At 29.5% G+C, this 288,358-nt stretch overlaps 4 protein-coding genes and 1 long non-coding RNA gene across 15 annotated transcripts in view; 2 read left to right on the forward strand and 3 right to left on the reverse strand.

Annotated features, from left to right (window-relative positions):
- Nucleotides 1–4,165: 4,165 nt before the first annotated feature.
- On the reverse strand, nt 4,166–6,431 carry LOC122270559 (uncharacterized). Its single transcript, XR_006225879.3, has 2 exons — nt 5,902–6,431; nt 4,166–4,332 (listed from the first exon to the last, which is right to left on the reverse strand). It is a non-coding gene; the product is annotated as an uncharacterized LOC122270559 (long non-coding RNA).
- A 75,519-nt stretch (nt 6,432–81,950) lies between these two features.
- LOC107446343 (uncharacterized) lies at nt 81,951–118,960 on the forward strand. 2 transcript variants are annotated; one of them, XM_043048345.3, is made up of 3 exons: nt 81,951–82,299; nt 96,736–96,979; nt 117,405–118,960. In XM_043048345.3, exons 2-3 carry the CDS (start codon nt 96,785–96,787, stop codon nt 118,827–118,829), a joined length of 1,620 nt encoding a protein of 539 aa, XP_042904279.1. In that variant the 5' UTR covers nt 81,951–82,299; nt 96,736–96,784; the 3' UTR covers nt 118,830–118,960. The 2 variants fall into 2 exon arrangements, with proteins under 2 accessions (XP_042904279.1, XP_042904278.1); XM_043048344.3 differs by lacking the exon at nt 81,951–82,299 and adding an exon at nt 93,783–94,112.
- On the reverse strand, nt 114,548–205,098 carry LOC107443779 (uncharacterized). 10 transcript variants are annotated; one of them, XM_087164336.1, is made up of 6 exons: nt 204,815–205,098; nt 199,284–199,903; nt 197,116–197,287; nt 125,100–125,207; nt 122,998–123,133; nt 114,548–116,318 (listed from the first exon to the last, which is right to left on the reverse strand). In XM_087164336.1, the coding sequence occupies exons 2-6, from the start codon at nt 199,434–199,436 to the stop codon at nt 115,811–115,813; spliced, it is 1,077 nt and encodes a 358-aa protein (XP_087020462.1). In that variant the 5' UTR covers nt 199,437–199,903; nt 204,815–205,098; the 3' UTR covers nt 114,548–115,810. The 10 variants fall into 10 exon arrangements, with proteins under 10 accessions (XP_087020462.1, XP_071041589.2, XP_087020461.1 ...); XM_071185488.2 differs by lacking the exon at nt 199,284–199,903 and adding an exon at nt 182,868–183,018 and having other exon boundaries at nt 204,815–205,061; XM_087164335.1 differs by lacking the exons at nt 197,116–197,287; nt 199,284–199,903; nt 204,815–205,098 and adding exons at nt 145,739–145,910; nt 147,933–148,200; nt 150,880–151,309.
- Nucleotides 205,099–241,754: 36,656 nt separating this feature from the next.
- On the forward strand, nt 241,755–245,077 carry LOC107443778 (protein BTG2). The gene has a single exon (XM_016057748.4). The coding sequence runs from the start codon at nt 242,325–242,327 to the stop codon at nt 242,868–242,870; it is 546 nt and encodes a 181-aa protein (XP_015913234.2). The 5' UTR covers nt 241,755–242,324; the 3' UTR covers nt 242,871–245,077.
- Nucleotides 245,078–286,879: 41,802 nt separating this feature from the next.
- LOC107450566 (uncharacterized) overlaps nt 286,880–288,358 on the reverse strand; it is a 15,777-nt gene continuing 14,298 nt past the window's right edge. Inside the window, exon 6 of the mRNA XM_087164338.1 lies at nt 286,880–288,358. This exon is cut by the window's right edge and continues 240 nt beyond it. Within this exon, the coding sequence (XP_087020464.1) occupies nt 287,213–288,358 (1,146 nt within the window). The 3' untranslated portion in view covers nt 286,880–287,212.

Below are 288,358 nucleotides of genomic sequence, written 5' to 3' on the forward strand. Positions count from 1 at the left end.
TTTTATTCCTGTAAATTAAGAAAATCATTGGAAAAGAAAAAATAGAGAACTCTATAAGCATCACTAGGCATGATATCAAAATTTACCAGTAACTTGGCATTTTAGTAAATAGGCTGTTTCTTTAATTCATTAATTGCTATTGCCCCTATTAAGCATCATTGCCGACAATAATAGCATGTCACTTGTTTATGATTAATCTAAACGAACAAGTACCTGAACTCCATGAATGTTGTTTTTTATTATGTAACTTATTTTGTACTACACTCTACAACAAAAAAATTGACGCACCAAGAAGCAATAATCTGATTGCTTTGAAATTTCGTATGCATGAATGATGCCAACTGGGGACATATAGTCTTCAGTGACGAATCCCGCTTCCAAGTGTGTCCTGACAATCATCGGAGGCGCACAGGGCAGAGGGGGGATCCTGCCTTCACTATTGCACGCTACACCGGCCCTCAACAAGGCATTATGGTCTGGGATGCCATTTCCTTTGACAGCCGGACCCCTTTGGGTCGTCATTAGAGGTACACTTACTGCATAGCGGTACCTCGACGACATCCTAAGACCTGTTTTGCTACCGTTCCTTTTGAAGCGCCTTGGGCTGGTTTTTCAGCATGACAATGCCAGACCACATACGGCGCGTGTTGCTGTGAACTGTCTGCAAGCTTGTCACACTCTTCCTTGGCCTGCCAGATCACCAGATCTCTCTCCCATCGAGCATGTCTGGGATATGATGGGAAGGCAATTGCACCTGGCACGGAATGTTGATGACCTCGTTCGACGATTGGATTGAATTTGTCAGGAAATACCGCGAGAGACCACCCGAGAGCTTTATCGGTCTATGCCAAGCCGTCTGGTAGCGGGTCAACACCTTATTGAACTTGTTACTGTAACTCTGCAATAAATTATTCAATTGTTCTTACATTTTAATCATTTACTATTCTGTACATTGTCTTCCTATCCACCAATTTTCGTTTCAATCGGACAACTCCTTCTTGGTGCATCGATTTTTTTTTAGTTATAGAGTGTATTTCAATATACATCTTAACTTAAATGAATTGGGCAATGGCGTTAATAATTTGACGCAGAATTTATATTACGCATATTTTTCATGTTTTTTTTTTTTTTTTTTTAAATTTCTTTGTATTCATTTAGGTCAGATTGAGTGAAAAATATTATATTTAGCATTTTAATAATATATGGTAACCAAATACAACCTGAAACACCGTGTCTTTTTCTGTGTAAAAGGCAAAGTCTTTCAAACGTGGCTCACTTCCAAAAAATAATTTTACGGATAGGCAGTTATTTAGATCTTTGCGAAACAGTTATTCATCATTGAAGCATTTTGAATTTGCAAAATCAATTATTAAGAAATTTTTAAATATAAATCAAAAATTTTTTTTTTTTTTTTTTTTTCAGACTATTTTGGATTTCATATTTTAGTAAAAAAAAATTCCGTAATCTAACAGATTTCTGTTTATATGAAATACGTAACACTCTGTTTACATATTTCGTGTGATTTGTAATGTTATGTCATAATTAATTAAAAACTTGTATGGAATACCTGCATTAAAATGATTAATATTATAAAAGATTTAGTGTTTTATTTATTTATTTTAAAGCCGATATGTATATTAAATACAGTTTAGAGCAGAGGTTCCCAAACTTTTTTTCTAGTGGACCACTTTCAAAGTTTTATTATTTTCGGTAGACCACCTGCTGCTATATTTCTACTGTATTCACAAAACTCCTAAAAAATATCATAAATTGGGGATGTTAAGAAGAAGAAAAAAGTAACACATTTTCTTGTGTCCTATTTATTAAAATAATACTTACGGTTATACAAAATTATAAGCATTTATTATTACAAACAATGAACTCTGAAATGTAAATCAACAATAAAAAATAGTCATACTTTTAATGAGACAGATGTACTTGATGAATTGACAGCAAATTATCAATATTTGGCTTCTGTTTTGTAAGAAGTTATCTCAAATCTCCCCATTCTGTGATGTTCAATCTGCTCCCTTTTTTTTGTTAACACGTTGGTAACAGCACTAAAACTTCTTTCGACAAGATATGATGAGGAAAACGCTATCCAAATTTTTCTCGCAATTTCCCACAGCCCAGGATATTTTTCGGGGATTTCTGCCTGCAGCCAAAATGTTTGATAGCCTTTTATAAATTACACCTTCAGTTCCTCGTTAGTGCTGAGCTCAAGTAAAACCACATTCGCCTCTTCATCAAATTGGGTTATGATCCATGGTGGTATTTCCATCGACAGAATATCTTCAAATCTATTTTTTAAATCATCATGCAGGGTATTTAAATGCGAGCGGGCAAACGGGCGGCACTTTGCAAGTCTCGACATGTGGTGTACACTTGTACTATTATCTATTGCTCTATTCAATTCTGTGTTTGAACTGAGTCTCGAATATTTTTGAGTTCCTACCTAGCGAATGAGTGATTGAGTTCCTACCTACCTACTTTGATAGGTAAATCCAAGGCAAAATTTTTGTTCTTTATTATGAAAACCAGAAAATTTTTCGTGGACCCCCACTTACAACTTGTGAACCCCTGTTTTCCTTTCAAGTCTAAGTGGACCCCTGGGGGTCCACCTGGACCACTTTGGGAACCTATGGTTTAGAGCAGTGATTCTCAACCACTGTGCCGCGGCACTTTTGTGTGCCGCCAAATTCTTAAAATGTGCCGCCAAATATTAGAAATGATACAGTAAAAATTATAATGCTTTTTTAATTACGAGTAAAGTTTAAATTAAAGAAAAGTGTATATTATAATTTTTCCACTCTTTAACCGCGGGGACATCTTTGTCAGCGATTGTCTTGTCTCTGACAATCTTAAAATAAGAAGGAAGTGTTTAAATTGTCGTTGACAATTTTAAAAAATGTTGAAATAAGTAGGAAATTTAATGATCATTAAAATTATTAATTATCAAAGGAAAGCAAAGCTAAATATTAAATTTCAAACTTAAATAAAGGCTAATCATTAAAGTAAGCTATGCAATTAAAAGTTATAAAAAAAAACTAACAAAAAATAAGCTAACAATTAATAATCAGCAAAAACACTAGTTGACAAGAATTAATAATCAGCAAAAAAACTAGCTATAGAAAACAAGCGAACAATTAATAACTAGCAAAAAACATAAATAACTGTTATTAACTAATAAAAAATTAGTCGAAAGAAATAATTAATCCCTTAATAAATGTGCTTTTGTAGTACTTTATTTCACATTCAAAATTATTATCACAAACTATTTAACACAGTGTATTATAGTTAAGTAAATAACTTTTAAACTAATTTTTTTCATTGTGTGCCGTCAAATTTCGAAATCGTTAAAAGTGTGCCGTCACAAAAAAAAAGGTTGAGAATCACTGGTTTAGAGTATATCAAAGTCGGTCAATCTTTTTTAATTCATGTTGCATTTTTTAATGGTACTTTTATTTTCGTAAAAAACTTGTCTTCTAAAGTTTAAATCGGGATAGATTTATGCCACATTAATTTTATTTTTATTCAGTAAATAGTGGAGGATCACTATGTTGTTGCATGTTGTGCTCGTACATGTTATTTATGTCGTTTTTTCTGCTCTAATATGCATTTTATAAATATATAAAAATACTGTACTTTATCAAAATTAACATTATTGCTGAAAATTGTGTATCTTTTTTGTATTTTCTAAGTCATTAATGCAGAAAATATTTTTTTTCGTACATGAGTATCTCACAAATAACATTTAACAAGAAAAAAAATCATGTTCTGATTCTATTTAAGGGTATTTACATTGGTGTTTAAAGCTTTTTGAATTGATTAATGGCCAATTGTATGAGAATAAGTCTTAATTTGCATTCAAATATAATCAACATAAAGTATTGAAAGTATATCTATTGTTCTGTCACACATTTAATACTAAAAGTAATTAGATCACATACATTTATTTAGCTATTTTTATCTCAATAATACCAGAGATGCGAACTGCTTCGGAAAAGCCAAAATAATTTAAAAAGCGGTAAATAACTACAAACTAAATTTTGCAAATATTTGACTAATTTTGGTAACTTTTTAAAAGGTATAGCATGACAAAAGTATTATAAAGTGGTGAATTATATAAGCCTACGAATTATTTAGAAATAGTGATGGACAAATATCTATTAAATTGAATTTATTAGACCAAGAATCACATATGGTAACATATTTCTTTGGCTAAAACTATTACTTCTGGCATGTGTTATAACTCCATGATCAGTTTGACATGGCTGATCATCAAATATCCATTGTAATACTCTTTTGTGAGATGACTGTTTCTAAGTGATGCTAGAAAGAAAGAGGACAAATGGTTTTTTTCGTGATGTTATATATGGTCAATTATTTGCATTATAAATAATTTGAAATTGTTATTCTTTTCCCCTCTTGTTAAGCAAAAAGAAAAATTTTAATTAACTGGCCACTTGAACAACTACTTTCTAAATACTTAATTTTAAAGCATGATGTAATTGTAATTTATATTAATTTTAGTCATACTAAATATTTTCTAAAACTATTTGTTTAACTCTTGAATGAAAATTGTCTTGGGTCTATCATTTCTTTAATCGAAAAATTTTATCTAATTTTTAAAAGAAGATTATCTTTTAATAGCTCCAACTTATACCAGAACAGAGATGTTTTCAAAATTTGATGAAATTCACTCAAAGAATAAAAGAAATTGAATAACAATGTCAAACTAAATAAAAAGAGTTGAAAATAACAAAAGTTTAAGAAATCCATTGTAGAGTTTGGGGGAAAAATAAAGAAGGGTTGAGGAAAGAAAGGGTATGGAGTCTATTAGATCAGGGCACTAATTTACTTCAGGGGCAACAGGGTGGATTCTTTTGACTAAAAGGGCAGCAGGGTGCTGCGCCCTGTTTACCCTGCCTAGAATGAGCTCTGATTCAAGGATATAATTGCCCTCTTGTTCAGGATGTCCATACATAGTGTACAACATAGAATTATTTACTTTCAAAGTCTTCAATCTAAGCTACTGTTGTTTTTTTAAACAAAATTTTTAAAATTAAAAAGTATTGCATTTAACTGTATTTAGAATATTTAAATTGAAATTAATATACAATATATATTGCAATTCAACATTAGAAAATTTTCATAATTCTGAACACTCATTTGTAAATTATTTCAATGCCTATTTAGTGGCTAATTATCAATGCTAAAAAAAGTTATACTCGTTCAATAACATTAAAACACTAAATAATCAAAATTCTAAATCTTTAAAAAAATTCTAAAATTATATTTTAAAAAAAATTTGCACAACAATAGAAAGTTTTGCAGCTTTAACTTTGTCTATCATTTTATAAATTCATATCATGATTCATAAAAAAATTATATGAATCTTAAACTAGATAATTTTAAATTTAGAACATTGCAATTTCAAGAAAAGATTAGACATTTAGTAAATAAACGTAAATCAATAAATAAAATAATCAAATTAATAAATAACATTCAATAAAATTATCATAAAATAAATATTAAATTCAATAATATTTGGAAAAAAAAACGATTCTGTAATTTTTGAAAAGAGGAATGAGCTAGCATAAAAAGTCTAGTACCCTCCTACCTAAAATACAAAGCTGTTCTTAAAAAATTTGAAAAAAGCGCCAAGAGAACAAAAAAATAAATCTGAGCAACTTCGTAGGTACAAAATCACTGGCAACATTATATCACTTAATTTATTTAATTTAGAAAATTGCCAAACATTTAATTTAGAAAATTTCTAAACATTAAATTTAGAAAATTGCCAAACGCGAAAGGCATTTGCTACACCATTTTAAATGATCAAAGGCAATTATAATTAAAAAAATTAATAAATAGTCTTTAAAAAAAAACTGCAATTACCAGTGCAACCAAAATTATAGGCGATATCCTGCAAAATTCCGCCTGTCATATCTTTCCTTGAATATTCTGGAAGAATATTATAAAGGCATGTTTTTTAACTTCTTGAACTAGAGCAAGATTTGAATATTCAGTAACACTCCAAGCTTGAATTTCTAAAGACATAAATAAATTTAATAAATCATAAGTTTTCCTACGTTAATAAAAGCTGCGCGAATATTACTTAATTTGAATTATAATCCATTTTCTATTTACTATGCTCGATTCTGTTTGATTGTTTTTGTGTCTACTTGCATTTAAATTAAAAAGAAAATATTGTTAAGATTATTTGTCTCTCGGCTCGGAACTCAAAACGCAAAATTTGCCATTGCGATTTGGCAATCACATTTATTAGATAATAGCTACTATTTTTGCTAGTAGAGGGCGCTAACTGTCCATTAGAAATCTAAATTGCTCCTTCTATTTAAAATTTAAAAAAATAACTTCAAGTAGATGGCGCTAAATGTCAACCATTCAGAGCAATGAGTAATATTTATTTCTGTTATCGTTCGAGACGAGAAAACTTTTATTTGTCTAAAAATATTGAGGAAGAGAGAACGACACACATGCTTCTATGGGGACGATCCAAGCTGTTCAGCGAGCTCTAAATTTGTTCGTCCTAAAATTGTGTGTTTTTCTTTTCACATTTAACCAATATTTTAAATAAAATTTTAATTTTTTCCAAACGTAGTATGATAAAAATTGACTTGGTATGTATGCAAAACAGAAATTTAATAAAATCGAAAGCATTTTGTTATATATATATATATATATATATATATATATATATATAATGTATTTATAAATCATTTAACTTCTATCAAAAAAGTCCATTGTACAGTATTAAATTAATTGAAGTTCTGAGAAGAAAAATAATGGATTTGAATTAACAATAAATAAAAAAAAAAGCATTTTTAACTAAGTTAATTTACAAGCAGTTGAAAGAGAAATACTAGCTCAATATAAAGACCAATCTGAGATTATATTTTGAAATAAATAAAATTAGCGTACTACCTCATGTATTTTATGCATTTTCTTGCTTATTGTTCCCTAAATTTCTGCATATATTTTAATTTAAAAATAAATTTAATTTAATTTAAATACGTTTGATGTAGATGTGTTGATAGATTAGATAATCGTTAACATTATTTTTGCAATTTACAAAAAAATACGTTTGATGTTGATGTGTTCATAGATTAGATAATCGTTAACATTATTGTTGCAATTTACAAAAATATAATATAAAAAAATTGTTTCTAACAGAAATTATGTTTTGTTATATTCTTTTGAGTGGAATAGCTTAATAGTTATTTATGAATTTAGAATGTAATTTAGTAAATGAATTATTACATTCTCAAATGTTTTGTTACAAATTTTTAATGGTAATCTCAAATTATACTCCATTTTGACGGTAATTTTTTTATCAAATAATTTAACACTAGATTGCCCAAGGAAGTCATTTTGACTACTTTTTAATTTCAATTAGAAAAGCAATGATGTATATAATGACACAATTTCTTAGAATTTTGTGACTTCTATAATTATTTTTATTGTTGATATTTACTAATAACTTATTATATAACTGAAAATAATATCAAAAATATTAAAAATTAATTTTAAACAAATTTCTTTATACATTAGTTGTTATTTCACAATGCAGTTATTATTATTTGACTGCTTTTGAACAATATAGGTATTTCCGTCTTTCTAGTGTTAACTTTCTGAAAAAGAATGAATTATTGATATCTATAATTTTGTTTGTTACATATTTTTGACAGTAGTTTATTTATTAAACACTTTTTTTTTGTTTTACATTAAAGAATGTTGTAAGAAATTTAAGAAGTTTCGTTCTACTGTTAATAAAAATTAACATTAGAATGAAAATAATCAAACCAAATCAATCTATATTAGTTTTAAAAAGAAACTTGTAAAGTCTTAGAAATGCCATTTAAAATTTAACGAATGAAATACGTGAATTTGTTTACATCAAAAGCGAAACCCAAACAAAAACTCAGAATCCAGAGCTTAGCAACAGAGATTTTTTAGTCTATCTCTTCTCTGATTGGTTCACAACTAAGTAGCAGAACAACCAGCTGATTTCTTTCCACTCTAGCTACTTCAATGTTTTTGTTTTGGTTCTTCTTTCTTTTTTTCTTTTTTCTATGCATTTCTCGTCTGCCCTCTCAGCTGACTGCGGGTAGCCAGATGTTTTAACGTGGCGTGGGAAACGGGGCTCTAAACATCACGTGACCCTCCGGAAAAGGGAAGGGGGATTATTTTTATGGGGAGAGGGGAGTTATGGCAGGTGACTGGGGAGCGTCATGCCATAAAATCGAAAACCACTGCTAGTCTGTTTCCCGCTGTGTACTGATCTATTTCTACGTTAATTTGTGATAATAAATATAGAATTCAAACAAAAAAATTTGTTCCAAATGTTCAATATATTTTGGGGAATAATCTCCTTCTTTTCAGTAGTAATCTAAACGCCGGGATATTACACATTATATATATATATATATATACAGATGAAGATACAAAGAGAATACAGTTACAGATGAAGATAAAACAAAGAAAAATTATAGACATATGAAAAAAAAAGGGGGGGGGGAATAATAAGTAAAAAAATAACAAACAACAGTTTAAAAAAAACGAAAAAAAAGGATGAAATTTTACTTTTAAAAAAAACCGGGGAAAAAAAGATATAATCTTTTCATCAGCTCACACGATTATATCCGCAAAAAAGAGTGCTTTCTGATACTGTATTAATATAGCCAAAGTAAAATATATTAATACAATAGTGTGAGGAGCACTCAAAAAAATTTTTTTACAAAAATTACAACAAATAAAATAGAACACAATAAGTAAAAATAACATGTAAAAACAGAAAATGAAATAAAATAGAGAGAAAAAACAGTATAAAACATAGACTATAAAGAAGTAGCGAAATCAGATGATGTACTTACATGGACGGAAAATTTTTTAAGAATGATTTAAAAATTTTTTCACAACAAGATTGCCAGACATGTATAGAGGGTGAATATATGTGTAGTAACCGCGTGAAGTATATAGTTTTTAGAATCATTTAATGAAAGAAGACAAAAAGTATTGACATTTCTGGTCACAAATAAGTATATAATAGAGGAAAAATCACTGTTGTGGAAGGCGGAGTATTTTCTTTTGAAATTTGAAAGTGTTTCTAAGAACCATCTTTCACTCTCTCATCCGGCAATCAAGTAGGTTTTGATGCTTTCTACAGCCCCCCCCCCCTCAATAGTGATTTCTGAGATTTTGAAATCGGTTCATCCTCGCTTAAATATAATTTGCGAGACCACTACTGTGCATACTTTTTTTTTATCTTTACTTTTTGCAAAATGTTTTGAAAGATCGTTACTTTTTTGTTTTATTAGGCTGATACTTGTCAATGAGGTAGAAAGTTTGATTCAAAATTATCATAAAACTTATTTAGATTTCTAACTCTCTTATGCAGAAAATCGCATATGATGCATATATTTTCTGCATATAGATATAATGCAGAAAATCGCTCAGTTTCTTCAGTTTTTTTCTTGTTCAAATTATGCCACAATTTTAACATCTGTAGATAATTAAAAAGCGAGAATAGTAGCAAATCGTTTAAATTAAATTTTCATTAAATAGGTTAAGTATTAGAAATTTCCAGGTACTGAAATATATATTCAACAAATACAAGCTTTTTGACGTTTGGAAAAAAGTAAGACATTCTTAGTATTGTTAGTCAGAAGTTGCAGGCGACACAACTGTGGAAGGATTTTGTACTTTTCATAACTAAATGGATTAATTTCTCACAAAAAGATCTCATAGAAAATTAATTTTAGATATTTTACATAGCTCCCTTGGTTTTTGAATCGGGACACAGGTAGAAAGGACAAGGATATCGAAGTATCCGTTTATTTTGTTAAATCCAATACGTGTATAGACTGTTCATCGAAAGTTTTTAAAATAGTATCAATGATAAACTCCGATCATATTTTATTAAGGGTTCATTTTCCACAGCAAAACAATATGATCGTAAAAGGGCGCTATACTGTTTCACCTCCATTGGTTTATATGTGTATAGGTATAAGTTAGGTATAGTATAGCATAGATTTATATAAGTATAGGTATAAATTAGGTATAGTATAGCATAGGTTTATATAAGTATAGGTATAAGTTAGGTATAGTATAGCATAGGTTTATATGTGTATAGGTATAAGTTAGGTATAGTATAGCATAGGTTTATATAAGTATAGGTATAAGTTAGATATATGTATAGCATAGGTTTATATAAGTATAGGTATAAGTTAGGTATATGTATAATATAGGGGTGTAAGTTAGGTATTTGTAATATAGTATAGGTTTATATAGGCATAAGTTATATATATTTACAGTATAGATTTATAATATAGGTATAAGTTGAGTATAGGTATATTGTTTATATAAGTATAGGTATAGGGAGTTCAGGTAAACCTAGAGTCAACTATGAAATTTCTAATTCCGAAAAAGTGATTTCAAAATATCAAACGAAAAAACAAATCATGGCAGGATTAGGTATAGTTAAGAAATAATCCTACCATGGTTTGCTTGCAATAAAACAATATTATATATCAATATTTTGAACGGTTTCTTAACATTTGGAACTTCATGGTTTATTCTAGGCAGTGGCGTATTTTTAATGTATGTTTTGGGGAAGGGGTTTATTTTCGTCTAACATATAATGTAAGAATGAATGATTTTGATCTTACTATAATTAATCTTTATTTATTTTGAAATGTCTCTTTCATTATATATATATATATGTATATTAATAATGGAGGCTTTTTTATATCTACATCCTACTTACCATACAATAGCACATTAAACGATTAATATGCAATTTAGGAGGGAGTTTAGCCCCTTCCCCCGAAAAAAAACCTCTTTAAAACCATGCCACTGACTCTAGCCTTTACCTGATCTCCATTTTTCCCAAAACTTTAAATTTTAAAATACAAATTGAAGAGAAGCAGAATTTGCAATGAAATTTTTTTCCGGTATATAGCGTTCTTTTTAGTAAACATCTAAAAAATGAAAATAAAGTAATTTATTGTCTCATTAAGAAAAATAATAAGAAGCAAAAAACGTATCTGTAAAAATAAAAAGCATTTTAAAACGATATGTTCTTGAACACAATTACAAATCAGTTAACCTTTAACTGTGTTTGAATGCTTATAAGTATGTTAAGCTGTGTTTGAATGCAAAAACTGAAAAAACGCTTATAAATTGTTTCATCAATCGCACATTGACTAACTATCCTTTTAATACAGCCGGCAAGCGAAGGACAAGTAATTTCCTCAAACTTTTACATTTCTCAGCAGGCAAATCATTGAAAAATGTCCTCCGTTTAAAGGTTAAAATTTTCATCCGCTTCTTTTGGCAAGAAGGACGCGACTAACTTAAAGTACAAAGGACATATATAAATCCTCGCCTCTCTTCTAGTAATAAAAGAATAAAATCTCTCGTCATTCTACAAGGGAAAAAGAACTCTTTTAACATCCGCTGTTCTGGTTTCTCAATTATGGGCGTTTAAAGTAGGAAACGCCCGTGCTTTCATAAAGGATGATTCGAAATATGGAATGGAAAGATAAGAGATTAGCTAAATACTTTTTCTTTTCTGAATTATTGCATAAAGTTACAGTCTAAAACTTCTTGTAAAAAGTTCTTTGAACTCTTTAAGTCTTGTTATTAACTTGGGTTTTAGTTTTGAAAAAAAATATGGCAACGAAGGAAACTTTTTGAGTTGTAAAAAAAAATCGTCTGATTGGAACTTTTTCGATTGTATTGTTGATATGGTATAAAAGAAGAAAGTTGTAGTTAATGTAACATTAAATAGAAGACATTAAATAATAAATCTAATACTAAGTTATTACTGTCTACCGTTTCATCTTACGTTATAGCAAGTTTGATAGCAACGTTATAGTAAGCTGAGTTGGGCAAAAGAAATCATCGAAGTGATTTGAATCAATGGAATTAGATTATTTAAATCAATGGAATGAGGTGGTTCGTATCATTGAATCAAGACAGTAATTCGAATCACTGACTCGGAAAATTCGCCATTGATTGATTCCCCACTGTTTCAGTGATGATTCGAACTATCGAATCATTGCCCACACGAATTATTTTGCTGGACAGAAATAATTCTTGAGTATTCCATTTTTTTTTTTTTTTTTTAATTTTTCAAAGCTCTTGCACCAAAGAAGATTGAAGAAAAGACCATAGTTTCAATGATTTGAACTCAAAAAAATTAAATTTCAAACTATGTGTGCTAAGTATGTGTACATATGTTTGACAATAATTTTCTGGACTTTAAAACGGATAAAAACATAACCTTTTTCAGAAAAATATAATAATAATAATCAATAATTTGGCAATATTTTTTTTTCACTTAGAAGAAAATATTTTACTAAATACAATTGTAAAATTACTTTTTTTTTCTAGTAACACTTATAATTTAAATTTTTATAGTATTTTGAGTATTTTATATCGCTTCGATAAATTTTGCACATTTTCAACTTTCAAAACTGATGTTAAAAGAGGAAAAAAATCCAAGTAAGATTTTTAAAGTGGTTTTTAAGTTAATTTCACGGCATGGAATGTCAATATAAGAAATATTATTATTCAAGAGGGGCATCGCTAGCGTCCAATGTTTGTGGCGAACAAAATTAAAATATACAATTCAAATACTTTTAAAACTTCACTTTTGAAAAAAAAATTAAACAAAATTTCTTCCATCCGCTAATTATCTATAAAATGATGGTTATTATTATTATTTAAAAAATTCCCAGCTTACTTATAACTTAGCTGAATTTAAATCGTTATTGATTCATGATTTTTTTCTTCATTTGTCTGAAAAATTGAGGGGGACTTTTGTAAATTGAGGAGGACATTAGCCTACTGTCTTCGGTGACAACAAGCGCTCTATATAGCATTAATATTCAGTTGTGCCAAAACATTATTAAAGTGGGAATATATATATTATTATTATATTGCAAAACATTATTTTACTTTATTTCATAACCGTCGTTGAGCAGTAGACCTAATTTTTAGGTTTACGACTGTTAATTTTCAACTCCGTAGCCTCGTAATTTTGAGCCCAATGCAAAAAGACAGGGGAACTCCTGGATCAAGTATTGGGAGAAATTTGACTTCGTGGTGAACTTTTAAATGGAACTAATCCTCATTTGCGTTACATGGAGAGGAAAACTTCGAAATTCTACCACGGTTGGTCTGACGGCAAGGGGACTCTAACCTCACGAGAATATATTTTAAAAATTATACAGAGTTGTTTATTCTTAGTTTTTTTTAAATGCAATTTATAAAAAGATTCTCAAGGGCCCGGGTGTGCCCATGCGTACTACCTAGCGTTTTATTAAATACGGTACTGCTGATAACTACATGTTCACGCGCTCATAGAACTTGTGATTATCATCAGCAAAAATCTCAACCAAATGTGATTCGAGGTCACAGTTTTTAGTGGAAATTTTACCATTTAAACAGTTTTGTAAATTTGGAAATGAATAATAACCTGACGGTGGACTATATAGGGGTTACGGCATCACTTCCCAACCAAGCTCCAATAATTTCGCACCAATAGTTAAGATTAGAGTTGGATACAAATTCAATGATTTGATTCGGTGATTCGAATCGCCAACATGCATCTGATTCAAATCAGTTGATCCGAATCAAATCAGTGATTCTAATCATCAAAAATCTCAACCAAATGTGATTCGAGGTCATAGTTTTTAGTGGAATTTTTACCATTTAAACAATTTTGTAAATTTGGAAATGAATAATAACCTGACGGTGCAAGGTCTGGGCTATATAGGGGTTACGGCATCACTTCCCAACCAAGCTCCAATAGTTTCGCACTAATAGTTAAGATTAGAGTTGAATACTGATTTGATGATTTGATTCAGAGATTCAAATCACTGAATTGATTCGGTTATTCTAATCACCAACTTGCATCTGATTCAAATCAGTTGATCCGAATCAAATCAGTGATTCTAATCAGCCGTCCAGACATATACCCGACCCTGATCTATCAGATTATCATTCATTTCGAAGTTTATAAAACTTTTTAAATGGTAAACATTTCAATAATAACCTCAAATCACATTTGGTTGAGATTTTTGATTATCACGACCAGAAGTTCTAGGAGTGCGGAATCACGAATTTACCAGAAAAATGACATAAGCTCATGGAACAGAATGGGAGATGACTGATTAAAAATCACTGATTGACTGATTAAAAAATCAGTTTTTGTGTAGAAGTGTTTTATTTCACACTAAAGAACCTTAATTACTTTCTTGCAAAAAACACTATATATAGTGCTTTTTTTCTTTCCTTGTTTCTATTCTTAAGGAATCAACGCTGAATAGCAAATACTTAAATGTATATACGATCCCCTATTGCTTTTAGTTGACCCCTATCTTCAGATCAGAGAAGAGCTGCAAATAAAAACCGCAGTTCACTTTCGAAATTTTTTGCATAGTAAAAGTGGATGTTTGTCAAATAAGAGGTGAAAGAAAAAAGCAAAAAAAAAAAAAAAAGAAGAAGGAACGAGATGAAAAAAATAGTATGAAACATAATAATCACACATATACACAAAAAAAAAGAAAAAAAAGTTCAGTCACCAGATCTATCATAGGGGGTTTCTTTCTTATCTACTTTTAGTGTAACTGGATGGGGGGTCATTTTCAATGGGTCAGCAGCCCCTCTACTTCAGTCAGGGGCATAGAACAGATAGGGGATAAAGTAGTGAGCAAACGAAATGAAAATAAAAAAAATCATGGGGAGACTATTTTTTGTGTAGATTTTTTTTTCTCATTTATTTCGCAGAAATGAGGTTAAAAAAGAAAACCAAAACTAGCAGGGCTCTTTTTCCTTTTTTTTTTATTACGATCGTCGCTTCAGGACGTAAAGTAGAAAAAAGCAGCCCTCCCAATTTTAGATCCTATTTTACAGGGAGGAGTGCCTTATTCAGCACGCGATATCCTTGACTGATCCTCTTCTGAATGATGGACATTCGAATATTCGAACACACCTTTGTATGCTCGGATGAACTTTGGGGCAAGGAATAATTTTTGAGCAACTCCGATTTTTTTTAATTTTTTTTAAGCTATTTATTTTCTAATGTTCATGGACAAACTCGGTATAAAATGAATTTGCTTCGATAAAAATCGATATACTTTCGATAAACATTTTTAAACTGTTTTAGCTCAACTTAAAAACTATTGCTTCAGAAAAGATTTTTATGCATAAAACTGAGACGCGAGTAGAAAAATATTAAAAAGACTTGTTTTTAATAATAATTTTCTTGGGTTCGAGTCCCTGTTCGGGCGGAATTTTTGAGCCGCGATGGCTCAGGGGATAGAGCGTTCGCCTTTCAATGAGGCGACCCGGGTTCGAATCCCAGTCGATGCGAATTCCGCATCCGGCTTGCACCGACCACAGTGCTGACGTGAAATATCCTCAGTGGTAGATGGATCATAGGTTAGAGTCCCCTTGCCGTCAGGCTAACCATGGGAGGTTCTCGTGGCCTTCCTCTCCATGTAACGCAAATGCGGGTTAGCTCCATCAAAAAGTCCTCCATGAAGGCAAATTTCTCCGAATACTCGATTCAGGAGTTTCCTTGTCTTCTGGATTGGGTTCAAAATTAAAAGGCCACGGAGATGAATATAAGTAGTCGTAAACCCATAAAATTGGGTCGGCTGTTCAACGACGGTTATAAAATCATTTTCTCGAAGAAATTAAGTACTTTGCTGTTCTGAGGCATGTTATGGACATATTTTCAGAAAAAATTAGTAAACTTTTGAACTGTGAAAAATTAAGAAGTATAGTTTTAAATTTTCTTAAAAGAAATTCTAAATTTTCTTAAAATAATTTTCTTTTTCAGCTATAACTCCTAGTCAGCAAACAAAAATACAAATAGCAAACCATGGTTAAGAAGAAGAAAAAAAAAATTCTTACTCCACTTTTTTTACCCAAAATGTAATTACTTTTTCAATTTGCGATTCGATTTTTTTAATGATAAATCAAATGTAATGTTTTACATAAGAGTTACAATTTCCTCTCATCAAATATTAGCAAATCAGTAAATACATAATGTATAGGTAATTACATAATGTATTTAAGCTGTACCTTGGTAGTCAGTAACACAAAAGACGGATGTGGTTATACTGCGCCAAATACAAACGTAGAAACAAAAGCAGAAAATCGAAGAAAGAAAGAAATATAGAAAATGACATTAAGTAGCTCACGATCATGTATCCGATATTTATCTGAGGATATTCACCCCTATGAGTTAGTTTAACATTAGGTAAAAAATAATAAGAAGAATTTAAAAAAAAAAAAGAAAAAACGAAAAATATTTCCAATAAGTTTGGTGAGTTTCCTAAGCAGATCATCTGTGACTAACCGTTAGACTAACACAGAAGAAAAGTATCTTTTTTTCAAAAAAAAAAAAAAAATTATGATATATCATATTTTCAATCTTCTTTAAATTATTTCTTTTTTTTAACTCAAAAATTGTAAATATTTTCACTTGAGAAATAAATTCATTACATTGTTGTGTTTAAAGTTTAAATTAAAAAATAAGAACGCATTAAAATTAATCTTTATTCTAATATATATATATAACATTGGGAAAATTTTCTGTTACATAACCCAGTTTCAGAAAGATCAATAACATTTAAAAGAGAAAAATTAACAATGAAAAAAAAATATTGAACTCGTAGAGCATTTTGGCGACAATTCTACGGTTCATAAAGTCCGATTCGGCTTTATTTTCAAACATATTTGCATAGAACAAAAAAACATTTACTCACATTACGAACTCAAAGAGAAAATAAAGAAAATTAGAATATATTTTTACAACCAGCAGCTCACAAAGGACGAAAACAATGGAACGAAATTATTCCATTGCACTCGCCAGAAACGAATTTTTAGACCTGTTTTCATTTGTAAGCATTGGAAACAATAAGCCTACTAGATCCGTCACAATCCAAAAGTCCAAATTTAACTCTTTTATAGCTTATAAAGACGTATTGTCTGGCCTTATTTTTGGGATCACAAAATCATGCTTTCCTTCTTTACAATATAAAGGAAAAGAAATAACCTCTGCGGAGGTTTGAATGTGTCAGCTCGTTTTGATGCCAATGTTTCATTGAAAAAACTTCCCAAAACAAGTCGCATAGAATTATTATATTTTTGTCCCTGGCAACGCCTTGACGCCCCAGTAAGAGGTCGTAATTATGTTCTTAAAATTGCCAACGACAAAGAAGATTTCAGCTTGTTTTTCCTATGGACAGCGGGGCACATCTATTGAAGAAGATTAAAGTTGAACATAATTGTTGTTTTTTAGTCTTCTGAATTCATAATTGCGCTTATTTATGCTATTAAAAGTGTTTTTCATCTTTTAAACAAAATAATGAAATGAAATTCAACAAATCGCGGTCGTTGTCTGCAATTTCAGCCAAATTATAGTTTTACGATTTCTTTTTATTTGTTTATGTAATGATTAGTTCCTGCAACGATTTGCCGATTCACTGATTCGCCCATTGAATTATTGGTTTATTCTACGATTCAGTGATGCATTGTTTCTGCTTCTTTCTTGCCTCGTTAAAGGCATTTCATTATAAATTAATTTGCTAACTCACTTTTTTCCCTTGCTTATCAAGAATATTATATGGTAAAATAATTGAAAACTTATTAGTCATCATCATTATGGAAAGCTAAAATAACAGTAATAAATGAATAAATAATGATGTTTAGAACCTAAACATATTTTTTCAAAGCAAATGCACATAAAAACAGCTACACATTCTACCAAGCAATTAAAAGAATGACGTACGTGATGGATGTTAGGAAAGAACGACTTGACAACTGTTTTCTTTTCCTCGCTAATACTATCAATACTGAAATAAAATTTCGGAAAACTGATAAAAGAAGAAAAAAAAAATAGTGCGTGGAGTCCCTCCGCGGGGAAGAAGTTAAACTTCGCAATCGCGACGTTAATTGTAGAAGAATCAGCAGTCGTAGAAGGATCACTAGTTCTATTCAACGACTCTTTTTCCTGCTCCGCTAACTTCCGTGCTCTGTAATAACGGTAATATTGTGCATTTTTCCCTCGTGGACCTCTTGAACCAGTGGAAGTGCTTGTGGTTGCCTCATCGTCTCGCCCAGGAAAATGTATTTGTATTAATAATGTATGTGAATGCGTCATAATGTAATTTCAGAAGAGAAGCAAACAATAGATATTCACAAGAGACGTACCTTGACATAACCTTAAATCCGTCGCATTGTCCGTGGGATTGTTTTCACTCATTTTTTACAATTGTTATCCACTAAATTTGAAAATAAAAAATACTATCCTATTAAATTATATGTGCATCAAATCAAACTAAAAAAAATATTTATAGAAAAACAATACTTTTATTATTTTTATGCTAGTGAGAACCAAAACAATATGGAAATGAGGGAAAACTGGATCCTACCGCGTGATTTCCCAGCCAATAAAAACCTTAGTTATAATTGCGTTAAACGTTTAACGCAACCTTGTTGGAAGTCGCATAAGAAGTATAACTTCAAAAATCAACTATTGAAAACAAAAATTACAATTTGTAGCTTAATATGTATTTCAAAAATTCCATAGATATGAAAATCGCACTTTTGAATTTTTTGCAGCCTACTTTAATTTTTCTATTTGCACGGCAGTATTAATAACGATAACAAATGATACTGAAAAAATGAAACAAAACTTGGGATGAACTTTCATCTTGATAAATTGCACTTATAGGATATCTTATTTGTACTTTTAAATGGGTAATTTAATGTCCACGTGCAAATTTTTATTTAAAATCTACTTTTACTTTTGTTTGAAGCGTCAAAAATCAAATATGAAACAATAAAGCCGACTTGAAATATCAACTATCTTACTGAAAATGCTGATCTTTAATATACTATTGTTACAATTTTGTTAAAATAGAAATTTTATTTTATTTTATAAAAATCGTTGAACAGCCGACCCAGTTTTTGGGTTTACGACCACTAATATTCAAGTCCGTAGCCTTGTAATTCTGAACCTAATCCAGAAGACAAGGAAACTCCTGGATCAAGTACTGAAAGAAATTTGCCTTCGTGGAGGACTTTTTTGATGGAACTAACCACCATTTGCGTTACATGGAGAGAAAGACCACGAGAACCTCCCTCGGTTAGCCTGACAGCAATGGGACTCTAACCCATGATCCGTCTACCACTAAGGATATTTCTCGTCAGCACTGTGATTGGTGCAAAACCGGATGCGGAATTCGTATCGACCGGATGGGGATCGAACCCCAGTTCACCTCATTGGAAGTCTAACGCTCTATCCCCTGAGCTATCGCGGTTCTTAGAACAGAAATTAAAAAAAGTTTTTAAACAGCCTTAATCATTTCCTACTGTAAAACCTTTATCCTACACACAGCTATACCAAGGGAGTAATATCCTTCACATAGCTATACAGATTGAGTAATCTTTCTTATCATTAAAAATGTTTCTTATCATTATATTTCACTACATTCATATTTCCTTTGAAAATATTTTTTATCATTATATTTTTCCAAGCATTCCCAGGAGGCAATGCTTAAGAATAAAGATTAACTTAAATTCTTCATAAGTATAGTCTCCATATAGGTGCTTCAAAAGTGACCGGAATTTCCACTAAGTAATAGCTATTACTTAGCTAGCATTAAACAACTTATTGCTTACATAGAAAGCGCGGTGTTTTTCACCGAATAAAAGCTCCCTTGAACAAATTAAAAATGTGGCTTATCATTATCTTGCTGTAAGCCCATCCATTAGACACATTAATGCTTTCTTAGTTAGTTTAATAAGGAAATGTAAAGCAGCAGGTAGCCATCTGTTGTTATGCACGCCTTTGTATAAATCAACAGCAGCATGATCCGAAGCTATTACATTGAATAACTCAAAACCAAATTAATTATACACACAATACTTTTCATTAACAGAAATACATTTAAAATTAATTAATCCCTCATCAGACGAAAATCGTAAATCTCACCATCTCACAACAAAGGGCATGCCGGTCACAGTTCAAAGAGAACAAACCCATCTAGTTCCCCTATATAATAATATTCCATGATTTTGCAAGGAACAATAGACAGAGAAGGAAGCGAGGAGGGAGCACGCAAACTGAGAACTGGGGCTTTTCCTGTTAGAAGGGTGCTTTCATTGATTCTCGATCCGGCCGAATAGGTGCCATTCTTTATGACGAGAGAATGGATTAAAGCCAGAGCTCTGCAGATCAGATTGATTTGTATAGTGTTTTGTCCATAGACCGATATGGATTAGGTAGATTTGTGATCAGCTTTACTATCCCCATAGAAATGGTTGAGATGAAGTTCCGGAATTAGAATAATCGTGCGAAGATATTTTTTTAATTGTTTGCTTGCATGCTTTAGTGAAGCTGGTTTGAATGTAGTTAGTTGATTGATAATTAAAAAAATAAAATAGAAAAATAATTTTAAAAAAATCGTCTGAGCTAGTTAGGAAAAAAAACGTCGTTAAATTATTAGAAAAAATTATTGAAAAATGAAAGAATTGTATGATTGAGAAAACGTTATTTTGTTAAAAGAAACAAGTTACTGTTAATTAGATAGGGAAAACTCACGCTAAGCAAAAATGAAGAAGTGTAGTTCATACATTTTTGTCTCGCAGTGGACTGATCGTTAAGACACGGTTCCCAGCAGATCACCGAACTCAAGAATCACTGACTGCGGTCAGTGTGCGGGTGGGTGACCGTTGGATTAGTCTGCGTAGGGACCGAGGGTGTGCGGTATGGGTCCTCGTTAAGCTGTTCTACCGTAAAGTTCTCGACTTCGCGTGCAGGTCGTCGGGCTACCGAAGCGGCGGTGCCATCCCCTCTGCAGAGGATCAAAATTGCGATGGCATGTCTTCGGATCATCCTCAGGGATGTTTCCCAGACCTTCGTGACTAGCCTATTGTGCAGCTCTAGTGCGACGTAAATGAACTACAATAACAACATCATAAATTTTTGACATGTGAGCTATTCTGCGAAGTGACGACAACAGAAGGGAGGAAGAAATCACAATGTAGACTGTACACTCTTCATTTCTGCCTAGCGGCGCTTTTACACGCTGTAAAATATCGTTCCTCTTCTATTTTGATTTTTTTTTTCTCGTGAAGATCTCGTTTTGATGAAAAAAATTAGGTATTGTTATTTAAAAGCTTCGAACAACTGTCTCTCCATGCGTAAATGTGAGAGCTGGATTGTTTTAATACTATTGTAAAGCCCAGATCCCATAATAACTTCTTATAGAATTGTATGTTAACTAAGTTATTCGCAGTTATCACACAGTTTGCTTCTGTTAAGAACCAAGAAATAACATCGACAGAATAAAACTCGAAATTTGTTCTAAAATTCAAGAAGGCTTGTCTCTTCAATTCTTCATGATTTTTCTCAAAATGAAAATCATTCAGATAGAATATAAGTCGAATAAATTTGATTTTTAGAAACAAAATATCTAAGTTTTTTAGAAATTGATGCTAATAAATTTTTAAAAAAAATTGCTTAGAATGTTACTGATATTATCACTGATAAATAAACATTAATCCAGATATAAAAAAGGATTAAAATACTTTACATTTCAACTTGATATAATATTTTATTTGATTAACAAGAAAAAAATATATTATTTTCAGCATATCAAATCAATTTATTGGACAGAATGTTTATGGTTTAATCATTTCTACCAATAATTATTCAATCAATGTCCAGTAACCATTCCGAAAAAATTTCCGGCCTCGTCAAAATAACTTAATCAATAACTCGTTGTTCAGCGTTAGATGTGAAAATCAGTCTTTTTAGTTGATTCAGTTTTATTTAGGGCAAGCACGTGTCTTCACTTCGATTTTTTTTTTTAGTTCGTTCATGATCGTCCTGCTTTATAATTGAAATAGGCTTCATCTGCCTTACCCTTTTTTAGCTGCATTACATTCGATAGAACTAGTTCCTCTAATTTGTGCATTGGTTTTAGAATGTCAATTGTCTAAAAACTATGTCAAACGATTTTATAATATTGTTTGAGGTGTTAAGCTTTAAAACCGGCTCGATACGTTTTTAGAAATTTTAAATGTGACTATCTTTTGATGTATTTAAGTTTGCGGAAAATTTTTCAGTATTTGAAACAATGGTTATGCTTGTTTTTAGAATAGTTATAATTTTTCGCCGTCATTCTTTAAATGTATATCGGCTACACCAAATTACACCAAATCAAATTTTCCTTTACTAATCGTTGTTATAATAAAGTTATTCTAGAAAAACAAATGTTTAATTTATTTTATAATCTGAAATTATGTTACTATTACTGAAAAAAAAAATTCATGAAATAACTTAAAACATTTTTTGTAGAACTTTTTTTAACTACAACTTTTTGTTATTTTCTCGCTTATTATTTATATTTATTTAAATTCTTTGAGAAAACATAGAATATTGACTTTAAAATAAAATATCGAAACTAAAGAATCAAATTAGCTTAGAAGGACTCTGTAAGGCATATGTCAATAATGATAAAAGGTATCCTTTTCGTTGTACTTTTTCTAAGAAACTACTTATGATATCGCTTACAAATTTCTTGGGGATATTTGGCATTATATTAGATGTATGCTGTGATAATGTTTAAGTGTTAACAGGAATACTTTTTGAGTTATGAAAGAATTTTGCTCGAAAATTATGAAACTTTTTAAAAAATTAAACGTTTTTAGTTCTTTTTTGTTTGTTTTTGTTTTTAAATACTTTCAAAGATATGCATTAAAATTTATCACAGTATATGTAAATATTCTGTGGAAAAAAACTGAAGCAATATTTGGTTTAGAAGAAGAAAAAAGGTAGGTAAACCTACATCGTAAAAGACCAGGTTTAGCATTTTTGGTATATGCTCTACCGACCCAATTTAAACGAAAAATAAATTTTTCAAAAGAATTAAATATTTAAGTTTAAACATCATAAATTTCCATATTCTTGTCAACTATACAACAGATTACATTCAAAGCAGTTAGATTTAGTGTTAATGGTGCCCAAAAGTTAAAATTGCAAGATTGTTTAAATATCTATTAAATAAATTTAATAAAATAGATGAAAATTTAACGTAAAAGCAAATTTTCTATACTAATTTAATTTCCGATTTTGAATCTTCTTTAGAACAAATTATCGGGATTTCCATCGCAATTCGCCCTTTGGAAAATTTTTGTTTATTCCAGTTTAGTGCCAGAATTGGCACCACCAAAGAAAGTTATCAAGATACATGATAATGAAATAAAAATTTAAAAATAATGTTACTCAATTTGACTATGATGAAGAAAATAATTCTATTTTTGTCTCCCCTAAAACAAAAAATGAAAAGAAAAAAAACTCCTGTAAAAACAGGACAAGAAATTAATTTTCGGTGGTGATAGTTTGTTTATAACGAAGATCTGCGTATTTGTAGGACAAAAGTAGCATAGTTATCACCATTATAATTCACTTTTAAAAAAATCGATTTTCAAAATTTTATTTTAGTTTATTTAATTTTCGGTGGTGATGGTTTATTACAAAGATCTGCGTATTCACAGACAAAAATAGAATAATTATCTCTTTTATAATTCACTTTAAAAAATAATCAATTTTCAAAATTTTCTTTTAGTTTATTATTTTCTTCTGTTTAGTTTCGAGTCTAATACTTTTTAATGTCTAAAAATGGCGAATGAGGAAAGCAACATTTAGAAGTCAATTATAACTTGCATTGCCAAACAGCACGGAGCTCCATTAGAAATTTCAGCACTCTAGCTAGTCCAAATTTCGTGGCGTAGGGACGCTTTCGGAGATGCATTCTGCTTGTAGCGGGTCAAAAAACAATTGCTATTTAAACTAAAATATCAGAGCTCTAATTAAAATTTGAGTGCTCTGGCTAATCGTAAAGTTTTTGGAACTTACCATTGTCGATGGTGATAATATCGCTATAAATTCTGCTTTAGACGGCTCTCTCAGAGACGGCTTCCGCTCAGAGCTCTATTTGAAATTTGAGGGCTCTAGCTATGCAGAAAAAGGAGGCATTTTAATCGACGATATTGAAATTAATTAACCTTTGGCGATAATATCACTATAAATTCTGCTTCTAGCGATGTCAGAAATGATTTAAATTTACAATTTCGCTGGAAAAAGAGCTCCCATGGATATTTGAGCCCTTTTTCAAATTGGAAATCACAAAATTAGTTATTAAAAACATAGTGAAATTTGACACAAAAATAAAAGTAAGGAATAAAAAGTAATAAAATTCATTTTAAATAATATTGTAAAACTGAAAAACAACATCTGTTATAAAATATATTATTTAATTCTTCATTTTCTTACGATAAATTAAAAAAAATAATAACCTTTGGGATTAAAAAGAGGCTCGTTAATTGCAATAAAACATGTTTTTCTGGAAAAATCATTTCAGTTTAATGTGACTTTTCCTTTTTTTTTTTTTCATTCACTCATTCAGAAATCCAGTCTTAAAACTAATCGTTCCGACTAAATTAGATTTAAATAATTTCCATTACGCAAATCGGCTCAAACAGGATTTCTCAACAAGTTTTCAATATTGATTTCATGAATACGTTTAAATGTCATTTTACTTTGAGAATTAAACCAGTTAGAACTGGTTAGAGATTAGACAGGATAGAAAAATAAAAAAAGATACCATACGAGCATCTGTTTCTTTATAAAACTATCAGTTATTCACCTTTTCTTTGCATTTTCATATTGAAAATGATAAAATATGAGATAAAGAGATTTATATTCTTATTGTAAAGTAAGAATTTATTATTCATACATAAATTTTTTGTTTGGCGTAATATTTATGTGCAAAAGAATACTACACGAATACTTCACTGCTATAAGAACGGAAAATTGGGTAACGCATTGTATATAAATTCGAGTTTTTTTTTTTTTTTTATACTTCTGTAGCTTGAGAACAAGTTAAAAAAAATCTATTCTAAAACCAATTAATTTTTAGGGGTTTCCTTGTTAAATTATCACAAATGTGAAAGCAAATGGCCTCCTGAATTCTCCTCATATCAGTTGAAAAATACATTTTTTAAAAAACTGAGGATTCTGGTTGCTAAAACTTGACGTAAAACTTATAAGTTCGACTTTATCGCCAAATTATATTGTATAAAATATCTCTTTTAAATATCACTCTCTACGCTTCCTTGATTACCATATTTCTTACTTTTCAGACAATAAACCAAAAAAATGAATTTTAGTAAATCTTTCTTCGGGTATCAAATTAAAAAAGCAAAAAATGGAAATCTGTTCCTTAATTTTGATGAATTAAGATAGAAACTCTACTTTTTCGTTTTATTTATTACTTTTACGCGTTTTTTATGCGAAATATTCTTCCACGTAATTTTTTTTTTTTTTTTTTTTTTTTTTTTAAATCTGGGGTGAAAAATAATGAGCAAATGCTGTGATATTCTGCAGCGCTAGATGTCATGCCGAAGGGTTTCTGCTATCGAACCTACCCCCTACTCCGTGGTACTCTTGCTAAACATTATAATCATTCCATGAGCTAATCTCCAGTTAAATAATGCTCCAAAAAATTCTAACCTACTTCTACACATTTTTAGGTAAACCACTTAAACTAAATAAATCAATTAATTATTGTACGTATAAAACACAGATGATTTTTCCTGTACTAAATACTTATTTAAATTTTTATATTTATATTCGAATTTTATAAAATTCGAATTATTATTAAAATTTTATAAAATTCGAATTATTATTCAAACTTTAATAAATTCGAATTTATTGAACTCGAATTTTATTAAATTCGATAAAATTTATATTAAATTCGAATTTTATATTTATATTTAAATTGAATTTTATATTTATATTTAAATTGAATTTTATATTTAAATCAATAATTCTTCAAGAAATAATTGAAACGCCAAAGGCATCACTTAGATTAACAGACCCTTTTTCAAAAAAAATTACTAAGTGTAGCACTTAACACTGCCATTACATTTTCACACAGCTTAATTACGATTTGTAGCGCTTAAAATTAGTTATTATCGGAGAGCAATGGATATAGTAATTATTAATGAATAATTTTGTTTCTTACTTACAATTACAAACAAAAAGCATTTCTGGAATTCTCTAACGGAAAATTATTCACCCAAAATGGCTTCCAGTTGCTGCGAAATCATCAATTTTAAAATAAATTTCATAATGTTATGCTGTGTCACAGCCATAATGATCAAATTAGATAATAACCTCACCTCGTAGAAGAGCGAAAAGAAGTTCAATTAATCAAGTCTCACAAATTGAGGGAAATGATCAGGCTGTATGATTCTGGACGCCATCCATCAAAATGTTTCGGTTTTAAGAGTTCGAACTGGCATTTAAATTGCTTTCATATAACATAAATGTTATTTTATCTCAAGCGATAAAATCCGGAAGAACTTATTTCTAATAAGCATTGTTTTTCTTTTTATTTCTCGTCCGCAAAGTAATTTAGATAATCGTCTGCATAGCAAAATGAAGAATGTAGCCATCAAATTCTATCGTTTGCATTTGAAATAAACTACTATGTTCAGATCAGGGGATGATTTATTTTTCCAAGTTCTTTGAATAAATGATGTAATCATTTATAAGTTTTAAAAACTCAGTTTAATATTTTAAGACAGAATCCAGAGGATAAATTGATAAGAACTTTACATTTAAAATCGTTTGTATTTTCAGCCTTTCTATCGATTTACTAAAAATCGGTAAACTGAATTCATCTAGAACAGGAGCCAATTTTTCATATTTTAGAGTCATTTCTAATAGAAGTAATCAATTTAATTTTAAAAAAAAGATATAAATGCAGTTCTCTCTAATTTTTGGAAGTCATTAAGTAAAAAAAGTTTTTTCATGTTTGTTATCTATTTTTTTTTTAAGCAACTGATTATCTCTCCCATAATTGATCTTTCTTAGTTTGAAAACTGATTATTATCCTGTTATTGTCTATCTATCCCCTTAACTTTTCAAAATTTTTCTGTAAAGGACTTGAAGGGGAATTTATACTGTTCTTAAGGAAACTAATAAATTGATTTCAATTTTTTTTTCTCTTTAATTCCCTATTCTTTTGAAATAGAATCACTTCGTCACTTTTTTTCTCCAGATTTTGAAAATCAGAAAGTTTGACTTTAAACGTAAAACTAGAAGAAGAAAAAAAACACTTTTAATGGGTTGCTATAACAAAAGAAACAAAACAAAAGAGTGTTCTTAGAAATCCTAGCAACAGTCTTGGTAATTGTACTAATAAATGAATTTCGTAATGCTTTCTCATAACAATTATAAGTAACTGTTTACTTTACAGTCATTAGTTTACAGTTATTGCAGTTAATAATACTTTAAAATTAGCTTAGAAATTAATAGAAAAATGACTGAAACGATTAAAAATATTTTTTTAAATGTTAAAATTTTATGTTCTAATAACATTTACATATTATAATAACATTATACATTTTGTGTTCTAATAACATTATGTTCTAATAAAATTATAACATTTTCTCGAACAATTGAGTTTAGAGGAAAAGGAAGTTATATAACTCTCAGCAAATAATGACAACACATATCACTGTTATATATTACAACGACAGAGCTCTTTAATGTCAAGTTAGAAGAAAAGTTACTTCCATATGTAAATAAATAAGGATTAGCAAAATAATTCCCCTGAGAAACGCTAACCCCGTGTAGGCGGAAAGAATGATGATCAAGGATGACGTCATATATAGTCATAGTTACTATAGTAACTGACCCACGAATATCGTTGTCAGACAGTTTAAACTAATAGTAAAAGCTTTTACGTACATTGTTGAAGGTCTTAAATATAAAAGTAAATAATTTTAGGAGATTTGTTTTTAACTGAAATGCACTTATGTTTACTAACAAATACTGTCTTAGTGATATTTTCTACTATACACTCAATATTTGTTTCAGAATATTTTCAATTTAAATGTAAATTAGTATTCGGAAGTTTTTTTTTAAAGGTGAGGAATATCAATTAGTTTTTTTTCCTCTTTTATTATTTTTTCTGTTAATAAAGATTTATATGCACTATATTGCTAATAAAATTATTTTCTACAATCATTTACTTAAGCATTCGTTACTAAAAAATCACGCCTTTTTTCTGACAAAAAAGGTTTAAAAGTGGCATGGCACACTATTATTCGAACGGATTTTGCGAATGCTATTTGATTGCTTTATTTTAAGTTTAATCAGTTTCTCATAAATACAGATTTTACGAACAACATCGTATATAAAATATGATTTGATTAAAACCAAATGAATGACTAATTTGATCACTGCCAATGTATTCAATAGTAATTAATCCCATTTTGAAAATAGAGAAAAGATTATTTTTTAGTGTAAATACAGCACTACAAATGACAACATAACATTTATAAATTAGATAATAGAAAAATCAACTAGTTTTTTTCTTCTTTTGAATAATTGCTAATAATTATGCAGACGATTTTTTTAGAGATGAATTCTTACTTTCATTTAAGTTCTTCATTGTTCAATCTTTTTTTACGAGTTTTTTTCAATTCAGTTCAAAACAGCACGTAGTTCCAGTTTCTTTCTTTTGTTCTATTCACAATTCATCGTTAAACTGTTCCAAATGTGATGTAGCTCGTGAAATAGCCCGATTTTCCGTATTATGAAGGTAATTTTTTTCTTTCAAAAAAAGACCCAGCTTTATAAGGATAGTACGAATATATATGTCATTAAATGTTATTTTCTGGTTTTGAAACTAAAAGTGTATAATGTATTTTGGCGTTCTATTTCAAGCATATATATCTTTTTGTGTTGAGATCATTTTTATACGCATCCTGGGCAAAAAAAAATGCTTCTAAAATCTCGAATTATTCGAATGTACAAGCATAAGGTTTTCATAATTTCAATATGCTCAATGTATCATCTCGATATCTGTTATAGCTCATTTATGCTTATGTGTCGCTTAACTTTTCGATGTAACATCGATATGCATAAATTTTCCGATGTCTTTTTGATTTGCGACTAATTTTTTCGATGTATCATCAATATGCATTGCATTCACTAAATTTCCAAAATGCATTATCAATATGTATCATAATTAATTAATTTATCGGTATTTGACTAAACTTTTTAATAATATATTACATTAATGAAAATAAAACGGAGGTGCTAATTTTCTAAAAAGACAAAATACTGGTAGTAAGAACATTTCCGTTTTTCTATTTTTTGAAAGGAATTAACCATTTGTTACTGCCTCTATTTTCTCGTTACATAATAATAGTTATGTTTACTTATTTATTTATTTTCTGTGAATTTTCTCTGGCCGTTTTAACTGCTAATAATAAGTATTCTACGAATATACTTTACTTCTTTAACAAATTAAACATGGAAATAAAATATTTTATTACCAATATTTTAAAGTTTCCGAAAATGTCAGTTTTGAAGTAAGCACTAGGGTAAAAGCCATCTTCACGGCAACTGGAAGGCAATTTTATTTATTTATTTTAAGTTAAGCGATTAGAATACTCAAGTATTTTGGAAAAAATTGCTTTCTTTTGTTTATTTTTGTTTTTCGCATTTTGTTTGAAGTATGCCTTTTTAATTAATACTTTAAAATGGCCTACCCAAACGAAAAAGAGTGGAAAAAATATTTACTTCACATTTAAAAACATAATTCGAAGCTACACTTTTCAAACATAGATAAATCTTCACCGAATTCAAATTTTTGAATTCAGCAAGTTTTTTCAAACGTACATAAAAAATTTAAAAAAAAAACAGTGCAAAACTACCTTTTTGACGTGTATTGTTAAGAAATAACTATTTTTGTAATGTTTATTAGTTGTATAATGAACAACCTTTTCAGAATTTTTATTTATTCGCAGTTACGATGTAAAAAAAATTCAAAAATATGTATTATTTCACAGCGAAGTTGGCTTCGAGTGCAGATCATAACGTAAGAAAAAATAACCAAAACATCAATGTTTAACAACAATAATGTATTAATGAGTGGAAATTCTTTTGAAACACTGTGAATTTCCTAATTTCCGAAGCTTTTAGTAATTTCATCTGAAATGTTATTTTCTAAGTAATATGCTGGCGGTTGTCATAGCAACAAACCACCTTAGACTTTAACTATATTTGGAGTGTCTGGAAATTCTTTTTAAGTGTCTGCCATTCTAGTATGTAATATTAGTTTCATTATAGGAATAATAAGTATTTTGTATAAAAACATAAAATAAAAGGTACATTAATGTCACTTTGTTTTCAGAAAAAAGTTTATTCAGGCTACAATATTTGCCTTTTTCGCCATAGTTTTATCTTAACGAGTTTATTATATTATTGAATAGATAAAATTTGCAAAACTAATAAATGTTATTTCGTCTGTCTGTAATTTGCATACTTACCCAAATATGTTGACATTTCGAAAAATACAGATATTTCTACGTTGATAAATTGTATCTCCGTATGCTCTTCGATTACTTAATAACATTAGAAAAATAATTTATTAGTTTTGATGATCTTTTTTAATTAATATGACACTTATTTTTTTAAAAAATATAATTGTTGATGTGCATAATTGAAGTACATAATAGTGGAAGAAAGTGCTATGTTTTAGTGAATTTAGCTTATGTTTCTAAATTTTATGTTCTTACATATTATATTAAATTCTTATTACATTAAATTATTATATTATATTATTTTCATTATATTTTTATTACATTAAATTATTATATTATATTATTTTCATTATATTCTTATTATATTATATTAATTCTTATTGATTTTATATCAAATTCTTATGTTTATAATTAGTTTGTTTATAAATTTTAATGACTATAACAGGATTTTTTTTTTTTTTTTTACCTCAAACCCAGTATTTTCAAAATATTACTCAGATTCTCTCACTATTGTTAATTTTATACATAATTTCAAGAGTGAAATAAAGAAAAAAAATTCGTAAATAATCATTTTCGTCAAACTTGATCAATGTTGAAATTTGCCAGAAGAACTATATTTCGAGTATTTAAGAAAATTTCATAGCGTAAAGAGTAAAAACACATTTTTTTTAATAGGAGACTGCAAAAGTATTACCGCACGTCCTTCTTTTCATCTTTTTCTTTCATTTCCAAAAATTAAATAAATAAATAAAATAAAATTAAAATAACTTTTAAAATTTTACCCATGCAAAGTTTTAGTTGCTTACAAATAATTGTGTTTGTGATTATCTTATGTTTTAAAATAGATTAAATCTTTGTTACATATTTATAGTTATTACCAGTTCAAATGTATTATGATCCATAAAAAATTTAATTAAATTTTTATTTCTTTACTTTATATGATTAAAAATTTTCAAAAATAACAATTCCATAAAACAATTTAATTCGTGAAACGCAATAAATTGCACAATCCAAAGCTCATTCCAAATGACTGATCTCATTTTATTTAAATGCAAAATACATTCATCATGAAGATTTTAATTCAAAATGAAAATGAACAATGATTATTCGCAGAGACATTGTGCTTTAATTTTGTGTTTAGAAAATTCACAATATTAAAAGAAACGTTATAGAGTATAATTTATTCGTTTATTTTCGGGTACGCCTTTTAAATAAACACAAACAATAGCAGGCGTTTGCTTTTATTAAATCTTTTAATTTCCCACGAAAATGATATATAATACTTGCCTACTCCTTTTTTTTAACTCTCATGAAATGCATTTCAATGAAGAGCGGGTTGCATAATATAAAGCATTTATATTATGCGACCATTATTTAAATTCGTGCACCCTAACTACAACTGTAACTATTCTGAAAATTATTGTGTTTAAACTTCAACCTCTTTTCCCACTTCTTGCTTATAGCTCTCTCAACTCTTACAGCATAATTTTTTGTAACTTAATGACTTAATCTATGAACCACGATTTATTTTATTTTATTTTATTTTATTTTATTTTATTTTATTTTATTTTATTTTATTTTATTTTATTTTATTTTATTTTATTTTATTTTATTTTATTTTATAACCGGTGTTGAACAGCCGACCCAATTCTGAGTCTACTGCTAACAATGTTCAACTCCGTAGCTTTTGTAATTTTGAATCCAACCCAGAAGACAGGGGAACTAACTCTTAGATCAAAAACACTTATTTTCGATACCCCAATTGAAAATAAAATTCCAATCATTTGGTAATTTAGTAGTTTAATAATGAAATTGAGTCTGTTTGAATGCTTGCATGGCAGAGTCACTAATTTAACACTTTTTAAGCAATTCATTTCTAAGAAAGATAAGGTAACCATGGCATAAAATACAAATATATTTATTTTGGTACTTGATTATTTCGTCGGCTCAAGTAAATTCAGTTATTTTATTATGTTTTTTATTTAAATAAAAAAAAAAGTTGAATTTATTGCTTTTTCAGTGTTTAATTCCGTATCCTTGTAATTTGAATACAACCCAGAAGACAATGAAACAAATCCTAGATCAAAAACACTTATTTTCGATACCCCAATACAATTCCAATCATTCAGTAATCTGGTAGTTTAATAATGAAATTGAGTCTGTATGAATGCTTGCATGGCAGAATCACTAATTTAACACTTCTTAAACAATTCATTTCTGAGAAAGATAAGGCATCCATGGCATAAAATACAAATACGGTCAAACCTCGATATCTCGAACTTGAAGGGAGAGGAGAAAAAATTCGAGATACCGAAAATTCGAATTATCAAAAATCGCTGTAATCGATGGTAGAATAAAGAAAAGTGCTCTTTACATACCTGATTTACTGTTCCATATTTATTCTAAAAACAATTTTTACACTTGAAAAGATTCAATTATTGTTTGCTTTAGAGATGTGTAAGAAAGTTTATCTATAACACTTTCTAAGTGGACTATAGCTTTAAATGTCTCCTCTGACATATTCGGCTGCCTCTCAGTAAATCTCCTTACAGTGTCCACTGCAGAAAGTGCTTGTTTGAGAATTGGTTATGATTATGAGAATTGATTTTCTAATCTCAAAATTTTTTTCGAAATATTTTTTTATTTTCAGAAAAAAAAATCTACACTATTTATGGGAAAAAATTCAAGTTATCGAGGGATTTGAAAAAAAAATTCGAGAAATCAAGTTTCTTTTAACATTGAGTGTATAGGAAATTTGAAGGGAATTTTTTTTTCCTTCGAGATATCGAAAAATTCGTGAAATCGAGGTTCGAGTTAGCGAGGTTCGACTGCATATTTATTTTCGTACTTGATTATTTCGCCGGCTCAAGTAAATTCTGTTATTTTATTATGTTTTTTATTTAAATATAAAAAAAAAAAAATCGTTGAATTTACTGCTTTTTCATTGGCAACTTCCATTCGCCGGTGAAATGTTCTTTTTTTTTTGACCAACTTTTTATCATAATAGGTGATTTTTAATTAGAGTTCGTGCTCAGCAGGGTAAAGACCCACCACACAGTTTCCGACTTTATTCACTTCGAGAAAAAATAAAAATGCTTTTGAGTAGGATCTCCTCCAGATTTTATGATCCTTTAAAATAAAGACCACTTGTTGGAATCGGAAGTAAATAGCACACAGTAAATAGCAGTTGCAGTTACAATGAAACGCTTAACGATAACGCTTCATTTGCAGAAAAAAAAATCGTTAGTTTATAGAATCTCGCAACAAACAGCTGCAATTTTCTTAAGCATGCTGGCAACACAATACGAGTTTCGTTACCATCGTGGGTAGAATTTATATCTGTCTTAAAATAATTATATGGAAGAACAAAAAACACAATAGTAAAGAAGTAAGAATGGTTTGGAAAAAAGTTAACATCTATGAAAAATACGGTGGTCATGAATGAGTAGGTGTACAGTTTTTAGCCATTTTAAAATATCACGAGGAAAAGTTTAAAACGTTTGCATGGATTAAACAATACAAAGGGTTGAAAGAATTCATTCGTCATTTTTTTTTTTTTTTTTTTTTTTTTTTTTTAAAGAAGAATAGATTTTTATCAAAAGGTTTCAGTAAATGGTGAGAATGTGTTTTATTTTGACATAAATTGTAAATACGAATTTAATTACAGTTTAAAAAAATAAGCCACAAAATGTTTTTACAAACCATTTTTTTTTCTTAGTTTCTGAGGTAAACATAGTCACTGGTGAACATAAATTTAATTTTATTATTAGGTCTAAAGAGAGCTATATTATAATTAAGAAAAGAAATTTTTAGATAAACTTAATAAAAAACATTATATTATTAAATTAAATTTTGCAAATTTCTACGGTAAGGGCAGAGAGGCCCGGGTCTCAAATTTCTAAGGATTTTTACAAAGAATTTTTTCCTCCCTTATGAAATCTCTTACCTTTTCATTTCTGATTTTAGATTAACTTTTAGTATTCTAATTTTCTCGATGTTTTTTTATAGCATTTTATTTAAAATAACATTCTACAATACAATATCTTTAACAATAGGTTAAATATAAATGCTGCGCTGTCATATTCAACGAATCAGATATTTCAGATTTTTCTGAAAAAATGCAAATCTGTAAAATTGTATGGTTTGGTTTATGATTTTGAATAGCTAGTTTGACACCGTACAATTGTCTGTTTTTGTTATATCCTTGTTTATATTTTTTCAGAATGCACTATCTTGTTTGGAAACAAAATATAAAAATCTATTTGGAAGATACTGAATCCGTACACTGTAAAAAAATTCCGGATCAAATTACAGTAAAATGTACTGGCACCTTGAATGCAACGTCCGCAAAATCCATTGTTACCGTGAAATTTTATAGCGTAATTTTTACAGTAATTTTTATTTAATTACAATTATTCAGTGATTTCACTGTAAATATCACGGTCTATCAGAGTTTTGATCAGTAAAGCTTTGCGGTAAAATGCATACTGCCAACCTCAGTGTCTGTACATTTTATCGCAATTTGATTCGCAATTTCTTACTATGTGGAAATTCTAGAATAACAGACGCTTTATGTCTGTTATTCTAGTTGTGCTAAGACCTTGTTTCGAAAGATACTGTCGAGTTCAGCGAATAATATCCATCAGTTTATTTATGAAAATTAAATTGATTGAAAGCATATTTAAAGCATGATTGAAAGCATATTTAATGTTATACCCCTCACACAGTTGATATGGGTCATGAAAGAAGAGGTATAAAGGAGTCTTTTTTTTTTAAAATATTTTTTACAGTTTTTCCGATAAAGGAAAATTAGGAAGACATAGTTTAAGTGCCTTAAAGTCAAAGCATAGCTGTAATTTTAAACTATGGCTAGCCACAGCAGTGGGGGCTCAGGTGATAGAGCACTCGCCTCCCAATGAGGTGACCCATGTTCGAATCTTAACGTCGGCTGGTCGATATGACATCTGCACCCGGCTCGCACCAATCACAGTGCTGACGTAAAATATACCCAGGGGTAGGCGGATCATGAGTAAGAGTGCCCTTGGTGTCTAGCTCACCATGGGAGAGGGATTTCTAGGTGTTCTTCTCCATATGTAAATCAAATGCGGGTTTGTTCCATTAAAAAGTCCTCCACAAAGGCTTGCTACTCCCAATGTTTAATACGAGAGTTCCATTGTCTTCTGGGCTGGGATCAAAATTGCAAGGTTACGGCGTTGAACACTGATAGTCGTAAACTCAGAGTTGGGTCGACTTTTCAACGCCGGTTACAAAAACTAGGTATACCATCTCACCGAAAAGAATTTGCGTTATAAACGGCCGGACAATAGTTTAATATTTAATACATTAAAAAATTATTAACTTCTTTAAAAATTACCAATTTCGCAAAAGGTTTTCTACCCAGAAGAGCATAATTAATGTCTCAATTTCTGCATATTTTTATGAGCCTAGGTAATGCAGAGGTGGAACAACTTTGCAAAGATTAAAAACGTAATTTTCAAACGCTTTTCATTTAGACAAAATGGGTTTTTTTTTTCTTCATATTAACATTTTGTTCTAATAGCTTCTACGAATCCACAATGGTTATAAAAGTAGGGAATCAATCTCTAAGAAGGGTTATGGTCATGCGACGAAAAGAATAAAAATAAACAGCATAAAGAGAATTTTGAGTTAACGAAAAGATAAGTTAAAATTCTCTTAATATACCATAACTCTTTAACCCTTTGAGGCAGATGGGACACCTGTGTCTCTTTCATATATTTTTTTCTGACTCTCTAATAACCAGAAAAATATATTTCGCCATTTTTTAATTCTAAAAACTGTTTAATAGTTACTGAAAGAAATCTGTTGGATTATAACATTAGTACTAAAATATAGGAACAAAAAAGTAGTTAAAAGAAGAAAAAAATTTTTTTCATTCTTATTCAAAGATGTATCAGTTATTGATTTTGTAAAATTAAAGAAATTTAAATGATGAATAACTGTTTCTCTAAGATCTAAATAACTTAAAACAAGTTCAAATTTGAAAAATCAATGTTCCGTTTTTGGAGGATCTAACCTTCGCAGAAAAAGATAACGGTGTTTCATGCTGCATTTCATAACCAAAAATTATTAAAATCCTAAATACAATATTTCTAAAGTATGACGTGTAGAAAGTATGAAAAATGAGCTTAATAAAAATTCTGCGTCATATGGTTAGGGCAATGAATCCATCAAAAGGAATTTGTGCTCAAACAAGATTAACATTCAATTACAAATTACGCGCCAGCATGTGTGACGTTTTCATGTAAGCTATCTTGTATTATATTCTAATGTTATTATTCTAATTAAAGACTCAACATTAACCTTACAAAACAAGTTATACTTAATCCCTCTACAGTTTTAGGGTTTATAACATTTTTCCTCAAACATATTTCGGAAAATTCACAGAAATTTGTGAACAAATTTTAAATTTCGTAACATACATCAACGAGGCATTATTAAACAAGAATAAACAGACACATACACAAGATATACACCGAAGAGCCATTACATTATGACCACCCTCCATCTATAACAATGGGCTCACCCAGATTTTCATGGTTTCTCACCCAGGAGCAATGTTTTCATGGGGCATATTAGGACCCATAATCCTCATAGAACAATCCCTCACGTCTGTAATCTACTTGAATATAGTTTACCCATTCATGGCAGCAGTTTTTCCTGCGGGGGATGGTGTTTACCAACAGGAAAAAGCACCATGTCAAAAGGGTCGAATAGTCATGGATTGGTTCGAGGAACATTCCAGTGACTTTCAAGTCATGTCTTGGCCCCCAAATTCACCTGACCTTAATCCAATAGAGCATTTGTGGTCCTACTTGGAAAACCAAATTCGTGCTGCCACGCTACCCCCTCGCAATGTGAGGGAATTGCAGGACCAGTTGGTGAGCGCTTGGTACCAGATACCTCAGACTACCTATCAGCACCTTGTGGAATCAATGCCACTGAGGGTGCTAACAGTTTTGAGGGCTAAAGGTGGTCCTACATGTTATTAGCAGAGTAGTCATAGTGTAATGGCTCTTCGGTGTATATACACTGCTTAAAAAGCAAGAGACTTACACAATCCCTTTATATTATTAGGTTCTCTAATATTTTTCGCCTTAAATATTTCTGAAGTAATTTGTAAATAAACTTACAATTTTATAGCCTTCACTATCGAGCTACCATTAAACAAAAGCTTAAAAAACACTAAGCTTAAAATACAAGATAAATACACTATCCCTATTTAGTGATAAGTTTTCTAATATTTTTCTCGCAAAGATATTTCCGAGAAATCACAGACATTTAGGAATAAACTTCAAATTTCATATCATTTGCCAACGAGCTACTAATAAACAAAATAAATTGCTATACTTCTCAAAACAGAACAGTCATAACATCAAAAAATAAATCACTTTATATATTCTTTGATAATAAGTACACGTCGTAATACTTTAATACAATAAACGACCAGTCTTCATCGGAAATGCAAATCAAAATAAAGGCTTTAGAAAAAGGAAGCACTTTCTCAACGAGAATGATTCGCCTAATCGGATTTCGCTGTTGAAATTTAATTTCAAACAGAATACGTAACAAGGATTTAGATTAGCAACATCTTACAGCGAAACAGAAAAAATTCTATCTCAGCGTTCAGAAAATTCAGTTAATTTCGAATTAATGTCTTCATTATTTTTCGAGATTAAATCCAGAACGAGGCTTTATCTATTTAATGAATAGAAAATCGAAGACTCATTGACGTCATTTTTATTAATTTATGCTCAGAACACAATAGAGAATTTCGTTAGAATAATTGTGCAAAAGAAATAACAGTCGGCTTCTTTTTAAAATTTAACGTGTTCCCGTCGCTAATTCCATTCGAATGAAACATTCTGTTTGATAATATGTGGAATATTACCTTCATTAAAATATTCTATTTCTCATGAGGGATCAAGAAAAAGGAAACAGAAAGTATTGTAGTTTGCAGGGTGACGTAAATCGTCCTTATCAGACAATGGAATTAATTTATTCGAAATTTGTTATCGTTTGCGTAAAAATAATTATGTTTCTTAATTTCTTTCGAAATCGTTTAATTAAATGCTCATTTAAAGTTTTAATCTCGTTCGACGTTATGAGATGAAAAAAAATTTTTTTGAAAGATTTAGGCTGTGCATTAATTATTATTTGTACCTATATCTTGATATTAATATAGGTACAAAGCATTACTGAGAAAAACTAAGCTGAAAACGACCAGATGTGTTTAATTGCTGGAGGAAAGAAAGAGAAATTGAAAGGTGATTCTCAAAAAAAGTTTAAAGTTTTTTTAGACAATTAAACTGGCTTTTGTGTTCTTCATTTTGGTTTCGATCTCTAGTGATATTTTTCTTCTGGGATTCCATACCCAGTTAGCTGAGTCTTGAATCCTACCCAGGTGCAAATCAAAGGTTACCAGTATGTCTGACAAGTAAAGGCTGTCGGTGCGCGATAGTGACTGTTGCGTTGCCGTTGTTCATATCATTGTGGAGCCTTTACTTTCATGTCCTGCTTGGTGTTTAAAGGATTACGTAAATGTTTTTATTTCTCATAATTAAATTAAGCAACGCCTTTGTTTTCCATCGTTCTTATAGATTTAAGATATCAAGATATTTTTAAAGATCCAAACACTGACCAGGTGCACTGTAAAAAAGATTTTTCTGAAAATTTACCAAAAATGCTCAGAAACAAATTATAGTCGAATTTGAAACCCCTATTTGCTCGAAATTGAACCTATTTGTTCTAAATTGAAACAGCATATACTCAAATTTGAGCAAAACGCATTGTCTCCAAAGTAATGGAGAGCGATGCTCCTTTGCTGCTGGCAGGATTCGAACCAAGGACCTCCGGGATCGCAGTAGGAGGACCATAGCTGTATACCCCAATTCAGATAAGCTTTATATAGTGACCACGGCAATGACACATCATGAAATATTAATTTCCAAATTCTATGGTGCAAAGGTTGCAATTTGGCAAAATATGGTGGTCCCAATGACTCAGTCAGGAGATGAATAATTTTAATTTCACTTAGTGCTTATTTCGCTATGTCTTAAAAACTGTTGACATGGTTTTTCGAAGATATGTCGCAAAGGAAAAAAAACCACAATTTAAATACCTTACACTAGAAGCAAAGATCTGTTAATATTGGTGGCAACGAGATAGCAGATAGATTGGCCAAAGAGGCAGTGAGGAAGATATGTTCACCGGGTCATCACTTACTTATCAGGAACTTTACTCCAATGAAATATATAGAAAAAAATCAATCTGGCAAACTCCACCTACGCACCAATGGTACGCCGCAACATCTCCTGGCACCCATCTGGGAATCAATTGCGATCGAAGCTCCCAGACTGCCTTGGCCAGATTCTCAACTGGTCACCTGAAATGTCGAACGTGGCACAAAAATTTACCCGACTTGTAAAAAATGCTGTGCCCATCCAAACTAACCGAAACATATACTTGATTGTGTCGAACTGTCCAGGGCGGACTTAATTTCCGATCCCCTTCTTGTCATCGACTTTCTGACTGTCAACACATTTTTGGAGTTGATCTGACTAATGTCAGATCTATGAGGATAAGCAACAACAACAGAAGCAAAGGGATTCTTTTAAACTATATATATATCATCTTTGCCGAGAAGAACTTTAAAACGGACAAATAATTAAAATATTTTAAAGGTTATTAACCTTTTTTAAAAATCGCCAATTTTTCGATATTTTTCCACCTAGATGAAAATTTATCAAAATTACTGCTTTGTTCTCGGTTTCTACAAATTTTTATAAGCCCAGATAATGCAACATTGAAGCATGTTTTTAAACATCAAGAAATTAGACCACAAACGCTTTTCGTTTTCATAAAACTGTGGCTTTTCTCAATGTTGAAACTCTGCGCCATTTTCAGTATAAGCATAGAGGACGCTGACTTTAGGAAGGCTAAACTTTACCTAACAATCATGAGTAACTGTTGCAAATTCACAGCAGTTATGAAAACAGCGTATTATTTACGAAAAAGCATTATTTCATGTGACAACATAGCTTTCGAAAAACATCCTCAAGGTAATGGAATGAACTGGAGTGTACAACTATGGTGGTTAGAGCATCCTACTACTATCCCGGAGATGGTCCTTGGTTCGAATTCTCCTTCCTCATCACTTTCGAGACTATGCATTTTGCTTGTAAATGAGTAAATGCTGTTTCACCAATGAATACACGGGATTTTCAAATTCGACTATAATTTGTTTCTGAGCTATTTTGACATATTTTTGTTCAATTTTGAGAAACCTGAACTTTTCGAAAATGCTGAATGCTGATTTGTTTGTGATGGTATATTTTTCAGAAAAACTCCCAAAATCTACAATAATATCCCGACATAATCATGCTAATTTGGTGATGACTTCGCATTTATATATTTCGAAAAATACTGATAAGTTAAATATCAATCATCTGTTTAATTGTGAAAATTAAATAAATAGGGTTGAGAACATAACACCCTAGTCTTTATTACTATGAGTGCCTAGTTAAACCGCGAACAAAGAAGCCAATTTTTTATTTTTATAAGTCATATGTTAAATTTAATTTTAATTCTGCGGAACATTTAAACATTAATTTTGCTGTTGAGTTTTCCTTTACTTTAGTAATTTTTTGTTTTCCTTCCAGCCAACAAATTTATAAATGGAGCAAGTTTGGAATGTTTTCCAATGTGTCACTTTAAACCTTTAGTTTCTGTTAAAAAAATGTTTTCTCGAGCAGAGTTTCGCTGCTAAAAGTAATTGTTCACTTTTGGAAATAGTTGCAGTGAAAGTAGTGGTTCATTTTCATTTTCTAATGCATCACTTTAATTAAGACTTTTGTTTTTAGTAAAAATATTTTTCCAAGAGAGTTTTTACCGTAATGACTTTTTTAATTTCAAATATCCCATCGCCCAATATGTTGGATAGCATTTTTTACAATTCTATAACTTAAAAAATTTTTATATTTTTCTGTTTGCAGGATTTATCAAAACGATTGTCTACGTAAAATTGTCATTGGATTAACAATTTTCGTCTTCGATTGGATTAACAATTAACGTCAGTCAGAATGTTTTATTTTAATGAAAAATCACAAGAAAGGTAAGCAATTCGATGAAAATAATAATTTAAAAATTTTCATGGTATATATGAGTATCATATATGAGATCATAAGGGAACATATATGAGATCATAAGGGAACATATTTAGCATATATGAGTACCAGATTATATGAGATCATATATGAGTTTAGTGAAATTTGTTTCCTGGTCAAAATGTGAAGAAAACACTATAAAAATATCTTACAATAAGCAAAAAATGCGAAAGAGAACAATTTATCATCAATTTATGTAAAATTAAAAATAACAAGAAAGTTAAATAAATGTAATTGATTTTTTTTTCATTTATATTTGTATACTTTCTTCAAAGCTTCATATTTATAAGCAATAATAGCTTTTTCTACCGTTATTTTAAGCACGGATCTATTTTGCATTAATCACTTTTTAAACCTTTCCTGTTTAAAAATATTTACCCCCAAAAGCGTTTTAAGGTTAAAAACAGATGTTTAACAATATTTTCTAAAATTCGGAATAACATTTTTTTGTGTTATTCTTGCAGAATACGACGAAAAACAAAAAGCTAAATGGAAGACTTTTATTTTTAATATATTTCAATCATAAAATAAAGGTAATAAAGCTTTGTAAAGTCGACAGAAAATTCAATTTGGGAAACTGTACAGTCCATGACTCGGGAGGACAATAAACTTATTCGTCTGCTTTTTTTACTAAGACCGACCTCGGCCCGATAAACTGCAGACCCGTGGATGTAGGATAGAAATAAATACAGCGGTTTCCTCACTTTTTCAACAAGGCATGACTGAGGACAATTTCGGTCAGCGCACTTATCTTTCGCAAGCCCCCACCACCTGACATTTTAATTCGTCAGCAGGTTTTAACCGTCATCAGAGGGAAAAAAATGAATTAGTTAATCTAATTGCTCTCATTTAAATTAAAGCTCGGTCAATGCCGTTAACCAATCATTTTTGTTACATTTCGATGGAAAAAAACTATTGTGTTCCAAAACTTTTTTGATCGAAGTCATGTCTGCGTTTTTAAAAAGTCTTCTTTTAATTAATTAATTAGAAGAATTAATTTATTGGAGGAATTAATTAATTAGAAGAAATAATTAATTAATTCTTCTTTTACCTGTCCAGTACTGTTTTTATACATTATTTTGTGTTGAACAGGCAATCCGATTCTGAGTTTACGACCATCTATGTTCAACTCCGCAGCCTTGCAATTTTGAACTCAACCCAGAAGACAGAGATCTTTTGGGTCACGCATTCTGACAAAATACCCTTCACGGAGAACTTTTCAATGGGACTAACGCCCGCATTTGAGTTACATAGAGAGTAAAACCTCCTACGGGTAGCCTGACTGCGAGAAGATTCTAACCCATGATCCGTCTACCACAGAGGATATTTTAAGCAGCATTTTGATCGGTGCGAGCTGGGATCAGAATTCGTATCAATTTTCACCGCTGGGATTCAAACTTGGATCATCTTACAGGAGGTTATTCCCCGTGTCACTGTATCTGTATGATCCACGTTTCCAAACATTGCTTTGCATTTTTTTAAAAACTTTTAATGGACTTATTAATAGAACTAACCCGCATATGTGTTACATGGAGAGGAAAACCACGAAAATATCCCATGATTTGCCCGCTGGGAAAGGGGATTCTAACTCATGATCCGTCTACCACTGAGGATATTTTACGTCAGTACTGTGCAAAGAATATATAGGGATATATATTCTATCTCCCCTATATTTTCGTTGGTACTGTGGCTGGTACTAGCCGGATGCAGAATAACCAGCCACAGCTGGAATTCAAACTGGGTAGTGGGCAGCCTTATTGGGAGGTGAACTTTCTATCTCGCTATCGCAGCTCGCCCTGTTAATAAAAATGGTCATAATGAAAAAAAATAAATAAATAAATAAAACTTTTTTTCAAAAAAAAGTAGCTTTTCAGGCAGACCAAAATAATCATAATACTTTTATATTTGATCGAATTCGGATCAATTTCGAAATATTCGGTGGTGATGGAAATTTCAAGAAAGAAAGTCGACTTGATTAAATTTAAAACTCGAAAAAAAGTTATTTCAATTTAGCACTAAAAAAAATTTATGCAAATTCTTATTCATTCGATATGGGACGGCATATAAATTTGTAAAATTTCGCCCACTTAAGAAGAAAAATAAAATAAATAAATAAATTAAAACTAAACACTATAAGCGTGCATATTTTTTATAATTTTATTTTTCCGTAAAACGAATAATAAGGCTAGAGACAGATTAATCTCTAACACTTGGTAGCAAAGTACGGATGGTGTCAAAATACTTATACGCAATGAACATTAATATTCAAAACTGCTCCAATTATTATATTTGATTTATTTTATAATTTTTTTAAATATAAGTTCAATAAATAGTTATTGCTATTAAGTTTACTCAAACTAATGAAGCGGTTAAAAAAAATTGTTTTGTCTTACTTAGAATTAGTGATTAGATCTGGAATGGGATCGATGTTTATCGGATTTCCGTATCAATATTGGAAATTACTAAGGCGAATCTATTTCTTCTAATTTATATCTAACCACGAAAAATTTTTAAAAAATAACTGACTATTTTATACTTTTTAATAAATGGTTGATGAGAGAATTAGTGAGTGGCCCATGGAAAAGTTACGAATCCATTGTTTCATGGAATTGATGTATGGATATTTGCCACTATGGATTTGAGAATTATGAGACCATGGTATCATGGATATGAAGAATCGTTGTCAGTGGCGTGTGTAGATGCTCGTGGGAGTTATAAGAAGACGGAGAGAAAAATAATTTAATTAAAAAAAAATAAAAATAAAAAAACATTGGAAAGATATTTATTTATAATAATCGTAGTCAATTTTATAATTTCATTTTTTTGTAAATAATAATTTATTATTTCCAACAAAACATTCATAGGATTTTCATAAGTGTTAAGACTATTTAAATATTTATAGCCAAAAATGTCATTTTTATATTTTGTTTAGAAGTCATAGTTTATGCTTCGTAAAATACTTATCTTAAATATTTTGCTTAATTAAAGTAATATTACACGGACTTTGTGACCTTTGATTAAATGGATGCCCCTTTTGGCTGGATGCCTGGGACGGTTGCCCCCTACGTCCTCCTCTCCCCCCATTAATAGTCACTAAACCTAATGCGAAGCAGTATATGGAGCTTATGTGAGACATTGTTTGAGGAAATATATCGGGCTTATGTGAGCTAGTGTTAAAGTTATTGTGATACAGTGTTTGGAGCTTATGTGAGACAGTGCTTGAGGAAATATATCGGGCTTATGTGAGCTAGTGTTAGAGTTATTGTGATACAGTGTTTGGAGTTTATGTGAGACAGTGCTTGAGGAAATATGAAAAAGTGTATCAGGCTTATGTGAGCTAGTGTTAGAGTTATTGTGATACAGTGTTTGGAGCTTATGTGAGACGGTGCTTGAGTCAATATGAAAAAGTGTATCAGGCTTACGTGAGACAGTGCTTGAGCTAATGTGCAGCAGTACATGGGGCTTATGTGTGCTAGTGTTAGAGTTAATTTGAAGCAGTGTTTGGAGCTTATGCGAGAGAGTCTTTGAGTTAATGTGAAACAGTGCCTGAATCAATGTGCAACAATGAATGAAGAATACTTTAATTAGTGTTTGAGTTAATGTAAAACAGTGTTTTAAGTTTATGTGAGATACTGCTTAAGAGTTAATGTGATACAGAGTGTATGGGGCTTATATGAGACAGGGCTTAAGTTAATCTGCGATAATGTATGAAGCTTACGTGAGTTAGTGTTTGCGTCCATGATAAACAGTATTTGGAGTTTATGTAAGATGCTATTTGAGTTAATGTGAAACAATGTATGGCACTTATGTGAGATAGTGTTTGAGTTAAAGTGAAACAATTTTTTTACATTGTATTTTTGCAGCAAATAATATTTTTTTTTTCATCGTCTAATAGATCAAAATTAGAACTACATTTATTAAATTTTATTATTATCTAGATCAAACAAACAAAAAAATTAACAGCGAAAGTTTATATTTTCGTTTCATATTAACCTCAATTGACTCTATCTATAAATTTACGAACGAAATTTGTAACTTAATTACAATGAAGTTACTATTTTCTTGATCTAGAATTTCTCATAACAGATAAATAAAAAAATATCCGCGTCTGCTTAACTTCACATATTCTTTAAACAAAGCATACCTTGTTCTACCACGAACTCTTAAGATGTCTAAAAATAAAACTACAAAAACAGTGATCACATGTCCACACTGAAAAAACTCAAAATGAACTAGTGCCCATTGTAAATCACGAATAAACCTTAGTTTAAGAACCCGATATGCCTCCGATAATAAGGTTTCATCGTCGTAAATAACGGGAATTTGACATTTTATTGTAGGACAGATAGTAATAAATAATTTGTTTCGCAATATTTAATTGGTTACGCTATAAGCTCAAGTGGTTGAGAATAGTTATTCTTTTTAGTCGTAAACATTCATAATTTTTCTATCCAAGAAGTATAAATTTCCATTTTTTCTTTTTTTTCAGGTTCGGTTGATTGCTTTGCATGTTTAATGAAAATCGATATGTTTCGAATGACTTGTGAAGGCAATGAACCATTGAAGGGATTAAAAATGTGTAGTTGAGTTTTTTTTAGAGGTTTTATTCTAAGTTAGTTTTGAGTTTCGAACTGTTTTTTTCTGAGTTATTAAATTTTAAAAAGTCGTAAGTTCAAAATTTGATTTTACAAGAACTACACTGCCGAGTTCTTTTACATTTTGTATTTTGCAATATAAAATTAAATTTTTTAGAATGATGTAAAAATGTGTATACCTTGCAATTCAAAAAATTTTTGATTATTATAGAATAAAGTAATAAAAGACAATAATTAATTTCAAAAATTTTTTTTTCATTAAATTATTGTTAAAAAAAGCAAATTTTATAATTCGCTTAAAGTTTTATTATTAGTTAAAAAGTTTTTAATTCGCTTAAAGTTTTATTATTAGTTAAAAAGTTTTTAATTCGCTTAGAAAGTTCTCAAAATGGGCGAATGGCACAGAAAGTAAAATTAAAAAATTTGCACCAAATTTTAGACCGCTCTCTTGCGCAAACTATTGGGGTCATATTTCCCAGCTTGCGCCTACCTCCCATATTTTGAGGGTCAGAAATCCAAATCGGTCTAAAAAAGATTTGTTTTTATTCATTGAAAGTATGTTTTTGTGCCTTATTTTGTAACTTAAAATATCGTCTGCTCTAATTAAGTAGCAAATTTAAGGAAAGATTAGTATCATTATGGTTAAGACCTAGTACGTGAAAATTCGATAATTATCTCAAAAATTATTCAGGATGTTCCTTTTTTTTGTTGCTCTCTGTACATACGTTAAGGTAAGACTCTTCTCTGCATTCAAATAAATTCAAAGACTGCCTGAATTCTATTTCTCTGCATGCTACTTAAGTGAATAAATAAATTATTACTATAATAATCGCATAAAATTCAATATTCAGATAGAATTCTGCATTTTACATCCAATTTTTTTATAAAACTCTGCATAAGATGTAAATCAATGCACATAAAACTCTGAATTTTATAAAAGTCATCTCTACTTCTACCAGGGCTTGAAAATATTAAAATTTTTACGTTCTTGTCGGGCGTGTTAGTCTTAAGAATATATGCCCGAATAAAAAGTTTGCATTTGCCGTAGTATCTTTTTCCAAAATGCATATTATAGAAAATAAAAAAAAACATGACTGTACTTAAAATAATACGTTACGATACATTTGAAAAAAAAATTACTACTTCGCTTTCGTAAGAAAAACTATAAAAAAGAATAAGAAATAAATAAAGGTATAAAACACTTATTAGTAATAAAAAATTACAAGCAATAATGAATAATAAGAGATATAAGTATCGTTTTTTTTTTCAAATTTAATTTAAACTTTTAACTATTTTTTTTTATACACAGCGATGGTTGTATATATTTCTTAACGAAAATGTATGACTACAGGGGAAATAAGTATGAGTAGTATGCGAGATAAGTATAACTACGCGAAGTATACGAAGTAGCTATAAACTACGTTACTCTTCCCTTCTTGTAGTTATACGAAATAAGTATAACTACTAAGTAGACGAAAATAAGTATGACTACAAAATGAAATCAACTTTAACTTATAAATTCTTATTCATAGGAGCTTTTTAATTGGTATCATTATTACATTTCTGACTGTAATGATAAATATTGCCATTGGAATTTTTACATGCGGCCAATATTTTTCGAATATTGCGTTATACTTGGATAAACTCGTCATTCTATATTAGTAAATTCTACATTCACATTTTTTATTATTTATTTTCATAATTTACACAACCTATTCCCATAGTTATTATAGTATTTATATAGTATATCGTTCGTACTTCTGTTCATTGTTTCTTTTTTCCTTTTGCTATTATATTTATTACTATGAAACTATTTATAACTTTGACTTTATCTGTAATAATCTAATTTTAGAATTAAAATCAAATTAAAGACACAACTTTGCATAAAACAAAATTTACATTTTAATTCATTTTATAATATGAGTAGACTATTCTTCAAAAATGTTTTATGTTTTCCTTTCAAAATGAGTTCAAAGAGACGGTCAAACTGAGTTCAAACAGAGTTCAAAACTCTTGAACTCTGAAAATTTTCATTATTTTCTCCCGAATTCAATTTTTATTTCAAATTCAACATGATCAACATGTAATTTTTGGTTAAATTTTTTATTTTGCTTTTTAAGAAAGTGCAATATTGTCTTACGTAAATACCCATATTCCCTTCTTAGGCAGCAAAACTTAGCAAATCAAAAAGCTCCTCTCCTCCGTTAGACGTTTACGTAATATTTGAATGGCCCCGAAAAGTTAGGAAACGTTTCTGAAAATTTACAATTTATTAATCGTTTGCTTTTGGTAAAACAGCAGAAGGTAACAACAACAAAAGAAAAACTTTCATAATGTAATTAATAAAGCAATTGGTTAGTTCCCGACACTGAAATATAATGTCCATCGCGCACAGAAACAATTCCCGACTGCTAACAACCTAATTATGTACTTATATCATGGTCATTTTATGAGAAAGACCTTACATTTCTATTAAAACATGCAAACCTGTTCCGCTCCACCTAATTATACTATGAGTCAGACGATAATAATGATTCAACCGAAAATCGTTTGGCTGTGCAATTTGCTTTGAAAAAGATAGAACGTGTCAAAGAATTGACAAATTTAAACGTATTATTTCTTTCAAGTGCAACAGTTAATTTTTCTTATGTTACGTTCCGGTGATAGCGATTATTTACAAAGCAGCAAGAAACGTTTTTAAACGTTTTTTTAAAAAAAAGTGTAAAGCTTCTTTGATAATACAAACTTTTTGTTTCGAATTTTCTACTTTTGACTGAAAAGAAATTTCTAACTAAAGTATTGTGTTTCCAGTAAAAAGATTGGTTTACATCTGAATAAGATAATATTGAAATCATAATCTCAGATTTATTTATATGAAAAATCTTAAACATAATCTAATCTTTAGCTTTATTATTAAGTTCTTAAAGTTTAACGTTGACTAAAACAATTTCCACTAATACGATTTCCTATCTAACCATTTTTTTTCAAGTTTTCGAGGAAAATAAAGTAGAGAAACTTGGAGCAAGTATTGTTTAAAAAGGATTTTAGATTTAATTCTAGTAATTTTTCCCATTTTTAAAAACAAGTTTTGGAAAATATAATTTCTAATTATAATTACAAATTATTTTGTGATTAAGTCTTAATAGTGTCACAAATTATGTACTATAGCTCCTTCACCAGGAGTTGGCGCTCTTGTCTCCGCCTTCATCACTTGATTTGCGACGATACTATTTCGCTATTTTTGGGCGAAGGTTGTGAGTAATCCTGGACAAGGCTACTATGTGACGATCCTATGGCAAAAATATTTATTTCGCAAACTTTATCTGCATTTTTTAAACATTAAATATTTCATAAATTTGATGATATTTTGCTGCATTTCTTATGATATTTCTCTCTTTTGAGTGAATAGTTTGTCCTTTTTGAGAGATTTTGTTGAGAAAACAGCTGTTTTTAAATTTGAAATATATTTAATTAACTAAAGAAACTAAAGGTATAATAGCAGATGATAAAGAGAAATAAGTGACTAAAAAAGAAGTCACTGTTTGTGTTTGGCGCTCATTAAGGGTTGTCTCAATTTCAAGCGCGGAGATGTTTCTCTTCTATCTCCCGAGCTGAAATGAACTCTGCGTCCGAGGAGGTGGAGCCAAGTGCCAATCCCTGGGGAACGAACTATATTGCATATGATCTTGATAAATTAAATACCCTACTAATCAACATCACTAATTCGTTATTAATTTAGGGACTGGGGTAGTTGATACAATACGATATTCATCACTTCTAAAGTTTGTTACCTAAAAAATTTATTTGCTAAAAATAACTTTACGTTATCTTCCCACTTTCATTTTTCACATTTTTTAAAAGTTTTTCTTTCGTTTTCAACTATTTTTTTTAAACCTATTTTTGTGTTTTTCCAAACAATAACTTGAAAATTAATTAAAAATTAATAAAAATTGAACTGAAGTTAATATTAAAAATTAATAAAAATTGAACTGAAGTTAATATTAAAAGTTAATAAAAATACTTTTTAATAATTTTGTTGTATTTTGATTTTTTAATGAAGTTTAGAAAATGAAGTTTACACTGAGAAAAAAATTAAGGTCAAAATTACCAGAATATGGTAAAATTTACCATGTTTCTGACTCTATATGAGCATTAAAAAAAATCGGTAATTTTTACCCAAGCGCTTTGGTAATGATTTTGTTAAAATTTACAATAAAATATGGTTTTATAATATCTGATAACATTTAGTAAATGTGGAAAAATTTGATAATTTTATTGTATTATGACATTTGTTTTAACCAATCACACTTGAAACCTTTGATTATTTTTAGACCCAATAAAATAAATACTCTTTTTTAATAAATATAATTTTTCTAATAACAATATATTTAATAAATTTTGAAAATATCATGCGTTTATAAAACTTTCATTATTATTTCCCATTGTGCTTTTCAAATGAAAATAAAATTACCAAATATGTTATCAAAGTAATATTCTTCTCTTATAGAAATTTTAAACGTTTACAGCAATTTATTTTAGTTTTTATTTCAAAGAATATTAATTTCTGCTTGTTTCATTCATTTTCAGCTACAAACATACATTACAAAAAGAAAAAAAATTATAACTAGACTAGATGCAGTTGCTCCGTGACTTCGCAATTAATAGTAGGACAAAAAAAAAAACTGCCTTTAAATTATTCCTCTTATTAAGTGTTTTGAAAATAAGTCTTTTGCTTGTAAATGCGTTCGCAGTTGTCTTTATTTACTTTATCCGTAATTGGAGTTTCGCTGAAAAAAGTTTTATCATTTAGGGTGCCATTGCCGAAAAAAATTGGGAACCGCTGTTTTAGAGCATGGCATAAAAACCATTTGTCGGTTAAATTTACTTTTCAGTTATGTATCTTTCATTAAATGTTTGGTAATATTAATACTTTTGGCAACAGCTGGTAGCCTCTGTTGCATACGCTTTTTCTCGCTCCTTGAATATTTTGATTTTACCCATTGTTTTAAGTCTAATTTCACTTATAATTATAAAAATTTGAAAATATCAATTTAATGTTTTAGTAAGCAAGCTTTCTATACATAAATATTGCTTCAAACAATGTCTTCGTCAAAAATTTTGTGTAAAGCATGTGCCGAACCAATTCTGGAAGACTCAGATGGATTAACATGCAAAGGTGAATGCAGTTCTGTTTTTCATTTTCAATGTGGTGGTTTCGCTGAAAGAGCTTTTAGAAGACTTACTGTTGATAAAAAACAAAAGTGGACCTGCGCACAATGTTCAAAATCACAGGAAAATCCAACGAAAATAAAAAGTGCAACTAGCCCAGACATTCTCGAGGATATCTTACAGCAAAATAAAGACCTAAAAGAGTTAATAACTAACAAATTCAATGACTTAACCCGTTCAATTGAATTCAACAGTGAAGTAATTCAAGAGTTGAAAAATTCTATCACAGAGCTACAGAACGTAAACAAAACTTTACAAGCAAAAAATGATCAGCTAACTAGAGAAAGCGCAGAAATAAAGAAGGAACTGAATGAACTAAAAGAAGCAGTTATTGAACTCAAGCAATATTCCCGAAGATCCAACTTTGAAATAAGTAACTTACCCGAATGTGAAAATGAAGACATACAACAAGTAATATCCCAGATTGATAATGTTGCGAATACTAATATATCCGAAAATCTGATCACCGCTCACAGAGTCCCCAGCTTTAATAAAGATAAACCTAAACCCATCATCGTTCAAGTTAAATCCAAATCTGTACGTGATGAGCTCTTAAAGAAACTGAGAAATCGTCAACTTTCAACCTGCGAAGTCAACTCCAGATTCACTGAAATGCCTGTTTACTTCAATGAACATTTGACTCCCGAACTGAAGCATCTATTTTATCTTTCACGTAAGGCTAAATCTGAAAAGGGATTCAAGTTTTGTTGGGTTCGTGATGGTAAAATATTCCTGAGAAAAGATGAATCGTCCAAAATAATACGTGTGAAATCATCTCAAGACCTTAATACTCCATCCAACTGAAGAAACATTTTTATCTGTGCCGGACTGCCTAAAAATTGAAAATTTGGACGATTTAAAGTTTTTTATTACCTCAACCTGTAAGTTAAACATTAATATTTTACATATAAATATTAGAAGTTTAAGAGCCAACTTTGATAATTTTATTTCACATATTTCTAGCATGATTGAAAATATAAGTGTCATAATTATGTCGGAAATTTGGATTTACCAAAATGAAACTAATTTTTACTCAATAGATGGTTATAATTCATTCTTTAATTGCAGAAATAATAATCGCTCTGGAGGTGTTTGTGTTTTTATTAAAAAATGTCTTGATATTTCAGAGTTAGCTATACATTTTGTTTCCGCAGAATCTATATTACTTTATTGCAAATCTTTAGATTTATTATTTCTATCTTTATATAGATCTCATGATTTTACTGTTGATTTTTTTAATACTGAACTTAAAGTAATAATCTCTAAGCTTAAATATCCTAATATAATACTGATGGGTGATATAAATATTGATATTCTAAGTGATGATTTTATTACTCATGAATATATTAATTTATTATGCCAATTTGGATTTCAAAATTACATAGACAAACCAACTAGAGTAAATTCCTCATCAACTTGCATTGATCATGTCTTCGTAAAAACAAATAAATTTTCAATCAAATCCGGAATATTCATAAATGACATAAGCGATCACTATCCAACCTTTTGCAGTGTTCATTACGATGAGGTAAATAAAATTAAGGAAGCTGAAAATAAAATTTCAATCAACTATAATAAGCTCAATAATTATCTGTCAAATTACAAATTTAATTACAATCCTCAAGATTCTCTTGATCAACAATATCGAAGTTTTGTTTTCAAACTCAATAATTTAAAAAATAATTTTAAATATAAGCATAAATCAAACAAAAAAGCCAAAAATAACTGGATGACTAATAATATCTTGATTTTAATTCGAAGAAAGGAAAAACTATTCAAAAAAACTAGAAAATATCCATGGGATATTATTTACAAAACAGCATATAACACTATAGTTTCTGAGCTTAAGAACTTAATTAAAACAGCAAAATCAGAATATTTCAAATTCAAATTTTTAAATTGTGATTCAAATAAACAAAAATGGGATCTTGTAAATGGTATTATTGGTAATCAGAGCAAATCACTTACTTTACCTGATATTTTAAACGACTATGAATCTTCTGATCAATTCAATAAATCATTTGCAAATGCCTACAATACCTCAAACCCAAATTTAAACAGTTTGCAAATATATATTTCACCAAGTTTAACCTCGTTTGTTTTTCTAGAATTGAATGATTGTGAAGTACTTCACTTAATAAATTCTCTTTCTAATAAAAACTCCTTTGACTATGACGGTATTAATGTAAAATTAATTAAACTATTTGCTCTCAATAATATAAATTTTATAACTAATTTCATCAATACCTCAATCAAGTCATCCATATTTCCAACTTCTTTAAAAAGAGCAACCATAACTCCTATTTTTAAAACCGGCGATAAAAACTGCCTATCAAACTATAGACCAATTTCAATATTACCTGTTTTTTCCAAAATCATTGAAAAAGCTCTAGCTGATAAAATGTACAATTATTTAAAACATACAAATTTTTTCTCTGTTAATCAACATGGATTTATTAAAGGCAAAAGTACAGAAAAAGCTCTTTTGGAATTTTCAAAATTTATTCATAATAGTATTGCCGAAAATAAGACAACAGTAGCTATATTTCTTGATATATCAAAAGCTTTCGATAATGTCAATCACAATCTTTTAATTAAAAAATTAGAATTTGCTGGTTTCAGAGGAATTATGTTAAATTGGTTTGTTTCATATCTTTCAAACAGAGAACATAGAGTTAAAATCCGAAGTAATTTTAGTAATTATATTTTTTCAAACCGTGGTGTTCCTCAAGGATCTATTCTAGGACCCTTATTGTTTATTATATTCATCAATGACTTTTGTCAACTCAAACTTTTTGGTAAGATAATAACGTATGCTGATGATTCCGTAATTTTGTATTCTTGCACTGATTTAAATCAACTAATTTTTCAAATTCAATCTGATTTACGCATAATTTCAAAATGGTTTACAATAAATGACTTAAATTTAAATCTAAATAAAACTAAATATATTTATTTCAGTTTAAGAAAATCAGAATTTAACTTAAATTTAAAATTTCACTCTCTCTCCTGCAAAAGTACTAATGAAAATTGTCAATGCTATATTCTACAATCTGTAAACAATATCAAATATTTAGGACTATATATCGATTCTAATTTAAAATGGAAAACACATATTAACAATTTAGTTAAAAAATTGCGTTTCGTTTTAGTTAAATTTTATCACCTTAAGAATAAAATTCATTTTAATTTTGTGAAAGCACTCTATTACTCCTGGTTTTATTCTTTAATTAATTATGGTGCGATAATATATGGCGGTGAATATAAAACTAATTTACTTCCCTTAATCTCAGTTCAGAATAAATGCTTCAAGATTATTAATTCTCTAAATATAAATAATTCAAGTGTAACTACTACCAATATATATACAAGAATTAACCTATTACCATTTCGCCATAATGTATTTTTTCGTATTTTACTCTATTTACACAACAATAAATTAATATGCAAATTAAAAACTAATGTGTCTGAAAGGAGACCAACTGAAATGTATGAGATTCCCTTCTTTACAAAAGAAATTTCACGAAAACAGTTTTTTTACTTAGCACCTAAATTATATAATAAATTACCATTTCAGTTGCAAAACATCAAAATATATTCTTCTTTTAAGCGTGCTTTATTTCAATTTGTGATGAACATTGACGATTTAGATCTCTATTTTTCACTTTAAAGGAAGCATTTGATTTTTTATACCAGTCTTGTGCCAATCCAAACGAATTTCTTATGTTACCTTTGTTATTTTTTTTATTTATTTATTTATTTTTTTATATATATAGTTTCATGCATTTTTTTTTTGTTTTCTATTATTACAGTGTTCAACAATATATGACGTCTTATGATGTGCAAAATAATTTATGATTGTATTTTTTTTTTTTTTTTTTTTAAATTTCTATTTTAAATTTATTGTATTACTTTTCTTTGTCGCCTGGACAGGATTTTCCTCTTGACGACGAATATATATTCTTTGTATTTATGTGTTTTTGTTCTCAATAAAGTTATATTTGTTTGTTAAAAAAAAAAAAAAAAAAATAAGAACTTAAATTTTCGAAAACCAGAATTTTCGAAAACCCGCTACCATGTGAACTAAAAAATTACCCAAACCATTGGTTTAAACTTCATTTATTTTGGTTTTCAATTCTAGAAATGCGCTTTTTTTTTCGTTACAAGAAATGTCATTACCATACAGTACGTTAATTTTACCAGAATATTTTTCTCCGTGTGGTTGCTTCCCGTTCATTTGGGTAGGAGGCATTATCTATAACCCTAATAAATAAGGAACTGGTAAAATAAAAAACATATGCAAAGAAAATAAAACAAAAATATTTAAATAAAAAGTAAAACAAATAAACAATTTTCCTAGAACTTCCTAAATATGCAGATCTAATTTTTAACGCTTGCATTATACTATTTCATTTTAGCTTGTTTTTCATACTTAGCAGTTTGTTGAAAATCGGATCAATTTTTACTTTAGTTTTCTGAATATAAACCTTAATGTTTTTTTTAAATTTAATAGTTTAAACTACAGTCACGATTATATCAAATACACCTCACCAATAGAAAAGAAAGAAAGAAAAGCAAAATAAACTCATTAAATTAATGGCTCTTATAAGATGATCCTATGGAAAAAGGTGAAATTACGAAAAACAAGTTTTAAAAAAAACGCTATAAGCCAGGCTTTGACCTTCAAGTAAATACAATAAAATCATCAAACTTGGAAACAATTAAAATTAAGTTCCTAATTAGTGGAAGAAATAACAATAAAAAAGCGATTAAAATAGATGTCATCGTAAGATCTTGAGACAGGGACAACAATCGCCTGCAGGTAAGTTTTCTCAAAACACTGTTACACTTGGGTAATAGAGTTGATCGTGTAATTTTTTTTTTTTTTTTTTTTTTTTTTTTACGAATTACCAATCTCGTTTTTAAGAAAAAAAGTGGAAAAAAGGACATCGCGTTTTAGATTTTACCACTTGACGAAACGTTATGAGTTGACGCTTTTGAAACACATAGAGTTAACGCTTTCAGGTGAAGGATGTGACTGGTCCTCGAAAATGAAGGAGAAAAATTCGAGATAAATCGTTTTCTGTGAAAGAAATTTTTATAGTTTATTTCGAAATTAGAGTCATCGTTTTTTTATCTTCTTTAATACGAAAAGCATATTCTGTCATAAAAGCAGACGATACGAGATTGACTTCAATAGTTATTAGAAACTCATGCTTGACAATGCTTACATGCTTAGTAAGAATTTTTATTATCGCTTTTTCTAATAATCACTTTTCGCTCTTTCTAATGAAAATATCTTTTTTAATTTTTTTATGAATTAAAATATGTGTATTTTTTTGTCAGACAAATGAGACTTAACTAGTCGAAAAAATTAACTTCAATATGTATTTAAAAAAAAAAGACTCTCATTTTAAGACTCTGAACGTATGCTTACACGTATCTTTGCTAAAAATGATAATTTTTTTGTTTTTTTTTTTGTTTTTGTTTTTGCAAGCGATCAAGGGAAAAAAATGCCAATTATACACATTAGGATATAATTCTACTGATTTAAGAGGAGAGCGTGATGCTGCTAATTAAAAATATTTTTATGCAAATGATGCTAGGCTAATTTAAATTAATAAAGATTAAGATTAAAGATAATATTAACGATATTTTTATACTAAATGATACAGGGCTGCGTGCTTTATTATTTTTTTTTCCTTTCTCTCAAAAAAAAATTTCTATACGTTTTATTAATTTTATTTTTCGCTTATATAGTTAGTTTCTATTACTATTTTCTATTTTAAAGTTTTCAGTAAATGCTATTATTTTTTTTTAATATTATTTTATATCCGTCGTTGAACAGCCGACCCAATTTTTGGGTTTACGACTACTAATGGTCAACTCCGTAGCCTTGTAATTTTGAACCAATCCAGAAGACAAGGAAACTCCTGGATCAGTACCCTCAGAGGTATTGATTTATTATGGGAACATGGAGGACTTTGCGACTCGACAGATTTAACGTGAGTCCGTCCCTATCTACTAAACGGGGAGTTTTCCGCCGGCGGGAATCGAACCCACGAACTCTTGGACATGGGCCCAGCGTCCTACTGACCAGGCCATCCCGGGCTTGAATAAATGCTATTACAGGAAAAAAAATGAAAATGAAGTAAATGTTGACGAATATACTCATTCAAAATTGTCTTTCGCCTTTATATTATGAAGTAGGTTCCGTATTTTCTTTAATGAATAATTAGAAAATGGCCACTTTTAGAAATATAATAGGTAGAGCCCGGATTTTGATGCAAAAAATATCAACTAATGCCCTTAAAAAGTGCAGAAAATGCCCTTATAAAGTGCAAAAAATGCCCTTAATGCTCTAAAAATGCGAAAATTGCTTTAAAAATTGGAAAAAATTAACAAAAAACTTAAAAAATGCTATAAAGTGCAAAATACGCTCCAAAATTTAAAGAAATGCCCTATAAATCTAAGAAAATACCCTAAAGAACAAAAAATGTCCAAAAATGCAACAACAAAAAATGCAAATGTCATCAAAATCTGGGCCTTAATAATAAGTAATAGTAATAGTAATATTTTAGTAATAACTGTTGCAAAGTGACAGCAGTTGTGAAAATAGCATATGTTTCCTAAAAAAGTATCCTTTCATAACGAAGCCTTCGAAAAGTAAACTTAACCCTTTGAAGCACAGTGGTACGACAGCGAAACCGCACTTTTTAAAAAATTATTCCTAGCGGCACAAAGGTCAATCTCCGAAACCAATAATATTAAAGTATTATTTTAACTTTACTAAACATCACCAGATAGCAGCACTACACTTAGATTATATCTTCCTTTGAAAAAAATAAAAAGTTTTCAAGGCCCTTTTTCATTACTACAAGTTTTTTTTTTTTTACTCAATAAAATACAAAAAAAGTTTGAAGTATATCACTCAGATTTGTTGTTTATGAGCTTCTTTTGACACACAAATTTTTCCCAATAAAGATTCCTCAGAAAAGTATTTAATTTTTACCTTTATATTTTTTGGTTTCAGAGTGAAGCCACTGTGCCCCTAGAACATTATATCCACCAACACGAGTCTTTATCCTTTTCCCCCCTTCCTTTACTCAGATAGTGAAGTGGGTAAAAATTTATTAGGGTTTTTTCTTCATGGGGCTTATAAATGGGGAGCAATGTGTCTCTTATCTATTTCTATTGAAAATAAAATCTATTACTTCTATTACTGAATTAAATACACAAGATAATACAGAAGAATAAGATTACATTATTACATATCACAGTAATGCTGAGTAACATATTTACTTTTTATTACATTTTATTAAACATTTTATTTTATATTTTATTTTTATTATTATACATTTTATTTTTATTATTATATATTTCTGTACTATTTATTTTATCCTGATATTGTATAATATATATTATATTTTACTTAGAATATTTTTTGTGTTTGAAATTCATGCGTTTTATTTTTCACTAATATATATTTTATTATATACTATTTTTGTATTATATTATATTTGTTAAAGCCTTTTTTGGTCTTTAAAATTATATAAATAGTTTTAGTACTTTAAGTTTATTGTTTGATTTCTGAAAAGTGAAAATTTATTGTAAAAAAAGTTAAAAAAGATAATATTTTTTTTTCACATAAAAATGTTCTATGTGGACACTGGTTAACCACCGAAACCACCACCCCCTGTGTGGTGCAATGAATCAGAATTTTTTTAAATGTCATTTTCCCATTCTTAGATCCTTAGCATCATAATTAGTTTCTCAATTTTAAAAAAATATGAAAATTTATATTCGTGTGCCTAGCCAAAATTGTATTCATTCATAAGTTCAAAGACACGCAAGGGTTTGTTCAACGGTTCGACAAAAGGGTTTATTATTCAACAGTTTGAATAAACCCTTGCCTCGTGGCATTGAAAATTCTCAATTGCGCGAAAGTATATCGATATTTCTAGCATTAGTAGAAATGGATTACTTTCTGCACATAATTAAAACCAAATCAATTATTTTCAAATTCAAAAAATAAGAACTAAAAGAATAGATACGTATTTTAAAACATATTAGAGAGACCAAACACCATCATGAAGCACGTACGTATGTTTTACGCGAGCTCGACAGAAAACTGAGATTGGCCTGTATTTAGGTCACTCTTATTTCTCAATATTTTCTTTCTTCTTCAAAATAGCTCCCTAGTCCCCTTTGTCACAAAGTGTCACCTTGTCACATATATGCCACACTATATTCCACAATCCTTGCAGTTCAGAAACGAAGCGCAATATGTTATAGATCATGTTTCAAATTTTATTTTTAAATTATAGCAGTTTACTTTATTGGCATTTATAAGAGTAACAATGATTATTGATTATATACATTCAATAATTAACAATAATTATTGATCATATACATTCAATAATTATTGATTACATACATTCAATAATTGACAGTAATTATCAATTATATGCATTCAATAATTAACAATAATTATTGATTATCTACATTCAATAATTAACAATAATTATTGATTAGATACATCAATAATAAACAGTAATTATTGATTATATATACATTCAATAATTAACAATAATTATTGATTATATACATTCAATAATTGACAATAATTATCGATTATATACATTCAATGATTAACAGTAATTATTGATTATAAACATTCAATAATTAACAAAAATTGTTGATTAATATACATTTAATAATTAACAATAATTATTGATCATATGTGACCTTTCTTGATTAAAGAAAAACAAATTTTACAAAAGTATTCAATCTGCTGATTTTAAATGTTTTTGTGTGATGTCATGCTTCTAGTTACATCATAATTTCCGAACCACTCCCTGTCCTCGAAACGTGATATCATTTGTGCACATCCCCTGAAATCGCAGCGCAAAAACATGCGTACGTGACCGTGCTGAATGCTACATAAAAGTTCTAAATCTCTCTGTAAATGATCATAATTCTAGTAGTGAAACGACAAAATAAAAAAATTAATCTAACTCAATAAATTATACCAATAGGCGTAGTAGCTGAGCTTCAGAGTTTTGGGAGGAAGTTTTCTCGCCCCCATGGCAATATTGGGTAGGACTTAAAAGGGAGCTTTTCCGGGATTATTTTATGTTTCAGATCATGTCAAAATTTATATACACCACGCTTAGTATCGATTTTTGCCCCTAGATTATCGATTTCGATTTTTTTATTGAGATTTTACAACTTTACATGATATTTTTTAAATAAATTTTTCTTGTTGCATTCATTAAGTTTTTTTTATCTTTCTATGTTGTTTTTTAAGACAATAGTGTTTTATTATGATTTTTTTTTTTTTTTTTTTTTTTTCTTTTGCATAAAATAAGATTTGGCAACTTCGCGCATTACTTTTTTAAACTACGTGCCTCGATAACTTCAAATATATATTTTTTTTCAATTCGGCTTAAAATTTATTAGCGTATGTTACTAATGTAGCTACTATTACAGTTAAATGCTTTTGATTGTAGTTATTCTTTTTGATGGAATGATATGTTTCATAAATACATTTTTCCTTCAATATGTCGGCAATTCGGGAAAACTAATTTTAAAAAAAATTTAAAAAACTACAACAAAACAAACTACGATATTAAGAATCATAGGTAAATTGCGTAAATATTTAAAGTTATGGAACCCTCAATTAGGAAATGGAAAAAAGGTTTATAAGAGAAAATCATTTTACTCTGGAATTCATATTTAATTCATTTTTCATGAATTTTACCCCGCTCTAAAGTTGTGCCCGGAAACAGATGTCCCCTCTTGCTCATCCCCCTCTTTTTTTCTTTTTTTTTTTTTGCCTACGTCTTTTTTACGTATTCAAAATTTAGAAATTTGTAAAATATACAAATAAAAATAAGAAAAAAATTATATTTTGATAAAAACAAAGAATAACTTTATTTTCCTTTTTCTAAAAATACTTCAAAATGTTTCCCTTCTGAATAATTGTCATCTATTTATTTATAAATAGGAATAAAAATGAAGTGTTTGATTTATAAACTGCAAAAGAGCTTACTTATCACTCCAGGAATATTCCATATTATTTAACGCTTCACACAATGAGAAATTCCGTCATTAGAATTCTTAGAAGGAAGAATTATTTATCATTTAAGTTTAGTCTGTCGTCGACGTAAATACAGATAGGTCTAATCTCTTTCCGCATTTTATGAATCAAGAACATGTAATTTTGCACGTAGTTCCTTCGTGTTGTTTACAGATTTCTGGTATTATTCCGAATTCTTCGTGTTGTTGAACAATATTTCCTCAACTTATTAGCATAATGTTAATTGCGTTAATTTGATAATTTAGAAAATTTGTTTACGAATAAAAAATTTAAGAATCCGTATTTTGCTAATGTATATGTACTATAATAAACTGAAAACAGATCTTATGGTTAAATATGACTGTTAAAAGAGGCAAAAAGAAAAAAAAAGAAAAAGAAAAAAGATTAAGAACTGCCACTTAACCTCCATTGATCTAATTTGTAATGGAAGTTTATATTTTTTAACTTAAAAACATCGGTATTTTATTAGCAAGCCATGTGAAGAACATTCATTGGTTTGAAACTTATTTAGCACATACTATAAACTTATTGCACATACTATATTAGCACATACGAGAGAAGAAAAAAAAAAGATTATTTGAAACACAGGTTAAAAAGAAATGGAAAAAGACAGAAATGTAGGGTTCCCAAAAAGTGTTGCCTTCCGTGAAGCGGTCACAGGGTTTTCAAGAGTTAAGAATTTTTTTTTTCTTTTTTTTTTAATCCAATAATGTTTCTTGAAATCAGTTATTATATTTACATTCAATCTATAATTCATTATTTACTTAATATATATCGGTTACTTTGCTGAAATAATGTAAGTAAATTGCCTGTAAAAAAAAAAATAAATAAATAAATAAATAAAAAATAGTAAGAATTTTTTTTAAAAATATAGCTATTTTCAAATACGAATTGATTGGTTTAACTATGTAAAGGATATGCATTTATAAACTCATGAGAATACATGATAAATACATAAATAAACACTTTTTCAATTTATTTATAACGAAATGCACAAACTTAAAACTATATATTTGGAGAAATCAGAAAAAAACATAATATTATTTAAGGAAAACTCTTCATAATTGACAACTGGCATTTCGGATCTTTTCCCTGTGCTAAATTGATAAAAATGCTTTTTTAATACTTGTCCATAACAGTTTATAATATCATTATCAAACTGATGATTGGCAATTTTATATTTGCAATTAAGATAAAAGCAAAGTTAGCGGAATTTCCACAAAAGCTATGTTTTTATAGGAAATCGATTGTTTTTCTAGTCATGAAAGCTTTAATTTATAGGGCTTCACAGGTCAGGGTCTAACGCAAACTTAAATCAGCCCCATTAAGAATTGTGAAGAGTGCTTTCGAACAATAGTGCCGCACGTGCAAATGTTGGATAAATCGAGCTGTAAGCACGAATGGGAAATATTGTCACGTGAGTAATTGCTCTCAATACAGATGTCGCTTGAAAGACATAACGCTTGAATGATAATTGCGATCACGATCGGCACACCCGTGAGTGATTGGTTATTATTATTATTATTTTTTTTGTTTTGTTTTATTCCGCTCGTAATTGTAATAGCTATTATATTCTAGAATATATATGTTTTTGCTTAGTAATTTACGCTTTTTTTTTTTTTTTTTTTTTTGACGAACATTTAACGAGTATTTATTATTAACGTCTAAACAAAAGAGCACATTATTAGAAAAATTTCTATAGAAATTGCGCTAGAGTACATTTGCGTCATCTTATACACTAGTTCAGATTTTTGAATTGGGAGTCACAAAATGTTTTGGAATGGGTCAAATAGAACTCAGTAGTTTTATATATATTTTTTGATGATTATTTCAAAACTTCTTAACACAAATATTGCGAACTTAGTATCTATACATAGGTAAATGGTCAGTTTTACCCATGAGTCTTTTTGTATAGAGATTTTAAAAAAGTACTCTTAATTTAATATGAAAGAAGACGAAATTTTAGTTTTTCTAAAGCAAATTAATAAATTTTTATTTTAATAAAAAATGAGTTTTTTTCAAATTTTTTTATATATTCTTAAACGTGAACGCTTACGGAAAGAAAAATTCAAAGTTTTAATAGATAAAATAATTTAAATTTGAATTAATAATAGAAAATGCTGATTGCATAACTTTTTTTGTTATAATTTTGCAAGTAAAATCTATACAAACTTTATAATACTGTTCTGTAACTCCCACAGCTGTGATTGGCTGTGCATTTTACATGTTTTCAAAAATATTGTGGATTAGAAAAATGGAGGCATTCAAATATTTCGTGTCCCCTCCGTCATTATTTGCAAAAATAAGCAAATCACAAACCCCCTTTTCATACTTAGGTAAGGCAATTGCAAGACCTTGTTTTTTATTAACTTTAACTGTAGTAATCGAATTTTTGAATTAAATTCAAATACAACCAGTAATTTTGATTGAAACAAAATTACCGTTTTAATTCATTATTTAAAATTGTTAGTTGACAAAAATCAAATTACACCCCTGTCCCTTAGGAGCTAATGTAGCATTTAGACAACCACAAGAGTAGCAACCATTAATTTGTTAATAAACAAATCATGCTGAATAACATTACTATACACTATAATACGGGTTCTATTTTTCCGGGGGAGGGATACTAAGAAAACGGACTTATAAAACCAAAAGCTTAGCTAATTAATAAACTTTAAAAAAAAAATGAGTTTCGAATTTTTGCAATTTTTTCAAGTTTATTCGGTAAAGTGAGTTAATATGATTTTCCAAAATTTAAACCTTTTCGGAGTTGTATTATATTCTATACGCAAGATTCTACATGTAGTATTCTCGAACTTCAACCACATTCTCCATTAAATCATATTTTTCATTTTTGAAACTAGTCCTATTGTAACCTTGGAAACTATTCGTCCAATTTCTATTTTATTTTTGTGAGATTTCATAAATTCGCTACAACGTAGCACAAGGGTTTTTCATATCTATCTTTCAATTTTTTTAAAAAAACACTTCAGAGGATAACTCATTTCATTTTTGGGTAAAGAATGACCTCTAGAAGCTACATAGGCGAACGTCCCAAAAACTTTTCGGTTTAAATCTTTGGATAAAAACACTATATTCAGACGAGGAAGATAAAAGCGATGGTTCTTGATTCGTCTCAATTACCTTCTAGAGTTATTGAGTACGCCAGATATCTGCTTTAAAAAAGAAAAAAAAAACGAACATCCAATCAGAGATTTGAAAAAGAAGAGTAGAAAGACAATGGTTACCACTGTTCTTCACTTCGTTTCAAATTACAATCAGTGCATGCCATTTGCCATTGTATTTTCACGCTCATCGTCTGTTCGAACAGGAAGACGCTAATCCCAACCAAACGATCAGTTTAAATTAAATGCAGAGTAACACACAGAAAAAAAGCACTAATGAAGAAAAAAAAAGGTTAATTTTCTTTTTTAGCGCAATGAATGCTGGGTCAAAAACCGGCAACATATGGCAACGACGCAAGAAGATATCATTAGAATTGCTGGCGTGATATTCTTTACTTTATTTGTTTTTTTATTTTATTCAACTCAACTCCACTCTTCATTGCGCAGAAAACACAAATGAAGCATTGATGAAACTTAATCATCTCGCCAACGCGTTGACAGTGATGAGCTTTGATGCAGATAAAACATCTGGTAATAAAGACACTTGAGGAAAATGTAATAGATTGCATCTTAATTGCAAAGAGCATTTTGGATGATGTCATTCGCTTTTCAGGCATTTTTCTTTCTGCATTAGGTTTATTCAGGCTTTTTCTTGTATGGGACTATCATCTCATTTTAGAAAAAATTTCATTTGATTGCGAAAGTTGAATTCCAACTCAAAGTTAATGCTTACAAATAAGGAAAAAAACTAAACTATACATTTTTTTATTTCCGAATGTTTTGTCTCATGAAAAGAATAAGCTTCAGAAATGAAAATGTACATATATATCGAAACTAATGAAGTATTAAATAACTCAAAAATAATCATAATAATAATAAATAGCTACTCCGTAGTGCCCCAAAATTAATAAAAATTATGATTGCGTTACAAGAATATTTCTTAACACAAAATATCTATTTACATTACCGCAATCAATACAAAGCAATAGGTGTAAAAATTATTTTCAAACATTTTGTACGATAAAAAAAGTAAGCGTTTTATTACTAATCGAAATAATAGGTTTGATAAAAACAGTAGGTTTGATGAAATGAGATTTGTACTAATAAGCTATTCGTTTAGGAGAAGCGTGAAAAATCACAGTACAGTAGGGAGCCGATTATCCGGAACGGTCGGGACCATCGCTATTCCGGATAACTGATCTTTCCGGTTTTCTGAATCGCTACAAAAAGCCGTTTTTTTTATTGTTAAACCCAACAAAAAAAAAATTCGGAAATAATCTTAAAAATAAGAAAAAACGATGAAGTAATACACTAATGGTTATTTCCAAAATGATGGTAAGGTAAACATCTTTAAAAAAAAAGAAAGGAAAATCGTAAAATCTTATGAGTAAAAAAAAATTTTTTTTAAATGGCGAGAAAATTTATCGAATTTCGTTCCTGTTTTTTGGTTTTCCGGTTTTCTGATTTCCGGATAACGGATTTCCGGACAATTTGGTATTGCTGTAATTGGTGCAGTTTTAATATAGATACTGTGAAAAGATCTTTACAGACCCTCGAACGGAATAAGTACCAGAGAAAATGATTGTGGTAAATACTATCATATGACTGTCATGAGTTGTCCTCAAGATACTGCAAATGATACTGATTATCATTAATCTTTATTTTGGTGGGCTGAACAACCAAAAACTTATTTTGCTAAATCTAATAATGTAAAGCTACCTGCAAGGACCAAAAATAGTAATAAATAAATTAGAATTATTTTAGATTTATTAATTGTATAAGGTAGGTGTTTTATCTTGTAGTGTTGATCAGTACTGATTTATTGATTTTTTACTTTTTTTCACCCTGCACGGAGAAAGGGTATTCAACTAGTAACGAATACCGTATATATCGGTGAGAAGTCGATTTTTCTAACCCAAAAATTTTAAGAAAATCAAGGGATCGACCAATACACCCGTAATTAAGTCGGACACTCGTTTATCGTGGAATATCAATGCATTATAATTCAATGAAATAGATATGAATAATTCTGTATCAATTTACCCGTTTCAAAAACTATTTTAATGTGCTATATGCAATTAATTTTGCATTATTTTGCATTATATTTTCTCTCCATAGAAAGGTTTTTTTTTTCAAGAAACATTTTAAATTATAATTAAAATAAAATAATTTATGCAGGAGTATTTTAAAATATATATCTCAACGAAAACTTTTAAAACATACTACACTGTTGTAAGAAATTAAGATAATTTGCAGACTTGGTCGATTATCTCTAGAACTAGAGGACTGATTTTAATGAAATTTGATGTGTACCCACATTGATACTATACAAAACAAATAACTATTCAAGAATTGTAATACACACGCATGATCATACGCAACACTCGTTGGAGTCGGAAGGTATGAAACTGCAACAGGACTATTCAGGCCAATTGCCAGAGGTAATGATAAGCTGTCTTATTTCAAGTATGAAATCACGCGGCAAGGCCTGTATATCTGTAAGAGGGGACCCCCATAAACCCTTTTTTTTTCCTGCAACCGCTGTTTCATACTTTCCGATTCAAACAAGTTTTACGCATGATCATGCGTGTGTATTACAATTGTTGAATAGTTATTTGTTTTGTATAGTATCAATGTGCGTACATATGACATTTCATTAAAATCGGTCCGACAGTTCTAGAGATAATCGACCAAGTCTGCAAATTACCTTAATTTCTTACAACAGTGTATAAAGCTACAAATTTAACGATTCCAGAACGTCATGTATGCCAGATTCAAAAACGGTATGAATCTTCATCTGAACGCAAAAACGTCGCAAACTTAATAATTTTTTTAAAATTTTTATACATATATTTTTTTTCCTTCAAGTTGTGGACTTATCCACCCGACATACCAGAAATTTGCTATTTCGTTGCCCGAAATAGTAGGTTGACTTATAAAAGGGTCGGCCGAATTATACACCCAGATATACTGTAAATCACTAACCAACAAAACAATTTCTCTTCCTGACCAGGGTTAGTAAAATGGTTCTAGGAAAAAAAGGTCCCGGAAAAAAAGGTACCTGGAAAAAAAGGTCCCGGAAAAAAAGGTCCCCGGAAAAAAAGGTCCCGGTAAAAAGGTACCTGTGCAGGGAAAATTCTGTAGGGGAAAATATTTGAAATGGGAAGATTAGATTGAAGCGCATTTTGCTGTTCCGTGCATGTTTTTTTTTTCGTGTCGCGCGTTTTTAACTAATTAAAAAGGACCAATACTTTCACCTCCAATCACGAATAAACATCCAACACATAAATTCTCCCAACTTCCCCGATTGGCTACTTTAAGCCTCACATTAACAACTTCTTCACAAAATATAATTTAAAATAGAAAATAACACATTTTTCACTTAAAAAAATTAACAAAAAAAAAAAGTAAAACATTATTGAAAAATTTAAATAGTATCTTCCCGTTTTAAAAAATAATCAAAGAAGAATAAATAAATGAAATAAATTTTAAAAAAAAGCGTAATACAACCAACACATAAGTCCCCCCCCCCCTTACCCTTCTCCTTACCTCAATGATCTAATCTGAATTATTACAGATAAAAAGAATATTCATTGAAACAGCGAGAATCATTCATGCTGCCCAGAAAGCGAGAGGGGAAATATCCCTACAGATTTTCCCTGTGAATGTACCTTTTTTACCGGGACCTTTTTTTCCAGGGACCCTTTTTTCCGTACCTTTTTTTCCGGGGACCTTTTTTTCCGTCTACCAGTAAAATAACACAAATAAACATTCATCATGATACTGTTTTAACTAACATAAGCCAACCAAGGCTTCGCTTTTATTCAAATGCATTTACCAAAATAAATATTCCAGAACATCATAAAAGCCATTCATCTGCGCTATCTATAACGCCTTCTTTCAATTTGGCCATGTTTATCAACAATGGCGCTCTTTCATAAATCCATCGCCAACTACGCCTTTTGTGTATAGAATGCCTAACAAACAAAGGACCATTCAAATTAATGGCAATAGCTGTTCCAGGAAGTGTATCTGCAAATGAAGCTCATTCATTGATTATTATTATTCGCATCTATGAAAGATCATCAATAAAACAGTTTTGCACTTTATAAATGAAACAAATGAAAAACACCATCCACGTTAAAAAGCAATAAAAATTATTTTTAGAGACAATGGGCAATGCACCCTAGCTATAAAAGAATAAATCATTCTTTAAAACTATGGTAGGGTAATTGCGTTGAAAGAAAATAACCGAATTTAACTATCAAATAAATGTTCATGCATTATTATTATTTTTTTTTTTTTTTTGCTCGAGCATTTTCCTCAAAGGGAAATAGAATATTTTTAGTTATTGACTATTGTTTTCTAACAGTAAGTAAGCATGAATTTAACCCCGCACTACGGCACTCAGTTTGCTATTGCAAGCAAAGACATAAATAATAAAAATTTTGTTAAAAGACATTTTCTTCGATTTGTCTACGGATTTGAAGTTCGAGGCGCAGCTTAACATGGCATTTAGTACAAAAGAGCAGGCGGGAAAAAATATCAGTAAATAAATAAATTATAGGTATGGAATTTTGCCAGAAATTCAATGCCTGAATATTAGCAACTTCAAAATAAATGTTTTTTTTTTTTTTTAAAGGAAGTTGCATGATTCATAACATAAAACCACTAATTTCGACAAAAATCTGTTAATTTTCGTTCAGAACACATTCTTAGCGCATTCCTTCATGTAATTTAATTATTCGTCTTTCTTTTTTTTTAAAAAAAGCTTAAGTATTTTTTTGTGAATACTGACTCTTTAAAACAAGGTTTCGGTTTCTAATTTCTTTTTCTTTTATGTAAAAATAAATAAGGTATATACCTAAAAGGGCCTATAATTAATATTTTTATAGGCTATTTACATTTAGTATGAAATCCAAAATATTTTTCACTGAACGTTAAAGGATTTAACACTAGATTGCCTAAGGAAGTCCTTTTGACTGCTTTTAATTTCAATTAGAAAAACAATGAGGTATACAATGACATGATTTCTTAGAACTTTGTAACTTTTTGAACAACATATAATTTTTTTTATTGTTAATATTTACTAATAACTTGTTACATAACTCTAAATAATATTAAAAATCTTAAAAATTAATTTTAAACAAATTTATTGACACATTCACAATCTAGTCATTTTGACTGCTTTTCGGCAATATAGGTATATACAAATTTTCCGTCTTTCTAGTGTTAAACGAGGTTCCGGAATTTTTTACAGTTTCTCTAAACATGCTATTACAAAAAATAAATAAAGAAAGAAATAAAAATTAAAAAAAATTAAAAATCAGTTTAATTGATGTAGTTTTTAATTAACCAAAACTGTGTAGGGGCTTTTAATGACATATAAATGAAATTAATGCTAATGTCCCATTTACAATAAAATCCCAAATACATCTTTCGTAAAACACTAACTGGTTGAAACGTGCTTTCGGAACTTTTTTTAGTGTCGGCAAACATACCATAAGATAAAATATTTATTAACTTAATCTTTAATTAACGCAAAATGTAAATACTTACAATGACATGTAATAAAAACTAATATTTTCCTTATATTTTTTTGGTCATAAATAAAAACGCTATTTCAGAAACTAAAATATTACAATCCCCTTGAAAACAGAAGTAAGAAATAGAAACGTGGAACGGCTATTAAAAGAAAAACAACTATAAAGTTATAAATATATTTCATATCAACCTCTATTTAAATCGATTTTCGAAAATTTATTCCATTAGCTGGAAAATATGTCGAAATGAATCTGTGTATCCTCAACCCTTTGACATGTCAGTGACCTGGTACAGATATCATCTGTGTTTTTCATACTTCCGCATTATGGCCAATTGAGTTCTAAAATACGTGTGATTTGAATTGGCTATAAAACGAATTTTTTCTCTCCAATTTTTCCTCCCTATAATAGAGATTACGTAAGTTCAAATAAGAGAAAAACGAATCCGGTTGTGACTTGACCGGTTCAAAAGTCAAAGACATTAAAATTTTATTTTTTATGCCTAACTTCGTTGTTAAATAACGGCTTTTATCTTCTGATTTCAATTTTAATTGGAATCTCAAATTGAAAACGATATTCATGAAATAAAATTTTGGTGTAATATCGTATGAGTTTTTAATTAATATAATATTTAAATTTTTATCGTCTGCCTTGGGGTCATAAATAATAGCTAAGTCAAAGGGTATAAATGAATATACAACATTAAAAAGAACTTGAAATAAATGTTCTGCATTAATTATGAAATGACTTCAATTTCTTCAGGTTCGTTACGTCCTGATTGAAAGTAAAAGGTGATGGTTAAGTTATTTATACGTTCAATATGTAATATTTCTTTAAAAAAAATATTATGTACAGACTTTTTTATTATAGATAACTATTTTTTTTCCATCTTAAATCAAACATTCAAATCTTAATTTGAAAATGGTGTAAATGAAATTGACTTCCTAAAAAATCGTTCTCCTTTAAAGCGAACTCTTAGTTAACAAAAAAACAATTTTAATATTAAAATCTCGAAATCGTCTATATTGTACAGACTTTATTTATTATAGATAAATATTTTTTTCATCAAAAATCAAACATTCGAATCTAAAATTGAAAATGGTGTAAATTGACTGATAAAGCAAAATCGTTCTACTTTAATGCGTACTCTTAGTTAACTAAAAAACAATTTTAATATTAAAAACTCAAAATCGTCTGCTCAACTTATAAAATCGTTTTCTATAAGTAAATAAATAAAATAAAAAATAAAAATGCCTTCTGTCTGAAATAGTTACAACAAGACCGAATTAAGCTAGTAGATTAATATATAGATTCGCTTGGCACACTCAATATTTTAATTTAGAATTGATCTTTTCTAGAGAAGATTTCTTGGGAGAGAGGGAATAAAATCTTACTAATACCGTTTATCAGAATACTAACTATATGACATCTGAATTATTCTTTGAAAGATCTAATTTCATAACATCGAATTCTTTTTAGATCTAGATAAGAGATGCTTTTAAGTAAAGAGAATTTAGAGTAAGATTTTGTGAAGGAAATCCGAGCAAGATTTTGAGTTTTATTCCTGGAGGAAAAAAAAAGTACAGGTTTAGAAATTATGTACGTAAATAGGAAAAGAAAGAATATAAAATTTACATATCTGTTACATTACTGTATTTCAAGCGATCTTAAGGACTACGCTTAGAGTTTTTCTCTAAGGAAATGTAATTTATTTAAAAATTTTAAGGAATTATTGGATAAAACCGTTTTCGTGTTTAAAAAATTGGTATTTGGCTTTTTTGGTGATATTACACATCTATCAGAAATCATATGAAACTAAAATGAAGAACAGCGTAGGATATTTGCTTGTTGACGCCAGTGCATTGAAAAAATTTGATTCAAGAAGTTTTGATGAATTGATTTTGCTCAGTAGTTTTCGTGCTCCAAGGTAAATTCTAGTTAGATTCAGCATTTAATAACACATCTCGTAATAATTACTTCAAATTATTAAAATACATTTTGCATGAGATTTAAAATATGCAAAGCTTTCTCTTCCGTTTAACGGCTTAGTTGATTGATACCGGGACGCTGTCAATTAAACATAATTGAATATACACATTTCACATTGCTTCTAACCGAAATCCCTGGAAGATTTGATGCATTTTCTATCGCAGTGGATCACAATTTCTTCGGAAATTGAACCCTAAATGATCGAGCTGCTTTTTTCGACGGAGCCTCGATTTTATATATATGTTACCGTTAAAGTATATAATGCAGTTATTTCATACAATACCTAGTTATTCCATGAAATAACTGATCGTGTCCGTTAAAGTGTGTAATATGTTATTAATTTGACACTGTTATTATTATGTTTGGTATGTTATTAATTTTTTGCTTTTCACTGTTTTGTTATTTCACTGTTTTGATATGTTATTAATTTTTAAAAAAAAAAACTTTCCCTAACATTTTTGCTGACTAGTCAGCATGATTCAAATGGGATCGTTTGCAGAAAGAAGTTATAGCTGATGTCTTCTATTAACTGATTCTGTCAGAACAGATGTTGCTTTCGGCTTCCTTATTTTTGTGTTTTATTATGCTCCCTCCCCCCTCATCAACTCTTTATTTAGAAAGTCGAAGCCACATCTGGTCGACAATTACTACCGTTACTAAAAAGTATCCAAAAATGCTTTTAATTCCTAAAATTCAAAAGATCAAAGGAAAACGTGTGTGGGGGGGTAAGCTTAAGAAAACAGTTGGGGGGGGGACTCGACAGCCAACAGAGAGAATTTGTGGAAAGGAAAGAGAATACTAATAAAATAAAAAATAAAAAATTTATTTTTTTATTTTTCCGACAAGATACATAACTTAAAATGTTGCAGTCTCCCCCCCCCCCAAAAAAAAAACGCATCTGCTCACTTCATTCTCTTTAGCGTTCATGCGCAAAATGCAAGCCAATCCCCCAGAAAAAAAAAATATGAGTCAGAAAAATTTGGAGCAGGGGCGAATGTTTCCCAGGGACCCTCATAGCAGGCAGCTGCCCACCCCCCCTCTCCATTTTTAGAGGTTATCTTTCCTCATCCCACTTTTCCACTGTCATCGGACCCAGAATGGCAAAATCCGATTCAACGTGCTCCCCTCCCACAAATCGTCTGACGTAAAACGCAGCACGTGCAATGAAAGGGGGTTGCTAGGGCTTTCTATACACCACTTGATAGGGCACGTAGGACTTAATAGGAAAGGGGAGAGATGCCTTTTATTAATAAGGAAGCTTCCATGATGAAAACAGCCGCGGTGGGACACATTCGAGGGGGCGCGTGCCCTTCTCAGATTGAATGGGGGGTAATAATGGTTCCAGGGTGATTGAGGTGGAAATTAGGTGTTTCGAATTCTATAGGGGTGGGATAGCCTCTGTTTCACTTAGAATATTTATTTTCATGGACTGGTACTCACTAATCCATTAATATTTGAAAGGAAATCATAAAATCAAATTGTTAAATAATCGTTTTCAGAGATTTATTTTTTTAAAGGGAAAGACTGTATACTATTTGTTTCCTCTTTTCATCGCATAGTTTTATAAAAGACGCTTTAATTTTTTTTTCTACATAAAAATGGAGAATAAATAAGATTTTTGCTTCTATTTTGGGTTCTTTTTATTACTTATTCATAGAATTTACCTCTTTACTGTAGGACGCTGTCTTTGAAAATTAATGTCCCATTTCGGATTAGCATGTTTTTGTCATTGTGTGTTCATATAGTGCATTAAAAAACTAATCAGTAGACAAAACTTAAATTCATTTTTCTGTTATTCGTTTTCCCAAAATTTAAAAAGGAATTCATATGAATTAAGAATGCTGAAAAATTTCTTAGTTTTTAACTGAAAACTGTTTCAGTCCTTTAAAATTCATATATCAACATTTTACTAAAACAATTTTTTTCCCCAGTAACATTAATTTTTCTTTAGTTGTTTTTCATGGCACAAACCTTCCTCCCACTAATTTACCGACGAGCGAAATACTATCTCATTATCCAATATTCAACAATTTTCAATTTATTGGCGTTCGATTAACTATCGATATTCTAAATCATGTTTCTCAACCTGATTTACTTAATTGACCGGTAAAATATTTCAGCGTATTATCGCGAAGTGATAAGATTCCGTGTCCAAGAGTTCGTGGGTTCGATCCCCGCCGGCCGAAGACTCCCCCTGTAGTAAATGGTGACTGATGCACGTTAAATCTGTCGAGTCTCAACGTCCTCTATGCTCCCATAACAAATCAAACCTCTGGGGGGGTACTGCCCCAGGAGTTTCCTTGTCTTCTGGATTGGGTTCAAAATTACAAGGCTACGGAGTTGAACATTAGTAGTCGTAAACCCAAAATTGGGTCGGGTGTTTAACGACGGTTATAAAATTATAAAAAGTGATAAGGTTAGTATATTCGGAGTAATGGCATAATTTTTCTATATACAAAATTTTGGCGCTTAAACAATTTTTGACCAATTTGTTTCTCATCACTTGCACACTCTCTACAATGAAAAATATTTTGAGCTGAAACCTACTTAAATATAAATAAAACTTATATATTGACAAATATTAATCAGATATTAATTATATATGACAAATATTAATCAGATATTAATTATATATGACAAATTTTAATCAGATATTAATTATATATGACAAATATTAATCAGATATTAATTATATATGACAAATATTAATCAGATATTAATTATCTATGACAATGACAGAGAGCCGACGTTTGAGAAACAATGTTATTTAGGTATGATTAGATATTTAGATTATAGATTTGAAGTTTAATTTTTTTTCTCCAATTAACCGACCTACATATGACTGCCATCGTTCTATATTCCAAGATTCGGTCGCTGTGACTCAGGGGATAGAGCTCTCTCCAACCAATAAAGCGGCCCGGGTTCGAATCCGAGAGATAGCTGGTCGATACGATTTCTGCACCTGCTTTGCACCGACTACAATGCTGGCGTAAAAATTTCTCAGTTGTAGACGGATCATGGGTATGTGCTTGCCATCAGGTCCGTCAAAGTCCCTTGCCGTCAGAGTTTTTCGTGGTTTTCACCTCCTTGCAACGCAAATGCGAGTTAGTTCCATCAAAAAAGTCCTCCAAGAAGATAAATTTTTCCTAATACTTGATCCAGGAGTCCCCTTGTCTTCTGGATTGGGTTCAAACTTACAAGGTTACGAAGTTGAACATTGGTAGTTGTAAACTCAAAATTGGGTCAGCTGTTAAACGACGGTCATAAAATATAAAATAAAAATAAATTCTAAGTTTCTATTTCGATTCCTTTAATTTACCAACTTTGGTAAAACAAATATTATTCTAAATCATAAATTTTCAATTCAATTTACCGACGTTCGTAAAACTACCATCTTTCTATATTCTAGATTTTAACTTGAATTCAATCTATTTGTAAAACTACTATCGTATAACTACTATCTAGATATTAATGCATAAAATTAAAATTTAGAGCCCAAACTAAATCGACCATGTCGACTTTTTAATTTAATTCGATTCATTTAATTTACCAACCTTCGTAAAACAAATATTATTCTAAATCATAGATTTTCAATTCAATTTACCGACGTTCGTAAAACTACCATCTTTCTATATTCTAGATTTTAACTTGAATTCAATCTATTTGTGAAACTACTATCGTATAACTACTATCTAGATTTTAATGCATAAAATTAAAATTTAGACCCCAAACTAAAGCGACCATGTCGACTTTTTAATTTAATTCGATTCATTTAATTTACCAACCTTCGTAAAACAAATATTATTCTAAATCATAGATTTTCAATTCAATTTACCGACGTTCGTAAAACTACCATCTTTCTATATTCTAGATTTTAACTTGAATTCAATCTATTTGTGAAACTACTATCGTATAACTACTATCTAGATTTTAATGCATAAAATTAAAATTTAGACCCCAAACTAAAGCGACCATGTCGACTTTTTAATTTAATTCGATTCATTTAATTTACCAACCTTCGTAAAACAAATATTATTCTAAATCATAGATTTTCAATTCAATTTACCGACGTTCGTAAAACTACCATCTTTCTATATTCTAGATTTTAACTTGAATTCAATCTATTTGTGAAACTACTATCGTATAACTACTATCTAGATTTTAATGCATAAAATTAAAATTTAGAGCCCAAACTAAAGCGACCATGTCGACTTTTTAATTTAATTCGATTCATTTAATTTACCAACCTTCGTAAAACAAATATTATTCTAAATCATAGATTTTCAATTCAATTTACCGACGTTCGTAAAACTACCATCTTTCTATATTCTAGATTTTAACTTGAATTCAATCTATTTGTGAAACTACTATCTAGATTTTAATGCATAATAATTCAATTTACCGACGTTCGTAAAACTACCATCTTTCTATATTCTAGATTTTAACTTGAATTCAATCTATTTGTGAAACTACTATCGTATAACTACTATCTAGATTTTAATGCATAAAATTAAAATTTAGAGCCCAAACTAAAGCGACCATGTCGACTTTTTAATTTAATTCGATTCATTTAATTTACCAACCTTCGTAAAACAAATATTATTCTAAATCATAGATTTTCAATTCAATTTACCGACGTTCGTAAAACTACCATCTTTCTATATTCTAGATTTTAACTTGAATTCAATCTATTTGTGAAACTACTATCTAGATTTTAATGCATAAAATTAAAATTTAGAGCCCAAACTAAATCGACCATGTCGACTTTTTAATTTAATTCGATTCATTTAATTTACCAACCTTCGTGAAACAAATACTATTCTAAATCATAGATTTTCAATTCAATTTACCGACGTTCGTAAAACTACCATCTTTCTATATTCTAGATTTTAACTTGAATTCAATCTATTTGTGAAACTACTATCGTATAACTACTATCTAGATTTTAATGCATAAAATTAAAATTTAGACCCCAAACTAAAGCGACCATGTCGACTTTTTAATTTAATTCGATTCATTTAATTTACCAACCTTCGTAAAACAAATATTATTCTAAATCATAGATTTTCAATTCAATTTACCGACGTTCGTAAAACTACCATCTTTCTATATTCTAGATTTTAACTTGAATTCAATCTATTTGTGAAACTACTATCGTATAACTACTATCTAGATTTTAATGCATAAAATTAAAATTTAGAGCCTAAACTAAAGCGACCATGTCGACTTTTTAATTTAATTCGATTCATTTAATTTACCAACCTTCGTAAAACAAATATTATTCTAAATCATAGATTTTCAATTCAATTTACCGACGTTCGTAAAACTACCATCTTTCTATATTCTAGATTTTAACTTGAATTCAATCTATTTGTGAAACTACTATCGTATAACTACTATCTAGATTTTAATGCATAAAATTAAAATTTAGACCCCAAACTAAAGCGACCATGTCGACTTTTTAATTTAATTCGATTCATTTAATTTACCAACCTTCGTAAAACAAATATTATTCTAAATCATAGATTTTCAATTCAATTTACCGACGTTCGTAAAACTACCATCTTTCTATATTCTAGATTTTAACTTGAATTCAATCTATTTGTGAAACTACTATCGTATAACTACTATCTAGATTTTAATGCATAAAATTAAAATTTAGAGCCCAAACTAAAGCGACCATGTCGACTTTTTAATTTAATTCGATTCATTTAATTTACCAACCTTCGTAAAACAAATATTATTCTAAATCATAGATTTTCAATTCAATTTACCGACGTTCGTAAAACTACCATCTTTCTATATTCTAGATTTTAACTTGAATTCAATCTATTTGTGAAACTACTATCTAGATTTTAATGCATAAAATTAAAATTTAGAGCCCAAACTAAATCGACCATGTCGACTTTTTAATTTAATTCGATTCATTTAATTTACCAACCTTCGTGAAACAAATACTATTCTAAATCATAGATTTTCAATTCAATTTACCGACGTTCGTAAAACTACCATCTTTCTATATTCTAGATTTTAACTTGAATTCAATCTATTTGTGAAACTACTATCTAGATTTTAATGCATAAAATTAAAATTTAGAGCCCAAACTAAATCGACCATGTCGACTTTTTAATTTAATTCGATTCATTTAATTTACCAACCTTCGTGAAACAAATACTATTCTAAATCATAGATTTTCAATTCAATTTACCGACGTTCGTAAAACTACCATCTTTCTATATTCTAGATTTTAACTTGAATTCAATCTATTTGTGAAACTACTATCTAGATTTTAATGCATAAAATTAAAATTTAGAGCCCAAACTAAATCGACCATGTCGACTTTTTAATTTAATTCGATTCATTTAATTTACCAACCTTCGTGAAACAAATACTATTCTAAATCATAGATTTTCAATTCAATTTACCGACGTTCGTAAAACTACCATCTTTCTATATTCTAGATTTTAACTTGAATTCAATCTATTTGTGAAACTACTATCTAGATTTTAATGCATAAAATTAAAATTTAGAGCCCAAACTAAATCGACCATGTCGACTTTTTAATTTAATTCGATTCATTTAATTTACCAACCTTCGTGAAACAAATACTATTCTAAATCATAGATTTTCAATTCAATTTACCGACGTTCGTAAAACTACCATCTTTCTATATTCTAGATTTTAACTTGAATTCAATCTATTTGTGAAACTACTATCTAGATTTTAATGCATAAAATTAAAATTTAGAGCCCAAACTAAATCGACTTTTTAAATTTGAATAATGAATTCAACCCACATAATAGAATAAAATGGGATGACAAGCAATACATGAACTCTGATCATTCATTAAATGTGAAGAATGGTGTGAACTGATTCAGATGTAAACAAAATTTGTTTTTAATCCACGTACAACCCTCTTTTTCGAACTTGTTTAAGGGCGTTGTGCATGTTTGTTTAATGTTCCTCTTTTAATTTAATCCTACTTCCTCGAGTGGATGGTTGGCATGGCGTTTAAACTAAATAAACTAAAATAAAGATCGCCAACGATGTTTTGAAAATGGCTATAATATGCCTCATTTGAATTGCTATCGCGTACATTGATTGGCTTAGCTATGTTAGAAATAATTATTTTCTTTGAAATTTTTGCTGAGTAATTTAGATTAAAAAATCAACTAGGATTGAAGTAATAATATGACGACAAATAAGTTAAACTAAAACTCTACTGAAATTGACCGAGCGATGATAATATTTTGGCTTAAATAATTATTATCTTTGTTATGAGAAAATAATCGATTTTGAAATTAGCTGAGTTAACGATTGTAAGCTGTAATGATAGCTGTAATGATTTCAGCTGTAATGATAAAATTACGAAAATTATTTAAAGAAAAACTTAAGTTGCTATTAAAGTTTCTTCCATATTGTGAGGAAAGTCACTGAGCACAAATTAAGTAAAAAATAAATTAAACAAAAATGATTGGAACAATAATAATTTTCTTTGCTGCAATTCGCAAAAAATGTTGTTAATTTTTTTTAAAAGCTTGCAAAAACTTTTCTTTCAAGCAAAAAAGACTATAAAGCTGTAACTGACTAAAAATTGTGGATGCATTTCTTGGAAATGTAAAAAATAAAGAAATGTAATTTTTTTTTAAAAATACAATATCAATTTTATTTTGTAGAGATATAATATGCTAATTAAATAGTCCGACGCTATTCAAACAGTTGTAGTTGTTTTGCAGTGAGCCAGGTTTATCGATAAAGTATATCAGTATTTTCTGACTATATTCTGTCTGTATTCTGAGTATATTATCTAGCATTGAAGCCGATTTAGTTTCAGAATGCAGCGTAGCTACCACTACCACTATTAAATTCTAATTAACTAGTATATAAAATATGTTAACTTGATTCATATCGAAGTACCCTTTGATAGATAATATTTAACATTGTTGGTAGATAAGCCTCACAAGAGGCATCTAAATTATTCAAAAGCATTTCAAATTTACGTTCTACATCATAGCTGTGGTATGTTCAGACACGTTTCAGGATTTTTATTTTATTTTTTTGCAGTGTACGTAACGTTTTGTGTTCAGTTTAACCAACTGCGTGATGCATGCACCAGAGCTGGGCAGAAATGGAATCGATTACATTTTTCGATTACAGTAATCAATTACTCTAAATCATGATTACAAGTAATCAAAATATATGATTACATGAATCAAAATATGCGATTACAAGTGCAGACGATTGTATATTGTATGTATGGTTAGATTATATAATATAATTTCAATAATTCTAAAGTGATACATTTCGTACGCATTTACGTGCAACGTATGTACGTCTGAATGTAACTAAAGAGTACGTACATTGCAGGAAAAAAAAAGGATCGGATCTGCACTTTCTAGGGCTCAGTCTTAATAATTCGAGAGGGTGACTTCAAATATGCTAATTAATAAGTGCTTGGAACCGTGGTGGCTCAGAGGATGGAGCTCTCGCCTTCCAATTGGGTGAACCAGGTTCGAATCCCAACGATGGCTGGTCGATGCGAAGTCGCACCCCGCTAGCACTGGTCTCAGTCCGACGTAAAATATCCTCAGTGGTAGACGGATCATAGGTTAAAGTCCCCTTGCCATCAGGCTAACTGTGGGAGGTTTTCGTGATTTTCCTTTCCATGTAACGCAAATGAAGGTTGGTTCCATCGAAAAGTCCTCCACGAAGGCAAATGTTTCCCAATACTTGATCCAGGAGTTTCCTTGTCTTCTGGATTGGGTTCAAAACTACAAGGTTACTGAGTTGAACAATAGTACCGTCGCAAACCCAAAAAATTGGGTTGGCTGTTCAACGACGGTTACAACAGATATAATAATTAATAAGTGCAAACGTTATTTTAAGTTTCGAAATCAGATATAAAAACGTGCTTTCTCTGAATAAATATACCTTTTCCTTTCGACGGATTCGAATTTTTGACACCCAGAATCGTGAGGGATAGCCGCAATTTTGGAAATATGGTCCAAATAGTTTGGTCAGAAAAACAGTAAAAACTTTAAACCCTTAAATTTAGTTTTATTTCAACCGTATTTCGCCATATTTCGGGAACTTTTTAAGCGAAATGAAAAAATTTTGAACACAATTATAAAATTCGTCTGTCCAAAGATAATTTAATAATAAATTTAAAAAGTATTTATTATTATAATATTTTTTATTCTTTTATTTAATAATAGCCGAAAAAATTTAGAATTTTAAGGCATGCAATTTTAACATAATTTTTTTTTTTTTTAAATTTGTCCGCAATCTGTAATCAATTACAGTTGTAACCGATTTCAGTAATCGATACCCAACTCTGGCGTGTACCTTTGTTGAATACATAGTAGCTCTATGTACAATGTACTCAAAAAATTTAAAAATAGATTATTCTTTTAAATTTTCCAACAAAAAAAAATTCCAATATCCCAGTCCATAACGAATTTGAAAATGTGTAGGGTAAATGGAGTTGAGTGTTTTATAAATTTTAAATTTATGCACTTTTTTATTTAACGTTTAATAGCATCAAATACACCTCTTGGCACTGTGTTCTCCTCAAGCACCACTTTCCTAGGCTCACTCACAGTCTTTTAAGTATATCAAAACATTCGCCATTTTCTTTTTTTTTTTTTTAAATTCTACGCATTAAACTTTTATTCCATGACTCAAACGATTTTCTTTTTTAGCGGCGGTACAACAACAAAGGTCAAAAAGCTTTTTCATTATCGTTACCTAGCAAAGATCGTCTTCAAGAAGAACAGGAGAGTGTGTCTAAAAGAAGATTTGACTCTTTCTTTAATGTTATATCTACTTCTCAGATTTCTGAGAATGAGCCAGGGCAAGATTGCGCATCTTAGAAGACTGCAATCCTGTAAGTGCTTTATAGGAAAGGATTACTGATCGTGCCAAAGGTTCCCCCAGCAAAAAGCCTTCCTGAGAGGTAATAATAGTTCTCTCTTGGTCGGTACACCTGTGTGTATAAGAAAGCAGGAAGAAGAAATCGTTTTCGTTTCCTTGCAGAAGACATTAGTTTAGGTAAATGATTTTAAGAGTTTTCAGCTAAGCTTCAGTGCAAACGATTTTAAAAGTGAAGTTTGAAAATAAATAATAAACTTCATATGGCAGCGTGTGAGGCATAAGGAAAATTATACTTTTATTTATTTAATGGAGGTTTGAGTTTCAGTGCTTCGTTGTCGTTTGAAAATCCATAAGATGATTTATGTTAGTTTGAACGATTTCGTGGAGGAAATAAATATTTTTAAAGAATTTCTTTCTGATATACAAGTATAGTTTTATAGGTTCGGCTTCTTTTTCTAGAACTTGCAGGGTGCCTGAGAAATAACCCCGCAGATACCATTTTCTTTTATTTCAGTTTCCCAATCGCATTATTAAAAAAAAATCTACCAAAACAGATCGTCTGCGGGGAAGAAAACATAAATCGTATTTACGTGCAATTACAAGTTAAATTTACGTTTGAATTTAATGAAGCTTAAATTTCAAACATTGTTTGCTCCAAGGTTTTAAAATCGATACTCTATAGTAATTGCAAAAGATGAACGGATTATTACTTAATATACAAATATAATTTTATAGATATCGATAAAAAATAAACTAAAATTTGTGCCTTTTATTTTATTAAGAAACAACAATATGTCTGGTTTGATTTTTTTAAAATCTATATTTCAAATGTGACGATGAAAACTAAGCTTAAAAATATTTTTTATACCTACATTTTTTTTAACATACCAGTGTATTGAATTAAATTAAAATCTCTGCCCTGAGGTACAACAGAGTTGGTTAATAATAAACCAGCTGTACATAATTTACCTACTATCTGTAGCGCAATCTAGCAATCGAAATACATCAAATTCGGTAAAGGAACATATGGGAAAGAAAATTTCATGACAAAAGTTTAATTTCAAAACTCGACAAGGGGGGGGGGATGCGTGGCGCTGGTATCTGAATTACGTATGCGGGTGTTACTCTAACCTTTTGTTATCTAACTAATAATTAACAACAATTTTTTAGATTACAAATAATTTTAGAATAAATATATTTTTAATGAAACAGGGTCTCTACCGTTGCCAAAAAATCTAAAGAACAAATCTCTCTTAGTGCTCCTGTTAATTACCATTTCTTTTTTAAAAAGCTGTCTTCTATTTCTCAATTTCAGTTTCATTTAAGTAATTGCATGTATGAATTAGTTAGATGAAAAATATTCGAAAATCGTCGACTTTGGAATAAGTCTCACTAAAATTTTCATGACCGATAGACATATACCCAGGCAAAACAACCTAAACTGGAAACAGCTTCAGCTAAGTTTTCTAAAATATTCAATTGGTCCACATTTGAAAACATTTACTTGAAAATATAAACTGAAACATACAGAAATGGTAAGGTTGAAGCACATATTTTTCATGGGTATGCATATGGATTGAATATGCATAGATAGTTTGAAGTATTGAAATGACGAGGAATGGAGAATAAGGCCAATAAAATTATTTGAACTATATTGCATGTGTGTAAATTAGCGCACTGAACCCCTGTCCGAGAGTTCGTGGGTTCGATCCCAGCCGGCCGAAGACTCCTCGTGTAGTAAACTGTGACTGATGCACGTTAACTCTGTCGAGTCGCAAAGTCCTCCATGTTCCCGTAACAAATTAAGACCTATGGAGGTACTGATCCAGGAGTTTCCTTGTCTACTGGATTGGTTCAAAATTACAAGACTACGGAGTTGAACATTAGTAGTCGTAAACCCAAAAATTGGGTCAGCTGTTCTACGACGGATATATATTAAAAAAAGAAGTAAAAAAGATAACAACTAGAGCAGCGGTGCCCCAGGTGATAAAGCATTAGCTTTCCAATGAGGTGACTCAGGTTCGAATCCCAGCGTTGACTGGTTGATATGGAATCTGCTCCCGCCTCTCACCGATCACAGTCCTGGTGTAAAATATCCTCAGTGGTAGACGGATTATGGGTTAAAATCACCTTGCCGTCAAACTAACAGTGGGAGGTTTTCCATGGTTTCCTCCTCTTCTGGGTTGGGTTCAAAAGTACAAGGTTCTCAAAATTGAACATTAAAAGTCGTAAATTCTGGATTGGGTCGGCAGTTTTTAAAATTAAATAATATAACAGCTAACACGATAGTAAGTTCCAATTAACGAAAGTCCAGCTACGACAGGCCAGGAGGAGAGTTTCTGATCAACAAACCAATTTAAAAGTTCATTGACTTGGGACCGTGAAGTAATTAAAGAACACAATTTCAAGAATACGAGTCTTTTTCTAACTACTTTATAACTCTTTCAATTTTCGAGGAATTTTTTTTCATCGAGATGTAATTTTGAAAAAAAAAAATTTACAAATTCTTGGTATATAAGTTGAGATGCATTCAGTCAAAAAAAAATTTCTTTTTTCAAAATTTAATTTCAGTTTTTTCTAGACTAAGAATTAAGTAGTATATTTAATTTTGCCAAGTTAAACATAATCTTTATTTTCCTTTTTACTTGTTTTTTCAACATTTATTTGTTTAATCATTAAAGAGTGTAAAAAGAGTTTTTAACTTTTAAAATTTGTTTAAAAAAAATAAAAACTCTGAACCTCAAATCGTAATTTTAAAATTTTAAACGTGAAACTAGTATATCGTTTAAATTAAAAATCTGTAGTTTTATAGAGTATAGTGATTACGCCAAATATAACTTACGTTTCAAAGTACCTCTCTCTGCTGTTTTAAAAACGATTTACTTCTTTATTTACTGTTTTAAATTTACGAATAAATAAAAAAATAACAATAAAAGCTCTTAATTTTACCAATTAATATCCAAAACTTAAAATATGTGGGATAAATGAAATTTAACTTTTTGCAAAATTAAAATTGATTTAATTTTGAATTTAATTGTTGTTGGTGTGAAAAAATTTTGAAAATCTACGTACAAAAATTAATTTTCTTTTCTTTTGAAATGTATTTCAAAACATGTACAAATAATGGGAAATTGTAAAATAATATAGAAAGAAATATGCATAATTTTAAGGAATAAAATAAAAGACAATGAATGAAAATGGTAAATAATGCCCACAAAATTTATATGCATGTCTGTTTTTTCCTTTCAAAATGTATCCTTGAGCAGATGTCGATGTTACAAATATGAGGAAGTAATATTTCCTTCCAGCAGAAGGCCTCTGACGCTTTAATTCTCAAAATCCTTCCACATCAGCCCTCTTCCGCAGCAGTGGTTACAGTTATTACTCTACAGCCACCCTCTATTTTTGTCAGGGTTCAGGGCGAACTTCACCCTTTTTCCTAAAAACTTCTGCAGCAAATATTCTATGGAGCAACCATCTGCTTTCAAAGAGGAAGGGCGCCTTGTTTTGTACCAACATCTGCTTGCCGTTTACTTGAAGGAAATGCGAACTTTCTTTTCATTATAATTTTTTTAGATAAAAATAGAGCGTGAATCTGTTTATAAACAAAAACGCATCTGGAATAACGGAATATAAGTACAAGTGACTAAGTCATATCAAAGTTAGAGAGAGTATCTTTATCTCTCCCTGAAAGAATGTCAGTAATGGAGAAATTTTGTCAAATACCATCATTAAAGCCACAATGATTGCAAGATTCGGTTCTCAGTACTCTATGGTTGACCACCGAAGTCAAGCAACACTGGCAGCGGTTATATTTTTTAATTTTTATTTCTAATATTTTTTGGTGCAGATATGTTAATTACTTTTGTTTTATATCGTATTTACCTTTCTTTACATTATCACCATCACCCAATGATTGTCAAGCAACTAACCTTATTTTCAGAACTCTCTCTTTTTTCCGGCCATAGTAGGAATACCACGTAATTTTGATCCTGGTCACATGACATGGACAGTATCTGCAGTTGTTACCCCACTAACTTTCACTGCACCACAAACAAGCACACGCACATGATTTAGCATGCACTTTTCTGCGTATTCACGCTCGTTATTTTATCAGCAACCAGGATTACAGTTTGCCAAGAAAGAAAAAAAAAAAACCGTAGTTGAAGTGCCTTACACTTAAAGCGAAGTCATACTTTTAAACTGTCTATACCATCTTGCTGTTAAGAATTATATCTGGGCTTTAGAACGATTAAATAACTAAAATATTTTAAAAGTTATTAAACTTTTTAAAAGAGCGCCAATTTGGGCCAATTCAATTACAGCTTCTAAATATTACAAAATTAGACCACAAACGTTTTAATTTTCTCTAAACTGTGGCTTTTCGCCATTATTAGAATAAACACAGAAGGAGCTGGCTAAAGATAGGCTTAACTTAATCTAACAGTCATGAGTAACTGTTGAAAATTCACAGCAGTTATGAAAATGGCATAGATTCGCAAAGAGTCTTCGAAAAACAGTCTTAATCGTCTGTGCCGCCGGATCGTACCTTTCTTTACAAGAACAATGCAATTTTATAGCAATGCAATTTTATAGCCTATATCATTATCTCCTCCATCATAGCTGCAGCTTCTTAGAGGGGTGGGGGCTGAAATCCAGGTGCATCTAAAAGTGGATTAATACCCCAAGACACCAAGAAGAATAATTAAACTTTAAAAAACAGAAATTTAAAAAAACATGTTTTTCAGCTCTTTTCAAAATGTGTCGGATAACCCTGCTCAGTTACAAAAATTATGTTTTTTGACTGTTTTTTCAGGTGTAAATGAAAATGACCAATGTATTGACAATAGATAAACCTCATTTATCATTTTTATCACAAATACTTGAGTATTACTTGAGTATATCAAATACTTGAGTATATCACAAATATTTTATCATATATACTTGAAACTTTGAAAATAATCTTTTTTTAATATAACAATTAATGTCCGATTGCCCATTGACTTGAAAAAATATTCTATACATATGAAATTGACAGTGGGCGGGGGTACCCGACACTCCCCTAAAGGCACAAATTGGGTAACAAGGAGTTGTAGGATGGCAAATGTGAAAACTAACTTGAACTCAATTCTTATAAAATAATGTAGTTTCCCTATTCATTAAAGGTACAAAATAATAGCCTTTTTTTTTATATAGTGATATATAATGTAGTAAAAAAAAAATTCTAGTTAATGTAAACATTTCTAAAATTATGTTTCCCACATATTTCCGAACCTAAGAACCGTGCCTTTTGATTCAACAGAGATTCACTTAGGTGACAATGTATGTATATATATAATAATGTGTTGAATGGCGTTAAAATGAGGAAATTCGAAGTCAATATTCTGCATATAATAACCAGTATCATACAGCGAAATTGCAGTATGTGTTCAGCTTCAACTTTCAAAAGCTCTGCTGTGGAATAAATAATCTTAAGTTTGCCTGACGAATGAATAAAAAAACAAAGATAAATGGGGTAGAAAAAGGGTCAATTATCTATTTGAACGAAAGAGAACGTTACAGAAGAGACAATAAATAACGAATTTCAAATCTACTAATGTAAGATTTCATTCAGAAATCGATAGCACTTTTCGCCGATAAAGTAATTTTCAATCAATAGAATACTTTCAGAAACTGATCAAAGTTTACTTTGATTTAAGTTTCAAAGTTAAAAGATCATACCAGGTGATTCGATACGTCATTAGAAAAAATTTTGCAGTTTTCTTTTTAATAAAAAATGACCTGTTTACTGGAAGACAACTCAACTCAGTACCTTCCATAACAGAGCGTGTTTATTTATTTAAATAAAATAAATGAAGTATTACAAAAATCATGTCTTCGTACATTAAGGCCGTTACTAATTTCACTTATTGATTAAACATTTTTAAATTTCTTAAGCCTATTTAATTGCTCATATTTTCACCTAACGACTTTTTTTGTAAAAACAATGGGTTAATTAGCACCTATACCTTATTATCGTCTGAAGTTCTATCTCTGCTACCTAAAGCATCCGGAAATTCCTCAAGAAAACTTGGCAATGTCTTTCTCATTCTTCCTTGCAATCAGTTCCCGAAACGTAATCTGGCAACAGAAAATAAATTGTCTGATTTTTTCCCCTTTTTCTAAATGAATAGCAACAACTAAAGATTTTTTTCTTTTTAAAAATAATCGTTTGACACTGTCCTGTGATGAAAACAATTGCTACTAAGTATTCTTTTTGATGAACTGACATTATCTTAAAATTGAAGTTTAGAACAAAAGGATTAAAAATCTCTTTCCTTCTTGAAGTGAAGGGTTTTCCTTTAACCGGTCTCAGATAGCATAGAAACCGGTCCTAAATCCATCACAATCATCACGGAACAGCTGCTCGATGTCACCTTTTACAAACATTATTACTTTTTATTCCTTTTAAATTGAAAATTATTTATATACTTTAGTTGAGAATTTGTTCTTCGAAAATACATATTAAAAATAAATAAATAAATAAAAACTATTTTAAAATTATTTTTTAAATACAGGCAATGACTTATATGATTAGGATTATATTTCGTTTTTAGAATACAATATTTGTTAATTATAGAATCAAGAGTACAAAATTGCTTCAATATTTTGTTCCATAAAATAGAATTATAAAAATTAATCTTTTTCTTTCTTTTTCTTTCTCTTAAAAATTGTGTTACAACGATATTTAATTATTATATAGTATGTTGTGCAGCCGAATATACTTAAAAAAATTTTTTTTTAATCTATACAACACCTACCATTTCATGATTTTAGAGTTAACAAATCAATTCTCCACTATAAAACTCACTAACTTTCAATCATAGAATTTCAATCTTAAACATTCTAACTCTCAGTGAGATCTTGCTGACAGTGAAATTTTAAATAAGTGCGACATATCGTAAGGTGAAAACGTAATTTGACGATATTTCGATATATTTTCTAACTGAACTATTTGTCACCCAAATGAAATTTGTTAATCAACATACGCGATAATATCGTTCTCAATAATTATCTTTATAGATAATGTTTTCAATAACAGCATATTCAAAGTTTATTGCCGTCGGTAATGATCATGAAATTATCGAATCCATAATTATAATTATTAACAATACTTATGATAATTCCATGTTCAATGTTGATATTGACCGCGATGGCTATGGCATTTTATACATTGAAAGTAAAATTATATTCACTAAAATGTATTTTGGACTTTAAAAATTTAAGGCTAAATCAAAATATAATCTCTGAGTTACAAAATAGAAGTTCTTGATTGAAAAAATAATTAGTTATATTTTATAAAGAAGATTCTAAAACTGTATCATTCGTCATTTTATTGTTCAAGAAAGAAATGCGTACTTAATATTATTTGCACTTACCAACTCGAATTTAAATGTCATAAGTTCAAATCCAAAAATTTAACTGGCTTTGTTTAGCAGTAATAAGCTTAATAAAAAATGATCGAATCGTTATTAAAAATCACGACAGTCATTATATAATGATATTTTATCTATATCTTAATATTACATTTACAATATTTACATGCATTTTAATAACGAATATAAAATTTATTCTAACATTGAAATGATGCTAATTTAAAGATATCGAAACAGAAAAAATATAACCTTCTTCCCAAGAAAAATGAATAAAGTCTTTTTTCCATATATTTTTTATTACATTTCTTTTTTTTTTTTGGTTACTAAAAGTATATTATACTCTTTAATGATGAAATTTGAAGGTCTTAATAGAATCAATTTAAGCAGATATGTTAGAAAGAATATCTACAGATTAACTTCTTTATTTCTATTTTATTCAAGCGTTGAAAAATAGTACGAAATGGAGCTTTTTTTGTTCTTTTTCTAGAACTTGCAGGGTTTCTGAGAAATAACCCCGCAGATACTATTTCATTTCAGTTTCCCAATCGCCTCATTAAAAAAAAAAAAAAAAAAAAAATCTACCAAAACAGATCGTTTGCAGGGAAGAAAAATAAATCGTATTACATGCAATTAGAAGTTGAATTTACGTTTGAATTTAATGAAGCTTAAATTTCAAACATCGTTTGCTCCAAGGTTTTTAAAATCGATACTCTACAGTAATTGCAAAAGATGTATGGATTACTACTCAATTAAGCAAACGATGCTCTCAAATAAATTTAATGTTTTATTTTTGAAACTTCATTCGAAGTATTCAGTTCTGAGTGGTGTCACAAATTAAGCTTATTGAGTTTCGTCACATTTTCTGCAACGTTCTAAAAACGTGAAAAGACAACAATTCTTTCTAAAATGTCATAAAAATTGAGGCAATTAAAATAATAACGTCTGTGATTTTTTTTAATGTTTTAAAAACACTTCCGGAATATAAAGTTCTCTTGCACTCTAAAAGGCGATTAAATTTATTAAAACTATCGAATTTGGGAAACATATTTTTTCAACATAGAGATATATTTTTAAGCAAGCTCAGCATATTTTAAAAATATATTAATAATGAGTTTAACCTTATGAAGGTAGAGATTTAACACCAGAACTATTTTACCATCCGGTGAAACCGTAAACTAGCAGCACGTTAAAAATCCATTGACTTAAAAGATTGGTCAGGCACAGGTAAACTAAGTATGAATCAAGCAGTTAATTTGTATATTTGGCTGATGCAAATGAAGGAATTATGTATCATGGCTGATGCAAAATTCTTTAATGGTAGATTAATTACAAATCGGGCAAAGTCCAGATTCACGCATTTTTGGAGATAGTCAAATAAAATTAAATAGGCAATAAGTTTTTGGATAAATTATTTATAACCACACCACGAGGTCATTCTGCTGATTTATCATACTGAGAGGTCGTTCAAGAACTACGTAAGCATGTTTTTGGCTATTTTGGCTTCAAAATCCATTGTTAGCAAAAACTAGAAAATCATAAAAATCCTCCCAAAAGTCATAACAATTATTTTGCTATGACTTTTAACATAATTTCAAAGAATTTTTTCCAACTTTTATTTTCCTGCAATTAAACTTTTATTACAAATTTAACAATTTTTCAAGTGCAATTGTTTTCCAATTACTTTTGCTCTGAAATTTTAAAAAAAATTAATAATGGGATTTGTGTGTTTGGGGTGCTTTGAAATATGGTAGAAGTAATGCCCTGTTTGTGCAGTAAATTAAACAGCTGTATCTTCCATATTCAATTCAAATGAATAGTAAAAATCTTTGAGATCTGTTTTTTTTTTTTTTTTTTTTTTTTTTTTTTTACTATAGTTTTTTCCTTAAATCTCACAGGTTAGAGTATTTTTGATCGAACTGAGCGTGTAATATTTTTGCACTTTTGTGGTTGATTCTAGCACAGAAAACTTAACTAATTAAAAAAGTTATTTCCAAATGCGAATTTGTTTACGATATGCTTTAAAAATTAACCGACTTTTAAGTAATAAAAAAGTTCCTGAGTTTAATATGAGAAATCGTACTTTTCGCCTGAATTAGCGACTCCATATTTCACTACCAACGATTTTTAAAAAAAATGTTTAGAAAAAATTTAAATATTACTCATTTTGACCGGAATGTTTTCCTCTCCAATAACAGCAATAACTAAAAATCGGAGAAATCCCCCCCCCCCACCATCGTAAATTTTAGGTTAAATTTTCGATTTTCCGTCTTCTTTTTTTCATTAATATTCTAATTATTAATTTGGTATACGAATGTTTTATCAAAAATTTAAAGAAATAAAGTATTATAGATTGTAGGTAGTCTGAAACTGTACATTTGTCTATTATTGGAAAATGATGAAAACCGACTTAGATGGAGCTGAAATATTCTCTTATCAGAAGCAAAAATCTTTTGAAAAAAATTAAAAAGTGTATTATTAAATTACCCTTCTGAAAACAACCATTCCAGACTTGCATAAATAAAACATTGTCGGAAAAAATCCATAGAAATTCGCTATATTTCCCCCATTGCGCTGTTATGAACATGCATTTTAAATGTTTCGAGAGATACTACCGAATAAAATAAGCATCCAAAATGTTTTTATTTGTGCAAATTAATAAATAGGATTAATTCCTGCCCATAGATGGCGCTACTGGAAAACAAGAATATCTAACATTATCTATATAGAATATCTTAAAATCATATTTAACATTTCCTCTCTTCGTCCACACTTTTCTACAGGATGAGTTCATTTGAATGGGGAAGATGGCACCTAAGAGACGCTATGCACTGTGCGCAAGATAATAAACGGACCACCCTGCATAACTTTTGATCTAATGATCGGACCTTCACGTTTTTTCACGTTCATGGTTCGAAGGGGTAATTTAATTAATTAGTGGGGCCGATGTTTTAAGGTAAGAAAGCAGACACAAAAACGCACTTTCTCTGAATAAACATATCTTTTCAACGACCAATTCGGATTTCTGTCTCTCAAAATATAGCAGGTAGCCGCAATCTGGAAAATATGGTCCCCATAGTTTGGGCAAGAGGGCTATCCAAAGTTTAAACCTCTTTATATTAATTTTATTTTTTTGCGAATGTTCCCATATCTCGAGAACTTTTTAACACAATAATAAAATTCGCTTGTGTAAATTAATTTCATGCAAAAAATAAATTTTAGTAAATGTTTGTTATATTATTTAGTCGAATGGATTGCGACCATATTGGGAATCAAAAATCCGAATCCGTCGAGGAATAGGTATGTTTATTCAGAGAGATTACGTTTTATTGTGTCTGATTCCATAAATCAAAATATTGTCCGCACCAATTAGTTAGTATATTTGAGTTCATCCCCTCAAACCATTAAGATTCAGTCTAAGAACGTGAAGATCAGATCATTAGAACAAAAGTTATTCAGGGTGGTCCGTTTTTCATATTGCGCACTGAACATAGGTTGTTTATCGCGTGAGAGAAAATAAACTAGGTATAATTAAAGAGTCATAGAAGTCATTGACTTATTTTTTGTCGTTATATAGGTCCGTCTCAAGGCTCAATAAATCATGAATGACTAAAGAACTAATTTACAACTATGTAACTGACATTTTATCAGCAAAAATTTTTCTCTGTTTTAATTAAAATAATTAAAGAAATAGGAAGAAATAATTATTAAGAGAAAAATGAAGGGGAAAAAATACAAAATTCTGAGCAAACGATTCCACAAATTGCGAAATCGTTTTCAAAATTTTAAATTAAAACTTCTTTTATTCCATTTTCTATTACAATGAGACTTTTAGAGACACTTCACAATGACTTTCTATTCCCCAAAAATATTTATATGCTGTTAATTACGAAATTTATTATTATTGATGATAATAATAATAATAAAATATAACATTGAAATTTTACATACTCAACAAAAAAATAAAACATCAAAATTAAGAAGCATCCGACTTACAAACGATATTAAAACTGCCATTTAATTCGATCGATTTTTTGTCTGCGAGTCATATCACCCTCGCTTACTTTCCCTGCAGCCTTCATATTGATTTAGGTTTGCAACTGTTGTTTACATCTGAATCTATTCAATATTACAGATTTCGCTCTAGGACCTATATTTTTAAATAAATATATAAGAAATTATCTACAAATATACTTTAATGATGTCCAATTATTGAAAAAAAGCTCAGAAAACGACTAATTTCATTTCCCTGAAAATATAAGCTTTAATAAGATAAGCGACATAGCGGCAACATTCGTCGATAGATGGCGGGCTTGTAATGCAGTATTCTTATGTTTTCTGTTTGTGTTCTAAAACGAGAACCAAAACAAAAACACTGAAAATGAAACACGAAATTAAAATACCGAAATTTATATTAGAAGACTTTGCGATTGATTATTGTTCGTCGAACGATGATGTTCTAGTACTTAGAACAAATACTATAAATACAGATCAGGAGGCATATGATTTCGTGAAGATGTTTGGAAATATGACTGGGAGTCAATATATTCTTAATTTTACTAACCCTAACCCAACTCGGTAAGCTCATATAATGCAGAGAATTTCTTTATGTTGTGTTTTATAGCCTGTGATAATTAATGCAATATAGTTCAAGTTCGCATTGCAGGATTAACATTGTTATTTCGTGGGAATAAAGTTTGTTTATATTTAAAAAAAAATGAGATTACTTGTTAGTAAATAAAAAATAAATAAATAAAATAAGAATAAACTTTTTTAACTTTTTGACAAAAATAGTGTGCTATACTATGCTATTTTACAGACCGTAATTTTGATACAGAAAACTATTGTTTAATTTTGAGAAGCTATTCTCAACAAAGTGGGATTTGGACCGAATTTCAAGTTTCCCAATAAAAATTATCTTCAAAAATATTTAAAGATTAAAAAAAATATCAAATTTAGGTCTCGCTATTCAGAACAACCTAAAAATGCACAAGTATTTCGAAAAACATGAAAAAAATAGTACATAAAATTCATGTTCTTATCATTGTGTCAATAATAAGAACCACAAATTAACCACGATTATATTTTCAACTACATTTATTTTTATTAACTATTAAATGAAAAAGAATATTCATTTTTTTAATGGATATTTTCAAAAAATAAGCACATAGATACATATTTAAACTTTAGGCCCTGGAATATGTAACTAATTTTTGTATTAAATTGAAATTGCGTATACTTTTTTTTTATTTGCCATTTTTGAAACGCTAGCTTTTAATAACATTCACTTGAATCATAAAAAAAATGTGAAATTTATTCGCAAAAAAAAAAAAGAAAAAATAAAGAAACTTGAGGATTAGAGACTTATAATTTTACCCCCTACGAAATGAAATTCTGGCTACGATTCCGAACAACTGTATTAATATATGAATACGATTCTGAACCATAATATTAATATATGAATACAACTTTGAACTATGGTGTTAATATATGAATATGACTCTGAACCATAGAATTATTATATGAATATGACTCTATAACGTAGAATTAATATAGAAGTATGATTATATGAAATTCCAAGAAAATGAGTTCTGTCAATTGCAGGTCTCGAGGCAGTGCAGTAAAAGCGACATGTTTTTCCATTGTGGCATTTTTGCAACCAATTGTTCTTTAGTATTGTTCCCATATAGGTACTTTATAAATTACAGAGGGTCTCCCAAGTTAAGACCCCTGTTAGGAAATATTAAAATCGACTTGTTTTTGTCCAAAAACGCTCTTTAGAACAATTTGAGAACGTAGCTTGCCTTAAAATTGGAGAATTGTAATAATAGGAATATCAATGGTGGGTGAACCATTGGATTTTTGTTTATAGCACGTAGGTGTTATTAAGAACAATTTTTTGACACAATGAGTTAATCAACATATTATTGAATCGGTGATTGAACGAGAATCGTCGAATTAGTTTGTAAATAAAGCATAGAAATAGTTAATTTTCGTACGACATTCAAAGCTTACAATTTTATTTATGCCTCTTGTATATTCTCAGAAATATTGGTTCGACGTTGAACTAAAATATAGGTATCTTAAACCGCAACGTCGATATTGTTCAAATTTGTCGCAAATTTGATAAGGTTGCAACAATTTCAGCCGTTTTTAAGTCTATGTTAAACCATAGTGTCGTGAAGATGCCTGGAAAAGACTTCTCGAGAAGGCCTTGGCCTACCCAGGGCTGCCGTGCCACAGAAGAAGAAGATAGTCTCGCGTAATCAAATTTAAGAAGGATTAAATGGCATACTACGGTTCTACTGGCACCTTAATGCTAAAATAAACCATGTTTCGTTCAAAAACCACAAAACCAGATTATCGTGTCATCAAGTTTAAAAAGGGTTTTATAGCACCCTATTCTACTTCAACTTCAAACCTTAATGTTGAATTTTAACCATATGTACATTGAAATTAAGCCATAGTATCGTATAATCAAGTTTAAGAAGGATAATATAGCGCGATATTCTAATTCAACTTGCTACTCTAATTTTAACCTTTAAATTTAAGTTGAACTTTAGTATCGCGTTATCAAGTTTTAGAAAAGTTTTATACCATGATGCTCTAGTTCAACTTGGCACTTCAATGTAAATTTTAACCATGTTTACTTTAAAGTTGAACCATAGTATCGCTTAAGTAGGATTAACTGCCACGATATTCTAGTTAAACATGGCACTTTACTTTTAAATTTTATTCGTGTTTACATTAAAGTTGAAGCATAGTATCATTAATCAAGTTTAAGTAGGATTAACTGGCACTATAAACTAGCTAAACATAGCACTTTAATCTTAAATTTTAACCTTGTTTACATTAAAATTGAACCGTTGTTTCGTGAACGGAGTTTAAGAAGTTTTACATAGCGTGATGCTCTAGTTCAATTTGGCAGCTTAATGTTACATTTTAACTTAGTTTACATTAAAGTAGATGCATAGTATCGCTTAATCAAGTTTAAGAAAGATTATATAACGCGATAGTTCATTTGGCACTTTAATGTTAAATTTTAACAATGTTTAAATTAAATTAGAACCATAGTATAATTCAATCAAATTTAAGGATTGTTATATAGCGCGATATTCTAGTTCAACTCGGCACTTTAATGTTAAATTTTAATCTTTGTTTACATTAAAGTTGATCAACAATATTGTTATTTTTTTTTTAGGATTGTTTACCATACTAGTTGGATTTGCCGATTTTCTAAAAGAAATAAGATGCCTGGATCTAAAAATAATAAAAACTGTGGAGCAACTTTAAGTTACAAGATCAAAAAAATTTGTCGTTCGGGATTTACAGATCCTTTCATGAGCGAAGTACCCCCCAAACCTGGGGTCTTGAAAATAAAGCTTATACACTCCCATCGTTTGGAACCTCCAGAAGATATAGACTGGATGATATGGTCTCAAGAGGTGAGAACAATATTACTATATTCGAAGAATTATGTGTAGAAACATGTTAGTTTATATTTAAAGAAACAATGAAGTTTATTTACAGTGGTTATTTTTTTAGTTAGTTACAACAGCTGTTTTCTACCATACGAAAACTTCACTTAAAACATGTTCGTAAAAAAATAATCTCATTTTTGTCATTAATGTATATATAAGCGTGATTTGAAGAATTTGGCAAAAAGAACATAATAAGCGAAGTCTTGAAAACAATGAAATTCCTGGATTTAAAAGGATGTTGAAAATAATGTTTGGTGGCATGTTTTTTTCCCTTACTATAGCATTTTTTTTTTTCAGTCTACTGAAAATTGAGCAAAGCCAGCGTTGTCTACTATTCTGAAAATAGCGCAAAACGTCAAAGCCATAGTTTCGTGAAAATGAAAAAGCATTTGTGGTTTAATTTATAATATTTAAGAACTTACTCCAATGCTGCATTACATGGGTTCATAAAAACTTGCAAAAACTGAGAATAAGGCTGGGATTTTTATAATTTTCTTCTAGGTGGAAAAATTTCGCCAAATTGGCGATTTTCGAAAAAAAAGTCTAACAACTTTTAAAATATTTAAGTTATTTGTCTGTTCTACAGCCCAGATATAATTATTTACTGCAAGATTATATGCATGTAGTTGAAAATCATCGCATTGCTTCAAGTGTAAGGCTCTTAAACTATGGCTTTTTTTTCGTTAGCGACAAAGCGTTGAAAATCAGAGTAAAGTGAAATTTTGAAAACAGTTTCTAAATTTAAAATATTTGGTAAATTATGAATTGTTCAAAAGCATACAAGGAAACAGTTACCAATAAGAAAGCGCCCCTAACGGCGTATGAGTATATTTCCAGGCATGGGTTTCTATGCAATTTTATGCTAATCCTGATTATGCACCCAACTCCCCTTGAAGTTTGCCGCAACATTTACACAACCCCTTGTTATAAACGTTTTTAAATTTTTATATTTTAACAAAAGGTAAGAAGAGAGATATTTTATTTACGTCGCACTAGAGCTGCACAATGGGCATTTGGCGTCGTCAGCCTGGGCAATATCCCTCAGGGTTATCCAACGAAATGATATCACAATTTTCATCGTCTGCAGAATGGACCACAGTTGTGATTCCATCTCCTCAATTTAGACGTACATCTGAAGAGGAAGGAAATTTTATACAGAACTCTGTATTTATGGTATTGCTCGATGACCACAGGCCTTTCGATTCCACAGATTTTACGAGCACGTATGTCGCATGTACTCGCTGGATCTTACCGGAGTCGAGGGTTGAACCCTGGTCCTCCAATCACCGGGCTACCAGGGCCGACATTTTGACAAAAAAAATGACTATAAATGACATTGAATTCGACAAATGAAAAAAAAAAATAAAAATAAAAATCTGTATCTTGAATTGAGAAACCGATTGCAGCTGGAAAAAAAATTTCTCCTCATTATTATTTGTTGATTTTCATGATATTTCTCTAGTTCGAAGGCGTAACAGAATTTTTTTTTTTTTTTTTGAAACTTTTAAGATATTTTTATTAATTGTCCGTTCTAGGGTCCAGATAATTCTTCACGGCAAAATGGTAGATATAGTTTAAATTTACTCCTTCTTCATCCACTAGACTTTAAAAAATAATTAGAGTAGGAAAAAAAAGAAGATCGATTTAAAAAAGAATCTATGATAGTGTTATTACCCCCTTTAAAAGAACGTTAGGTCATAGGGTATAAAAAAAAATGTTTAATTACGGCTCAAAAAGTGTTGAACTAAAGTCGCCAGAGTTTCTAGGACAGCCAACAGATCCAATTAAATGTGACAAGGTGAGGCCAAATAGGTCATGCGTGGATAAATGCTGAGAGTATTTTGAGAAAACTCAAAGGAAGTAAACACCTAAATAGCATTTTTATTCTTTGCCCTTCTAGATTATTTGTTGATAATTTCTATCAGAACACCACGATTTCCCCTAAATGTATACTTAAAAAATTGGACTCGTATTTACACCCTCGCAAAATAAATAGCCAACGGTTATTTTCTTTTACCTTCTGAAATAAAAATAGAACTTATCTTTAAGGAAGATGTTCTATTCTTCGTTGATTTATTGCCATAAAGAGAAAACGATCTCCCTTAATAATTCTATACCTTATTTCAGTGAGAATTTTTTAAAATGTGCCCTAAATTAAATTGATATTACTTGTTTCAAAAAAAAATTTTTTTATTAGGGGGACCAGAAAGCAATGTCGCTTCTGCGCATTAAATACTCGTTGGTCTTAAAAACCAATTCATTTTTTTCGATTCATTTTCGATCCGGCATTGAAAGGTTGTTGCTAACGAGGGTGAATACATTACTGATTAAAAATAAAATCTTGATAACAAATATCAAATGCACCGAAACGACATTACTTTCCGGTCCCCCTAATAACTTCTAATACTCAGTTTCTTATAACAGCCCTTATTCTTATTATCGTTGTTAAAAATATATTATAGCCACATGTGTTAAATTCATAAATTACCGTTTCTGGAGGGAGAAAAAAACGTTATCAAAATTTGGCGAAACATTATTCAGGTCAATCAAAATCGAAGAGAAATTAAAGGCATTAAAATCGGTTTAGTAGTTCGATAAAACTAAACATCGATTTTAACAATTGTAAGTTCTATTTTTTCGATTTGAACAATCAGCAAAACGACTATGTGAATGTCAACATTTTTCAGAAGGTTGTTTTTCGAAGGCTTCGTTGTCATATGAAAGTAACCTTTTTTGCTAATAATATGCTATTTTCATAATTGCTGTGAATTTGCAACAGTCACTCCTGACTGTTAGAACAAGTTTAGCCTATCTAAAGCCAGCGCTGTCTTTGTTTGTTTTGAAAATGGCGCAAAACGTCAATATAGAGAAAAGCCATAGTTTTGTAGTAATGAAAAGCGTTTAGGGTCTAATTTTTTCAATATTTAAAAACTTACTACTATGCTACATCATTTAGGCTCCAAAAAATTTGCAAAAACTGAGAATAGGGCAGATTTTTTGATTATTTTCCTCTAGGTGGAAAAATGTCGACAAATTGGTGATTTTTTAGTTTAATAACTTAAAATTATACAAGTTATTCATCCGTTTTAAAACCCAGATAATTCTTCACTGCAAGATATTATATATAGTTTAAAATCGTAGTTTTTCTTTTAGTATAAGGCATTTAAACAATGATTTTTTCATTTACTTTGGCGACAAAGCTTCAAAAAAACATTAACGACAAAATTTTAGTAACTCAAGTAAGTGACTTTCTGATCTATTTTCCAGTGTAGAAGTGAAATAATGATATTAAAGAACGAATTTTGGACATTCAGCTAAGCGGTTATGTCATTATGTTCGTCTCGATAGTGTGATCAAAGCGATTATGTACCCCGGATGAAGTTTACATTTACAAAATTTCGGTAGCTTATGCTAGAACTTTAATGGCACTTTTTAATATGCACTTCGCAAGTCTGATTGGAGTAAATTTGAAAGTTATTTTAACTTTCTTTTTGAAAATATCAAAGAGTATCTTATGTTTTAACGTTAAATAAGCAACACATTAAGATCTAACTAGGACTATTTATGGAACATATTTCATAAAAACGTTTTCTTATTGTTGTGTAATATTTAGTCAGGGGCATTTCTATTCATTATTATTACAGACAACCCTTTTATTGAATCAAATGTCATGCCATCCTATTATAGATCATCTCTGCTGTAAAATATGTTTGTGTTTTTTTTTTGTGACGCAAGTTGTGACGTCAAAGCATATTACTGCAAACGAAAACCCGGAGAATGTCAATTAAATTATCGTCTGCTTGGAATTTTTCTCGGTTTCCAAAAAAATAAAAAAAGCATCTGTGCAAAACTTGTAAAGATGTTTTGAAATTCATGTTACAGCTGTGCGAAATAACGAAATAGTAAGCTGATGGTTATTTCCATGGTCACGTGCTGGACACTGTTTAGTGCTTTTTCTTTATAAATGTGTTTTAATGCCGATTTATATTTAAAAGATAGAAATTTTAAATAATTTTAATAAAGTGGAAACTATTTTTTTCAAATTTTAAGGCTTATATCTTTTTTAAAGTCTAAAAATAAATTATTTTTTAACAATTAAAGCAATCGTTTACAGTGGGACGGAGATGAAATTGCATGAATATATTTTTCGAATAAATCTATAAATTCTGCCAATTGAAGAAAAAAATCAATTATCATAATCATTTTCATAAAATGTTAACTTTGTCTAACGCTTTGCATTAATTACAGTAATGTTTTAATCCATTCTTGCAGTGCAATTTTTTTTTCACGTCACGTGTGGGACACTTAGGACGTGAGGATTAGGAATGTTTTAAGCAATACTTATTCTGCGATTATTATTTTTTTAAGTTGTCATTAGTTCTTCACGTGTGGGACACTTAGGACGTGAGGATTAGGAATGTTTTAAGCAATACTTATTCTGCAATTATTATTTTTTTTTAAGTTGTCATTAGTTCCTCACGTGTGGGACACTTAGGACGTGAGGATTAGGAATGTTTTAAGCAATACTTATTCTGCAATTATTATTTTTTTTTAAGTTGTCATTAGTTCCTCACGTGTGGGACACTTAGGACGTGAGGATTAGGAATGTTTTAAGCAATACTTATTCTGCAATTATTATTTTTTTTAAGTTGTCATTAGTTCCTCACGTGTAAGACGTGAGGATTAGGAATGTTTTAAGCAATACTTATTCTGCAATTATTATTTTTTTTAAGTTGTCATTAGTTCCTCACGTGTAAGACGTGAGGATTAGGAATGTTTTAAGCAATACTTATTCTGCAATTATTATTTTTTTTTAAGTTGTCATTAGTTCCTCACGTGTGGGACACTTAGGACGTGAGGATTAGGAATGTTTTAAGCAATACTTATTCTGCAATTATTATTTTTTTTAAGTTGTCAGTTCCTCACGTGTGGGACACTTAGGACGTGAGGATTAGGAATGTTTTAAGCAATACTTATTCTGCATTTATAATTTTTTTTAAGTTGTCACTAGTTCCTCATGTGTGGGACACTTAGGACTTGAGAATTTGGAATGCTTTAAACCATTCTTATACTGCAATTATATTTTTGTCATTACTTCGTCACGTGTGGGACACTTAGGAATATCGAGACTGCACGTGACAGTTTATAAGGAAGCAACTTTAAACTTAATATTAACTCATCGTAATTAAACTAGATTTACAAAATATTAGATCATTTTAATAATGCAGTATTCTTTTTCTATTCTTTATTTCAATGAAGTATGAAACAAAAAAATAAGACGAAGCATTTTTCCTAGAAATTACAATTCGATTTTTTCCTTAAGTCGAAATTTATCGCAATTATTGACAATTATGAGTGTTGAAATTGTTTTTACAATCTGCTTCATTGATATTTGTGAATCATATCGGGATTTTTTGTGCGCATTACTTTCTGTGAATAGTTGAAATCTAACGTAGCAATTACCATTTCCCTGAATATTGATTCAAATGTTTAGCGTGACTTTTTCATCATTAGTAATTAATTCCGCATCTTTACATTGACATTGAATTTACAATATATTTCCTTGTCTTCTGACCACTTAATGTGTATTGTTTTACTTTGGGAAAATTTAATACAGTCTTTTCTCTGCGATTGCTGTTTCTATTTGAGTTTTAATTTTATTTCTTACCGGGAAATATACTTTGATATTTTTCATATTAGCATATGCTAATTCTGCAAGATCGTTTTCAGACTGAAAGATATATTTTCTTTCGTGTATATATTATATCTTTTGTGTACTGTACATTTATTTTAAATAATTAAAATGCTCTTTATAATCTCATATGACCCTGGATTAAAATTGCGATTTTCGTAAATAAGATTCTCTCATTATCTGGAGGTAGCCCGGGTTCAAATCCTAGCGATGACTGGTCGATACGAACTCGGCACTCTGTTCGCCCCGACCACAGTGTTGACTTAAAATATTCTCAGTGGTAAACGGATCCCCCATGCCATTAGGCTGACCATGGAAAGTTTTCGTGGTTTCCTGCCTATGTATCGCAAAAGAGGTTTAGTTTCATGAAGAAAATCTTTCACGAAGACGAATTCTTGATCCAGGAGTTCCCTTGTCTTCTGAATTGGGTTCAAAGTTACAAGGCTACGAAGTCATTGGTAGTTGTAAACTCAAAATTGTGTTGGTTGTTCAACGATGGATATAGTATAATAATATCTCATTATCCCATTTTATTACAAAAAACATTGCATATTTTATAAATTGAACATTTTGTTTAAGATTTAGATGGTTAATACTGTTAGCTTCCATGTATCGATCCAATATTTCGAATTTCAGAAAATAATATTCAGTCCAACACCCTATAATCCCTCAGAAGTGGCAAAAAGTTTGGGGGAAAAATTCAGTCTGGTGTTTAAATTAGATATGTTTCTCTTACCCGCTTAACTTAACTGATTCGTTCGTCTTTCAAAGGGATGATGTGGTTTTATGTTGTTGTTATCTGTTCAAAATTATCTATAGATGTTTATCTATCCTCTGTGATGATTTGAACAATGAATTGAATGTGATTTAAATCACCAGATAACTAGACAAACAGATACCTTAAATAAATTTAATTTGAAAAACAATCTTTCTGAGAATTAGTCTAGAATCGTCAGTTACGCCATAAAAAATCATAATCAGCTAAATCAAGTGTCTTACACATTTCTGACATAATATGTGTGTCATATGTTGCAATAGGATTAATTGCAAATGAAGGCCGCAATTTACATATCAAAAAATCCTGGTTAATGCCAACTTATTTTTTAGGATCATTTCTTTACATTGCGATTGACAAGGACGTATCTCGATGGAGTTATCAGTTTCATAAATAAAAGTAACATGTTACTTTTACTGTATGTTACGTTAGTTGTAGTTACTTTTTTTATGACTTTCATAAAAAAGTAAGTCTACGACATTTTGATAGCGTTTCAGTGTCATAGCATAAGAAATATTTCATTTATTATGTGTACGTGGTGCAATTAAACTATTCTTACTAGAATCAAATTTGAGAGACAAAAAATTTTTCAAATTCGATTCTTATAAAAATAGTTTAATTTTTGGTCCCGCAGTGGACTGATTGTTATAACGCAGTTCCCAGGAGATCATCGAAGTCAAGCATCACTGGCTGTGGTCAGTGTGCGGATGGGTGACCACTTTGATCAGTCTGCGTCGGGATCGAGGGTGTGCGGTATTGGTCCTCGTTAAACTGTTCTACCGCAAAGTACTCAACTTCGCGTGCAGATTGTCGGGCTACCGAAGCGGGGATGCCATCCCCTCTGTAGAGGATCAAAATTGTGGAGGCATGTCTTCGGATCATCCTCAGGGATGTTTCCCAGACCGTCGCCAATAGCCCATTGTGCAGTTCTAGTGTGACGTAATTGAACTTGAACTACAACAAAAAAAATTTAATTATTTTTTTAATAGGAGCATACAGATAACTTCAATTTTACCATTAATGGAAAGAAAAGAGCAATATTTTGTTTTGTTTCATTAAAAAGCTAAAAAAATTGAATAACCTGTAAGTGCTTTATTTATTTATATTTTTAATATATATATATACACACTATTTTCTTTCATTGAAATAACAAGTAGAAATGCGGAAAGTAGAAGTTTTTCTCTTGATTCACCCTCCAGTCACGTGGTTTCATATTGAGGAAATAAATTATTTTGATGTGCGCGGTCAATTACATTTCATTTCTATGGTCTCCATGCATCTATATTTTTCCTTCAAATTTTGGATTGATTTTTTTCGGGCTTTTAAATGTATTGCGAAATTATTACAATTATTTTTTTTAATTTTCTGCATGAGAAATACTAAAGAATAATTATAGACTAAAAATTAATGTGCCGCAAATACTATTTAAAAAAAACTTTTTCATCGATTTTCCACGGAATTTTCTGATTGGCAATCATTTTATTTACTGTTTTGAATAAATAATTCAAAATTCAAAAAAAGAAAATAATAATTTACTGAATGTTTGTTAGTAAACTTTTTAAAAAATGGAGTTTTAAAAACTAATAAATTAGTCTATAAGTGCCTTAGAAAAAAAGACAAGTATCACCAGGAGTTCCTCCGTATTTCATTTGAAACAGCATGGAATTCCTAGTGATTGGTTAGTTTATTTTTGCTTTGTTTGTATGCTTAGTTGCTTGGAATGTTTAATTGGTTTTCCTTGCAATTTTCAGTCCGGTACTTAACTCTTCCTATTTGTTTTAAATGTTTCATTTTTTAATGTTTCATTCTTTTTAAATTAATATTTCATATTTTTTTGAAATTCTGAATTAAGAACTTCATTCAAGAACATGTAAAAACTTTTTTAGTTTTTGAACACATAGTATTTATAGCTTCTTTTTTTCCATTTTTTATTATTACTTTTTAATTACACCTTTAAATCAATTATCTACACTAATAATTTAAAATAACTTTGAGTAATTTTATGAAAACTCTATTTTTATTAGAGCAAATCTGAAAGATTTTCGTTCTTCCCTTCTTTTTGTTCTCTATTTTCATTCATATTAATAATAATAATAAAATAGAGAGAGAGATAAGATAAAAAGAATGTCACAACAAAAGCACCACCGAATCAGTTCTGCAAGCTCACAGACACCAGACAACCGGATCGGACAGGCTCAGCATCTGGCTTGATGCTCTCCATGCCCACCGTCGTGATATCACACTATCACGTGTTCGCCTTTGAATGGCAGTTTCTGCGCCGTCTATTCGCAGTTAATGTAAATTGCTGGCCTAGGTGAAATTTTATTAATCACCTTTTCCTGTGTGGCAAGTTATTATTCAAATTGCGGGTTGAATTTGTGCCTTTCTATTGACTAAGCGGGCAGAACCTGCGCTGTAAACAAGTTTTAGAAGATAGCTTTTAATAAACCTTTTCTCATCTATTGAATAATAAATAATACCAACGCAGATTTCGTAGTTTGGAAATGCCACTAATGTCTAAATGAAATAATGAATGTTGTTGTCATGAATCACAACTGGTTTGGTTTAATAATACAGGAGGACAATTAAGGAAAGGTTACAGTTTTGTAGAATAAAACTCCTTTTTATTCTCGAAAGAGATTTTTTTTTTTTCATTTATTATATTATAGAGGTTGAGTCAGAACATGAAATACATTTTTCGTCTGAAAGTATTGCGCTTTTTAAACATTTGTGAAATAGAATTGAAAACTAGGCGGAGTGTTTAAAATATGCTCTCTACAAATGTCAGAACAAGTTCTGGAATTGTATATTTTTGATGAAAATAATATATTCTAATAATTCTTGTATGAGTGATTAAAAAATTTTGACTGACAATGTATGTTTTAATACTACTTGTATATAGTAACGTTAATGTTACTTCGGTGTTGCCACAGAAAAAAAGAATAAAATAGTTGCTTTTAGTACCGTAAATCATAAAAATATTTCCCAAAAACTGAAAATAGTTGGCAAAATAAGAACAGAAAATTTCAATAATATTACTTAAAATTTATTAAATGATTAATTGTCATATACCATTAGCCATTTAGCAAAGTTGGTAGCAAATATGATAATTTTTATATAAATGTAGTGTTCTAGCACTAAATTTTTACATAAAAAAAATTTTTATATTTTCAGAAAATTAAATACTTATAAGTACTAGAACTCAATCAAAAAAATAATTTTTAATTTAAAAAAAAAATACTTTTTCTTAAAAAATTTTCTTTTCATCAATAATTGATTTAGCAAATATATGTTTATATTCATATATATATATTTATATATGCATATATTTTTGTAAAAAGTGATTACTCTAATTCAAAATTCACGTATCGTAATATCGTATTAAAAATTGAGTTTTTAAAAATTATGCAGAATTTCCTAGCAATAATCGTTGAAAAGGCGATCGAGAAACAAAATAGACTTACAATGGAATCTGTGCAAATTTAGTGCATTAAAAAGTGATAACTCAAATTTGCAATTCAAATTTTTTTATTTTTAAAGAAAAAAATTCATTGTGTTCAGAAGCATCTGCGGGCCTCAGGCTGTGTCAACCCAATTTATGCTAAAAAAGCATCGCTAAGAGTACAGAAATGACTCCCCGTAATCTCTTTTTTCTGAAAATAGTCGCTTTTTTAGCCTTTTCAGGCAAAAAAGTCGCCATAGTCGACACAAGCCGGAAATAGTTGCAAATAGTTACATTTTAGTCGACTGTGGCAACCCTGTACTTGTAAATAAAATTGTAAATAGTAAAAATTGTAAATATGATTGAAAAATGTTTATTTACTAACACTCTCAGATATAAAACTCTCACTTGTGATGATTAATCAATCCTTGAGCTGTATTTCGTTATGTTTGAGAATCATTTCGTTACAAAATCACGTGATTTGCTACGAAACACGAACTCTCAAATGTATGACGAAAATGTATCCTTTTACTCGAAATTGCATTGTGGGACATTGCTGTTCAAAATGAAGACTAGACGAGCGAAACAAGAATGGCGAAATAGGTCGGCTGGCCAGCATGGTGGTCAAGGAGTTGGCTTCATACCAGGAAGATCCCAAGTTCAAATCCCGCCTCTATCTGTCTCTCAGTCACTGTTGGGGAGGTGGTGATCCACCTACACAGCGCCCCTCGCAGATGTAATTAACAATTGATGTAATTAACAGTCAGTAGAAGCTAACAATTACACCCGTTACACACCATGATGTGTTAAAAAAAAAAAGATTGACGAAATATTTCTTTACTTTTGTCAAAATTAGTTTCCTAGAAGAAGTGACGGTAGTTATTTTGTCACTTTGACGAAATATTCACTCGGAGCAGGAAAAGGATTTCGTCACAAACGAGGAAAAATCCGGGAAATTTGAGTATCCATTTCTAACAGTGAAGATAGAATCAGTGCGAGAACTGGGTATTGCTGGTGAATTGATTTGATTTGATTTGTTAATTTACGTCGCACTAGAGCTGCACAATGGGCTATTGGCGACGGTCTGGGAAACATCCCTAAGGATGATCCGAAGACATCACAATTTTGATCCTCTGCAGCGGGCGTGGCACTCCCGCTTCGGTAGCCCAACGACCTGCACGCGAAGTCGAGCTCTTTACGGTAGCTCAGTTTAACGAGGACCAATACCGCACACCCTCGGTCCCTACGCAGACTGATCCAAGTGGTCACCCACCCGCACACTGACAGCAGCCAGTGATGCTTGACTTCGGTGATCTGCTGGGAACCGTGTTTTAACGATCAGTCCACTGCTGAACTATTGCTGGTGAAAGCAGCGTGTTCTAATAATACTTTTTAACAAAATTGTAAAGTAGGATGAGTGATTGAAAAATGTTGACGAACAGAAATAGAGTCAGTGTAAGAACTGGCTATTTCTGATGAAAACAACATGTTCTAATAATACTTTTTAATAATATTGTAAAGTAGGATGAGTGATTGAAAAATGTTGACGAACAGAAATAGAGTCAGTGCGAGAACTGGCTATTTCTGGTGAAAACAACATGTTCTAATAATACTTTTTAATAATATTGTAAAGTAGGATGAGTGATTGAAAAATGTTGACGAACAGAAATAGAGTCAGTGCGAGAACTGGCTATTTCTGGTGAAAACAACATGTTCTAGTAATACTTTTTAACAAAATTGTAAAGTAGGATGAGTGATTGAAAAATGTTGACGAACAGAAATAGAGTCAGTGCGAGAACTGGCTATTTCTGGTGAAAACAACATGTTCTAGTAATACTTTTTAACAAAATTGTAAAGTAGGATGAGTGATTGAAAAATGTTGACGAACAGAAATAGAGTCAGTGTGAGAACTGGGTATTCCTGGTGAAAGCAGCGTGTTCTAATAATACTTTTTAACAAAATTGTAAAGTTAGATGAGTGATTGAAAAAATGACTACTCGCAAAAACAGAGTCAGAGCAACAACGACATTTTCAAGTGAAAAGATCTTACTCTAATGATACTAGTAAATAAAATTTCAACAGTAGGAAACGATTAAAAAATGCTTACATGAAAAAGTACAGCCAGGACAAGAACTTAATGTTTCGAGTAAAAATATATTATTTTCTAATAATACTGAATTGAAAACTGATCAGAGTGCAGTTCCTCTGTTCCAAATTCAACTGTCGAAAGAGTGGAGGACTATTCTAAACATCCTTTAATCCTCTTTATTTAATTTTCACAAATAAACTGATGATGGATATTTACTCTTCTAGTATCTTTCGATACTTGTGAAATACAAGAGCGCCACCCATTAACAATTTGAGTTATAAAACACACGGTATTTTAGATTCTCGATCAATTTTTTATGAAGAAATTATTCCAATACAATTCTGCAAACAGTTTTTGATAGGCAGTTAAATAGTATACAGCTACCTATTGTTACAGTTTTGAGAAGGATTTTTGTTTTTATGGAATTAATTTTTCTTGAGTCATCCAAATCGGTTTTCATCAGTTGTTGACGTATGCCTGTTTAGGCAGAGGGGGGTGCGATTGCTCTTGTTTTCCAGTGGCGCCATCTATGGTCAAGAATTCAACATCTGCCACACCATACGTCACACCCGTTTATACGTTTACCCGTTTTGACCTGAATACGAAAACGATCGATCTCCAATCCAGTACCCCCAGAGGTATTGATTTTTTATGAGAACATGGAGGACTTCTGCGACTCGACAGCTCGACAGATTTAACGTGCACCAGTCACTTTTCTACACGGGGAGTCTTCGGTCGGAGGGGTTTGAACCCACGAACTCTCGGACATGGGCCCAGCGCCCTACCGACCAGGCTATCCCTGCCCCTTTTTCATCAGTTCAAACTATAATAAAAATGCATTTAAAAAAAATTTTTAAAACTGAGAAACGTACAAATGTTTTTTTTTAAAACCACAAATCGCTTAATTGCTTTAAAGTAAAATATTTAGCAATTATTATATTTGCTTATTGGAATAAGAGCCTCTATTGCTTAGTCTTGTGAGAGAATTGATCTAATTGAAAATACAATTTGATATGACCTATAAATTTATAAACAAGTCTGATTTTTACTACAATCAACATGTTTGTTGCGCAGTTTTAAATGCATATCGCCTTTTTTTTCCATCTCTTATCATATCTTATGTTAGCAGAGGCGATAGATATGATTTAAGGCCTGTGTTGTGTGTTTTTGAAATTCTAGAATGTTCGATATGGTTTTGGATCGAATGATTTTCTTATCTTACAAGTGTTAAATCTGGTACTCAACCATCATCGCATTATATATCCGCATATAAACCCTGAAGGATGATAAGAAATATGGTTGTTTTTCACTGTTTTTCAAGTTCATCTGTAAGATTACATCTGTTGCAGAAAGTTTACTGTGCATTGAGAGAGTCGTTTCATAACAATTATGAATTTCAAACTAAGGGATTTGACTGATAAACAAAATATGCAGTTTTTGAAATATCCAGAAGGATTGTGAAGGAGACTAACTTTATATTTATATCGTTGACTTATGTTCTCTCTTCGATATGTTTTTACACAAGATTATCAAGAAAATTAATCGCGAATTATGAAAATGTTAAAAAATTCTGTTCGAATTTCAAAAACCTTCACATTGTTTGAAAATAAATCTTCAGCAATTGAAGAGCTTGAGGAAAAATAGTTAAATGCCACACTTTTTCCACAGGTTGACATTTTTAATTTACATTAAACTTTTCCTTAGTATCGTTTCACAAAGGATACCTTACAATTAGAAATTGAAATAGCTCAATAGGCAAAAACATCTTATTGCTTTCAAATTATCTTATCAAGTGTAGCTTATCACTATATAACTCTTTAATTAAAAAATAAAAACACTATCCACACTTTAAAATTTGTATTTATTATTTTACATCCGTTCGCGGTGAATTTTATTTTAATATTATTTTATTTTATAAGTGCTGTTGAACAGCCGACCCATTTTTTGCCTATACAGCTATCAATGTTAACTGCGAACCCAGAAGACATAGGCACCTTCAACCCAGAAGACATGGGCACTCCTGGATCAAGAATTGGGACAAACTAGCCTTTGTGAAGGAGTTTTTGAAGAAAATTTTCCTTCATTTGTATTACATAGAAACCTTTTATGTTTAGCCCGCCAGAAAGGGTCATGATCCATACCATTGAGAATATTTTGCGTCAACACTGTGGTCGGTTTGAGATGGGAGCAGAATTCGTAATGATTATCCATCGCTGGAATTCGAACTTGGGGTCACAACATAAAGAATCGAGCGCCCTAGCTCCCTGAGTCATAAAGGCTAGTCAAAATATAATTGAAGAAGCCCGAATTAATAACAGTTATTAAAAAACTAATTTGATTGCTGTAGAAAGTTTGAAAGTGCTTCGGAAATTCAGTTTACTACGGCAATCAAACAAGTTCTAATGATTTTTTTATTTTGTTTTTCTCGCTAATGATTTGACAGGTTTTAATAGAGCTTTTTTTATGCTTAAATAGTTATTTGTGAATCGTAAAATGTAAATTTTTTTAATTCAGTTTTATTTATTTTTTTACTCAACCATGTGATTTAAATCACATAGTTGTGCCTAATCACTGGGTTGTGTTTGGTGAGTTAGCGTTAAAGCAATAAGGTTTGGTTTATTATAACGCTGAATCAATTTCCAGATCAGATTTAATTGGATACCTGTAAACGACGTCACGCGTATGCGTCGATTCTGATTGGCTTCTGAATTGTTATATAAACGAATGCTACGATTTATCCACGATGGCGTGAGTTGCAGGTATCCAATTTTATAACAGTCGTTGAACAGCCCAATTTTGGGTTTGAGACTACCAATGTTCAACTCAGTAGACTTGCAATTTTGAACCTAATCCATAAGACAAGGGAACTCCTGGGTTAAGTATTTGGAGAAATTTGTCTACGTGGAGGGGTTTTTGATGGAACTAAATCTCATTGCGTTACAAGGAGAGGGAAATCACAAAAGTATTTTACGGTTAGTCTGACGGCAAGGGGACTCTAATCAATAATCCATCTACCACTGAGGATACCACGTCAGCACTGTGCGCGCCTTAAGCGGAATTCCTATCGACTAGCCATCGTTGAGATTCGAACCCGGGTCAATTTATTCGGGGGCGAGTGCTCTATCCTCTGGCTTTACTCCTTCAGTTTTAGTAAAGATTCTAAAGATATAAAATAAGACAGTGATGCGAGATTACGGAACTGCAGCAAATCAAATTTCGGTTTACAAACGAGTGCAATGAAAAAAAAAAAAAAAAAAAAAAACGAATTTTCGGGCAATGTGGTGCATTGGACACGGACCCCATGTGCTGATGTTCTTCTTATAGCCTCAAAGCGAGCCGTAGCACGAAAAAAATATCCATATATAGGCAACATTATCTACTGCCATATCATATTTTCACTGTTGCGATTACACCCATTAACATTTAACGCTCATCGAAAATTGCCAAGCGCAAAAAAAAAATGACTATCAAAACTAATTCAGATCGTGCGTTCTAATATCTAAAAGACTCGGCAAATTCGTGAAAATCCATTTCCATAATAACAGCCTTCCAGATAAAAACTAGTTTCTGACCTTCATTTAACAAAGGTGAGAGTTAACTTCGATAGGGCGTACGGAAAAACCTGTCCAATAACGATACGCGCCATAAATAATAATGAAGAACAATTTCTATCCGAACCCGTAATAATGGTACACTATCTTCCAAAGCTCGGTACAATCATCACTGGATTTATTCCTTTCATTAAAGTACACGCCATCCCCTCCACGGAACTTAAGTAAGAACAGGTTTCGGAAGGTGATCTTCAACATCCGGGGAGATTATGTTATTTTTTACTTGTTACTTTTTTTGTAACAGAGTCTTGTTGGTGTAGATACTGTTCCACGCGGGTGATTTTTGATTATTTGTTTGTCGTGATTTTTTTTTCTCTCGTTTTTTGTGTGACGTTTCCTGCGGTAGTTTACCAGTTCTCGGTAATTTGCGGCAATGAGGCGTATCGGGTTGTTGTTGCCGGAAAAATAGAACGAAATTATTGATATTTATTTATTTTGTGGAAAATAGAATAAATTATCTATGCGAAAATCTGCGTGAATAGTAGGTATTTATTGTTGTGAGTTACTTTTGAATTTTGCATCTGCTTTTTTTTATCAATCAGATCTTTAAACCAGTCGAATAAACTGATAAGTTTGTGTTTTTTTTCTAATAATATTTATCTTTTATTTTGTTGTTCAAGACTTCACTCGAATTTCCTCTTTAGATGCAAGATAAAATTGCCACTTCTATTATTTGTAATCACTTACTGGTGGCACATAAATAAATATAAACCATTTTTATTATTATAAAGAAAATCATTCTTAAAACATATACAATTTGATCTGCTTCCCTACTTTTTTTTCCTTTTACCATAACCTTTAAATAAAGGTCAGATTAGCCAAACGTCCGAAGGATTTATTTTAAACCCAATTTCGATTCAAGGATTATTTTGAATTCAGCTTTGATCGAAAAGAATCTATTTTAAGTCAAAGGATATTTTTTAAAACCAATTTCGACCTAAGGATATATTTCGACAAATAGACCCATCCTATTTCAACCAGCAAAATAATTTGGGTCCTTAATGGACCAATATCCTCGAATCTTGATTCAAGGTTCAAAGGGCCGTTATTTTTCGATATTGGCCCTATATACAATGGCCCGATTCGTACAGCCATTTTACAACCAACATCGGCCCTATATTGAGTTGTCATATTCACTCGATATTTTATATTCATTATTCAACCAATATAGGTTTTATATTGGTCGTATATATAGTCCGATATTTGCCCTATATTTACCAATATTTTATTACCGTCGTTGAACAGCCGACTCAATTTTCGGGTTTACGACTACTAATGTTCAACTCAGTAGCCTTGTAATTTTGAACCCAATCCAGAAGTCAAGGGAACTTTTGGATCAAGTACTGGGAGAAGTTTGCCTTCGTGGAAGACTTTTTGATGGAACCAACCCGCATTGGCGTTACATGGAGAGGAAGACCACTAAAACCTCCCAAGGTTAGCCTGTCGGCAAAGGGACTCTAAACCATGATCCGTCTACCACCGAGGATATGTCACGTCAGCACTGCGGTCGGTGCAAGCCGGATGCGGATTTGTATCGACCAGCTATCCCTGGGATTCGAACCCATCCTAATGTTGGCCCCTCGGTGGATGTTCATATAGAATCCATATTCCGCCAATTTAGAGCCCAACTGCGGCCAAGGTAAAATTGTTACTATGGTATATTTAAAATGAAATTTCAACACATGGGTGAATATATTGACTAAAGACTGTTTTAAATGCAATTTCGAGCAAATATACTGACTGTTTGAAAACCATCGTTTTTTTGTTGTTGTCTGAATTATGCAAGATGTAACATTGTCTTAGAGTTAATAAGTAAGGAACATCAATGGCGAAACGGGTGGTTAAAAATTATGTGTCCGATCTGAATTGAATAATTTAGTTTAAGAGCTCATTAAAATTCAAACAGAAAAAAAACACAGATTCTTACTATTTGTAAAACTTTATTTAAAAAAAACATTAAATTCAACAATTCAGACGATATTGTACAAACAGTGGTGAAAAACATCGAATATCACAGGCATTCTTATAAATGTTGAAACACATGGCATATAACTAGGATATAAACTTCGAAAAAAATAATTTACAATATTTTTAAACTTAATGGATATAGTCCTCATGAACATTCGATATGCATTTTTTTGCAATAATAATCACGCACAAAATCAGTTTTTAACTTTAAAATTTTATTATTAAAATCAAATAATGTAGAATTTATGCAAAATCAAAGACATTTAAACAGTTTTGCAATAGACTGTTTTGTGATGTCTTGCATTAATATATATTTCTAGAATCCTTGATAAAAGTCAAGAAAGTATAGATTAGTTATCTTAAATTAATAAATATTTAAGAGCGGAAAAACGAAACCGCTATTGAGGAAACCAAGATGAAAAATATCAAAAGTAGTGATTTCTTCGATTTCAGATGCGTTTTTGTTTTTTCTTTGTTTGAATATCAATTTGTGATCCTACAGTGATATTGTTTTGCTTTAATTTTTGACAAAGATTCTAAATATTTATATTAAAGAAGGTCATTACAAAAAATGTTACATACATATGAATGAATTTGAACTTAATTGTGTCAAATGATCAATAATGTTTAACTAATAATTGATTATTATCAGTTCATCAAAAGCCGAAAGAATTTTTTGTTGTTCTTTAGTAAGATTAAAGTTATTAGTTAATTCCACGGACTATGAACCCATGTCAAAGAAGCCTAGTAAGTCAATAAAATACTTAAAAATGTAGTAGGTATAGCATTAAGCAGGCGTTAGACAAGATTTCAATTATTAAATGAATAAAAGGTTTTATAAATAACTATTATTTTTATGGTTTTATTTAATTTCATGCTATACTCTTTGTAATAAAATGTGAAACTCAAGTTTATGCGATTTATCCACTCTCCATATTTTTCCCTTCTCCGTTACCACGATTTCAGCAAATCTTGCTTTTCCCCATGGCAGAAAGAAGTCGTATTTGTTTTGGATATAGGAGAAAAACGAAGGCTTGTCGAAATCATCGCGTTAGAGTGGGGAAAAGTGTGGGGAGTGGGGAAATAACTTAACTCGAGACATTTTTTCGATTTCCAAAGAGTGTAAATAAATTAATACTCTCTAACCTTTATAAAATAATCTGTAATTCAATTAACTTTAAAATGAAACTTAATGCAGGACTATTATTTACCCAAGTTTTATAGTTTATGTTGTGTTATGTTGGTAGAACCTTCTCGCATAGCTTGAATCACCATTTCGTACACCAAAGCTGAAACTTTGGTTTTCGTTTCCTCTATCAGATGTAGGGGCAATTGCATAACAGTTTGGGCTACATTTTTGAAAAAGACTTCGACGTCCTGTTGAGTACTGTTCGTCGGTGCACTTTCGCTTATCGTAGGTACTAGTTTGTAAATAGTTGGCTCTTGATTTGGTTCAGTTTTTATGGAAGAGGCACTGTCAAATGAAAGAGTGTCATTGTGACTTGTTTGTGAGGAACTTGGTGTGAGACTTGCAAGGAAACTTTCTTCTTCGTTTTGGTTATAGCCATCATCTTCGATTTCCATCTTGACTACGCATAGCTTCAGTGGATCTATTATTTTGCTCTCGGCAGGTGGTGGTGAAGGGGTTCTGGGTCTTTTTCTTGGTCTAGGCTTTGGCTTAGGTTTCGTTTTAGACTTCCAGATACCAGTAACAGCTGCTTTAGTACTGGAAATCAAAAGATATAGCATTATAATAAGATATAGTCATCAGAAATGTAAGCTATTTTAACATACTGTGTCTTCTATAGCATTTTAGATGGGTTTAGAACACTTGTAAAAATAAAGCAAAAAGCGCATGCCACATAAGGGGTCGCAAATTAATATTTAAGTCAGTAAAAAACAAAAACGCTATCAATTTACTTGTAGAGAATTCGGTGTGAACATCAAAACCTGTTAGATAGTCTGACAAAACGTAGAGATTTTTTTAACTATAGTTTTTTAACTCTTCTGATTCTTCTGGCAATCAAACAGGTCTTGTTTTTTTCTCACTTTCTTCAGTAGTGATTCGTATGTATATATTTTTTTTAACATTTTGTTTTTCTACGCCTAATTATTAGTTTGAGACTCCTGATGCTTTTGCTAGTGACTTCATTATTAATTTTAAAAAAAAGTTATTTATTCAAAGAAAGAACTTTTTGTGTCTGTTTTTTGTAACTTAACAGTTCACCTAATAAGTTAGTTATTTTTACTTCTAATAGCAAGATACATGATTTTGCCAGTTTGAAAAAAGAAAATGTTTGAGTCTTAGAATTAAGTCGTGAACACACTATCTGTAGTCTATATGTGTTATTGTCTTGAGTATAATTTTTAAAAAAATTTTTGGGTGTATTTTTTTAAATTAAAATTTCTAAAGCTACAGATTTTTTAAAATGACATTTTTCGTTGATGTTTGAGATTAAGGTAAGCATGTAATGCGATGTATGACCACATTTCCGGGCATGGGTTCCTATGCAATTTTAATCCTAATTATGTGCCTCCTAGAAGTTTTTCGCAGCACTTACGCGTTACTTGTTTTATATATAACGTTTTTAAGCTTGTACATTTCAACAAAAAATAGTCTAAAAATGTCATTTAAAAAACTGTAGTTTGGAGAGAAAAAAACTGATTGCAGAAATAAACGATACGAAAATGTTTAAGATCTTTTAAAAAAATCTCGTGCAACAGAAGAAAAAATGTTCCCAGTGTTATCTTTCAACATTAAACCTAAACTTTTTTTCGAAAATTTAAATAGTTTCATTTTTTTTCTCCCTAGCTCAAGAAACCAGTAGAAGAACCTAGCGACGATGGCAGTAGTTCTATCGACAGCAAAGTGATCAAAGAAGAAATAGACTCTGAGACTGAATTACCAAATATATATCAACTACCTCTAAAAAGGAAATCATACCACCCACTGACACGCATGGGCCGCCCACCACACGCTACACATCGTGCTAGAGACACACTTGAAACCTCCCACTCAATTACCTATAAAAGTGATTACCAAACTTCCATGGATGCATTTCCAACTGATCCTGCCTCCGAAAAATTTCCATACGTCCCCGTTTCTGAAGGATCATCACTTGTCCCTGTATCTGAAGGATCATCACATGCTCCTGTTTCTGAGGGATACTCACGTGTCCCTGTTTCTGAGGGACACTCACATGCTCCTGTTTCTGAAGGATCCTCGCATGTTCCTGTTTCGGCTGGATCTCCACTAGTTCCTATCCCTAACAGTTCCGAGGCTAATAAATCTGAATCAACTTCAGATCAACCACCAGCAGTAAACGTATTTATCTTTCAGGTAAATTCCGGAGCCTCACCACTAATACCTAATTTTGAAATCAAACCAAGAACCATTCCAATAATGCCTAAACCTGAAACTATTCCACAAACAACAAATTGTGACATCAAATCAGGAACACCAAATTTCGCATTAAAAAAGTTACCTTTTGGACAAAAGGTGCTGCCACCCACCTTCAGTTACATGTCTTCTCAAGAATTAAACAACACTTCATTACGTGGAGTAAAAATACCTAAAATGCTATATGTAAATCAATCTGGCACAGCACCACAAAATATCGCCAAGACAGAATCATCGATTCCACATCCTATATTCCTGACGAATAGGAATGCCATAGCCATTGCACCAAAGCCCGATGAATTTATTTTACCCGTCATATCGACAGTCACATCTGAAAAGACGGGTGAATCTATGAGCGGAAGTTTTTCAACAGCATTCAATACACTGGATCCAAATACAACTAACACTTCGGATTTCTCTAAGACGGAAGATTCCAAAAACAAACATCAACCAGCTGAAAATTCTACATTAGCAAAACCAATCCGAAATCCAAAATTTGAAGACCTGGAAATTTTTAAAAGTACTTCAAATAAATCCCAGGATGTAAGTTCACTTGAAATAGACGGCGAACACTATATTCCTAAGGAGATGGACAGTCTGGACATTTATGGTCTGCATGTCGCCGAGCGACTGCGAAAGTTGGAACAGAAGACAAGAGAGTTTGTGCAAAAATCAATCGACGGTCTTCTGTTTGATGCGGAAATAGGTTTGGGTGATTTTCCCTTCGAAATCTCTCAGTGCAGTAAGTCTTCGTTAGACTCACCATCGACCCTTGATGAGAAGTCTGAAATATTTGACAGTGAGTCTACTTGGTCAGCATTATCTGATCAAGCATAAGACCTGCTTTTAACTGGATTTTAAATCAAAGCTTTGTCTGTGATATACTTTATGTACCTAATGGATGTGATTCACTTTTTTCTTTGGTGAAGTTCAGTATGGACAGCCAATAAATTTCAATTTTTTTAAAATTGAAAATTCATTTTTACCACTGCTGAGAAATGGTTAATTTAGGGCAGGGATGGCGAACCAATGGCACGCGTGCCATTTATGGCACGCCACATAATATTTTGGACACGTAATATCACGTGCCCAAGTAATATCACGAAGTTCACTGTGAAGCAATTTACCAATTAAATTAAAATTCACAAAAACAAACATAAAAAAATAAACAAAAAAATTACAATTAATGCCAAAAAAACAATTAATTACCATAAAAAACTAGCTAACAATAAATAACTAGCAAAAACAAATCAACAAACCTGCTTAAAATAACATCTTACAACCTAATATAAGTTATTTGTCATCTAATCTGCAACAACAGAAGTCACACTGATGTTACTTTAAGGTGAATTAAGCGTATAACTGAGACATTCTTTTTCATAGTAAATAAAGAGTTTTGAGTTGATAAGTATTTAGAGTTATTATTTTCCCAATAATCACGAAGTCAAAATTGTTTGACGGCACATCTATGACCAAATTAAACAATTTTTTAGAAAAAATGGCACGTTGGTGCATGAAGGTTCGCCACCCCTGATTTAGGGGGTCGTTCAAATATTACGTAAGCATCTAAAGGAGAATGAGTCAGTGATTCGCTCTTTTTTCTGCTGGCAAGAAAAAGGTGGATGAGCAGTGATAATGTAAGACCGCAAATTCCTTAATTTTTTATTTTTTTTTAAATGAAAAAAAAGTAGCAACAAATTTAGAATAAATTACTTCTGGAAAATTTACGGAAATAAAATTAAATTCAGGAAAAGAAATGTTGGAGGATTTCTTCACGAAATTTTAAAATGATACTGTAAATTCAATAAAAACGTAAACTTTGCTTTTGGCAAAGTTAAATTTTTTTATTATTTTAATTTAAGCCTAAAATCCTTAAAATTTAGATTACTGCAGGAAAAAGTTAAAGCAAAAAACAAGGGATTGTTGCACTTTTCTTACGTAATATAGAAGGGGATAGAAGCTAAGATAAACTTCAAATGGTTTGTCTGACAGGGCCCATCAATAACATCAAGACTGCTCATTAGCATTGATTGGATTTGCAAAGAATTATTATTTCACAAGAAAATTATCCAAGTCCACACTTTCATTATAGTAGATATTTTATGGATTTCTTTAGTACCTAAATTTTTTGCCTACACACTTTAATTGATTTTAGGAACAATCGCAGTTCCAACTTATCACTTATAAGTTACTTTTAAAACTAAATAGTTTCATTATGTCTATGTTTTTTCTCAGTTTATGAAGTGCATAGCCACCAAATTTGGAGACTTTGAATGCATTGATTTCTGATACAGAGCATTTCGAATCGGAATATTTTGATTTGAATCATGTTTATAAATATTAAATAAAGGAATTAAAAATTGTTCAATGTTCTTCCCAAAAAAATTAGGCATTCGGTAAAGTTATAAAAATACTTATAACCAAAGTTATAATTTGGTAGCAAGTTCAATGGAATACAGATTTCAATAAATAAAATTAAACAAAACTTTTTCAAAAATATCGAATATGAGACATGGACATGTTTCATATTTTCTATAATTTTTTAGCACTAATAATTAAATTACCTAATAATGAAGAATATCAAACCTTTAGAGTAACTAATTCACGAAAAAACTTACTTCGTACAAGGATAGCGATACTGGATTTTAAAAAAGCGAAAATACAAATCGCGATGTTGAGTTTTTAAATCGCGTTAATACGAATCACGATGTATAACTTTTTAGATCGCGTGAATACGAATCACAACAATTAGTTTTTAAAGTACGTATAAATACGAAAATCGATTTTGATATTACAATTGCGTGAATAAAAGTAGCGTAATTCGATTTTAAACTCTCGTGAATACTAATCGCGATATTGGGTTTTAAAAACAAGTGAATACAAATCAAGATATTGGATTTTTAAATTGCGTGAATAGGAATCGCGATGTACAATTTTTAAATAGCGTGAATACAAATCGTAACGCGTAACTTTTAAATCAGGTAAATACATACGAAAATCGATGCTTGATATTGAATCGCGTGAAAAAGAAACTCGATATTAGCAGATTTCGGCGCAGTTTTAAATATTCAAAATGGCGAAAATCCACCAAATCAAAAGAATCGAATTGGCGGAAGAATATGTATGTAAACATCTCGTTAGCGGGATTTAGCAAAAGTTTCAAAATTTCGTAAAAAAAGTTTTAAAAAAAAAAAAAAAAAAAAAAAAAAAAAAAAAAATCTGAGATAAGCAGAATTCTGCGAATATTCGTTTTGAAAATCACATGCCCTGCTTTTAGACCCAATCTGGGTTAAAAGGTTCAAAATGTTCGGTATTTTCGGAGGGGGGGGGGGAGGAAACGATTTTATGATACAATAACAGTTGGCAAATATGAAATCCCCTTAGTCTGAAGAGGACCTTTAAGATAAAACATTTCAATCAATAATTTAATCAATGACGAATTTTTTTAATCACGTTCTTTTCAATTAACAAGAGGTTTATATACATATTTTTTTCTCCATCTCGTATTATTATTACTATTATTATATTTTTTAACTAGCTGAATACCAGTTCTTCGTATGAGGTTGAAAAAAAGAAGAAATAATCGGTGAAAAAAAATTATCAATTAATCGATATTAATCAACACAACGAAATCAAACACAAAACTGAAAAACATATACCGTCGCCATTAATTCAGCTAAAAACAGTTCCAATTTTATTTTTACTTTTTGTTGTTATTCCCGGAGACTTAATGTTATCATATTAAGCAAAACATGTTTTTAGAAGTTCATCACTTTAGTATAAAGATTAATTACATTCAGTATCATTTAGAACAAAGCTATACCTCGAGGTCAACTCGAGATATAGCTTTATTCTAAATAATACATACCATAATGTAAAATTTTTTTTGGTACTTATTCTTTTCAGTGAGCCGCAAAACCTATTTCCACAGTATCTTGTACTAATTTTAATATGTTTAGTACCTATTAAAATCATCAATTACAATAAAAGAAGTAGTACCTATTACTAAAATTATTTAAGCATCATCGGCGTCAATAATGAGGTGATGTTTACCTTTTCTCCGTTAATTTTGCTTTTTAGGACTTAGTAAAAAAAAAAAATTCATTTTGTACCTACTACGAGATAACCGATGGTAGGATATCGTTTTAAAGTAGACAGTTAGGTCAATCGTGTCCTCGGAAGTATTTGTACCAAAATTTTGCACTGAATTTGTATAAGGTGCAGCCTGCAAAATAAAAAACGGGCCGGTCGAATAGTTAGTTCCTGAGAAATCAAATTTTGAAACAGTTGTATTTTTAAAATTCGATTTCTTACGAACTATTCGACCGATTTCGCTCAAAATGTTGTATTTTGCCATTTAAAATTGCATTCTCTAAAATGATGCAGAAAATTGTGTACCTTAGAATTCAATTTTTTTTCCAACTATTATTAAATAAAATAATAAATATTTACTAAAAGTTATTATTCCCAACGAATCCTTTGGATAAACGAATTTTGTAATTGAGTGCAAATATTTTTCAATTCGCTTAAAAAGGTTTCGAGTTCAAAAAGTAAAATTAATTTTAAATAATCTAAACTTTAACCCCTCTCTTGACCAAACTATCGGGACCATATTTTCCAGAGAGCGCAACCCCCTATTATATTTTTTGAGTTTCAGAAAATTAAATCCGCCGAAAATAAAAGGTATTTATTCCGAGAAAGTACATTTTTGTGTCTGATTTCGTAACTTAAAATACCATCTATACTAATTAGCATATTAGAAATTAATCCCTCGAACAATTAAGATTGAATCCTAGAACGTGAAGATCTGATCATTAAGATCAAAAGTTATTCAGGATGTTCCATTTATTTATTGCGCACTGTACATACGTGAACACACGAACTGGTACATTCACATAAACATTTTGCTTTATTTATATAGATTTTTAAGAACTTCCATTATAAGGTATTATTAATAGTGATTATTCTTAAAAATACTGAGAAATGTAAAAAATTTAAGTATTACCTCGGTTTTTCGGGTTCTTCAGGTTTTTGGTTTTGCGCTGAAGGCTCACTGAGGCCACTTGTACCTGCTTCGGAAGTTATAGGTTGCAACTGCAGCAATGAAGTCCAAACCTGAGTTGTCTTATCACTTTCAGTATCTAAAAATATCTCCCAGTAAATACTAATGATAACAGTACTATACCATATCCCTAACTTAACTATATTTTGCCCGTTATCTATATTTTTAGAATCCATGTAAAAAAAAAAAATATACACACAAGGAGTCTCAAGTTATAGAATAAGACTAAACACGTATTACAAGGGTCAATATTTTAAATGTTAAAATAATTTTTTTTGTAGAAAATATATTCTAATTTAGAATTGTACTTATTGGAACAAAACTATTTATCCTTTTAACTTAAATTTCATTTTATGTAATTCAGTATGCTACAAAGATTCATCGAAAAATGTACCTCACATGTACCCTATAGCAAAGTAAAAAGTGTACTAAGTCATGTTAAAAATAGTACTTTTTATACATGAAGAAGCTTGTAGTTTTTTAACTATACGTTTTATTGATTCGTTTATAGTCTTACTCAGATGCAGCGTAAGAAAAAAAAATATATAGAAAACAGATTGTCTCTCTTACTTAGATAGCAAAGCGTAAATAGGTACAAGTACAAATTTGTGCTTTTTGTACATAAAGAGCATTTATAACTTCTAAACTGTAAGTCTGATCATCACGAGATTGGTTTTATCCAATTCAGCGCGGAAAAAAAGAAAGAAAAAATTATATTCTCCTTCTCAAATTACCCTATTTTCCTCAAAAAAAGAAGGGGGGGGGAAGAAGAGTAGGGGAGAGTGGGGTCAATTGTAACAGGGTACGATTGTAACAGAGCAAAAATTTCGAGTGTCGGGTTCTAGATTTGGTTCCTAGGTAGCGCACAAGGTGTATTTAATAAATCTACATGTACACCCCAGGTGGCAACCATTTTTATGTACTTTTGAAAGAGTTATATCACAAAAGATATTTTCACGCTACGTAAGTACTTTTTTCGGTATTAGAATATCATACTGTAACAAAGTAATTTTGTTTAAACAAATAAAAATTATTAACCGAATATGTAAGTGGACACCTTAATTAACATTTCAAGAAAAAAAAGATTAGTTTTGTTAATTAACTAGCATTGTTTTTAACAAATGTAGCTGAAATGGCGTCTTGGGGACGATTGTAACAATAAGTAAAGGGACGATTGTAACAGCTGAAAATAAATAATCTTATGTTTACAAACCATTACTTGACTCTTTAAGAACCACCAATAGTTTCCTATATCATTTATATTATGTTGCATGTGCATTATTTTATTTGTCACCTTTCACAGCATAAATTAAAAATTTTAACCCCTTAAAGTTAAAAGTTTAACCCTTTAGGTCACTACTCATTATTATTTTCACTCCTAAAATATCACTACTATTTTGATCAATAAAAATGTATCACAACTAAGATAATATGTATAATTAACTATGTTTTAGTTGAATTTATGAACTGTTACAATTGACCCCGTAAGTGGGGACAATTGTAACAAGTGCACGACTGTCAAAAATTGTTAATAACTAATATAATAATATTTAAAATAAGGTATTTATCTTTTTTTCTAGTAGAGGATAGTCTACTTTACTCGTCTGTCGATTAATACTAATAATATATTCGATTTTTTGTTAGTTAAAAATAGTTCAGTAAAAAATGTTACAATTGACCCCACTCTCCCCTACTGAGGAAAATAGTGAGTTTTCAGGTATAATTTAGAATGGCATAATAAAACTTATTGTCAAAAAATATTTTGGACATTTTTTATGAATAAATACCTTATTTTTACAATAATTTACTAGATTACAATCCTACTTATATAATCCTACTCCTTGTTATACCCGGTCAATATGAAACATAGTTATTTTCTTTTTCCTCTCCTTTTAAAACGCTTAAAATTAATTCATGGTACTGTTGTAATAAGAAATAATACTTAAGTTAACATGAATAAGCTTAAAGATATGAAGGAAATATTAAATATGTACTTAAGAAGTAAAAAGGGAAGAATGAGTACACAATTTATGAATACATATTACCATCTGCAGGTGGTGTTGTCGAAGTTTTTCTTGGTGATGTATTTTTGCTGCTTGTATCAAATACTGATGGCACATAATCTGGGTCAGACGGATTCTTGGATGGTTGTCCTAAAAATAAAAGATTTTTTTTTCAATATTTATACATTATTTCAAAACATTATATTCAAGTACAATAACATTTGAACACATTCATCGCAAGGTAAGTAGTGTCTAGTTTTCACAAGAAGTCCTCCAGACTAAAAGCCTGAGGTAGTCTGCTGCTATGAAAGAGAATTAAAGAAATGGAGCGACGATTAATATTCCAACCTAAACCAACGATAAATTATTAACCCCACACCCTAATGATTTATCTCCGTTACCACAGTAATAGCCAGTCTCTTGTTTGGAGGAGTTCTCGTTGTAGCTGGACAGTGATATATACCTCGGCTAACACTAATCTGCCTTGCCTTCTATAAGATATGTCAACGAAATTTCTTTTGTAAAATTAGTATGAGATATTTCGTCTTGTAGGGTTTCCCCCCTGTGTTAAGGGTCGATTATCATTTTATATTACGTTTTCTTTCATATTTTTATAATGAACAAGAAAAAAAGACAATAAGCTTGTTTTAAAAGACATTCATTGTATTTAAATTTTAAAAAGATAAATAAATCTTAACAACCATATACGTGTTGAAACGCAATCTTATAAATAAATGTATCATAACTCCACCAGTCAACCGTAGCACTGTCGGTGATTCTAGTTACGAGGTCGAACTATTTCAAGTAAGGGTAAACATTTGAGACAAATTTTGACAGAGTTCGGCAAGGAAAAGTATCCAAAAGCTTCCTTCTTTAAAACGTGCTTTTTTCTCTTTCCATAGCAACAGACAACTCCAGAGTCTGTTGCCGAATGGGTGTAAGTGTTCTTTAATTGGTGACAGACTTTCAAATAGAAATTGTATGACAAATCAATAGTGAATGTAGTAGACTTCGCTTTAGTTTTTCTAAGAAAAACTCTTTTTTAGAAATAATTTTTACTTTATTTTAAAGACAATCCTGTGAAATATTCGAAAAATCTACGATTTATTAAAATTGTTTTTAATACTAAGAGGAATCGAGCAAAAAATTCAAATTATCAATGCTAGATCGTACTTTGATTTTCCATAACCTGAGCTGCTGATATACAATAAATTGAATTTTCAACACTTTTTATGATTTCAAAATGATCACTTAAGTCCGTTTCGGTGAAAATAACTAGCTACCGATTCCGGAACAAGTTGAACATCGGGTCTAAACATAGTAAAACGGCTACTGAGCATTATTAGATTCTTACAGTGGCGCGAATAATGCATGGTCTCACTGTATACCCTATTATATGATTTTGATTTTTCATCGTATTGATATTATAAACAAATAGAAACTGGAAAAAATGCGATTACAATGAAAAATCATGCATAAAATACCAGTTCAGCATGTTGAAAAATCTTAATTTTCAAAAACATTATGCACAATAACAAATGTACATGATTACACTGAATAAATATTATTTATAAGAAAACCAACCTATGTATAACAGGATATTAAGTATATTTTTTAAAATATTACCTTACATAATTTATTTATACAAACAAAAATAAGAAAGTTTTAAGCTTTTTTTATACAAATCACAACTAAATTATTTAGTTAACCAGAAAACGATTATTTCTTTAACCCTTTGACTGTTATGGGTGCACATATGTGCAAGTTATCGGTGTTGATTAAGGACGCTAATGGTGATTGACGAAGGCTTTGTCTGTTTAGTCTATTTCAAGTGTATGTTTGGAATTCGTTTCTCTCGTATAGGCCAACACTTGCAGAAATCTCATACCTCGTTGCTTAGCAACAAGAAAAAAATGAACATTGATCAGCAAGTCAATATCCAAACACAATTCATTATAACAACTAAATCAAGGCGTTTTAAGTTTAAAACGTAAGCATTTGTGAATAAACAATTTTGTTTATTAACAAATAAACAATGTTTGGTCAGAATTGGAGAAGATAAAGTAGTAATAGTATTTGGATTGCGGTTTTTTTTTTTTTTTTTTTTTGATATGCCACCGATAAAATCAACATTGCGCGAAAAAATTTTTATAAATATTATTTACATAGTTTGCACATACAGTTTTAAAAAGCACAATATTTAAAAGGCTCATACAAATGTTTTTTTTTTTTATATATAAATAAGTAATATTTTTATACAAAGATTTTCTTTAGACACATTTATCACATAATCGTTTTAAAGATATGATGATGAAAACCATAATGAAATAAATCGAGATAATAGAGTTCGCATTATATTGCGAATGTACGCAGCATATAAAAAAAAATATTAAAACAATATCATACAATGTTTAAGCATATTAGAAAAACGAAGTTCATTGTAAAATTACAGAAACGTTTTTATTGTACAGCAAAAAGGTGAATTAAAACAATGGAAAAGTTACAAAAACCGATATCGTAAATAATGTTTAAGCATATTAGAACAACAAAGGGACAATATAAAATGATATTGTACAATGTTTAAGAATATTAAAACGGAAGTCAAAGTGAAATAACAAAACGATATCATACATCGTTAGAGTGCATTAGGATCAAAATAAAATTACAAAAACGATATTGTACATCGCCGTAACATCGAAGATCAATGTAAAGTAATAAAAATAATGTTGTGTAATGTACAACTATAGGGCAACGCTGAATAACAAAAGTTAATAGGACATTACAAAAACGATATTGTAAAATGTGAAAGTATATTAGTACAACTGGCTGGAAAAAAAATTTAGTTCGTAGTACGTAGGTTCCGCACGTTGGTTCTGCGTGGAGCAGGTACTATCTTCAGAGCTTACGCAAAATATGCGTACATGAATGTTCGGTATGCTAAGTTAAAGTGCAAAAATCTTCCGTTTTTGCACTTCCCACCCCTTTACGTACATTTGGCCCAAAGTAGCTCACTAATGACTATTGTTAATTCAAACATTGTCTTTAGAAATAATACACATGTTGTTTTCTACGAAGTTTATACAAGATCGTTTGTTTTACACGCATGTCGTAGGTCAGTAATGCAACAACAACGAGATATGTCGTCCTAATCAAATATCGCAACTCTTAAAATAAACAAGTTTTATACTGATTCTTATTATTGTCAAAGTGTAGATGAATGCCGTAACAAATTCACTGTTGTGAAAAAGCTTTAACACTTTGCATTAGGAACAAATTACTGATCACAACAGAGCAAATATTTATTTTTATGTAAATATAATGTACAATATGTCGCAGTAACATAATAAACAACAAGGTTTCATAAAGCATATACCAATTCTTAATTGACACATTTATTGATTTTCTCTTCGAAAACTTTCCCCGAATTGTGAAAGGTTAACGTTATGAAGCGATTACTCGTATATCATCGCAGGTGATTCGTAGTTCGATTTCGATACAAATATATTAATTCAAAGATTCGTCATTCTAATTTGCATATTAGAATGAGTTTTAATCCAGTTATTTTTTCTTCTGAATAAAATCACATGCTTTAAATTCTTTAATTAAAATAAGTTATTTCAAAACTATTGATCGGAATACATCGTTTCAAACATTTGAACATTCTGATATTGATCACATTAATGATTTGCTTAGCCTAATTCTTATGACCTTAATTGCGATTGATCTCAAAATTGTACAAGTCTTAATATTAATACACTATATGTTATTACCAAATGATTTTTGCAATTTGTAATAAGGTAAAATCAATGCTATATAATCAATGCTAATAAATTTTTTTTATCTAGTAACTAGATTTTGAACAAAGTGATTTTATAATATACAGGCAAAGTTTGGAATCCGACATTCCATAGAATGCCTAGGCATTGTATATGAATCATCAATAAATCATTATAATCATATGAATCATTATAATCAATGCTAATAATTTTTTTTTATCTAGTAACTAGATTTTGAACAAAGTGATTTTATAATATACAGGCAAAGTTTGGAATCCGGCATTCCATAGAATGCCTAGGCATTGTATATGAATCATCAATAAATCATTATAATCATATGAATCATTATAATCAATGCTAATAATTTTTTTTTATCTAGTAACTAGATTTTGAACAAAGTGATTTTATAATATATATGTTACCGGCAAAATTTGGAATCCGGCATTCTATAGAATGCCTAGATATTGTATATAATGCCTAAAGCTAGTCGGCAATGTATGAAACGATTTATATTTCACACATTTCCTAGGCATTCTATAGAATGCCAAATGAGAATTCGGCAAGTATAAAATACATCTCCGATTCGTCAAAATGTCATTCAAAAATGACAAATTCAAAACGTCATTCAAGCCTGCCATGTTGCAACAAGTAGGTTGATTTCTTATTTTTTATATGAAAATTTTGTTTCCCTTTATAAGAAAGGCATAAATTATGTTTCGTACAATTTCATTTTTCGTTACGCATATAAATTGAATAAATCTTTTTTAGTGGCACTCTCATTATTTTCTCAGAATAACATTTTTATTTCTGAGAAATGCACATCATTTACATAATAACCTCATATGGACGTTTTTTTTCCCTTCATACTTTGCCTAAAGAGCATTTGTCATTATAGAATGCCTAGGTATTATATACAATGCCTCGGGAAAGTATGCAATACTTTTCATATTTCATACCTTGCCTAAAAACATCCGGCATTATGGCTAGGCATTCTATAGAATGCCGGCGTTTCATACTTTGCCGGTAACATATACAATCTTAACTGATGCTAAAGTAAATTTTAAATATGCTTTATTGATCAAAGCAAACTGTAAAAAAAAAAAAAAACTATTTTAAATCATTAAACTGTGAGAAAATCCTATCAAATCAAAATTACCCCTGGTATTTTTTAATAGTGCTATTACCAAAACTATAGAAACAGATTGCTTGTAATTATGAAAGTTTAATACTAGTAAAAAAATTCAAAGCACTTTTTTTAGGAGTAAGTGATTTATCGATTTGACACTGAAAGATATGGGGACTAACATCCTCTTTCAATTTATATCTTTTTGCTTCACCAGTGATTCGATACCGCCAGTAATTTTCCATGTCATCTTGTACCTGGAAAAGAAAAAATCGAATTAATCAGATCATAACGTGAAATACGAAAAGTTAGTCCAAGAAAAAGTACATTTATACAAAGTTAAAAAGTTATTTACTCAAGGTAGGTCATGGGCTGGTTGCTCACAATAAACTTAAAAAAAATTGTCCTACCCGTTTCGATCTTACGTAAGCATCGTTTACTATCGTAAGATAATCATATGCGATGAATGAATAAGGAATTTAAAAGTTTACATTATGATACGAATGTGTTATCTAAACAAATGGAAGCAAAGTTAAAAGTTAGCAAAGTATTTATAATAGGTTAAGGCAATGTGAATTTAAAAATTAAAATCTTAAATGTTACACATTATACATTAATGAAAAGATCAAATTTTTTTTTAAATGTCGTACCGCAGGAAGCTAACCCATAATTCCTCGAACCCATCAAATGATCGAAATATTTGTTAATAATTGGGTAATCTAAGTCGAGAAGAAGAAGGCCGCTGATACACAACCACCTGATCTATAACCTCAGCGCCAGCCGGTTGTTTGTAAATAAGATGGCGTTTTAACAATATTGCTGTTAAGCATTTCTTCCAGAATCTGTTCAGCTACTTTTCGTTTATTATATAAAAATTAATAGCTCATTCCTTTTGTTTTGAAAAGTATTAATTACATATTTTATTAATAAAGAATTGATTAGTTACGAGATTATCGTGCGACACGATAATCCATCTATTTATGTTTGACGGACAAGTTTTACTCGCAATAGAAAGGAAAGAGCAGTTGCCAAATACAACGTTTCAACAGCGAGTCTGGATCGATACGATGACGTCACTTGCATGTATCCTATTAACATTTGCCAAACAGGTTTTATGGATTCATAGTGGATTATCGATATCTTTTTCATAAATGTTTGTTGTTCGAATTTTTTATTTTATTCAAATACAATGCAAATATAAATTTTATGATTTAAATTTTCGTACGTGTATTTTTTAAACTGAAAGAATCCAAGTGAAAAAGGATCATTAGATATGTTTCTTTAAAAACAAAAAATGACGCAAAAAAACAGGCAATTTAAGTCTTTTAACAAGCACATGATTAAAACGAACAGTTTTCTTATTGGATAATTAGGTACAGATGTTCGCAATAAATATGATAAACAAAAAGTTAGCATTTTTTTTTAAAGCTCTTTAAGTTAATGTCCAATTATTAGACTTAAAACTTTGCTTATTTAAGTATGATGATGTATTTTTAGATAAAAATGAAGGTAAAATTGCCCTAGAGTGAACTTGTACGATAAGTAACTGCAGCAAAGAGTCTAACTGTGCTCCGTAATTACCGTCCTTTATATAAATTTTTAAAATCCTCGTAAAAATGAGATTGAAAAAACCTTAGAAGGTGCAAACTAATATCAACGTTAAAAGAAGAAAAAACTTTTTTCATAGACTGAAAACAAAAATCATTGATATCGGGCCCAGCAAAGGAGAGATTAAAACCATCAAAATCTAGTTTATTGTTCCAGTGAAACTGAAACAAATCGCCCTTAAATATGAACTGCCATTAGCTTTATCTTCAACTAAACTGGTTTTAGATTATCATAACCTTTATTTTGTTATTCTTAACATGAGTGATTGATCAAAATTTGGAAACGCTTTTCAATTTTTCTTATCTAAATATTAATAAGTATCCTCTAATTCTTCTAATTCAGTTTTTAACTTCCATTTTTTACAAGAATTCGAAAAAATATACATTAATTTGGTAATATCTGCAGATTTATAAAAAAAAATTTTGCAAGTTACAATCATCAAAGTTTTCAGGACAATTTTTTTATATATAACTCTAAAAATAAGAATTTTCTTGGTTGAATAAGTTTTGTAGAACAGGGTGAATAACTTTTAAAAGGGTTTTGGAGCATAATTTTTTTGCCGATATTTTATATTTTTTTAGACTCCTCATCAAAAATGAAGGATAAAAAGTATATACGACAGAGCAGCGGTTCTCAAATTGTGCTCCGTGAAAAGTTAAAGGGGTTCTAAGAGTTGGAACTTCTTCTAAAAAACTTGTAGTCACATTTTGATCCTATCAATAGTTAAAGGGGTTCCAAGAGTTAGAATTTTTTTTTAAAAACTTGTAGTCACATTTTGATCCTATCAATAGTTAAAGGGGTTCCAAGAGTTAGAACTTTTTTTAAAAAACTTGTAGTCACATTTTGATCCTATCAATAGCTAAAGGGGTTCCAAGAGTTAGAACTTTTTTTTAAAAACTTGTACTCACATTTTGATACTATCAATAGTTAAAGGGGTTCCAAGAGTTAGAACTTTTTTTAAAAAACTTGTAGTCACATTTTGATTCTATCAATAATCCAATAATTACTTAAGATTTCAGTTGTTTTCATGAGGTAATTTAAAGTAAATCGTTAATACAAAAGAGATAACGAGTTTTGTTGTTGTTGTTTTTTTAAAGAAAATATTATTTTTTTAATAACAATGTATTGAATAAATTATGAAAATAGACAAGCTTTAAAAATATTTCTCATCGCACATTTCGAATCAAAATAAAATAACTTAATTCGTTAATAAAGAAATATGCTTCCCTAATTACCATTTCAACGATTATTGCATTTATTAATTTTAATTTAATAGAAAATCATAATTTGGCTTATTTTATTTATTTTCAGCTTACGTATACACACTAATAAAAATAAATTTATAACTAAACTAGATTAAGCTCGAGGAATTCAACTTGTCGGACGTAAATCATAACAAAGAAAAAAATTTATTCATAACCGTTGTTGAACCGCCCTAATATTTGGATTTATGACAACTAATGCTCAATTCCGTAGCCTAGTAATTTTGAACACAATCCAGAAGACAAGAGGCTTCTGAATCAAGTATTTGGGAAGTTTGCCTTCGTGGGAACTTTTTAATGGAACTAGTCCGCAGTTACGTTACACGGTAAGAAAAACCACGAAAATCTTCCAATGTCAGTCTCAGGGCAAAGGGGACTTTAACCCGTGATTATTCTACTGCTAAGAATATTTTTCGTAAGCACTATGGTTGGTGCGAGCCGGGTGCGGAATTCGTATCGACCAGCCATCACTGATATTCGAACCCGGTTCCCTCATTGGAATGCGGACGCTCTATACCCTGAGCTGCCCCCACTTTTTAAAATTTTAATTCATATTTTATAACCGTCGTTGAACAGCCTACACAATTTTGAGTTACGAATGCTAATGCTCAACTCCATAGACTTGTAATTTTGAACCTAATCTAGAAGACAAGAGAACTCTTGGAACAAGTATTGGGGGAGATTTGTCTTTGAGGAGGACTTTCTGATGGAACTAACCCGCATTTGCGTTACATGGATAATATTTATAATATGAAAATATTTTCAAAAGAGTAATATTTCATTTTCTAATGCGTTCAGGATTGTCTTTATACGTTTTTTTTATAAAGTCTGGGTTCCGCATTTAGATGGTTGGCCATTTAGAGTTCAGCAAAAATAAAAAAATAAAAATTGAGAACCACTGCGACAGAGTGTCACAAACTAATATTTAAGCGAGGGAAAAAAAAAAACGCTATTAAAATCTGATGAATTGCTATTGAGGAAGTTAGGTAACACACAAAAAACTGTTTGATAGCCTTATGAAACTGGAAGATCTTTCTAATAATCGCTTTTCAATTCCTCTGGCAAAGCAAACTGGTTTGGCTGTTTTCAGTCCTACCTTCTTCAGTAGTGATTCATTAGATTTCAAAAGAATTTTTGCTTTTTACATGGCTTAAATATTAGTTTGCGACTGTTAATGTAACTTCATTTTTGACAAGGATTCTAAAAATATAAATTAAAAAGAACATCCTGTATTTTTAAAAAGCGCAAACTATTGTCAATGCTTGATATTTATAGTAAAATATCTCCTTTCAAAACATAGATAAAAAAATATATATAACATAGAGAAATTTGGTAGTGAACTTACCGAAAAATGATCCTCACAGCAATATAGAGAAGAACTTAAAGAGTATTCTCTAATTTCAGTTTCGTGTCGACTTATAGCTGCACACCATTTTTTTCGTTTCAGTTCATTTTTCGGTACTGCAAAAAATAACTTCCCTGGATTTCTGCAAGTGGTGTTGGTACAGCTAGGCACAATACAGTATTTATAATTGCTACGTCTTTCTGATTTTATTCGTCCTGTCATTGCCTTATTTATTAGCAATCTTTATATAAAAAAAATATTAAAATTAACAACATAGAACAAAACGTATGACTTCATTAGCCATAAAAAGCAGCCACTTTTACATGAAACTGAACTAAAAAGATTTTAAAAACAAATTAAAATCCGACAATTTCTAGAATGTATAGTAACGGTGACAATAAATTTTAAAGCAGATTATGCTCCGCCATTAAATGCTGCGGTCTTGATCAATACGAAGTAACGAATATGAAAACAGGTAGCGAGTTCAGTGTTTTGTGACGTCATCAACAAAAGCATCCGGGTTTCTACAGGAAAATGACGTCAAGAAACGATTTTTCATTCTGCGCCTGAGACAAACAGGTTGTTATTAGAGATTTGCAGATAGCGTCAATTTTTCACTAAGGCTTTACGTGTCTAATATTTATTTTGTTTTCGTATTTTGATGCATTTGCATCTTTTGCATTTCGGTTAAAATAAACTTATAATATGCTATTTAATTCTCCAAAAAAAGTTAAACAGAAAAATTAAAAGATACATGAAGAATTATAGACAATTGTTTACAATATTAAACACTACTAAACAAACTTCATGCAAACTACTAGTTTACTTTTATAGTAGAATCGAACTCAGAGAGTCATCAATATCACGTATTCTATTGCTTCGAAATTGAATCAATAGAAAACGTTTACTTTGGTAATTCGAATAATTATTTGCAATCAGTGATTTGGTTGCCTGATTCGAAACATCAGAACAATTCAGTAGATTCTTGTTAGTATTCCATTTAAATATGTGACAAAATTATACAAGTTATTATAAAGAATATAAAAACTGATCTACATGATTGTTGTAAAAGGCTAAACGAGACATCTAGTGAGTGAATCAAATCGATAGAATCAGTTCATTCATTGAGATAATTTAAATCATTGAATTGAATCAGCTATTTAGATGGCTGATTCGAAACATTAAATTTAATTAGTATAATACCAATCAGTATCCAATTTTTATCTATAGTACTAAAGGTGAATAAAATAAAACAAACCAAAAGAATAAACTATACAAAAAAATAAATAAATAATTTAAATTAATTGATATAAAAACCAATTTCCTATACATATTAATGCTTTTTGGAAATAACATTTGAAAAAAGTATAATACCAATCAGTATCCAATTTTTATCTATAGTATTAAAGGTGAATAAAATAAAACAAACCAAAAGAATAAACTATACAAAAAAATAAACAATTTAAATTAATTGATATAAAACCAGTTTCCTATACATATTAATGCTTTTTGGAAATAACATTTGAAAAAAGTAATTCATAGAATAACAGGAATTATTCATAGCATAGAATAATTCATAACATATACAAAACAATTAATTTCATTGTTAAGAGACACAATAGTCATGTTCTTCATTCAAATATAAAATAGCATAATGTTTAAAGACAAAAGATAGCTAAAGAATAAAAATTGCAAAACTAAGTAGTAATTGCTATTTTTGTCAATAAAATCACTATAAAATATGGTTAAAAAAAAGTATCACCTTCTATTATTGTAAAATACAAATGTTTTATTTTGTATTTTTAACATATGAATTCCAAATGAAAAACATTTTTTTATTGCTGGCTGCAAGTATGTAGTTTCATTCATTACCTGAATAAAATGCGTATTCATTACCTGTGTTGAACCTAAGCTAAGTACTCATCCAGCCACAAAGTCTGAGGCTGTCAGGTGCTATGGAAACAAAAATGCGCATTTAACCCCTTGGGGACGGGTGATTCAGAAAAGGATTCGTACAAAATCAGAATCAAGTTGTAATTAAATAAAAAACGGTAACTTAAATGTAGTCGTTGCTAATTTGACAGACTTACTTTGCTTTTACTTTAATTATGGTTAGTTTAATCATATATATATAATCAGTTTAATCATATTTATATAATCAATGTTAATTCAAAGTATAACTAAATAGTTTTATTTTGAACAAAGTAATGGTGAATTAAATAAATCAAACAATTATAACTCTGCCCACAAATAAACTGCTAAAGAAATACTTTGATTACCAGCAGTATCTTTTTACCCTGATTGATACGGTTTTATGCTGGCAAGTATTTGTGACAGTCGGAGCGAAAGGGTTAAGGGTGGGTAGCTTCGATGATAACTTAGTATACCAGATTGGTATACCAGGGAAGTCTTGGGATTGGTATATCTGGGAATTATACCAGATTGGGCTGACTAAGCCACCACAAGGAGACTTATTTGATTCAAGAACTTTTTTAAGATTCGCATGGATATTTCTTTCTTTATTTATAAATGATTCTCTTTACTCAATCGGTGGCTATTTTTTAAATACAAAGAGGAAAAAATTGAACAAATTCTGACATTAAGGGTAGTGCATGTTTTTTTTTTTTTTAAGTTACTTTTTAATTTTGTGCTATTCGTTGTGAATGTTCATTGATTTTTAGATGGTTTAATTTCTAAACTTGCACATTTTTTAAAGCAGTTAATTTCCTTTATTAGTTTAATTTTCTGGTAAAAGTGAAGCGCTTAAACTTATTAACTCTAATTTTAAAAGGACATCAAACTTTTTCTAAAAATAGAAATAGTTCATGTAGTCTATGTCGGAGAAATATTAAATATCTTTATTATTTATTATTATTATTTTTTTTAACAGAAGGCAAGTTACCACAACTAGGATGAAGTCTTTAACTATCAGCGATCAACACCAATCAAAGCATCTGAAGTTATCTAAGTTATTATTATTTATTTTTTTAATTACATTTTCTTATTCTTATTTTATGTAACCTGTATAGTTTCTCTCACCATTTATTAAAAAAATATTTCTAAAAATTTTTTATTAGCAATTTTATTTTTACTTTTCTTTATTTTTCAATAACCAATTTACAATGTATATTAAATTTATCGATGAGAAATTTATTAATAAAACATTGAACTGCTTTAAACGATTTTATACAATTATGTCGAAAACATCTTACCAGCAATTCCGTCAGATTTCTTTTTCCTGGTTTTTCCGGGAGAGAGCAACACACCATCTTCAACTAAACAGGCAACTTCTTTTTTTATTTTTCTAAGTGTGAAGTCTGACACTCCAGTTGCCACACATGTTCTTAGACATGGTTTATGGAGCGGTATTTTAAGGGTTTTTTCCTTAGCTTCACTAGCAAAAAACTCAAATACATTGTGCACAATTTTACGCGCTTGCGATTTTATAATTTCACCTTTTTTAAATTTAAAAGGCATTTTTCAAAAAAGTTAAAAGATGAAAAATAGAAAAAAAGTTTACAACGAAAATAAATTTTTCTAAAACAGAATCTTGTGAAAAAGCGAAAAGATAAAGGAATCGAACGCGATGTTTCAGGCCTAATGCTTATTTCTCTTCACTCAAGGGCACAATATTCACAATAGATCGAAGAAAGATATCCGCATTCTTTGGCCGAAACCATTCCTAAACAGAGACCCCGCACCCCTACTTTAAATAGTCATATCTTGTTACCATAGTCACCGCCACACGTCCAGACGAATGTCTGGAAGAGTACTTATGTAAGACAAACAGTACCTGGGTGGTATCGTCTGCGTTTATATGTGAGTCCCTTAGAAACAGTCGACTGTTGATATGAAAAAACGTGTGGTACAACACCGGGCTTTAATTTCTTATAATTCACATTGTTGGCAATCTTGTATCGCATATAATTTTCCATGTCCTCTTCCAACTAAAAAGAAAACCACTTAATTATGATTTCTTTTTTTAAAAAAAGCTAAGTATATATAAAAAAAAGTAATTATGCATTTTTTTAGAGATGGAGAAAAAAATGTTTAATACTTTTTAAATTCAAAATTTTTTATACAATTTTTTTAAATCGGATATATCGATTCTGCCATTTTAAAATGTTATATAACTCTTATTTATAAAAAATACAGTAAGAAATTCTTGCTATTTTTCAAAACAAAATTATTTACTAATTAAAGTTAAAAATTTTCTATGTACGTTATTTTGCTATTCTAAAATTTTATGATACAAATTAGCACAGAAACAAGAACCGTTGAAAATTTTCACCTAATAGTTTTTGTCTTGTTTTTCTTTTGCGTTTATTATCATATGTAGTTCAAAGAATTTAAATAAATCATGATTTTTAAAATTCCATTTTTTTAAAATTTAAATGTTATTAAAACTGTAAATTTAATTTAAAATATATGCTGGTTTAATGGCAATAACTAAATCATTGCAATTAGCTTTTCAAAATGTCTTATTTTATTTTTTTGACTATTTCTAAACATTTTTAGAACATTTCTTATTAAAAATTTTTAAAAATGATTTTAGAAATATTTTTTATGGTTGCACCCTCATCCTGAGAAAATTTCAGTGGGAACTCTTCAGCAGAACAAAATAAAATAAAATGATAAAAAAAATGTTGAAACTGCTTTCAAAAAGCGGATTTTCTTCAATAACTTTTGAGACCGGTATAGCCTGTTCGGATGGGCTCTGGACCCATGTCCAAGAGGTCGTGGGTTCGATCCTCGCCTGCCGAAGACTCCCCGTGTAGTAAATGGTAACTAATGCTCGTTAAATCTGTCGAGTCACAAAGTCCTCCATGTTCCCATAACAAATCAATACCTCTGGGGGTACTGATCCAGGAGTTTCCTTGTCTTCTGGATTGGTTCAAAATTACGAGGGTACGGAGTTGAACATTATTAGTCGTAAACCCATGAAATTGGGTCGACTGTTCAACGACGGTTATAAAATAAAATAACTTTTGAAATTAATTGGCTTTTTTAGTTAGTACTACTTTATTTTCACTATTAATGTAATGGAAAAAATATGAAATGTTTTGAATTTTTATTTTTATGATTTGATTGTATGAATAGGAAACAGAAATGAATAAGATTTTAAATTTTATTATATAAATGAAAAAATTTTATTATGTAAATAAAAACGAAATTTTTTTATTATTATTGTTCACTTCTAAAATATTCTACTTAAATTTATTTTTTAGAAGAGACGTAGATAATTCTAAGCCTCTTTTATTTTAATTCTCAATAACGTTTTCCTCTGTTTAATTGCACAAAAATAACATTAATTAATTTTTAACTCTAAAATTTCGATTTAAATAAAGTGAATAACAAAAGTGCAGATATTTTGGATGCAGAACTTAAAGCAGAACAAAAGGAATTAAATGATAAATAAACAGAAAACAATAATGCAAAAAAAAAAAAGAACCTGCACACGATTATCCCTTAAGAATAAAATGGTTTAATTTTAAAAGAATGAAAAAAAAAATAAAATTGATGTGATCAGGGCATTTCAAATAATTCAGCTAAATGAACGATTCATTCAGCAAAACTTATTAAAAGCAAAACAATTTTATAAAATTAAACTTACTGTAAAATGATCTTCGCAGCAGTACAATGAAGAAGTTTCAGACAATTTGCGACTCTTACTTTCATCGCGCTTAATGGCCTTTAACCAATCTTGTCTTTTTTCTCTTTTTGGTACACTAAAAAATAGTTTATCTGGTGTGTTAAATGTTGAGCTATTGCAACTTGCTACAATACAATACTTGTAGTGAACACTTGGAGCCATTTTTGAATTCACCTTAGCGTGGCACGTGCTTTCGCTGTAATGGAAGATGATGAATGCCGTAATGGTCCTGAATTCTGACGTCATCGGCGGAAAACCGGCTGTATTTAAGGGGGCGGAGCTTATTCATAGAGTAAAAAAAGAGAAAGAGCTTTTTCCTTTGCTCTATGACAGCGTTTCTCAAACTTATAACTTTTGTGTACCCTTTCTAAATTTTTCGTAACGCTGTGTACCACTGATAAAAAAATGAATGTATTTTTTACTATAAAAAATATTGCACAAACGATTGTACAACTGGCAATTGACATCACTAAATATTAATTAACTCTGCAAAAAATAGCGAAAAATACGCAATAGTAAGGCTTTTCGTGTCTAATATTTATTTCTATGTATTTATTTTGTTATCGTATTTTGTTGCATTTGCATCTTTTGCATTTCGCTTAAAATAAACTTATTATAATATGCTATTTAATTCACCAAAAAAAAGTTATACAGAAAAATTAAAAGATACATAAAGAATTATAGACAATAGCTTACAATACTAAACAAACTTCATGCTCGCTACTAGTTTACTTTTATAATAGAATCGGGCTCAGAGAATAATCAATATCCCGTTTTATATTGCTTCGAATCAATAGCATACGTTTAATTTGGTGATTCAAATCCTTATTTGCAATCAGTGATTTGGTTGCCTGATTCGAAACATCAGAGCAACTCAGTAGATTCTTATCAGCGTTCCACTTAAATATGTGACAAAATCAAACAAGTTATTATAAAAAATATAAAAACTAATCTACATAAAAGATATAAAAACCAATTTATGTTAAGCACTACATGTATTGTTGGAATAGGCTAAACGAAACATCTAGTAAATGAATCAAATCGATAGAATCAGTTCATTAAGGTAATTTAAATCATTGAATGGACTCAGCAATTTAGATAGCTGATTCGAAAGATTTAATTAAATTAGTGTAATACGAATCAGTATCCAATTTTTATCTATAGTACTATATGTCCAATAAAATAAAACAAATCAAAAGAATAAACTGCATAAAAAAATAAACAATTTAAATTAATTGATATAAAAACCAATTTCCTATACATAGTCATGCTTTTTGGAAATAACATTTGGAAAAAGTAATTCATAGAATATCACCATATACACCAGGGCTGTTCAACTGCACAGAGCCCACGGGCCAGAATTCCGGTCACTGATCACCTGGCAGGCCGCAGTTTGAAAAAGTTGAACAATAACCTCTTATGCAATAACAATTAATAGTTGAATTATTAATTATAAAACAATGGTACAGAAGGATTATAAAATAATTTGCTTACATTTTAACAGGAAAACAGAGGCCGATCAGCCTAAATAAGAAGTTGGCGGGCCGCCAGTTGGACAGCCCTGATATACACAATAATTAATTTCAATGTTTAGAGACACAATAGTCAAGTTCTTTATTCTAATATAAAATCGCATAATGTTTAAAGACAAAAGATAGCTAGAAGATGAAAATTGCAAACTAAGTAACAATTGCTATTTTTTGTTAATAAAATCACTATAAACTATGGTTTAAAAAAAAGCATCACCTTTTATAATTGTAAAATAGAAATGTTTTGTATTTTTAACATTTGAATTCCAAATGAAAAACATTTGTTATTGCTGGCTGCAAGTATGTAGTTTCATTCATTACCTGTGTTGAACCTAAGCTAAGTACTCCTCCCCATACAAAGTCTGAGACCGCCTGGTGCTATGGAAACAAAAATGGCTCATTTTAGGGAGGGTAGCTTCAACAATAGCTTGTATGGCAAGTATACCAGATTGGCTGACTCAGCCACCAGTAGGAGACTTATTTAATTTGATTCAAGAACTTTTCTAAGATTCGCATGAATATTTCTTTCCTTACTTGATAAATCATTCTCTATACCCAATAAGTTGCTATTTTTTAAATACAAAGAAAAAAAAGGAAGAAAAAAATTTAACAAATTCTGACATTAGGGGAGTGCAGGTTTTTTTATGTTATTTTTTAATTTTGCGCTATTTATTATGAATGTTCATTGATTCTTAGATGGTTTAATTTCTAAACTTGCACATTTTTTAAAGCAGTTAATTTCTTTTATTAGTTGAATTTTATGGTAAAAGTGAAGCGCTTAAACTTATTAACTCTATTTTTAAAAGGAGAAAAAACTTTTGTTGAAAATAGAAATAGTTCATGTTATTTATGTCGGAGACATATTAAATATCTTTATTATTAATTTTTTTTTTCTCAAACAGAAAGCAGGTTACCGTAACTAGGATGAAATCTTTAACTATCACTATCAACGATAATTTTTATCAACCCCCCCCCCCCATCAAAGCATCCGAAGTTATCTCAGTTTTTTTTTAATTACGTTTTCTTATTTTAATGTAACCTGTACAGTTTCTCACACCATTTATTAAAAAAAAAAATATTTCTTAGCAAATTTATTTTTTTTCTTCCTTTTTTCTTAATAACCAATTTACAATGTATAATAAATTTATAGATGAGTTTTGAACTGCTTTAAACAATTTGATAAAATTTTGTCGAAATCATCTTACCAGCAATTCCATCAGATTTCTTTTTCCTGGTTTTTCCGGGACTGCGCAATACACCATCTTCTCCTAAACTGGCAACTTCTCTTTTTATTTTTTTAAGCGTGAAGTCTGACACTCCAGTTGCCATGCATGTTCTTAGACATGGTTGATGGAGAGGTATTTTAAGGGCTTTTTCTTTAGCTTCACTGGCAAAAAACTCAAACACATTGTGCACGATTTTACGTGCTTGTGATTTAATAACTTCACCTTTTTTAAATTTAAAAGGCATTTTTCAAAATTCAAAAAAGCAAAAAGATGAAAAATAAAAATTACTACAAAAATTTTTTTTTTAAAAACAGAAGCTTGTGAAAAAGCTAAAAGATAAAGGAATCGAGCGTTCTAAGCGATGTTTCAGGCGCGAATGCTTATTTCTCTTCACTCTAGGGTAGAATATTCACACTAGATCGAAGAAAGAGAGCCAGATTCTCTGGCCGAAACCATTCCTAAACAGTGACTCATCACCCCCACTTGAAATAGTCCTAACTTGTTACCATAGTCACCGCCACTGGTCCAGACGAATGTCTGGAGGAGTACTAATTTAAGACAAACAATACCTGGGTGGTGTCGTCTGCGTTTATATGTGAGCCCCTTAGAAAGAGTCGACTGTTGATATGAAAAAATTTGTGGTACAACACCAGGCTTTAATTTCTTATAACTCACATTGTTGGTAATCTTGTATCGCATATAATTTTCCATGTCCTCTTCCAACTAAAAAGAAAACCACTTAATTATTATTATTATTACTTTTTAATAGTTAAATATAAATTTTAAAAAATTTTTGCATGTTATTAGAGATGGAGAAAAGACTATTTAATACAAAATTTCGTATATAATTTTTTTTTAAATCGGAAATATCGATTCTGCTATTTTAAAATGTTATATAACTCTTATTTATTTAAAATACAGTAAAAAGCTGTTGCTTTCTTTTTTAAGAAAAAATTATTTACTAATTAAATTATTTACTAATTAATTCTGTGTATGTAATTTTGTTATTCTAAAATTTTATGATACAAATTAGCACAGAAATAAGAACTTTTAAAAAGTTTCGCCTATAGGTTTTATCTTGTTTTTCTTTTGCGTTTATTATCACATGTAGTTCAAAGAATTTCGAAATAAACAATATTTTTAAAATTCCATTTTTTAAAATTTAAATGTTATTAAAACTGTAAATTTCAATTAAAAATATATGTTGGTTTAATGGCAATAACTAAATCATTGCAACTAGCTTTTCAAAATGTCTTATTTCATTTTTTGACTATTTCTAAACATTTTTTGAACATTTCTCATTAAAAATTTTTAAACGTGATTTTAGAAATGTTTTTTATGGTTGCACCCTCTCCCTGAAAAAATTTCAGCCGTAACTCTTTAGCAGAACAGAATAAAATAAAATGATAAATGAAAAAAAAAATTTAAACTGCTTTCATAATGCGGACTTTTTTCAATAACTTTTGAAATTAATTGGCTTTTTTTGTTAGTACTAGTTTATTTTTACTATTAATGTAATGGAAAAAATATTACCTGCTTTGAATTTTTATGATTTGATTCTATGAATAGGAAACAGAAATGAATAAGATTTTAAATTTTATTACATAAATAAAAAATTGTATTATTTTTTTTTCTCAAGCGAATTTTTTTATTACTATTATTCACTTCTAAAATATTTTATTTAAATTTACTTTTTAGAAGAGACGTAGATAATTCTCAGCCCCTTTTTATCTTTATGTTAATTCTCAATAACGTTTTACTCCGTTTAATTGCACAAAAATAATATTAATTAATTTTTAACTCCTAAAATTTCGATCTGAATAAAGTGAATAACAAAAGTGCAGATATTTTGGATGCAGAACTTAAAGTAGAAAAAAACGAATAAATTGATAAATAAAAAGAAAACATTAATGAAACTTACTGTAAAATGATCTTCGCAACAGTACAATGGAGAAATTGCCGACAGTTTGCGACTTTCATCGCGCTTAATGGCCTTTAACCAATCTTGTCTTTTTTGTCCTTTTGGTACACTAAAAAATAGTTTATTAGGTGTGTTACATGCTGAACTATTGCAACGTGTTACAATACAAGACTTGTAGTAAACGCTTGGAGCCATTTTTGAGTTTCACTTGGCGTGGCACGTGCTTTCGCTGTAACGGAAGATGATGAATGCCGTAGTGCTCCTGAATTCTGACGTCATCGGTGGAAAACCGGCTACGTTCAAAGGGGCTCTACAGTGTTTCTCAAACTTATAACTTTTGTGTACCCTTTCTAAATTTTTCGTAACGCTGTGTACCACTGATAAAAAATTTTATGTATTTTTTACTATAAAAAATATAGCACAAAAGTTAAAAATCACAACTGGCTGTTGACACCACTAAATATTAACTGTTAACTCTGCAAAAAATAGCCAATAGAAAAATACGTAATCGTACATTTTCATTGCTAGCTTTGTTTTCCAATAAAATTTTTTGAACTTTTTGTTTGTTGCAAGATATTTCGCATAAGAACGCGTACGCCCGTACCCCTGGGGGTACACGTACCAAACTTTGGGAAACACTGCCCTATGGGTTAAGCGAGTGGTTTTAAAACAATTAGTAACTCCACAGAACTGAAATCGGTGTATATCGCCAAAAAACAGCACGAAGCTTCAGTACGAGGGAAAAAAGAACACGCAGGTTCCTTATTAAAGAGCATCATTGAAACTAAAATACAGCTCTTACACTATTGCGTTACCTGATACATTATTTGTTATAAAGTAAAGATAGAACAGCTTAGTTATATGAGCTGTTCGCTTATAACTTTTCTTTTCTACTCCACTTACAGCTCACTTCGCCTCAGCTTTTCGTTGCCATTGCAAGAAAAGAAACTTTCGTGAAAATAATCGCATTTGCGTTTTACATCCGGGAACATTTTTCGCAATTCCTTTTGATTGCCTCACTATTCGAGCACGCTCCGCTCGTTCATTGGTCCTCTGATTTTGTCTAGTTTTGCGTGCATGATGATATTCTTTTTAAAATGATACACTAAACCCAATGCATGCACAAATTAGTGTTCTAGATAATATAGAGAGATAATAAGAGCGATGATTACAGAACACTGATAGGAATAATTTCTTTTAATTTTTAAATGGGATGTATATTAAAGACCCTTGATTACCATGTTGCTTCCAGCAGCAATACAAATATCTAACTTGGTTAATGGTAGGATTTATTGCAGCATTCGCTAGACTTTTAACATCTTCTTCTTTTAAGTATTTATCTTTATGGAATCTCATAGCTTCAGCTCGAGTCATTCCATTCGAAAAATAACCATAAAATAAATTCTTAACCTGGGGGGGGAAAAAGAAGCACATTAACATATAAACCTTAAAAAATATTAGCTACAATCAATAAATAACAAGGCAGAGGCCATTAAACCGAAATTATGTAATTTAGAAAAAGAGAGACGGAGCTTTATTTTATTACCAGGGTTAAATATCCGACTCATTTTTAGGTTTATAGCTATTAACTCAGCAACCTTGTAGTTTTGAACCAAAACCAGAAGACAAGGGAACTTCTGGATAAATCTTTTTATTTTATTTTATAACCGGTATTGAACAGCCGACAGAATTCTGAGTTTGTGACTATTAATGTTCATCTCCGTAGCCTCGTTATTTTTAACCCAATCCAGAAGACAAGGGAGTTCCCGAATGAAGCACTGGGACAAACCAGTGTTCGAGAAGGATTTTTTTATGCAATTAGCCCACATTTGCTTTACATGGAGACGGAAACCACGAAAACTTCCCACAATTAGCCCGACGGCAAGGTAATTCTAATACATAATCCGTTTACCAATGAGTTTATTTTACGTCAGCACTGTGGTCGGTAAGAGCCGGGAGCAGAATTCGTATCAACCAGTCACCGCTGGGATTCAAACCCGGTTCACCCAATTGGAAGGCGAAAGTTCTATTCTCTGAGCCACCACCGTTCCAAGCACTTATTAATTACCATATTTGAAGTCAACCCCTCGAGTCATTAAGATTGAGTCCTAGAATCTGCAGATCCAATTCTTTTTTCTTTGGGGGGGGGGGAGGTTCAAACCTGGGTGACCCCATTTAGAGGCGAACGCTCTATCCCCTAAACCACCGTGGTCTTATCAAGCATTGAGGCAAACAAGCCCACATAGAGGACATTGTCGATGAAATTAACCGGTATTCGCGTTACACGAAGAGGAAAACCTTCCACGGTTAGCCCGCCGACATGGGGATTGTATCCAATGCTTCGTCTACGCTTGACTAGCCATCATTGGGATTCGAACCTAGATAACCTCATTGGGAGGCAAGCGCTCTTTCTCCCTTGATCAATTGCTGTTTTTTTTTTATTTTTTAAATGAGGTCCCGGGAAACAAGCAATTATTTTTCATCGTTGTACAGTTATTCACCGAAAATTTCTTACATAAATGCATGCAGGATATCACAGGTAGAAATCATATGTCACTTTCATATTTTTTACACCTTTAATATTTTAATTTCTATTTCATTTTACGTATTATTGAAGTTATACTTCTTATGCGACTTCCAACAAGGTTGCGTTAAACGTTTAACGCTACATTTTTATTATCCGGGAAATCATACGGTAGGATCCAGTTTTTCCTCATTCATTTCCATATTGTGTTGGTTCTCACTAGCATAAAAATAATAAAAGTATTGTTTTTCCATAAATATTTTTTTAGTTTGTTTGTATACACATATAATTTAATAGGGTAGTATTTTTTATTTTCAAATTTAGTGGATAACAATTGTAAAAAATGAGTGAAAACAATCTCACGGACAATGCGACGGATTTCAGGTTATGTCAAGGTACGTCTCTTGTGAATATCAATTGATTGTTTCTCTTCTGAAATTACATTATGACGCATTCACATACATTATTAATACAAATACATTTTCCAGGGCGAGACGATGAGGCAACCACAAGCACTTCCACTGGTTCAAGAGGTCCACGAGGGAAAAATGCACAATATTACCGTTATTACAAAGCACGGACGCGAGCGGAGCAGGAAAGAAGAGTCGTTGAATAGAACTAGTGATCCTTCTACGACTGCTGACTCTTCTACAATTAAAGTCGCAGGTTGCGTAGTTTAACTTCTTCCGCGCGGAGGGACTCCACGCAGTATTTTTTCTTTTTTTTTTTTTTTTATACACATACTTGAAGACAAACTTTGGGGCCTCTGTTGCTTTAGCGCCTTCCCTGGTTTGACTTAGATTTTATTGTTTTTATACTACGTCATCAATTGAAATTCTTTTAAGAATTCAATTGGATAGCCTCCGACTAGCTATTTATTGAAAAAAAAATTCTAAAACATAAATTACCTCATCATTAACCCTCAGCATTCTTAAAGCTTCAGCAGAAGCTGTACTGTGGGAATGACAAACATTGACTCTAATTAGACCCCTCAGAATGGGTTTTCGACGAAGGTAGGTATCTTTCTTGATGGTATCTCTTGTGACTTTTTTCACAATGATTTGAAGTTTTGCCTTGCACTCAGCACATCTTTTGCATCCAGAATACTTTTGTACTTTCAAATTTTTCTTATTTTTTCTGGAATGCTGGCATACCCAAACTTTTGAGAAACTATATCTAGATTAAATAAATAAAAAAAGATAAATCAGTAGCTCGAAAATTAGGGACAGCACTAAACTAACTTTTAAATTCAGTTGATAATTTTCATCATATAGGGAGTAAACTGCTAAAAGTGTTAACGTCAGTATATGATTGACGAAAATGAGCATAACATACATAATTCGTACATACATGAATAATATACATAATTCGATTATTCGATAAATAACTCCATACATAATTCGATAAATAACATACAAAATTCGATTCAAATAACATACGTAATTCGATTAAGATCTATGGGATAATTGCAATCAAAATTTTAATTTTGAATAAATATAACATTTATGCACATTTTAATTGGTAATATGCAGGAAGCTAAAAGGTTGGAAACTGCCATATATTTAAAAAAAAAAAAATTCCAGAATAGGAAATATTTAAACATTTTTGTTTACAAATTCACTTATTTATTTATTATAAATTGGTGGGTCTTTCAAAAATATTTTGGAACAAGTCTATTTTTATGTTCAAAATATGATAGGTCTCGAAATAAACTATTTAAAACAGTTAGTACCATATTTAGTTTTCTCGATTACAGCGCCATCTGCAAAACAAGATACATAAATTTGTAAGTCAAATAGGGGTATATTTTTCTGGAGAATCCAAATCTGCAATGAAAAATAGGGATTCCTATTTCAAATTTCAAAGTTGTCCCCGCCTACAAAGGTTGAGGTAGAAAAACGAATTTGGTATGTTACGACAGATTTAAAAAATATTAAATGCCTTTATTTTTACTTAATCGATTCGATACAAATTTCTCGAAATATTTGACAGTTTCCAAACTTTTTTTACACCGAGCATAAGAATTATACAAACATAGCAGAACTTGATGGCAATTTAAAAATAATGAAGTAATAGCTCTTAATTTAAAATAACAATAGCAATAACAAAAATGTACATAAACCATATGCGTTATTTTCCTTCACCTGATGTCAACAGGTTAAGTAAAATAATACTCATAGTATTAAATAAATAATACCAAGAACTTTGGACAAACAAATTTTGCAGTTAAAGAATTTGCTAATTCTCATAAATCCAAATTCGTCGAAAAAAAGGTATGTTTATTCAGATAAAGTACGTTTTTAGGTCTGATTTCGTAACTTAAAACATCGTCTGCACTAATTAATTAGTATATTTGAGGTGACCCCCTCAAAGGAATTACGGTATATACCAGTAAATAATTTAATTATTATCCCTTCTTAATTTAATTTTCTGTTATGATGTTTTTGATATCGAACATTACTATTCAAAATCGAAGTTTCATGCCTTATGAAGATTTTACATGAAATTATCATATTATAGATTTTTAGATAAATATATTACAATAAAACAGAAAATAAATTGGATTTACGTTTTAATAAGATATACTAATTTGAATATTTTTGAATAGAATAATATTAGTGGACAATCTGTAAATAATTTATTATGAAACAATTGTAAGCTTCGATGAGCAAAGCGATCAGTTAGAAGAGTTTCCTTGTACAGTGCATAAATGTAATACATAAGATATTCCATAACGACCCTATTATTATCTATTTTTAAGAACGCTTGTCATAATGAAGTTACATTCAAGGTCGTAAATAAATATATATAAACGAAGGAAAAAAACGCTACAGAATCAATTCTGTGGGAAAAGGGTGAAAAGGTAAAGAATCAATCAAAAGGGTGGGACCTGTTTGATTGTCTGAGGAAACTAAGTGTTACTAAACACCTTTCAAAGCATCTGAGCGTCTCCGGCAAGCAAACAGGTTTTGATTCTACCAAGTTCGCCTTCAGTTGCGTGTTGTTAGATTTCGATTTCGTTTTTTCTTAAAATAAATATTAATTTGCCACCCCATATTTTCGACTCATTTAAGTTCTTTGTTGATAAGGATTTCAAAATATATATGAAGGTTGTTCACCATGGAAAATAAATATGCAAAACAAATATAAATAGATACATACAAAAATAGGGTATTTATCTGATAAGTTACAGGGCCCATGACCACCAACCCGTAGAAACAACGCCAGATTCCATTTTACACACGTCACTTGATAATGCACATAGGTGAATCAAATACGACAACATCACGATAATTTATTGTAACAAAACATGTTAAATTCACAAATATAATATCGTGATAACTACACCGTTAATTATCGAAAACGAAAATATATCGCGATCATTATCGACAACGTAACATATCAAAAATATCATGAATATTAAATACAACGATAATTATTAGATAGAATATTATAGTGAGAATTGATTGGATGGTTAGGATATAATGTATTTATGTGTCATATAATGTATTAATAAGGCTATGTATATAATGCTTTTTTTAGGTAATGGATTGTGTAATTTTAATAACGAAAATATAAACCAATGCAGAAATGATATAAGTTAGGTAAATTAGAAAAATATCGCAAAGTTTTCTTAAATATTGATAATTCTGACGTCATATTAAAATTCGTGCGGTTATCGAAGCTGGTGACCAGCTTCGATAACCGCACCGAGCTTGCTCAGTATAACCGATAAATACCTTTAATAGAAATATGCAATATGCGCATAGTAAGGTTCTAGTTTACAACATGATCACATAGATACATAAGATTAACTGATAGAATATTTATAGGATATTTATTTAGAATATTTACCTAGCAGAATAAGCAGGTGTTTTGACAATCCACGCCGTGTCCGTAGCATCAGAAAAGAACTTTTTAAAATTCTCGGCTTCCTCTCCTGATTGTAGAGCTGTTCTTAATACGATCTGGGTCGATGAAGATTTTTCGTTATCTATTACAGTAAATGGGTAATTGGCTACTATTTTGGAGAGAACGACTGTTTTAAAGTAGACTACTTCTTCCACAGCCATTGCAACGCAACTTTAATAGAACTCGTCACAAGACTAAATTGAAGGGAAAAGCTCCCATCTTATGCACCTTTTGGCGCGGGAGAGGGAATGAGCGCTTTGAAAACCGCCAAATGGTGGCGTCATACTTTATAGTGTGCAACCCTGTTTCGTTGGTGGTTTGGGGAGAGAGGAAAGCTGCAGCTTCATTTCTTATCACTGTCTCCCTCGCTTCTGCTGTGTGATAAGCCGCATTGAAAAATATTTAAAAAATAACCGAACTTATTTTGTATTCGCTTTGTAGAAATAAAACTCAAAAATTGGGTTGCTGAATTTATTACTATCGTTTCCACTTTTTTTTCTCCTAATTTCCTATTAATCCTAAAAGATTTCCCTCTTTTTGATAAAAGATTTCACATTTTAACAGCTTTTTTGTATTATGATCAAACTATTATATAATACAGTTATTTTTTAGCTGTTTTATTTTCATCATTTACAGTAATAATAGCTCCAAGGCCGTAGCCAGGATATTTTTTTCGGGGGGGGGGGAGACATGGTAAGAAGCAAGAACGGTTGCAGACATGCAAAGTAGGGGAAAAACATTGTAACAAATATTGTTTATTCTGTTGTTTGCAAAAGTTAAACTAGTAATAAAAAAATATTACATAATAATTATTTTTCAATTTATATTACATAATAATTATAATCAATTTGTAAACAAAGTTTACAAAGACATGCGACGGGGATTTGAAGAAAATGCTTCGATTACTTTTTTAGGACAAACCGGAATATCCCGAAATATGCTTAATAAAGTTAGTTAATAAAAGTTTTGATTTGAAAGTTTTTGTTTTTCTTTGTACTGAGAGGCTTAAAGTTTGAATCCAGAATTTCGGGGGGGGGGGGATTTGACCCGACGCCCCCCCCCCTGGCTACTTGCCTGAATAGCTCCTTCAGTAAAATTTCCTCGTTTACAGTAAAAATAGGATAATACAGGAGCTCTTTCGTCTTCTGGGTTAGGGTCAAAATTACAGGGCTACGAAAATGAACATTGATAATCGTAAACTCAGATTCGGATCGGCTGTTCAAAGACGGTTTTAAAATAAAATAAAATTCCTTTTTTTTTTGTTGACAATTACGAAACAGTGTCCATCATGCATGTCGCGTTCATCATACATAATTCAATATTCAAGTCCTGACGAATAAATTAAAACATAAAGAAAAAAATTTACTCATTTTTATATTAAATATCAAAATAAATGATAACACCTAATTTTATTTGAACAAAAAAAATTTTTTTTGACTAAAAACAATAGCAGTCTCAAGTTATTGTTTGGTTTAAGGGTATTTCAGTACATTTTTATGATTTTTATGAAATTAGCATCCAATATGTTGGAAAACGTTTGGTACAATTTTAAGACTTTTAAAATGATATTTTATAATTTTTTAGTTCGTATGCCTTTAAAAAGTAATGATCAATATCTAAATGTATCTTGGAGTCTTTAATTACTGTAAAAAAATTATTAGAAAGTAAAGAAATTTGATTCAAATCATTTTTGGACAATATATGGCTTATAAATATCTTATTATTGAAATCCAGTGAATTTTGTTTCATGAATAATAGGAGAAGATAAATACACTATAAATATATACAATATGCAAATAAAAAAAACTTATTGTTTTTATGTAATAATATAAAAATAATCTAATTTAATTAACCGAATTTTTAAAAAAATTTTTTATTGCATTAAAAAAATTAGGTCCTGTTTATGTACGCTGAAATGCTGAAGAAAAAGTGGAATTTTTTAACCCTCTGCAATTATGCAAAGTCAAAAGAAGCTTCTAATAGGCGAATGTAGTATCTCCGCCATTTTGCAGAAAACCGCAACTCTCTCTCTCCGTGCTTGCAATGAAGAAATACGAAATTTCTGTTCTTAAACGCCACTTTTTATTGAATAATATTTTAATATATTCTTGAAGATATTCACTATTTATACTTTTAATTTTTTTTCACTGAAAAAGCATATTTCATTTTGAAAAAAATTGTAAACATATTATTTATTATTGGAAAACAAGCCATGGAACAAGGAAAACAAGTCTGTTGATATATTTTCTGATTGAATATTTTACAACTCTGGTATTTGCGCAGAATCTTCCATAAATTTTCATATAATGCATTAACTCATACTTCTAACGTAATGCTTACCAATCTTAGCATTTAATGGAAAATCAACAAGTTGCCATTTAGTAATATTAGAATCCCTGAATGACGCACATTTAGAACGTTTGTTCGGTTTTGGTGGAAGTTGATGCCAAAAAACAGTAGGGATTGCTGTTTGTTTCAAAAGGCGCCTGTTATCGGCTCTGCGATTCTCAAATTGATCCTCCGTAAAATGTACCTATTTATAAAGATACAATAATGATTTGGAAATATTAAAAAAATAATAAATAAACATCGAATTTAAAATTTTAATAAAATTATTAGCAGGAAATATTTCACGCTGATTTTCAAAAATGAAGGTAATTACAAAATTAAAATGTTGAAAAAAACTTCTCTATAAAGTACAAGTAAATACAAATATCAAATACAAGTACATGCACAGCTAAGTTGAAAGGGGAAAAAACACAATGCTGAGAAAAACACAAGTATCACAAAACACAATACCTTTAATATACAGCCTATAATATAATTTGTTATTTAATATAAAAGTAATGTGTAACTCATGTATGTATTCGAAAAACAATTTGGAAAAATATTTAGTATTAAAATATACTGTATGTAGTACCTAATAAATATTTTGAATACTGCATCGATTGTTCTGAACAACTTTTGCAGTAAAATAATTTTTTAAAACCATAACGAAAAATTAAGATTAATATGTATTGTGGAGAACTGCAGTTAAACTGTTAGATATAATTAATAATTTTAGCGATTTTAAAACTAAGGCGTGAGTTAAACAGTCAATAATTGGTAAAGGAGAGTTTTGAAACGTTGGATAACAAAATATATGAGTTCAGGTTTGTTCAATAAATAATAAATATTTCATTAAAAAATCCAATCCATATTCTGAGTTACAATATATATACAATATATGATTTTACAATATATAAAATAATAAAGTATAAAGAAACTAAGAGTTTAAATAAGAATTACATCACTTTATTAATACAAAACAAATGAAATAAAATAAAAATATGACCACCGAAGCCGACGTCTTCAGGGGGTACCGGCCCCGGTAGCCATTAAAAACAAAACCATTTCTATTTGAGGGAGAAGCAAAAGCTTAAAATATCTCCCTCAGTACCCCGATGGTTTTGTATAGAGGTCCAGGAGACAAGATACATTCAAAAGAATAAACAAATTACGAAAAGAAAATCAATAAAAATCATCAGAAAATTAAAAACTCACAGTCACAGGTCAAGAATCAACTTCAAAAGCAGAGGAAAAGAAAACACTACAAACTGAAAAACAACGCCCCCTATAATAATGCGCAGTAAAAGTTTAAAAATGATATGAAAAGGTCAGGAGAAGGAGATACGTAGATAAATTAATAGAATGCTTAACTGGGGCTGCTCAGTTAAGACTGGAATTGCGCCCTGTTAAAAGAAAAAATATATAAAAACTTAAAAACCATCAATCATTTTTTTAATTAAAAAATTAACATTACAAAAATTAAAAGGAAAATCATTTTTACTCAAATTATTTAAAAAATTATCCACAGCTTCCCTAAAACTTTCAACATTATTACAAATTTTCTTAATCCTAACTAATTGCGAAAAAACAAGATTTTTGAATATTTTACCACACAAATTAGTTTTAAAGTTGCAGAAAAAAATAACATTAAAATTAAAGGCTTTTCTTTTATCAAACACACCAATTTTAATAAAATTGTTAACAATATCAATTTTAAAATCTAAATATTCAATATTAAAGCAATTTTCATTAGTTTTTTTCAGGACCAAATCACCAGGATAAATTGTATAAATAAAATTATAATCGTCACAATTAAACAAAATCAAATCATCAATATATCGGAAAGCATCAAGTACCCCATGTTCAAGAAATTTAGCCTCAAAAAAGTGCAAAAAAATGTTGGCAAAAGCCCCAGAAAAGGAATTACCTTGTGGAATTCCAATAATTTGTTTATAAAAATCTAAACCATTAAAAAGAACATTCTCAAAAAGATTAAACTTGTATAAATCTAACCAGTTAAACCTATCAATTTTTTCATCAAATAAATACTTGTCATAAATACCTTCACAAATCTCAATAATTTTTTCATGTGGTATGCTGGTATGCAAATTTTCAAAATCAAAAGTGTTAATGCTGGAAATATCATTACTTTTAATAAAATCCAAAACTTCAACATTACTTTCAATAATAATATTTTTCTCTTTTTTAATTTTAAGCAAAATAATTTTTAAAAAACAAAAAAACCTTTTACTAATATCAGAATTATAACTATTAGTACCACATGCTATAAACCTAAATTTAATCGGATTTTTATGAAATTTAACTATTGGAAATAAATATGGAAATGTAATCCTATTTAATTTAAATTTTAATTTTTTACTAAATGCAATAATTCTTTTTTCAATAACTTTTTTATCTTCTTTTAACTTTAAATAGGTATTATTTGCATTATATTCCCCAATAATCAATTTTTTAAAAAAATATTTACACATAATACAGAAATTATTTGAAGCTTTATCTACAACAGTAACAATGAATTTATCCTTAAGATTTTTAATTTTCCTAGATAAATCATAATCAATAAAAGTACCTTTAGGAAATGAACTAAAACTGGTATTAAATAAATTAAATCTAACCCTTTCAATAATTTTAGCTTTCCACTCAGAAAAACCTTCAACAGGCCAATGATATTTTCTGGTGTGTTTGATAAAAGAAAAGCCTTTAATTTTAATGTTATTTTTTTCTGCAACTTTAAAACTAATTTGTGTGGTAAAATATTCAAAAATCTTGTTTTTTCGCAATTAGTTAGGATTAAGAAAATTTGTAATAATGTTGAAAGTTTTAGGGAAGCTGTGGATAATTTTTTAAATAATTTGAGTAAAAATGATTTTCCTTTTAATTTTTGTAATGTTAATTTTTTAATTAAAAAAATGATTGATGGTTTTTAAGTTTTTATATATTTTTTCTTTTAACAGGGCGCAATTCCAGTCTTAACTGAGCAGCCCCAGTTAAGCATTCTATTAATTTATCTACGTATCTCCTTCTCCTGACCTTTTCATATCATTTTTAAACTTTTACTGCGCATTATTATAGGGGGCGTTGTTTTTCAGTTTGTAGTGTTTTCTTTTCCTCTGCTTTTGAAGTTGATTCTTGACCTGTGACTGTGAGTTTTTAATTTTCTGATGATTTTTATTGATTTTCTTTTCGTAATTTGTTTATTCTTTTGAATGTATCTTGTTTTTCCTGGACCTCTATACAAAACCATCGGGGTACTGAGGGAGATATTTTAAGCTTTTGCTTCTCCCTCAAATAGAAATGGTTTTGTTTTTAATGGCTACCGGGGCCGGTACCCCCTGAAGACGTCGGCTTCGGTGGTCATATTTTTATTTTATTTCATTTGTTTTGTATTGATACTTTTTTCTGAAATTTCTGCTGCTTCTTAGCGCGTTTTTTTCAAAGAAGTTTTATCCTTTTGATCTTAATTATTTGTGTTTTCTTTCAGTATCACTTTATTAAAACACAGCAATTTGAAATTTATTCAGCTGAAAAAAGATTTAATATGATACACAAGTTTACTTTTAATTCTGGCTACAGAAACTTAACTATTTAACTGCTATTTAAAAAATTTCTTTACGGAAAATTTAATTATTTACAATTGCGCGTTTCATATGAAAAAAAAATCTATCTATATATATATATATATATATATATATATTTCTCTTACACGGCGACAAAAAAAAGCCTCATTACAATTCCCCGAATGACAAAGCTAGAAAATCGACCAATGATTGCCGCTAAAAATGTCACATGCCAAATCTAGCTGAGGTGGCTCAACATATAGCGCTTTTAAAAACGGAAATAACCAGAGAGAGCATTCTCACAAAATATGATCTCTTCCGAAATTCACCTTATCAGCTGCGGCAATCTCATACTATTAAGCTAGGCAGAAGTGAGTAGTCTTTGTCGATAGATCTCTATTTTAGTATTTTGTCGAAAGAGCTTTTTTTCACGAATTTATATATTACGAACTTATATGACGATTTTTGATTTATATCACGAATTTATTTGTTTTATTTTTGTTATTAGTTATTCATTGAAAAATGAGTCTCAGTTGTGCTGTTACGCTTTAAGATTTTATACTATAGCACATTTCTAATAGGTTTAACGAATTATATGTCATTTATTTGAATTCAAATTTATTTTAATGACTTAGTATTTACTAAAAAGATGTAATTTTTTTTTTAAAAAAAAGTTTTTATATGGATTTGAATGATTGTTTTGAACTCTTAGGATTTTGTGCATTTGCAATGTACCAGTAGCGAGCGAAGCGAGCTTGGTTTGCGAAGCAAACCATATAAGATTGCGTAGCAAATTTCGGGGGTTGGCGAACGTTAGCGAGCAGGGAGCGCAGCCCAATAGTTAAACATATTTGCTCTAATTAACAAATAATATCACGAAAAATATGAAACAAATGAATAAATTAATTATAAAGTTTCGAACCGTTTAATAGCGAAATCGATGAATTCTGGTTTGTTCTGTATACTGTACGATTAGTTCTAGATAAATATTTTCTTAAAAACTCTAACTCGAATCCTAACAAATTTCTTTTGCATTCTTAATTTTACAGTAATATATGAAATATATAAAATCAGAAAGTATGAAGAAACTAAGAGTTTAAATGAAAATTAGATTATCTCTTTAAAACAATGCAAATTCAGTTGAAAAAGATTTAATATGTTACACTAGTTTACTTTTAATTATGGCTACAAAAGCTCAACTATTTAAAGGCTAAAAAATCTATTTTTAAAGATTTTTTTTAAGAGAATATGTTCAGATGCAATTTAATTTGCTGTACCCCTAATTAGAAAAAAAAAACGAAACATATTTACTCTACATAATTAATAAATAACATCATAAAAGTTTGAAACAAATTAATAAATAAATTATGGGGTTTTGAAGAATTTAACAAAAAAATAGATGAGTTTTGGTTTGTTCAAAAAATAATAAATCTGTCTTTAAAAAATTTTATTTTAATTCAGATTATTAAGTATTAAAATTTTTTTTTTGCACTTTCAATTTTACAATAATAAATGAAATATTTAAAATAATAAAATGTAAAAAACAATATTGGTACTTTAAATTTAATGCATGAGATAAAACAGTCAATAATTGGTAAATAGGAGTTTTGAAAGTTTTAATAACAAAATAGATGAGTTCTGGTTTGTTCAATAAGTAATAAATATTTCTTTTAAAAAAATCTTACTCGAATTCTAACTATTAAGTGAAACAAATTTCTTTTGCACTTTCAACTTTTCATTAATATATGAAATATTTAAAACAAGAAAAGATGAAAAAACTAAGAGTTCAAATAAGAATTAGATTACTTTATTAAAACATACCAATTTTAAATTTATTCAGTTGGAAAAGATTTAATATGTTACACTAGCTCTTTACTCTGGCAACAAAAACTGAACTATTTAAATGTTATTAATACCTATTTTTAACGATTTCTTAAGGAGAAATATATTTATATACAATTGAATTTGCTGCAACTATAATTTGAAAGGGGGGGGGGAAAGAGACCATATTTGCTCTACATAAGTAATAAATAATACCATGGAAAATTTGAAACAAATGAATAAATAAATTTTAAACTTACCTCACATAACCTGCTGTTTTCATTTGGATCCCAATTAGCTCTGCCAATTCTAAGCAGCCATATTTTTCTCCGTGCTTCATTCCGAGCTCCGACAGGCAAACGATATAATTTATATCCATGTTTAGTATTATTCGTACAACCAAATGCGCAACAGCCGGTCATTATTAATTTAACGATATGTATCAAATGAAATAAAGAAAAGCGATAATAGAAAACAGATCGATAGCGCGTTGTCACCTCACCATCCAAACTTTTACCCAAAATGGCGACTGTTTAACCATGTGATCGAAGACAGCCAATCTAAATCGAAAACGGCTGTGAGAGGTCACGGGAGAAAAAGATTGTCATTCTTTTGAGTTAGATCAAAGGGCTTTCTATGAGGGCTTTAGGAGGTAGTATGTGTGTGGAGCGAGGCTGATTTCGTATCTCTTTCTGCAACAAAGAATAAAATCTTGGTTTTAGTGTAATCTAACATAGCTGTTCCCAAACAGTGTTCCACGAAACCCAAGGGGTTCCGAGAGTTAACTTGTTCAATGAATGATTTTTAAAATCTCTATTTATAATTAGATAGAATTAATAATGCATTATTTATTTAATATTTCGGACCTCTTTAAAGTAAAATGCCAATGAAAAAATTTAAAATAATATTTGTCAAATAACAATATCTTGAATGGCTGCTAATTATGAAAAACTGCTTTAGTATATCATATCGTGCTATTCAAATAAAAATAAAATAACTAAATTCGTTATAAAGAAATATGTTACCTTGGTAAACATTTTCAACGTTTATAGTAGTTCTTTTAGCTTTCATTTCAACGAAAACCATAATTCGGTTTATTTATTTTATTTTCAATTTACGTGTTAACATCAGAAACAAATTTAAAACTAAATTAGATACAACTCTAGCAGTGCGGATTCAACTGTTGGGTATAAAACCTAATTTAAGACCACTAATGAACAAAACAATGAAAAAATTCCATTTTATAAATTTTTTCTAAATAAAGTAGTCTTTAATTGGTTAATACGCTCACAATTTTTCTTATTTACTTCATTTTACACCGTTTTTCTATACTTTATTATTTACCAAGTCAGGGTTCCGGCGAAAAAATTTTTTTATCATTTAATGTTCCATAGCCAAAAAAATCTGGAAAGCCCTAATGCATACCTGCCAATTCTTCCGGATTTTCTGGAAGATTTTATTTTCGTATTTAAAGTGGTAGTAAGAAAATACTATTTTTTCTTTTATAAACTTAATTTTTAGATGATTTTGATCACCACTATTCTTACAAAAATTAAGCACATATATTAATATGCGTTACTATCCTGGTTGTCAACTTAAGTTTTCTCAAATACTACGTATTTGTTTGCTTAAAATTGAAGTTTTAATTCCATTTTAATACCACTGGAAAAAATGAAAATGGGAAGGATTAAAAGTTGGCAGGTATGCTAATGTAACGCACGACTCCCTTTACTGAGATCTTTCCATTATAACGACCGATGCATGGAGTCATGCATACTAATCATTCCACAGATGCGATGTTATTTTAATACCCAGTAGAACATCCGAACTAAATTGTTCATTCCAATATAGCGAACAATTTTCCTTCATTCTAGAAAAATCATTTTAAAAAAGTGCTAAACATTTTTTATCAAACATTTATAATCGATGGATAGCAAAAGTCTACAGAAAATGATCTATATGAAAGAAGAAAAAGTGACAGGACCACTTATTATTATTCTAGGTGGTCCTGGGGGTAATCTAGGGTCAAAAAGATTATGATTTTCGTTGTTGGTCGTTATTGAGAAATAGAAGTGTATATTGCATATTCGTGAGGAAAACGTACTCTCAATTCATGACCTTAGTAAACATCTTTACAAAAAGTTCAATGAGTTCATCAATGATTTTTTTTTGAAACTGAATTTACTTTTGCCAGGAAACAGAGAAATAATTTAAAAATTAAACAACTTTTCTAAAAGTGATTCATTTGGGGAATGAATTTTTTTATTTACGCAGATGAAAAACATTAAAATCAAGAAATAAATCTCGATTTTAGCATTATTTTATAAACCAAAACAATGATGTAATGGATAAATTTTTCGAACGGTAAAATAATGGATAACAAATGCTTTCCATTTCTGAATAAAATAAATAAATAAACCGGGAATTTTCTCTGTAGTTAAAATTGCACCATTTTCACCATGGTAGCGTTAGATAGAAATGTGTAAAACGTATCCTAACAGTTATAAATTACTGTTACATACTCACAACAGAAAGTAGGTTATTATTCATTAAAAAGCATTCTTAAGTATGCAGGAAGAAACTATTCTATTTTATAACCGGAATTGCACGGCCAACCCAATTCTGAGTTCACAACTATCAAGGTAACCCACGAAAACCTCCCATGGTTAGCCCAACGCAACCATGGCAGGTTTACCACGACACAACCCTCTTAATCCTTAGTAGTCCAAGGCGGATCCTTATTGCGTCTTTTCAGAAAAGCTTCGATCGTATACTTTATATGAGTTAGTTTTTAATTAGAAACTTACCTTTCAAAAAATAAAATATTTTAAGCACTTTTCTTCTCTACTGAAAAGAATGAAATTTATCGAACATATACTAATATTCTGAGACAAATTATTTTAATTGTATTATCAATTGAAATAAAGATAATAAAAAAAGGTTTGCACTCTAATATACCTTTTGTAATTTATGTTAAGGAATGAGACAATATTATTCGGCAATTTATGTATATAAGCATTTATTATTAGTCTTTCATTTAAATATATACATAAATCGAACTATATATAATAATTAATTTTATCATTGAGTAAAATTTTTTATGAAAACGAATTTTCATTTTTTAAGACAGCTGATATAAAGTTATATCCTTAACCTTATTGAAATTTGAACACAATTTCAAATTAGTGTAGTTATAGTAAAATTATTTACAAGTTACTAGCTTTTCACAGCTGTCAAAAGTGATGAAGCAAGCAACAAAACTGTGTATTTCAAATAGAAATATATAAACAATGCAAGATTTCGTTTGAAATCTCTTCAGCTTATAAAAAAGATGACCACTTAAATATTAATTAATTAGTTTAGTCACACAAAATATTTTTCGAATAAACTCAAAAAGTATTATAATGCTACTTGTTTAAAAAGTTACAAATAAAAAACAGAAGTTGTATCAAAAATTGATTTCATATTATAATGTTGGAAAAAAAAACATATTCTCTGGACAACCTTCAAAAATGGTAGGAATGGCATCTTTTTTCAATTTAAATCGACTTAGGAGAATTGTTTTTCTTTCACCAGTCTTTGGGTCAGTTTTCACAGTTTCTTTAACTATTACATCCGACGAAAAATGTTTCTCACACACCTAAAAACAAGTATACATTTTAAGTATTTTGTTTATATTTTTAACTATTTCTTCAAAAAATATTATACTAAATACTTTATAGTTTTGATGTCATAAACTTTTTTACATATTTGACGTAAAAAAAAAAAAAAAAACTTTTAATGTTCTCACTCTTAAAATATTTTTAAACTCAACGAAAAACAATTTCAGAAAAATCAAAATATTTTTTGAAAGTCATATTTTACTCAATGAAATATGAGATTCAAATTAAATTTTCAATTACAATTTCTATTTTTTTTCCCCATAAAACCAAGACTACTAATGCACAACACCCAATGAAGTAAGAGATGCAAATTAAAATTTAAGTAAAACTTTAAATTTCAGTTGAAATTTTAAATTATCACTCTAAGGAAAAACAATATTAAAATACTTATAGAACTGTTGTAACAGAGGTTTGTGATTTTTTTGAATGATTTAAATTTTCTGTTTCATATTGTTTGAGTTTTATAGCCTGCATTATGTTTTCACATTTTGTCAAACTTTCTCACACAAAAATGTAATTAAAACAAATTTTAAAACTATGAAAAATTTGTACAATCTCATTTAAAATGCCTTCTAAATTTAATATATTTTTTTTTCCAAAAAAATTAATATAATTTGATTTAACTACATGAATGATTATTTTAAAAAAGAAATTGTTGATTTAATTCAACGAACCCCGATTTCAACAGAAATAAACAAAAAGTGAAAAAACTTACTCGAGAATTCTTAGTGATGATAAAATCCTTCCGTGAAAGTGCTTGTAGCCAACGTCTTTGCTGAGCTTCATCTTTGGGGAAATTAAATACGGTAACTTTTGGACCGTTAGCATAATTTCCTTTGCAGTTTACAGCACAGCAATGGTAAGGCATGACACATTAATATAAATTGCAAATATGTAATCCAACAGTAGCTATCATAAACTTGTAACTTCGCAAAAACGAATTAAAAATAACACAACACGTGGAAGGGGAAGAACGGGCGCCAAAGGGAATGACTGTAACGGAATTCCATTTCGCCAAAATCAAAGCTATGAATGACGCCAATGCTAACGGAAGAATGTGGCAGCCATTCAGGTCTACTTCGTTGGACTACTAACGGAGGATTTTTCATTTATGTTAACCCGTGCTGAGGCCTTCCTTATTCTAGGAGGTATTGATCCAACCCGGTCCTACCGATTTCTCCGCTTTAATTCGAACCTGGTTCATCTAGAATCGCTCTATCCTTAGAGCAACTCGAAAGAACCTATAAAAACATTGACGAAAGCAAAGTGTTTGTCAATGTCTTGGTTGGAGTATGTGATCTTTTAATGTTCATATTTAGTGTTTGTCACATTTCAATATCAAAATAATTAAAGTCATGGCTATGAATTAAAACATGAGGAAATAAATTTACTTATTTTTATTTTAAATATCAAAATAAATTATAACACCTGTTTTCATGTAAAAAAAATTTTTTTAAACAAGTTTCATGTTATCACTTATCGGTTTGTCAAAGCGCTCCAATAACCGTATTTCAGAATATTTTTGTGATTTTTCATGAAATTAGCTCCTTATGAACCAGAGTTCAATATATTGGACAAGGTTTAGTGCAATTTTATCACTTATAAAATTATATGTCATATTTTTTTTTCTGTTTGTATGCCTTAAAAAAGAGATTCACAATGTAAAAATGTCAGCAAAATGTAAAAATGTAAAATGTAATGATTCACAATGTAAAAATGTAATTGAAACTTAAACTCTTCGTTGAAGTTTCAATTACAATAAAAAATTATAAGAAAGGTGCGAACTTTGATTCAAAAGTCACTTTTTGTGAAGTTTTATGGAATTTAAATATATTTAGTATAAATCTAGTATAAATATATCTAGTATATTTTTGCTTCGTCGAGTAAAATATAAGGAAATAAAACTATAAAAATGTTCTACAATACGAAAAAAAAATCAAATTCATCAGTTTATGCAATAATTAAAAATAAACAATTATGTTTAATTGTTTGAATTTTAAAAGAACACATTTTATTGCATTAATGTATTTACTTTTTTCTAAGGTTTCTGTCATTACTTAAAGCTCAGGTCTCAGGAAAATATTCTAGTGGTATCTATGAAATTAACATTAACAAATGAAAAAAATAAAATAAAATTTAAAAAAACTCAACAAAAGATTTTTTTTTCTTTGATATCCTTCATTTTTGACAATAAATGTAAAAATCGCGTTTGCATTATTCATAGCTTAACAATGAATGATTCAAACTACCCAAGAAACTCCCTTAGTAACAAGCTGTTACCAAGAAAACACGAATCAGAATTAGATCTAGAAAGCTTTGGTAAAAACCAGTTTGTCAGCAAATGTGTTTTTTAATATTATTGTTAAGTTTTCTGATATACTCGTATCCTCCCCTTCTACTCTTTAAAAAAGTACCGCTTGTCATTTTCGATAGGCCTATTATCTTGTTCCAAACGATAACTTCCCATCAGACTTTTTTTTCCATTTTTTATTTATTCCGCTAGGATATTATAAACAAGTCGATAATCACCTGCACGCAGTTGTTAGAAAATTATTGTTTGCACATTTTATTGAATTTTTTAGGTTTCAGAAGAATTTTTTTTTCCTTCTAATACAGTGCTATTAGAATGAAAATTTGAAACATACATTCAAAACTCTAATTCACTGTGGATTGATATAATGATGTCATTTTTACGTACTCGAATTCAATCTTAATAGTTCGAGAGAGTGTACTTAAATGTGCTAATTAATTAGAGTAGACAATATTGTGATTTACGAACATACGAATATATTAAACGAAATTACGAACACATAAAAATATACTCTTTCTAAATAAACTCTTTTTTCGACGAATGACCACCCTAAATATAGGAGGTAGCCTAAATCTGGGAAATATGGTCCCAATAGTTTGGTCAAAGGAGCGCTCAAAATAATGTTATGTTATTAATGTTATTTTTACGTTTAAAAATGTTATTTTTATCTTTACTTTTTGCGTATATAGTAAATTAATGAAAAATTACGTGTTTTGTCATATAAAATGACATTCTTTATAATGATTTAAAAATTTGTATATCTTGCAATTGAAAATTTTTTCGACTCTTATAAATATTTCCACATTAAAAATAAAAAAAAAAATTAAAAAATTTATCTTCAACGCGAAATTATTTTCGTATAAAGGAATTAATAAATTTTTACAGCAAAATTTTTTCAGCTCGGTTAAAAAGTTCTCGGGATATTGCGAAATTAGCAAGTAGTAAAAACAACTTTAAGGGATCCAAACTTTCAACCGTTACACGAAATCTGATCAGCAGTTTTTACATTTTTTTAAAAACTATATTTTACTGTAAATTTTGAAATTAAGTTACAGTAAAAAGTAATGGCACTCTGAGTTTTAACCGTGAGACTCCAGGAATTTTTTTTTTTCTGCAGTGCTTTCTTAATCAAAATTTTTAACTTCGCTTACTGACAAATCACTCAAACTCAACAAATCAAAAAGCCAGTTTCACTATTTTATCTCTAATTTCAAAGCAAACGGGAAACTTAAAATCTAATATATATAATTCTCTTACGTGGCTCCCAAATTTTGGCTGTATTTCTTTTCCGCCGGTGGCAACGTTTGCTTTGTTTTGTTTCCGTTACTATTTCTCTTACACGGCGAATCGACCACTGATTGCCGCAAAAAATGTCACATGCCAAATCTAGATGAGGTGGCTCAACATATAGCGATACTTTTATTGATTTTGAGGTGGCTCAACATTGTCGATAGATCTCTATTTTAGTATTTTGTCGAAAGCTCTTTTTTTATATATTACGAATTTATTTGACGATTTTTGATTTAATAACAACAACAAATAGTCAATAATTTTAAACTCACTTTTTTTGGCCTCAACTTCGGAGGGAACTTCTGTATTTTTGAAAAACAATAAAGTAGGAACTGCAGTTTTCGTTTTCGTTAGCCAAGTGCCCCCAAACTTTTCTGTTTCAAAAGAACTTGGCACAAAATGCTTCGAGCAAATTTTTGAATGTTTTTTTAGTTTAAAGTTTTTAGAACACAGATTCAACCATAGTTTTCTCCTATTTTCATCCTTAGGAAAACTGCAACAAAAATTATAAATTTGTTTGCTTTTTTCGTCTAGCAAAAGTTTAAAAAAAGCCTGTAATAGAAAACTAATCACAAAAGTTATTTAATAAATCTTTAAAAATCGATTCTTAATTCGATATTCACTGAATTAATGAATAAAAAAAGGAGTAATTTTCGTTATTTTATTAATATCTGTGCGTTAAAATATCTGTCCCTACGTAATAAAATAACAATGATCGAAAAAAAAAGTTAATTGCAAAATTCCTTATAAATGTAGGACTTGATGCAAAATAATGATAAGCCACATTTTCAAATTGCTCAGGCGAACACTTATGGAAAAACTTACGGATTCCCAAGTAGGCAATAAGATAATTATGTGTATCGTGGCTGTTATCAAGAAGAAATCCCAGAAATTTATAAAGTAGCTATTTAGAAACAATACTAAGAAGCAGTCTGATATAAAAATGTCAACATTGGAAAAATTTTGCTTGAGACTACACTGCCTTAAATATTTCATTTGATGATTTTGAAATTTTGAGTCAAAAAAAGGTTAAGGGGTTAAATTTGGTGAAAATTTGCATTGGATATAGCATACACATTTTGTAGATTCGATTAACATAAAAATATTCTACGCTTGTAGCCATGGTAAATTATAAAAAGAAAAATTTAGAGATAAAAGAACAAATAATAATAGGAATAAATAATTGCAGGAAAAGAACAAATACTTGCAGGTTGCATAAAAATGAAAAATACAGTCAGGTTAAAAATATCATAAATTTTTAAAAAATAAGAGAGAAAGAAAAATAAATTATAGTTCACCCCTCTCAGATTAACAACGATTGGTACCATTAATCTTCATTAAAAAAGGAATGGCTGACGTTTAAAAAATAATTTCATAATGTCTGATATTAATATTATTGTTTCTGTTTTTTAAAAAAAGTTATAGTTCTAGACATAAAATTACGAATTTTGTAGGAACTATTCACAAAATATAAATATTCATAGGAAGTTTTATAAAAGTTTCTGTTGTACTTCTTCAGCAAGATTAAGAGAACTATTATGTGTAATATAACTTCTCGAATCCATAAAAGTTATACTATGCATCACGAGTTCATAAATAAAAATAATAAATATACAAACTATGGATCATAGTTTGTATATATACTCCAGTAATTTTACATGTATTTATTTTCAAAATTTAATTATTAGAAAAAAAATGAAAAAGAAATCGAAAATGGCGCGAATTGATAAGCCTTAAACATAGATTTAAAAAAAAAAGATGATAATTAAAAACAATTGCTTATTTATTTATTTTTTTAATAAGAAAAAATAAACATAAATCAATACCTGTGAAATGTTAGAGAACCGCCAGAGATAAACGTCTGCTTGCAGCCAATGGCAGAACAATTCATAGGCATTCTAAATATCTATGTTAATAAACAGACTTTAAAGAACTGCCAAATCGATACAAGAAGTTGCGTTTCTTAAAAGTTGAAAACGATTCCAAAAGATGAAGAAAAAAAAGCGTCATTTATAAAATCGTCTGCTCAGAATTTTTTTTTTATTTTTCTTACTTGAATAATTATTTTTAAGTTAGTACTAACACACTTTCTTGGCCTAGCAGCATAAGTTTGCAAGTTCTGCTAAATTTAAAAGAACAATTTAAATACTTTAAAAGCAGAAACAGTTTCAATGAGATTTTAAAATTCACAAAATATCAAACCATTTAAGATTGTTCTTTGATACCACTGTCGCCATTTGAACTATTATACAATTAACTGTAACTGTTGAAAGTTAGTAACAGTTAATAATGACTGTTAGGTAACGTTTCGCTTATTTTTAACCAGTGCCCTCTTTGTTAATTATGGAAATGGCGAAAAATAAGATAATATATAAAAGGAAAGTCACAGTTTTGTAAAAATAAAAATCGTTTGTGAAATAACTTTTCAATGGCTAAAAATTACTTTCATCCAAAGATGCATTGGTTAGGATCAGAAAAATTATGAAAAAATGTTAATTACAATAAGAAAATATCAATTAGTTTTTAATCGAAATAACAAACGTTTTGATATCGTTAATTTGTTATGCGCAAATTAGCATGGTAAGGTAATTTAAACATGGTACTATTATTTTTATTGATTCTCATTTTCCAAACTTATATTTCTTATAGAAAGACCAAACAAACAATAAGGGAAGAAAAGTGCTAAGACTCATTTTTAAAACATTTCTAAACTTGTTTCGAATAAAAATTAAAAAGCTGGAACGAGAGAACACCGAAAAGAACAAAAAAAAGTTTCTGTTTCTTGAGAACAGATCGAATTATATAAAATTCCATTTTTTTTTTCTTTTAGCATTATTGCATAAAATTTGAGGAACGTAAAAGTTATAATGTATAATTCTCAAAAACCTTTTTTTTTTTTTTTTTTTTTTTGAAAATTTTGCTACCAGTATGTTAGATTAAGTTGAATTTTCACAACAATTATCTGTCTCATTCGTTGAGATAGGTCTCAGACATATGAGTAGATACTGTTGCAGATTCTCTCCATAAATTCTGCTACCTGGGTGATTGGTATCATTAAAGTGATTCGAATAAAGCTTAGATTTGTGTAGATAGTGTTGCAGATTCACTCCATAAATTCTGCTACCTGGGTGATTGGTATCATTAAAGTGATTCAAATAAAGCTTAAATTTGTGTAGATAGCGTTGCAGATTCACTCCATAAATTCTGTTACCTAGGTGATTGGTATCATTAAAGTGATTCGAATAAAGCAAATTAATGTACTGGTGTCAGTACAGTGATTCAAATCAAGTGAATAATTTACTTAAGCAATAGGTATCAATGTGATTCGAATCAAGTGAATAATACTTAAGCAATTGGTATCAAAGTGATTCGAATCAAATAAATAAGTTTACTTGAGTAATTCGTATTATACGAATTACCTTCATTGGGTAATTTGAAACACCAAATATACGAATGAATTTATGTAGATGATGAAAAGAATTAAAGTTGAGAGAATGTTGAATCATATTTACTCGTTTACTTTGATTAAAAGCATTAGAGTTGTCAATGTCTATAGAGACTTGCAAATTTAGTTTTGTTCGAAACCAACAGAATTCGAAATTTGGGTTAAAAATTGTGCAACAGATTTGTGCCTCTAATTTGAATTAATTTATTCGAATTAATTCTAGTTATAGCATTAAATCTGCACCAAATGACTAACTGTGTGACTCGATACTTGTATACGTAGGGGAAGAAAAGAAAAAAAACTCATAAACCATTTCTAACTCACTCATGAGTGTCAATCATATATCTGGTATGAAACGCGATTGTTTTATAAGAATTCGAGAGATAAGGTGTGGCATAGGGATGGCAAGAAAAAAATTCTTTCAAAGCTTGATAAGATAGAAAAGAAAGTCACAACATCCTTCAGGGATACATATTCTGGGTTTTGAAATCGGCGTAACACTTGAAATCGCGCTAACCATCTGGTGCAAAAGAAAAAAGCATCCGGGATAATTTATTGGGAATTAGCACGTCATGTCAGTTTTGGTAGAGAAACTACTAATTCTATATGTTGAAATTATGTCTCTACTTACAGTCAAAAAATATCAATCTAAAAACGTATAAGTTTTAAGTAATAAGGGGTCAAAGTTCATGTATTCTCGAAAACCGAAATTCGATTTCAGAAAATTGCCAGAAATAATCGTCAATATAGACATTTTTTTTTTATAACTTAAATATTAATAATAATTTACGTCACAAAAAAGAATTCGATCAGATATTAAATTGATGTTAAAGTTATGCATATCAATAAAAAAAACGTCACTGTTATTTTCTAAAAATCAGAAGAAAAATAAATTTTAATAAAAAAAAACTTTTGATACTATTTGTTTATTACTTTTGTCAGTATTCAATTTATTTAACAATTTTTTAGAATAAAGAATAAATTATTTTTAATTAAAAGAACATTAATGTAGAGTTTTATAAGACAAGAGCCAAACACAAATATTACAGAGATGCCAACTGCTCCGGACCCGCTAAATTAATTAAAAAAACGGTAAATAACTACAAAGTAAATTTTGCAAATATTTGACTATTTTTGCTTGCTTTTTAAAAGGTATAGCATGACGTACTAAGTACTGTAAAGTGGTGAATTATATAAAGTCAAAGAATTATTTAGAAATAGTGGTGGATAAAAATCTACTAAATTGAATTTATTACACCGAGAATCACAATTGATAAACTACCACTTTAAAATATATATTTTCTATCCGGAGCAAGTTGGCATCATGGCATCTCTGATATTATTACATACTCAAAGTAAAGAAATTACAGGAGGTTTTCGTTACTTTTACAAGATACTAATATCAAACTTAGATTAAATTAGAACCATACTTAGTTTTAAATTAATTAAATCCTCCTTGGTTTTAAATTGATGTTAATATTACATCAATAAAAAGTAAAAAGTTAACGTCACTTTGTAATTTTCAAAAATTGAGAGAAATTTTTTTTGTACTAAAAAACCACTTTTCATATTTTTTAATTATTACTTTTGTCATTATCCAACTTATTTCGTAATTCTTCAAATAAACAATAAATGGGAAACTGGTATACTACGCCAAACACAAACGTTAACACCAACACGAAGTAACGAAATCAGACTTCCTTTTTCCTTTCACTTATTAGTTTAAAACTAGCATGAGGCAAACGTAAAAGGATATAAAAATCTTGAAGGACCCTAAAAAGAAACGGAAAAAAAAGAAGAAAAAAAAGAGTCAAATAAGAAGAACAAAAATTTTTGAAAGAAAAAGGAATGCGAATGTGTGACGATTTTGTATTTAAAACTGGAAAGAAAAATATCTATATACTTTTAAAAGTGATGAAAGCATATAAATTCTTTTAAAATAAGTTAATAATAAGTTTTAAAAAAATATGTAGGATGAAGAAAAAATAATAAAGCAATGCACCCATATATTGCTAACACTTCAATACAACCCAGAACCCAATAATTATTTATGAATAACTTTTTAATAAAATTAAAAACAAATACATACTATGAGAAAAGTGATTGCTACAAATTAAGCTGTTATCTGTTGGATACCAGTCTTTTCGTCCAACAGCCTTAGCCCAAACAGCTCGTCGTATGGGGTTCTTTGGGAACTTAAACATCTTAATACTTGACAATAAATTAGTTCTTCTTCGCATAGAACAGCCAGGAACTGAACAAGTACCACCGTTTTTAAAATTTGTCGGCATTTTTAACAGAAAAATCACAATACAGACAGCTTAGTTTTATCTGCGAATACAAGGGAAGAAAAGATGTCCTTTCAACCTTTAGCGGAAGTTATTTTCACCACATTAAGTCCTGCCATCTTCCGTCGAAAATATTTACTACTAAAATCAATAGTGCAAAACGGGAGATATTTGAAGAGAGCGTTGCTTGCTTACACACTAAAAGAAACGATTACAAAGAAAGGGATGAAGAATTTTTTTGACTTTTTTTTTCAGCCTTTATACTATTCCAACATATTGGATTTTATCAACAACACAAAAATAAACTACTTTAAATAAAATATTTGCTCTTCAAAATTTTAAATGCATTTCTTTTTTTACGGTTGTTGTTCTTTTCCATCATAAATTTATATTAATGAATGCCTCAAATATCGGAATACACATATTTTAATAGATTTACTTTATTTTCACTTTTATTGTTTTAATAATTTTTAGTATTTATATATTAATTACAATTAATAAGTAAAAGAGAAAAAACTATATAATTTAATTAACTACATAATTTAAAACTAAAAATTTCCTAACTTATTTTCAAATGGTAATAGCAAAGAAACTAATGTGAATGGAAAGTATAAACAATTTTATTTAAAAAGAAAATGTTTTAAAAAATTCTTGTATTTAAGTATAATATTTTAAGTTAATCAGAAATTTTGAAAATCGATTTTTTAAATTTGATAACTTAAAAAAAAAAAGTAAACACAGGTTATACTGAAGATTTTTAAGCTACTCATTAAATAGTACTATATTATTTTTAAAAATTCGTTAAATTATTTTTCTTTTTTACTACATGTTTATTAACTCGCTTTCGTGTATGTAAGAAGGGAATCTTTTAATCGAAATTTCGACCATTTTCTGACTAGCTTGAGCTCTCAAATATTTACAGAAGCTCCGCACCCGACGACTAGGCAAATTTCAATCGTTTTCTAACAAACTTTATCGGCCTTTACTCTCGCCTTAGGCAATTTATCACTATCAGGCTGAAGTGCTCTAACTTCAATCTGAGTTCGATGCCTGATACAAATTCTGATTACAATTGCTTTTTAATTGCTCCATTTTATCACCAATTGTTTTATTTCGTTGACAAAAACATAAACAAGATAACAGTCACAAAGTTAAAAAGAAAAGAAATAAATTAAAATAAAAATTTTAAGAACAAAATTTTTTTTCAACTAAAATAAAAATGAGGGAAAAAATTAGTTTTGTTATTAACGTTTAAAGAAAGGGACGCAACTTTTTTTTTTTTTTTTTTTCTTCTTTTTCTTTTTTTTTGCCTGTTTAGCGTTATAGCCTTTTTTTTCTAGCGAAATCAACTTTTTTTTTAATACTTATTTCCTTTTTTATATGCTACTTAAAAAAGGTAGTTTTTTCAGTTTTTACTTTTTTTCATCAGTTAGTAAATTTATAGGTCTACATAAATTTTATTGGCCCCAGTTAAAGCACCTATTCACATTTACTGTAATAAAATATTTACGTAAAATTTTTAAATATAGATTAATCGATAAAAGGTTATGCCAGTTTTATCACGATATATTTATACAAGAATCGAGTTCATTAGAATGTATCACTAATAAGATCTAATTTATTAAAACAATAGTGATTTTGATCTTAACTGATACCTTATATTGTAATTTATGGTCAAGGTTAAAATGAAAACTATTTTAAGTGCCTTAATCCGTGGTTAAAATTATACACCTTATCTGTAGGCTTAGTTTCGCGTTGATTATAACGTCATAGCCTTTTGCAATAAAGGTCATGTACGTGGAATATTGAGAGAAATAAACAACGTGCTTAAAATCACGTTTGCATTCTTTGTTGATATAAATCGTTTGGTGAGCTCCCAGATGACGTCTTTAGATGACGCTTTATCGTAAATATTTCATTTAACGTTTAAACGCTAAAAGAATGTAACGGATTTTAAATTTAAAAATACGTTAAGTTATAGACTGTAGTACTGTAAAAAATTTCCTTCGCATTTCGACTTTGAATTTTTGGCGAGATATGGTTTTTATCGGTTAGGTCATATTTATCGTTTGCAAATCTCAAAACGGATTCTTACGTACTTCACGATTACAATGCTTGAATAATCGATTATAATGAGAACTTAAGGACAAAGAATTTATTTTATCACATGAAATAATTAAAGTTCAAGCAAGCAAAGTTCTTCAAGCGACTTTTTCGAAAATTCTTCATCGTCTGATTTATGCTTTTTAAATTTCAATTCTATTTCAATAAAATAAAATATATATATTAATGTTTAAATATCGTCAATATGACAAACAACTCAAATTTGAATTGCTTGACAATTTAACCACTTTTATATTGCTGTGATAAGTTCTCATGCACAAGTATAGATAAAATCTACATCCCTTACTTCAATATAAAAACTAAAGAAATGATGAAAACGAAATAAGTTATTTCAAATATACGTATCATATTTTGAGATATTTTATAGGGGAAAAAATAATTGTAAAATAGAAATGCATTAAATGTTTGAATTGTAAAAAGCAAACAAATCTCGTATCATGTGCAAATATTAAATAAAAGCGTTTTCTTTTTTTAATGAAATTTCCATTATATAAATTTTTAATGATCATATAAACCATAGATTCTCAACCTTTTTAACGTTACCACCCCCTTAAGGTGCAAAAAACTTTTCAACGCCCCCCTTCGTGAAAATGCAATTGTTTAGAGCATGGGGACGGAGGGAGGTGTGCTGAATTATAAGCAAAATCTTAATTTCTTTACGCTTTAAATTTGTTTGGTCTCTTTAAAAAATATAATGTGCTCATTAACTCGATAATTTTCTCGTAGCAGGTAATCGCAGTCTTTTTTGTTATAATAAAAATAAATACGTTTAATGAAAAAAATACTACAAAGAAACCTATGCTTTAAAAAATTATTTATTCGCTATTAGATAATTAAAAAAACAACCAAAATGATTTTTAACACTAAAAAGTAGTATCAGCGAAACATTCAAGTAACTATGTTAGTGGGATGATTGTACTTAATGGTTCAGAACCAATTTTTTAACGGTCGGCTCAATACTTTCAGTGAGATGAAAACGCTAATCCCCTCGTTGCACAATTTTGAGTCGATTTCTCCTTTTTGTTATAAGATCTTTAACATCATTGATTCCACGTTCGACAAGCTAGGGGGAAGGGGATGCAATTAAAAAATGTTTAATGATAGTCTACAGTCCAGGATAGAGACGACTGATGTTACCTTTAAGCAAAAATTCTGTGAGACGATCATCATTTCAAAGTTTACTTAGTTAAAAGTTCAACCAATTCCTCGTAAATCTGAACCTCTGCTGTTTCAATATTCACAAAAGGGTTCAGAACCCATAAACCCATTGAGGCACTTCTAGGGAACAAAACATCTTTAAAACGGTCAGAAAAGTTCATGTGCAAAGAGTCAAAGTGTTGACAATATTCTTGTGCGTCATCAGAGTGAATTTCGCCTGTTTAGCTGAACTCATTCCAACCAAAATTCTGCTTCTACGAAATGAGTTTTTTTAGAAAGGCAGAAATAACTGATTTTGTAGTGATCAAATTGAGCTCGTTGCCTTGCAGATGTAAATTATCACCCTTAAATTTTACAGATAAATCTGTCAAAGTATTTCTTAAATTCTAGCTATCTGTCTCTGAGAGCTACATCTCTTTTTTCGAGGAACTCAAGCATAGAGTCGAAAAGATTCCAATACCTATGGAGACAGAAGCTTTTGGAAAGCCAGCGAATCTCGGTGTATAGTAGCAAGTGATTGAATTGTTTATCGTTTTTTTTCACAGCTGTCTGAATAATCAATCGTAGAGAGCATTACAATGAATTTTGTTTACAGCAGATATGGCATATTGCAATGATAGATGCAAACGGTTGCTGAGATTTTCCCTTACTAAATGTTTTCTGTGAATCACGCAGTGAACAGCTAAGACATCTGGTACCTTCCTTTCCTAAAGGGCAATGTCGACCCACCATTGCAGGAGCATATCAGTGGTAATAGAAATAATATTCGCAAGAGGAATGTTTTTCTCTTTAAAATAATCTTCGAAGGTATTAAAAATAGATTTACCTTTGATATCTACAATCAAGCTTCTTGCAAAAAGCATCTCTTGAATAATTTTTTCTACCTTTACAAACCGAACCTATGCCAACAGTAAAGCCTACATTATCTGGCAAAGTTGATTTATCAACTTGAAGGGAAAATTCGTTGAATCGTTGGATATCAAAAGTTTGCGTAAAGAAATTTCAACGTCTTCAGCCAATTTATCACTTCGTCGCCGCACTGTATCGTTGCTTACGGGATATTTTTTTATTACAATGGATACCACTGGATGGTGTAAAACTGTTTCTAAAACTTCCTTGACAAACGGCAGTATCAACTCTGCTCCGATGGTATGAACTTTCCCAGATTTAGCAATAAATTTTGATATATTACAAGAAGCTATTAAACCATCGTCGCATTTTTGTGATGAGGTTGCTAGTAACCCAGAGACCGGCGGTGCCTTCAGAAGCGTGAAAGAAGATGTTCATGAAAAATGTCAAATCTTTATTTTGTTTGTCAGGATAAGTTTTTTGCAAATGCTCCTGATAACGGTAATATTTCATTACCTCATTTGATAAAACTTTATTACAAAGTAAACACATGAGTAGTTGAGAGTTCAACAGTGATTGAACAAATCCCAACTTCAAGTATATGGCACTGTATTGATGACACCTCTTTTTATTAACCGGTGGCAGAGGAAAAAACTGTAATGAAGCTAAGAAAAACCATTATAAGAAACACCGGTCAAATCAAAAATTCATACTGAAAGCGCAATGACTTCAATTTTCACCAAATGGCTTGAATAAGTCAAAGGCAAGAGGTACAGACTCATGCGCTGAGATGTGTTGGTTCGGATCGGAGAACAGGTGCCATATAAGTTCGTTTTATTGCTGGTACAAATGGTGTATCGGATAATCTTTAATTATTATATTAATTTAATTTTTTTCTCTTTAATATTAATTTTAGATTAGTTTTATTCATTAAATAAATCTTAATTTAAGAATTTTATTTCTAAGTTTTAAATTTGAATGACAAAACATGCTCATCGCCCCCTACCGCCCAAAACATACCCAACGCCCCCCTACTGCCCAAAACTAGTTCACCGCCCCTCAGCATACTCCCAACGCCCCCAGGGGGGCGTTATCGCCCCCGTTGAGAACCAATGATATAAACTAAACCAAGTCCTCTAAAATTATTATTGTTACTTTAAAAATGAAACAGCTATGGAAATTAAATGCATTATGTTTAATATTTTCTCTTATTCGATTGTATACCTCTCTAACGGTTGAAAATTCAACATCTGTAATAGAAGTTTTCAGAATTATAAAATTATGGTCTGTTAATTTATTTTATATTTAAGAATGATGAATATGTGGAATTTCAATGTCAAAATTTAATTTCAAAATGCGAAATATAATATATGAAGCTTGAATGAGGAAATCGTTTAATCGTTTTACTGAGAATATTCTATTCGCTATGTAATGTTAAATTAAACTGGATATTAGATTGCGCATTTTGTGACATTGAAATTTAATGAGTATTGAGCCTTTACTTTTGCACAATATGTCCAAGTCTGCAACGCAAAATATATTAATCGCATTGAATTCTATGTTGAATTTCATTGAATTCTTTTCTGAGTTTGTTTACATTTTAAATAACATCGCATTTCTCTTAGTAATATCGCTTAAAATTTGTTATGGAAAAAAAAATTTTTTTTCATTAAATTATGCTTTTAAAACGTCTGAAAGACGTATATTTTTGAGTGATTTATAATCGGGATGTAAGATCAGGAAATTTAATGTAAGAAATAAGCTTTTATTTTAGAATAGACATTTGTGCCTCTAAATATAAAAAAGCAAACTCACACAAAAAATAAAATAAAAAATCGAAGTTAAAAAATAAATACATATGCTTACTAATTTTTCAACTAAATTTTATGAGTCAAACTGAAATTTTAACTTATGTAGTGGAATATACTGTTGGTTAAAATAAGCAACCGTATTATAAATAATATTTATGAAGTGTTCAAAATAAAATACGTAATAAGAGGTAAAAAAAAAGGAAAAAAAGGCGTCAAAAACCAGTCGCTAACCAGTGCCTAAATTTTAAGAATTTAACTAATTTTTAGCTTTTAAGACATCCGTTCAGGTGCACGTTGAATCTGTCGAGTCGCAAAGTCCTCCGTGTTCCTATAACAAATCAATACTTCTGGGGGTACTGATACAGGAGTTTATTTGTCTTCTGGATTGGTTCAAAATTACAAGGCTACGGCGTTGAACATTAGTAGTCGTAAACCCAAAAATTGGGTTGGCTGTTCTACGACGGATATAAAAAATTTAAAAAAATTAACCGGGTGGGAGCCGTGATGGCCCAGTGGATAGAGCGTTCGCCTTCCAATGAGGTGAACCGGGTTCGAATCCCAATAACCGTTGGAAGTTTTCATGATTTTACTCTCTACGTAACGCAAATGCAAGTTAGTTCCATCGAAAAGTCCTCCATGAAGGAAATTATATTTACGGAGTACTCTTTTATGTTTTTGACACTCCTATTTATGAGAATACATTAAAAGTTCTATTTATGTTCTATTTTATTCTTTTCAGTTTTGAACATTCTTTCGTACTCGAATACAATAAAAATTATAATTACCAAGTACTCTTTTATGTTTTTGACACTTCTATTTAAGCAATACAATAAAAATTTAATTTATGCAGTACTCTTTTATGTTAGTGACACTCCTTATTACCGGAATACAATAAAAATTACATTTACGGAGTACTCATCTAGGTTCTGGCAACCAATTCTGTGAAGAAAATTAAAAAAAAAAAAAGAACACTAAAAAAATACCATTTAACTCATTCAATTACAAAAATGTGTAATTATAGCATTGATATAAATGTAATATATAAGAGTATATAGGCAAAAAGTACAGAGGTGAATAAACATATAGGCAAAAATACACCACTTCGAGACCTGAAATCATTGTAGAATGCATCGCACTAACACAAAATACGTTTTTATATCGCTGTTTGAAAAAAAGAAAGAAAGAGAATAGAAGAGAAAAAGGCGTAAGATAGAGTCAAAGACGGTGAGAATATCAAAGAGGAGAATTTTAGAAGAAAAAAAAGAAAATTATTAAAGTCAGTCTACAGGTTAACTCGAGTTGAACAACCGCATAGTGAAACCCATAGGGGCCGCAATATGGGGAGCAAAGACGAGTACAAGAGAAAGGAAAAGGTTTAAGTTGTGTAAAATCTAAAAAGTTCAAAATAATTATAGGATTTTTCTTTCAATAGCCTGCATTTAAGTATCTCAATTTTTGACGGACAGACTTAGTCGACGAGGAATATACCAGTCGAATAAACATAATTACTTTTCAAAGGTGACACAACTTTTTGATTGATACAATGAAAATTTAACGTTATATATTCTTTTGGTTAGAGTAATTTTAATTAAAGATGAACCTTTGTACGATTCTTAATTTCAAAAATAAATCTACGTGAGAGAAATGATAGAATAAAAACAATGGCAGAGTTAAAATAAATAATTAAAGTAGTTGAAGGAAATTAATTTCAATGGAAATCATTTTTTTCAAAGTTAAGAGTGTAAATTGCAATATATATAATTTAAGTCCGGGATAGCCTGGTTGGTAGGGCACTGGGCCCATGTCCAAGAGTTCGTGGGTTCGATCCCCGCCGGCCGAAGACTCTTCGTGTAGTAAATGGTGACTGATGCACGTTAAATCTGTCGAGTCGCAAAGTCCTCCGTGTTCCCATAACAAATCAATACCTCTGGTGGAACTGATCCAGGCGTTTCCTTGTCTTCTGGATAGGTTCAAAATGACAAGGCTATGGAGTTGAACATTTGTAATCGTAAACCCAAAATTGGGTCGTAGTTCAACGGCGATAAAATAAAAGAAAATATATATATAATTTAAAAATTGCAATACTTATAAGCATTATAAGCTTATAAGCTTTGATTATATTGTTAATGAATACATATTGTGACAAGTCATAAGTCGTACTAAGTATTGTGCCAGTAAACTCCACAGATGAATGATGGTTTTTAATGTTACCAGTACAACCCCATAATAATAATGAGAATTAAATAATTTTTTAAGTGTAAATAACTGGATCATAAATTAATGTTTCTTGCGTAATTTTTTTTTTATTTATAAATGTTCATCAAAAATTATTTTGGAGAATACATATTATTTAAGCATAAATGACAATATATTTAAACAAAGTTACTGAAATAAAAAAATTAACTTAAAATAAATCATTAACATGTAAATTACTTTTTACTGAAATTTACCTTGATGGAAAATAAGTGGTAAAAAAAAAATAATGCAGGTGTTCCCCAATCACCTTACTTAAAATGTATTTTTAGAATTCCTTACTATGAATTTATAGAGCTTTGTTGAAAACTAAGTCAAAAATATGTATACATATTTGGGGTCGCAAAAGCAAAGGCGAGGAAGAAACAAAAATGCTGTTGAAATCGGTCATTACCAAAACAACCTATATTTCTCTTCTTTTATTTATTTATTTTTTAAAACGCAATTAAGCTCTTACCTAACAACCTCACTATAAGACATTTTTCAGCAAACGAGTCTGAGCAACACCTATCTCGGTGGTGTTGGTCTGAGCCCATCTCAATCGTTACAAGGGTTAGAGCGCTGGCTCGATAATGTGTGCTCCAGGGACTAATATAGGGGATATAATATAGGAAACTTCCTTTATATCTATGGAGTGCTCGTTTGATTCCAGACAGGGAATGAGTTCACCACCATTTTCTCCATCATATTTTACGATATTTTTTGTACACTAAGTTTGTTCCTTGTACGCTAAGTACGCTAGTACTGACATCCTGACAGCTAAACGTTTTACTATAAATTTCAATGCATTTCTTACAGCGCCCTCTAGTTCTTCCTCCCTCTATTGCTTCACTCTTAGCCATTTAATTATTTCCACGCATGTTTTTTTTTTAAATCATTTATTTTAAAAATTCAGGGGGAAAGTGGCATTTTAAGTAGAAAAAAAAAATCAATTCCAATTCCATAGAAGAACAAGCGCAGTCCATAGCAACTAAGTTTTCTATATAAGGCCAGTGTCATGGAACATCAATTGCAGTTAGTGTCACGAACTTGGTCCATCTATCTAACGAAAGCACTTGTCACTGGCAAGAGCTTCCATTTATCATGGCTGCTTTTTTTTCCCGTCCTCTTTTTCGTCGTGTTCTTTTTTTCCCCCCGTCCGTTGCCACGAACAGAAAAGAAATAACAATATCCTCCTTACAAAATGATTTAAACGTCTTTAGCCATCATATATAACTCATCAAAACGGAAATTAGAAGGTTAGTTGCTTTCCCCCAAAACGAAAAAGTGCAGATTTTGTTCCTTTTCTCAAAGTTAAGGGACAACCAACCGATAAATGAAGCTTCGTAAATGCATTAATAGTTTCCTTAATGTTCGAACGAATGCACTGGCATGGAATTTTAGAATGATGAATGGTTTTTAATTAAAAGAACCTATGAAATATATTATTTCGATATGAGGGCATAAATATGTTAATTAGTTTCAGTAAAAGTTGAATTACAAATAAATTATTTCCACTCTAAGGCTCATTCCAGAATATTTTATACAAGTTCTTGTTTAAAAATGATTTTCCTATCTCTATGATTCGAATTTATTAGAGAAACACATTCCCAAATGTTCGTTTATGAACCACGATGGCTCAGGGGATAGGGTTGCTAGCAGAAGAAAATCTCATTACTCACTGATCTAAATATTAATAATAATTCTACGTTTTTTTTTTTTCCAGCACATATAGAAAATATATCAATAATGAGTTTAGACTAATAAACACTAGTCTTGAAGTTTTAACTTATTATAAGTTTTAACAAAGAGAAACTAATGAAACCATCCTTAGAATTGTGACCATAGTATAGTGCGGCTTTCAGGAGAACTCCTCGAGACACCCGTCTCGCGTCGTGGCGGGTACTATGGTTACGAGGAAAGATCACTTCGAATAGGGGTGTTGGGTGAATAGTTTTGTCTTAATCTTAGCGTAGGTCGTCGTGAGTTAACCAATCGACACCTTCTTTTCATCATTTCACCATCATTAGAAATGTGTTCTCGCTTGTTACCATAGCAGCAGACAGCCCCAGACTTTCAGTATGGAGGAGTTCTCCTCAAAGTCGCACTATAATTAAAGTAAGATTTATTTTAATTTCGCTTTAATATTCTTGGAGTTTACCAATGTTTACATTTACATCACAATGCAATGGGATACCTGCAAGTGACGTAATGTGGATATCTCGATCCTGATTGGTTGTTGAAACGTGGCAGGTGCTCATTCTATTTCGAGTAAGAAAAGGCCGTCAAGAATCACTTTTCTTAAGTGACACGTTCTGTATTTTTTCACAAACAATTCAATTCTTTTGGTATATATTTCTTACTTTACACAAAGACAGGCACGAAGCCATTTGGAACATAAACAAACTAACAAATTATAATAAAATACATAAAAAAAATAAACATTAAAAAATAAAAACCTGGGTTACAATAAAATATATAAACAAATAATAAACCTAAGTTAAAAAAAAGACATAGACGAGGAAGAATTATATTTCAACAAATTCGATTAGTTTAATTTCACCAAATTAACATTCTAATTTATGAGGAAAAGCTTAGCTCAACTTTAACACGCCATTTTGCTTATAAGCGATCAGTTGGCGCTGACGTCATAGGTCACGTGGGTGGATATCTGTGATTTTCTTGAAGTGCAAGCATCCAATTGTGTGAAAGAAGTTTGTGATTTCCCGAAAGTATTCAAGAAGACAAACTTTAGTTCTTTTATTTCGGTTTGAGGATCAAGAATTCCAATGCGCGACAAGTATCACTTTCCTTAAGTGATACGTTCTATATTTTTTCACAAAGATTTACTTTACACAAACACAGGCACAAAGCCATGTCCATGTAGGACATTAGTAGCACAACCATTTTCACACAAACAAACAAAAAAGCATAAATCTAAACATTTTATTGTAAAGATTAAGATTTTTAAATCGATACACTTGTATGATGTAAATATTTTGTAAACTTTTTTTATATTAAAAAATTACCATACCCTTTTCACTATCCAAATGAGCAACTAAAGGTACTGCCCCTTCCCTCAATCGAGGAAATTTAATTGGAGCTGTTAACAATCTGCCTGTTCTTTCATCAAAAAATGAAGCTTGGCGAACTATGTCATCTTCAACAAAGTGTAATTCACAAACCTAAGGAAAAAATTTAATCTTTTGTAGAAAAAAAAATTAGTTAAAAAGCTATAAGAAAAGTAGTTGTTATAATTCACCCACCAGGAAAAAAGTTTTATAGAGTTAAAAATAATACAATTAAAAATAATTTCATTAAAGTTAGTTTCATTTAAAAAAATGTGTTTAAAGAATATGTGACGATATTTATAAATATGAGTTGAAAAAATAACATGAAAAGTAGTCATCATCCCAAACCTTAAACTAAAAATTAATTTTGAAAAATTATTTTAAAAAAATTAAATAATAAAAATTTTTAACTCTTAAATGGCATCTGATATTCGTTTACATATTTAAACAAGACAAATAATGTTTAAATTTATTTTATTTCATGTCTAAAAGTTTTGCAAAAGCACGGATGTGTTGCTAGTTTTATATTCTAATATTCGCTAACAATAAACAATACCTCAAACATTGTAATTCTTAAATACAACTTCTCTCATTTACGTAATTAAAAATCTTTTATAAAGTCTGCAAAAAGGAATATTAAAATATAACAGATAAATAACACTTACTCGACTATGACTATTCACTTGATAACTGTCTCGTTTAATGGAATTAATCCATTTTCGTTTCATTTCCTCACTTTTCGGAAACCTAAAAACTGATACTTTAGGCCCATTTTTGTAGTTGCCTTTACATTTTGGAACTAAACAGGCATATGGCATTGTTAAATGTTGTAAATAATGTTATATATATTTTTGATAAAGGTTTCTAACTACACATCCAACAGACAAACGGGACTGTAGTTCAATAAATGACAAATAGCTTATCAGCCACTCTTTGTGACCACTCTTTGTGACGTCACTGAAAGACCTTGGAGATCTCAACCACTGAGAGTCAAGGATTCTCAGTAGGTTTGTGACGTCATTCGCGGAAGTGTTAGCGAATCAGAAGATACCGTCGTATTCAGATTAGCATTGAGAGAAAACTATTATAAATAGTTCTGACTTTTGAGCGACATAAATATTTTTGCTTTCGCTAATTTAATAGCACTTCAATTTTTGGCTTTTTATTAGAATAAATCAATGTTAATTATCACATCATAACTCAATAAAATGAACAGGTAGGACTGTTTGATGTTTTTCGTGAAGCAATATTATGTGTATTTCATAATAGAAAATGATTTAATAAGAATTTTCTTTCCTATTAATTTTAAATCTTGATTTATTATAACTATTTTTAAAGAGAAAAGAATAAACCTTATTTAAGTGTATAATATTATTATTATTTCATATTTTCTAATATGTAATCAAATATTAGATTTAATCATATATTTGAAAAGAAGAAATTATACATTTTAATAAGGAAACGAATACGAGACAAAGGAAAATATATTATATCATTGCAAAAAAGAGACAAAAGAAATTGTAATTTTATTGGCACAATCATAAAATTTTTATTTTAAAATAGGTTCTAAAGAATTCTTACAGAGTCAGATGATATACATTTAAATTACAAGTGGAATTAACCTAAACATAAACACTACAATTAGTTACAAATAAACGACGCATATGGGACAAAATAATTTAGCTAAGTAGTAATCGTAAAGCAATAATAATAAATAAATTATAAGTAATTTAGTAAAGTATTTCTATTTCTTACGATTGCAAAACTTTAAAATAGTATTTATCATTTTCAAAAATAAATATACTCTTCTTTTATTTTTTGTTGATTATTATAAAAGAGTAAAGTATTTCAAATCTTAAATTTTTCCAACATATAAATTTATTGCTGACAATCTTTCTCATAAGATTTATTAAAAAATATCCCAAAATAGAGATTACTTAGAAAATTATTAGTGTAATATTCTGGAGCAAAAATTGTTCAATAATTGAAGAGAAAAAAAATACGCACTGTAAAAGACAAGAAAATATTGGATACTTTTTTATGAACTACAATTGAATTTGTCCACAATTTTTTGCTAAATCTTAATTTAAAAAAAAATAATAATAATATGATAGAAAAATATAAAAGCATTTATTAAAATCATTTTTCCTGTTACTCAATAAGATACATCTCATTAATTAATATATTTTATATAAGATACATTTGAATGAATAGGTATACATATGTATAAACTTATATATTATTGTTTTAATGCTTGTTTACATAAACTCTTCCAGACTTAACAGATAAACATAAAAATGAGAATAAAATGAGAATAGCACATTTAATCTGGAGCAAACTCAAAATTTATTCATACCATATAAGCATGAACAAGGGTCTCATTAATATTCATTTAAAATTATAAAGTTCAAAAATTAAAATAACTAAAAATGAATTAAATTCCTTTTTTATTAATATGATTTACTGCATTGCAGTGTTCTTGATTTCAAGTGAGAATATTTATGAAATTTTAGTCATATGATCGTAAGCAATCGTTAATAAGTAAGTTTTAAGTGCCAATCGACATTGTTATTAATTTTTCTTTCTTTTAATAATATAACTACAGGGGTTTTTTTCTAGTTTTTTTTTTTAAATAATAAAAATTTTAACTCTTTAATGACATCTGATATTTGTTTATATATAAAACTAAACTAAACTCAGTGGCGCGACAGCCCATTGAGGGCCCAAGGCCTACTGTGCCCATCTCAGTTTTCTTGACCTTGGGCTCTGGGGTGCAATAGCAGATGTTCCGGTCAGGTGGTCAGCCGAACGCAAAACCCCCAGTGTTTAGTTCCGAAGCATGCTTGTGTTTATATATACAATTGAAACGAGACAAATAATATTTGAATTTATTTTATTTCAAGTCTAAAAGTTTTGCAAAGGTGCGGAATGCTCTGCTAGTTTTATATTCTTAAATTCGTTAATAATAAATAAGGCCCGGATTTTGATGACATTTGCATTTTTTTGCATTTTTTGCATTTTCGGACATTTTTTGTCCTTTAGAGCATTTTTTTAGATTTATAGGGCATTTTTTTAAAAATTTTGGGGCGTATTTTGCATTTTAAAGCATTTTTTAAGGTTTTTGTTAATTTTTCCCAATTTTTATTTTTTTTGGAGTATTTTTATTACATGAAATGTAAGATTTGTCTCATAATTTTACATTTCATATTGTAACTCTCAAAGAATGTTTCAAAGCATTTGCTCCAAGTCAGCTTTGCTTCCTAAACCAGTAATCACACGATGGGATACCTGGTTGGATGCATGCGTATACTACAGTGAAAATTTTAAGATAGTAAAGTCTATCGTCAGTAGTTTTGATTCAGAAGATGCTGCATCAATTAAGATAGCGCCAAACGTGTTCGCTTCTGATAAAATCGAAGGAAACTTAGCATTTATCAAGTCTAACTTTGCTATTGTGTCCTCGACAATTACAAGCTTGGGGAAACAAGAACTCGAACTTAGCAATGCAATAAATTATATTGATGTACTGAGTCGAGTGTTGCAAACAGCAAGGGGGAAAATAGGACAAAGTATAGCAGCTAAACTGAACAAAGTTTTGGAGAAGAACACTGGCTTCCAAACAATGAAGAAAATCTCTAGGATACTAACAGGTGAAGCAACAACTTTTCAAATTGAAGAAGAATTGTCAGTAAGTGAGACCGTCTTTTTCAAGTACGCACTATTAACATCAGTAGACATTGAAAGAAGTTTCTCCAGGTATTAAAATTTACTTTCAGACAAGAGACGCTCGTTTACATTTCAAAATATAGAAAAACATTTAATAATCCAATGTAATTTTGATATTTAGTAATATTATTAGATGTAAGTTGTTATATTCATTAAAGTTTCTATACAAAATGAAAATGTTTTGATGTCAATATATTTTTCTTTTTTTGTTACTATAGGATATAAAACATATTTTTCAAACTTTAATGAACGTAGAACAAGTATTGCATTGCTTTATAGTTTTTGAAATGACTCATAATTTTAAAGAGTAAAACATTGTTTTAGTTCGATATTTTTACTTTATTTAAGTCATGTCATAAGGCATTTTTAGCGCAATTTTCGCATTTTTAGAGCATTTTTTGCATTTTTTAAGGGCATTAGTTGAGATTTTTTAGGTCATCAAAATCCGGGCTCTAATAATAAACAATACCTAAAACATTGTAATTCTTAAATACAACTTTTTTCATTTCTGTAATTAAAAAGCTTATTTTAAAGTCTGCAAAAACGAATATTAAAATATAAAAGATAAATAACACTTACTCGACTATGACTATTTACTTGATAACTGTCTCGTTTAATGGAATTAATCCATTTTCGTTTCATTTCCTCACTTTTCGGAAACCTAAAAACTGATACTTTAGGCCCATTTTTGTAGTTCCCTTTACATTTCGGAAATACACACGAATATGGCATTGTCAAAAGTTGTAAAATAAGCTCTATATATATTTCTGATAAAGGTTTATGACGACACATCCGACGGACAAACGGAACTGTTGTTCAATGAATGACAAATATTTGAAAATGGCGGTTAATCTCTTATCCGCTATACACTACTGTTTGTGACGTCACCAAAAGACCTTGGTGATGTCAACGGCCTGATTTCTCGGCGACTGTGGTCTAACTTCTTTGAATGTGCAAAATAGGCGATTATATTTCTTTCCTTCTTGAAGAATTTGTTTTGATTCTGAGGTTTTGATTATTGAAATTTTGTTGTTTTTATTTTGCTAAGGGCTTTGTATTTAACCCTCATTATGGCTGAAACAGATCACTTAGAGAGAATTAAAAGAAAAAGGTCTAGTGAGCGAAGTAGTTTTACTAAATTAATAAGTAAAATTGATTAATAAATTATTATCTGAACAAAATGTTGAAACAAATGTATTAGATGAGAATTTTACTGTGTTAATTGAAAGGAACCAAAATGTAATAGCTTTGAATAAGCAAATTGAAAATATAATTGTTAATAATTTGTTGGATGAAGATTTGGCATCTAGTGAAGAATATTAGGGCAACAACCACTCTATCCCTTAGAGCTGAGCTAAAAACTGATTAACACGCTGAATGCCCCGCTAATTTGACATGGCCAAAATGACATGTCATGGCCCGTCTGGCCAAAATTATTTTCTCAGTATGTATTGCATTCATTTCTTCAAACAATTTTAGTAACGATAATAATATAAAAAAAATTAAAAGCATTAAAAATTTACTCGAATTATGTGTTTCTAATGATCTTGGCTTCGGTCACCGGTGATCTCCGTGGCGCTACGAACAAACTCAGTGCCGGTCACCGGTGACCCCCATGGCATTCAACGATGAACAGTCTCAACGATGATATTTTGATAATTCACTGTTCTTTCAAATTTAATGTTCCTAATTATTTTTTTACTGTTTTATAAATAATTAATTAATGTGTGTATATTTATATTTTTAGTTTAAATAGATAATGTTTTGATATAATGTGAAATGTAGAATTTGTAACTAATGTTCTGCTATTGTAAAGTTTTATAATAATTATTTATCTTAAAAGCAGAAGCAGAATACGCATTGTTTAGCCATCGCTGATATTTGTACCTGGGGACTCAGTGGGAGGCAAAAGCTCTATCCAGGGACCGATCAAGACAAATTCAGGCCCCAAGGCCCACCAGATTCCCCGAGCCCCTTACAAAATATTTTGAAATTAAATTACTGAAGTTTACATAATATTTTGAGAAATTAGTCCTAACAATAGAAAACAATCTATTGAACTACATGATTCCAGATAAACATTCTAAGAAATTTCGAAAGCAGACAATGGAAGATTATTTTTCTACGATGAAGTTTACGTATCTATAAATTAAAGCAAAATATAAAACAACAAAACAATGTTATGTCAAAACAAAAATAGTTTGGTGACTGCAAAAACAATTGAAATCAGTGATTTTTGCTAAAAGTCACTGATTAGCTGATTTATTTTTTTTTATTGTAAACTGTAATTATTTTTTATTTAGTACTTAAACCAACACAAAGCTATCCCACCTTCCATTAGACTTTTCTTTTTATTAATTTTTGAGGCCCCTAAGAAATTGTGGACCTAGGCGATAATCAGGTCCTGGCTCCATCCCCAGAGCTACCATTGTACCTTTAATTCAAAGTTAAAACCAGCTGGGCTGTGACAAATTTGCGCCTACAGCCTTAAATTTTTTAAATCGGCATCTGAATATATGTTTTACGTAATAGTAAAATCGAAACAATGAAAACAAAGAGTACACATTATGCATTATTTTGTGATTAAATAGATAAAATAAGAAATAATAACTTACTCTAGAATATTTTGTAAGTGTGCAGTCCTTTCTCATGAGTCTGAAGGTCTAGATCTTTTCTGGAAAAGGCCTGGGTCTTACGGGACAAGGAAAACAGATACTTTCGGTCCAGTATTATAATTTCCCTGACACAGTAAACAGCGCAACGTCATAGCATTATAAATCGCGAAAAAAGTACGAAATGTAAGATAACAAAATGGCAAAATCGCACATTAGAACCCCAAAACAGCTTTTATTGAAAACATATACCTAACATGCATCGAAATCAAAATTACTTGTTGGATTTCATCTGATCACGTGATCTTCCAAAGTCTTTTTATCAATCTATTAATAACACTGTTCACAAAGCTATGATTTGTCGAAAATAAGAACTCCCTTAGACATTCGTCTGGACCCGTAGCGGTTACTATGATAACGATGTACGACTATTTTAAGTACGGGTGCTGGGTCATTGTTTTGGATTGGTTTTGTTTCGAATAGGCGAATCTCTTTCTTAGGTCTATTGTGTTAAGTCCTAGAGTAAAGCTGCCCTCCCTAAAATGCGCCATTCTTGTTTCCATAGCACCAGACGGCCTCAAATTTTGTGGCGGGAGGATTCTTAGCTTAGACAAACTATAAAAGTATATTTTTTTTAGACCTTGAGCAGTGTCTTACTATTGCTCAGGCTTACGGGGTCAGGACTCAGTGTCTGAAGAGGCATTAAATGTGTGATACTGTTTTATACGACTTGACAATACCAGCAAACCTAGTTTAAGGCAGAAAGGTACGCTTATTCCTGTTTTCCAGTGGCGCCATCTATGGTCAAGAATTCGAATCTTTGTGCTCCTAACAGATTTAGCGAGCACCAGTCATCATTTTACACACCGTGTCCCCATTTTAGTCACCATGTAGTCTTAGGCAGGTGAGACTTGAACTCACGACCTCTCGGATTTGAGCCCCAACGCCTTACCAGCCAGGCTATCCCGGCCAAAATAAATGCTAATAATATTTACTTTTAACAATATTTGTTTTCTTTCTATGAAGAATATTTGATATACATACATCTACATTTTCATCTACTACATCTATATCTACTAGTTTGTTTCATTATTAATTACTTTAATAAACAAAAAAGAATTTCAGTTTCTTTGTTTATACTATATTAAGATGAATATTATAATTAATTAGAATTCTATGTTCTTACATATTTTCAAAAAATAATTTATTTGTATTCTATAGAAGATTCGTAATTTAGAACTTCTTTATTGCAGGAAGAGGAAAGGGAAAAAAAATCGAAACCATTTTGATGAAACTTGGAGGTGTTTTTAATTTTTCAAGAATCGTCTTTCAACTTATCCGCCAATCAAACTGATTTTAAAGTCATTAGAACTGAATGATATCTCATTCAATTGAATTTCTCACTACAAATTCAATTGAATGAGATATCAATATTTCCACCCTTACATATTTAATTTGCGATCCCTAATGTATACATTATTTTTTGTTCCTTTATTTTATAATTCTAAAATAGTCGAGGAGGTCATTACGCAACATTATGCATATAGTAACGATTTATAGCAATAACTTTTTCACCAGAACTTTGTAAATAAAAATATACAAACCAAACGCCATGATGACTGAGTGGTTAAGCCACTTAATAAAGAACTGGGTTTCGATGCTCAGTGGTGGTTTGAAACCCACCAGATTGATGGGTACCAGCTTGTATTGGCAGTAAAGACCTCATTGCCACAATCATGTTGCTCACGAAATTGTGAAGCCTTAACCTGCTCCATGAATTCTTTTGTCCGCAATTGTTGCTAGGATGCTTTTTACTAACAATTAAGAACAGTTAGTAATTATGAGACAAGTATGCACGCTTCAATTGGAGCTTTTTATCTCCATAATTTGAATAAAATTGGCTATTTTCTTTATTTTATAACCGTCGTTGAACAACCGACCCAATTTTGAGTTTACGACTATTAATGTTCAACTGCATAGCCTTGTAATTTTGAACCAATCCAGAAGACTAGGAAACTCCTGGATCAATACCCCTAGAGGTATGATTTGTTGTAGTAACATGGAGGACTTTGTGACTCGACAGATTTAACGTGCATCAGTCACCATTTACTACACGGGGAGCCTTCGGCCGGCGGGGATCGAACACATGATCTCTTAGACATGATACCAGTTCCCTACCAACCCGGCCTAGTAAAATTCAACTACGTTTAAAACTGAAAAACTGAAAATTCCTAGTAGTCGGTTAAAAGTGGAACATACATGTAAACTTGTACGCTCAGTACCGCACCAAGAGTTAAACCATGAAGATTCACGAGCTTTCTTTAAAATGCTGAAAACTTTTAATTAACTTTTTCTTATTTAACTTTATTTTAACGTAATTAACTTAACTTTCGTATAAATGAGCGGAAAATCGATGACACATTGAAAAGATTATGATTTTTAAATCGATACCAATTAGTAATAACATCCTTCTAAAGTTACTACCAATCGTCATGTGGCTTCTAATCAATTGAATACGAATCATTGTGTGAGATTTGTAAATCTCGTGAATGCGAATCGAGTTGTGGGATTCAAAACTTACAAATCTACGTCTTACGTAAATCTAATATGAATCACGTGATTCATTCGAAACCACCTTTATATGAATACAAACATGAATCTTGTGGGAGAAAATTTGAATCCGTGATTTATGAATCGTTTTCCTTCATATGCTCCACGCTTTACTTTCTTTTCGAATTTTCCTCTTATGTCAGATTCGTAAGAAAAATTTGATGATACATAATTACTGATAATTTGGACCATCAGTCTTGCTAGTAAACACATACAAATACGTGAAAAAATCATAATCTGGACTATTTGAATCATCAGTCTTGCTAGTAAACACATACAAATACGTGAAAAAATCATAATCTGGACTATTTGAATCATCAGGCTTGCTAGTAAACACATACAAATACGTGAAAAAATCATAATCTGGACTATTTGGATCATCAGGCTTGCTAGTAAACACATACAAATACGTGAAAAAATCATAATCTGGACTATTTGAATCATCAGGCTTGCTAGTAAACACATACAAATACGTGAAAAAATCATAATCTGGACTATTTGGATCATCAGGCTTGCTAGTAAACACATACAAATACGTGAAAAAATCATAATCTGGACTATTTGGATCATCAGGCTTGCTAGTAAACACATACAAATACGTGAAAAAATCATAATCTGGACTATTTGAATCATCAGGCTTGCTAGTAAACACATACAAATACGTGAAAAAATCATAATCTGGACTATTTGGATCATCAGGCTTGCTAGTAAACACATACAAATACGTGAAAAAATCATAATCTGGACTATTTGAATCATCAGGCTTGCTAGTAAACACATACAAATACGTGAAAAAATCATAATCTGGACTATTTGAATCATCAGGCTTGCTAGTAAACACATACAAATACGTGAAAAAATCATAATCTGGACTATTTGAATCATCAGGCTTGCTAGTAAACACATACAAATACGTGAAAAAATCATAATCTGGACTATTTGAATCATCAGGCTTGCTAGTAAACACATACAAATACGTGAAAAAATCATAATCTGGACTATTTGAATCATCAGGCTTGCTAGTAAACACATACAAATACGTGAAAAAATCATAATCTGGACTATTTGGATCATCAGGCTTGCTAGTAAACACATACAAATACGTGAAAAAATCATAATCTGGACTATTTGAATCATCAGGCTTGCTAGTAAACACATACAAATACGTGAAAAAATTATAATCTGGACTATTTGAATCATCAGGCTTGCTAGTAAGCACATACAAATACGTGAAAAAATCATAATCTGGACTATTTGAATCATCAGGCTTGCTAGTAAACACATACAAATACGTGAAAAAATCATAATCTGGACTATTTGGATCATCAGGCTTGCTAGTAAACACATACAAATACGTGAAAAAATCATAATCTGGACTATTTGAATCATCAGGCTTGCTAGTAAACACATACAAATACGTGAAAAAATCATAATCTGGACTATTTGAATCATCAGGCTTGCTAGTAAACACATACAAATACGTGAAAAAATCATAATCTGGACTATTTGGATCATCAGGCTTGCTAGTAAACACATACAAATACGTGAAAAAATCATAATCTGGACTATTTGGATCATCAGGCTTGCTAGTAAACACATACAAATACGTGAAAAAATCATAATCTGGACTATTTGAATCATCAGGCTTGCTAGTAAACACATACAAATACGTGAAAAAATCATAATCTGGACTATTTGGATCATCAGGCTTGCTAGTAAACACATACAAATACGTGAAAAAATCATAATCTGGACTATTTGAATCATCAGGCTTGCTAGTAAACACATACAAATACGTGAAAAAATCATAATCTGGACTATTTGAATCATCAGGCTTGCTAGTAAACACATACAAATACGTGAAAAAATCATAATCTGGACTATTTGAATCATCAGGCTTGCTAGTAAACACATACAAATACGTGAAAAAATCATAATCTGGACTATTTGAATCATCAGGCTTGCTAGTAAACACATACAAATACGTGAAAAAATCATAATCTGGACTATTTGAATCATCAGGCTTGCTAGTAAACACATACAAATACGTGAAAAAATCATAATCTGGACTATTTGGATCATCAGGCTTGCTAGTAAACACATACAAATACGTGAAAAAATCATAATCTGGACTATTTGAATCATCAGGCTTGCTAGTAAACACATACAAATACGTGAAAAAATTATAATCTGGACTATTTGAATCATCAGGCTTGCTAGTAAGCACATACAAATACGTGAAAAAATCATAATCTGGACTATTTGAATCATCAGGCTTGCTAGTAAACACATACAAATACGTGAAAAAATCATAATCTGGACTATTTGGATCATCAGGCTTGCTAGTAAACACATACAAATACATGAAAAAATCATAATCTGGACTATTTGAATCATCAGGCTTGCTAGTAAACACATACAAATACGTGAAAAAATCATAATCTGGACTATTTGAATCATCAGGCTTGCTAGTAAACACATACAAATACGTGAAAATATCATAATCTGGACTATTTGGATCATCAGGCTTGCTAGTAAACACATACAAATACGTGAAAAAATCATAATCTGGACTATTTGAATCATCAGGCTTGCTAGTAAACACATACAAATACGTGAAAAAATCATAATCTGGACTATTTGAATCATCAGGCTTGCTAGTAAACACATACAAATACGTGAAAAAATCATAATCTGGACTATTTGAATCATCAGGCTTGCTAGTAAACACATACAAATACGTGAAAAAATCATAATCTGGACTATTTGAATCATCAGGCTTGCTAGTAAACACATACAAATACGTGAAAAAATCATAATCTGGACTATTTGGATCATCAGGCTTGCTAGTAAACACATACAAATACGTGAAAAAATCATAATCTGGACTATTTGAATCATCAGGCTTGCTAGTAAACACATACAAATACGTGAAAAAATCATAATCTGGACTATTTGAATCATCAGGCTTGCTAGTAAACACATACAAATACGTGAAAAAATCATAATCTGGACTATTTGAATCATCAGGCTTGCTAGTAAACACATACAAATACGTGAAAAAATCATAATCTGGACTATTTGAATCATCAGGCTTGCTAGTAAACACATACAAATACGTGAAAAAATCATAATCTGGACTATTTGGATCATCAGGCTTGCTAGTAAACACATACAAATACGTGAAAAAATCATAATCTGGACTATTTGAATCATCAGGCTTGCTAGTAAACACATACAAATACGTGAAAAAATCATAATCTGGACTATTTGAATCATCAGGCTTGCTAGTAAACACATACAAATACGTGAAAAAATCATAATCTGGACTATTTGAATCATCAGGCTTGCTAGTAAACACATACAAATACGTGAAAAAATCATAATCTGGACTATTTGAATCATCAGGCTTGCTAGTAAACACATACAAATACGTGAAAAAATCATAATCTGGACTATTTGAATCATCAGGCTTGCTAGTAAACACATACAAATACGTGAAAAAATCATAATCTGGACTATTTGGATCATCAGGCTTGCTAGTAAACACATACAAATACGTGAAAAAATCATAATCTGGACTATTTGAATCATCAGGCTTGCTAGTAAACACATACAAATACGTGAAAAAATCATAATCTGGACTATTTGAATCATCAGGCTTGCTAGTAAACACATACAAATACGTGAAAAAATCATAATCTGGACTATTTGAATCATCAGGCTTGCTAGTAAACACATACAAATACGTGAAAAAATCATAATCTGGACTATTTGAATCATCAGGCTTGCTAGTAAACACATACAAATACGTGAAAAAATCATAATCTGGACTATTTGAATCATCAGGCTTGCTAGTAAACACATACAAATACGTGAAAAAATCATAATCTGGACTATTTGGATCATCAGGCTTGCTAGTAAACACATACAAATACGTGAAAAAATCATAATCTGGACTATTTGAATCATCAGGCTTGCTAGTAAACACATACAAATACGTGAAAAAATCATAATCTGGACTATTTGAATCATCAGGCTTGCTAGTAAGCACATACAAATACGTGAAAAAATCATAATCTGGACTATTTGAATCATCAGGCTTGCTAGTAAACACATACAAATACGTGAAAAAATCATAATCTGGACTATTTGGATCATCAGGCTTGCTAGTAAACACATACAAATACGTGAAAAAATCATAATCTGGACTATTTGAATCATCAGGCTTGCTAGTAAACACATACAAATACGTGAAAAAATCATAATCTGGACTATTTGAATCATCAGGCTTGCTAGTAAATACATACAAATACGTGAAAATATCATAATCTGGACTATTTGAATCATCAGGCTTGCTAGTAAACACATACAAATACGTGAAAAAATCATAATCTGGACTATTTGAATCATCAGGCTTGCTAGTAAACACATACAAATACGTGAAAAAATCATAATCTGGACTATTTGAATCATCAGGCTTGCTAGTAAACACATACAAATACGTGAAAAAATCATAATCTGGACTATTTGGATCATCACCAGGGTTGTTAGATTAACAAATACAAACATGAAATATACATGAAAAGAAAAAGTTACTAATAAATCACGATGTTGTTCGTTAAATCGAGTTGATACCATAGAATAATATCCCTCCATAGTTGATACCAATTATTATGTAGACTCATAAGTAATTTAAATTGATATGAAATTGGTAAATGACAATTTAAATCATAAGCGAATCATAAACAACAATACGAATTGCGCGAGCGATTTGAAATCACCACAGTACGATGAATAATTACGGTGAAACGAAATCGGAAAGTGTGACTCATAAAGTGATTCGTGCGATTCATAAGGAGATTCGTCGCAAAACCAGGATTTATTCCTTTAATTCGAAATCTACGTTCTACCATTTTTTTTTTCCCTCGTAAAAGCGCACTTTGCGCATCATTGCTGAAATACGTTAGTATTATTGGATTTAGAAAAAATAATACTATTGATTTGGTTGAAAATAAAAAAAAACCCGGCTTTCTAAGTCAAAAGATTATGCTCCCATAATGTGACACTTTATAAAACAATCTAGTCTTTTGAGGTTCAGTGACAGTTGAAAGTTTGGGCTTCTGTTTTCTATTCTTATACACGATCGGAAAAATAACGATATTATTTATTTATTTATTTAAAAAAAAAAGACTTAACATTTTAATTTTTTTTCAAAATACATTTCTTAATATTTATTTTTTAAAAATATAAAAGGACATACCTTCTGATATACCTTCACCATTATCAGATTCAGGAGCGAGGGGGTATAAAGGAACAGCCCCCTTTCTCATCCGGGGGTTTTGAAGTCGACATGTTATTAACCTGTTTGTCTTCTCATCGAATCCTGATATTTCACGAATGATGTCATCTTTATGAAAATGCAATTCACAAATCTAAAAATAGGAAATTTCATTACAAAAGCATTCCTTTAAATTTGTGGTCTTTATTATTTTCATAACAATGCAGCAAATACACAAACTTATAAATGCAATAACATGAATACATAACAACAAAAATATATAAAAATATCCATAATTGAATATTGGAATTCTAAAAGTAAGTTATAATCCTATATAAAAACATTTAGAAACATGAAAATCATTTTTTTTAAAAAAAAAGTATTTTATCATTATATTTTCTTCGCAAAAAACCAAACTCCGATATAAAACCATGTCTTTATCGTTTAAGTAAAAAAGTACAATGCACAAATTTAGAAACTTTAAAAGATAAAATTAAAATTATTACAAAAAAATTATTTTATTATGGAATATTACCTCCCTTAAAAAAATTATTCTTATAATCTTAGTAAAAAATTAATATACATATTTAGAAACATTAAAATTATTTTTAAAAAATCATTTTATTAAGACACCTTATTTTCTTTAAAAATCCATAATTTTTGTTATCTTCGAAAAATAATCAATATACAAATTGGGAGACGCTAAGGACATTTTTAAAATCACGTTCTTTATCATCCACATAAAAAAAATACAACAAACATATTACCTACGTCTGACCAGTACTGAACAGCTGATCCGTTTTTGAATTCGCAATTATCAATGTTCAACCCTGTAGTCTAATAATTTTGAACTAAACGCAAAAGACAAGAGAACTCTTAAAACAACCCAATGGTCAAATTATCCTCCTGGCGGACTTTTTGATAAAACTAACTGGCATTTGCCATACATGTAGAGGAACACCTACCACAGTTAGCCTGACGGCAAGCAGATTCAAACTCATGATCAATCCACTACTGAAGATATTATATCTTAGCACCGTAGTTGGTGCGAACTAGGAGTAGAATTCGAATCGACCAGCCATCGCTGGGATTTTTAAAAAAAGAATAAATTACATCTTTCATTATTACGTCCTTCATCACTGGTGGGCAGTAACGAGCTAGAATCAAGCCTCTTAGTTATTTATACAAAATTGTCATGGATCACTTGAATTCAAAGATAGTATTTTTTTTTTTTTAAATTTCGTCACGATTTTTTTCGCAGAATTACTTCCATCAAAAATGACGGAGTCCACGAATAGTTCGAAGGAACTTAGTCATTGAAGCAAAACCATCGTGATGATCCCCGTAACTAAAAAAAGAAATGTTCGAAATGTTACACCTGCAACCGAAACATGCGATTACTTTCGAAAACCGAACTAATTTGTTTTAACCCTTTTTAAGGCAGTGATAAGTATAGTACTAATAATCAACTTCATTCATTTTATATGCCGTTAAAAAGCTATTTTTCCAACTATGATTCATGCGGCCATTAGCTAATAACGTCAGAAAATACAAATAAATAATGTAGGACTTTGTTTACTTAAATGTAGCAAAAGTTAGAGAGGCATCATGAAGAGAGGCCTCACCCTCAGGAGCTACTTTCTCTTGAGTTCATTTCGTATGAACTTTATTTGTAGTTATAAACTCAGAATTTATAAATTTGGTATAAACACAAAAGTCTTTGTTTATCATTTTATAATTCTTTGAAGTTAGTAACACTTTAAAAATATCAGTTGTCTTCGAACCAAAAAAAAAAAAAAAAAAAAGAATAATAAATAAATAAATAAAAAAGGAGAGGTCTTAAAAATTAAATTAGTTTTAGGCAATAAGCCCTAAAAGAATTTTTTCTTATAAATCAATCTCGATTCCCCGAAAAGATTACTAGAAATGGTCCTATAAAGATTTAACTTGCATAAAATGGTAGAAGAAACTTTAAAGAACGCATTATAGACAGATAAATTAAAATGATTCTTCAAAATATTTTTGCCAGATATCCATTTTCTAACTATTCGGATAGCAATAATACCAAGAAAAAGGATTCAAACGGAATGTGAATTCCTTTATTTATTTTTAAAATTTAGTTCGTAAAATGAATGGAAACATTTAATTACTTTAGTATATTTCGATGGCGCAAAGTTTTTTCTCATCAATCCTAATGTCCACTTTTTTGCAAGGTCAGCCTCTCTAGGAAAATTGAAAACAGATACTTTTGGTCCAGTCTTATAATTTCCTTTGCAACCATACACTGCGCAAGTATAGGGCATTTTAAGCCATCGAAACTGCGTCGAAACAGCAATAAGCAAACAAAATGGCGCATTCGAACGTTGTGCGCAACAATTATAAAACAACACAGAGTCGAAGGTCAAAGCCAGCTGATCTAAGAGTGAATTAGCGAGTGACGTCACGGTGAATAGGTTGTCAAACCTCTTTCCTTCATTTCACCCGATTCGCGCATGCTGATTCACCCGATTAGCGAAATATTAAATTTCATTTGCATTCTCATTGATTATTATTTTCAAGAAGTAGGACAAAATTGAGCAGTGTCAATTTCAAAAGTAAAAGAAATAGCAAAAATTATTTCAAACACATCAACTCCTTATGTGATTCGTCTACCTTTCTCCCTATATGTCATGACGTCACAATCACGCGCTATCACAAAAAAGTACTCAAAAGGCCTTCGACTAAGTATGTCATCAATAGTTTGGATGTGTTATCTATGATATAGAGGGCGCTGCAAAAGAAAAGAATTATTAAATTTTCATGGAATAACAAATGTAGCGTTTTATTTATTTTTTAGCTGGGCGGGTAAATGGGGACGAACTGTTTTAAACCAATAGTACAGAATCAGTGCTAATTTATAACAATAATTATGAAGTATTTGTTATGAAAATGGAGGGGTGATGAATATTTTTATTCGAATTTTTTGTTTTGTTTTAATAACTCTTAAATGCCTAGCGATAAAGATCTGCATAGTACGTTCAAAAAGTCACATCTCTTTAAGAAGAGCAACCGTTACATAGTGTTTATTTAATCAAATTTTAATTTTAACAAAACTATTCTATCGCTTTTTTCTCGAACCTTACTAAAATTTTTGACAGTTTATTTCTTTATCTGTGACAATTTTCATAGTTGACCCGCTATATGGGTACAATTTAATTTCAAGGAATGTTGCGCATTACGACTCTAATAATAAATAAAAATCTAATGATATTGTCGCAATTTTCATACGTAGTCGGTACATTTTTTCTTGCCGGAAAAATCACATTACCTCCCAAATTAATTACCGTATTTTTTGTCAAAAACAAAATTACTATAAGTCATAAAGGTATTTATTATTTTCCTGTAAGATATTTTTGTATCCCAAATTTAAAGGTAAAAAAATTTTGTCTTATTTTACTCTGTTATTATTACGTTTTTGATTTTGGTTGTTTTCTTAATTGAGAGTTTATAACTAGTAGAATAGTTTCTTATTATCTTATTTTCGTCATGTCATTATTTTTATTAGTGAATAATTTTAACTTTCGCAGAAAAAAACTGTTTCATGTTTAAAAAAAATAACAATTATTGCGAAGCAATCATCTTGGTGAGCGGTACTGAACAGGAAGCATAGGAACATAGTTTTTATGTTATATTTTCATAAAAAGTTGTATCTTTGAAAACTATTATTTATGTTTGATATACTATAGCAGGGATGGCGAACCAATGGCACGCGTGCCATTTATGGCACCCGACACAATATTTTGGGCACGCCACCGATCACATTTGTTATTACATTATGAATTGTTATTACTCAAATGCTATTACACTATGAAGCATATGTAACAATTAAATTAAAATTCACAAAAAACACGCAAAATAATAAACAATTATTAATGAAATAAATTAACAATTAATGCTAAAATTATCTGGTAATTAATAAAGCAATTAATAACCATAAAAAACAAGCTAACAATAAATTAATAACAAAAAAAATAAACAGTCCTGCTTAAACAACCTAATATAAGTTATTATATAAGTTATCTTACAACCTAATATAAGTTATTTGTCATCTAATCTGCAACAACAGAAGTCACACTGATGTTGATTTTTGTTGAATTACGCGTATAGCTGACACAGTACGCACGTTGGTGTATAAAAGTTCGCCACCCCTGTACTATAGTATTGCACGCAGTATATTTGTAGATGATTGTTCATAATAATGTAGAAATAAATCATGTTTTTATAAATAAAATATATAAATAAGAAAAAACGTTTTTGCATTTTTGTTTCACGGCATCACGGGTTTGTAAAATGAATTTTTCCACGAAGGGTTTAACTAAGCTGGAGAAGTGGAAGTAGGTACACATTTTATAATTCGCAAAAAATTACTCTCTAAAACCGTGATTTCATCGCTAAAAGAGAAATATGCTCTAATAGGCATAAAAATGTACCGACCAAATATTTTTAATTTGTTCGCTAAATCCGGGGGCTCGTTAAATCAATACTTGTTTATTTTATAAGCGTCGTTGAACAGTCGACCCAATTTTGGATTTACTTCTGCTAATGTTCAACCCCGTAGCTTTTTAATTTTGAACCAACCCAGAAGACAAGGAAACTTCTGGATCTGTAAGTACCTTCAAGAGGTATGATTTGTTATGGGAACATGGAGAACTTTGTGAGCCGGCAGATTTAACGTCCATCAGTCGCCATTTACTACACGGGGAATCTTCGGTCGGCGGAGATCGAACCCACGACCTCTTGGACATGGGTCCAGTGTTGTTAAAAAGCGAGCTATTCTCCAATACACTTAACATTGCCGCCACCGAGTATTTTCTATTTTATCGTTAAATCCGGGTTCTCAGGGTTCGTTATAAGCGGGTTCGGCTACATTATATAATATGCATTGCGACATGATTTCATGCAGAATCACAAGTTATTTCTATTCAAAGTGGAATGACACGTTCTAATTCAAAGAACGTGGGACACATGGCACACAATTTTTATTCAGAAATGTAAAATGTTGCTATTCCTCCGCTACTGTGCAATCTGTACGGGGAAAAAAAGTTTATTTCTTTGTGATTTATTTAGTTCCTTTTTTCTCAGTTCAGGAAGTTCATTCTTTAAAAATTAATAATTAACTGTTTCACCAAACATTATTGCTACATTAATTTTGATGTTTTATTCATTTATTTTTATTTATTTATTTTTATTTTTGTTTATTATTTATTTTTTTTTGCTAGAATATCCAGACCTTAACAAAATATGAATCGGCGAAAAACCTGGCGGATCGTCTTCAATTTTAATATCGTGATGGTTTCATTATAATTAATTCAATGTTAAATTAGATGGTATATGAGTGGGTTGCGGTTAAACCGCACTAAACTCAGCGAAAAGGAAATTGTGTAAAACCATGAGTTAAAAACCATGTCCAACATAAATATAAGAAATAAAAGGGCAACAGGGTATCCGGGATAACTTGGTTGGTAGGGAACTGGGCCCATGTCCAAGAGTTCGTGGATTCGGTCCTCGCTGGCCGAAAACTCCCGGTGTAGCAAATGGTGACTGATGCACGTTAAATCTGTCGAGTCGCAATGTCCTCCATGTTCCCATAACAAATCGATACCTCTGGGGGTACTGATCCAAGAGTTTCCTTGTCTTCTGGATTGGTTCAAATTTACAAGGCTACAGAGTTGAAGATTACTAGTCGTAAACCCAAAATTGGGTCGACTGTTCAACGACGAATAAAATAAAATATTCTAAGGTGGGTCGGCTGTTCGAAAACAGTTATAAAATAAAATATTCTAAGGCATCCTAAAATCAGGTCAACGGTTATAAAATATTTTAAGGTGAGCTGGGTTCGAATCCAAGAGAGGGCTGGTCGATACGAATTCCGCATCTAGCTTGCACTGACTACAGTACTGACGTAAAACATCCTCAGTGGTAGATAGATCATGGATTAGAACCCCTTGTCGTCAGGCTAATCGGGGGAGATTTTTGTGGTTTTCCTCACCATGTAACGCTATGTTCCATCAAAAAGTTCTCCACGAAGGCAATTTTTGCCCAATACTTTATCCAGGAGTTCCCTTGTTTTCTGGGTTGAGTTCAGAATTACAAGACCACGGAGTTGAACATCAGCTGTCTTAAACCCAAGAAATCGGGTCAGCTGTTCAACGACGATTTTAAAATATTATAATACGTTACTTCTGTATACCCAAACATTACTGTGTACTCACTGTTACAAAATTAAGTGGTGTTGTAATTTGCCGTGCAATTGAAAAAACAACTTAAGTGCTTCACGAATGATTCCAAGATAAGTGATTTGAGAACTTTTTTCCTCCCATTGTTAATGCTTTTCCACGCTAAACTAGAATTTCAAAAAACTGATTTTAAAAAAAAAACTATTTCGGCAAAAAGTTTTTGCAATACATATATGTAGCTTGCCATATAAAAATGCCAAATATATATGTCAAAATCTCAATTTTGAATTTTTTGTCGCTTACGTTGCTTTTTCAATTGTACGGCAGTAATTCTCATTATACCATGAACTGATAAAAGGTATGACTAGCAGATTTAGTCTAAAGTATAACATCATGTTGTACAATACACATTTATATAGTTTTAAGCGTATGATGGAATTTATTCACTAAAAAATTATATTCAGAGACAAACGGATAACCTAAGTTGTTCGTTATAACAAGAGTCGTTGTAATAAGGTTGCTACACATATTTATAATCCATTTTACGCAAAATTCCTAAGTTTTTTAAATTATTACTTTCTGCATTAAAAAAATTTTAAAACTGGTTCAAAGTACACATTTCATTTTTATGCTCGCTTAAATAGTAAAAGAATATAAATTAGTTATTATTATTTTTTTTTAAATTTTTTAGTAAACTATTAATATTTCAGTATACTTACTCTGGAGTTTTTCGATGAACTGAAATCTTTTCTCATCGTACTTTTTGTCCAAATTTTTGCAAGTTCACGTTTTGATTACGTTTCTGTTTCTATGGTAAATCCTAGAATTTACTTGCAATACCTAGAATTTACTAGCAATACCTAGAATTTACTAGCAATACCTAGGATTTACCGCAAAGGTTTGGCAAAAAGCCGAAATAGAATCATAATAAAGCATACTTCGAACTTTTAGCAAACCATTTTGGTAAAAGCTAGTTTTTATCTCCATAAACTAGGATTAACCTAACTTCGGGTTTTTACTGCTACACATATTTTTTGGAATCCTTGACAAAAATGCCAAATATGTAAACCTACTAGGAGTCACAAATTTATATTTTAAAAGGACAACAAGAAAAACGCTATTGAAATCTAACGAATAACTACCGAGGAAGGCGTGATTAAAATTATCAAAGCATGTACGAGTGACAAAAGAAATAGAGTTGAGTGGCGATCATTAAACTCCAAAAGCAAACTATATTTATTTGCAAACAGATAACGTGCTTTTCGCACAAAAATTCCAAGTTTTTTTAAATTATTACATTCTGCGTAAAAATAAAGAAACAACTAAATAAAAATGATCTAAAGTACAACTTTCACCCCAATGTGCCTTATAAACAGAATGAGAATATAAATTATTCATTTTTTTTATCACTTAAGTAAATTATTTATTTATTACTAAGTTAACTAATAATTAGTTACTATACTTACTCTAGAATTTTCCAATGGCTTAAAATCCTTCCTCATAGTACATTTTGCCCAAATTTTTGCAAGTTCTGGATCTCTAGGAAAACGGAAAGCAGATACTTTAGGTCCATACCTAAAATTTCCTCTGCATCCAAAAACCGAACAAGTGCGAGGCATTTTGAAATCGCGAAAATTGATTTAAAATAACTATTGATAAGCAAAATGGCGCATTCCAAATTTCGCGCAAAGGGAATGAATGCCCGTCGGCTAAGCACGTCATCATTCGGTCGTTCCGTAGATGCCTAGTCAATAGATGGCGCTGTACACGAAGAGGAAGTAGAATGAAGGCTTCTACTTGCGTGACCTTGAATATTCGAATCTTTACTGAAAAGCGATTGAAGTAGTAAATATATAATTGCTTGCTCGTACATATAAATATGACGGGGTTATTAAACCATTTTAGTTTGAATTATAAAAACTTTCAGTATTATTCATGTTAATATTTTTTTTTATTTGATAATAAAAGAACTGTTCATTAAGTAAAGGAAAATTAAACAATTTAAAACAATTAATTATCTCAAATGAAATCATTGTTTGTGCATTAATATTAAAAATACATACAAAAATACTTAATACTAATAAATTTGTTTTCGTTTTTCGCTTTTTTCATATTTATTTATTTTTTAAAGAATAAAATTTTCACATTTCCTTGCAATTACGATTCGATTACGACGATTATTTCGAAAAATTTATAAATAAAGCCTTTTTTTTTTTTTTTTTTTTTTCTACGTTCATAGAAAAAAAAAACCGAACCAAATTCGGACAAAAAAGTTGCAGTGATAAAATTTATTGAAATATTATTTTTGGATACGCAGTTCATTAACCTAGGTCTCATTGTTTCAAGATTTTCAACTTCTCTTTTTTTCCTTTTTAAATATACGAAAAAGAAATATTGAAATTTAAATATAGTTTTAAATTGAATTATACAAAAAGTATTTAAATTAGACCTATCAGTAAATTATTCCACTAAACATATTTTTTTAAATTTTTTTTTATCCGCCATTGAACAACCAACCCAATTTTGGGTTTACGACTACTAATGTTCAACTCCGTAGCCTTGTAAGTTTGAACCAATCCAGAAGACAAGGAAACTACTGGATCAGTAGGGGAGAGTGGGGTCAATTGTAACAGGGTATGATTGTAACAGAGCAAAAATTTCGAGTGTCGGGTTCTAGATTTGGTTCCTAGGTGGTGCACAAGGTGTATTTAACAAATCTACATGTACACCCCTGATGGCAACCATTTTTATGTACTTTTGAAAGAGTTACATCACAAAAGATATTTTCACGTCACGCAAGTATTTTTTTTTTTTTTTTTGGTATTAGAATATTTTATTGTAACAAAGTAATTTTGTTTAAACAAATAAAAATTAGTAACCGAATATGTAAGTGGACACCTTAATTAACATTTCAATTAAAAAAAAGATTAGTTTTGCTAATTAACTAGCATTGTTTTCAACAAATGAAGCTGAAATGGCGTCTTGGGGACAATTGTAACAATAAGTAAAGGGACGATTGTAACAGCTGAAAATAAATAATCTTATGTTTACAAACCATTACTTAACTCTTTAAGAACCACCAATAGTTTCCTATAGCATTTATATTATGTTGCATGTGCATTATTTTATTTGTCACCTTTCACAGCATAAATTAAAATTTTTAACCCCTTAAAGTTAAAAGTTTAACCCATTAGGTCTCTGCTCATTATTATTTTTACTCCTAAAATATCACTACTATTTTGATCAATAAAAAAATATATCACAACTATGATAATATGTATAATTAACTATGTTTTAGTTGAATTTATGAACTGTTACAATTGACCCCGTAAGTGAGGACAATTGTAACAAGTGCACGACTGTCAAAAATTGTTAATAACTAATATAATAATATTTAAAATCAGGTATTTAATTTTTTTTCTACTAGAGGATAGTCTACTTTACTCGTCTGTCAATTAATACTAATAATATATTGGATTTTTTGTTAGTTAAAAATAGTTAAGTAAAAAATATTACAATTGACACCATTCTCCCCTACCCCCAGAGGCATTAATTTGTTATGGAAAGATGGAGGGCTTAGCTACTCGACAGATTTAACGTGCATCAGTCACCATTTACTACACGGGGAAACTTCGGCCAGCGGGGATTGAACCCACGAACATGGGCTCAGCGCCCTACGGACCAGGCTATATCGGCCTCCACTAAATATATTGTCATAATTTCAACTTTTTTTTATTCATTCTTTTTAACATTATAATCCATTTATTTTTTAATATATTTTTCATTGATTGGCTAATTTTAATTTTTGATTGATTTGATTAATATGCCCATCTCCCAAGTGGCCTCCTTATAATATCATGATAATTTGATAATATTGAACTTAATTTAAAGTTTAAATGGTATTATAAGGGCCGGATGTAGGTATGCTACACCAAACACAAGCAATAAGTCTAACGGTACATATTAGATTTTGAAATTTAATTAAGCTAAAAATTACATTTTACACAGTTAGGGGCCGGGATAGCCTGGTTGGTAGGTCACTGCTCCCATGTTCAAGAGGTCATGGGTTCGATCTCCGCCGACCGAATACTCCCCGTGCAGTATATGGTGACTAATGCACGTTAAATCTGTCGAGTCTCAAAGTCCTCCTTGTTCCCATAACAAATCATACCTCTGGGGGTACTGATCCAGAAGTTTCCTTGTCTTCTGAATTGGTTCAAAATTACGAGTCTACGGAGTTGAACATTAGTAGTCGAAACCCAACATCGGGTCGGCTGTTCAACGACGGTTGTTAAATAAAAATATAACACAGTTACAAAGAGCAAATGAACAACCCGCTCAATAATAGGAAGCGGCTATACTGCTCACATTTATCGGTCCAAATTAATATTTAAGCAAGGAAAAAACGAATTTGTTTTTAAAATCTGTCGAATCAACAGACAGGAAAGCGGATGGAAAAAATATCGAAACCAGTTTGATTGCCTTGGCATTATTGATTGAGTTGGTATTTTCTTCATGTAATGATAGCCTTTAAACTTCTCTGCATTCCTTCTTAGTATTTCAATGCATTTTAAAAGTATTTTTGTCTTTTCCACTTGCAAATATTAATTTGCTGCTTTTTAATACCTGTAAAACTTTTCCTACTTCGACTTGAACAAGAAATCGTAAAAAATATATATAATACGGAATACGTTATTCTAATAAACGGTATACACTGTATGTGTTAATATTTATAATATTCAATATGTTTTTCTAAATATTTTTAACTTATTCTACATGTTCTGTATAATAAGTTATGAGAAACTAAGTGTGGATATGAAATTGGTAACTGGTCAAAACGCACCCGGAATTACGCACACGACTCGCACAAACCACAGGGCTGACGTAAAATATCCTCAAAGGTAGACGGATCACTGGTTAGAAACCACTTGCCTTCAGGTTAACCGTGGAAGGTTTACGTGGTTTCCCTCTCCATGTAACGAAAATGTGGGTAAGTTGCATCAAAAAGTCCTCCAGGAAGGCTAGATTGTCCAATGCTTAATTCAGGAGTTCTCTTGTCTTCTGGATTGGGTTCAAATGTACAAGGTTACGGAGTCATACACTCAGAATTGGGTCAGCTGTTCAACGACGGTTTTTAAAAAAATGAAAAAAATTACGAAAAAGCACTTTAAAATTTGCTATATCTTTCGCACAAATAGGAATTTAAAAAAAAAACTCTCACTAAAATTATAATATAAAATGGTCCCATCAACATCTCAAATTTTAATTCTGTATTTGCATTTCAGCAAACGACTTGTTTTTTTGTTTTTTTAATTATTATTTTCATTTTTTATTTATTACAAGTTAAGCAGTTAAGAATTTTCAAACTAATAATCGAATTGTTATTTTACTTTTTATATCTTCGAATACTTCGTGAATTTTTCTATTATTTTATGAAAAATTTACATAAATCATCTCATGTACTCTTCATTTTTTTTTCCACTTTAGATTCGAAATTTCATTTCTTATTTTCTCGCGTATTATATTGATTTGTCTTGAATCAAACAATAAGATTAAGTCACCTGGCAACGGTTACTTATTTATTAATAGTTAAACTTAACTATTTAATAATTAAAGGGGGTAACGAAGAAGGACAATGACCAAATTTACATTTCCAGCACACAGCCCCGATAATGTAAAAAAACGATAAAAAGAAAAGGCTTCACAGTTCGAACGAAAAACAAAAGAAACAAAAACGCCCACATACGTGACGTCACAATGAATTCATTTCATGGATAATCTCATTTCACTTCAGTTCTCCAATTTTTACTATCAAGAACGTCACTACTGAAGTGCTTTTGAGCGCAACTTCAGGAAACTTAAATCCGCGTCAAGCCTTATCTTGAAACAACAGAAAATGAACGAACTACGCATTAGAATGAGATTTCTTTCGCTAGAACGTGAATTAGGATTTAAGGTAGGGGCATTGATTGATAATTTCGAATTTTTTCGTGACCGCTTATGAAAAGGAAAACTTAATGTTAAATGAAGGGCTTTTGTGGAAAAAGACAGCTTCTTGAGTTTTCAAACATCAAAAAACTCAATTACAAAAATTAAAATAAAATAAAAACTTTGTTTTTATTTATGAGGCAAAAAAAATATTCAACAAAAAATTATATATATAAAATCATATGCATTTTCTTTTCAGGAAAAGGAAAAAGTTGAAAAACAAATTGATACATGGTTAAAAGACGGTGTTATACATGAAAGTGTCTCTGATTTTTGTGCACCTTTAGTTTTATGCAAAAAAAAAGGATAATTCTACAAGGGTTTGTGTAGATTTTCATAAATTGAACAAAAAAATTGTTCGAGAACGTTTTCCCCTACTCCTTTTAGAAGATGCAATTGAGCAGCTAGGTGAAACTGGTAATCTTAGTGATTAAGAGTCTATGTGACTATGTTATTAGTTACTTGAAGTTTGTTTCTGTGTGAAATTTTGATCCTGTGTGGTTCGATCCTATGTGGCTAAAAGTCTGTGTAACTTTGTTATTATTAAAGAATATATTTGGTGTTGATCATATGTTTAGTTTAATGGTAACCAATAACATTACACACATATATATATATATATATATATATATATATATTATTTTATAACCGTCGTTGAACAGCCGACCCAAATATTTATGGGTTTACGACAACTGATGTTCAACTCCGTAATAATTTTGAACCCAATCCAGAAGACAAGGGAACTCCTGGATCGAGTATTGGGAGAAGTTTGCCTTCGTGGAGGATTTATTGATGGAGAGGAAGTACGTGAGAAGCTCCCAAGGTTAGCCTGACGGCTAGGGGGCTCTAACCCATGATCCGTCTACCACTGAGGATATTTCGCGCCAGCACTGTGGTCGGTGCTAGCCGGATGAGTAATTCGTATCGACTGGGATTCGAACGTGGTTCGCCTCACTGGAAGGCGAACGCTCTATCCCCTGCACCATCGCTGCTATATATATGGATTGAAAAGATTCCTAGTTACAAATATGGTGACTGTACTTGAAATAGATCAAAATAAATAGATAAAAACAAATCTAAACAAAATGAGTATCTAATTAACGCACTGCGTACGTCAACTAACAGATTTTTTTATAAGAGAGATTCATAGTTGTAACTATGGTTATCGTATATAGGTGATTCAAATTGAAGTAAGAAAAAAAAAACTTTTTTTTAAAAAAAATGTGGCCTCAATTAATTTACCGCGTACTTCGACTATCACAATTTTAATCAGAGGTTCTGAGTTATAACTATGGTCATCGTGTATTTTAACGTATTGAGTACGTCAACTAACATGATTTTTATCAAAAAGATTCTTAGTTATAAATATGGTTATAGTATTAAGATTGGTTTAAAATAAATTAATTTAAAATATATGTTCCCCAACTAAGGAAACCCAAGTTATACATCTGCATTTTATTAATGAGCAATTTTTCTTATAAATGTCTTACATAAATTTAGTACGTATATCTTATATAGGGACAGAAAAGGATCTAACCTCGTGTCCTCTCGTAGCAAAACCCAGAGATGCCAACTTGCTCCGGACAGTAAATACATATTTTAAAGTGGTAGTTTATCAATTGTGATTCTTGGTTTAATGAATTGAATTTAGTAGATATTTATCCACCACTATTTCTAAATAATTCGTAGGCTTATATAATTCACCACTTTATGATACCCATGTCATGCTATACCTTTTAAAAAGTAAGCAATAATAGTAAAATATTTGCAAAATTTACTTTTTAGTTATTTACCATTTTTTAAAATTATTTTGGAGCGTTCGGAGCAGTTTGGCATCTCTGAAAACCCCTGCTATTTCACTTAGTACCTTTTAGAATAAAAAAATTCATTTAGATTAAAAAATTCATTTGAGTACCTTTTAGATTTAAAAGATTCATTTGAAATAAATCAAAAGGGATTTCAAACTTAGCAACTGAATTGAATCCAACCCTTATCGATCAACACAGATTTCTCAGGCTTGGAATAAAAAAATAAATAACAAATAATAATCCAAACTTTTACCCGCCCAAATGCGATATCCCTACCAGCATTCGAATATTCGTATCAATCAAAACGTACGAGGCTAGAGAATAATCCGAGCATTAGAAAATTCGAGACCCAGAAGATGATTTAAAAAATACGCATCGATAGTTACAAATCCACTCAGTAAACAACTATCAAGCAAAGAAATAAAGCTAGAAGCCAGATGAAAATGGCTGGAGGAAACGACAGACGATTTCCCAGAAATTATTATTTAATATTCTTCCTGGGAAAACCATCCATCTTTGCTGACTGCAGTTCGATTGAAATTTGCTTAAATTATTCCCTCCAGAACTTGGTGACTTGCAGTATATGAGCCTTGGGCTAAGTTTGACCGCCAAATATTTGATTATCGTCTGCGTCGGCAGTGCTGCCATAAATACTTCGAAAAACTTTCGGCCGAAGTGGATTATTATGCAAAATGATTTTATACTAAATCGAGTTAATGTTGCCAATCTTAGCTTCTAAATTTTGGTTGCAGATTCTAACATATAATTTAGCGTGATAAACATCATTATGTAGTGTATTTGCAACACAGGTAATTTATGATGAAATTTAAAATGCTTATTTGCAAAAAGTATTTTGGGTAGTTAAAATTTTTACGAGCATAGTTTGTATAATAACTATACCTTTGAGGTTATTTAATCATATTTATTCCACCGTTTCAAGTAAAAAAAGTAAATAACTTGATCCTGGTTGAATTAATATCCGCAATTTTTAAAATTAATTTGTTATTTATTCAAATTATTCTTAAATCTGTCATACTGTCATACTTTTAACTATATTCCTTAAAGCAAAATGAACTTCAGTTGTGCCTCAAGTTTTCATTTATTTCTTTCCCTTTGTATTTTGAACATGCAGTTTTGTTTTGCAAATATTTGGAGTATATATTTAACTAAAAAACATATAAACTCATATGGGATCAATTCTGTATTAGTATTTCTATAATGTAAAAAATTTCTGTTAAAAGAACATAGTAATTCCGTAACTTTTCTACAGAAAATTTCTGCTCTCTAAAATTATAGAAATTTAGTGTAACCATCTGCAATCGGCTGACAATGAACGTGAATCCCCAGTAAAGATTTCGATTAAAAAAAAATCGGCGAGTTGTATCAAAATCCGTAAATCAGAATTAAAATATTCAAATAACTTATATCAACAGCTATTCTTTTTTTCACTACATCGCGATAGTAAAAAATAAGTGTGAGATGATAAAAATTCTTTTATTAAAAACTATGATTTGAATGAAGCATTTTATTTATAACGGAATATATATATATAAATGAAATATATATATAAATGAAATATATATATTTGAATAAAATATATAGTCGGAATTAAATGTGGATTTAAGTTTTTATAAAAAAGAAGAAGAAAAAAACATTAAATGTTCGAGACTGAGAAGTTATAAAAAATTAACAAAAACTTATTTTTCTTTATTTTTATCCTATCTCCCATTCATTGCTCATTTAATCCTTCCCACCTGTAAAATGACACTTGATTTGAATTTGAATTTTATAAAATAGTTCAATTTACAGCAAATTCATTTTGATTTGAATTTTTAATGAGGAAAAAAAATAATCATACAAAATTTTTAAGATTTACCTTTGGGTTAGACTTTTTTATTTTACAACCGTCGTTGAACAGCCGACCCAACTTCATGGGTTTACGACTACTAACGTTCAACTCCGTAGCCTTGTAATTTTGAACCAATCCAGAAGACAAGGAAACTCCTGGATCAGTACCCCCAGAGGTATTGATGTGTTGTGGGAACATGGAGGACTTTGAGACTCGACAAATTTAACGTGCATCAGTCACCATTTACTACACGGGGAGTCTTCGGCCGGCGAGGATCGAACCCACGACCTCTTGGATATGGGCCCAGCGCCCTACCGACCAGGCTATCCCGGCCCTGGGTTAGACTTTTGAAGTTTGGCTATTGCTTTTGATATTTGGCTAATTCACTGGCGAAGTCCTTAGTGAGGGCCCTGTGTATCCATATGACATAGTCTGCCCATTTTATTCTTGGTACTTTAATGAAATTAATGATATCTGGTTCTTTATATGAGTGCTATGGCTTAAAATTGGATCTTCTCAATTATATACTGTTAATAAGTAATGTAATAAAGATTTTTTTAAAGAATGAAATAGACAATTGCGTTCTAAATAATTTTACATTTCTGATTTGAAATCTGCGTAGAACTCGAAACTTATTTTTCCTGACTATAGTATTTTTTTACTATAAGACAATTTTCTTATCATACATATGATAAGTATAATTTTCTTTTAAATGAATATTTTATCGAATTTTATTAAAACTATCAATTTTACCTTCAGTGTAACTTTGACTCGGACAGCTTGAAGTGTGGTTTCCTGGGATTTTTTTTTAATACAGTCAGACTTCTGTTTAACGAACTTCCATTTTGCAAATTTCTCTATTTTGTGATTTTTTTCGAGGAACCAAGAACATTTTTGAAATTTCTTTATATAATAAATTCTAAATAGCGAAGTGAATTTTCTATTTAACGAACTTTTCTTGGAGGACAACTTTCCCTATTTCCCAAAAAATTTCAAACTTGTTACCTCATTTTATGGGAGAATTAACCCTGAATTGATTTTTTCAGCCACTTAACTTTTAGAGAAAGCAGTAAAATCCCTTTCCCTTTTTGTTAGCATTTCATACAAGAAATTTAGCTTTCATTAGTTGAAAATATATGCAGCATGATAGTGTAACATTGGATGTGGTTAAGATTTATAAAATAAGTAAATAGCAGGTGATAATTTACAATTACTATTTTAATTATGTCTAGTGTTTATAAATTTAAAACCTGTTTTGTGTTGTTTAAGTATTTCAAATGGTGATTTAACGAATTTTCTATATAGCGTACTTTTTATCGGGATTTAGCGACTTCGTTAAATAGAGGTTCGATTGTATTTTTTTTAAAACTAATATTTTACTGTGTGGCAACATCCAAAAGCAAGTAATAAATCAATATTCCCTTTTCTATTCATCATTATTGTCTTTTTTAATAAATCATAATTTCTCTCTTCGAAGTCATTATTTTTTTTCTTTTAACTATTCAATTGATTTGTGAGTAGTTGTCGATTCAACCAATGAAGGAGCAACCAAAATGGCGTTCATTAATATGACAATTTTCGTCATTTAAAGTTCACAATGTCCTGAGAAAAAAATAAAGAGGTCATATTTTACATTAACCGTAGTCGCTAACTAGTCTCGACGCTAAATGAGAAGGGGAAAAAATGAAGAAACTCATTTTTGCAACGTTGTATCCAAGCGTTGCCACACTGGCGTAACGAGCATTTAAAAAATTTTCTACGCCTTTCCAACGAAATTCCATTTTATTCTCATTTTTTTTTCCTTCTTATTATCGTTTTCTTTCAAAATTCACCATTAGCAACAGTCGCTTGCCTATTACAACAGAAGATTTCGCCAAGTTGCGCCTTTATATGGGCATTTTCTTTGCTTTTTTCTCCCTTAGGTTCTGAAGAAAAACAAAAGGAGTTTCAAACAAAGGGATGATTTCGTTCTTCTCCAGTAATTATCCATTCAATCTTTTTTTTTTAATTTTATTTTATAGTCTGCTATTAAATGAAAAAGAAGAATAAAAGCAGACGAGAGCGAAACGCATCGGAGAAAGTTTCGGTTCAAGAAGCATTGGTTTGAGAACTGGGGCTGCGAATACTACTGTCTTAAGTAATTAAAACATCAGCAGTACAAGTGTTGCCGATTTTTAAATACAAATTAAACCTTCCAATTTTATTATATAAGTCCGGTGTTCCATGCAATCAAATGAAGCTTAAATTTAACAGCTATTACCCTAACTCGTTACAATATCGATTATCCATATCTTAAGTTATTAAATCACATCAAAATTTATAAATAAAAAATTTCAAATGTACATAATCAACTCAAAACGGTTTTTATTAATGTTCGAAGTAGGAGGATCAAGGGATTTTTTCTTCTTTCTTTTTTTAAAATTTTTATTCTGATGGGTTTTTGCCAATCAGTACTAAAATGCTTCATGCTAGTGTTCATGTGTCTGCGCCTAACACAGAAACATTGTCTTTATTTAGTTAAAGATAATTCTATAATTTTCAAATGCAACTCAAATTACCAATAAATCGAAGTACTGATGATTTAGAATGTTTGTTAGTTCTATGGTTGGCAACCAGTCAAAAATGATGCGATGACAGTTCAGATGTGGTAGGTAGGTAGGTTGACCGAACTAGAGCTGCACAATGGGGGAGAAGGTAGCCCGAGGAGGTCGAGCACTTTACAATAGAACAGTTTACCGAGTACCGATACATCACACCCTCGGTCCCCTACGCAGGCTGATTAAAGAAGTCAGTTCTAAGCAGTAGCAGTATACGAAGCGATCAGCTTTTGGCGGGATTCGAACCCAGAGCGCGTCATTGAAAGGCATGAGCTCTATTCTGTGAGCTATCCCAACAATTATGTTTTGTTTTCAAAACAATGTACTGTTAAAAATTAAATAGAATAAGAGTAATGATTAATGAAATAGAAACTAATTCGCTGCCGAGCTGTAATGAAGGGCTCTGAATCGTCGAAGTAAAGAGTTTTGGAGAAAATAATTTTTATTGCCTTTTAGTTGTTAACTTTTTAAAGTTGATACGAAGTTTCCTGTTAAACCATTTTACTCTTTGAGGAATTTTATTTTTCCTTTCGTGTTCCTTATTCATTTTTATAGATTAAAATCAAAGTGGTATCAGTCATGCTATAAGCTACAATATTATTTTTTGTCATTGCTACCGAGAAAATTGAATGAACAATCCGCAAAGGGTTAAAAGCAATGAAAAAAAAAATCCTCATGATCCTAACTATTCATTATATTTTTTATGTGGATAGTCAAGGCGACGAATTAAGGGCCGCCTGTTACCTCAATCACTTGTCACTTTCGTCCTCAAGGTCCTGTCAAGACACTTGCGTCCAAAAACGTGCACGCACACATTAAAAAAAACTCTCCAAGCTCGAACAATAATTGCTAGATTTTATCTTAATGCAAGCACCGAGCTCAATTGTCCCACCGGACGCTTGCAAGGACTTCGAAAAGCATTGTGCGAAGCGAGTGGCGCATTAAATGCTTTGCTCGGTCGCTGATTATGGACACACAATTTTTACTGTTTTCTTTCTCGATTTTTCTATCCTACACTAAAGCTTATTGTTCTCGGGGAAGCTCTCTTTATATCCCCTGATTAATAAGCGGCGAAAACGCAGACGAATTTTATATCTAAAGAACAAGCATTGCTTCAGACGATTTTTTGTGTTTGAAGTGGAATGAAGTGAGTGACAATGCTGCTTGTTCTTTTGCTTTAAATAGCCTGTGTGAGTTAAGGGTTTGAAGCACGCTACTATACGAATACAATTTGGATTTTGTTTTTAAAAAAATTTCACTGGAATTGCATCTGTTCATTGCAATCCCAGTGAAAAAATGGCATTTTGACTCAATGAACTAACTTAATTAACAAAATAATAAAATTAAGGGAATACTAAAACACTTTTTTCCCAAAATCAGCATTTTTGAGTAATTTACAAGTGTACTCTCAAGAACTTTTAAGACTATTTCAATAATTGAAAATTTCTTAAAAATAACCTTGAACAAAAGATCTATATTTTACAAAATGCATATTATCTTTAATGATCTTTCTTAAAATCTCGTTTAAAAAAAAAATCTTTCACTAAATTTCGATAATCTAGAAAGAATCTTCCTAAAATCTTGAATCTAAACACGAATTGTTCACAAAAATTAAGGAACGGATATGTCGTTAAGAGTTACGGTTCGATCCCAAGGCGTGACATGAAGCTTCAACACGATGAGTACCAACTTTTCTGCTAAGTGAAGACGAGGCATGAGCGCAATGCTCACCAAAATCATGCTGTTTGTCATGAAATTGTAGAGCCTTAATCTCCATGATCCCCTTACCCGCAATAAGCTGTATAAGAACCTACCTTCTAAAATTCTAAATACGCTGTCAAAGATTTCAGATCATCAAAAACAAGACATAAAAAAAACGTCTTTTGAAATTCGGAAATTTGAAATTGAATTAAAATTTGTAAGTAAAAAAATTTCTGCTGAAAAATTTACAGAAATAAGAAGAGTCAACGACCAAAAACTGGGAAAAAAGGGAGAAGGAAAAAAAAAACATCGATGTTTAAATGGGAATCTCAACAAAACGAGAAACAAAAAGAAAATAGGATTTTAAAAATCGGCGAATTAGAAACCATAAAAAGCATCTTCTTATTACAAAAAAAAAAAATAATAATAATTCAGTAAATGCAATTTTTCTTGCGAAGATTTCGACTGTACTGCACAAAAACCATCCTATAACTTAATTAATAATAAAAGAACATAAAAAGAAATAAATAAAAAGAAAAGAAAGATATTCAGAAAGAAATATAGAAAGCCAGCGAGCAATTGATTTGTCTTAAATTGCTGATTATACGATTACTAATTACATTAATAATAAATTTTGAATATTTGCTAATTTTATCACTGTTAATTTTGCTACAGCTAAATTTTAACATTGTTCATTTTTGACTCTATTATTACTTTTACAACCAAAATTATTTTTTGGTATATATTTAATGTGTTATCGATGATGTAAAATTATCTTACGAGATTTCTTTGTTCGTAGATTTATTTAAACATATTACCCAATTTCACATGCGTTTTTATCTTATACTAATCAAATGACAATAGTATTATACTCTTCAATTTGTTATCAATGATAATGATTTGGAAAAATAACACCGAATGAAGTAAATAATCATCAATATTACATCTAATGTTTCCTCTGTTACAGGAAATTTATCTTTAATTTAACACATATTAAATCTAAATTGTGTTCTAAATTAATACTTGTGGAAATGCAATATGCAGGTGTAGGTGAAAATTGAATTCATGTATGTGACAATTACGTCAACTGACACAGAGTGCTCAGTTGGTATAAAATAAGTACCTAAAATATTTCTACTTATACAATGTTTGTATGGTGCTATAATATGTGCAGAATGCTCAAATAAAATAATTTAACACGTATAGTGTTTTAATACATTTTAGAATAATGTTTGTATTATAATATGTTAGTAAAGTTTTACAACATTGATCAAATAAGAAAACACCCGTTTTAAGACTGAACTTACTTACGAGCATGCATGAAAACTATAAATTTTCAATTCCTAAAAAACTGAGAAAAAAAAGCAAAGAACGGCAAGAAGTTAAGGAAAGGGTGGGGAATGGCGCAAAAAAGTCCTTTTTTGCAGATTTACAATATATGATAGTTATTATAAAACTGTTCAAAAAATGCATAAAATTCGTTTGGGAAAGCAGAAAAGTATACAAAATTCCTTTCTCTTTAACTTTATAATTTTCTTCAAACTAAATTATAACAATTTTGCACGAATTTAAAACAATACTTCATGAACTTTTCACAAATTTAAATTTTATCTGTTGGTATTCTTTGTGTTTAAATGAGCTCTTATAGCGGATTAGCAAACATAATTTTTTTTAAGAAATCTTTCAGGTTTTTTTTTTCATTATAATTTACAAAACTGAATCACAGACAGGACAATCCTAATTATGCTACGAAATGATTTCAACAACTTACTCATTTTAATTGTCGACTTTCTAAAAATCCTAAGTCCTTTTTAGATTTAACTCATTTTCCTAACAATATAAATTTATTCTTTAAAAAAATGAACCGAAATGCTGCTGACTATTATTATTTCATTTCTGTTTGAATACCGAACACAGCGTAATATTATATAATATCGTTAGTGAAATTGTTTGAAAAAGTTCTTCGAATTTTATTTCATTCTACTAAATTCTTATATTTAAAGTCATTATACGTCTTTATATGTTTCATGTGAAAATTTAGATTGACTTAAAGTTATTTTATTAATTTGAATTCTTTGTCAAATACAATTTTTATTAATTTAAATTTTTTATTACTTTCATGTATTTCTGCATATCATTATTTTAAAATCCTTTACAAAATCGTTTGCGAAATTCTCTCTTCGTTTTTTCTACCGTTCTAACATCTTATATTTTAAATCAGCATTTGTCAATTCCATCAAACTTCATGTACTGTAGTTTTGGTAGTTTAAATTCTTTGCAAAACACCATTTTTATTAATTTAAATTATTTGTTTCTTTTTCCATCAATTCTTACATATCATTATTTCAAATTCTTTCGTAAAATCGCTTGAAATATTCTCCCTCAGTTCTTTCCACTGTTCTAAAATTTTATATTTTAAGTCATCGTTTGTCAATTCAATCAAACTTCATATACTCTATTTTTGGTAGTTTAAATTCTTTGCAAAACACCATTTTTATTAATTTAAATTATTTGTTTCTTTTTCCATCAATTTCTTACATATCATTATTTCAAATTCTTTCGTAAAATCGCTTGAAATATTCTCCCTCAGTTCTTTCCACTGTTCTAAAATTTTATATTTTAAGTCATCGTTTGTCAATTCAATCAAACTTCATATACTCTATTTTTGGTAGTTTAAATTCTTTGCAAAACACCATTTTTATTAATTTAAATTATTTGTTTCTTTTTCCATCAATTCTTACATATCATTATTTCAAATTCTTTCGTAAAATCGCTTGAAATATTCTCCCTCAGTTCTTTCCACTGTTCTAAAATCTTATATTTTAAGTCATCGTTTGTCAATTCAATCAAACTTCATATACTCTATTTATGGTAGTTTAAATTCTTTGCAAAACACCATTTTTATTAATTTAAATTATTTGTTTCTTTTTCCATCAATTCTTACATATCATTATTTCAAATTCTTTCGTAAAATCGCTTGAAATATTGTCCCTCAGTTCTTTCTACTGTTCTAAAATCTTATATTTTAAGTCATCGTTTGTCAATTCAATCAAACTTCATACTCTATTTTTATTAGTTTAAATTCTTTGTAAAACACAATTTTTATTAATTTAAATAAGTTATTTTTTGTCATCAATTCTTACATATCATAATTTTAAATTCCTTCGTAAAATCGTTTGAAATATTCTCCCTCAGTTCATTCTACTGTTCTAAAATCTTATATTTTAAGTCATCGTTTGTCATTTCCATCGAAATTCAGGTACATATCGTGTGCTGTTTTCCACATGGAATAGGGAAACAAAAAAAGCAAACGAACTCTTCAAACAATGGGGGCGCTCGACTTTTCGTAGATACGCCTTCGAATTACCCTCAATAAATTCAGCTGCGCTTGCCAAACAGCACAACTCGATAATAAAGTACAGATATAGTAAGCCTTTTTTTTTTCGTATAATGAAGTTGTTCCAAAAATTCGTGTAGCAAAACAGCTGTGACGAAAGAGGTACCGCTGCATGACAGACGTCAATAATCACAGAAAGGATATATCATTTATTGGAGACAAACGGAATGTGGGCTGGTGGAATTCAGAAAAACAGCTGTATAATTTTTTGGAACACACAAAGACACGTTTTTTGTTGAAAAACAGCTGAGTTTTCTAAAATGCTATTATCTTATCACATAATTGAGCTTGTTCATGTAGATGTCATAGAAAAAAAAATAGTTGGTATGGTAATAACAGTGAAATAAGTTAGTTGATTTTTTAAAAAAAAATTTAAAAAATTAACATCTAATATTTAAGAAACAACATTCACGGAAACATTACAGTTACAAAAGTTTCATTCGTGAGATGCATAAAAGTTACCTTTAAAGTCAAGTATTCGGTAAGTATCCTTCATTGAATGTCGGCATTCATATAATCACTTTGATGAATGTCTGAAATTCAGTTATTATTCAGTCGAAATTCAATCGTTAATATCATTAGACCGAAAATATCGGCGTTCACATAATCGCTTTTATGTATATATGAAATTTAGTCAATATTCAGTCGAAATTCAATCATTAATATCATTAGGCAGGTAAATGTCAACATTCACATTATCACTTTTTTTATGTATATAACCCTCGTTGAACAGCTGATCTAATTTTGGGTTTACGACTACTAATGTTCAACTTCGTAGCCTTTTCATTTTGAACTCAATCCAGAAGACAAGGAAACTCCTGGAACAGTACCCCCGAAGTATGATTTGTTATGGGAACATGGAGGACTTTGTGACTTGACAGATTTAACATGCATCAGTCACCACTTACTACACGGGGAGTCTTTGGCTGGCGGGATTCGAACCCACGACCTCTTGGACATAGACCCAGTGCCCTACCAACCAGGTTTTTCCGGCCCACATAATCGCTTTTATGTATATATGAAATATAGTCAATATTTAGTCGAAATTCAACCACTGATATCATTAGACAGGTAAATGTCGACATTCACTTTATGAAAAGCGAAATTTAAATAATATTCAGTAGAAATTCAATCATTAATATCATTAGACCAGTAAATGTCAATATTCACTGAATCGCTTTGACAAATGTCCTAAATTTATTCATTGTTCAATCGAAATACTATTATTCTTATCATTAGATCGAAATTTGAATGTTGACATTCAGAAGAGAAAGTTGAATTTAAAAAATATTCGTTTACAATATTTTCCCATTACTGCCCTTTTAATGTTGAATATCCGAATTCGACGCTGAAGTAAGATATTTTGATACTTAACGAAAATATTTTATTCAATATTCACCGGTTATAAATTCAATCCTAGTAAACCTTTTTTTCTTCTTCATATAATGAAGTTGTTTCTAAAATTCGGATGAAGAATTTTCAATGTGACGTAAAAAAAACGTGACGTAAGTAATACCGTTGTATGACGTCGTCAATAGTCACAGAAAGGATACATAATTTATCGGAGACAAACGGAATATGAGCTGGTGGATTTTAGAAAAAGCAACTGTATAATTTTTAAAAACACACAAAAGACACGCCTTTTATTAAAAAACAGCTGAGTTTTTCTAAGTTGTAATCTTTATAGATGATTAAGTCGTTTCATGTAAATGCAGTCATAGAAAAAAACACAGCTAATGTTGTGAAAACTATGCAACAAGTTGACGAATTAAGAAGAAATAAATTGTGTATTAAAAATTTATACATCTTTTTTTTTTTTTTTAAAGCAACATAAAAGGGGAAAAACAGAAATATAAAACTCATTTAAGATGCTCGTAAAAGTTCGAAATTCAGTTAAAGTCGGTGAATGTCAACATTTATACAGTCTCCTACTCAATCATCTCAGCAACAGATTGCATCGACTCTTTTAAGTGTCGTTGGAAGAAAAAAAATTGGAGTAGTGCAAACTGGGCAATAAATTATCTGATTAAAAATAAAATAAAAAATTAAGAACATTAGGAGATAAAACAACAACAAAATATTAATTCATAAATACGTAAATGTAATGTTAATACACAAAATTCATCTATGAACGTCGACATTCACGTAAACACCGACTCAAACGAAGCTGAGTTTCTAAGTTGTTATTTTATGTTTACAAGTGATTGAATTGGTTCACAATATAAAAATATTTGATGTAGTAAAAATTATGCCAGTGCATGTTATTACATTTAAAAAAAAAAAAAAATATTAAAGCAATATTTAAGTAAAAAAAAACTGCATAAAATTCATTCATGAATTATATAAATGTTACCGTTAAATTCGGTAAATGTTCCTCTGGTGAATGTCGACATTCACTCGGTCCTTTCCTGAATGTCGACATTCACGCAGTCCCTTTCCTGAATGTTGACATCCACGTAGTCACTTTCATGAATGTCTAAACATCAGCCATTATTCGGTTGAAATCCAATCATTATTTTGCACCGGAAAATACTCGTCTTGAGAATGTTAAATAAAAAAAAGTTATTTTAGATTACTTTCCCCTTAGGAACCTTCCATTAATGCATGTTGAATAATGTTATTTGGTGTAAGTGAAACATAATGATATCATACAAAAATATTCTATTCAATATTAACCATATGTTAATACTGAAGGTCGACATTTACTGTTTGGTATAAGAGAGAAATAATGGAATTTATTAAATATTTTCGAACATTCAACAAAGAGACTATGTGAATATCAAAATTCATTACAATTTCTCAGTAACGTAAGCATTCAACATTCTTACGATCCAATGACAGCCTATCACTTCTTATCAGGGTTTTATCTTATAACCCTACGACGCAGATGTCACATTGGTGTCCCTTTCATATATTTTTTTCGGGAGCCTAATTGCAGGCTAAAATATATTATGTTATATTTCAATTATAAAAAACAGTCTAATAATTACTTTAAAAAAACAGATAATCAGAATTATATTTGTACTATAATCTAAAATAAGTAGTTTGAAAAAAAAAATTTTTTTTTCTTCTCTCATTAATATTTGAAAATTTAATAGCAATTGATTTTGTAAATATTTAAAAATTTAATAGCAATTGATTTTGTAAATTAAAAAATTTCAATTATTAATAACTGTCTCTCTTAGATCTAAATAACTGCAAATTTGATAAATTATTGTTGGGAAGTCAACCGTGTTTGGAAGATTTTACTTTTAACGCAGAAAAAAGCACCAGTGTTTCATGTTGTATTTAATAGCCATAAATTTTTAAAATGCTATGTCATATTTTTCACGTAAATTAATGCAAAATATGAAATATGCTTAATAAAAATTCTGCGTCAAAGAGTTAATTAATATTTTCGACTAAAGAGGCTTTCGACTAAAGGCTACTACTATCACTATCTAATACTACATATAATTCTCTTACGTGGCTCCCAAATTTTGTCTGTATTTCTTTTCCGCCGGTGGCAACGTTTGCTTTGTTTTGTTTACGTTACTATTTCTCTTACACGGCGACAAAAAAAGCCTCATTACAACTCCCCGAATAGCAACGCTAGAAAATCGACCAATGATTGCCGCTAAAAATGTCACATGCCAAATCTAGCTGAGGTGACTCAACATATAGCGCTTTTAAAAACGGAAACTGAAATAACCAGAGAGAGCATAAGCTTGGCAGAAGTGAGTAGTCTTTGTCTACAGATCTCTATTTTAGTATTTTGTATTATTTAGTATTAGCGCTTTTTTTCACGAATTTATATATTACGAATTTATTTGACGATTTTTGATTTATATCACGAATTATACTATAGCACATTTCTAATACGTTTAACGAATTATATGTCATTTATTTGAATTCAAATTTATTTTAATGACTAAAAAGATGTAATTTTTTTTTAAAAAAAAGTTTCATATGGATATGAATGATTGTTTTGAATTCTTTGAATTTTTTGAATTCTTTGAATTTTGTGCATTTGCAGTGTAGTACCTAGGTTAGTAGCGAGCGAAGGGAGCTTGGTTTGCGAAGCAAATCATATAAGATTGCGTAGCAATTTTCGGGGGTTGGCGAGCGTTAGCGAGCAGGGGGCGCAGCCCACTAATTCCCTTTCATTCCACAGTAACATAAGCATTCAACATAAGATTCATTCTTACTTCCCAATAAAAAGCTCGATTTCTTAAAGGCCATGGTAGAAACATCACTCTATGAACAATTTTACCACTGGTCAGAAGTAGACGTCGTAGACAGTGGCTGAGCTGTTACACCTTTTTCCAAACTTCAAATACAAGACCCTAAGTAGCTTAAATGTAGGTACCCTAGCGTTTTAACTGCAACACTAAAGTGCTTTAAACATATTAATTAGAAATGGAAAAAATCAGCCTAAGAAATAATGAATGAAATAATCAGCCTCAGAAATAATGATACTAATATTCAATATAAAATTTATTAAAGAATTTTACTAACATGGAATTGGATACCTGCAAGTGGCGCAGTGTGGATATCTGGATCCTGATTGGTTGTTGAAGCGTGGCATTTGTTTACGTTAGCAACTGTTCTTTCCATTCTATTTCGAGTAAGCCAAGCCCGTCAAGTATCTATTCTCTTAAGTGACACATTCTATATTCTTTCGCAAAGATTCTTTCTCAAATATTTCAATTCTTTCACTATATATGTTTACACAGAGACTTAACACTAAGGCAGGCACAAAGGCATGTGGAGCATAAACAAACGAATTATGCATCGAAGTTGCCAGGTACAGAAAATTATATCATGGTTACTATAAAATACATAAACAAATGATAAACTTAAGAACGAGAAGGAATTATATTTCCACTAATTCCATGTGCGATACGGTTCTGTATCTAATTAACATTCTAACTTATGTTGAGAAACTTAACTCAACTTAAATACGCCATTTTGTTGATAAAGATTACCTGGCGCTGACGTCATAAGTCACACGTGTGCGTATGGGAAGTCTTCTGCTTGAAGTGCAAGTACCCAATTGCGAACAAAATAGGTTAAAAAGCTGTGGAAATGATATTCCAATGGCGTACCGTTTTTAATAGTATTCATTGCTTGATTAAAAAAAAAAATCTTTACATAACAGAAATCTTTACATACTTTAAATAACAGATTAATTAATATTGATAATATTTTGAATTACCAATTAAAGATGACGAAAGTGCTTTCATTGATTAAACATACTTTTATTATGGTCAAGTATGTATTTTTGGACTTCCATATTTGGGGGAGGATAATTTCGAAATAAGTTAATAATAGTCTCAATAATTAAGCCAGCAGTAAGTTAGAGATTAATAAAGTTATTCATATTTTTGCCTATTTATTCAGTTTCTTTTTCTTTCTCCTGATCTAGAATTACATTATCGAAACCTTGACTATTCCCTCTATTTTTTATCCATAAAAAAAGAAGATAATTCAGAGAAATTGCATTTTTGTATCTGATTTTGAAATTTAAAATATCGTCTGCCATAATAAACCTAATCGAGGTGCATGTTTCGGGCCATTAAAGTTTAAAGGAGAATAAATACATAGGAAAATGATATGGAAATTCAAAATAATAATAATGGGTTATTATTACTATTATTTTGCAATAAGTTAAATAAAATTAATCACAAAATGAATACAATTTACTAGGTCAATAATGATAACTAAGAGGAAAATAAACACACTGAAACTTTACTTTATTAATTCAAATTGGAATAGCGAACAAGGCAGCTGAAACCAAATTTGTATTATATAAACTAGAAATAAGACATAAATTCTTAATAATTAAAAATAAAATATAATACATATACAAAGGTGTGTTTGCAAAACAGTACTTCATCAGGGGACACACTGCCTGTAAACACACAGGAGCCTTTCTGTTGTTAGTGGATTTAATCAAAACTAACAGTTGGATTTAATCAAAACTAACAGTTGGATTTAACCAAAGTTAGTGGATTTAATTAGTTAATGGATTTAGTTAGTGGATTTAACAAAAACTGTTAGTTTTGGTTAAATCCACTAACAACAGAAAGGCTCCTGTGTGTTTACAGGCAGTGTGTCCCTTGATGAAGTACTGTTCAGCAAACACACATTTATGTATTATATTTTATTTTTAATTAATAAGAATTTATGTCTTATTTCTAGTTAAAAAAAATTAATAACAATTTTCTATCTCAAAAACTATTCTGGTAAGCATTTCAATTCCTAATTTAGTTCACAACTTAAGTATTTTTAACTTCTTATCACCATTTCTAACGCATAAATTGTCTTATGAGATGCATAGTTTTTGCGTTTAATAAACGAATCATGGTTAATTATTAGATTCACCGAACGCTGGCTGTTGCTGTTGTTGCATTCTAATTATAATTTAATGATATGAAATCGACCAACGTACTCCATTTATCGCCAAAACTAGATAATAGCTATCAAAGGTTCTGTATTTGTCTGTGCTCTAGATCTGTAACTAAACTTCTAGAATAGGATAAGATATATTCTACGTGTGTAAGTTTGTCCTAACTAACACTTTTAAAATATGACTTTATGCACGCTATTGAACTCATCGCATGTTTCTTAAATAAAAATCTTCGTTTTGAAATTTGTTAAATAAATGCACAACGTATGATTAGTTTTTTTTTTTTTTTTTTTTTTTTACGGAAAATTAACTTAGACTTTTATTTTTATATAAATTAGAAGATTTTATGAAGTTTTTCCGCTGATGCTATAAGAAACTTACTTATACGGTGACATTTTATGAATAAGTGAATACAGGGTTATTCATAATTCACTCCGGGGTTTCAAAGCGTTATAGTAAAAAAACGAAGACGAATATGGCAAAAAAGAACATATGAAATTATTCGGAAAATATTCAAGTTTTAACTTAAGCAGTTGTCAGTAGATGGCAGTAACATGTACCACTGAAGCCAGTTGTAGTAAAGAAAAATGGCGTTTGCAGGCGGAGGGAATTATGAATAACCCTGTATAAAAATTTCACCCGAAAAAGAATTTTTTTCAAATTCACCTACTAATAGCACTTTTCGGATATCCAAAAAAGATCACTTCAAATTAATGAACCTAAGCCCGTGTGGAAACCGTTTCATCTCTATTATACAGGGTGTTTCCATAATGGTCACCCTTAACATATATTTTTAAGAATCCTTCTCAAAAGAATTAACATTTTAGGGGTTTTTGGTTAAGAGGTCTCTACTATCGCCATCTTGGACTTAAGGTTAAAGTTTTAATTATTGTTTTCTTAATTTTTTTTTAAAACAACCACAAACTTCAGTCAGCTGTTTACACTACATTAACATTTGTTCATCATGGTTCGATTCTTGTAAAATTTCCCCCATAGTTGTAAAGTTTCCCCCCATCTTGTAAAATTTCCCCCCATCCCATTTATTTTTTTCACGCAAAAGAAATAATACTCCTTCTGTCCCAATACTAATAGGAAAACGTGTAATAGAACATAATTTCTGGAATATAATTTCTCCATTATTATTTAAATATAAATAGAGAAATATAATTCCGCAGGTGAAGTATCTCTATTTTTGTTTTTGTTCAGTAACCGAGACTCATTTCGAAAGCCATAAAAATTCTATTTGTCGCCCAAGGGATGCCAAAACTAGTTTTCTCAGTAAAAAAAAAATACAACTTTGTTTTTCTTCTCGCCTTACTCAAACCGAGAGGCGCATCGGGTTTGGGTTCCGGGCCCGAAGTCATCATTGAAGTCATAAGATGACTTTCCCATCCGTAGAAATAAGAGAGAGAAGAGAAGAAAAAAAATATTTTCCTTAAAAAAATAAGATTCATCATTTTCATCATCTTCAGTGGTTTGGTGGGACCTTGAAAGTAACTGCGTTGGGAAAAAACAGAGTTGAGTTGAGATGATAGAAGTGTTCTGCTCGTAGAAACAGCCTTGATCTTGATCTCTCGTTAACTCTGAAAAAAAATGTTCCAACCTCTGTCAAGGGCAAAACACTTGCGTGCGTCACGCACAAAATATATGTGGGGCTTAATTCTGGCTATCTTTCTGAATAAATATGGACGGGATGTCGTTCAGTTTATCGAAGCTTTTTATGGTCAGAGTAGTGGCAACAGCATGGGTAAAAGTCTTCCTGACGATTTCGAAACCGATATGGAGAATGTTAAAAAGAAAAACGATTTTTTTTGGTTAGTTACTAAAAAACAATTTGTTTTTTACGCAAATGATTGATGTAAAAAAATTTTGACTTTATTTTGGAGGTCTTTCAAAATAAAAATAGCTTCGGATATTTTAGTACCTCAAACCTATTTAAGCAGAACAGTTACATAAGCTTGCATTTTTAAAACGATTTAAATCGCGTTACAATAATTTAAAGCAAACGATTTTTTAATGTTCATGCATTTATTATCTATGTTCAGATGCTTAAATAGTGAAAAAAGAATGCAGATAACAAAAAGAAATGTGTTATATTTGGCTTTAAAATTTTGCACACCGTACGAACCATTGAGGGATAAATAATTAGTATCCAAAAATTGACCTAATGTGCCATTTTATTCAAAAACAAAAGCTTGGAAAAAGAAAACGATTCTGAAGTTTCGCCATAGAACTTTTTTCCTAAAGTCACATGTTACTTTTTAATTATAAATTGTTTAACAGCAGTTGCGTCAGTCACCCAAAATTTGGAAACTTATTGCCCTGTACAAAAAATTTATAATCGCGGATAAAACTTACATTTTCATGTAGTATTTACGTTTTGCAAGGTTGTGCTTTAGTAACTACGCCGTGAAAAAATTACTTACATGAACTTATGGGATTCTACATGAAAGTACAAAACATTTCTAATGTAAAAATGGCTCTAATGTATCTATCTATCTTTAATATACATATCATGGAATCTCTAATGTATGAGTATAGAGTTCTTACTCTACTATTAGATTCGGAAAAAGCACTTTGAAAAAGCTTACTTACTCGCAAAATTTGCACTAAAAACTACAAAAACATACTTAACATAACAGAAACATTTATTTATTTTCATACCAGAATAAAGTTCTACTCTTAACTCAAAAATTTGAATACAGTGACATATTTGTGAACTAAGTTGTAAGCTTTTTGTTTTTAAATTGAGAATATTTTTCATTTACGCGAAAAAACAAAATTAGTTTTTCTATTTACTAATCAAAAAGTGAATTTTAATTCTAGTTTTTTTTAACAAGGCCTAACAAATGTATTTAACACTCAATTTGAGTCGTTAGGACTATTTAGGCTTAACAAAAAGCCCCAGCAACGAGTTTAAACTTTTTAAGAACATCAGGCAAGCTCCCGAGCTTTCCATGAAATGGCAGCTTGTGAGTAAGCATAATAAATAACAATTCATGACTTTTCCAAACAAGGAAACGTAAAATCAGCATACGCTTCAAATGGTGGAAGATAAGATAACCTTGCATAACATTCAACGAGATATTGCTTTTCATGCGCTTAGTTGGGTGAAGAAACGCGCAACATCTGCGTCTTTTCTTACCGTACTATAACAATAGTTTTAAACAAATCAGATAAACTTGTCAACTGATGAGAACTCAAGATGATGATAGGAGTTTCGAGTGTATGTGTGTGCTCTTTGCAATTTATGTACAGAGTTCGCGTATGAAAAATACCTTTCATTTTCCCAACCACGATTTTCTTATCTATACGACAGCTCTAACAAAAATGTGTGCTCTACAAGCAAAAAATAAATAAAAATTATTAAAATTTCAGTTTTAGGTAAAACTTTTGATACTTTAACAATCAAATATGAAATATGTAAAATTTTAACTAAATGTAGTGTACTTCAAACAGAAAAATCAGTTACGATTTTTATATTCTTTAGTTATAAGTTAAAATTTGTGCTTTTTAAATATTAAAATAAGTTAAAATTTACCTGGATTTTATCAACAGTTTAAAACCTGTGTGCTGTAAGAATAAAACTTTTGACTGCAAGTTGGAACTTGTGGGTTCCATATGTAGAGATGCTAATTACTGCTCCGGGCACGCCAAAATAATTTAAAAAATGGTAATTAATTACAAACTAAAATTTGCAAATAATTGACTAATTTTATTTACTTTTTAAAAGGTTTAGTATGACTGAATTGTGACAAAGTGGAGAATTATATAAGCCTTCTAATTATGTAGAAAAAGTGGTGGATTAAAACCTAATAAATTGAATTTATAAAGCCAAGACTTACAATTAATAAACTACCACTCGAAAATATTTATTCGCTGTCCGGAGCAAGTTGGCATCTCCGCATATGTAAAATTGTGTTACAATTGTAGTTTGAGATCAATATTCGAGTGCTTTTTTAAGCATATAAAGCAAAGATGAATAAAATCTGAGTTTCAAAAAAAAGTAACATGGTTTAATATTAATAAGTAATGAAAATGCTTTTCGATTCTTTTTTGTGCGACCTTCATTTTTGAAAAGCTTTATGAATTATTTTGTTTTAAGAAAAACGGATTAAGAAAAACTTCGATTTTATTTGGTATTAAATAAAGAATTATAATTATCGTAAAATTTTTCAAAGAGTTTTTGATTAAGAAAGGATAAAACATCGCAATTACATATTTAAACATTAAAAATTCAATTTTCATTAGTTTTTGTAATAAATAAAAAAAAAGTTAAATATTCCCGTAACGGCCCATCATGGGTATTAAGGCTCTACAATTTCATTTGCAACGGCATGATAGTGGCTATGTGGTAAGCATCTGTCAAGGATCACTATTTACTTCATACATTGAGAAAAAAAAAGTAAGAACAAACTACCAGAATATGGTACTTTTACCGTGTCTCTTGCTCTATGGGAACACCAAAAATCTCTTTAATTTTAACCGATGTGTTTGGGTAATGATTCTTGGTTAAATTAACAATAAAATATGGTTTTATTACCATTCTGTTTGATATTAAATGTGGTAAAATTTGATAATTTCATCATGATGCATTGAATCATGACATAAAAATTCGGGTAAATTTATTTTTCAGTTTCATATTGCTTACGAAATGTTGGGTAATAAGAACTATAATTTTGGTAACTAGAATTTTCGGTAAACCGTTACCATACGAACGGAAAAATTACCAAATGAGTGGTTTAAATACTGTATATTTTGGTTTTATTAACCAATTTATGTTGCTGTTGTTTCTTTTTATTTTTTATCAGAAATGCTGTTATCATACTAAACGGTAATTTTACCAGAATTTTTTTTCTCCGTTTAGACAAACCGGCATCCACCGATCTGATGCTGGGTGGGTTTCAATCCGTCGCAGGGGAGAGCGAACCCCAGTCCTTTAAAAATGACCAAGTTCAGTGCCTTAACCGCTGAGCCATCGTGACTCTAGTAATAAATAAGTACGATAATTGAATGCTTCTAAAAATTAAGTGAGGCACCTGTGTATTGTTATTATGCCTATAGCAAATAAAATTACGATTAAATGCAAACGATATTTAATCGATTTATTTAAAAAAAAAAAATTAGAATTCTAATAGTGTAAAAAATACTAATGTGGCAAAACCAAAATGTAATCATAATGAGAATAATTCATAGTCATGTGAAAATTTTTTGTTTTCAGATTTTGAAAGTTTTAAAAAGTGGTCTTGTGTTGAAAATGATTTATTTTTATTGATAATAAGAGAGAGAAAACAGAAGAAATAAAAAACAAGTTTTAAGGACACTGTTTACGCTGGCGTATTTCCAGATACGAGTCAGATTCAAGATAACGCAACAAAAAACGACCGCATTTTCTTATCCTTTTTGAAGTGGATTTTCTTTTTTTTAAAATAGCTTTTACAGAGGATAACATTTAGTATTTAATGCGCAAATCAACAATAGTTGCACACAGGGAAAAAATTCTGGTAAAACTATCATATTTGTATGGAAATGCCATTTATGCTAAAATTTAAACCATAATTATGATAATAAAACCAAAATATATGGTATTTAAACCATCCATTAGATAATTATTCCGTACTTATGGTAATAGTTGACCAAAAATTCTGATTTTCAAAATTATAATTCCTAATACCACACGTTTAGTAAAATAACAAAAATGAAAGTTAAATTTAACTGAATAACACGTTTTCATGCCCTGCTCTAAGGTTTCAAGATAAAATTAACAAATTTTATCACATTTACTGTAATCAGTATAGTATTAAAACCTTGTTTTATTGTTAATTCTACCAAAACTTATTACCAAAACGCTTCAGTAAAAAATACCATGCCTTTTGGTGTTCAAATAGACGGTACATTTTACCATATTCCGGTAGTTTTGACCATACTTTTTTCCTAAATGCAGTAATTAAGTGTATAGGCTTTGCAATTTTTTTTTTTTCGTATTAAACGTAGCTATTTTTATAAGAATAAAGTTATTGCATATCAATAAAAGGAAAAAATATGAAAAAAACACATTAATTAAAGAGTGAATTGTTTTTATTTTTTTATATTCAGTTATTTAAACAGTTTAATGTAGGTTTAAAAAATAAAACTTTCGAAAATTTGAAATTAATTTATGTTTAATTACAAATTATTGATGTTATTTGAATTATGCACGAAGCCGCTTACTTTTTTTTCCCCTTCATTTAAATCTACCTGATTTTGTAGATATAATATAGGAAATTAAAAATAGATAGTTTTTGGTTGTTGATTACGAATAAACTACAATATATCCCTACATCCACCCATAACTACAATATATCCACCCATATATATATATATATATATATATATATCATTGGGCTCAATGAATGATGTCGTTTAACATAATAAGCAAGAGGAAATCAAAATTACCCAAAAGTTGATTACGACTTAATAACATAGCTCCTAACTTCTATATCAAATTCAGTGTTTATCAATATTTTTATTACAAAAAAGCTGTTCACGTACTAGAGTACCGAACTATTGATCCTAACTCGTACTACGCAGTAAGTGATTTATAGGTAAATATTTGAAGTACATGTGCAATCAGTGTTCACGTTTTATTACATTTTGTGCGCGTATTCTGGTTTGAACTAAAGCAAATGCGATGCATTTTATTGCTTTACTGGGATTAACGTTTCATACGTCGCTAATGCTCTAAAATTCCATCGTTTTGCAAAATGAACTTTCAGAACTGATATATTATTTTGAGGACTAAAAAAAATTTAAAAAAAAATTTGAATGGTACCGTTTTAGCAATGTTAATAGAATAGAAAAATTAGTCTATAAAAATAACATTACTAAAACTTGTAAAATAGTTTTTTTTTATAGAAAAAGTTGGTTTTTACAGTTAAAACTAACAATTGGTTTAAAAATTACATTCTAATCAAAAAGTAAATCTAAATAGCAGACTAATTAAAAATATTCGGTTGTTTGCAAACGTCACAAGTATGTTGTAATCTACCAGACAAATTACTGAAGTTCTACCATTAAGTAAACCATTAACAAATCGTTAACTTATACAGTTACCCAGCCACAAGCAGAAAATACTTATCCATCATTTGTTGTGTTCTTAATGTCATAATTTATGTGAATAAAATACACATTAACAAACAAATAATTCTATAAATATTGAATATTTTCTAATTTTTTCTTATATATTTTTTATTACTTTAAATGAATAATGGGAGTAACAGTGGCGTACGCAGAATTTTTTCAAGGGGGGTGTTCATAATTTTCTGAAATTACTAAAAGAAATTCGAGTATGTAATAAAGCATTATTATTTCCCTTATTTAGACAGCTAACAATTTTGACTTCTTATTTAGACAGCATTGTTTAGTTAAATTTTGATTTGATTTGATTTTTTAAGTTTAAGAACTATGGTGTAATATTTTCTCGCATGTAATATCTTCTGAAAAAAGTCCAATGTCATGTGGGTGGGAAGTAACACTTTAAGGGCCACTTTCACATTCATCAGATTTTGTTATGCTAGAAACGTTTTCTTCAACGGAAGTATCACATTTCTGTTCAATAGAAAAACTTACATTAGTACCAGATGCTGTCACCTCACTAATTTCAGGTCGTGATTTTTTCTCAAAATGATTAAAAATTGTTAAATTCTTGCGTTTTGGCATCCTAAAGATCCAAGAACAGCATATATATACATATATTTATTGGCATAGATATATCCGCTATGCTACGATCTCTAAGTTTCCAGCTGGAATGAATAACTTCAACGAGCACAGTATCTCCAATGGTATTGTTACTGATTTCTTCACTAGTCGAAATAGTGGCGACGACGGGTTCGGCGATTGAATTAACTTTTTTTAAGGCAAAACGAAACAGATTTAGCGACGAGCTCCGAAAGACAAGCGACAAAGATAACTCTTAGTCTGACAAACTAACTCCACTGTACTCCGTTCCCCCTTTTATCGTCGTCGTCCTTGATTTGGCCGAGGCCTTTAGGCCCCGAAGGGGCCTTTTACCTCTTCATAATGAAATTGGTGATCGTAGTTAAGTCAACCTATACCTATATAAAATAAAGATCTGAGTACCAGCCACAATTATATTATGCGGCTTCAACTCATCCATCTGTATGAGAGTTTTTGGTGATTCGGAGTGAAGCTCCGAGAGATGTTAGAGGTAGTTGAAGTAGTGGGGCTTTCAGCTCGTCGTACACTGGTTGAGGTAAAACATCAGAGAACAGGGTTCTTTCCCTGTAGGATAGAGTTTAGAAGCAAAATCGCCTCTTCATTTTTGAGTAGCTCCTGCAGCTCCTTAATAATGGTAACAAGTCGAATAGATGTATAATTTTTCACCCTTTTATATAATTCTCCAAAATTTTCGAATTGTCTCAAAGACGACAGAACGTCTAGGATTCCAGAATCATCGCGTAAAGACCTCGCGAATGATTGCCAATCTCGAAAACTATCGCAAATGGCGGGACAGAAAGGAACCAGCCCTTTACGCGAATTTCGTTTCAAAAGTACAACTCTCTTATGTTTGTTTGTTCAGTATTTTGAGAAATACCGTGAGAAAAAAAAAGTAGGCATAAGGCAAATAAAAATATATAGTCTTAAAAAATAATAGCCCGCATAATTTCTATTAAAAAATTTATTTTTGCCATTTTGTCTGAGCTCAACCCTTCCCTTGCGTATGCCCTGGGGAGTAACGTAAACGGCAGCAGCTTTGCCATAAACTTTTTTTCTTCAGCCCTAGGAACTTTTCATGGAGCTAAAATCGATAGTTGAAAGTTTATGGTAACACTTTTTAAGTGACAAATAAATTTTCAGGGACATAGTCTATGCTGAGCAAAATTTTGAATTTATTTTTAAATTATTACTTATAAAAATGATAAGTGATGTAATAAAATTTATTTTTTAACAATTAGTTTCCGTTTTCATTTATTTTTTTATTTTCCAGGCAGAGTTAATGAAAAGGCCTGGATCATCTCATTCCATGGTCAATATATATTATGCAACAGTACAGCTTGTCCCCTCCCATTTCGATCTAGACTTCCCGGGGAGGGGATATAAGGTATAGTAGAGAAGAGGTAAAAACATCCATCACGAAAACCCCCAGGGCGAAAATCCGCCCACCTAAAGGAAACAGCCTTTATACCTCTGACAAACGATCCCCCTAACCCCTGATTGCAGACACAAGACTACTGTTGACAATGAAGAAAAATCGTTTTAGGTGTTATTCTGAGTTTGGAACATATCAGAGGCTTAGATTTTTTGTTTCACTGGAGTAAGTTTTGCTAAGAAATGAAATTGAGGAGTAAATTCAGAATTTAGTGCATAGTTGGATTTTTGTGTTTCTGACTTGTATACTAGCTTGCACGGGTTCTGATTTTTAAGTCAAACTATTAAAATAGAAAGAGGAATATCGTTTTCATGACTATATATGAACTGATATCATTGTAGGAAACTATAGCTGAAATCAGTGATCAGTCCTTATTTTCTCTTCAATAATATTTTTTAAACACTGTAATAAAGGGTTATTCAAATATTAGGTAAGCATGTTTTTGACAAGTTTGGGCTCCCCTTTTATTAGCAAAAATAAGCAAATTCCCCCTCCCCCTCCTTCCCTCTCATGCTTACGTAAGACGGTCCAAATTATCCCTTTATTTTTAGTTTTAAAGTTGTTTGACCTGCGTAGAAGCAATCTAAATTTAAGAATTTCAGGATTAATTAAATAAATTATGTTAATATTCATGAATCAAATTAAAATTAATCAAATTAAAATTATTCAAATTAAAATTAATATTCATGATTAATAAATTAAAATTAATTTTCAGGAAAAATAGTATTCAGGATTAAATTTAAATTAAAATAAATCAAAATTTAAGCTTTAATTTATAAAATTTTTGAAACTTGCAGAAGTATTATCTAACCTTTTCTTTCATGAAATTTAAGTTTTATTTCTAATTTTTCCAAGTGTAATTTTTGATTACCTTTTTTTCTGCTCAAAAATGTCTATTTCTATTCCTCCCCCCCCCCTTCTTTCCATACACCGTTTTGCGTAAGCATTGCTCATATCTTTCTTCCATTGTTTCCAGCAAAAATGAGCAAATCACAAATAGCTCCCCTTTATTTATGTGCTTAAATCAAATTTAAACAGCTCCTAACATTTAATGACATCTATGACATTATTTAACGTCTATGACATTTCAATTATTATCATGTATTCCTTTCCCAAATAATAATTTTTTTTTAATATCAATTCACAATCTAACTCCATCTTCCTAGAGTAAAAATAATATTGTCATTAATATATCTCGGTAATTTTTAGTAGCACTTCTTAAAAACATATTAATCAAAACGTTGCGTAGGCACTTAGAGGGAGTGGTTTGAAGTGTGCTTATGTTTGAGGTCAAGGAGAATCTATGCTTACGTTCGATCAAACAATTATCAAAGAAAAAAATTATTGCTAACTGATGATGTTATTTATTTATTTGAAAAATATCAAGAATATTTTTTCCTTGCCTTATCTCAATATTATTTGTTTCTAGGTGAGAAACCTTGCGCATGCTTCCTAGAATAATAATAAAATGTATTATACAAAAGCAAAATAAATAAATAAATAAACAGAATGCCACTATTTACTTGAATTTAAAGCTTTATTCTAACTAAGTCCAATCAATAAAAATTACTTGGGTCTATTATAAAGGATGCTAATAATTTTTTTGAAAAAATATTCATCAGCTTTCTTACTTTTTTCAGAAATCTTATAAGATTAGCATGTTTCTTATATTTGTTGATAAAAGGTGGAAGAAAGATTTCAAATGAAGCAGAAAATAACTTTATTTATATTTGAACGACCCCTTATATCTGTATAAAAGAAAGCAAAAGTTATGTAAGATCAACTATTACAACTATTTATGCTAATTGCAGACAGCGTCTTCACTTCCACAGCAGAGATGTATTTCGTTTCGTTGAATGATGGCTGTATACAACATCGAAGAAGCTATACATAACTAAATCATTTTATATATGCTACGTTCCTGTTAAATATATGTTTCACCAAAATATACATAATTACGCTTTATTATAATACGTAAATAAAGTCGCCTTACAAAATTTAAGTATAAGTCTTATGTAAAAGCTGTTAGTCCTTATAGGTTTAACTATATTTTTTTAAATCGATAAAAATAATCGTTAAATCTTTAAAAAAAATGAAACAAATTTTTTTAAAAAGAATTACAAGTTAACACATTTATATTATTTTTGCGTTTTCTAACGTTAATTTCTGTTAAATATGTTTCACTTAAATGTATACAATATTCTATTATTAGTAGTTTAATTATATCATATTAGTACATAAATGCATGAACTTATCTATAAATGTTATGTTATAAGTATAAACTTCATATTAGGTTGTATGTCTTTTCGGTTTTAATATTTTTTGAAATGATTTGCCTTCTAAACGATGAGAACATACGAATCTTTAAAAATTATTTTGCAAAACAATTCAATTCGAAAAATTAAATGGATCAAAGAATCAAATTCTTTACCTCAAATTATTCATTACCTAAGTCGAAATTATAATAAGGTTTTATTGTTCTTTAGAACTGGTTATCCTCAAATAAAATAAATCTTTAATTAAATAAATACAAACGAAATTCTTCAAGGAACGAATTTTAAATAACTTACATTCAACTCATTTTAAAATCGTTTTAGCAAATTTTATTTAAGAAAATAATGTACTTTGAGAAAACGATTTTGTTTAAGAAAACGATTATAGATAAATTAATTATTAAGTAATTTTTCTCAGCATTTGTATAGCATTCCGTAATTATCAACTGCTATTCAAAACAAAATTTTGAAATAAAAGCTATAAGAACGATATTATTTTTTCAACAACAGCAAGAAATTAGTTTTCCATCAGCAGATGTTTTCAGATGAAACTGCATAAATGGAGGCAGAGCCCTAGCAACAGACGATTCCACCAATATGTATGCGAAGTGAATTAATTTTAACTGCGACCTCGATAGTGCTCTGATAACTTATTTAAGTAAACAAGAAAGATAGAGATATCTGGAACTATCATCGTCGAAAAAAGAAATTAGCCCAATATGGCTTTGTTATAATCATAGTTTATTTAACAGGCGAAAAACTTTATAGATATTGCATCACAGTTATTAAACAAACTAATATTTTTTTTTAAACAGACGCCATCGTAAATATATTGCGCAATAAGCGTAAGGCTTTATTTTTTTCATCAATTTTAACTTAATAATTTTATGTAAATTTAATAACTTTATGTCTGTGAGATTTATGTACAATTCATACAACTATAAACAAAATCTTGAGTGTTATAATGAACAATTTCGAAATATTTTTTTAACAGATGCAGAAGTAAATCGATATTAACATAAATTTTTCCTGTAATTAACATGTTATTTATGTGATATTAAAGTAAAAAGTATGCAACAATGGAAATTTTTTTAATATTACAATTATTACGAATAATTTCGTAATTCTATTTTTTCAAACCGATATTAACAAAAACATTTTGTGCAGTTAAGTGTAAATGTATAGTTTTCATATTTTTTGTAATAAACGTTATGCTATTTATGTAATGTTAAAGTAAAAAGCATACTACTATAAAAGTATATGATAAATACTTGTGAAATATTTTTATCAAACACTAGCGTAAATATATTGTTTAATAAGCATTAGGTTAAAGTTTTCTAACGATTAGCATAAATATTTCATTTTATTAACCTTATGCTATATTCTTATGTGATTTTTAAAGCAGAAATATAGTATTTTTTTTACAGATATAGACGTAAGTATGTATAGCAAACAGCACGAGGTATTAGTTTTCATTCAATATTTGCATAAATGTTTTGTGTAATTAACGTAATGTTATCGTTTATGTTAAGTTAGTAGTAACGTAATGTTAAGTTAAAATAAAAAGAATACAGCTATTAAAAACAAATTTAATATTTCTTTATTTGATATTAATAAAAATAAATAATAACCCCAAAATGACTTTGTTTAAGCAAATAAGAATTAAGTCTTTTAAAATAACTTACTTTAACGACATATAAAAACTGATACAATAATTATAACGATTTTGAAAAAAAGATACTGTTAAACTCTTTAGAGTAATTATTATTGTTAAATAATCCATATTCAAATACATTTTTAATTTATTTAAAAGCAAAAATTAACGCTAACAATTAATAAGTAACTTATTTATAAATAATCTTTTAAATATCAATATCTTTTGTATCAATCTTTCAAGAATCAGTTTCAGTTCCAATGATAAATATAGAATAAATGTTTTAAATATAATAATTAAATAAATAAAAATAAATAATTTTAAATAAATGAGTCAGCTGGCACTTTTTTGCCATAACTCAACGAAACACAACGTTTTAATTTTAAATCATAAGATCATACTTTATTATTAACAATCAATTTTAATTTAGAATAACATTTTCAAAGCAAATGCATTCAGAAAATTCTGTGGCATATTATGAATATGTCATTAAAAAATATTTATTTCTCCATTTAGATTTCGCAAACTATCAGAAGAAAGAAAAAATAATTCTCAAATCGAATTAGAAATAAACAAATTTCAAAATGTTCCAATATCATATTAAAAAATTCTAATTGGGCTAATGTCCTTAATTTATTAATTCGTTAAATAAACTTAACAGGAAGAAGCCAGATGAAAGATGCGCTCTAATTTGTTTTGCGGAACTGTGGACTGACCTGACAAATAGTCCTTTTGTTGCACTGACCAGTCGCTCTCCACCTCTCTATGACCCCTGGAGAGCAGTTAATCCCCTCGTTGACCAGGGGAGAGCAATGTGAATGACCTCATTTCAAACCAAAAGAAAACAATATTTTTCTCTCGAAATTCAGAAGAAAATTATTTTTCAAGATACATTAATTAAAAATAAATTATAACATTAGTTTTGCAACTAAAAAATGTAATAACTAAAATAAAAAATAATTCAGTTAATTTTTAATTAAAATAATACTAATATATTTGTATGATTTTTAGATTCCAACTCCGATAATAAAAAAAATCAGTTAATAATATTTATTTTATATTAATTAAATTTAATAGAATTAGTAAAAGATATCAATAAATTATAATCTAGACTTAAATATTATTACATTAAAGAATATTCAAAATACTTAGATAAATCTAGAATTAATGTAGCATAAAAATAACAACTTAAATTATTTAATATTTTTTAAAAAAATATATTTCCTGGGTTGATTAATCAATTTTTTCATAAAAACATATAAATGAATAAAATATTTAATTTGTATTTTGTTTTTAAATTTACCCCAAAATTCAGGAAAACATAAATAGTACAATCCAAATATGACCTGACGAATTGAAACATATTGTATTTCCTAGGTATTACATTTCCGTTAATTAAAAAAAAAAATTAAAATAAAAAAGGGCTTCCGTTTTGTTATTAAATCCATTCGTAATTCCAGATGATCGCACAAAAAATATAAACGGAAATAACCTTTCCACCAGTATATATGATTATTATTTTTAATTGAGATTCCGCGAGAAATGAAAAAGCGAGAACCAGTTTCAACCGCTCTCGGTACCTAAACAAACCTTTTAGTTACACAGCTGATCTATACAGATCATTGCACAGTTGTAGCAGTCACACCACTAATGTATTTTTCTCTCCCCAACCAATCAGCGTCAGTTGGAGGGATAAGGGTAGCGTAGCCTCGTTCTCCTATTGGCCATCATCTGACGTCACGCTCTTGTTGACGTCGTTGAATTTCGTGATAGGAGCCAAACGAATCTTGAATATAAAGTTAGTTGTCAACCAAGCGTTCGTTTGAACAAGTCGCATTGTGGAGTAGTTCGAAAGCGGGGCAAGCAGTCCCCTAGCTGAAAAAGGTTTAACATCCGGAGTGTGTTTTTAACATCTGTGGACAAATTCTGTGATAACATAGCTTTTTGTATCCAAACATCTCTAGGATTTTTATTTTAATTCCCATCGACCAAAATTCATCATAGTCAAAAAGTGCCACATCAAAAAAATACAACTCGACGCCATATTTGATTTATTATTATTAAATTAATCGGCCTAGTCAAACACATTTCAAATCACGGATTCCCAGAATCTGCAACTGTGGAGTGGTTTATATTATAGTGATTTTTTGACTTTTAACCAATTTCAAAAATGGAAATCGAAAGTGCATCGACTTTCCTAGCAAATCTCCTGCGATTGGAAAATCGCCACATCAAAATCGCGCGAGTGGAAATGTTTCGTAGAACTCTTGAAGATCTACTCAGGCACCATTATCAACATCATTGGTTCCCAGAAAAACCGTGCAAAGGCTCAGGATATCGTTGTCTTCGGATTAATCACAAAATGGACCCTCTAATCGCAAAAGCTGGTGACGTGTGTGGTTTTAACGAAGCCGACCTACGTAAGCTACTACCTAACGAGCTTACGATGTGGATTGATCCTCTGGAAGTTTCCTATAGAATTGGTGAGAACGGAAGCATATGTGTACTGTACGACGGAACAAAGAACCAGTTCTCTCCTGATGTCACCAGGTACAACAACCAGTACAGCCCTAGTACCGACCATCAGTACTCTCCGATCTCAATGAGGTACCCTGGTTGTAAGGAAAGTGCTCGTGGAACCAACTATTGGGATAGTTTCGTGTCAGATTCCCGTAATCGTGGCATGGAACAATTCGCAGCTTACGTCTCAGGCTAAAAAATAGTTTTTTTTTTAAAAAAAAATGGAGAATCGGAATTTTTTTTAAAATTCCGAATATTAAAAAATGAAAAAAAAAAAATTATTAAAAAAAATGGGTTTTAAATGTCCACACGTATATCTCCAGCCAAAATACTAGGCGTTCTCTCTGCGAATGCAAAAAAATGTGATCTTATTTTTATTTTTCCTCTACTTTATTTGGAGTATTTAAAAAAAAAATGGATTAAAAAAAAAGGTAAAAATATTATTCATGTATTATATATCTTAAAATTTAAATATTGCAAGCAATCATTGTTGTAAGTAGATTTCATTATTTGTGTATTTTTCAGATTTTTTTTTAAATGGGGAATTTTTTGTTTTTTTCGGGACCACCGGTCATATTAATGATTCCATAAATTTACCGTTGGCTTACCGTAAATTACTAAAGTTTACCCTCTGCATTATATCGACCGCCAACTCCATGGTTACCTAGAAAAGGACTAGAATTGACTTGTTTTTTGTTTATTTTTTTTTAATTATTACCGTCCGAAATTTTATATTTTGGACTATTTTAGAACTACAGTAGTGAGAAAATGGCGTGATGTTATAAAGCAATTTCTGTGATCAATACATGCCCACCTACCTGCATCAAAAATAAAAATACAAAAGCTCTCTGTGTGATGTTAAGGAGTTGAGCTTATTTGTATAAAGAAATTTAAATGTCAAATCAGGCCATTTTTAATTTTTTTTTTCCTTCTCTCCTCACTTATATGCTTTATCCATAATGTTTAAATCTTATTCTTCGCTGTCATTATTATTTGTTGTTGAGCGACAATGTATTTTAATTCATTGTTCATTAGTTTCATTTAAGACTTTATTTCCTAATTAGTAAAATTTGTAAAAAAAAAAATTATTTGCATGAACCCGGTTATTATTATCAATTTTATGCTTTCTCGGTATAAAATATTTCTGCTAGTCTTCCTAATAAATTGATATGACATGCTGCACAAATATTATATGTCATATTATGTAAAGAGAAAAAAAAATTCCTAATGTTCTTTTTGTTAAATATGTAGTTATAGCTTATTATGGTTTATTACGACTCTTGAGTCCAATAGCTAGCTATTGCACATTTATCAAAATTGATTATAATTTATGTCATTTAAATTATGTATTTTTATCCTATTATGCATGAGTGTGTATACGCCCTCTTAATAATGAATGATTTTCGATGTGCCACTACTCATTATCTTCTTGGATGGTAAAAAAATTTTACTAAGTCCTATTTTTAAAGGCATTGTAATATATTTAATTGTTGAATATTTACAGTACAATTTTAAATATATATATATATTAAAAAAAACATCCAAGAAGAATTAGCATTTTTACGATGTCATTTATTATTAAGATGTTGTGTACACAGTTTGTTGATCAACAAGTTTTATAAGATCAGATGATTATTATTATTTTTTTAAAGATTGTTTTTTTTTTAAAAAATGAAATCTTTTAGATTTATTAAGTCTTTAAAAATGATTTTTTTAAAATGAAATCAAGATTTATTAAGTCTTTAAAATGATTTTTTAAATGAAATCTTTAAGATTTATTAAGTCATTTAAATGATTTTCTTTAAAAAATGAAATCTTAAAGATTTATTAAGTCATTAAAAAAGATTTTATTTTTTAAAAAAATTTAATCTTGAGATTTACTAAGTCATTAAAATTATAATTTTTATTGAAATCTAAAAAAAAATTTGTCAAGTCAGTAAAATGATTATAATTTTTTAAAAACCATATTTTTTTTAATTTATGTCATTATTATTTTAAGAGACCTAATGATTTTAATCCATTAAATTATTATTTTAAAAAAATCATTGTAATTAAATCTATCCTAAATCTTTTAAATTAATTTTTGTAAACAGTTGGTTTTAATATTTCACGATTATTTTATTGCATTTTTAATTATGAATTATTTTGTCAAAATCTCTTAAATACCTCACCAAGAATCTTTAAGATCATTCTCTATTGCTGTTTATTATTTTTATTGCCATTGCATTAAACTACTGTAGGGTTTTACAATTTCTATCTTCTCTTCTGGGTTTTCATTCAGCTGGCTGTCATCTGTACAAGTCATCCTGTACAAAAATTTGTAAAAAGTTATTTTATGTCTGTACAGTGATGTGATATAGAAGTTTTGTACAGTGACTTAATAAAAAGTACATGCAGCATAAATACTTGACTCATAATTTGTGTTAAGTAATTTATTTACTATTATTTAAGCTAGAAGATTTTTGTTTTTAGGGTAAAGTTTTAAGTAATCTAATTACCAACGGTGAGCTTGCTGCAAATTAAATTTTATATATAAAAAAAAAACTTTCTATTCCAGAGGATTCATATTAAAGGTAAGTTAAATAAATATTATTGATTTCAAATTGGTAATTGTTTATTGCTGCAAATTGTTACAATGAAATGTATAATGTATCTTTTTTTTAAAATTTAAATTAAAACTTCGGTCTTTCAACTAAAAAAAAAATTGTTTAAGAAATAATTTTATCTCAAATTGAATTGAGTATAAAATCAGATTTGGAAGCTATTCAATTGTAGAAATATACATAACTTTTCAAAAAAATCATTGATTTAAAAAAAAAAAAAATGTTAGCAGCTTAATTTAAATTACTAATTATTTAATGTTACCTTAAATTATTTTTTAAATCAACTTTGATAGGAATAATTTTAAATAATTGTTAAATTATTATATTTTATTATATTTAAATATTAATATTTAAAAATGTATATAAGTTTTCTAATTAAACACCCAAAAAATTCTTTATGCTAAATCATTTCTTTATATATATTGCATTTATCAGTAAATCTAACTCTTTTAAATTTGTAATTAAGATCAATATTAATAAAAATTGCTTCTGTATTTAAGAAAAATCTCATGATAATTTAATTTATTACATTGAGTTCTTAATTTATGTAGTACTTTTTAATCAAAAATTATAAGATAGAATTGAAACTTTTGAAAAAAAATCTAAGAAAATATTTTCAATGTTTTCTTAGTTTAATGATTGAGATAGTTAATGTTTGTTAAATTGTAAAATAAAAATAAAATGTTAAGTATGATAAATATTTGGAATTGATAACAAATTTTTCCTTGAGTTTATTCTGTTGATATATGTGGAACTTAAGAAACAAAATAAAAACATTAACGATTGAACCTCCTTTATACAAATATCATTAAAAAACAGTTCTAATCAGATTAATTTGAGAAATTTGCTAACTGATGAGTTAAACATCACCTAAAAATTCAAGTTTCTGCATATGTGGCACTTAAGAATGAGGAAATAAAATTAACATATGGAAATTTAACGATTATTTCGTTACCTAGATCATTAAATTTCAATAAAATTAATTAACATGATTAAATATTAATATAAAAGTTTTGATATTATAAAATAAAAGTAATATAAATTTTTTTTGAATTTTATTTAATAATTAACATAATGGGTCTGCTATCTGAACAAAAAAGGTTATATAATTTTCATTTTTGAAACAATATTTGGAATGAAAAACGATAAATTAGTTATTATTGATGGATGAAGGTTCAAGAATTAAAGTAAGCTTTTGGAGAATGAGCATCAACTAATAATGAACAAACATATCAGCAAAAATGGAAACCATGTTATTAGTTAGAAGCACAAATATATTTTTATAATTATAAAATAGATATATATCTGGAATAAAAAAAATACTCAGGATAGAATTGATTAATTACATAAAAAAGTAGTGCATTTTCGATAATTATAAATATATGAAATCAATGTAATGTCATTAGCAGTGTTCAGATAATTGATATACCATTTAAAAGTTGACTACATTAACATATCTTTTCAGAAATAAGAGACGTTAGTTGTTGTACGTGCAAGCTTATGGAAATATATAAATTTCAAGATTAGATTGTTTAAATTCAAGCAAAATAAAAGGACTAGTGCGACGGTAAATGCAAAACTTTGCAACTAATAATTATAGTAAAGTAATCGAAAATAATCTGTTTTCAGAAATGGCATGATTAATTATATTAATTTTAAGAAATAATTATTTAAAGGCGTTCAAATGTAAGTAAATTAAATTATTAAGTACGTCGGTAATGATGTTGACATTCTTAAGAATTCAAAAACTTCTTAATATAACTGATAATATTTACTATTTGATTCGTTTCCAAGAAATATAGATATTACTTTGAGTTTTAGGGTTCCGAAATCGATTTTTAATATTATTTAGCTGTTAAAATAATTTTCAAAACAATTTTTCTTAGAGCAAAGAAATAAAATAATCGATCATGTAATAAAATTCTAACATTAGGCTTAGCATATTTATTTAGGATTAATTAAATCGAACAAATCTAAAATAAATTCAAAAACTAAACAAAATATGTAAAAAATATTCTTTATAGATCAATGTTTAATATTTATTAAATTTTGATTTGACGTTTGATTAAAGTAATTTCCTTAAAATCGAGGAAAAAATGGTGGAAACAGAATAGAGAAGTAGGCTTAGCGAAAGAATTCGAAGTTTCGCCTTCAGCTAAAAATCTAGGTTACATAGCAACAGCGGAGTGGAAGTCGGTTGATTTCGTGGCACCATGATTGCGTGGATAAGTAGGAAAAAGATACAAGTTCTTCTAGTTAACAAAAAAAAAAAATTGTTCTGAAATACTTACTCATTTTTCTTGACCTAAATTTATATGAGACGCAATCATAATTGAATGGTTTGAACTACAAAAGGAAATTAAGAAAAAAAATTGTTTTTCTTCTTTAAGTTCATTCATACTAAGCTTAAATGAAATTTATTACCGTGTTATGAAGCAAATAAATTTTCAGCAAATCATTGAAACAAATTTTTGATATAAACAATGTAAGATTTACGGCGCTATTAGGTGAAGTATTAGATGTCAGCTTTTAATGATTCGATAAGGTTTGAACTTATTTGTAAAATCGATTAAAATAGTTGAAATGGATTAAAAACGATATAGTTCATTCTTAAAAGTGTTATTTAATTTAATTCTTTTTTAGAGCTTAGAAGAAGTTGAAAATTTGTATCGATATTAAAATAATTTCAGTAAATTATTGAAACGGTTGTTCAAATGTGAATGTCAGTAAATTATGAATTTAAATTTTTGATGTATAACCTTCAAAGGATTCTGTCGCTTGGTGACGTTTTAGAATTTCTGAAATTTGAACTTTTGTTTTAATGAATCTGACGACGAATTAAAGAAAGAAGAAATTAGTTGACAAAATAGTGAATTAAATCGCTAAGTCTATCGAAATTTTGATTATGCCTGAAATTTTGAGTTGACGTATTTAAAGAGAAAAATAAGTTTAATTCTTGAACATATTCGAAATTTTAATTCTTTTATAGGGCATAAATAAAATATTTATATCATGATATAAATTTCAATTTATCTCATCATTATTAAGTATTATATTTTTAGTAGATACTGAAAAATAATTTTAAACAATACAGGCTCATTGAAGATTTAAATCGTTGGTTGTTTAAAATATGGCAGGGGTCTGTCTAGGTTTTTCTGAAAGGTACCTATTTTGTGAAAATTTTGACATAATTTGTGAAAAATTATATTAAAAAGTCAACACAAAAACATGGTAAAAATATAGTTTTATTGTTTCTTAAGGGATACAAAAATAAAATTTTAATAAAAAGTATTTTGTGAAACTGCCGTTTTTCCTAAAGTTGAATTTGTGAAACTACCGTCTTACCTAAAATCGAATTTGTGAAGGTACCGCTAAACGGTAGTAAATTCGACCTGGACAGACCCCTGTTGGTGACGTGTAAACTTCTAAAATAATTAATTTGATTTTAAAATAATATTATTTATTTTTGAAAGTTATCGAATATTACAACTAAATTTGCACAAGTCTTTTCTAAAAGTCAGATTAGCTTTTCGTATCTTATTATTTCTCAATGTTTTTAAGTGAAAATATTTTAAGTTAATTGTGATAGTGAATTTTTTTATTCATATTATTTTTTTTAATTCATTTTTACTCATTTAATTGATGAAGTTTTAGATATTTAAATTTTACGATTAAAATTTTAGAGCAGAATGTATAAGCTAGTCTGACGAAGAATTAAAGAAATTAACTAATGAGGAATCAGTTGACGAAATTAAGTTGAAAATAATATTGTTCATTTATGTAGTGTTTTGGGGAATTTCATCAAAACGACATTCTTTTTTTTTTCAACTGCAAATAAATGTATACAAGAGATTGTGTTAAAAAAAAAAGGAATTTTTTTATCATAAAAATTTTATGGCTTAAAGACCTAAATTTAATTGATAAGATTGTTATTTTAATTTTTTTTTTTTTGCAATCGATGAAAATCAAACTACTTATTGGATAAGTTAGTCTGGCGAAGATATGAAGAAATTAACTAACGCAGAATTAGTTGATGTTCAAAAAAGTATTAAGTTTTTAGCCGAGTTCATCGAAATGTTAATTCCTTTCTAAAGTGCGAATGATGTTTATACAAGTGTTATAAAGAAAAAAATATTTTTTTACATAAAAATAATTTAAAGGTCTAAATTTGTTTAATAAGGTGAATTTCAGACTAAATTCCTTTGTACTATTCAGCGCATTAAGAAATTTGTAAACAAAGAAATTAACGAGGACATTTAGTTAGCAATAGTATCAGTAATTCTTTGACAGTTATCAAATTTTACTTTTAAGATATATAAAAATGTTTTTTGAGTAATTTATTTATCAAATTTTGAGTTTAGATATTCTAAAAGGAGTATTTTCTACTGTAAAATTAATTTTTCATAATTATTTTAATCGTAAACATTTCATGAATGCTATTTGTGAATTAGTTCATTTGCATTAGAATTATATTCTGTAAATTATGGAAGTTTTTTTTTACAAATAAGTTACATAATTTCATTAAGAATCTTTGATTTAGGTATGTATGAAACTTAAACTTCGTATCAAAATGACGAGAAATAAAATCTAATAGTTGAAGAAAATAAGTTGTAATTAATTCTTGAAAGTTTAAAGAATAATAATTTTTATAGAATAAAAATGTCATTCTTAACTATAAAGTACTTATTAACGCTAATATGTTTTGCATTACCTTTTGAATGAAAAATAAATTTTATGTTACGAATTACATTTACTATGTTTGGTCTTAATTTATCAGATTTATATGCATGGCTTTTAAACTTCGGTATGAAATAGTTAATCTGGTACATTAGCTACAAAATAATAATAATTTAAAACAAACGAAAATTTTTTAAAAACTTTAAAATTAAATCAATTAATTTTAAGTTGCATGTTATATAATCAAGCTAAACACTTAGCAGTTATTTTGGAGAAATTAATGCTTGTTTGTATTAAAAAAAAATACATGAAAGAAAATTATGCTTAGCTTTTTTTTTTTACGTAAAGCTCTTTATTTAATTGTGTAACTATTTAAGAAAACATACATAAATAAAAATGCTTCAAATGCACATAATAGGAAATTATTTAGAAACAGATTTTATTGTTTAATTTAGGTCAATACGTACAAAATAATATTTTCTTATTAAAATGTACGAGCAAATAAAGTAATAGTATTTTTTAAAAAACAATGACAACTTTTATTACAATTTTTTTTTAATATTTAAAAAATCATCATTTAAATACATGAAAATCATCATTAACTATTATCTATAAGTACATTTATCATAAAAAAATATTCATTTTAGTACAGGCGGAGGAGATAAACGAATTAATGAAATCTTAAGCAATCGGATTTCGCTTAAAATAAATTTAAAGAATTCAAGAAATGTTTAAAATAATTTATTAGTTATTTCAATGAATTGTAAATGAATCTCATCTTTTTTTTTTTATTGAAACTGATTGTTTTCTTATAATTTCAGTCGTTCAGTTTACATAAAGAATAAAATAATTTTTTTCTTCTTAAATCTTTTGAATTACTTCATAGTTTGTAATAATAACTTAAATGGAAAAATATATTTAAACTCAGATTTTGAAGCAAAGCTATTGCTGAATTTAATTAGAATTCTAAATAAAAACATTTGTTTGGATAATTTTTAACAAATGGACAACAATTGTACGATGTTATTGTTAATATATTTAAAATCCATAAAATAACTTGGATTTATGTTATGTTTATAAATTTAAATCCGTGCAAAAAAGAAAAAAAAAATTAGATAACCCTATTACATTTAATTGAGCGATATAATTTAGTTGTGTTAAAAAATTATCGTTATCTGTTTTCACTGTTTTGGGTCGTTGTTGTTTTTTGTTCATTTTAGAAAATATGTGTTTATAGCTGAACAAATATTCGCAATTATTATATTTCAAAATTTATTTTGCTTTTCGTCCTGCTTACTTCGCTATCGATGCTGAAAATTTTATTTTCTTGATCTGAAATCCTTTTTGGGTGTTTTAATTAAGAATTTAAATTTATATTTTAGTTATAGTAATATAAACAAAACAGTTTTGTTGAAAATAATATTTTAAAATTATACTTTGCAATTGATTTTGCATTCTGTGTATATCTGAATACTAAAAACTATTACTTATATCGTAACCGAAATGATTTTATATATTTTGATTGTAGTTTCAGGTTAGATTAAATTTTTATAATTAAAACTACTTATAATTGAAAAAAAAGCAATATTCAAGGTGAACATGTCGTAGATATTACATTTTAAAAGTTTTAAATTTACACAGCCCTGTGAATTCATGTTGAAAACCCTTTTTTGAGCAACTATTGCGATTGATATAATATTTTTTTGTAAATTTTTTTAAATATATTTTAAATTAAGCTAATAAAAAATTGTATCGAACTTGCGCATTCTCCTATTCTGGAACTGAGGTGGTTTTGTGCTGTTTTGTCGTGGTTTTAAAATAAAATTGCTTTTTAAATTACAATTCAAATTAAAATAACGCTTAGACAAATGAGATATGCATTTGATAAGGCCCGTAGAAATTATGTTTTATTAATTTTGCCAGAAGATTTGCATATGTTGCTTTCAAGTTAGAACTTCTTCAACTGATGTAATTCTGTGTAATTTCCTTTATGAATTTTAATTTAAGCTGTTTTTTAGGTGAAATTAACACACAACTAGTTGGAAATTTATATTTCTATTTGAGTTAGAAATTACATTTAAAAAGTGTATTTACGCACTATCACATTTCACTGCTCTATTTATCTTACCTCATTTATGTAATTATCTTCGTTGTTTATTTGTTTTTTGAAATTAAAATTGCGTTTAGTTAAATGAAGTGTCAATTTTTACATGAAAAGGTCGTGGAATTAACATTTTAAATTAGTTTTTATTTAGAAATCTGTACTGAGTCCTTAGACTGATGTGATTGTGCAAAAAAAAATTTCCCTTGAATTTGTGATATGCAACTGAATGAAAATTACATGCAACTAAATGAAAATTATATTTCTTGAATTTATTGTAGAAATTACATTTAAAAATTGTACTTGTGCACTATCTTACGCGTTTTGCTACATTTCCCTCTCTTCATTTGTGTAATTTTTTTCTTCTTTATTAATTTTTTGAAATCAAAACAACGTTTAATTAAATGAAGTGTAGATTTTTACATGAAAAGGTCGTGGAACTAACATTTTAAATTTGTTTTTATTTAGGAATTTGTACTGAGTCCTTAGACTGATGTGATTCTACGAAATTTTTTCCCCTTGAATTTGAGATGTTTTTAGGTTAAAGTAACATGCAACTAAATGAAAATTATATTTCTTGAATTTATCGTAGAAATTACATTTAAAAATTGTACTTGTGCGCTATCTTACACGTTTTGCTGCATTTCCCTCACTTCATTTATGTAATTTTTTTCTTTCTTTATTAATCTTTGAAATTAAAATAACGTTTAATTAAATGAAGTGTAGATTTTTACAAAAATTACATTTTGAAATTGATCTTCTGAAAATTATTTCTCCTTAAATAAATGTGATTCTGCGGAAAAAAATTACCCCTTGAATTTGAGTTTAAGATGTTTTTTAAGTTAAAGTAACGTATAACTAAATGAAAATTTATTTTTCTTCTTTAGTTAATTGTAGAAATTACATTTAGAAATTGTATTTACACTTAATCTTTTACTTCTGCATTTTTCCCACTTTATTTCTGTATTTTTTGTTCATTGTTAATTTATTTTTTAAATTAAAATGACTTTTATGTGAAGTTAAGATTTTTATATGAAAAGGTCGTAGAAATTAAATTTTAAAATTGATTTTACTAGGAAAATTGCCCACTTTGATTTTTAAACTGGAGTTATTCTACGAAATTTTTTTTTCTCCGTGAATTTAAATTTAGGATGTTTTTTAGTCTTTAGTAACGTACGATTAAATGAAAGTTTATATTTATTCTTTAATTTATAGTAGAAATTGTGTTTAAATATTCTATTTTCGTATAATCTTACTAATTTTATTGCTGCATTGATTTTGCGTAATTTTTTTTAAATTATATTTTTATTTAAGTTGTTTTTCTTATTAAAATACCGCTTAGTTTAGTTGAAAAAGTCGTCGAAATTATATTTTAAAATAGATTTTACATGAAAATATGCCCAAGTTGCTGCTAATAATTATTTATCTCTATACTGATGTAATTTTGCTTAATTTGTTTTGCAAATTTATGTTGTTTTTATTTTCTTAAAAAATTAAAGTAACAGACAATTATATTAAAATTGATTTTTAGACTTACTTTTTTCTTCTTAAGATTAAAAATTATTTTTATGTATGGTCTTTTACACACTGCTCTTCCCTTTTTTTTTCTGCCTTATTGATAGATTTTTACCTAATTTTTTCCCGTTAATTTCATTTAAAGTTTTTTTTTAATTATTTTTTTTCATGTGTAAAACTTTTAGTTAAAGAAACTTTGGTATTGTTTTGATTTTATGAATTGATTTATGCCCTCTGCTGTTAAAAATTATTTATCTTAAAATCCATATAAGTTAGTGTTATTTCTTTCGTTCGTGGATTTTAACTTGGACCTTTTTTTCTTCTTCTTTTTAATTAAAGTAACGAACAACTGAATGGCAATTTAAATTTTTCATGGAAATTTAATTGTTTCCAAATATTTTTGAAATCTCTTTTAATTCGAACTATTTTTTAATTTTACGCAATAGAGACATCACAATTATTTTAATGATACCTTTCAGGGAAATTTTGAATATTTATTTATTGCATTATTTTGAAATATTTATTTCGAACATTCATTATTTAATACAATATTTATTTATTCATTACATTAGTTACTAAATCTTTTTTATTAAGAGGGAAAATGTCTGCTTTGGTCTTCTATGATTTGAAAATAAAGCATAATACATTATTATTTTACAATTGAAATTTTTATTGCAAATAGAGTTCATTGTTAAACTTATTTCGCTATGAATTGTGAATAAGCCCACTATATAAAACGCTAAGAGAGGCTATCAATTCACTTTAGCTTGAAAATAGAGATCTATTATAATAACTAACTATATTTCCTCATTATGTTATCAATATCCTTGATCACATTTATTGATTATAGGAAGTAACCATAAACTAACCACCTGCATGAAGTGCCACCTGGCACTTACCTCCTATTGGTCAAGATAGATTGGTCAGTATTAAGGTTGCGCTTAGAATTTCAGTATGATTGTCATCTACATCATTATAAAGCTATACCGCCTTCGTTAAATTTATTGGGTATTGATAATAGGTAAAACATCACCTGTTCAATCTGTTGTTATATTCGTATTGGCCATATCTTATAGCTAAATTCTTATTGGCTGAAAATGCTCAGTGATTGGTCAATTTTTAGTTTTTACATACAACAGATGTCGAAACAAATTTTCATTCAATATTTATTTGATCAAATTTCTATCAAATTAAAATAAACAACTCTCATTGTTGTTAAAATACAATGGATTGCATAAATAATTCACCAGTGAAAATAAAACCATTATTATTGTTATTCTTTGAACAATAAAAATTGTGATTATCCTACAAGAAATTGGATTTCTTGTAGGATTAATTCGATTTTAAATTACAATGGTTGAGATGTTGTTTCGTTAAATTGATGCCTTGATTTTTTATTTTAATATTCTTTTTTTTTTTAAGATTTCAAATCAATAGTTTTTTTAAAAGAAATATCAAATTATTTCTGCCGGCGTGCAAAATTTTAAAGGAGTCTAATGTTTATCGTAATTATTATATTTTTAAGCTCGACAATTAGACACTTCTAATTAAATGTTGGAACAAGTTAAATGTCAAAATGTATAGATTGTTTCATTAACACCGACTTTATTTTATACCAATGAAGTCCTTATTCTGGAACCTTACTCAAGCTGGTGAAAATAAAATTGCCATTTTTGAGAGAAAAGTTTTTGAGGGCCATCCTTGGTGGGATAAAAATAAATAATTCCTGGAGAAGACGATATAATACTGAACTGTATAAAATCTACAGAGAGCCAGATCTTGTCAAATTCATTAAAATAAATCGAATGAACTGGGCAGCTCACATTTTCAGAAGGAATGATGACTCAAATTTAAAGAAAATCCTATTGCACAAACCCCTAACGAACTGGAAAAGAGGTAGACCCAGGCTGAGATGGCTGGATTTAGTTAAGACTGATTTCCTTACTCTAAAGGAGAAAAACTGGCGAACAAGTGTCAAAAGTAGAGAGAAGTGGATTCGAATTCAAAGGAAGGCACTGGCCCACCCTGGGCTGTCTAGCCAGATATGATGATGATGAAGTCCTAATTAGAAATGAAGTAAAAAAAGTATACATATGAGGAGTTGCAAATTAAGAAGTAAGCAAATAAAAAAAAATAAAAAGGCTATCAAAATCTAAATTACTATCATAACAAGGCGGGACTGAAAGCTGGTATTGATATTTTTCAATTTATATATTGAGTAGTGATTCGGCTAACCTTCCATAATTTTTGTTCGCTAAAATATTAGCTTGCCTTGGGTGTGAATTTATTGACTTCTTTTTGAAGTGGTTTCTTAAAAAAATATATATTTAGGGCGAACATTGCCGAACACCCTGCAACATTTATAGTACTATTATCATTTAGCTGTAGACGTAATCTTTTAATGGTTCCCAGTCTTAGAAATGCTAAGCAAGAAAAATTACTTAACAGAATATTAACCAACGCAAATATGCTAAGAAGCCCTTTATACTGCTTTGATATACTAATTTTAACAGTTACTGTGTACTGTTCTTTTTAAACGAGTAACTGATCTGATGAGTGTAATTTGCTAATTTGTAAGTTATTTACTATGCACAATAACCGCATGTAATTCAGCAATCATCTTAGCTAATTTTGTAGCAATTATTACTAGCAATTACCAAATTAGCTGCATTATTACTACATTAGTGGAAGCTAATTTATTAATTATCTTCGATTCGCGTAAACGTTACATCTTGTTAAACACTCTATCGTATGTAATCAAAATTTGGTTTAAAAAAAAATTATTTAATAAGTAATAGTTATTGGTATTTTAAATTTTAAGTCCTGCAATGTTACCTTTTATTAATTATGGTAAAATAAGTAACAATTAAAGCTCATAAAATAGAAGCCTTCTGTATGTTTTGAAAAGCAAGCGATTTTTTCTTCTTCTTTACATTACTATAATTTTTGTAAACATTATTTTCGTAAACATCGTACTTGAAAAATGGTATGCGCAGTAGTCGGAAAAACTACATTATTTTTGTACAACTACTTTTTTTTCTTATGTTGTGACTACTTTCGAAAAGTAGCCACGTCTTCATTACTTAGAGCAGACAAACTTTGCTAGAAAATTTTATTTACACCCATATTCAAAATAGTTTACATTAGAAAAAACTGTCTTATTTAAACATGAGGAACTGTTAAGATATATTTATTCATGTTTACATGAGCGTTATTCTAAAAAATTTTTTACGAATTACCCTTAAAATTCCACTTTTTCTCGACAGCGAATATTTAACTTAAATAAATACTAGAAAATTATTTGCGATTATGTTAAGTATTTAATGCTTTTTTTATTATTATTATTTTCTTTAAGAAATAAAGTACATAACAAAATCACAGAGAAAATGTATTTCCTTAAAATGAAATAATGTCAATATATCTTATTACTATACATTTGCATATGAAGATTTTTCTGGAGGGGAAAATTAGTTATTATTCTTTATGGCTAGATTAAATATTAGTACTTATACGTAATTCTTATTAATACTCAATCACGACATACGGCGAAGATTTGTACCAATGGCGAAGATTTGTACCGAAAAATTAGTTGCGTTTGAACCTTGTTTCTGTATTACATTAACGTTAGGAATCGATACTATCTACTGATATTTAGGAGAGAAAAATGTAGCACACTGTACTACAAGCTACGAAAAAAAAAAAAAGGAACTAAAGCTGTTTCACTACTTCCTGAACACTGGATACGCATAACAACATTTTTATGACAACAATTGCCTTAAATATGTTCCAAAATTTTAACCAATCAAAAGCAACTCAATAACTGACAGAAGAACATTCTTCAAACTGAAATGCGATTTAGATTTGCGAAATGAAAGAACCAGTAATTATTTTGAAAACCTATAAACTTTTGTTACACAGAGAAGTTCTTTCTAATAACAATTTTTCTCAATTTGCAATTTTCTCGCGGCGTGGGAGGACACACACAATGTTCGCTTATTTGGATTTGCGTGGGCTTTCATTTCTCTACCTACGCAGTCAGCGGATGACGTCATCTTGGTGGGCGTGTACGTTTGTGTTACGTAGATAATTGAATGCAGTAGAACGCAACGAAAATTGAATTTTCCAAAACTGATATTAAATAATCGGTTTCTAGCAAAAACGTGTTTTGATATGCCAAGAAAGAATGTTGGGTTTTATTTCGATCAATATTGTATATTTCAGAAATTGTAAAAAGCTATGTTATACCTATCCTACACTAAAGTTAACGTTCTTTTCATAAAAGACCTTTGATATTCTACCATTCCATTCTATATTTAACTATTTTTGTTTTGATTTAAATATTCTTGCAGATGTTCTGTTAAAAGATATCGTTGGAACTGTTTTGTAATCGTTAAGAATAGCTCTTTGTTAGATTTCTTTATTCAACCCTATAGTTTTTAATTGCGAAAAAAAACTACGAATTTAACCTATTTCAAACTTTAAAAATTATGATTTTGTATAAGAATGAAAAGTTTTATCTTTTCGTTTTAAACTATATGCGGTCAATTTTTATTTGCTTTGTTAATTATCTGTAGGAAAACTTTTTTTTTAATAAAAACTTGATTAATAAATTAATGATTCGTTTTTTTCATGAAACTTAAATTAACTTAATTATGTTTCGTAGGTTTTGTTAAACTATCTGCCATTTTTGTTTTCATACACTGTAAAAAAATCTGGTGTAGTTGCCACCATTTTTTGTGGTAAAGTAAACTAAATTTGTGAAATCCACGTAGTCACAATTTTTCACTTACTTTTTCACTGTTAGAGTTTATTTATTTATTCACTTTTTATTTGTTTGTTTACTGACAACACAAATTTTCCTTTGCATTAGAATCAATTCAGTGACTTCATTTTGCAAAAACATTACGTTTAAAAAACAAAGCACATTTTTAGCAATATATTCGCACTAACTCTTTCAAACAATTGTTATTTAAATTTTATATAATTTTTCACCCAACAGCTACAATTCTGTACTTCAAAAAGTAGTTAGTTAACTTCAACACCAAAAAATGGTTGCAACTATACACCGAAATTTTTTACTCTGTATTAAAAGTACTTTTTTATTTGTCCGATTAAATTAAAAGCGTTTTTTTTTTTTGTTTTTTTATATTTAACTCTGGAACTGTTAGGAATACATGATTATTTTTTTTTTGTTAAATATGATTTCTTTCTCTAGCAAAAAAATATCGTAATTTTTTAAATTTGTCTTATTTTCTATTATTATTTTTTTTTGGATATTCAGAAATGTTCCTAATTTTTTTTGGTTAATTTCTCTTGTAAATTAGGGGGAAAAAATGGAAATTTATTTTCCGTTATAAAAAATATTTAAAGCTATGAACAAAAGAAAAATAATGCTTTCAGATAGTTAGCTTAAAATTTATAAAAAAACTATGGCAAGTGTATCTTTAAAATTGCAAAAAAAAAGGAAATAAAAGTATGACAGAAGCTTTTTTTTTAAACTTACAACAGTGAAAAAAAAAAAAACTTTTTTAATTCCTGATTCTTTAATTTAAAGGGGATTAAAGTTATATTATTCTCCTATTTAAAAGTATTTTTGATCTGCAACCTTTCCAATTAGACTAATTTTCTATTTAATTATAATTTTGAATTCTCAGAAATGTAAGTGAGCCTAAAAACGACTATTCATATAGTTTTACAGAATTATTAGACTTTCTAAGTGTCAACATTTCTAAATTATGTTCGCATCTAACGGGATGGATTTAATACTTGGCTTTTGTTCAATAATCGTAGCTATTCTTGACTGCCTTAAAAAAAAAAAATGTTAAGCTATTTTTAAAGACACTTTATTGTCTTACAGTACATCTTCTTGAAAAAAATGTAGGTTTTATTAACTCTTTTTTTTCTTCTTCTTTTTCTTGCGAGGATTTCGTAGCTGTGCTAAAGCTTCGAGAAAGGGTTTCTTTTTTGAAAGACTTGTGTAAGCGTTTATTTATTAGATTTTTACTAATTCGATAATATTACATACACTACAATACACTCAATTCTTAACACCGACATTTAGAATACTATTTAAATTATGAAATTAGTAAGCGTGAACAGAATTTTTATTGATTCAATAATTTTAAATATCACTTAATTCTTTAATTAATTTAATTTAGGGGGCGTTTAAATATAACAAAAGCATATTTTTGGCTATTTTAGACTTCCTTAAGTTATTTTCAAACCCATGTATACGTAAAAAAAAGTTACAACCACTCCCTTGGTTTTTGATTCAACTTTCACTGTAGTTATCTAGTTTTCGGATTAAATTCAATTAAAGTTATGTAACTTTGCAATAAACAAATTTTATGCTTTAATTCATTTTATAAAATTTTGACTAGAATATTCTTTAGGAATGTTTTGTGTTCAAAATACTTCAAAGAAATTTAATTATTTCTATTTTATTGCTTTATTTTGTTGATATATTGTTATAACGTCTGTAATTACTTTTTATGTTTCATTTATTTTAATTCATTTATGTACAGTGCTCATACCCCTTCCCCCCTGTCATCAATAATCAGCAAATTACAATCTCCCTCCCCCCTCCTCCAGCTGCTTACGTATAGTATTGAATGGCCCCTTATCACCTACGCAAAATTCTAAAAACAATGTTATTATTATTTTAGGAAATTTAGTATTTATTAATTTAGGAAAAACTTACAAAATTTAATTATTTTTATTTTATTAACTTATTTTGTTGCTATATTGTTATAATGTCTTTTATTAATTTTTATGCATTATTTATTTTAGTTTATTTATGTTTTAATGTCTTACATAAGCACTGCTTATACCCCTTCCCCCAATAATTCAAAATTAAGCAAATAACAAAATCCCCCCCCCCTCCTTCAGTTGCTTACGTAATATTTGAATGCCCCCTTAACACTTAAACAAAACTCCAAATGCTATGTTTAAATTATTTATTTAGGAAAAACTTACAAAATTTAATTATTTTTATTTTATTAACTTATTTTGTTGCTATATTGTTATAATGTCTTTTATTAATTTTTATGCATTATTTATTTTAGTTTATTTATGTTTTAATGTCTTGCATAAGCACTGCTTATACCCCTTCCCCCAATAATTCAAAATTAAGCAAATAACAAAATCCCCCTCCCCCTCCTTCAGTTGTTTACGTAATATTTGAATGCCCCCTTATCACTTAAACAAAACTCCAAATGCAATGTTTAAATTATTTATTTAAGAAAAACTTACAAAATTTAAAATGCCGGTAAATTTCACCATATTCTGGTTGCTTTTACCATACTTTTTTCTCTCAATGTACTTTTCCCATTCAGTTTAGCCAAGTTCAAGGCAATATTCAAAGTTTGTTTCAATATGGCTTAAAAATTATGTTTTAAAAAAATATTAACCTAAAAAGCACGTTTCCTATATCCGGCCCTTAACCGGTACTATTCAGGATACCTACCCTCTTCAACGACATAGGTCACTGTACAGTACCGCCTCTGCTCTGATCTGTATAGATGCATTAGAGCAAGGAAGAATACTTACAAAGGATGTGGCAGATGGCCTAATAAAAGGGGCTTTAATGCCGCCTGCTGTACTGTGACGTTTGAATGAAGGACGCCCAGCCCTGCAGCAGCGTCCTTCATAGCTAAAGAATACGCTGTTGCTATGCGGTCGAAAATGCATTTTTGAAACAAAGAACTTTCTTGTTTTTGAAGTGGAATCGTATCATGGGGCCTCTTTTGCGTCCGGGCACCTGGGGTACTCAGTTTTATCTGTGTGTTGATCAATTTTTATTATTATCAATCAATATTTTGGAAAAATTAGGAGGAATAGTTCTTAAAAAAATCACATAATTACTATTATATTACTTAAAAAAAAGTATTAGAATTATTTTGTTTGTAAAAAATTACTAAATTTAAGTAATAAATGTAAGGCATCTTTAAATTATAATGTTACTTAACTTTTTTTAAAGATAAATAATATTAGAAAAAAAAATTTTCTTCTGAAATTGGCATTTCTATTATTAAGTTTAAATAGGGGAAGTTGTATTTCATAACAAATGGCATTATTTTTATATTACTTTTTTTTTAAATGAAGAATGTTTAAAAATATAATTTTTTTTTTAAAAAACAAGAAACAGTGTTAAATTTAAGTTGTAAATGGAAGCTATATTACATAACAAATTAATCGGCTACTTATGTATTATTTTGTTTAAAATATAGAAACTATTAAAAGATTTTCTCTGCAAAAGCCACTTTCATTATTAAATTTAAATAGCAAATGAAAGGAATGACAGTAAAATGAAGTTGTATTTTATAACGAATAACATTATTTTTATATTACTTTTTTTTAGAATAATAAAGAATGTTTAAAGGTATATATATCTTTTAAGCAAAAAACAGTATTAAATTTAGGTTGTAAATGTAAGCTGTATTACATAACAAATTAATCGGCTACTTATGTATTATATTTTTTAAATATAAAAACTATTAAAAAATTTTCTCTAAAAAAGCCACTTTCATTATTAAATTTAAATAGCAAATGAAAGGAATGACAGTAAAATGAAGTTGTATTTTATAACGAATAACATTATTTTTATATTACTTTTTTTTAGAATAATAAAGAATGTTTAAAGGTATATATATCTTTTAAGCAAAAAACAGTATTAAATTTAGGTTGTAAATGTAAGCTGTATTACATAACAAATTAATCGGCTACTTATGTATTATATATTTTGTTTAAAATATAAAAACTATTAAAAAATTTTCTCTAAAAAAGCCACTTTCATTATTAAATTTAAATAGCAAATGAAAGGAATGACAGTAAAATGAAGTTGTATTTTATAACGAATAACATTATTTTTATATTACTTTTTTTTAAAATAATAAAGAATGTTTAAAGGTATATATATCTTTTAAGCAAAAAACAGTATTAAATTTAGGTTGTAAATGTAAGCTGTATTACATAACAAATTAATCGGCTACTTATGTATTATGTATTTTGTTTAAAATATAAAAACTATTAAAAAATTCTCTCTGAAAAAGCCACTTATTAAATTTAAGTAACAAGTGAAAGGAATGGTAGTAAAGTAAACTTGTATTTAATTATGAATTACATAACTACTTTTATATAACCCTTTTTTTAAATATAAAGATTATTTAAAAATATTTTTAAACCGTAATAAATTTAAGTTTTGTAAATGGAAGATAAAATTTCATAACAAATTAATCAGCTACGTGTTTATTATCTTTTTAAACAACTAAACCTTATTTTTTTTTAAAGAAAAAAGGCAATTTATATAAAATATAAATTAAAGCTATAGAATGGTATTTAAGTAATAAATGGAAGTAATCATAATGAATCACATAACTACTTTTATATTATTTTTTTAAATATAAAGAGCATTTTAAAATATTTTTTCTAAAAACTATTGCATTTAAATATTAAACGGAAGGTATGTTTTGTACAAACTACATAGTTATTTAACATTACCTTGTTCAAAAAAATAAATAAATAATAATAATAATAATAATTAAAAAAGTTATAAAAATGTATATTTTTTTCTGAAAAAAGCAATTTTGTATTATTAAATTTAAATAGTGGATAGGAGGAAGATAATTATTTAAGTAGTAAATGGAATATATATTTTATAACGAATCACAGAACAATTTCATAATACTATTTCAGTTATAAAGAATATTTAAAAGTATTTTTACAAACTGTATTAAATGTAAGTTGTAAATGGAAGATTTCATAACAAAATAATCAGCTACTTATTTATAATTTTTTTAAGCATAAAAACTATTAAATTCTTTTTTTTTTTTTTTTTTTTTTTTGAAAAAGAAGACATTTTATATAAAATTTAAATAGTAAACAGGAACTATAGAACTATTTAAGTAATAAATGGAAGATAATCGTAATCTCTTTACTAATTTTGAATTACTTTTTTTAAATGTAAAGAGCCTGTTAAAATGCTTTCCTCTAAAATAAATATTGCATTTAAATATTAAACGGAAAGTATGTTTTGTACAAATCACGTAGCTACTTTTACATTACTTTGTTCAAATTTAAAAATATACTAAAAATGAAAGTATAATTCTTTTTTCTTTTGAAAAAGAAATTTTGTTTATTTTAATTTAAAATGTGGATGAAAGGTAATTATTTAAGTAGTAAATAGAATATATATATTGTAACGACTCACTTTACAATTTTGTAATACTTAATTCAATTACAAAGAATATTTTTTCTATAAAACTTTTTAAATTTAGGTAATACATGCAAGGTAATTATTTAAATAGTAAATGAAATATATATTCCATAAGGACTTTTTTTTACATTATTTTTTTAAATATAAGGAATATTTAAAAAAAAATATTAAATTGAAATAGTAAATGAAAGGTATATTTTATAATAAATGTTGACTACTTTTACATTGCTTTTTCTTCGTAAAAAGAATTCTGAGAAAAACCGATTTATATCATTAAATTTAAGTAGTAAAATAGAAAGTAAAAGTTATAGGCCGGAAATTCTCACAGTGCAATGGTCTCATTACTATTGTATGTGTGTTGCATTGTATTTTGTTATTTGTTAGTGATTTTAATTTATTTATTATTTTATTTTTGTTAATTTTTTTATTCAAAAGACATTCCAAAATGAGAAATTTTTTCCTTTTTTATGTTTTTTTCTTTTTCTTCCTTTTCTTAAAAAAAAAAAAAATAATAAATTATGTTTCATAATGGGAAGGGCAAGTGTGGACATGGGGCTAAAGTGGTCATCTTGAATAACTTTATTTATTGGTTAAGATCTCCTCTGTGAGTTGTTGTGAATTGGCAACAATATTGCACACGTCCATGTGCAGTTGCTTAATCGTACTGTAAATACTAAAATAGAAATTTGCAAAATAATGTTTTTAAAGTGCAAAAGTAGCTCTAAAATTTCCTCTTTACTTTTTTATTAACATATTTTATTTTTAGAACTTCGACTGAGTGTTATAATATGTGTAAAATGATTCAGTTTATTACATATTTTAATATTATTTGCTCTAATAGTTGAAATTAATCAGCATTTGGCATAATCACCAACATATATCTTAAAAGGGCTAAAGTAATGGTGGTATAATGTGGACATATCTTAAGTGGATTTTTTAATTAAAAAGTTAGCAACTTAAATTTTTTTTTTTTCGTTTTTAAATCACATGTCGTTTATTTAAATGGCAAGAAATTTTTTTTTATTCATGATCGACATAAATTAATAGAAATTTCTTGAGAACACCCATTAAAAAAAAGGTAACGATTTCGTGCTAGTCAGTTTTTTAAATAATGATAATTAAGAAAAAAGTAGTTGTGCATTATGCTGGTAAAAATATTGTTATCGTTCTTCAAATCATAATCCTTTCCTTTCTCCAGAAAAAAAAAATTATTTCTCACATAAGAAATCGTTACCTAATTTCCTTCGACTGGTAGAACTACCAGAACTGCACCTAAATATATATTTAAAGTTGACTTTTCGATTTAAAAAAAGAAATTAAATTTCAATTTTAAAATAAAAAAAGAAAATAAAAAGAAAATATTTATCAAATAAACCAAATTGAATAACGTTTTTCAAATGTATTGATTGGCCTTCAAGAGGTCTTTCTTGGTATAGTGTTATACTCTATTACCAAATTAGTATTTCAATAAATATACGTCTATATTTATTCTCCAATAAGGCTTTAGTGTGGGCAAAACAACCTTTTCTAAAAGAATTATTAAGGATAAACTAAACTACTTTTAAGTATAGATATAAACCAGAATGCAGTAAAATGTTTCGGTTATAGTTAGAAAAAAAAGTACTTCTCGAGTTAAAAATTATGTATTTTTTTCACAATTTTGTAAAAAATATCCATACTAACCCCCTCCCCAATCCCCTACACGGTTAAAATAAATTTCCATAAGCAAGAAAAAAAAGAAAATATAGTTCAAATTTTCAAAAATTAATAAACGATCAAGCGATAATTTACAATTCTCGATGTTTTTGAATTCTTAAAAGAAGCAAGTAAGGCTGTTGCCATCTGTAGATTTCTAAAAATACTATTGTTGTATTTCCAGTTGCCATAGTATTCTAAACAGCTTGTTAAGTTCTCCACAATTCACGCCTCTTTGATTCTTGATGGTGCCTTGACCTGCAAAGGGATCAATAACATTGTTCATTCATTATGGTAATAGACACACGTGGAAATATTTTTCATTCAATTATGAATTAAAAACAATGCCCATAGTTAATTTTAAACCCTTATCGAATGTATACATTTTGGTTTTATTCTTAGATTTTTTCCTAATTAAAAAAAAAATTCAAATATTATCATCTTTCGTTCACTTAAGGTTGCCTTAAAGCAGTGTTTCCCAAACTTATGACTTTTGTGTACCTTTTCTAAATTTTTCGTAACGCTGTGTACCACTAATTATAAATGAATGTATTTTTTACTATAAAAAAATTGCACAAAAGTAAAAATTACATCTGTCTGTTGACACCACTAATTATTAACTGATAACTCTGTAAAAAATAGCCAATAGAAAAATACTTAATCGTAAATTTTCATTGATAGCTTTGTTTTTAAATAAAATGTTTCGAAAGCAAGATATTTCTCAAAAGAACACGCACTCCCGCTAAACTGTTCCCGTACCCCTGGTGGTACGCGTACCACACTTTGGGAAACACTGCCCTAAAGTATTCTATTAAGTAAATATTAAAATGCAACTCGAACGTAAAATAAAATACTATTCTACAAATAAAAAGTTTAATTTATAATTTCACTTTCTTTTATCGATGAAAGAATAAATAATACATTTAAGTTTAAATTAAGCGGCTGTTTTTATAGTTGATTTACACTGTTAGAATTTTTATTCTAAAATTACGGTATAATAACAGTAGTCTGTCCATTTAATTAACCGTGTAGTTTACGGTAAAGAAAATTTTTTACCTTTATGGTTTTGAAACAGTTTACATCTAGTGTGGTTAAAAAACCATGAAAACAAAACTATGCGATTTTTTAACCATTTACAACTAGCTAGATTTTCAGAACCGTAAAAAAGAAATTTAACTGGACATCAAGAAGTTAGACTTTTCGTTAGATAATGGGCAGTGGAGTGAGGTTGTGGTTGAGTTGTGTTTCATTAAATGAACTGTGGAATGTGGTTTAATTAGTTTATCTGGTTGTTTCACATATCTTAAGAGATGGGAGATACTGGATTTTATGTGTTAAGAAGTTTTATAGTGCATGGATGGAGCATTGTGTTCTAATAATCCAGGGTCATTTGGGAATTAAGTAGCTTCATTAGGTGGTGCTATAACATTTTGATTGTTTAACCGTATTAGTTGAAAGCAGCTAATAAACGGTTTTTTTCTCAGAATTAACAGTCAAAATACCATCTTATTTATGATGGTGTGACTGTTTTGTTTGAATATGGCAAAATAGCAATTTAATAAATTTTTATTCAGCCATTTTCTCCGAAAATTTTTTAAAAGTGTACCTTTTACTTAAGGAATTTTTAATTGCCTAATTAAGAAAATTTTCTATACTCTTAAATAAGGGAATCTATTATTCATAAAAATTAAGAAATTTTCCTTACTTGTAATTAAATAATATTCTAAACTTTAAATGTAATCCTAAACTTTTTACGGCAATGTGTCATTATTATTACGTGTATTATTACTATTGTATAGACGTGTTTTGCTTTGGCTATATTGATGCAATATCGGAGGGTAATCTTTTGGCAGCTTTAGTCATGCGGGCTGATAGTAAGATTGTGTCTTTTGCATGATCTGTTTTTCGGCTTTTTATTTATTTGTTTATTTTTCAATTTTTAAAATTTTTTAAGAATATTTTATTTAAAAAAAATTTTTCTACTCTTTTTTTTAAAAAAATTTCTTTTTATTTTTTTCCATGTTTTCTCGATATTTTGAACTTATTTTATGAATTCCATGTACTTGCAGTAAAAACTGTACTGGGCAATAAAAAAATAAATAAATGTATACATATATTTGTTTATTTATTTTGTGAGAAATACCACAGTTTGCATGCAAATAATGAGGTTTTTCTCTCTATTATAATACTATTATCTAGAGGATATTTCTCAAAAACTTGGAATATACCTACAGAGAAACAATACTAAGTAAAAGTTAGATGGAAAAAAATCACAAGTTTAGAAAAATCGTGGGTTGTAGTTATAATAGCTTTAATTTCTTCAATTATAAGACATCCTTAAAAATATTGTGTAAAGAGATTTAAAATACTACAATAAAGTTTCACATTTTAAATTCGAAATTTTTTCAATTAATAAATTATAATATATTAAATTTTTATGGAATAATTTTTTATGAATTGTTATAGCACTAATAAAAAACAAAACTATCGATTATTGCCGTAATATAAACGCTAAATAATTCACGATACTTCCCTTAAATTTCCTCACGCTATGAAACTGCAAACATACATATTATTTATACAATGAATTATGGCTTTACATTTTTTAACAATCAATATTATTTTATGACAAACAAGTTACTTTCATTTAAATGATAAATGACCAATTATTGCAAAAATAAAGGCAATAATTTTCGATATTTCATTTTGCATATAAAAAGCTTAGTACAAAACACTGTTAAAGGAAGGGGAAAAGAAATATTTAAAATATTTTCAAAACTCATACCTCTTAAACGCCATTTTTCCGTAAAACCCAGCAACAGTATAACAACAAACATTTAACCATAAACACAGCTGCATAAGATAATTGCATTGAATACTACACTAAAAAATAAATAAACCCAATATTCGATACAGTTTTATTAGTTTCAAAATGGTCGCCATAGTAATTCTCGTCTGAAAGGAAATGGTTTTTGTTTATATTTATAAGCATGTAATGAACTCTCGTAGAACAAATAAAATGTATTTTTGTTCGATAACTAGCACTAAAAAACAGAATCGAATGTTTGGAAAGAAAAAAGAAGCTAAAGGAAGTGTCGAACTACGTTCTAAAATTAAAGAATATTTCCAAGTCTTTATTTCCTTGTTCTTTTATTACATCTAACCGAAAAGTTTATTTTTGACGTTTGAAAATAAGTTGAAGTATCTGAACTCTTAGTCTACTTAGTTATTGTTAGACATCTAATTAAGTGCTTAGTCATCGCTAGTCTCAGTAATCTTATTATAAAATTGATCACAAATCTTATAATTTGCGCTTTTAAACATTGTTAGATTATTACACAATTTAGTCAAAGTATTTTTAGAAAGTTATATTATTACAATTATTGTTAGTTGTTAACTTATTGTGAGACATCTAATTAAGTGTTTAGTCATCGCTGACGTTAAAACAGTTTTTTTTTCTAATTGTTTAAATATTTAGTCATAAATTTTACAATTTAAGCATTTAGTCACTGCCAATATATCATTAGATTATTACACAATATAGTCACAGTATTTTTAGAAAGTTATATTATTACTGTTATTGTTAATTGTTAACTTATTGTGAGATATCTAATTAAGTGTTTAGTCATTGCTGACGTTAAAACAGTTTTTTCTAATTGTTTAAATGTTTAGTCATTGCTAGTCGTAATAAAATATTTAGTCATAAATTTTAAAAATTTAAATGTTTAATCATTGTCAATATCATTAGATTCTTACACAATTTAGTTAAAGTATTTTTAGAAAGTTATATTATTACAGTTATTGTTAATTGTAACCTTATTGTGAGATATCTAATTAAGTGTTTAGTCATTGCTGACGTTAAAATAGTTTTTTCTAATTGTTTAAATGTTCAGTCATTGCTAGTCGTAATAAGAAATTTAATCATAAATTTTACAATTTAAGCATTTAGTCATTGCCAATGTCATAAGATTATTACAGAATTTAGTCAAAGTATTTTTAGAAAGTTATATTATTACAGTTATTGTTAATTGTAACCTTATTGTGAGATATCTAATTAAGTGTTTAGTCATTTCTGACGTTAAAATAGTTTTTTCTAATTGTTTAAATGTTCAGTCATTGCTAGTCGTAATAAAAAATTTAGTCATAAATTTTACAATTTAAGCATTTAGTCATTGCCAATGTCATTAGATTATTACAGAATTTAGTCAAAGTATTTTTAGAAAGTTATATTATTACATTCCAGTTATAGTTAGTTGTTAACTTATTCTTAGACATCTAATTAAGTGTTTAGTCATCGCTGACGTTAAAGCAGTTTTTTCTAATTGTATAATTAAATGTTTAATCATTGCTAGTCGTAATAAAAAATTTAATCATCAATTTTAAAATTTAAGCGTTTAGTCATTGCCATCCTTAGATTATTACACAATTTAATCAATATATTTTTAGAAAGTTATATTATTACAATTATAGTTAGTTGCTAATTTATTGTTAAGACATCTAATTAAATGTCATTGTTACTCATTTAACTAACTTCAAATCATAATAATACAAAACATTTAATTATAATTTTTATAATCGAAAAAGTGTTTATTTATTACTAATAACTTAATTAAGCGTTTAAACTCTCAAAGTAATCTAAGTGTTGGTAATAGTTTGTAATTTAATTCAACATTTAGATAACGTCGAATGAGTGTTAAAGTTGTGATCATAATTAAATTACATTTTAGAAATTTTTAATAATTTAATTATATTTTAGCACTAATTATTGAGTTACATTCAAGTTAATGAACTTATATTTATTAATTAAATTGAGGTTGCTAATATTCTAATTAAACTTTTATTCCTTGTTAATAATCTGAGTTAAAACGTTTATTAACTAATAAATATAGATAAGCCAATATTTATATTCTAATTAAAATTTGATTCATGCTAATAAACTGAAGTATTTGTAAATACTAATAATATTAATTTAACGTTTAGATCTATGCACTTGATCATCTAATTCAATAATATGCACTTGATCATCAATAATCGCAAAACTGAACGTTATACGATTGTTGATTATCTGATTAATTTATTATTAAAACTTTCATAATTTTATGAAAATAAAATTAAATTCTCGGTAGCTTGATTTTTATTCAATTTTTATTTTAATTGATATGAAAACTGTCTTTATTACTGTTAAGATTACGTGTACACATTTTTAAAAACTATGGAATTTTATTTTATAAAAATTATCGTTTTATGCTTCATTACTGTTAAGATTACGTGTACACATTTTTAAAAACTATGGAACTTTATTTTATAAAAATTATCGTTTTATGCTTTATTACTGTTAAGATTACGTGTACACATTTTTAAAAACTATGGAATTTTATTTTATAAAAATTATCGTTTTATGCTTTATTACTGTTAAGATTATGTGTACACATTTTTAAAAATTATGGAATTTTATTTTATAAAAATTATCGTTTTATGCTTTATTACTGTTAAGATTACGTGTACACATTTTTAAAAACTATGGAATTTTATTTTATAAAAATTATCGTTTTATGCTTAAATTTACATCCTTCAAAACTTTCACACCACAATATCGTTCCGTTATGCAAAAAAAAATAATATTCACAGGAAGCTTCTACCATCTGCTTTTACCTGCGTAAGCGTTATCAATAAATGACGTCATATCCCGTACAACGGTTACAATTTAAGATATAAACTAATAAAGGCTTGAATTTTTTTTTACCGTCGTATCTAAAATATCTATTTGCTAAATGTGATAATGTTCTGGCTCTGCAAATAATTGGATCTACATTGCACCGTCAGCATTAAAACCTCAGCCATAAAAAAATCTGAAAAATATATGTAGTATCTAGCAATCTTCTGTAAATTGTTTTATTTTTTCTGCTGTTAATTATAACAGCATTTTTGCTATACGCTAATGAGTTTTTAATGAACTTAGTTTCCTCATTACGTAAACATTAGGCTGTTTTTAGATATTGATAAAGGTAGCTGTTTTTTTTTTTTAGGTTTTGAACAGTAAATATTCCTTTTTTAATTAAAAGTAAATTTAGTAAAAATAAAAAAAGTTTTTTTTATAAAAATAGGGGGGGGGGAGCAAGGGCTGTCAATAAGTAATGTTTCATTTTTTTCAATATTTCGACCCCTTCTTCCCTTTTTTCACTAAGTATTACTTTTCACCACTCTAACAATTGACTACAAGATTTACTAGACATTGTCTGGTAAATTGTTCACATTTGTGACTTCTTGTTTCACATTAAAACTTTTAAAAAATATACATTTTTAGGAATACGATTACTAACTAAGTATACAATCGAATTTTAAGAGCATTTATTTATTCTTTCAAATAAAAATTTTTGTGGCATATTGAAAAAGGATTATCATTAAACAATTATTACACAATTTTTGTGGTTTTTGACGCAAAAGCTCTTCACAAACATCATTAATTGACATTATTAATGCACAGTTTTGTCCCATCGAAGCGTTGATATTTGTCTAATATATTTGAAGCTAATTTTTTGTCCTAAAAATATTTTGTAAATATGTATCTAGGCCTAAAATACGTAGATATTAAATAGGAATAAATAAAAAATTTATTAATATTCATAAGAACATCCATAGAATTGTTCGGACGAGCTTGATGAGGGTAGGGCGTTTACGATTAGCTTATTTTTGCTAAAAAGGGGGTGGAGAGGTATGAGTAATGCTTACGTAAGACATTAAAATACCCTTTTTTTTCCAAATTTTCTTAAAAAGCAAAATAAAGAACATCGCAAGAAAATTACACGTAAAGTTAAATACGGGTAAAGAAAAAATTGAAAAAAAAATTTCTTCGAATAGTTTACGAGGTCGTGAGTTTTGAACATTCCTAAAGAATATGAGACTCAAAATTTCATAAAATAAATTAAAAAGTTAACTTCCTTTAATGCAAAGAAATAAGTTATTAAAATAAGTTAAAAAATATTATATTTAATATTTTAATTTACGATTATGAAATGCAGCATGTAAGATATAGATGTCTTTTTCTACGATAAAGACTCACGGCTCACTTCCAAACAATTATTTTTTCACATTTGCGCTTATTTGCAGTTATTTAAATCTGAGAGAAACAGTTGTTCATCATTGAAATTTCTTTAATTTACAGAATCTGGTAAATTTTTGAATATGAATGAAGAAAAAAATTCAAATTACTATTTTAGATTTTATAATTCCAATAATCTAACAGATTTTTTTTTTAGTAATTTTTAGGCTGTTTTTATGTCAAAATATATTTTTGCTTGCAATTAACACCTCCGAAAAAATATATATAAAAGGTGTACCATCTGCGTCAAGGAAATTGTGAATTTTTATGAATGAAATTGCGTCAAGGAAAATACTTTTTTTTAGTAATTTTTAGGCTGTTTTTAGGTCAAAAGATATTTTTGCTCGCAATTAACACCTCCGAAAAAATATATCTAAAAGGTGTACCATCTACATCAAGGAAATAATGAATTTTTATGAATGAAATTGCGTCAAGGAAAATACTTTTTTCAGTAATTTTTAGGTCAAAAGGTATTTTTGCTCGCAATTAACACCTCCGAAAAAATATATATAAAAGGTGTACCATCTGCGTCAAGGAAAATATGAATTTTTATGAATGAAATTACGTCAAGGAAAATACTTTTTTTTAGTAATTTTTAGGCTGTTTTTAGGTCAAAATATATTTTTGCTTGCAATTAACACCTCCGAAAAAATATATATAAAAGGTGTACCATCTACATCAAGGAAATAATGAATTTTTATGAATGAAATTGCGTCAAGGAAAATACTTTTTTCAGTAATTTTTAGGTCAAAAGGTATTTTTGCTCGCAATTAACACCTCCGAAAAAATATATATAAAAGGTGTACCATCTGCGTCAAGGAAAATATGAATTTTTATGAATGAAATTACGTCAAGGAAAATACTTTTTTTAGTAATTTTTAGGCTGTTTTTATGTCAAAATATATTTTTGCTTGCAATTAACACCTCCGAAAAAATATATCTAAAAGGTGTACCATCTGCGTCAAGGAAAATATGAATTTTTATGAATGAAATTACGTCGAGGAAAATACTTTTTTTAGTAATTTTTAGGCTGTTTTTAGGTCAAAATATATTTTTGCTTGCAATTAATCCCTCCAAAGGAAAAGGAAATAAAAGGTGACCATCTGCGTCAAGGAAATTATGAAAAGAACTATCTGTACTTAAAGCCGAACCGATAGCTAAGATTTATAATATTAGTAAATTTTTCTTTAAAAAAAATCAATTAACAACTCTCAAATCCTACAATTTATTTTATTTATTTATTTTTACTTTTTTATTCCAAACAATAAAGCGTTGGAGTGACTTTTTAAATAATATAAAATTAGGACATAAACACTTATATCTTCATAAATTACAAAACAGAGGTTTTTCTCCGTCTGTATATTTCGTGTCATTTTCATAATAAGCATAGATGGCGTTTGGATAAAGATGGTTGAAAGATAACTTAACAGTTAGACCAGAAAATTTAAGTTTTTAGTTTGTAGCCAATGGCCGGTAGACTCTAATAATTTAGTCGCCATTTTTCTTCCTCAAACCTAATGAGTCAGTGATATAGATAGATAGATCTTTTTCATTTAACACCTGCTTTTTACAAAATTTTTTTGCTTACATAAAATTATATTTTTTTGAGAAACAAAAAATCATATTAGAAATAATTTGCGGTTATGAAAAGTTAATTTAATGATAAAAATAACATAAATATGTGACAAAATTTAGTTAAGCATACTGCCTTTAAAGAACTGTATTTAAAAATATTTGTGGAGGCGAAATACATTTAATGTATACATTACAACTTTAAAATATATGAATTGTTAATGAATTCTTCCCCGTGAATCTTTCCATCACAAAAACATGAATCATTCCATCGCAAGAATCTTTCCATCGAAATTTTGAAAGGAACGATTGGACATTTTAGTGAAAATTCTGTTTTTTAGAGTCTTTTTCGTCATTGATGAACTTTTATCATTAAACAATTAAAAAAAAGATGGTAAAAAGTGGCCGATTGCTCATTTAACTCGTCAGTCTGTTTTATGGACTCGCCACGAGGCGAGTGGCTATTTTCAGGTCTACTCACACAGTTACGAATAACTTAGAAAGTCTTGAAATATACGATTCGCTAAAAAGAGTTATTTCAAAAGCACAATACGGCGGCAGAATATTCGAAGAACAGATTAACATCGAACAAAAATCTGTATGGGTGACGCTTACGTTCTATGTAAATTTTCAATTCCATCTCATTTCCTTCTAGTATTTCCACATTTAATTAACTTCTGTTATTAGATATTGCCTAAAAGTGCGACAGTGGTCGGAATACTAACGATCTCTCGAAACTAGTTCTATATGGGGTTGTTCTTTTTTATTCTAACCTTGGGATAACGTTTGGTAACAGCGGGACAGATGGAAGACTTCTCACCTCTCGAACATTTCGTGCTCAGAAACCACGAAGAAGATTTTTATTTTTCTTCGAGAACGCCCAGTATATGGGCAGGTGGCTGCATTTGCAGAGGTCGATTTGACTATACAGCTGTCTTGCTTACATACCTTTATGCTATATTTATTTGTTTGTTGGTACAGTCGATACTTCAGCTGGTGCTTTGTATGGATATTGTAATGATATGATTATCTGAAATCAAAACTAAGATCTCAAGAATTTTTTTTTAACGTTCTGTTTAAATATTCGAAGCCTGATTAGTTGAAAAACACTTAATCATGGTATTTGGGCTGCTAGATTTCTAGAAACTTGACAAATTCAAATTGAACTATTAGATTTTAGTGGGAAACGAAAATAATTAATTTGCATACCATGCATAAGAAGGCTGCTTTTCGAAGGCTATGATCCCATATGAAATGAAGTTTTTTAATTAAATATTATACAAATTTTAACAAACTGTTGTTAGTTTATAAGAGCTATTCATTATTATTGTTTTGAATCTTCTGTTCTGTCTTAGCCCTCTATGTTTTAATTGTGATGCAGTACTTACATTTTTGTGAAAATAAAACTGTAGCATCAGCGTTAGCACAATAAATTAGCATACCACTAAAATGAATACATTTTTAGTTTTGCATAATTAAGATTGTTTTTCGAAGGCTTGGGCGTCATCTTAAAATAATACTTTTCAGTCAAATATTATGCAAATATTAAGAACTGATGGGAGTTTATATCAGTTATTCATTACTAATAGGTTGAATTTAGAATCTTTAGGTAACGCCCTCTAGGCCAATTATGATGCAATAGCTACAGTTTCATGAAAATAAAACTGTAGCTATTGCATTAGCATAATAAATTAGCATACCAATAAAAATTAATATATTTTTAGTTCTGCATAATAAGGCTGTTTTTCGATGGGTCTGACATCATGTGAAATGTCATATAAAATATGCACATTTTAAGAGCTGTTGTTAGTTCATAACAGTTATTCATTATTATTAGATTGAGGTTTGAATCCTTAGTTATCTCTCTCTAGGCCAATTATGATGGATGCAGTAACAGCAATTTTGTGAAAATAAAAAGGGTTTGTGATCTAATATTTTAATATTTGGAACGATACATCAACGCTACATTGTTTAGGCTCATTAAATTTATGAAAAGTTGAGGGGTATTCATCGATTTTAATAATTCTCTTCTAGGTAGGGTAAAATAACTGGCCTAATTGCATGGCTGCAAACTTTTTACGCTTTTTAGAAAAATTTCTTACAGTGGTAGCTAACTTTATGTTTTAATGTATGATTCTTTGTATGACAATCAAGATAGGATTTCACGACAAATATTTATAATTATATGAACAAAAATAATTCCTCAATTGTCACAATTATTTAAACTATAATTTATCACAAACTTAATTTATCACATTTGAATGTTTCTGAGCCTACAATTGATTTATTTAATTATTATATTAATAAATAAATTATTGATATGTTACCTTTCGATTAATAAGTTCCTAAACCAAATTTGTGTAGCTAAGGTGAGGATTTTTTTTTTTTTAAAAATAGATGTGTTAATTAATGTAATGTACTCGCCATCTTTGGCAACCTTTCAAAATTATCTTATAAACTTTAATGGTAACTTTTAATTTTTGGTAACCATTAATATGAACTAACTGTTTCCCGCTGATTTGCCCGCAAGGAAGTACTTCGATTTTAATTTTTAACTATTTTTTTAAAGATGTTTGTGATATTCTCAAAGCTCTCTCTATATATTGAATTTTATAATAAAATAATTCAAAATCTGTCCGATAGCCATTAAATCACACAAACCACTGAAAGTAAGAGTTCGGGACATTTCAGAATTGTAGGCAACAGAAGAACTACTGAAATTATTTCCATCTCTATCATGATACAAAATAGAAAAATAATCCCAATGCGTGCTTTACTACTTCCTTACGCACCTATCGAGCCATGACTTGAGTATCCTATGATAAATATGCTATTGCTCGAAAAAGCCCAGCAAGGTCACCAAAATGACGGCAGGACAGTAAGTATGCCACACCATAGCACCGTTTGTGTTTAAAATTACAAGTCATTTTTGAAAAGGATCAAAAATAAATCTAAATAATTTATTCGTGACTAAGTTTTCATTTCTATAAAAATTCAAAACTATTCTAAATAAATACTATTCAACGTGTAAAAAATTATTCAACACCACTTAAATTATTAATTAACAAAATGCGTCTAAATAAATGCTCAACGTATAACTAATTTTTGAACACTACTTAAATTATTAATTAAGACAATCAAACAAAATGAATAATAGCTATAATTTTTGCCAATAGATAAGGAAGTACCCGAGTTTATGGTGCCACATAAGATTTAAAAATATAAAAAAAACATCTATGTAAATTATTCGTGATTGTTTCATAGTTCATGCATATTCATTAAACAATGCTGTTGTAATAAATAATGTTGTGATAAATGTAATAAATAAATGTTATAATAATGCTGTTGTAGATGTTTATATTCAGCCTTTCATCCCTTCAGCGGGTCGATAAATGAGTACCAAGCATGCTTGGGAACTAAACACTGGGGGTTTCGCGTTCGGTTGACCACCTAACCGGAACATCTGCTTCTGCACCCCAGAGCCGAAGGTCAAGAAAACTGAGATGGGCACAGTAGGCCATGGCCCTCCATGGGCTGTCGCGCTACTGAGTTTAGTTTAGTTTAGATGTTTATTTATACGTGAGATACATTGATGTCTAGGTATTTTTTGTTATAATGGTTTTATACAATTTCAATATTCTTCACAAATAAATTTTTTAAATTTTTTTTCTGTTATTATGAAATTTTCAAGGAACTATAAATCGATGTGGGAGTTGGAGTCGGAGTGAAGTTCCCGTGACTCCAAGGTTCTGATCTCAATAGCAAGGCATCAACTCCTCTTTTCTAGAAAAAAAAAAAAAAAAACTCTCAAGTGGCCCTTTTTTTATCGAACTCAACTGTCGAAGGGGTAGAGACGGGGAGGGAAAATTCTATATATGCTTTTAATCCTCTTTATTTAATTTTCACGAATAAACTAAAAATGGATATTTACTCTATTTGGCATTATCTTTCGATACATGTCGTCAGACCAGGTCGTCAGACAATCAAAATTTGAGATAAAAGGAGTGAGGTATTTTAAATTTTCGATTTTTTTTTCTGACAGAATTATGCCAATACAATTCTTCAATCAATAATTTTTGAAGTAAATAAATATTATAAAATTGCCTGTTTTTAGATTTTTGATAAATATCTTTGTTTTTATGATATTAACGCTGAAAGAATTTTTCAGCGTCATCCAAATCGGTTTTCGTCAGTTTAAACTGTAATGAAATTAGATTTTAAGAAATCTAAAAACTGAGAAACGTGTAGTTCTAAATTATTCACTCAAAAACACAGGTCGCATAATTTTATTGCTTTAAGAATTTGAGAAAAAATTCAAAGAATTTCTAAAAATTATCCAGCACCATTTCTCTAATTTAATAAAGTAAACCCTTTTTTTCCCCTTCCGTTTTTGAAAGGTATTGTGCTATATAATAATACCTAATCTCCGAAAGTTTGTTAATTACAAAAAAAAAAAAAAAAAAAAAAAAAAAGAAGAAGAAAACCCAAATTAAAATTTTAACCTGAATTCCAAGATGGCAAGCCTCTTAATATAAAATATAAAGATAAAAATTTTTCAAGTAATAAAATTATGCATGCATAATTTTTCACGAAAGCAGACTTAGCAAAAGAATTTAAACGAAAATTATAGTCGTTTCGCCATTTTGCTTGTCAATCACATGATCTACGAAATCAATTTCTCTAATTGTGTTAAAAATCATTTCCTCAATAAAGAAAAACACGATCAGTTCAATTACATTTAAGCATTCTTCTAAGAAAACAAAATCCAAAAAGCGTGCCACTAGCCCATGAGGAAGTATTTAATATTCGACGTCATAATTTTGGTGACTCATTTTCTTAAGATTTATGTCTTGTTAAAACTTAAGAAAAAGTTTTTTCAAAGATTCTTATTCATCAAAAACGTGTGTTTCAAACACCGGGTCCTAAAATTTAATTAATTCCAGACTTCGAAATAGAAGATGATGATATGAGGAAAAGTGAAATCATTAAAACTATTATTTACATTTTGGCAACGATCCAGAAAATTGAGGACTGAGAGAGGTCATAACTCACATGATTGTTTTCGAACAACTTGATGTGAGTTTTTGGATCACGCGCATGTTTGTTCGACAAAATTGTTGAAGTTTGGCTGGCATATTTCAAGCTCTAACTGACAATAACCAAATGTAGCGTGATATTAAAAACCATAAATTCTTTGACAAAATGGCGGATATCTTAGAATACTTGATATAGTTAAGACTAACAATTTCCTCGAGAGAAAGTTATGAGAACGTCTATGAAAAGAAAATGGTACAAAATATTTTATCGTATATTGTCTCATTCTTCTTAGAAAATTTAATGATCACAAAATAATCATTATAATATGTATTTCATTTTTAAATTCAAAATGTTTTGAGCTACATTAAAATTAATTAAGTGAAAAAAATTCTGTGGAATTACAAACATATTAAGAATGTTATGTAAATACTGCTTTTAAAATAGATTTTAGAATGCTTTTCTGAAGTGTATCAAAATTAGGACTTGTAAATTAAAATTGGAGTACACAAAATTTCATGACAATGGCGTGTGAGAAATTAAAAAATATCGTTGAAAGGTATAACTTGTGACAACTTTCTGGAAAAAGCACTAAATTATTTTATTTTATTTTATTTATTTATTTTGCTGTTTATAACGTTTTTAAGCGATAGTAGTAAGTGTGAACAGGTACCTATACAAAAATACTCCCGATTAAATCGATTTCTTGAAGTTCCATGGTCATTCGTATTCTAACTTTCATTTTAATAAAAACGGTTTTATATTTTGATGGAATATAGAATAAATAGTATATTTTTTTCAGAGATGTTTTTAAGTTTGATTGACTTACTCAGCAGTTTTATTTTTCGAAAAGTAATTAAGTATTCTCATAAATTTTCATTTTTCTTGTTTTGATTAAAAGTGTATTTACTTCTTTTCACGAAAAAAAAAATTTTTTTTTCTCCAAATTTATAAATAAGGTTTAAATAAACCTGGAAATTCAAAATTTCTGTAAGTTGCCAGTGACCGTTTGACTCCATTAACTTAGTAGCCACTTTTTTATCTTAAACCGCTTAAGCCAGTGATCGATATCAATAGGCCCTTTTAATTTAAATCACTTTTTGAATTTTATTTTTGCTTGAATTAAATTATGCTCTTTTAAAAAAAATATTAGTAATAATATACGACTATAAACAATTATTCAAAATAAAAATAATATAAATGCATGACTAAATTTAGTTAAACATACTTTTTATTTTATTTTATAACCATCTTTAAACAGCTGATCCAATTTTATGGGTTTACGACTACTAATGTTCACCTCCGTAGCCTTGTAATTTTGAAACCAATTCAGAAGACAAGGAAACTCCTGGATTGGGAGAGATTTGCCTTTGTGGAGGACTTTCTGATGGAGCTAACCCGAATTTGCTTTACATGGAGAGGAAGACTACGACAGCCTCCCACGGTTAGCCTGACGGCAAGGGGACTCTAATCCCTCTACCACTGAGGATATTTTACGTCAGCACTGTGGTCGGTACAAGCCGGATGCGGAGTTCGTATCGACTGGGATTCGAACCCGGTTCACCTCATTGGAAGGCGAAAGCTCTATCCCCTGAGCCATCGTGGGTCTAGAGAAGCATACTGAAATATTTGAATTTATTTGGGAGGCGAAATACATTTATTGTATACATTACAACTTTGAAATATGTGAATTGTTAAAGAACTCCGCGTGAATTTTTCCAACTCAAATTGATTTTGTTTCTTGAATTCTGCATTGGTGTATTTTTATTCTTTAATAATTTTTACAAAAAATAATAATAAAAATAATTAATATATAAAGTTAATTGAAGTCGCCACTTTTTTTCCTTGATTCGCCACATGGCGATTGGTTATTTTCAGGTCTAAAATAAAACAATGAAAAGGTAAAAATATTTAAAAATTTTGTTACTGATTTTTAATTTAATGTTTCTGCTTGTTTTTTAACTATAAAATCAAATTATCTAATTGCTTACAATCAAAATATATCTTAATACCCTCTTTCTTTATAGTTTTGTACTTTATTACTTAAAAAAAAGATTTATTAACTTTTTATCTTTGTTTATTCATAGACTTATTAAACTTCGAACAAATTACAGTCAAAAGCAGGATGCATTTTCAGCAATCAAAATTACGATCAATAAAAGACATTGTTCAAATATTTTACCGCTATCTTTAACCTTTCTAGATTGTTCTTACTCTCCCAAATGAAAATTGTTCAGAAATTAGAAACGGTAATTAAATCAAAAGACCCTCTCGAATTTGCCGAAAAGTTAACAAATTACAGTTAATATGCTCAGGTAAATAATAACTTGTGTCAGGAAACACGGTAATTCATTTGTTTCGCAACAGATATTCCATTTATCTTTATTTCCCGGTTATGTAATTTACTGAAGTTGGTAAATATTTTCCTGAAAATTCCTAGCTTTTACCTTGGCAAGATGCCAAGATTTTCAATAACATTTTTGGAATTGTTGAAACGTCATTTATTTCTTACATTTTTGGCCGTGATTCTGGAATGTTTCATATTTCCGATTTATTTATTACGGGAATATATTGGGAACTTTATATAACACGTCTTCAAGAAAAACTGGAGAAACTTTTTTTTACTCGTTGCTGTAAAAAGTAAAATTGAAATTCCTGTGATTTTTTTTATACCTTCCCTATATTTTTATACTATAAAAAAATTATTTTTTCATCTTTAAATTGATATTTTTTTTTAATATTGAGAGCGATCGCCTTCCAATGAGATGAACCAGGTTCGAATCCCAGCTTTGGCTACTCGATGCGAAATCCGCACCCGGCTAACACCGACCACAGTGTTGACGTAAAATATCCTCAGTGGTAAACGGATCATGGGTTGGAGACCGCTTGCAGCCAGGCTAACCGTTGAAAGTTTTCGTGGTTTTCCTCTCCATGTAACGCAAATGCCTGTTATTTCCATCAAAAAGTCCTCCACGAAGGCAAACTTCTCCCAGTACTTCATCCAGGAGTCCCCTTGTCTTCTAGATTGCGTTAAAAATTTATTAGGCTTCGGAGTTGTTGAACATTCGTAAGCAAAAAAAAAGGCTTGGCTGTTTAACAACGGTTTTAAAATAAAATATTGATAGTTAAACATATTAAGAATAATTAAAATGGTAGGCAAAATTATTAAAAAAAAAAACAAATAATAGAGTAATACTAGTGGGCTGCGCCCCCTGCTCGCTAACGCTCGCAAACCCCCGAAAATTGCTACGCAATCTTATATGGTTTGCTTCGCAAACCAAACTCGTTTCGCTCGCTACTAACTTAGGTACATTGCAAATGCACAAAGTTCTAAGAATTCAAAAAAATCATTCAAATCCATATAACAACTTTTTTTTAAAAACAAAATTACATCTTTTTAGTAAATACTAAGTCATTAAAATAAATTTGAATTCAAATAAATGACATGTAATTCGTTAAACCTATTAGAAATGTGATATAGTATAAAACCTTAAAGCGTAACAGCACGACTGAGACTCATTTTTCAATGAATAACTAATAACAATAATAAAACAAATAAATTCGAGATATAAATCAAAAATCGTCAAATAAATTCGTAATATATAAATTCATAAAAAAAAGCGCTTTCGACAAAATACTAAAATAGAGATCTATCGACAAAGACTACTCATTTCTGCCTAGCTTAATAGTATGAGATTGCCGCTCTCTCTGGTTATTTCAGTTTCCGTTTTTAAAAACGCTATATGTTGAGTCACCTCAGCTAGATTTGGCATGTGACATTTTTAGCGGCAATCATTGGTCGATTTTCTAGCGTTGCCATTCAGGGAGTTGTAATGAGGCTTTTTTTTTGTCGCCGTGTAAGAGAAATATATATATAAATTCTTTAGCTGTTGTTAATTTACGTCGCACTAGAGCTGCAGAATGGGCTATTGGCGACGGTCTGGGAAACATCCCGGAGAGATTCTTTAGTAATTAAATAATTAAAATAGTCAAAGTGTACGAAATTTTAATCGATTTAAAAAAAAAGAATGAAATAAAAACGGGATAAAACAATACTTACTATTCAGGAGTGGAATTTCTGCTTCGCAGTGACATGAAACACTAGACATCTTGTTACGTCGTGTTATCTAACGTCATGCAACATTATGTCATTAAATATCATTTTACGTTGTGTCATCAATCATCGTGCAATGTTGTGTCACCGAACATCATGTAACCATGCGTCAGTGCTACACCAAACATCATGTTAATCGTCATGTGTTGTGTCAACCAAACGTCATGTATTGTGACATAATATATCATGTTACCTTATGCTACCGTTCATCATGTAACGTTGTGTCATCAAGTATCATGCTACGTTATGCAATCACACATCAGGTAACTTTGTGTCATTAAGTACCACTTTGTCATCAAATATGAAGTACCGCTGTGTCCTTAAATATCAAGTAACGTTGTGTCATTAAATATCAAGTAAGGTTGTGTAATTTAAATATCACCTTACATTACATTATGCTAACAATCATGTAACGTAGCATCATAAAATTTCTTGTAACGTTCTATCATTAAATATCATGCAACGTTGTCTCATCAAGCGTCATGCAACGACGCGTCAACAACGTTACATCAAGCATCATGTAACGTTGTTGACATATTTGTTGCGTTATTATTAGAGCCCGGATTTTGATGACCTAAAAAATCTCAACTAATGCCCTTAAAAAGTGCAAAAAATGCCTTTAAGGGCAAAAAATGCCCTTAAAAATGCCTTAAATAAAGTAAAAATATTGAATTAAAATTTTTTTTTGTTCTTTTAAATTATTATGAGTCATTTAAAAAATATAAAGCAATGCAATACTTGTTCTACATTCATTAAATTTTGAAAAATATGTTTTATATCCTAAAATAACAAAAAAAGGAAAATATATTGACACCAAAATATTTTTCTTTTGTATAGAAACTTTGATGGATATAACAACTTCCATCTCATAATATTACTAAATATCAGAATTACATTGGATTATTAAATGTTTTTTGATAATTTGAAATGTAAACGAGCGTCTCTTGTCTGAAAGTAAATTTTCATTCCTGCAGAAGCTTCTTTCAACATCTAAAGACGGTCTCACTTACTGACAATTCTTCTTCAATTTGAAAAGATTTTGCTTCACTTGTTAATATCCTATAGATTTTCTTCATTGTTTGGAAGACAGTGTAATAATGAAAATTGATAAAAAATAACAAAAAAACTTTAAAAAATGCATTAAAATGCAAAATACGCCCCAAAATTTAAAGAAAAATGCCCTATAAATCTAAAAAAATGCTCTAAAAGACAAAAAATGTCCAAAAATGCAAATGTCATCAAAATCCGGGCCTTAGTTATTATACTTATTTGTGTTATCATATTTAGTATAACGTTTTAGTGACAAATAAACGAAGTTGCTTATCAAATAATTTGAAGCTACGAGTTACTAGAAAGAAAAAAAAATCAATGTATACAAAATTAATGAATTAAAAAAATTATAAGCTTGTTCCGCCATTATTCCGGGAAGTATTGATATAATAAATAACCTATCAATATTTTTTGTTTATGGAGGACTAAAAAAAAAAAAAGCTGATTTTGATATTCTATTTATAATATTTATTTATGAGATTGCTATCAATGGGCCACTTAGCAAAACGATCGTCCAAATTCAGCTATTTTATAGTTTTGTTTATGTTTGTGTAATTATTGTTTTCCATACTATGCATATAAGCGTCACAATTAAAACATTAAATAAATATTTTAAAAACAAAAAATAACTGGAATTGCGGGGGAATTTCTGTGTTTTGGATCGACAGCCATTTCATCGTTTAACGCAGCCTGACCTTTATAAGTCAGTAAAATGTTTAAGCCTTCTATGAGCATAATGCATACGTATAAAACGCCGATTAAAAATCGATACAGACAACGAAAGGCTAATTAAATTATATTGGGATTCGATCATATTCTAATTATAGTTTTAATTATCCCTGAAATGTTTTCAATAAAGCAGGAACAAAAAAAATTAACATCGATATGAATTTTATGGTAGGCCGAATGATAGCTACTCAAGTTGACTCATTGAAAGAGATTAGCAGTTAGTTCGTGAATTCGAATAATGTATAACATACTATATAGCCATTGTTAATAAGGCTAAAAGTAATATTGCTTTATACACTTCTGAATATTAACAGCTAAAATCAAAGCACAAATAACTTCTCGCAGATAAATGTTATGCATTGTTTGATTAAAAACAAGAAAAGTACAAAATTCGTACATGCTTTTATAGAAAATTTATATGAATGTAAATCAGCTTGTGATTTTCAAGTTTTATTTATTTATTGTTTATTGGTACGCATGCATTTGCAGGCGTGTGTGGTCCCGCATTGGACTGATCGTTAAGACACGGTTCCCAGCAGATCACCGAAGTCAAGCATCACTGGCTGCGGTCAGAGTGCGGGTGGGTGACCACTTGGATCAGTCTGCGTAGGGACAGAGGGTGTGCCGCATTGGTCCTCGTTAAACTGTTCTACCGTAAAGTGCTCGACTTCGCGTGCAGGTCGTCGGGCTAACGAAGCGGGGGTGCCATTCCCTCTGTAGAGGTTCAAAATTGTGATGACATGTCTTCGGATCATCCTCAGGGATGTTTCCCAGACCGTCGCCAATAGCCCATTGTGCAGCTCTAGTGCGACGTAAATGAACTACAACTATTGTAGGCGTGTGTGCTCAATTAAGGCTTATAAACCTTTGTTAAGCAAAAAGACAGATCGCAAGGACAGCAGGAAGATACATCCAGGGAACAGCTGGTTCTGCGTGCACTAAATAATTTATGAAATGAAAATTGAAACTCATTGAACTCTTAATAAAATATGCTCACAAACAAGCATACGTATTTTTATTAATATACCTTCAACTTTCAAAACATCACATTTGAAAGACAGTCAGAAAATTAATATTCAAACTAAAAATTAAAAACAATTCAACTTGATGAAACAGGAAAATAAATGTTGTGACTTTCTTGAATCTATAATGGAAAATAAAGCCTACCCAATTAACAATAAGAATTTGTGAATAAAAAAAAATCTGAAACCAAAATATAAAAATTATATATTGGCACATGCTTATGAAGGAAAAATTAATCGAAATTTTAACCCTTTTTCTAGAAATGCAAAAGTTGTGATTTTAAGAAATCTTTCATGCAAAACATATTTATATAGGAACTTTCTATACCTGTGCGAATAATATTATAGTAAAATTAAATGTTTGAAAATTAATAATAATAAATTAATTAACTGAAGTATTTTGCAATAAATATTTTTTGCTCAAAAAGTAATTGTTTTTTTTCCGCTATTGGAGTCTCAAAAATTAGTTTTAAAAATTTATAAACAATTAATAACACATTTATAATTTAATTATTATAAAAAAAATTATAATAAATTATTATTAGTTAATTACATACACAAAAATGTTAAAAAGGGATTATTAGTTATATCCTATTGAGGTAAGAGCTTCAAATAATAGCCAAAATTGGGATTTTTGCTACAAATTATGTAGCTTTGAAGAAAGTAAATTCCTAAATGCGATAAACACTTTTTAAAAATTTAATTTTTTAAAAAGTGTTTAAAGCATTTAAGCCCTTTAACTTAAGTGCCGTTTCTTAATTATTACTTGAAAAAAATTACATTTTTTACATATTTTAGGGTATTTTTATTGGGTAGGTAGGTACATTACGGTATTTTTATTGCATAGTTCTTCACATTTTGATCATACTAAAACAAAATTCAAACAATAATTGTCCAAAAATTGGATTTTTCTTTAATTTCTTATAAATTTTGGTTTGTAAATTCAATTATATTTTTACATTGACAATCGCTATATAAAGACATAATAGTAACTAACAACCGAATAAATATTATTTAAATATGACTTATTAAGTGATAAAATTTGTACCAAATATTGGGTAATATGTTTGAGGCTGGGTCCTAAGAAGTAATCAAAGGTTATTTTTAAGGCATTTTAGGATACTTTTAGTTTTTTAGTTATCTCTTCAGAAGAACTTCCATCTAAAACTCTCTCAATTTTGACTAACTCTATTCGTGGCAAGACTTCAGAAATATGATGAACATTTGTTTTTTCTGAAACAATTTTTCCAGTTTTGACTAACTCTATCCTTGGCAAGACTCCAGAAATATGATGAACATTTGTTTTTTGTGGAACAATTTTTCCAGTTTTGACTAACTCTATCCTAGGCAAGACTCCAGAAATATGATGAACATTTGTTTTTTCTGGAACACTTCTTACAGCTTTAGCTAATTCTAACCGTGGCACGACTCCAGAAATGTGATGAACATTCGTTTTTTTAATTCGAGAATTATTTTTAAGAAAAAATAACCTATCTAAATCATCCACGGTCTTAATCTTTTTTAGAGTATTGATGATATGGTCGGCTTTTGTTTTTGTAAATGTGCTTTTTGAAATCTTATCGGCAATTCTATTTAGTTCTGAAACAATTTGATTTTTATCTTCCTGACTAGCCATTTTGTCGATTTGGTTATTAGTACCCGTCTGGATTGCACTAAGATTTATTTCTTGACTGTTCTGACCTGTTCCCGCTTCTGATAGAGATTGCTCATTTTCCGGGAGAAAGTCATCATCTTCTAGTAAGAATTCATCAAAATCTGGAAAAAAATCATCATCTTCTGGTAAAGATTCACCACCTTCTGGTAAAGATTTGCCATAATCTAGTAAAGCGTTGCCATCTTTTGGTAAAGATTTCCAATTCTCTGGTGTATTTGAACAATCACATTCTGACATTTCTCCTAAAGCAAAGTTATGTAATTCAGTTTTTTCCTCTATTGATAGAGTTGGCGCACTAGGCAAAGCAAATTTATGTGTTGTAAATAAGTAATATTGGTGCTTGCAAAATGCACCAAACATTGCAACTTGGCAGTTGCAGACACCAACCTCTGCATTGGCAGTGTATGATTTATGTCCAATTTTCATCAGAAACACGTTTTGAAAACTCTCTTGCACATCTAGTTCTTTAATTTCTTTGTCCTTTTCGTGGATTGATTTGAATGCTAAACTAACTTCGCAAGAGTGCGCCAATTCGAGAAGTTTCTTCGTAAGGTGTTTTTCCCACAAATCCAAGCAAAATTCAAC

The sequence above is a fragment of the Parasteatoda tepidariorum genome, chromosome 5 (assembly GCF_982258835.1).
Source record: "Parasteatoda tepidariorum strain Cologne lab strain chromosome 5, Ptep-v5.0, whole genome shotgun sequence".
Classification (NCBI taxonomy): Eukaryota; Metazoa; Arthropoda; class Arachnida; order Araneae; family Theridiidae; genus Parasteatoda; species Parasteatoda tepidariorum.

What these genes read in the sequence shown, in the direction of transcription:
- LOC107443778 (XM_016057748.4), top strand. Translation starts at nt 242,325, where the DNA reads ATGGAAATCGAAAGTGCATCGACTTTCCTAGCAAATCTCCTGCGATTG.
- LOC107443779 (XM_087164335.1), bottom strand. Translation starts at nt 151,097, where the DNA reads ATGGCTGTGGAAGAAGTAGTCTACTTTAAAACAGTCGTTCTCTCCAAA. An exon ending in ACACCTGCTTATTCTGCTAG is followed by an intron (nt 148,201 to 150,879) that starts GTAAATATTCTA and finishes TATTTAATCTAG; the next exon opens with ATATAGTTTCTCAAAAGTTT. An exon ending in TTGCTGCTGGAAGCAACATG is followed by an intron (nt 125,208 to 145,738) that starts GTAATCAAGGGT and finishes TTTTATTTTTAG; the next exon opens with GACAACCATCCAAGAATCCG.
- LOC107446343 (XM_043048344.3), top strand. Translation starts at nt 93,853, where the DNA reads ATGCAGTATTCTTATGTTTTCTGTTTGTGTTCTAAAACGAGAACCAAA. An exon ending in ACTAACCCTAACCCAACTCG is followed by an intron (nt 94,113 to 96,735) that starts GTAAGCTCATAT and finishes TTTTTTTTTTAG; the next exon opens with GATTGTTTACCATACTAGTT. An exon ending in GGATGATATGGTCTCAAGAG is followed by an intron (nt 96,980 to 117,404) that starts GTGAGAACAATA and finishes TTTTCTCCCTAG; the next exon opens with CTCAAGAAACCAGTAGAAGA.